Below are 288,358 nucleotides of genomic sequence, written 5' to 3'. Positions count from 1 at the left end.
GGAGATTGACACCCATGATCCCAAACATGAGGCATGAAGAACCAAAACCACCTCTAACTGTCCTAGCCACAAGCTCTCCAACAGCTAAGGTGAAGCAGCATGGCCATCCCACCAGGAGGTGTGTGTGCCCCTCCCGTCTCACACTGTGAAATTCCAGGTCTGAAACAGCGTGGGGAGATATCTGATTTTCAAGTACTTCCCAGTGCTCATCAGCTCAAGAAAGCCTGTAATCTCTACCTGAATCATTTTAACTATTATTTTTGACAACCCCTCAATGTCCATCTACAGGAACTAACCAAGTAAACTCTATTCCATCCACCAAATGAGCACTATGCAAGTGTAAAACGTGTTCAGAAATCTCCATATATTACAATGGAATGATTTCCAGAAATCTTAAGTTAAAAAAAAAAAAAGAGGGGGGAGAGAAAAATACATACAATATGCTGCCATTTATCTAAGGATTTGGAATATAAATATACACATTCACTAAATTATTTTTAAATGTCTATAAAAACAAAAAGCTTAAACAGTTACCTATATAGGAGATCCAACCAGTCCATTCTCAAGGAGATCAATCCTGGGTGTTCATTGGAAGGACTGATGCTAAAGCTGAAACTCCAATACTTTGGCCACCTCATGCGACGAGTTGACTCACTGGAAAAGAGTCTGCTGCTGGAAGGGATTGGGGGTAGGAGGAGACGGGGACGACAGAGAATGAGATGGCTGGATGGCATCACCAACTCGATGGACAGGAGTTTGAGTGAACTCAGGGAGTTGGTGATGGACAGGGAGGCCTGGCATGCTGTGGTTCATGGGGTCACAAAGAGTCGGACATGACTGAGCGACTGAACTGAACTGAACTATATAGAGAGAGGGTGGGAGGGAGGAAGGGAAGCATTGGAAGCGGGCAAGGATAGAAACCAGAGTTCTCTGAACATGCCTTGTGTTTTAGATACAAATATTTTACTTTTAAATTTTAAAAAGCAAGCTCTGAAAGCTAAAAGCAATAGGAAACCAATGAATCTATGTAGCCTAAGCACAAAAAGAAACTATTAACTAACATTAGATGTTTTCAGTACTCATTCATTGGTGATAGAGTTGGTACGGTCATCCTAAGACTGTTGTGTATATGCTGTCAGAGGAAACACGAACAATTATATTGCTGTCATTGGTAGCCAGGTTTTCCAGCAAGGGATTAAGACATAAAATCAAAGAAATTAAGTAAAAGCTCTATAGTCCTAAGGTTTAATTGGAGGTATTATTACAGATTTATAATAAAATGTCATAAAACTCAGCATTTCCTAGTTCTATACACTGGAAAGGATTTGCAGCAACACACAACCCAATAGCAATGGGCAACTCTAGTTCCCAGATCCTAGTTCTAAATGCCACTTCCTATCAATGAGCAGCAGGGCTACTTGAGAAAAACAGTTTGTTCCAGGTTTGTAGAAAGAAAAGTATTGCTATAAGGTTGAGACATCATGTCACACTAAAAATAGAGTTGCTAAAAAAAACTCATGAGAAAACTTGAGAAGGTTCATACTGACCAAAAACAGTGCAATTTGAGCATTAATAAGGATAATATCTGCAGTGGAATGAGACATATGAAATATGACTTCATAATTTTTAAGGGACCCATTAGTCACTTATTTTTTTCATTAGGCACCTTTTAAAGATGCTAAAATAATATTTGAAAACTTGTAAATTAAAAAAAATCACATTTTTATACTGCCTTTTCTACACTGTACCTCTGTGTGAGCAACAGATAAGCAGAAATTTCTCCTTATTCCACTACTCTTGCCTGGAGAATCCCATGGACGGGGGAGCCTGGTGAGCTGCAGTCCATGGGGTCACAGTCGGACATGACTGAACGATTTCACTTTCATGCTTTGGAGAAGGAAATAGCAGCTGACTTCAGTGTTCTTGCCTGGAGAATCCCAAGGATGGCAGAGCCTGGTGGGCTGCCGTCTCTGGGGTCGCACAGAGTCGGACACAACTGGAGCGACTTAGCAGCAGCAGTAGAATAGCCAATAAATAAAAAAGGAATAATTGAATTGCTTTATCACTATTCTGTAACCCTTCATAAATTAATAGTTCTAAGCACTGAGCATCAGTGATTAATAATATCAGGAAAGAAAGAAAATCATATATTACGCAAGTATACAACACTATCTGTGATGTACTCTTGCCCCCAAAAATCTAAATCAAATATGACCACACTACTAGTTTGAATTACCAATTTACCAAAAATATAGGGAACAAACAAATGGGTTGAAAACATAGCAAGAATTCAATCATTTAAATCCAGACTATAGGAAATTTACTGGACAAATGACCTCATTTCTTCCACTGATAAATTACAAGGAAGAAGAATAAAAGAGATGGAGGAGGAATACAGGTTTAAAAATATTCAACAGAGGCATCAGTCATGAATAGATGGACTCTATATATATCCTGATCCAAGATGTCTATATATATATCTTTCAAGATTCTGATCTTGGCAGTTCTCATCATAAAAACTTCAACACCAACTGCTGGGTATTTGGTAATATTTAGGAATTAATGTTAAAATTTTAGGCATGAAGATATCATTGTGATTTTTTTATCTATGACACTATTAGTTAACGTATACAACAATTATTTGATATATGTATATATTGTGAAATGATCCCCACAGTAAGATAATATCCATCATCTCACATAGTAACATAGTTACATACTCTTTTTGCTTATGATGAGAGCATTTGAGATTTATTCTCTTAGCAACTTTCAAATATACAATGCAGTCACCATGCTATACATAACATCTCCGTAACTTACCTTATAACTAGAAGCTTATACCTTTTGACCCCCTTTCACCTATTTCTCCACTCCCTGCCTCTGACAGCCACCAATCTGTTCTATTTCTATAAGTTTTTTTCTTTTCATTTCAATACAAATTAAATAATACAGTGTTTGTCCTTCTCTGTCTGACCTATTTCACTTAGCATAATGCCCTTGAGGTCCATCAATGTTATCACCAATGGGCATGATTGCATTCTTTTTTATGGCTGAAGAATATTCCATTGTATAAATACACCACATTTTCTTTATTCACTTATCTATCAAAGGACCTCTCAATTGTTTCCATGTGTTGGCTATTATCTAAAAAATGATGCAATGAGCATAGGGTGTAGATATCTTCTTGAAACAGTGATTTCAATTTCTTTGGATATATACCCAGAAAAGGAATTGCTGGATCAAATGGTAGATAAAGTCTTATTTTTTTGAGGGTCCTCCATATTGTTTTCCATAGCAGCTATACCAATTTATATTCCCACCAACAGTATACAAAGTTTCCTTTTCTCCATATCCTCATCACTTGTTATTTCTTCTCTTTTTAATGATAGCCAATCTGACAATATGAAGTAGTATATCATTGAGGTTTTGATTTTGAACTGTGGTGCAGGAGAAGACTCTTGAGAGTCCCTTGGACTGCAAGGAGATCCAACCAGTCCATTCTAAAGGAGATCAACCCTGGGTGTTCATTGGAAGGACTGATGCTAAAGCTGAAATTCCAATACTTTGGCCACCTCATGCAACGAGTTGACTCACTAAAAAAAAACTCTGATGCTGGGAGGGATTGGGGGTGGGAGGAGACAGGGATGACAGAGAATGAGATGGCTGGATGGCATCACCAACTCCATGGACATGAGTTTGAGTGAACTCCAGGAGTTGGTGATGGACAGGGAGGCCTGGCGTGCTGTGATTCATGGGGTCGCAAAGAGTCGGACACGACTGAGCGACTGGACTGAACTGAATAATTAGTGATGGTGAGTACTTTTTCGAGTACCTATTGGTCCTTTGTATGTCTTTAGAAAAATGTCTATCTAGTTCTTCATTCACTTTTTAATTGTGTTTTTGCTGTTGAGTTGCAGGAGTTCTTTATATACATACACATGCATATATTTTTGATACCTATTTATATATTTAAGTACATATACATTTATATATATATTACATATATACAGTATATAGCATCTTATATACAGTATAGAACATCTTATTTCTATAATGCAATGATGAAACACTGAGAAAGATACAATAAATGGAAAGATACTCTATGATCATGGATTGGATGAATTTATAATGTTTAAATGTCCTTACTACCCATAGCAATCTACAGATTTAATGTAGTCCCTATCAAAATTTCAATGGCATTTTTCACAGAAATAGAACACACAGTGCTAAAATTTGTATTGAGCCACTAAAGACCTGAAAAAACAAAGCAACCCCTGGGGAAGAACACAGGTGGAGTCATCACACTTCCTGATTTCAAACTATATTCTGTTCTGTTCTTTCGCTCAGTCGTGTCCGACTCTTTGCGACCCCGTGGACTGTAGCCTACCAGGCTTCTCCGTCCATGGGATTCTCCAGGCAAGAATACTGGAGTGGGTTACCGTTTCCTTCTCCAGGGGATCTTCCCAACCCAGGGATCGAACCCGGGTCTCCTGCATTGGAGGCAGACGCTTTAACCTCTGAACCACCTACAAATCAAAGTAGTATGGCATTGGCATAAAAACAGATGCATAGATAAATGGAATAGAATACACAGCCCAAAAATAAACTCATATATATAGAGTCAATTAATTTATGACAAAGGAGCCAAGAATACACAATGGGGAAAGGATAGTCTTTTCAATAAATGGCATTGGGAAACCAGACAGTCATATGCAAAAGAATGAAACTGAATCACTATCTTAATCAATACACAAAATCAATTCAAAATGAATGAAAGACCTGAACATAAGACCTGAAACCATAAAACTTCTAGAAGAAAACATAATGGGCAGGCTCACTGACTTCAGTCTTGGCAATGATTATTTGGATTTGAAAATTAAAGCAAAAACTAATGGGACTACATCAAGTTAAACAGCATCTCTATAGTTTTTTGAAAAAATGAAAAGGCAACACACAAAACAGAAAATACTTGCAAATCATATAGCTGCTAAAGGGTTAATATCCAAAATACATAAAACTTTTAAAAGTTACTATCTTTTAGAAAAACACTGAAATATTTTCAGAAGAAATGATAGCTATCTTGGACTCTCTAATCTAGGGGTAGAGGAATAGATGAAGATATAGATGAACAAAACCAGTCATAAATTGGTTTTATGGAAGCTGGTAATTTGGCAAATATCATGCACCTAGTAAGCAATAGAACTCATCTGATTTATCTGATGCCAAAGTCTATGATCTGTTTGGTACACCGAGATTTTCTCAAACGCACCACAGAGACGCCTACATACAACCATTTGTAAATTGATGACTACCTATATTACCTAATTTTCCAGGGTTTCCCATGCCTTGTGTGCTTGTGCTTAGTTGCTCAGTTGTGTCCTACTCTTTGTGATCCTATGGACTATAGCCTGCCAGGCTCCTCTGTCCATGGGAATTCTCCAGGCAAGAATACTGGAGTGGGTTTCCATGCCCTTCTCCAGGGGATCTTCCCAATCTGGGGACTGAACCCAGTTCTCCCACACTGCAGGTAGATTCTTTACCATCTGAGTCACCAGGGAAGCCCTTAAATGTTCATTTAGTAAGGGTTTTATAAGTGTGTATCTATTATAGTAAAAAGTGAGGCCAACTAGAGGAGTGGTAAATTAGACTTAGAAAACACAAGAAATAGATGTTTTAAACTAAGTAACAGGTCCTTTTAATAAGGGTTTCTGTAAATATATTATATTCATAACTGACAGCTCCTATATAATAGAAATGAATCTGAGGAGTATGACAGAAACAAGTTTACCATGAAGCACAAATCTAAAAATTAAATAAAGATTCTAAGACAATTCCCCTACTGTATAGTTTCCAAGTTCTTTACAAGCAGCATAACTGTCTTGTTTGTCTTGTTGTGCCAGTGATTTATGAAAGCTCAAAGAGAAAATTGCAGTCCCAAGGACCCTAGGGCAAGACTTAATAGTACCTTTGGGCCTAAATAATTGATATCCCATTTTTAAATGCCAAACAAAGAAAATTATATGTCAGAGTCCAGTGTTATCATCATCATAATAATAAGCAAAAGTACTTTTAAAGTCAGGTAAATCAGATATTAGGTCATTAGCATCACACTGGGTGGGTACTTTAGAGAAATCTCCTTGAGAAAACAAATCTCCTAGTGATAAAGGGAGTGTAAAGATTGACCTCCTTCTGAAATTCTGCCAAAACATGAAAGAAATACTAGCTTCGAAATCTGTCTAACATGTACATCACATCAGCCAGGTTCCTGAGATAGATAACTCTGCTTTTATTTTCTTCCATTTCCATATGTACTTTATCAGAGTAATGTACTTGTTTATTACTTCTGTAGTATTTACTCAAGAGAGACCCCCAAGAACTGTAAACCCTAACTGCAATATGGGCTTTATCAGATAGCAAACTATCTTGGCCTATTGTTATAGTTCCACCCATCAATATTTTATTAACATATCCACAAATTTTGAAAACATTTGTTTTTATTCATCTGTTCAGGCTGCTATAGCATTTCTTGATTGATCTCTATTCTGAAAACAATAAGTAGCTTGCAACCTGTGTGTGTGTGTGTGTGTGCTCAATCATGTCTGACACTTTGCGGCCCCATGGTCTGTAGCCCACCAGGCTCCTCTGTTCATGGAAAATTCAGGCAAGAATAATGCAGCAGGTTGCCCTTTCCTTCCCCAGGGGATCTTCCCAACCCAGGGATTGAACCTGCATCTCCTGCACTGGCAGCCAGATTCTTTACCACTGAGCCACTGGGGAAGCTGGCTTGCAACCTAGCAACATTATTCACTTTGCTATGACTCACCACACTTAAGGTTACCACATGATCTCTCTGATTATAAATTATATTATTGCTGTTATGATTATTTTAGTATTAATCATTTTCATTATTACTTTATTATAAACCATTACCTCATTACTAATAACTGATTCATGAAGATGATCTATAGTATTTGAAGAGAATAAGAGAACATAAGCAAATCCTTCAGCTCTACTCTGCTAAAATTTTGTATTACAGAACAATTCCAAATTCTGAAATATTCAGTGGTATTGAAAGCAAACTACAGCTGTGACTAGAGCAAAGTTTGAACAATAATAAGAAACTTCTGCTGCATGACACTCCATTTATAATAAATGACTAGGAAGAGGCATCCCCCCACAAAAAAAGAGAATTTCACCAGAGACTTCACAGGACCTTTCTTCTTCCCTTTTGATGCATTGCATACTGCTTTTGAACTGTGGTGCTGGAGAAGACTCTTGAGAGTCCCTTGTACCGCAAGGAGATCCAACCAGTCCATCCTAAGGGAGATCAATCCTGGGTGTTCATTGGAAGGACTGATGCTAAAGCTGAAACTCCAATACTTTGGCCACCTCATGTGAGTTGACTCACTGGAAAAGACTCTGATGCTGGGAAAGGTTGAGGGCGAGAGGAGAAGGGGACGACAGAGAATGAGATGGCTGGATGGCATCACCGACTCTGTGGACATGAGTTTGAGTGAACTCCGGGAGTTGGTGATGGACAAGGCCTGGCGTGCTGTGATTCATGGGGTCGCAAAGAGTCAGACACGACTGAGCAACTGAACTGAACTGAATACTGATAATACAGAGATAAAGTATGAATAAATACATTTAATCTATTATAATATTAACAAACTGTCCATAGGCCCACAGCTATCATTTTTAAAAATTCATGGAGGATTAAGAAGATGGTCAGAAGAGAACTATATCATCTCTCATATTTCGTTTTTTAAATGTAACTGGAGACCTACCAAAGAAAATCATCATTAAAATCTTTATCAAAGAGAAAAATCATACAGATCATGTAGTAGAAAGATTCTTGAAAAAAAATTCAGACAAATTAAATATTTTTATTAAACAAAATTATAAGTTCAGGAGATAAAAGACAAGGATACTTTTCTTCCTTCCTCCCTCCCTTCCTTTTCCAATAAACATTAAGGCACAACAATATGCCAGAAAATAAGCAAAGAACAGTCTCTGCCTTCAAGAAACACACAATCTAGTGACCAAGGCAAATAAATAAATACTTTCAACAAAGTAAAGTGGATACATTAAGGCATATAACTCAAAGTTGTGCTTAGAAGAGGGGCCTTCAGTTCAGTTCAGTTCAGTTCAGTCGCTCAGTCGTGTCCGACTCTCCGCGACCCCATGAATCACAGCACGCCAGGCCTCCCTGTCCATCACCAACTCCCGGAGTTCACTCAAACTCATGTCCACAGAGTCGGTGATGCCATCCAGCCATCTCATTCTCTGTCGTCCCCTTCTCCTCCCGCCCCCAACCTTTCCCAGCATCAGAGTCTTTTCCAGTGAGTCAGCTCGTCGCATGAGGTGGCCAAAGTATTGCAGTTTCAGCTTTAGCATCAGTCCTTCCAATGAACATCCAGGATTGATCTCCTCTAGAATGGACTGGTTGGATCTCCTTGCAGTATAAGGGACTCTCAAGAGTCTTCTCCAGCACCACAGTTCAAAAGCATCGATTCTTCGGCGATCAGCCTTCTTCAAAGTCCAACTCTCACATCCATACATGACCACGGGAAAAACCATTGCCTTGACTAGACGGACCTTGGTTGGCAAAGTAATGTCTCTGCTTTTTAATATACTATCAAGGTTGGTCATAACTTTCCTTCCAAGGAGCAAGCGTCTTTTAATTTCATGGCTGCAATCAGCATCTGCAGTGATTTTGGAGCCCAAAAAAACAAAGTCTGACACTGTCTCCACTGTTTTTCCATCTATTTCCCATGAAGTGATGGGACCAGATGCCATGATCAGAAGAGGGGCCTTAGCTCCATTTAAATAAAAGACTCTTGACATGACTTAAGTGATATATTCAACAACACACCAAAAAGTATTTCGAAGATCATGTAACCTCAACAATTCAACAAGAAAAAGCATCACAGGAATTAATCTTCAATCCAGAGTGGTTTAATTAGTTTTCTACAACCTCCATGAGGCCTAAACAGCAAGCTTCATAACACTGTGGATAACTATGTCATTTCTTTCAAGGCAAGAGCTGACTATTCCCTCTTTTTATTGCATATAATACTCAGTGAAAAGTAGGTGTTTAATATATACTCAGTTCAGTTCAGTCTCTCAGTCGTGTCCGACTCTTTGCGACTCCATGAACCACAGCACGCCAGGCCTCCCTGTCCATCACCAACTCCTGGAGTTCACTCAAACTTATGTCCATCGAGTCGGTGATGCCATCCAGCCATCTCATTCTCTGTTGTCCCCGTCTCCTCCTACCCCCAATCCCTCCCAGCATCAGAGTCTTTTCCAGTGAGTCAACTCATCGCATGAGGTGGCCAAAGTATTGGAGTTTCAGCTTTAGCATCAGTCCTTCCAATGAACACCCAGGACTGATCTCCTTTAGAATGGACTGGTTGGATCTCCTTGCAGTCCAAGGGACTCTTAAGAGTCTTCTCCAGCACCACAGCTCAAAAGCATCAATTCTTTGGTGACCAGCTTTCTTCACAGTCCAACTCTCATATCCATACATGACCACGGGAAAAACCATAGCCTTGACCAGACGGACCTTGGTTGGCAAAGTAATGTCTCTGCTTTTTAAGATTTAAGTATTACTTGGTGACAAAGGAAAACACAGAAGAGTTTTGAGATAGTAGAGAACGAGTTCAATCTGAGACATCCAGATAGAGAGGTGTAGTATACAGTTGGATATTTCAATTGAAAAACCCTTGCTTGGAATCTCGGATTTAGAAATCAGCAACACAATGGCACTAGTTAAGTGATAAGAGTAAATAAGACCAAGGAAATATGAATATGTAGATATTCTAAGGACAGAGTACTAGGGAATATCATTATTTCAAGGAAGTCAGACATGACTGAGTGACTAAACAACAACAAAAGAGGTTCTAAAGAAAGACCATAGAATTAAGAAAGGAACCACAAATATTGTTTATTAAGCCTGGGGGGGTGGGTGGGGAGAGAAGTTGAGCTGGAAAAGAAGATAATGGCCATCTAAATCAAATGTCAGAGAAATCAAATAAAATGAAGCCTAAATAAAATCCACTGGGCAAAGAATTTAATTTTTCCCATAAAGAAGTTCAAAGAAAAATAACTTAATAAAAGGTTCATCTAGCATTTGAATGCCTCCAAAATAATGCTCTCCTGGAAGCTGTCCAGTTGCACTTTCATGAGCACCCCAATGTTATAAAATCACCACTTTCTAAAGCTCTTAATCTTCAGACAGCTCTAAATAATTCCAATATTTTTCTGCTTTGGAATCAAAATCTTACACCTTGTATGTCTGTCCATTGATACAACACTATTTGCTAAATATTTGAAGATACAGCCTTACCCTAATGTGCAAATATATTTTTGTCTATATGAATATGCATATATACATGTCTGTGTATTAGCTCTCTCTTCTACTGGATTAGAAACTCCAAGAAATAAGGACTCTCAATGCTTTACTAAGTATCTGCAGCACATAGCATAGTGCCTGACACATAGTAGGTGCTCCATTAACAACTGTGTCAACATATATTGACAAACAGGGTACTAAACTCTGGAATAAATTTTTGAATGAAATTTTAGCATTCTTTTCTCTGTAGATCTTTTTTCCTTAATTGGATCAATGTTCACATAACTTTCTAAATCAGTGTAAGAAAATAAGATAGACTAGGTGCCCTCTGAAACTCCCTTCCAGAACTTTGACTCTATGAAAAACTGATGAAGTGTATCTGCAGTGGAAACATCCCATCGGGAAATCCCAAAAACTAGGTTCGAGACCTGGATCTGACACTATTTCTGTGCCCTTTAGCACATCTTGGCTACTTCTTGGAACTTGAGACTTCATTTATAAGATGAGACTTTTGCATTCCACATTCCCAAGGCTTTTTCCTGATTTAAAACTATTATATTATGGCAGGGAAGGGGTGGAATCAGATATAAATGTTATAATAAAATGAGTAAAGAAAAATATTCAAAATGCCTACTGATTGCTCTGATTATATCATTTCTTTGAACTGCACAGTTTTCTTCTTTTCTGAAGTTATTGTGTATCTACAATAAGCTCCTTTTATACCACATTTTCACTTTGCCATATCCCCAGTCATTTGAAATAAAACTGCCCTGTCATCTTCAACAAAGTGGCACTTCAAGTGAAAGTACACTGTTGTTTGTTATGATTTTAAATCATATCTTTCCCAAGAGACCTTTCTCTTACTAACAAAACTTTCTAGCTGGGGCTTTTTATAGTTTTAGAGTATAATCTATAGTGATACTTAAATTATTGATAAATAAGACAAATTATCATCAACTACTAATCCATTCCAGAAGCAAACAATTCAGACTAAGGATGTATACAAAGAAAATATAAAGCATATATATTCTGAACATATATATACATATATATAATTGCATTGCATGATACTTATTTCAATATGTTCTTTTCTAACATTGAACTTTAAAGACAGGTTCCAAAGAAAATATAATGTAGCTATAATACAGTACTCCTCAATTTTGTCATCATATTATTAAAAACATCCATAACCCTCAAGAATAGGAACCTACTATTCATGTGACCATGGAGTGTCTGCTGCTATATTATTAGGGGAAAAAATCCATTTACATATATATTTTCTGTTTTACTCAAAAATGGGATTGTCTGAATTCTTCCAATATAATTAACGTTTCCATGAAGCTTTGTCATTAATCAGAAAATTAGAAGATTGCACTGTTCAATACTCACCAAGCATTTAGCATCTAATTAGTCTTATATTGATGTTCTACAGAGGCAACTGAGTTTGGCAGCTGGGACTGCTGCCTAAGCTATTCCCACTCTACCCTTAAGAAACCCATTTCTTATATAACCAAGAGCCCAAGAGAGACTTTTGTAAGATAAATGTAATAGAATGTTTCAGCCTGAATTTAAATTCCAGAAACAGACACACTTTAGCTCACATCTTTTTCAAAATTGGAGCTTTTCCTTTTTTGATTCAAAGGAACAAATATTTGAATATATGAATAAATTTTTCAAATTTTCTTGAATGCTAGCTCTTATCTCATTACTTAATGTCTTATCATATGAAATTAGAGGACCATACAAAGCTACATATGGGAAATCTAAGAGATACTCAAAGAATGATATGGATGTTATAGTAATTTTAATGATACAATTCTAAACTTAGAGAGACAAGACCTACTTAGGATGTTTAGGTAGAAATAACTTGAATCAAGACAGCGTTTTAACAAGCAGTGTGTTAAGCAGAATGGGTCTTCTTTTCCAAAAGGTATGACTTAGATGCAGTACTATATGGTTAAAAACTGAGGCCTGAAGGCAGGATGTATGATTCAAGATTCACCTGCTTCTTACAAGCTGGCAGACTTGGTCAAGCCACTTACTTACAAAATAGGGATAACAGTAGTACCTTCTTCTGGAATCGCTGTGTATATTAGATAATTCATGAAGTGTTTTGTACAGTGCCTGGAATGTTGTAAAAGCTCAAATTTTTAATTTTTAAGATGTCCATAGATCTCCATAAAGAGTAAAGACCACAGGAGAAAAGCCTTTATTCCCTCACAGTGTGCTTGTCCATGACAGTCCTGAGGCTGCTGCTGCCGCTGAGCCACTTCAGTCGTGTCCGACTCTGTGCAACCCCACAGACGGCAGCCCACCAGGCTCCTCTGTCCCTGGGATTCTCCAGGCAAGAACACTGGAGTGGGTTGCCATTTCCTTCTCCAACAGTCCTGAGGAGTACAGCCTTAAAACACAATGATATCCAGGGATAGCAGAGGGGAAAATGGGAATAAGGAACTCCAGGCATGCTCCCCACTTTTCCTCCACTGCTCTCTCCTTCTGCTCCCATCAGCATCTCTATACAGCAGGTCACAACAGGAAAGGTAGACTCCTTAGTTTATGAGGCCAAGTTGTAGCAAGCTGAGCAAAAACCCAGAGAGAAAACAACAGAGAGAACGGTGACTCTACTTTATGACATGAAAAAAGAGCTGAGATTCCTTTCTATATTTCATTGTTCCCCAGGGCTCTCTCCTTGGTGTTTTGTTAAACACTCTTCCTGGAGATCACATCTAATTAGGTTTCAACAGCAGCATGTACACGGATGACTCCCAAATCCCCATGTCTAAACCATAATTCTATTCCAAACACCAGACCCAAATTTACCACTACTTATTTAGACTTCCTCTTGGATATCCTAAGGGCACCTCAAACTCAAAATGCTTAAAATTCAACCAACTACATCTAGATAGACTAGGGTAACTTTGGGGGTCACACTGTGTAAGACAGTGCTAGTCACCCAAGCAAAGGCCTGTCCTTGACTCTTTCTCTCCCTCTTTTACACATTTAGTCTCCAGGATCAGTTGGTTCCATCTTCTACATCTAAATTCTTCCTCCCTTCTTCCAACTTCTTTCTTCAAATTCTTGCCATTTCTCACTTGCTCTCTAACTGGTCTCCCTGACTTCCTATTTCAAACCATCAAGGAACTTAACCTCTATAGTGCCACCAAAAGATCTTTCTAAATATCAGAGAAGGATGGGTCTCAAGAAGGACCCCAGAACTAATGGCAAAACACACAAGACTCTTGGGTAAAAGACAGAGGAGCTATTATACAGCAAGAAGCATGAACATCACTTTTGAGTCAGTTCCTTTGCCACCAAGTCCCACAGGTACAGTACAAAACAGCCCATATGGATGATGTGTATGCTCTGCTTTGTGGAACCTTGGGCTTAGGAAATCTTTTATAATAAGCTACTAGTAGATATGCCCTTTGCCTTGGAGGGAGACATTATTTTTATTAATGCTGGACAGTAAGCAAATCTGCCCTGTGATTCCGAGGGAGACATTATCTTCCGGGACTATTCACTTTTTAAACATGCTTAAAAAGATATTGCACAACTATAGGATACCTAGTATCTTGAGAGACACATAGAGAATTCTCTCCCAACAGTTAGGTTTTGAATTCGAGCCAACTTCTTGGCACTCACTACTTGTGATTTTTACCAATCTCCATCAATTTCCTTACCTGAAATTGAGGATAGCAGTTATCCCGACCTCATAGCAATTTTAGGTATCAAATAAAATCACATGCATGAAAGTGTTTTATAACAATAAGCAGCATGCAAATGTGGTTATTAGTTATGCCTCTGGAATACACTTTATTATGTGGATGAAAAATCTAGAATTTTAGAATAATAAAATTAAATATTAATTAATAAAACACTTATTAAATGCCTGAGTATGTTCTAAGGTAGGCTTAGGTGGTACAAGGTGAAAAACAAAACATTTCCAGATCTCAAGAATTTCACAGTCTAGGAAGGACGCAGACAGAGCAGGGTCAAAGATAACGTTCAGGGGACAGAACAGTAGCATAGAAGGATGACCTATGGTCATCTTTGACTTATAAAGTTTAGAAGGATCTAAGTAATCATTAAACCCAATCATCTCATTTACATTGAAAAAACTGATGACAAAAATGTTCAGTAACCTTTTTTTAGGGTTGACTATCTAGAGGCAAAGTCAGAATTAGAATCCAATTTTTCAGTTTGGTTAAAAAAAAAAAACACCTTCACAGAAAGTTCCTATTCTGAGATAGAATTTTTACAAGATCAAGTGGGAAAAATTAGTTTGGCAGCATACATCTTTCTCTCCTCTGTAACTTTAGTTTGTTGCCATTTTGCCTCTTTGTTCCAAGAATTATAATGGATGTATTCTTTTTCTAACTTTTTCTTCTCTCAAAGGTCATTTCCTCTTCTTGTATAAAAATTCTAGCTAGAACAAACTTCCATTCTGACCTTTTTTCTTCCTTTTCACTCCATCTGGCCCCTATCTATTACCTTTTCCCCACTATATCCTGCAAAATAACCCTGCCACCTTTTTAATCCCTGGTTGCCAGCTCTTCAGTCTGTTTCCTGCTTTCATTTTACTCCAGTCTGCCATATCATCTACTCCGTGAACTTGAAGCAGATTTCACAAAACACAAAGTGAAATATTAGCCACAAACCCTGAGTTTAAAGACTAAATGTAATCAACTGCTAGGAAAGATACAAGACAAAGAAGGCTATAACTTCAATAGCCTTCCTAGAAATATAACAGAAACTTTGCTCCAAGGAAAAATTCACCAATATACATTAAGCTTGACTTTAATTCTACTTATTGATTTTTAAAATCTTTCAGTAATATACAGTACTGAAATTTTTCATTAACCTCATATTTGAGACTGAGTTGGGGATGAAGCATAGATCTATCTTTTTCAATACATTCCACAATGGCCCTAGTTCAATAGCCTTAGATCTTAATTATAAAGTATGTTTTTGAACAATACCAAGAAAAATCAGATCTAGTCAGTGTAAAGCCTGTCGTTTGACTCACATTAAAAAGTTCCAAAAATATGTTTTATATTTCTAAGAGTGAAAACATTATGTCTAAGGGCTTTGAGCATCTTTTTAAGCATATAGGGATGCTAATATATACAATTTAATGCAATCTTTTATAATGAAAACAACACAATCCAACTTTAAGTTTTTAATGAACTAATCAGTTGACTTTTTTGGTTTTTATGATACACATGAGTTTTCTTCATATTCAATTACAGTCAAAGAATTTTAATTTTGTGAAATCATCTGTGGTGGCAAGCATTTAAAAGCTCTGTTTAACCCAGAAGAACTAAAATAAAATCAATACTTGAACACATACTATCTGTACAAAATAGCATTTAAAATTAGAACACCAGTAATTTTCAATACCACTGACCATGAACAATGATATCACAGTCAATTGTGTTTCTGAAGGTGAAAGAGTGAAGGAAATCTGGCTCATGATAAATTATGAAAATGGTTATTATGTGGATAAGAATAAATGGCTTTAAATTCCCTAATGAATGATGAGTCAAGTCACTGACAAGAGCAATCAAAATACATTCCATATGTGATTAACAACACTTAAATTTGACATTGACAAATATTATTTAATTTATACAACAGCAGAATCACAAGCACACGTAGTCTCTAAACCTCCAGGTTACAATAAATTGTAGAAAGAATGGAATATCGGTCAGCATGCTCATTTTGTTTTTTGTCTTTGATGTTTTGACTAGAACGCATTTATTTTTTTAATGCCAATATACCTTTCAGGTTAGAGATGGAAATTCCAAGTCAAAATAAACCCTCTTTCTCTCACACACAGCCACACTGAACACAATTAGAATAAATGACAGTTCATATAATACTTCCTCACACATTGAAGCAACATACAAAAAGACATTCTATCAACATGAACTATTGATCATTTTCCTGTTAAATGTATTAAGTACCTGTTAGATGCCAGACACTGTGCTAAGCACCAGGAATCAATAGAAACATGTTTATGGTTCTGCCTCACAGAGCTTACAGTCTAACAGATTCAGTAAAATCAATTCACATTATTACTCAGCTATGAGCAAAGTTATTCAATGTAATAGAAACTTCTAAAGCACTTAATAGAAATTGAGTAAGATTTAATAGCATTACTACTACAAACTATTTTAATCATACAGCATGCAAGAAAACAAACTGCTTCCCTCTGACATGTCTAAATCTAATCTCAGATTGAAATTAACACACCAAGAAGAAAACCTAAGAATTTCCAGGACATTGATAAAACTGGCAACAGAATTTTCTTTTAACTGGGCTTGTAACATGAGATCTAGGTCATCTCTCAATTGAATCGAGTTACACATCTGAGATACAACACCTCAGGCATTAGTAAAACTGGTTTAGAAAAAAAATATTAATTATAAAAAAGTCAAATATCCTACATAATAAGTTATTATGCCTTCGATGTTAAAGAAATCACTTTTTTTGGAAAGCTATTTAGGATTGATTAGCAGAGCAAAAAAGAAAAGGAGAGAGATTCACTTCAAAAGTTACAAGCACAATAAACACACAAGGAAAACCATCTTTTTCCAACTCCATCCTCCGACATATTCCCAATAACTACTTAAATTGAACAAAAATCAAGACATTGTGGCCAAAATTGTGACATTTAAACCTTAAAGAAAGCAATTACTGTTGAAATTACAAAAATTATTTGAGAAACTAAAACTGACTTGTATACTAGACTAGATCTGTGTTTAAGATAATGCCTTACTTATAAAATAAACTTATTTCTTCAAACTGTAGGAAATAAATGACATTTTCATCAATATGTGAAGAAAAGGCAATTTCCAACATGTTTTGGGGGAAAAATATGTTCTCTAAATAGAAGACTAGAAAACTAAGCATAACGCTTATGAATTCTATGAGCAAATTAAAGAGCCTCTGAGAAAAGTGTTTGAAGTCGGTGGCCAAGTTTAGGCTGGTCACCTAAACTTGACTTACTACAAGGAGAAGCCTGTCGGAGAAGTAATAGTAGGAGCCTTTCTGCTTGCATGGAGTGAAATTCAGGTGAAGAAACTCTCTAAAACCTTGCAACTCCATCCAGGAGCTTATCAGAAATGCAATATCTCCAGGCCCCACTGCAGAATCTGCATTTTAGCAAAATTTCCCCAGGTGATAAGTGTGCATTTCCAACTTTAAGTAGCACTGATCTAAAGGAAATGGTTTTACGGAACTATAGAGCTATTCCAGCTATCTGGTATACACTTAAACTTCTATTTTCCTAGCACATTGCTTAAACCCTCCAAAGTACCACCAACATCAAGATGAGTTCAGCATCAACAGTAAAATGAGTCAATACGAAGAAAACTGAAACCGGGGGTGAGATTGAACCACTCATTATGATCAGTCAGCTCTTCCAGCTAAGCCTTTTGCTGTCAACCACCCTGGCTCCAGATGTAATTGGGGTTGGAGGATTGTGGCTACAGATGACAGAAGGGCAGGCATACACATATCTCCCTAGCTGGCTGTCTTCACATATCCCTCTGTCAACAGTGACACACTCATGACCCTTGGCCTACATACAGCCTGCAGACGTGTCTGTTTGCCCACCCAGTATTTCAAATTTGAATAGCATCATTTATAAATCTAAAACTTGCATTAAAAATTCTACACTTCTAAGTCTTCTTCTACAATTCAGAAAATCTAGAAACACCAGGCCCACATTCTGGCATGACAACAAATGGAGCCAAGGCTCAGTTCTCCCATTGTGAATGTTGGCCAGAATCTCTACCATTCCCCACAGTCTCCCCAACACTGTAGCTGAGACTGAGTGTTTGTTGCCATTTGTCATCTTCCATTTGGCCAGCTCATTAATTCACATTCCCAGCCAGACTCCTGTGCACATTTGAATTTGCAACCCCTTTAAGAGTCTCTAGGAAGCATCATGTCACTGATCAAGTCATTCAGCCTATCTGAATTTATTTCTTTCATGTACATAAAACAGGAAAAGGAGCCATTATTTGTGTTACACTGGCTTGAAAATCCATCTTTTGAGCTAAAATCAACCCCTTAACTACACATTACCTCACCTTAAATATATACTGTGATATTATTCCTCACAACTCATTCCAACCCAGATATTTTAACTATTTCTTTTTGGAACTATACTTCAGCTATAAACAAGAATAGTAAGAGCAGCTATAACACAAATACATTGTTGAACCATTCCTCCAGATTCATTTCAAAACTTCAAGTATTATATTAAAATGGTAAATTCTGTATCTTTGTTTACTGAACTACCCCCAAGCACCTGGTGAGTGTTCAAAACATTGAATAGATCTATGAACTTTCCCAAGGATTATAAATTGTCAAAAGTTCACATGCAGATTTTTGAATGAAGGTGTTTAGTTATCAACAGGTATATGAAGATTATTCATTTGTTAACCTAGTTCTATTTGAGTTAATCAACCAAATCATTTTCTTTCAGTGACTCTGAAAACCAGCAGTAGAGAAGAGACATGTAACTCCAGCAAACCAAAGACTCGAGGCCTGTTACAACTTGTTCTGCAACAAAACAGCATCATGCAAATTAGGAAAAATGGATAAACAGAATAAGGGTTAGTCTGATTCGATTTTATGTCCCTTCATCTATAGTCTTTAGTCATCATCATAATCATCATTAACATCATCACCATCCCAATCATATAAAACTGAACTTTGACAAACTGCTTTCTGAAAAGCATTTCTGGAACATTTACTGGTGTTCCAGGAACTTTCTGTGCTAGCCATCTCTTGACTTTCTCAATAAAGGTGTGTATTGCAACATTATTACACTTCCCACACCATGAAGCTTAATAGGTCAGGACACAGCAAAAAATACATTTTTAATTATCTTGAAAACTTGAATGAAGAAAATATATTGCTGAGAAACTGAGGCACAGAGAAGTAAAGTGATTTTCTTGTGGTTATGTGGTTATTTATTGGTAGAGCTACAAAAGAATTTCCAGAGTTCTCACCACGGTACCACACGGGTTTTATAAAAATCATTTTCAAAATTTATTTGCTAACCAAAATGCAAGCCAATGAATTTTAACCCCTCAACAAATAATGTGATGAGCAAATATATCTTCAAATAGCAAAGTCTAAATTTTGACCCAGTTCTGGTGTATTTATATACACACCAACAATCAATCTAAAAGAAGTTTGCAACAAATGCTAAATATGCTTCTTAGCAGGAAACTACTGTGATATAACATTTCAGAACCTAAAGCTAGGAAAAAAAAAAAAAAATAGGCTAGAATTTTCCTTGAACTTAAAGCTGCCCAAAATGGGGCCTCTGTTTCCAGAGTCTGAGATTTCAATACCCTTGGCCTTTGGATTGCCTGCCTAAAAGGTAGATCATCTACCTCCTTTCTCCTTATATGCCATGAAAGAAAACTAAAGTTAGAACTGTTTCACTCAATTCAAGCCAACTTTCTGAAGAAACTACAAACCAGAGCAGGACCAGGTCACTGTTGCTGATATAAGTCTGATGGCCATTATAAGGAAGAATTTACTGAACTCTTCAGCACCAACAAATTTGAGTATGCCACCCATCATACCCCTATGAAAAGGTAAAACTAAACTAAGACGGAAATAGTAACAATAATTAGGTTTTCGACCTTAAATAATTTGGAACTGTCATCGGTTCCGTTCCGTTGCTCAGTCGTGTCCGACTCTATGCGACCCCGTGTACTATAGCCTACCAGGCTTCTCCGTCCATGGGATTCTCCAGGCAAGAATACTGGAGTGGGTCATAAACTAATATAAATTTAAAATATAAGTATATATGTTGCTTTCCTCAAATGATCTGAATTGACCACTTCTGAACTCTTAACTGATCTGAGCAGTCCCAAACTGGCTACTTCAATGCACAAAACTCTATTACTTGAGTAGACATAAGTTAGGGATTTAAAAGGCTTGTTATCTTGAAGAACATATTCTAACAGTCTCGATGTTCTATTACTAGACTGAGATTTTGTTACTACTATTCCTACGACCACATAACCCTTTTGTAGTTGCCTGTCTTTGCTTACTCCAATCTATAAAATCAAAAAACATGAAGCCAGGATAATGCAGACTGGGACAAATAACATACCTTGCTTTTCTCATCTAGATGATCTTTATCGCAACAGAGCAGGAAAGGACAAGCATATGTTTTCTCCAATATTTAAGTACCATTCTTTTGCAGATCTCCAAGAAGAATGTTGAGAGTGAAAACTCAGTCAGAGGCAAACAAAACCAAAGCACGGTTTTTACACAAAAATAATTTTCAATGATCAGTTTTTTGCACCAGAAATAATCTGTCTTCTCATAGTCCAGGTGATTCTGCTCAAAAATTTTAACTTTAAAGCACATATACGCTTTTCAAAAAATCTTCTGTCACAGTGCCTACCATGGATGTCTTCATGAATTCACTTATAAAGAGCTGTATAATCTGCTAGCTCCATAATCTGCTCCGTATTATTAAACTCAACAGAAAGCTCCATATGCAGCAACAGGAGGCCATAGGCAATTAACACTGCAAACGGTAAGGCTTAGAATCTTTGCATGACCTTTAAAGGTCAACACAGTTGCCCATTCACATGCATGCAATCACACAGTGACTAGTTCATAGCAGGGAAAAAACTCAACAATATTTAGTAAAACAAGGCTTGCATTCATCAAAACCTACTTTGCACCCTCCAGGTTTTATATGAAGACTTAGCTTTATGTAGCTCAAGAAGATAAAAGAGCAAAGGAGACTTGTTGGGCTGATTGTCCCCATTTTGTCAAAGTACTAAATTCAGCCTACCACTATAATTGCTAAGAAGGCAGCATTATCACATTATCCAATCTCTCTCTATATAAAAAGTTTCCAAAATCTACTGTGTAAAAGGAGAACTATAAATATAAATGTAATTGAATCAGTATGTTTTGGCTATTGCTAGGGGAAAGGGTGGAGAAGGCACTGGCGACCCACTCTAGTACTCTTGCCTGGAAAATCCCACGGACGGAGGAGTCTAGTAGGCTGTAGTCCATGGGGTCGTGAAGAGTCGGACACGACAGAGCAACTTCACTTTTCCTTTTCCCTTTCATGCATTGGAGAAGGAAATGGCAACCCACTCCAGTGTTCTTGCCTGGAGAATCCCAGGGACAGGGAAACCTGGTGGGCTGCTGTCTATGGGATCGCACAGAGTCGGACACGACTGAAGCGACTTAGCAGCAGCAGCAGGGGAAAGGGAGATGTACTTTCTCTAACAGGCCATTCAGGGTAAATCATAAAATAATTACAGGTGCTATGGAGTAATTTAGGAGACTAAACGAAGTGATTAAAAGGACTTTAGCAAATAAAAACATATAAGCTCTGATTCCCTAGTTATTTTATATACCCCATATGGATAATTGTGAATAAAATGGAATACTCTCCTTATAGCTTATATACTCATGTCTTATATGAATCCCAAGTAACCTGAAAGTCTTCTATTTTTTAAATGTTAATAAAAATCAACTGCATAAATTTTTCACTAATTCCAATCACTAGGTGGCCTACCCTTATAGTATAGCGTAAAACCCAGCACATACATGTAGTATGCACATTGGAAGTGGCTGGGTTTAGGAAATTTAACAAACTTGGAGTGTAATATCAATATGTTTCTGGAAATTTTATAGATACCACTTGAAACCAGAATAGCATTCTCTCATGTAATGCACAGTTTGTTTTTTGACTGCTGAGGTACATATTTAATAAAGAGAATATAGATATATTCAGTTTAAAATGTGTTGAGATTGCCAGTCATGGTGTCAATAAACACATTCCAAAAAGCCCTTACATAGAGGACAAAACTGATTTTTTTTGCGTTTGTAGCCTAATGAATAAAAATATCTCCAAAAGAGAGAACTGAAGAGAAAAAATACTGCCTGCAACAGAGGCTCAAAGATTAAAGCTCAATTATAAGCAACCTTGTTAAATGACAGCTACGGTTGCACTATAGGTCAAATCATGGAAAAGAGTGAAATATTAGGTACCTTAGAAATGTAGACCTTTTTTTAAAGGCCTTCTCTCCCCTTCAATATGTGGGTCCTATTAAATGCATATGTGTGTATGCATGTACATATATAAACATATAGAAGTAGAGATTTGAGTCATACTGCCTGAAAAAAGTATTTAAATACCATTTTTCTTCACATTCCAATTAAGTCTAACCATTCCTCTTAAAATTTCTGTCAAGAATGAGAAGACAAAAATTGTTAGCTATATTTCATTGACAAGGGCACTGACTCATTGTGCCAAATGAACAGAATCAGACTTTCTAAAAATTACCAGTGGTCAATGACAATTTAAAAACCAAACCAACTCCTAAGTCACTGTTTGCTGGGCCTGACTTTCCCTCTCCCCTATTTCAGACTGCATTCTAAACCTAAAGTAAGACTGTTTTCTAAAAAGACTCATTGGGAGAATACATTCCTCTTTCAGTGGTACAGTTCCATGTGCTCCAAGTAGTTCAAAATAAATCAAAGAATTTTCAAACAAAATGGCAAATTCACCATATTACCTGTCATTAAAATCAATGGTTTTTGATATTTCAATAAAATCAATATTCATAAACAATATATATTTCATGAAACACTGTGCAGGTATGTGGACCAGATATGAGGTTGATGCAGCTGGTTTGGCCTTCATACCTAGAAACAGTCTGTGTTAATGCATTTCTTTCTCTTTGTTTTGATGGAGCCCTACAAATAACAGGTTGACGAACTGCATTTGTAAATATCAGGTATAGATCAAAGGGGACTATGCTAGATACTTATTTTACTTCAACTTATGATGTTTCACCTAGAAAACAAAACTGCATTGCACAGTCAAGTTCCTTGTTTTTACTTGAATCTTCAATGAACAAAACAGCTGCAGAATAATGCGACTTAATGAGGCATCCCTAATAAAATACTGGAGAAGTAAAAGCAGGGGTACTGAACTGTTTGCACTCTGGTTGTTTCATCGTCTCAAATATATTAGAAATAAACTGATGACACTTTAGAACATTCCTAGTTTGGGACATGCATTGGAGAGGCAAACGCCCATCAGTTTGCTGCCACAGCTGAACTTAGGCAGAATCTGACAGTACCTTTTATCAGAGCTCATGATTTAAAAAAAAAAAAAAGCCTGGAAAATGCTAGAGAGGCACATATTAGCCTATCTACATAGGATAATCCATAACTTGCAATTAGTGATAAATCAACCCTAAAATGCACTTTCAACATTTCAATACTCAAAAACACTTGGTAAAAGAATCAAAATTAAAATACTATATTGAAGATACAGAATCCGGGATCATTAAAACTTCGATACTATACAAAATAACTTCCATAAAACCTATCACCCCCTAAGTTTCATCACTTCATAAATTTTTAAAAAGGAAAAGTGGCCATGTATAAAAACATAGATCCATGGGATCTCAATGAATCTTCACTCTCCAATCTGTCACTTAAAATAGCTAATACTTTTCAGCCTAAAAATCACACAAACTCAGTAACATTAAGTTCCTTTTTAGCACAACTTGTAACACTATAGGTGTTTGCTTTTATGCCAAGTTTTTTGGTTCTTCCTTAAGAAACGTACGTCATAGCACTATGTATAAATATGTAAGTTCAAGCACCCTAAACTATAAAACTGTGTTAAAGGCAAGAATCAAGATTCCAGTCTCAAAAAAAAAACCTAACTTGAGAAAAGCAACATACTAAAACTGTGTTCTGCCTCTTAAAAGTCACTGTATCTAGGAAGTCAGCTGGTAGCGTGACACTGTTCTCATAGTATTATATCTATAAATAATGTAACCCAATTTTTTTCATTGAAAGTTAAGAAAATGAAAATAAAATAAACTCCAGTGTGGTTAGTAATGGCCTTTCAATGACTACTGATGACTTTAAAAATTAGGATTCTACAAAGGTCAACATGCAAACAACTGACCCAGGAGGTGATCCAAAACAGGATAAAGTAGGAAGAGAGAAGATTAAATGTGTCCGATCATTTTTAATAATCTTAGGTGCGAGATTTGAAACTATAAAAGATTCACCAGTTTGAGAGTACATGTGCAAACATGGGAAGGCTGGAATAAATACAAATCATCTTAATGCCTGGTTTTTAAAGGGTTTAGAAGTGCGTTCAGTCTCCTCTGCTAGTTATTGCCATTTAGCACTTTACACAGAAATCTTAAATTAATTACTCATTTGTCTTAACTTACACTGCCTAATAGATCAGTTTTAAAGTGTTAATTGATAACAGTCTGAATGCTGATATCTCAAACAATCTAGTTGGGGAAGACAGGAGTCAGATAATTACCATGCAGTCAATAGTCATTAAAATTCATTCTGTCATGAGTAAAAGACCCTTATACACTGGCTGCTTTGGGGTTACTTTTCAGAGCAAAGGTTGCATACAGGTTTGGCTTTGTTTTTTCAAGAACAGAGCTTGCAAATTTCAAGACGGTTTTTAACACTCTCAAAAAGATTATTTTCTTTCTATGGCCACAAGCCCAACTCACCCAGCACCAGGTGAAGAGAGGCTAGCTAGTTACTGCAGTGACTACACCTGTGATTCCACATGCTCCAGGCAATTGTTTAACACTTGCTCAGGAAGTGGAATACTGACTCACTGACTCGGAAAGCTTCGCACCTATTCAGGGGCTCTCAAGCACCGACAGTTCGTCCTCTTTATGTGGAGACTGGATAGCTCAGCCTGCAGTTCTAGGGGAAAGAGGGTGATGGACCTCAAACTTTCCTTTGCAAAGGCAGTTTCTGGAAATAACACGTTCCCCCACTGACAGTGGCCTAAAAGAAAACACTTCTTGGTGGAACCTGGCCTTTTGGAATAGAACAGGATAGGGCCAGACAAGCAGTGGGTCAGAAAAACCGTATAGTATTAACAAGATTGTGCGGACATCCATCCGGAAACAAATGAAAAACCGTTAGTTTCTCGAAGCTGTGTTTTGTTTTCTGAACGCTGTTCCTAAAATGATCCTTGTCCTAAACCTCTCCCGTAGTATCCTTTACTAGATCTTAATCTCAGCAGTAAAGCGTCTGCTACCAAATCTAGTAAAGCCTTTACAGAGACAAGGTGCCAGAACTTATCCAGATGATTCTTTATGAAAACAGAGGTGGAGAAAGCAATCGCCTAATTGAAACACCCACCTTCTGCAGACAGGCCCGAGAAATCATCAGAAGTAGACAGAAAGTGGAGATTTCAGAAAGACGACCTGAAACGCTATTGATGTCAGGGTCCCTTATACGTGACCCCCAGCTTATTAGGAGCCCAAAATTATTACCAACCGAGATTGGTTAGATAGAGAGACAGAATTAAGACCCACTTCGGTCCTCGGCCGGGTGGCTCGCTGTGTTAGGAGAAATGGGGCAGAGAATAGAGAGAAGAGCGGAAGGGCAAGCCTCTCGCAACCTCCTTCGCTTGCTCTGACCCCCTCGGCGTTCCTCTACTCCCGCGCCTACCCGGGGAGCCCAACTCGTCTCTGCGATCACCCCCTCGCTGTCCCCGGCCGAGCTCCCTACAGCCCCCGACCCCCAGCTCCTCCGGCTGCCGCGCGAGCCCCCAGCGCCGGCGGGAGGCGCGGCCGGCACCTACCTGCAGCCCGGCTTCCTGGTGGCGGCAACACCTAGCGATGCTCCTGCAGCTTCCGCGGACCCGCGCCAGCCTTATCGCTCTCGCATCGCTTCCCAGATGCCAATCCGCCGTTACCGTTCTGGGGCATAGGGAACCGAAGTCTGGAGGTGTGTGCTGGTGGAGGGCGTGTGAGTGTGGCCCCGAGCGTGCGTGTGTGCGCGCGCGCGTGTGTGTTTCCTCCTGCGATCGCAAAGAGGGTTCAGGAATCTCTTGACATCCAAACTGGAATCCCCTTGAAGTGGGTGGAAGGTGACGTGCGGGAGCCTCGTCTCTTTCCTCCTCTCGTTTTTCACGAGTCAAAGTAATCAAAAGATGTGTGGACCGGGGGAGAAACCAAAGTCCCCAGCCCCCGCCCCGGTGGCCCGCTGTCCGCGCCGGATGCGCGCGGTGCGCTCAGCTCCTCACAGCGCGAGAATCAAGGCGGTCTCGCAGCAACCGCCGCTCTTATCCATCTCTGATTTGTTTGCTTTTAAAACGCCGAGTAACGACTTTTCCTCCCGCCGCACGCCGTCTCACACAGATACACACGCACACATCCTCAGTTCTTCTCTCCCGCCCTCCCTTTTGCTCTCTGGGGAAAGGCAATTGGACGGAACAGTTCACCTTCAGGAAAGCAGCCTCCGCCGCGCACTTCTCCAGCTCCCTGGCTCTCGCAGGTCCCGGGTCTCCAGCGTGCGAGAGTGGCTGGGGAGGTTCGGGGTAGGACGGAGGAGAGGCTCCGAGCTCGCTGTCCTCCGCCCTCAAGACGCTGGAGTTGCTCGGTGCCGGCAGGCGCTTGTGTTCCGGCTTTTAGCAGATAGGTCTCAGCTGATGCCGGTTCCGAGACTTGGCGCCAAGTCCACTTAACAGCAACTCCTAGCCAGCAGCAGCCCCTCAATCCCGCCTCGAAGTGCTGCGGGCAGAGCCCCACGCAGCCCAGCCGCTGCTCCTCTAGGCATCATGGGCTGGATGGGGAGGAAATCGCCGCTGTCCCCCTGTCCCCAGTACGCTGGCACCGTCAGCACAGAGAAGGTGCGAGCTCCAACATCAAACACCAGCGAGCAGGTGCTGTCTGTGTCAATTCGCTGAAGAACAGGGGAGAGACGAGGCGGGGGAGAAGGTGCAGGAAACAAATCAGATCCCCAGAATAAAAAGAAGCTGTTTAGCAACCGAAGCCTCCTCTCCGCCTCGCACCCTAGGTGCTGCACTGTCAAAAGCACACCAGTGGGTACCTTTTAGAAAGTCACCGTAGAGGACAGAATCCCCTGTTCCACCCTGACCCCTTACTCCACCCAGCCTGGAAGTCCAGGGAGTTCGGAATGACTGGCTTCCCTGTGTGGTGCAAGGAGAACGCAGGGAGAAAACAGGTGCCAACACTCCAGGTTGAGTTAAGCTAGAAAATGCGAGGGCAGGACCAGGCGGCTTCGCCTCCCTCAATCTCTCTTCCCAGTAGCCACCTCTGTTCAGCAGCCGCACCTGCTTCTGAGAGCAAACTGCGGTCTTGTAGAAAAAGAAAGAGGCGATAAAAAATGAGAGGGCAGCAATTGGTATAAAAGCTGGACTATGTCTCCCTCTAGAGTGAGGTCCGGGTTAGTACGCTTTACAGGCTGTAACTGGGACTTCAATTTTTCCACAAAGATAAAGAACAGTATCTGGCTTCAGAGAGTTTTTTTGGTTTTACAAATTCCAACCTTTAAATTATTTATAGACAAGATTTGTACCGAAGGCCTAGTTAAGCAGTGTCCTTGATAAAGGAACCGTACAGTCTTTACAGAAATTTAATAGCAAGACGCTGAAAGGTCTTGTCCTTACAGGTTTGGTCAATTTGGGTGCTGAATTAAACAGTAGGAATAAGGGCTCAAATGAAGAGTCTTCTAAGGTTCAGTTGATTAAGTTTGGCCATGAGCAAAACTTTAATCTAGTGACTAGATGATTATGCAAAAATGAATAAGTATGAATAATGAATTTGGAAAAAGAAAATCTAAAACAAAGAAATGATCCTGATGGATCCAGGAATTACAAACCCCTTATATCTAGGGATAACTCACAGATCTTGCTTTGGAGCCAATATCCATACCTCATTTAACTAAACTAATCATTGTCAAGGTGACTAAATTCCTTCCAGCTCTGAACTTTTGTGCTTTTATAGCTCTAATACACTAAAACCATTGACAGACAGTCACATACTCCTTTCATCAGTTATAAATATAAGTAATACTGGTTACCACATTCACAAAGAAATGTGGAACATAGTTTCACTTTTTAGAGATCTTAAATTGTACAAGGCTGAGGTGATTGTTTTAATAAGTAGTATTAACAAACCACAACTTGGATCCACTCACGCTTGGGCAATAAAGCCAATCTACTGACACTCTGCTGTGGGAAGGGAAAAGGCAATGACTATTGTAGGCATCAGACAAGGAGTTCTGGGTTTTTGAGCAGCAGCACTGGCACTCCTTGTCTGGTGCCTACAATAAACATTGCTCTTTCCTTCACCACAACCCAGGGTCAGTAGATTGGCTTTACTAAACCAGAGGGAGTGGACACAAGTTTGATTCAATAAGATAGTGTCACAGATGTTACAGTATTTTGTTACTTTGGTCAAGTTAAAGCTAGGGCCCATCTATAACATTAGTATTTAGATTTTGTGAACTATTTGAAAGTTTTAATTCAAAATATTTCTGTATGATACATGAAACTAGTGAATATAACAAAAAAGAAGCAGACCCACAGATATAGAGAACAAACGAGTGGTTACCAGGAGAGGGGCCATACCGGGCTGAGGGAAAGACAGGTACAAATTATTGGGTCTAAAACAGGCTCAAGGATGTGTTGTACAACACCAAGACTACACCCAATGTACATGTTTGCTCAGTCACTTCAGTCACGGCCAACTCTTTGTGACTCCATGGGCTGTATCCCACCAGGCTCCTCTGTCCATGGGATTCTCTAGGCAAGAATTCAGGAGTGGGTTGCCATTCCCTTCTCCAGGGGATCTTTCCAAGCCAAGGTTCAAACCCATGTCTCTTACGTCTCCTGAATTGGCATGCAGGTTCTTTACCACTAGTACCACCTGGGAAACCATAAGAATATAGGCAATAGTTTGTAATAACTGTAAGTGAAAAGTAACCTTTAAAAAATGTATAAAAATTTTAAAGCAAATAGTGAAAATAAGCAGGAAAACAAAAATTCCATTTAAAAATTATTTTTAAATGTATTCAAGTTTTTATTAAACTCCTTTCCACTCACTCTGAATTTTTGGAGTAGTTCTATTTTAATGAGATAATTAGTTTAGGGTTAAAGAGAGAAAAGAATTTATTTAAAAAATAGCTTAGACCAATTGAAGTCATTTAAAACAAGGAGCGAATGTTTTTAAAGCCAAATTCAGCTTTCTAATTGCGGTTTCCTGGACACTTTGGGTGATATACAGTGTCTGGTGAGTTTACTGTCTGCTCTACAGCATTGCTTACAGGTTTTTCTATGATGCTGTGCTGTAAAATACTCTCGTATTTGCTATTTCCTGGTACAGTGTAGTTTTTACCCTTTCATTTCAATAATAGCATGACACGTGTGTGTGTGCTCAGTCTTGTACAACTCTGTAATCCCATGGACTGTAGCCTGCCAGGCTCCTCTGTCCACAGAATTTTCCAGGCAAGAATACTGGAGTGGATTGCTATTTCCTCCTCCAGGCGATCTTCCCAACCCAGGGTTGGAACCCATCTCTTCTCTGTCTCCTGCATTGGCAGGCAGATTCTTTACCACTGTGCCACCTGGGAAATCCTCATGGCACACACGCACGTGCAAGCATGCACACACACACACACACACACGAGCCAAAACTAAATAATGTAGTTTTATTCTTTTAGCTATTTGTACAAGAGTAGATTTTAATCCGGAGAAGACAATGGCAACCCACTCCAATACTCTTGCCTGGAAAATCCCATGGACGGTGGAGCCTGGTAGGCTACAGTCCATGGGGTTGCTAAGAGTCAGGCAAGACTGAGCGACTTCACTTTCACTTTTCACTTTCATGCATTGGAGAAGGAAATGGCCTCCCACTTCAGTGTTCTTGTCTGGAGAATCCCAGGGATGGGGGAGCCTGGTGGGCTGCCGTCTATGGGGTCGCACAGTGTCGGACACGACTAAAGTGACTTAGCAGCAGCAGCAGCAGCAGTGAATTTGAATCAGTCAAATACATGTCAATCATTTGAGGTAACCTCACCTGGTCTCTTTCAAAAGATTCATATCATATGGTCAAAGATTTTTATTTTGTTCCTCTTGACTAGCAACTTTTGCCAGGAAGCAAGGTTTACATTTTAAGACACTTGGCACTACTGTTTCACTGCCAATCCCACAGTAATTCTTTATTTATTTATTTTATTTTTTCCTTCTTTTTTTAATTGGAGGCTAATTACTTTACAATATTATATTTGTTGGTTTTGCCATACATTGACATGAATCTGCCCGGGTGTACATATGTTCCCTATCTTGAACCCCATCCTACCTCCCTCCCCATCCCATCCCTCTGGGTCATATCAGTACACCAGCCCCGAGCATCCTGTATCATGCGTCGAACCTGGACTGGTGATTCGTTTCACATATAATAATATACATGTTTCAATGCCTTTCTCCCAAATCATCCCACCCTCACCTCTCCCACAGTCCCAAAGACTGTTCTATACACCTGTGTCTCTTTTGCTGTCTTGTATACAGGGTTATCGCTATCATCTTTCTAAATTCCATATATATGTGTTAGTATATTGTATTGGTGTTTTTCTTTCTGGCTTACATCACTCTGTACAATAGGCTCCAGTTTCATCCACCTCATTAGAACTGATTCAAATGTATTCTTTTTAATGGCTGAGTAATACTCCATTGTGTATATGTACCAAAGCTTTCTTATCCATTTGTCTGCAGATGACATCTAGGTTGCTTCCATGTCCTCACTGTTATAAACAGTGCTGCAATGAACATTGGAGTACATGTGTCTCTTTCAATTCTGGTTTCCTCGGTGTGTATGCCCAGGAGTGCGATTGCTGGGTCGTATGGCAGTTCTATTTCCAGTTTTTAAGGAATCTCCACACTGTTCTCCATAGTGGCTGTACTAGTTTGCATTCCCACCAACAGTGTAAGAGGGTTCCTTTCTCTCCACATCCTCTCCAGCATTTATTGCATGTAGATTTTTGGATAGCAGCCATTCTGACTGGTGTGAAATGGTATCTCATTGTGGTTTTGATTTGCATTTCTCTGATTATGAGGGATGTTGAGCATTTTTTCATGTGTTTGTTAGCCATCTGTATGTCTTCTTTGGAGAAATGTCTTTTTAGTTCTTTGGCCCATTTTTTGATTGGGTCGTTTATTTTTCTGGAATTGAGCTGCAGGAGCTGCTTGTATATTTTGGAGATTAATTCTTTGTCAGTTGTTTCATTTGCTATTATTTCCCACAGTAATTCTCAATCAGCTATGTTAAGTAGTAGGGTGGAATCCAAGCAGGAATGACTGGGAACCTGGGCTCTGTGCTGGGAGGAATAGCCATTTACAAAATCATTTTAGAACACTGGCTTTCCTTTCTTACAAGAAATATAAAGCATACTTTATAATCCTTCTAGCTTCTAATTCAGTAGCTCTCAGTGACTATAGGAAAATCTATCATTTTTTTTCATATTGCTAAATTTGTATTTTATTGTTAAAATATGTGCCATTTCATCCTTATTTTCAATATTAAACCCATATGTTTTTACAAAAATGTAGAAAAGAAGTTCATAAAGAGAACAAATGTATAAATTAATTACAAAATATAATAGAATTTCTTATCCAAACTCATAATTCTGTAATAACCTTTGTACTTTTTGTAAATATCTAGATAATTTCTAGATGATTTTTAGATCAAGGTTTTCCTATTTCCAGCACCTCCCAGACTTTGAAATCAAATATTTTGTTTTCCCCCTGAAACAAAGCAGCAAATATGTCCCAGTTTAATAGAAATCTTGAGATGATATTTGTAATCATCTGTTTATTTAAACCACCTGCCTCATCCCATATAAGCAGTAAAAATTAATTACTTGGAATGCAGAACTTCACTGATAGCAACTCCGTGTACAGCTCTTCACATTCTGAGGGCTTACTGAAACATCACTTTGGGGCACTTTAAGCTTTCTGCTAGAGGTTTTCTATTAAAAAATCTCACATTCTTAAGTCCTCACAACATGCCATAAAGTACACAATGTGTGTGTGTGTGTGTTAGTTGCTCAGTCGTGTCCAACTCTTTGTGACTCCCTGGATTGTAGCCCGCCAGGCTCCTCTGTCCATGGAATCCTCCAAACAAGAATACTGGAGTGGGCAGCCATTCCCTTTTCCAGGGGATCTTCCTGACCCAAGGATTGAACCCAGGTCTCCTGCATTGCAGGCAGATTCTTTACCATATGAGCCACCAAAGTACATGATATAACCCCATTTTACACATTAAAAAAAAAAATTGAGACAGTTTCACTGTGATTAGGTGGCAGAGCTGGAAATCAAACTGGATGGATCTACTTGAATCCAAAACCAGCTTTTGGTTTGGTTTGGCTTTAATTTTTTTTTTAATCTATTTATTTTTGTCTGTGCTGGATCTTCATTGCAGCTTGGGCTTTTCTCTAGTTGTAGTAATCAGGGGCTACTCTCTAGTTGCAGTGCTCAGGCTTCTCATTGCCGCAGATTCTCTTGTTGTGGAGCACAGGTTCTAGGGCACGTAGGCTTCAGTAGTTGTGGCACAGGGGCTCAATTGATCTGCAGCATGTGGGATCTTCCTGGATCAGAGACTGAACCTGTGTCCTCTGAATTGGCAGGCATATTCTTTACCACTGAGACTCCAGGTAAGCCCCTTGTTTTTTTTTTTTTTTTTCTACCCTCCCCAGCACCACCACTAAAATAGGCTATCTTCTATATTACAGGGAAATAAAAATCATTTGCACCTGGATATGGGAAAAAAAACCTTGGGCTTCCCAGTGGCACTAGTGGTAAAGAACCCATCTCCATTGCAGGGGACATGAGACTCAGGTTTGAACCCTGGGTCAGGAAGATCCCCTGGAGGAGGGCATGACAACCCACTCCAGTACTCTTGCCTGGAGAATCTCATGGACAGAAGAGCCTGGCAGGCTACAGTCCATAGGGTTGTAGAGAGTCGGACAGTACTGAAGTGACTTAGCATGCATCATGCATGGAAAAAACTTAACCAAAGAATGTGGGTACATTAATAAGAATAGAAGGAGGTTATCTGTGGGAGAGAGAGGAGAAAAACAAGCACCAGCTCCCCTCAGTGCTCTGAGGGTCTAGGATATTAAAACAAATGAGCAAAAAGTTCTGATTACTAGTGTGTGAGTGAAGAGGAGTGCCACTCATTCCCCACTGTCTCCTTTTGTTTTGTTGACTTGGTGCTAATCACCTCATTCCATCTTTTTCAGTAATGTCTCTCTCACTCACTTTCGTTTTCATGAATCAGGTACATAGAAGGCAGCATAGAATCCATTTGGTGGCTCAGCTGGTAAAGAATCCGCCTGCAGTGCAGGAGACCTGGGTTCAATCCCTGGGTGGGAAGATCCCCTGGAGAAGGGAATGGCTACCCACTCCAGTATTCTGGCCTAGAGAATTTCATGGACTATATAGTCCACGGGGTCGAAAGGAGTTGGACATGACTGAGCGACTTTCACGCACTCACTCAAGGTGGCATGTGTACATTATTAACTTTTAGAATCCCCATCACCTAGCCTAGTACTTAACATACAATAAATATAAATACATTATAGTCAATAATCAGGAAACCAAATTGGTCAAGTGAACAGACTGAAACCATGGTGATAAATGAAAGGAACGACTCCACAGCACAGTAAGACAAAGTACTAAGGCAGGAGTACATAGGCACTGCCCTATGTGGGGTGTGGAGGCAAATGGAACAAACCGCTCCAAAAGTTAGTGGCTCAAAGAACAAGTATTTATTTAGTTCACATTTCTGTGGGATTGGCAGTTTGGGTTGAGTGCATCTAGGCTCTGCTGGGCAGTTCCTCTGGACTCAGCTGAGCTTCCTCTTGTGCCTATAGTCAACCAGCAGTATAGTGCCTCCCTCCATTGACTGACCGCAACCTGGAGAATTGGAGAGTACATAAGCTGCTTGTCTCTTGTCATTTAGCATGGTGGCAATCACAGGCTTCTAAGAGTGGCAATAGGGGAAGCCGCAATACCCAGCACTTTCCAAATCTCTGCTCACGTGTTTGCTACAGTCCCCTTGGCTAGGCAGTTCATCAGGCCCTTCCAGATTCAAAGGATGAGAAAGGACTCCATGTCTTAATGGGTAGAACTACAAAAACACATTAAAGAGGCCGGGGAAGGTTTTGTGTTCAATATTTCAATCTAGTACGATAGCTATCCCAGAAAGTTAGCATCTTGCACAGGAGCTTAATCCAGCAGGCATATTGTGGACTGACTTTTGCACAGCAGAGTATTCCCATTATAGATTAAAGGACACCTGTCTTGGGTACAAACAAGAAGTTTTCCTGTATTATGGAGTCCCTGGACTGTTCCCATGATAAACTTAGAAGATACAGTCCATCCAACAGCTTTCACCAATACATTGGAACATGTTTCTAAAATTCTTTGTCTCACTAGAAAGCGCAAATTTCCCAAGATTTTATATACTTTCCACATTAGCCATTGAATTAATCTCAAGGCTTTAATTTACAATTCAGATTTATCAACAGTATTATAAAAATCTAATTGGTTAAGCAAAGATATAAGCAACTGAATGCAGAGTTCCAAAGAATAGCAAGGAGAGATAAGAAAGTCTTCCTCAGCGATCAATGCAGAGAAATAGAGGAAAACAACAGAATAGGAAAGACTAGAGATCTCTTCAAGAAAATTAGAGATACCAAGGGAAAATTTCATGCAAAGATGGTCTCAATAAAGGACAGAAATGGTATGGACCTAACAGAAGCAGAAGATATTAAGAAGTGGCAAGAATACACAGAAGAACTATACAAAAAAGATCTTCACGACCAAGATAATCACGATAGTGTGATCACTCACCTAGGGCCAGACATCTTGGAATGTGAAGTCAAGTGGGCCTTAGAAAGCATCACTACAAACAAAGCTAGTGGAGGTGATAGAATTCCAGTTGAGCTATTTCAAATCCTGAAAGATGATGCTGTGAAAGTGCTGCACTCAATATGCCAGCAAATTTGGAAAACTCAGCAGTGGCCACAGGACTGGAAAAGGTCAGTTTTCATTCCAATCCCAAAGAAAGGCAAAGCCAAAGAATGCTCAAACTACCACACAATTGTACTCATCTCACACGCTAGTCAAGTCATGCTCAAAATTCTCCAAGCCAGGCTTCAGCAATACATGAACTATGAACTCCCAGATGTTCAAGCAGGTTTTAGAAAAGGCAGAGGAACCAGAGATCAAATTGCCAACATCTGCTGGATCATGGAAAAAGCAAGAGAGTTCCAGAAAAACATTGATTTCTGCTTTATTGACTAGGCCAAAGCCTTTGACTGTGTGGATCACAATAAACTGTGGAACATTCTGAAAGAGATGGGAATACCAGACCACCTTACCTGCCTCTTGAGAAATCTGTATGCAGGTCAGGAAGCAACAGAACTGGACATGGAACAACAGACTGGTTCCAAATAGGAAAAGGAGTACGTCAAGGCTGTATATTGTCACCCTGCTTATTTAACTTCTATGCAGAGTACATCATGAGGAACGCTGGGCTGGAAGAAGCACAAGCTGGAATCAAGATTGCCAGGAGAAATATCAATAACCTCAGATATGCAAATGACACCACGCTTATGGCAGAAAGTGAAGAGGAACTAAAAAACCACTTGATGAAAGTGAAAGAGGAGAGTGAAAAGTTGGCTTGAAGCTCAACATTCAGAAAACAAAGATCATGGCATCTGGTTCCATCACTTCACGGGAAATAGATGGGGAAACTGTGGAAACAGTGTCAGACTTTATTTTTATGGGCTCCAAAATCACTGCAGATGGTGACTGCAGCAATGAAATTAAAAGACACCTACTCCTTGGAAGGAAAGTTATGACCAACTTAGATAGCATATTAAAAAGCAGAGACATTACTTTGCCAACAAAGGTCCGTCTAGTCAAGGCTATGGTTTTTCCCATGGTTATGTATGGATGTGAGAGTTGGACTGTGAAGAAAGCTGAGCGCCGAAGAATGGATGCTTTTGAACTGTGGTGCTGGAGAAGACTCTTGAGAGTCCCTTGGACTGCAAGGAGATCCAACCAGTCCATTCTAGAGGAGATCAACCCTGGGTGTTCATTGGAAGGACTGATGCTAAAGCTGAAACTGCAATACTTTGGCCACCTCATGCAACGAGTTGACTCACTGGAAAAGACTCTGATGCTAGGAGGGATTGGGGGCAGGAGGAGACGGTGACGACAGAGAATGAGATGGCTGGATGGCATCACCGACTCGATGGACATGAGTTTGAGTGAACTCCGGGAGTTGGTGATGGACAGGGAGGCCTGGCGTGCTGTGATTCATGGGGTCGCGGAGAGTCGGACACGACTGAGCAACTGAACTGAACTGAGAAGTCAGTAGCAACTTTCATATGTCAGAGATTGTATCATCTTTGGTACATGGATGTAACAGCATCAATTCTGGTTATTTAGAGGCTTTATTTGTTCCTGATTTTTTTACCATACTCCAAAGAATGAGATGAGTAATACCTGTTACAATGTCTTTCCAAATGCAGTTGGTTGAAATGCACCTTATCTGTAAACAATCTACCTGGTTAATTCCAACTCACTCATTATGGCTCAGGACAAGGGTTATCTCCTCCAAAAAATCATTCATAATTCCCTTAACCCACTGCATTAACTTGTTTCTTCTATGTACTCCCAAACACCTGATAGTTTCTTCTATCTTTCCACAATATGTTGTAATTGAGTCATTTTTAATAGATTACCCTATGTTAGACTATATGCTCTTTAAGGTGCATAGTCATATTCATTCTTATTTCATCTACCAAAGCTACAGTCATGAATGGATAAGCAACTGATCTTAATTCACAAAACTGTGGAACAATATGTGTTCACATTTATTTTCATATTCAATAATAATGACATTAGGCCTCCATCTTGCTAATCACAGGGATTACATTCATCTAGGCACTAGAGTCCCAGGAGCTACTGGCAATCTTGAAAAATGCTGACATGGTTTATAAAATTAGTCTTCTTTATTACTGCAACCACACACACACACCAGAGACAGGAACTCAAATGCATTCCTCAAGGTCTCTTGTCCTGCTGACCTACAGAGTCCCACCTGCTTGTTTCTATTTCCTACATTCAGCTGCCTCTATGCACACTTTAGCAGTAAGCCCCACTTTAGTAACAGAAGTTCACTTTCCTCCAACAGTACAGGGAAAGTTTCACTTCTCCACAATGTTATAGTCAGTCCAAGGTCAAAAAAATAAAATAGCCCTAGACTCTAAAAGACCCATCTCTTGGTGGGCAACTTGTTTCAGTTACAAGCACATAGACTGTTTCCCCAAAATGTGTCCACATTGCCAGAGTAGCTAGGTAAGAAAGAGACCTGGTATCAGCTTCATGCTGCACCCAGTAGGAGCCTTTCCCTATGACACCTTATATACTGTATTGGTATAGAGCCCAAGTCTAGACATCCTCATTCCTTATGAACCTGAGCTCAGCCACACGGAGGGATGAGATAAGATGGACAATCTTGTCTCACTCCTTGGCCAGTTGCTTACTGAGTTGCAGAGACCAGACTGACAAAGAACCCTTAGAAGAATCTACAATTTGTTTCCCAGTAGTTTTGGGGCAAATGTAAAATTAGTGAAAAGTACCTCTTTCTTGTCTGAAAAATTCTAAAGATAGGAGGCTAGCTGAAAAGACCAAAAACTGCAGACCGGTGGGAAAAAAAAAGTCATCAGATAGTTAAGAGGCAAATCCCATCATTTCATGGGCCAAATATTAATACACATTATTTCCACAGACCAAGCAGGTGTCCCACAAGGCACCTGAGACATCAAAGCAATGGGAGAAAAAACTATTTTTTGACTGTACTTAATTTGTATCCATTCTGTTTATTAATGGGCTGAACATTGGGTTCTATGAATACTGGCCTTTGGGACCTGTTAGTCATATAGGATCTAGTTGGCCAAAAAGTTCTTTTGGGTTTTTCATGCCATCTTATAGAAAAACCCAAACAAACTTTTTGACCCATGCAGTATAAGGCAGCAAGAAACTATTTACATATACCACTTGCTGGTGGAAAGAAGCTATAGTATCATAGTAGGCAGGAGGTCTCGTGATTTCTAGAACTAAATAGGAAGCAAGTAAGTAGCTAGAAAATCATTCTGAACGGCTAGCATGGGGTTAGGATTAGGCAGAGACTGACAAGATCCAGATCTATGAGAAATTAATGGTCCATGTAATGAACATCGGAGAAGGCAATGGCAAGCCACTCCAGTACTCTTGCCTAGAAAATCCCATGGACGGAGGAGCCTGGTAGGCTGCAGTCCATGGGGTCGCTACGAGTCAGACATGACTGAGCGACTTCACTTTCCCTTTTCACTTTCACACATTGGAGAAGGAAATGGCAACCCACTCCAGTGTTCTTGCCTGGAGAGTCCCAGGGACGGGGGAGCCTGATGGGCTGCCGTCTATGGGGTCACACAGAGTCGGACATGACTGAAGTGACTTAGCAGTAGCAGTAATGAACATACCAGTCTCAGCAGTATAGGTTAGAGGGCTGGATCATTAGGATTAAGAGTGTTGTCTTACTAAACTGCTCCCTTCCTCCATTAGAAATTAAAATCTCAGCTTCTGCACAGCAAAGGAAACTATAAGTAAGGTGAAAAGACAGCCTTCAGAATGGGAGAAAATAATAGCAAATGAAGCAACTGATAAAGGATTAATCTCCAAAATATACAAACAGCTCCTGCAGCTCAATTCCAGAAAAATAAATGACCCAATCAAAAAATGGGCCAAAGAACTAAACAGACATTTCTCCAAAGAAGACATAAACATGGCTAACAAACACATGAAAAAATGCTCAACATCCCTCATAATCAGAGAGATGCAAATCAAAACCACAATGAGATACCATTTCACACCAGTCAGAATGGCTGCTATCCAAAAGTCTACATGCAATAAATGCTGGAGAGGATGTGGAGAGAAAGGAACCCTCTTACACTGTTGGGGGGAATGCAAACTAGTACAGCCACTATGGAGAACAGTGTGGAGATTCCTCAAAAAACTGGAAATAGAACTGCCATATGATCCAGCAATCGCACTCCTGGGCATACACACCGAGGAAACCAGAATTGAAAGAGACACATGTATTCCAATGTTCATTGCAGCACTGATTATAATAGCCAGGACATGGAAGCAACATAGATCTCCTTCTGCAGACGAATGGATAAGAAAGCTTTGGTACATATACACAATGGAGTATTATTCAGCCATTAAAAAGAATACATTTGAATCAGTTCTAATGAGGTGGATGAAACTGGAGCCTATTATACAGAGTGAAGTAAGCCAGAAAGAAAAACACCAATACAGTATACTAACACATATATATATGGAATTTAGAAAGATGCAAATGATAACCCTGTATACGAGACAGCAAAAGAGACACAGATGTATAGAACAGTCTTTGGGACTCTGTGGGAGAGGGTGAGGGTGGGATGATTTGGGAGAATGGCATTGAAACACGTATGTTGTCATATGTGAAACGAATCACTAGTTCAGGGTCGATGCATGTTATAGGATGCTCGGGGCTGGCATGTGGGGATGACCCAGAGGGAGGATAAAGGGAGGAGGGAGGTGGGAGGGGGGTTCAGGAGGGGGAACTTATGTAAACCCGGGGCGAATTCATGTCAATGTATGGCAAAACCAACCAATATAATATTGTAAAATAATTTGCCTCCAATAAAAAATAAATTAATTACCAAAAAAAAAAGAAATTAAAATCTCTTTTGGTTTGAGGTAGGAAGTCTAGGGTCTTTAACAACTTCACCTCATTTAAGTCATTGGCTGTCTTCTTTCATATGATTTTCATAAATGACAAAGATTTGGTTGTCCTTCGGTCTACACCTGAAGTGTGATACACAGCCTTCTGCCAATGCTACCAGCTCCAGATTATCTGTCTCTTGACTTTATCATGCCCATAGTAATCATGAACAATCAATGTATCTTCCAATCCTCATTCTTCCTGCCTGGTTTACTGGATTAACTAACTGCTTTTGGTCTCGACCTCCCTTTTTGCCCTCCTACCTCCCTCCCTTTCCCATTGCAAGGCTGTGGAAGCAGACAGACTCTCACTTTATCACGGAATAAAAGATATCACACAGCAAAGGTACAAATCAAGATGTAAGTCAGGTTTTAGTACCATGCTTAAGAGCCTGGGCCTTCTAGTCTTTAGCTCAGAATCCCATTTCCCTATAATATTTGCCAATGAGTTATTAATAACCCATAGTTTTCATCCACAGAATGTGGCTAAATATAGGGGGAAAGGAGTATCAAATCCACTGAACTAATCAATCATGTATCAAAGATTGTTTTTACTGAAACCAAGTAGAGGACAAGGTTTACAAGATTTTATTCAGAAATGGGAAACAAAAGAAAGAAAACTAACGTATTTCTTCTCATAATAGTTTTATAAAACAGATATCTCATGTTATGACTTCTAAACTAAGGCTCAGAGATTAAGTAAATTGCCCAAAAATTCAGGTAAAAAGTGAGAGCAGCCAGAATTGCAATTAGATCTGACTCCAGAGCATAAATAAAAACTCGTATCACTTAGTCCATTGTTCTTTTTACTCTACATATTGTTCTGGTTTAATCATTTCCAGAAAGCTCAAACTCAAACCCTGAAATTCCTCCATTCGAACTCTGGATTTCCATACAAAATTTCCTCCCATTTCTAGTATAACAAAAATGGTTTCTGTCATCCAACATGATCAAAACGTTGCCTACAAAGACTTAAGACAGTCTCAAGAATCTTCTATGTGTATTTCGGCCACCCAGTGTCAGAACAGAGCAACTGCAGGCAAGTGCTGCCATCTCTACAGTATACACTGCCTGCTTTACAGCAACAAAAATAAATCACGACAAAAGTTCTAAAGTCTTTCAAAGGTAAAGCTTGTACGTTTAGAAGATAATCCCACAACAGAAAGAAGCAAGTGAAAATGAGAAGCCTAAATTTTTAAGTGAAGAATTTAAGTAGTATCAACAAAGATGTGCCTCTTACAAAATCCTGGAAGAAATAAAGGAATAAAAGGAAATGAGATAATAAAATTTAATTGTATGAAAAGAATCAGTCAAAATTAAGAGAAGATAAATTTAGCTTTTAACACATTTTTAACATACTTTAATGTATAGGTTCATTAGACAGCTTCAGTTCAGTTCAGTTCAGTCACTCAGTCGTGTCCGACTCTTTACGACCCCATGAATCACAGCACACCAGGCCTCCCTGTCCATCACCAACTCCCAGACTCTACCCAAACTCATGTCCGTCAAGTTGGTGATAGTGAGCCATAAAAAAAGTGAGTGGAATTGCCACTATTGGAGGTATTCAACAAAATCTCTAGCTAGACAACTGATGGGAAACCTATAGAAATCAAGTTCCCTCAAGTAGTAATAACAAATGCAAGGGAACAACATGCAGCAAGCGATCTAATAAGACTAACGTTAGAACGTCATCATCATCTAAGTGGATTTACTACACGCTTGCTGCTGCTGCTACCCTTTCAAGAAAGTCCAAGACAGCAAAATGAAGGCATCACTACAAATGAAGTTATTAGCTTCCTAATCCCATCATGTGAATGATAAAGAGGAGTGAATTTTAGGGATGGGGTATAGTTTAAATTTTAAAAGTAGACAAATAGCCATAGAGCTCTATGTAAGATAGATTTTTAATGGTTATATGTCTTCTTTCTTAATTATTCATTTTGTGCTTAGGCTCTCTGGGTCAGATTCTACTGTGAAATCCTAGCTTTACTAGGGTGCTGGCCCCAACACAGAGCACAAGTGTACAAGGTTATGATGGTAGCTCTCAACATTTTGATTAGTTTTCACGTGTGGGACAGAAAATATTTTCATAAATGTACCAGGACTATTCAAAATTCCTTTTTCATACAATTTTATTTGTTTATTTTTGGCTGTGCTGGGTCTTTGTTGCTGCACTCGGGATTTTGGTAGTTGCTGAGATCAGGGGCAACTCTTCATTGTGGTGCAAGTGTTTCCCATTGCAGGGGCTTCTTTTGTTGCCAAGCACAGGCTCTAGAGCACACAGCCTTCAGTAGCTGCAGAGCAGTAAGCTCATTAATTTTGGTTCCCAGGTTATACAGTGCAGGCTCAGTAGTTGTGGTTCAAGCGCTTAGTGTCTCCCCGGTATGTGGGATATTGCAGACCAAGGATCAAACCCACAGCTCCTGCATTGGCAGGCAGATTCTTTACCACTGAGTCACCAGCCCACTATTCAAAGTTCTTGTCTTCTTTCCTATAAGTCCATTCTCTCCCACTGACAAAGTATAGCTAATACAACTGAGTAAACATGGCAGTCATAAAGGACAATCAGTTTACATTTCATACAAACTTCCCAAAATTTAGTGCTTTATTAAGTCACATTTTTATGAGTAACTAACTGTGCAACAGAATCGATGCTTTTGAACTGTGGTGTTGGAGAAGACTCTTGAGAGTCCCTTATACTGCAAGGAGATCCAACCAGTCCATTCTAAGGGAGATCAATCCTGGATGTTCATTGGAGGGACTGATGCTAAAGCTGAAACTGCAATACTTTGGCCACCTCATGCGACGAGTTGACTCACTGGAAAAGACTCTGATGCTGGGAAAGGTTGGGGGCGGGAGGAGAAGGGGACGACAGAGAATGAGATGGCTGGATGGCATCACTGACTCTGTGGACATGAGTTTGAGTGAACTCCGGGAGTTGGTGATGGACAGGGGGGCCTGGCGTGCTGTGATTCATGGGGTCGTGGAGAGTCAGACACGACTGAGCGACTGAACTGAACTGAACTGAACTGAACTTTGCAACAAAATCACCAAACTGTATGAAGCCAGTCCAGTTCACTTCAGTCTCTCAGTTGTGTCCAACTCTTTGCAACCCCATGGACTGCAGCATGCCAGGCTTCCCTGTCCATCACCAACTCCCGGAGTTTACTCAGACTCACGTCCATTGAGTCGGTCATGCCTTCCAACCATCTCATCCTCTGTCGTCCCCTTCTCCTCCCACCTTCAATCTTTCCCAGCATCAGGGTATTTTCCAGTGAGTCAACTCTTCACATGAGGTGGCCAAAGTATTGGAGTTTCAGCTTTAGCATCAGTCCTTCCAATGAACACTCAGGACTGACCTTAAGGATGGGCTGGTTGGATCTCCTTGCTGTCCAAGGGACTCTCATGAGTCTTCTCCAATGTCACAGTTCAAAAGCATCAATTTTTCAGTGTTCAGCTTTCTTTATGTCCACCTCTCACATTCATACATGACTACTAGAAAAACCACAGCTTTCACTAGATGGAGCTTTGTTGGCAAAATAATGTTTCTGCTTTTTAATATGCTATCTAGGTTGGTCATAACTTTTCTTTCAAAGAGCAAGCGTCTTTTAATTTCCTGGCTGCAGTCACCATCTGCAGAGATTTTGGAGCCCCAAAAACTAAAGTCTGTCACTGTTTCCACTGTTTCCCCATTTATTTGCCATGAAGTGATGGGACCAGATGCCATGATCTTAGTTTTCTGAATGTTGAGTTTTAAGTCAACTTTTTCACTCTCCTCATTCACTTTCATCAAGAGGCTCTTTAGTTCTTTGCTTTCTGCCATAAGTGTGGTGTCATCTGTTGTTTATTGATAATGAAGCCAGTAGTCGACAAGTAAACATTCTTAAAGACCATAATTTAATCATCCCTTGAGACTCAATCCACCGTTAGACATTTCGCAGGTTGACAAGGTATCAAAGCTGAGCCTATCTGAGTTTGATGACATACATGGTGGAATAGCTACCCTGCTCCTCTCTGCTTTATAACAATTCTCTAAACATTGGTTCTTCCCTTCTTGGCAGATAGAACTGCTTTCTTTTAAAAGCCTGTTAGGATAATTGAGATTATAATATTGCTCTACCACCAAAAAATTTCTAATAAAAATGAAATATTTAAAACACTTTCTTTCTTATTCATTTGGCATTCTAAATTATCAAAGATGAAATCTAAGTCTCAAGAGGAAAGATAAATTACTAGATTTCTCAACTATTGTGTTGCTTTAAAGAGAATAAAAATTATACTTAACCACTTGAGTCCAAGAGATGTAAATTCCAAGGTTAAAAAAAAGCTATGTACAAATAATTAAAACTTTTAATATCAGAGTTCCTGAAGATGCCTGAAAATAAGCCCAAACAAATGGTTGAAACTTGAAGTCTCTGCCTTATGTCCTAGTTATAGAAAAAAAAAAAAGCAACTTTGAAATTATGTAAAATGGAAGCCACAAATAACATATTTTGTTCTCTTTGGTGGAAATAACCATATTAAAGGCTGTGAAATAATTGTATTAGTAGAACATATACTGGCAACCCAGGAAGTTTTGAGGCCACAATTTAGCCTCTGTTTCTGAATCAGTTTGGACCTAGAACCTATTCTAAATGTCTGTCTTCTTTTCTAGATTTAGACCAGGCAACTACTAGTATACCACACAGTTCTCGGTCCCTCCTGACTAGACATGGAGCACAGCTGGAGAGTAGCTGAGTGTGTTGGAACCCAGGGCAGGATGCCCTAAAATGTGCCTCAGTGGTGTACTGATTACTTTGAATTTAAGTTACTGTAAAAGAGCCAATGCAAGAGGGACAGTCTGACTCTCCTCTCTGTCTCCCTAAAGCAGAAAATAAATCTCTCATATAACAGGTGCCCTCTGTGTATCTAGAAGTAGAAGGACACTCTTATCACCAGAAATTGGGAACATGGGGCCAAGAAGTCTATGTAAACAAACCTTTTTACTTGTTTAATTTACAAGCCCAAACTCTATTTTAGAGTCTTCGTTCATTAAGTACACAAAGGCTATGTTTCTTTGTCCTATCCCTTCTTCACAAATGTATTGTTTCCTTGTCTAAAAAGCACAAAAGCTTCATGCTTTGGCCACTTCTTAGGTCCTATTTCTATGAAACCTCCATACACATGAATTAAAATGTGTTTCTTTTTCTCCAGTTAATCTCTCTTGTGTCCAACTTGCTACCCTGGGGCTGAAACAGTATGGAATTTTCCTGCAATGCGGGAGACCTGGGTTCAATCCCTGGGTCAGGAAGATCCCATGGAGAAGGAAATGGCAATCTACTCCAGTGTCCAGTTTATTATTAGTCTAGCCACAAGAACTCAAGAGAGGAAAAGGGGAAATTTTCTCCTCCTGGAAAGTTGGTGAGCCACCAGAGGGCTAGTTGGTCCCCACTTCCTACCCTGAGACTGCTGCAGCTGAGAAGACCTGGGATATCTGACAAAGGTGACTGTTGTTCAGTCACTCAGTTGTGTCCAACTCTTTACAAGCCCATGGACTGCAGCACGCCAGGCTTTCCTGTCCCTCACCATCTCCCAGCCTTTGCTCAAACTCATGTCCATTGAGTCGGTGATGCCATCCAACCATCTCATCCTCTGTCGTCCCCTTCTCCTCCTGCCCTCAATCTTTCCCAGCATCAGGATCTTTTCAAATGAATCAGTTTTTTGCATCAGCTTGCCAAAGTACTGGAGTTTCAGCTTCAGCATCAGTCCTTCCAATGAATATTCAGGACTGATTTTCTTTAGGATGGACTGGTTGGATCTCCTTGCAGTCCAAGGGACTCTCAAGAGTCTTCTCCAACACCACAGTTCAAAAGCATCAATTCTTCAGCAGTCAGCTTTCCTTATAGTCCAACTCTCACATCCATACATGACTACTGGACTCCGTATCAACCTATTTAATAATTAGCTCTCTCAATACTGAATTTAGTTCCCTGTGCTAAACAGTAAGACCTTCTTGTTTATTTTATGTACAGCAGTGTGTACCCGTCAATTCCAAATTCCTAGTTTATCCTCTTTCTTAGATGAACTCTGGGAATGAACTTTCTGGATTTTGTGAGGGATCTCCTGTAGGATGCCTCCTTGCATCTTTAGTTAGGCCATTAAAAAAAGGCTTATTGGTTTGAGTCATTATTTGAAATTAATATAAGATACTACTCATCAATGGCCAGACAATGGACCCTTTAAATTGGTGATATTTAAAGGAAATTTTTGAGAGCTGTCATTATAAACAACTGTCATATTAGTACTAAAACTGAGGGGGGGGGAATTGTAATGTCTAGCCTTAAAGATCCCTTATTCTGAAAAAACAAAAATTAGACTTAAAGATCCAACATAAATTCCTCATCTTAGGAGAAAACAAAACATCTCCAGGCTCTCCTACAAACAATCAAGAAACAGATGATCTGGAAGCCAATATTCAAGGACTATTAGAAACAACTGTCTTTGTCTTAACAAATCTCAACAACACCAGAAATGCAACTCTAGAAACAAATCAAGGCCCACTTATTTTTACCAGTCCCAAAACTTCACCTATTCCTCTCAAAATGCTTGTTGATACTATAGAAGATCAGAATAATGAAGCAAAATTTTCCATACTTAAAAAAAAATTTTTAATAATAATTACACTAAGACTTATAATAGAGAAATACACTCCAAAACTCCTAGGAGAAAACTTGAATTTTCTTTCTCTGTCCCTTAAAGTTATAAATCTTATTATGTCTTTGAAATGTAAACACATCCCACATTGCCAGAGACTGAGCCCATATTAGCTCCATTGATAGAACCTGAAACAACATACAAAAAAGGAAAGAGGCCTTTTTAAATACAAATTGTTAAAAGGTTGCTCCTGCATCTCTAATAAATCACAGCCTCCTTATGATTGCTTGTCAAGGGCAAATAAAGATCTTAAATTATTCTCCACAAATAATAAGAGCATTTAGCCATATGAGCAAGTAAATGTCATTTATTCCAACTGTTATGCATCAACTAGTGAGTTTTTTAGTTTACTTGGTTAATGGCTAAAGTTTTAAGATGATAACCATGAGATCTGTGGTGGTGCCTTTCTGCATATCTACACGTGTGCATCGTAGATATCCTATTTTTCTACCATCGTATGTTTTTACAAAATTAATTTGTAAAAGAGTTCTGTGTATTTGACCTAAGCAAGCAAGTGCTTTTATAAAAGTTCTCAAAAATATAATAAAAACTAATCCAAATATTTTTCAAGTTCACATAATCTAGAATAATCTTTGGTGAATAAAAGCTAACTTTAAGCTTGTTGGTCTAAGTGGCTGAAATAACTCAGTTGGGAGAGCATTAGACTGAAGCTTTTTGGTTTAATTAATACAGGTACGTCTTCAGAGTTGCCAGCACTAAATAGAGTGCAGATAAACAACTTTTGTTCTACCTGGGTATAGTCAAATGGCCTCATGTAGTCTCTCTAGCAGTATGTCAACAATAACAGCAAAACTTTAGATAATGACTAAATGATTTACTGTCTCATGAAATCATCATGAGTAATCTAAGTGTATTGTTTAAAAACAAACTATTTAAACAGATGTAAATCAGATAAGAGTTTTTAAACTAAATTTTTAATATGATGGACAGGGAGGCCTGGTGTGCTGTGATTCATGGGGTCACAAAGAGTCGGACACGACTGAGCGACTGAACTGAACTGAACTTTATGATATGTCTACATAGTTTCCTAAATCTCTTTAGTAATTATACTGTTAGAGTTTTGCAACATTAAATTAAATGATAGGGATGCATTTAATGTCTAGATCATTTCCAAATAAGGTAAAATACTAAAACATTTATTGCTGAATAAGTCTAAGTTTACCTACTTTTGACCTATTACAGAGACCAAATCAGTTCCAAACCCAAAGAAGGGCAATGCCAAAGAAGTTCAAACTTCCACACAACTGCTCATTTCACATGCTAGCAAGATAATGCTCCAATCCTTCAAGTGAGGCATTAACAGCACGTGAACTGAGAACTTCCAGAGGTACAAGGTGGATTTAGAAAAGGCAGAGAAACCGGAGTTCAAATTTCCAACATCTGTTGAATCATAGAAAAAACAAGGCAATTCCAGGAAAATATCTATTTCTGCTTCATTGACTACACTAAAGCCTTTGACTGTTTGGATCACAACAAATTGTATAAAATTCTTTAAGAGATGGGAATACCAGACCACCTTACCTGCCTCCCAAGAAACCTATATGTAGGTCAAGAAGGAAGAGTTAGAACCGAACATGGAAGAGCAGACTGGTTCAAAATTAGAAAAGGAGTATGCCAAGGATGTTACCCCACTTATTTAACTTATTGCAGAGTACATCATGTGAAAAGCTGGGCTGTATGAATCACAAGCTGTAATTAAGACTGCTAGGAGAAATATCAATAACCTCAGATATGCAGATACCACCCTAATGGCAGAAAGTGAAGAGGAACTAGGAGCCTCTTGATGAAGGTGAAAGAGGCGAGTGAAAAAGCTGGATTAAAACTCAACATTCAAAAAACTAAGATAATGATATCCAGTTTCATCACTTCATGGCAAATAGATGGGGAAACAATGCAAATATTGATAGACTTTATTTTCTTGGGCTCAAAAATCAATGAGAATGGTGACTGCAGTCATGAAAATAAAAGATGCTTGCTCCTTGGAAGAAAAGCTATGACAAAGCTAAACAGTGTATTAAAAAGCAGAGACCTCACTTTGCCAACAAAGGTCTGTCTACTCAAAGCTGTTTTTTTCCAGTTGTCATGTGCAGATGTGAGAGATGGACCACATAGAAGTCTGAGGGCCAAAAAATTGATTCTTTTGAACTGTGGTGCTGGATAAGACTCTTGAGAGTCCCTTGGACTGCAAGGAGATGCAACCAGCCCATCCTAAAGGAAATCAATCCTGAATATTCATTGGAAGGACTGATGCTGAAGATGTAGCTTCAATACTTTGGCCACCTGATGGGAAGAGCCGACTCATTGGAAAAAACCTTGATGCTGGGAAAGACTGAGGGCAGGAGAAGGGGGAGACTGAGGATGAGATGGTTGGATGGCATCATTGATTTAATGGACAAGAATTTAAGCAAACTCTGGGAGACAGTGAAAGACAGGGAAGCCTGCCAAGCTGCAGTCCATGAGATCACAAAGAATCGGGCAGAAATGAGCAATTATCCAACAACAACATCAAAACAAGTATCAGTTTATTAGTTAATGCATTTAATGGTTTATTGAAAGATTGTACTATGAAATAGCTTATGTTTCTAGAAATTATAAAACTCATGCAAAGATTTTCCAAGCCACATAATACTACTACCATTCACAACTGTTTACTTCTTTCAGTTCAGTTCAGTTCAGTTCAGTTCAGTCGCTCAGTCGTGTCCGACTCTCCACGACCCCATGAATCACAGCACGCCAGGCCTCCCTGTCCATCAGCAACTCCCGGAGTACACTCAAACTCATGTCCACAGAGTCGGTGATGCCATCCAGCCATCTCATTCTCTGTCGTCCCCTTCTCCTCCCGCCCCCAACCTTTCCCAGCATCAGAGTCTTTTCCAGTGAGTCAACTCATCGCATGAGGTGGCCAAAGTATTGCAGTTTCAGCTTTAGCATCAGTCCCTCCAATGAACATCCAGGATTGATCTCCCTTAGAATGGACTGGTTGGATCTCCTTGCAGTATAAGGGACTCTCAAGAGTCTTCTCCAACACCACAGTTCAAAAGCATCGATTCTTCGGCGATCAGCCTTCTTCACAGTCCAACTCTCACATCCATACATGACCACGGGAAAAACCATTGCCTTGACTAGACGGACCTTGGTTGGCAAAGTAATGTCTCTGCTTTTTAATATACTATCAAGGTTGGTCATAATTTTCCTTCCAAGGAGTAAGCGTCTTTTAATTTCATGGCTGCAATCAGCATCTGCAGTGATTTTGGAGCCCAAAAAAATAAAGTCTGACACTGTTTCCACTTATTTTTACTAAAAAATCAAGTTTCTAAGAATTAATTCAAGTTAATCAGTATCAGTTCTGTTGCTCAATTGTGTCTGATTCTTTGTGACACCATGAACTGCAGCAGACCAGGCCTCCCTGTCCATCACTAACTCCCGGAGTCCACTGAAACTCAAGTCCATTGAGTCAGTGATGCCATCTACCACCTCATCCTATGTCGCCTCCTTCTCCTCCTGCCTTCAATCTTTCCCAGCTTCAGGGTCTTTTCAAATGAGTCAGCTCTCCGCATCAGGTGGCCAAAATATTGGCATTTCAGCTTCAACATCAGTCCTTCCAATGAACACCCGGGACTGATTTCCCTTAGGATGGATTGGTTGGATCTCCTTGCAGTCCAAGGGACTCTCAAGAACCTTCTCCAACACCACAGTTCAAAAGCATCAATTCTTTGGCGATCAGCTTTCTTCACAGTCCAACTCTCACATCCATACGTGGCTACTGGAAAAACCATAGCCTTGACTAGACGGACCTTGGTTGACAAAGTAATGTCTCTGCTTTTTAATATGCTATCTAGGTTGGTCATAACTTTCCTTTCAAGAACTAAGCGCCTTTTAATTTCATGGCTGCAATCACCATCTGCAGTGATTTTGGAGCCCAAAAAGATAAAGTCTGACACTGTTTCCACTGTTTCCCCATCTATTTGCCATGAAGTGATGGAACTGGATGCCATGATCTTCATTTTCTGAATGTTGAGCTTTAAGCCAACTTTTTCACTCTCCTCTTTCACTTTCATCAAGAGGCTCTTTAGTTCTTCTTCACTTTCTGCCATAAGGGTGGTGTCACCTGCATATCTGAGGTTACTGATATTTCTCCCGGCAATCTTGATTCCAGCTTCTGCTTCATCCAGCCCAACATTTCTCATGATGTACTCTGCATATAAGTTAAATAAGAAGGGTGACAATATACAGCCTTGATGTACACCTTTTCCTTTATGGAATCAGTCTGTTGTTCCATGTTCAGTTCTAACTGTTGCTTCCTGACCTGTATACAGATTTCTCAAGAGGAAGGTCAGATGGTCTGGTATTCCCATCTCTTTAAGAATTTTCCACAGTTTATTGTGATCCACACAGTCAAAAGCTTTGGCATAGTAAATAAAGCAGAAATAGATGTTTTTCTGGAACTCTCTTGCTTTCTCAATAATCCAGCAGATGTTGGCAGTTTGATCTCTGGTTCCTCTGCCTTTTCTAAAACCAGCTTGAACATCTGGAAGTTCACGGTTCATGTATTGCTGAGGCCTGGCTTGGAGAATTTTGAGCATGACTTTACTAGCGTGTGAGATGAGCACAGTTGTGCAATAGTTTGAGCATTCTTTGGCATTGCCTTTCTTTGGGATTGGAATGAAAACTGACCTTTTCCAGTCCTGTGGCCACTGCTTAGTTTTCCAAATTTGCTGACATATTGAGTGAGGCACTTTCACAGCATCATCTTTCAGGATTTGAAATAGCTAACTGGAATTCCATCACCTCCACTAGCTTTGTTTGTAGTTATTCTTCCTAAGGCCCACTTAACTTCACATTCCAGGATGTCCAGCTCTAGGTGAGTGATCACACCATCATGATTATCTGGGTCGTGAAGATCTTTTTTGTATAGTACTTCTGTGTATTCTTGACACCTCTTCTTAATATCTTCTGCTTCTGTTAGGTCCATACCATTTCTGTCCTTTTTTGAGGCCATCTTTGCATGAAATGTTCCTTTGGTATCTCTAATTTTCTTGAAGAGATCTCTCAGTTTAGTTCAGTCGCTCAGTTATCTCCAACTCTTTGCGACCCCATGAATCACAGCACGCCAGGCTTCCCTGTCCATCACCAACTCCCGGAGTTCACACAAACTCATGTCCATCGAGTTGGTGATGCCATCCAGCCATCTCATTCTCTGTCGTCCCCTTCTCCTCCCGCCCCCAACCTTTCCCAGCATCAGACTCTTTTCCAGTGAGTCAACTCGTCGCCTGAGGTGGCCAAAGTATTGCAGTTTCAACTTTAGCATCAGTCCTTCCAATGAACACCCAGAATTGATCTCCTTTAGAATGGACTGGTTGGATCTCCTTGCAGTCCAAGGGACTCTCAAGAGTCTTCTCCAGCACCACTTACTAGTCTTAATTCTAGTTAATATCTTAAAATGTGTGTTACAGTGATAATTAAATGTCCTTAATTCCATGATAATGAATCAAATCTTTAATGATACATAATTTTTACTTTTTTTTTCATTTACAGACAGTTAATTTTTTACTCATATGATTTTACAAAAGCTTCTTTCAAATGTGTTTAATCTTCAGAGAACTTCATGGAAAATAATCTAACAAATACCCTAGAGTACAAGTTTTTGACATCTTCTAAAAACCTCTGAACTGGGTAAGAATTTGCAGAACACTAATAGAGAAACTGACACCTTCATAAAATTTCTAACAAAAGATTAAGGAGAACAGGAATTAATTACATGTGACTAAATCAACAGTTAGAACTGGACATGGAACAACAGACTGGTTCCAAATAGGAAAAGGAGTACATCAAGGTTGTATATTGTCACCCCGCTTATTTAACTTCTATGCAGAGTACATCATGAGGAACTCTGGGCTGAAAGAAGCACAAGCTGGAATCAGGATTGCCGGGAGAAATATCAATAACCTCAGATATGCAGATGACACCACCCTTATGGCAGAAAGTGAAGAGGAACTCAAAGGCCTCTTGATGAAAGTGAAAGAGGAGAGTGAAAAGGTTGGCTTGAAGCTCAACATTCAGAAAGCAAAGATCATGGCATCTGGTCCCATCACTTCATGGGAAATAGATGGGGAAACAGTGGAAACAGTGTCAGGCTTTATTTTTGGGGGCTCCAAAATCACTGCGGGTGCTGATTGCAGCCATGAAATTAAAAGACGCTTACTCCTTGGAAGGAAAGTTATGACCAACCTAGATAGTATATTAAAAAGCAGAGACATTACTTTGCCAACAAAGGTCCGTCTAGTCAAGGCTATGGTTTTTCCCGTGATCATGTATGTATGTGAGAGTTGGACTGTGAAGAAAGCTGATCGCTGAAGAATTGATGCTTTTGAACTGTGGTGTTGGAGAAGACTCTTGAGAGTGCCTTGGACTGTAAGGAGATCCAATCAGTCCATTCTAAAGGAGATCAATCCTGGGTGTTCATTGGAAGGACTGATGCTAAAGCTGAAACTGCAATACTTTGGCCATCTCATGCGACGAGTTGACTCACTGGAAAAGACTCTGATGCTAGGAGTGATTGGAGGTAGGAGGAGAAGGGGACGACAGAGAATGAGATGGCTGGATGGCATCACCAACTTGATGGACATGAGTTTGAGTGTACTCCGGGAGTTGGTGATGGACAGGGAGGCCTGGCGTGCTGTGGTTCATGGGGTCACAAAGAGTCGAACATGACTGAGCGACTGAACTAAACTGAAAATCTAGGAAGCTGTTTATAATTTGGGGTTTTTGTTTTTTTGTTTTGCTTTTTTTTTTGAGACATTGCTGATTTTTTAAATATTTTGCTCCCCCAGATTGAAGAAAGTTTTTCTCTTTACTCTTAAATTAACTATGACTTAGAGCCATTGGCAAATTATACCCTTGTAAGCAAATTGAAACATTTATCTATTTCTCTTTACTTAATTTCTCCAGAATTCAGAAACGCTCATTTGCTTAAGTTCCTTAAGAACCTGTTCTCCTTAAAATGGACACAATTGGAACCATTGATTATATTACCAAAGTTTTGACTGAAATGTCACATTTGAGAGATACATGCACAGACTCAGATATGACCAGACAGCTTTAACGAACTGAGGTTGACTTTATAGAGCCAATAAAGCCCCTTGGAAAAACAGCCTGCTGGATTCCCTGGTAACTCAGTTGGTAAAGAATCCCCCTGCAATGCGGGAGACATGGGTTCAATCCCTTGGTTGGGAAGATCCCCTGGAGAAGGGAAAGGCCACTCCAGTATTCTAGCCTGGAGAATTCCATGGACGGTACAGTCCATGGGGTAGCCAAGAGTCATATACGACTGAGTGACTTTCACTTTCACCCTGTTTACAGAATTTTGAACTATTGTGTTCGAGAAGACTTTTAAGAGTCCCTTGGACTGCAAGGAGATCCAACCAGTCCATCCTAAACAAAATCAGTCCTGAGTATTCATTGGAAGGATTGATGCTGAAGCTGAAACTCCAAAACTTTGGCCACCTAAGGCAAAGAAGTGACTCATCTGAAAAGACCCTGATGCTGGGAAAGATTGAAGGCAGGAGAAGGGGACGACAGAGGATGAGACGGTTGGATGGCATCACTGACACAATGGACATGAGTTTGAATAAGCTCTGGGAGTTGGTGATGGACAGGGAGGCCTGGCATGCTGCAGTCCATGGGGTCACAAAGAGTCAGACATGACTGAGTGACTGAACTGAATTGAACAGGTTTCCCAGAAGTCTTGCCCAGTGAGTAAGGAATGTCTCTTCTCAGCAGATACAGGATCCTCAAAATATTTTGAGGACCTGGAAAAGAAGGGAATTCATCCAAAAATTTACCTATTGCAAATAAATTCTATTGGGAAATATTTGGCCTGACATCTTAATCTTGAGAGGCTATTAAAATTTCAATCTGAGATTTCTCATAAAATTAAAACAAAGCAGATTTTAAAAAGACTATGTAGTCAATCACTATTCTTGCTGTAGTTATACAAATAACCAGGCCAAGTTTATTGAAGCTAGACTTATTTTGCAGACAGATTAATCTTAACTTGGCTATCTTTGGTAAAAAATGGGATAATTGTAGAGAGAAAGATATGTTTCATCAGAAACTGTAATACACACTGTAGATACCAGATTCTGGTTCTGTAAACTGTCTTTAATGTTTTTTTTGCTGTTGTTGTTTACTTGTAAACTGAACTGGATCCTGAATTATTCTGGTTTCCTCTCAATTCAGTTCAATTCAGTTGCTCAGTCACGTCCAACTCTTTGCGACCCCATGGACTGCAACATGCCAGGCTTCCCTGTCCATCACCAACTCCCAGAGCTTACTCAGATTCATGTCCATGGAGTCAGTGACGCCATCCAACCATTTCATCCTCTGTCGTCCCCTTCTCCTCCTGCCTTCAATCTTTCCCAGCATCAGGGTCTTTTCAAATGAGTCAGTTCTTCGCTTCAGGTAGCCAAAGTATTGGAGTTTCAGCTTCAGCATCAGCCCTTCCAATGTATATTCAGGACTGATTTCCTTCAGGATGGACTGGTTTGATCTCCTGCAGTTCAAGGGACTCTCAAAAGTCTCCTCCAACACCACGGTTCAAAAGCATCAATTCTTCGGTGCTCAGCTTTCTTTATGGTCCAAGCCTCACATCCATACATGACTACTGGGAAAACCATAGCTTTGACTAGATGGACTTTGTTGGCAAAGTAATGTCTCTGCTTTTTAATATGCTGTCTAGGTTGGTCATAGCTTTTCTTCCAAGGAACAAGTGTCTTAATTTCATGGCTGCAGTCACCATCTGCAGTAATTTTGGAGGCCAAGAAAATAAAGTCTGTCACTGTTTCCATTTTTTCCCCATCTATTTGCCATGAAGTGATGTGACCAGATGCCATGATCTTAGTTTTCTGAATGTTGAGTAGAACAACTTGGAAAATGGCAGAGTACAAGGACTTACACTAATGTTTTGTGAGAACTCCAAAACTGCAACTCTCTGCTAAACAACCATTGACTGGAGAACATTGGATCCCACCAAAAAAAAAAAAAAAAGATACCCCATGTCCAAGAGCAAAGGAGAGGCCCTAGCAAGATGGTAGGAGGGGTGAAATCGCATTTAGAATCAAACCCTTACCTGCCAGAGACACTCAGAGGGCTCAAATGAACCTTGTGCCTACCAGGACCCAGAGACCCTGCAGACACCGAGCCAGAGCTGTCTGAGCATCTCCTGCGGAGGTGCGGGTCAGCAGTGAGGGGCTCTGGGTGCAGCAGACCTGGGTATGGCATAAGCCCTCTTAGAGGAAGCCGCCATTAACCCCATCATAGAGCCACCAGAATTTACACAGACTGGGGAAACAGACTCTTGGAGGGCACAAACAGAACCTTGAATGAAAACCACGCTCACAGAAAACTAACCAAACTGGTCACATGGACCACAGCCTTCTCTAACTCAATGAAACTATGAGCCATGCCCTGTACAGCCACCCAAGACGAATGGGTCATGGCGGAGAGTTCTGACAAAAACATGGTCCCCTGGAGAAGAGAACAGCAAACCACTTCACTATTCTTGCCTTGAGAACCCCATGAACAGCATGAAAAGGCAAAAAGATAGTTTCCTCTAATATCTGGCTATGACAGTCCAAACTAACATTTCCAAATATCTGCTATCCTTTTCATTTGAAATCACTGAGAATTAAAACTGCCCTATTACCTGAAGGCCTGCAAACTGATGCTAGATGACTTGATATAAACTTCAGAGAAATTGCCACAGTCTTCATGCCCTGCTGCATGAGCCATTCAGAAAAGCTTACTGATGATATTATCAGACATTTCAAACTGTAAGAGATGCTTCAACCCTGATATCTAGACATCTTGAATGACTGGCCTGTAGGCTCAGAAACTGGTTTATAATCTGCTCCAATCATTAACCTCTGTCTTTCATTTCCATGGACATGCTTCTTATTAAATATACAATTGCTTGAAGTATAGACCTAATTTGGGGAACCCACCTGGATCACCACCTACGCAAATGGGTCTAAGTGAACTAGCCTATTGTCAAGGCTAAGAGACTGGTTCAGTTAGATGGAAAAAATATACCAGCTCAAATTTTAATATGTGAAACTTCCAGGGAAGCTTCAGAACAGAAAACTCTTGGAGCCCAGGGCCCACTAAATGTGCCTCAGTGGCATATTGATTATTTTGAATTAAAGCTACTTAGGGAAGATCCAATGCAAGAGTCTTCCCAGGTGACGCTAGTGGTAAAGATCCCTCCTGCCAATGCCGGAGATATAAAAGATGTGGGTTCAATCCCTTGGTTGGGAAGATCCCCTGGAGGAGGGCACAGCATCCCATTCCAATATTCTTGCCTGGAGAATCCCATCAACAGAAGAGCCTGGTGGCCTACAGTCCACAGGGTTACAAAGAGTCAGACACGACTGAAGCAACTTGGCACAATGCAAGAGAGACAATCTGACTCTTCTCTCGCTCTCCCTAAAGCTGGAAATAAATCTGTCATGTGAAAGGTACACTCCCTGCATCTGGAGGTTGAAGGACATTCTTATCACTAGAGATAGGGAACTGGGAGCCAAAGAGTCTGTGTAAACAAACTTTGTTACTTCTTTAATTTGCAAGCCCAAACTGTTCAGATTCTTCACTAATTAAATACCCAAATGTTATGTTTCTTTGTCCTGCCCATTCTTCACAATATATTGTTTATTTTTCTAGAAAGTATGAAAGCTTCCCTGCTTTGGCACTTCTTTGGTTCCATTTCTATGAGACCTCCATACACATTAATTAAAATTTGTTTCTTTTTCTCCTGTTAATCTCCCTTATATCCATATTATTATTTGTCTAGCCACAAGAACTAAAGAGAGGTAGGGAGGGGAAATTTCTCCTTTCCCAATAAAAGGAAGAATGAAATAGTTTTAAGTCATACTTAGAATTCAGAGGAGAAATCCCTGGTTGAAATCTGTTTATAAACAATCTGTCTAGTTTTCTTTATGAATACTTAAACAATGTAAATTCAATTTGTTTAATAATTATTCAAAGTACAGATTGCTATTAGGTACTCCTTTGTGTAGTACTGGGCTTTTTAAATATACATGTTCTCTGAAACTCAGAATGTCCTCATCTGTGAAAACAATGATTAAAACAGAGAGTAGGTTCCCAGACCTGTGTACCAAAATAAAAAATTCAGAAAAAAAGACATTAAACAAAGAGATGCTGAATCAAGTTTCCAGTTGATACTACTATCAGAATGTAAACACCCTTTGGACTCTTTACCTTTGGGGGAACTAATAAGAACCTGATGAAAGAACATACTTCTAAAATTTAAATAACAGTTTCAAGGAGTCCAGTGATCCCTTGAACCACCCTGGAATCCCCCATTAAGAAGGACTGATTCAGGTGGCCTTCCCTCGTGGTCCAGGGCTAAGACTCCAGGCTCCAATGGAGGGGACCTGGGTTCAATCCCTGGTTGGGGAAGTAGATACCACACGCCACAACTAAGTTCACATGCCCCAACTAAAACATCCCACATGCCACAAGGAAGATCAAAGATCCCACTGGCCACAACTAAGACCCAGGGCAGCCAAATAAATTAATAAGAAATGTAAGCCACACATCTGAAGAAGAAAAGAAAAATACAGAAGGGCTGACTTAGACATTTGAGTGACATTAACAAGATGATGAAATAGAAAGTCCCACCTCTTGATCCCCCAACAGAGACATCAATAAAGCAACAATACTTGGGCCAAGATACCTTTATGAGGCTTTCAGTATCCAATTAAGAATTCCAAACACCCCAAAAGAGCACAAAACCAAGAAAATAAAATGGTTTCACTTTATTCGTGTCAGCCCCTTCCTCAAGCCGCCAGTTCAGGGCTGAGACTACTCAGCCTGCAATCTGATCTTCAGGGGAAAGAATGAGTGACATGTCCACCTAGCATCTGTATGTAGCCTTTCAGGAACTGCCCAAGAGATTTATTTCTGTCTCATTCCATTTAGAGTGCTGAGGCAACCAGCAGAGATAGAACACCCTGGGACAGATAAAGGCAAGGAAAAGATGGCTTCACTAGTGAATTCTACAAACATGAAACAAGATTTAATGCCAACTCCTCTCAAAATATTCCCCAAAAGTTGGCCTGATAAAATGGCCTGATACCAAAGCCAGACAAAGACACTACAAGAAGAGAAATTACAAGCCAATAACCCTGATAAATATAGATGCAAAAATCCCCAACAAAAACAACCAAAAAACCAGCAAGTCAAATTTAAAAACAGCACATTAAAAGGATCATAGACCATAATCAAGGTGGATTTATCCCTGATTGATTTATCCCTGATGCAAGGATTGTACCACAGAAGCATATCAATGAATAGGATGCATCGCATTAACAGAATGAAGGATAAAAATTATATGATCATCTCAATAGAAGTGGGTTTCCCTGGTGTCTCAGCTGTTAAAGAATCTGCCTGCAATGAGGGAAACCTGGCTTTGACCTCTGGGTTGGGAAGATCCCTTGGAAAAGTGAGAGGCTATCCACTCCAGTATTCTGGCCTGTAAAATTCCATGGACTGTATAGTCCATGGGGTCACAAAGAGTCAGACACACTGAGAGACTTTCACTTCACTTCACTCAGTAGAAGCAGAACAAGCATTTGACAGAAGTCAACATTCTTTCATGATAAAAACTCTCAACAAATTAAGTATAGAAGGAATGTACCTTAACATAATAAAGACCATATATGACAAGCCCACAGGTAATATTATACTCAATGAAAGTGAAAGTGTTAGTCACTCAATCATGTCCAACTCTTTGCGACCCCATGGACTGTATAGCCTGCCAGGCTCCTCTATCCATGGAATTCTCCAGCAAAGAATACCAGTGTGGGCTGCCATTCCCTTCTGCTTCCTAACTCAGGGATCAAACTCAGGCAGGTCTCCTACATTGCAGGAAGATTCTTTACTGTCTGAGCCACCGGGGTGAAAATTTAAAAGCCTTTATCTAAAGTCAGGAATGACACAAGGATGTTCACTCATACTCCTTCAACGGTGCTAAGACTCACTCTCCTGCTTCAAGGTAAAAAAGGATCATGTCTAGAAAAGGAAGGAAGGTTTGGAATGCTCATCTGAGAGAGATTACTAAAAACTTAAATCATTTTTGTATAAGATACCTATGTATATTCACATGGGAGACTGAAACTTTCTAAGTAGTGATGTCACTTTCTCATAAAGTATTTATTAGTTGGATGCTGATATTGTCACCGAAAGAATCACTGCGTACTAGACCTAGGTCATTCATTTTCCCTTCTCAGAAGTTGCCCTAACAGTGGGAATATTCTGAAATGAAAAAAGATCAGCATTTTTTCGTTTCATTTCATAGAATACAAGAATGATAAATTTACTAACATATCCCACAGCCTAGGGAAGTACTGACATTTTTGCCTTTCAACTTTGCTTTTCAGATACGAATAATACATACAATCTTACTCTGGGTAAATTTATTGTAGCCACAGCCTATCCAGGATAGTATTTGGCTTAAGAAAAAGAACACTGTTTCACAAATCAACAAAATAAAAGATATGGGTACAAACATAGGTTTTGCAACTTACCATTTATGTAGTCAAAACTCCCTGAAACGGTTTTTATCTGTAGGGAGAGGGCACTTATATATTGTCAGCTATTCGTGTGATGAGCATTAAATAAAATTGTATCACTGTGAAGACCACAAGTTTTACCCATTGAAAGAGTAAGTCCCAAGGACCTGTATCACCATGGCAAGTGAGTAAGTTTAAGATTTTCTTAATCTTTCCTAAGGCCCTAAGACTATATAGTTAGCAAAGAAAATACTCATACTTCCCAAGGGATTTTGGACACCGGGTTTGATTTGACACCGAAACTTCACGTTACCTCTGTTCGAGTACCAGAATACGGGGGTGAAGTCACAAATGCAATCCTGTCAAATTCCTGCTAAAAGTGGATTCACAGAGACCTCCAGTGCCTATTTGTTCCTTCTCTTGTTCCCAAACATATAATTACTTCGAACAATACTTGGTAATTAGCTGAAACCCCATATTGGTTCTTTGGACTGTGGGATAAGACCTACGCAGTAGAGAAGCCAATTAAAAACTTCTAACTACCCCCATCAAGATTTTAATTTTTCTGAAAGTATTTCATCCTTGGTTGGGGGTTGATGGTAGAGACTAGGGCCACCATTAAAGACCTTAAGGATGCATGGTTGCTAGTTCTCATCATATCCCCATTTAATTAGCCAACCTGGAACATATTTTAAAAAGGAAAAAAAGATGTATCCTGGAAAATGACAGCATAAGGCAACCTCTATCAGAAAGCAACTCCAATAGCAGCTGCTATGTCAGATGTGACCTCTTTGCTAGAATAGATTACTGTGGCCTTGGATGTGTGCTCAGTCCTGCCTACTCTTTGCAGCCCCATGGACTGTAGCCCACCAGGCTCCTCTGTCCATGAAATTTTCCAGGCAAGATTACTGGAATAGATTGCCATTTCCTGCACCAGGGGGATCTTCTCAACCCAGGGGTGGAAAAGTAGGCAGGCAGATTTTTTACCACTAGTGCCACCTGGGATGGCCTTGGGTGCATGTTATACTATCACTGATTTGATGAACATGTCATTTTCCATTCCTACTGGAAAGATCAGAAATTGTGTGAATTTACTTGAAGCAAATATGTGTATATATTTATGAAAAAAACAAAACTAGGTTAATGCTTTTGCCTTCTGACATAATATAGTCATTTAAATCTGAACTGGTCATTTGGCAAGACATAGCATTGGTTCACTTTGCTCACGGTACCATGTTAATTGGACTGGATGAGCAAGAAGCTCCACACATATTATAGGCCTTAGTATAACATATGTGTTCCAAAAAGTAGGAGTTAAACTATACAAAAATTCAGGGAAATGCTATATAAGGAATATGCAAGAGTCCAGGGCTCTGGGACAAGTCATGACATTCTTTCTAAACTAAGGAACAAATTATTTCACCTTGTCTCTATGCACAAAGAAGGAAGCATAATGTCCAATATTTGTGTTTTGGTTCTGAAAGTAACATATTACACACTAACAAGACTGCTGGTACATTTAACATGTGGTACAACAGTCTGAGTGGGGCTCAAAGCAAGCAAGACACTTGCAGCAGGTCCAGGCTGAGTGCTTGGACCATATGACTTGGCAGATCCTTCAGTATTCAAGGTATGATTGATGGGGAAAGGTACCATGTGGAATTTAAGACAAGCTCCCAAAGTAAAATCACAATGTACATCCTTAGGATTCTTATCAAGCGACGTCATCTGTAGCAGTGAGTTGTACAGCATTTAAGAGCATAATAATAGGTCTCTGGAGTGCCACTGGACCTTCATAAAGACACAGAACCTGATCAGTGGAGACTCAGGTGACAGATGGGCCAGAACTGCTCATTATGGTGGGTTCTGCCAGACCTTCCCTAAGTCAGCTCAAGAGAGTCATGTGACCAAAACTGAATTCCTTCCCCAGGTTCCATCCACCTCCAGTGTCAAATGCAGATACAAAGGTATAAAAGCTCAGCACTTCCTTCAAAATGGAATACCTCAGAAAGGCCATACTAGTTCCAGAGTTCCCCTTGAGATGGTTGAGGCCCTTGTCACAATTGCATCACAGCTCAACTCCTCTCTCTTACCATTCTTACTTCCTTTGATTCCCCATGGATATTGATCTCAAGGACATATTTCAATAAATTTCTTTCAAACAAATGTGCATGTGAGAATGTTTTCCTCCAGAAAATTTACCTGAGATATACATACCAAAATTACATTCAATTAGATGAAAGGATGGAAGGGGAAAAAAAGAAACTTTACTTCTAGGTTTTTATAAATATGAATTGAATTGATTTCTAATTTATAAGGAAAAAAGAGTGGAAGAAAGGAAGAGAGGGAGGAAAAGGAAAGGCAAAAGAGACTCCCTTCCTCATGTTTGAAAAACACACCTTCCTATTCCTTGAAAAGCTATGTAGTGAGTTTTGTAGCCTTTCACTTCACAAGTTAACTGAAGTGAAGAAAAACATTACTCCAGAGAAAAATTACCATTTACTATTCAACAAAGAAGCTAAACATTTTAACCCAAACTCTACTTGTTTTTACCTCCTGTAAAAATCCTGAATTTCACTCATTTACTTTAAATAAATATTTATTTAGCATTTATAGTATGTCAAGCACTGATCTGTTTCTATAATATAGTAGCATTATCTTTATGTACACTCTGAAATCTATAAGCCAATTAGATATTTCAAATATTATTGGATATAATGCTATTCCTAGCCACTTACTTTCCTTCTCTTTTACATTTCATTTATACCTCATTGCAAGTCACAAAGTCAATAAAGCAATGATAATCAGAATAGATATCAAAAGGACATTTAAATTGGAATCGTTTTCTATTTACTAAAGATATCCTGAAGGACATTTTTTCAAGCAGTTACACATTTACATAGGACATTCAGTAATATCATACTTGCAAAATAGCTAGACATTTTGGCATTTTGGATTTGAGATGATGAGATTAAAATGGCAATATATGAAAATTGTGATTTGGACTAAATGAGAAAAGATGAGGATAGAATAACATTTTATGAATGAGTATGTCAAGGTGAATATAGCAAAAGAAAAAAGTATGAAAAAATATTTCTGAAAAGACACAATATTTAAGTTCCTCTTATTAATATTATGCTTATATAGATCAATGAATAAAATTGCACTATGTTCCTAAAAACAAAAATCCAGGTTTATTTATAGCAGTTCAAATACAGACATAAGAGAAATTAATTTGGTTATTTGAAGTGTGAAATGAAGAATTAGCTTCAGTTAACATTACCAGTGAAACCTCAGGTCACAGGTTTACTTGTATTTAATAGAAAATTTGAAAATGTTGCTAACGCCAGTGGGGAATGCCAAACATTGGTAGATACTAGAGAAGACTAGAGAGCATGTACAAATGGTAACAACAAAATAAATCAAATCTATACTTAATCTAAACCTAGATTTCTGTATACCAAGGACAGAGTTTTTCTGAAATATTCAAAAATTAGTTCTAACAGTAAAATTTTTAGGACTGTTAGCTTGAAAATTTCCCTGGTAGCTCAGAGGTTAAAGCGTCTGCCTGCAATGTGGGAGACCCAGGTTCGATCCCTGGGTTGGGAAGATCCCCTGGAGAAGGAAATGGCAACCCACTCCAGTATTCTTGCCTGGAGAATCCCATGGACGGAGGAGCCTGGTGGGCTATAGTCCACGGGGTTGCAAAGAGTTGGACAAGACTGAGTGACTTCTGGACACGGCTGAGCGACTTCTTTCACTTTCATGAGTCATTTATTTACTAACAAAATTTTTTTTTCATTTAAAGTTGTAAACAGTATTTGCCATCAGGGGTTGAATTTTCTCACTAAACTTAGGACAATTAAATCACTAAATATAACCTCACTGCTCTTAATACTAATGACACACCTACCCTGTACATAAAACTGTGCCTTCTTCCTTTAAATCAGAACTGTATCAGTGCATCTTACTCCTTAAATAACTTTCTACATTAAACTATTCTAATATATTAACTTTAAGATACAACACAAAATCTCATTCTGTCACAGGGTTTACTCAACAAGCTAACCTACAGATTTGGAATTTTTCTTAACCTAGTGATCAAAGAGAATGTGAGATGAAAACTGAAAATACTTAAGTTTCAGAAAGTGAAAAAGTCTAGAACAAAATTATGAAGTCTATTAAACAGTTGGATTATTAAAATGTCATTTAAAAAAACTGAAATGCCTTTACTAAAGGCAGAATGTAATGAGAGGCAGAAGTAAACTACCAGAATGAAAAAAAAGAACTAGAATGAAGTATAAGTCATGTGAAAGTAAGCAGTGGAAAATAAACTACAAGGAAAAATACAGTAAAGAAAACACTAATGATTATTTTGAAAAAGAAATTACAAAATTAAGCCCATTTAGTGAAAAGGAAGAAAATACAATTTAACAAAGTGAGAAACTAAATATAAGAACCCAAAGATTTTTTAAAATATCTGACTAAAACATCAATAAGATACCCCTACACACTTATTAGAAAGACGGGTTCAAAACACTGACACCACCAAATGCCGATGAGGACACAGAACAACAAGAACTCTTATTCATGGTGAATAGAATGCAAAATGGTACAACCACTCTAGAAGATGGTTTGGTCATTTCTTATAAAGCTAAGTAAACTCTTAACATTTAATCCAGCAATCATACTCTTTGATATTTGCTCAGACGAGTTGAAAACCTATGTCCACATAAAAACCTGCAGATGTGTATAGTAGCTTTTTTCACAACGCCAAAATTTGGAAGAGATGAAGATATCCTTCTATAGGTGAATGGATAAAGAAACTAAAGTCCATCCAGATAATGGAATATTATTCAGAGCTAAAAAGAAATGAACCCTGGGACTTCCCTGGTAGTTCAGTGGTTAAGAATCCACCTTCCAGTGCAGGGGAATCAATCTGTGGTTAGAGAACTAAGATCCTACATGCTGTGCAGCAGCGAAACCCGCAAACCACAATTGCTGAGCCCATGCTCCACAACAAGAGAAGCCCACATGCTACAACTACAGAAAGCCCACACACTGCAACAAAGAACCAGAGCAACCAAAATTAAAAGAAAAAGAAAGAAATGAGTCCTAACATAGATAGTTAATGGGAACCTGCTGTATGTCACAGGGAACTCACCTCAGTGCTCTGTGGTGACCTAGATGGGTGGGATGGGGGAGTGGTGGAAGGAGAGTCCAAGAGGGAGGGGATATATGTATACACATGGCTGATACGTTCTTTGTACAGCAGAAATTAACACAACATTGTAAGGCAACTATAGCCCAACTTAAAAAAGAGAAAGAAAGAGATGAGTTACCAAACTGTGAAAAAGCATAGAAAAAACTTAAATGCATATTATTAAGTGAAAGAAGCCAATCTGAAAAGACCAAATACTATTAGTATATGATTCCAACTATATGACTTTATGGAAAAACAAAACTATATAGACAGCATAAACATCTGTGGTTGCCAGGAGTTCTTGGGAGAAGGGATGAATAGGCAAAGCACAATGGATTTTTAGGCCAGTGCTACTATTCTCTGCAACACTATAATGGTGAATACATTTGTACTCACTCAATGGTGAATTCCATTGTACTCACTCATTGTACATTTGTCAGAATCCATAGAATGTGCAACACCACGAGTGGATCTCACCGTGAACTATGAACTTTGAATGACAATGATGTGCTAGTGAAGGTTGTAACACATTGACCACTCTGGTAAGGAATGTTGATAATACCTACATGTAGGGGTAGGGAGCATATGGGAAATCTCTGTACCATCCATTCAGTCTTTCTGTAAACCTAAAACTTCTCTAAAAGCTAAAGCCTCCTTTTAGAAAAGAAACAAAAAAAGAAGATGCCTGGAAGAAATGTAGCAAAATATTCAACAAAATAATCATCTCTGAGTAGTTAGAATATAGGTCATTTTTATTCTTTTTTATACTTTTCTATATGTCCCAATTTTCTATGATATATATATATTGCTGTTATCTTATATATTATAACCAGAAATTACCCATGCTGTCTATAAAAAGATTTGGAAATTACTGAAAATATTTTAATAGTATAGTAATAAAGATGATAATCAAAGGTAAATGCTTGATCAGTTGTAAAATACTCAAAATATATTTAAAGAGATAGAGAATATGAATAGACCAACGTTGATCAAAGAATTTACCTTTTAAAAATGTTTTAGACCTCAGAGAATTCACTGAAAAAAAACATATTTTTTAAAAAGTGCTATTTAATATGCAATGTCCAAAACTACTGAAAATACTGAAATGCCCTCTAACATATTTTATTAGGAATCTAAGTTGGTAACAGATATTAAGATTTATTATTAAGCTGTGATAATTAAGACAATGAATTATTACAGGGATAAACAAATGGATCAATGATTCAGCATAGAGAACCCAGAAAGACCCGCTCGTGTATGACCACAGGAGTAGCATGATGAATTGGTGAATAAAGAATGGACTTTTGAATAAATGATCCTGGGATAACTGGGGAAAATGACATTAGACCCTAACCTCACACCATTCATAAGAATCAATTTCAGGAGGATTAGAGAAGCAAATGTAAAGACAAAATTTAAAAGTTTTAGTAATAGCATTAGAGAATATCTTTATGACCTTTGAGAAAAAAAAAAATTTTTTAAAGACACCAAAACCCTGACTATATAAGTAAAGATTGAAAGATTCTAGCACATTAAAATGAAGAATTAATGTTCATCAAATGACAGTAAACAGAGGTGAAAAGAGAAAAGTACAGAGAATATATTTTCAACACATATAACCAACAAAGAGCTTATATCCAAAGTATATAAAAACTTTTACAAATCCATAAGTTGGAGACTTCCCGAATAAAGATTCTAAACCATATTAAACAAAGAGTTTAAGTCTAATAAAAAGATGGAGTAGGGCTAATATTCAGGGTTAAATTTAATTAATTAATTAAATATTTAGGGTTAAATTAACTAAATAATAAATAATTAATTAAATTAAATATTTAGGGTTAAAACAAGCAAGACATATTAGGAAGTAGTCTGTGTCTGTGACAGAAGGGTGAAGAGACATTGTATTCTGAAAACCTCTAGTCCACTGGAGGACATACATGCCTTTCTCCATTGACTGGGGAGAAGGAAAGGCTTTAAAACACACATGCACACACACACCACACACATACACACCCCACACACACACACAAACACACACACTTCTAGATCATAAGGAAATTTCTTCTAGTCTCAACACAGCTCTGGCTCCTTCCCGAAATGAGTCACTCAAACGTACCTTGTCCACAAAAACTTCCTTACAAATGAGTAATCAATAAAAAGCCAGCACAATATCTGCACAAAGATTCTACCAGAGTAAACAAATAGTGAAAGACAATTGAAAACATTCTCTAGAAAACATTGCTGAAGAATAAGCAAAAATTGTGACCCACTCATTTCACCATGAAATTAATATATATTCGTATTTTCTCCATGATCTGAAAACAAACTAATTCCTGTATACATACTGTGATCAGTTTTTAAAAATCAAGAAAAGATCTCACCTATAATAATAATAATAAAGGACAAAAGAGCTAAGATTTTATTGAGTAAAAAGTGTGCAATATCTATACAAAGAAATTTTAGAATAATATTAAAGGACACAAAACTGGACTTAAACAAATGAGGAAGCATACCATATTTTTGGTTAATAAGACTCAATACTGTTAAGATATAAATTCAAGTTGAATTAATCTGTAAATTCAATGCAATCCCAACAAGAATACTAATAGGACAGATTCAGAGAAAAGATGGCTGCCAGAGGTGGGGTATGGAGAGTGAAAAAAATGGGTGAAGGAAGTCAAAGGTACAAACTTTCAATTATAAAATAAATTGCCATTGGATATACTGTACAACACGGTTGCTGCTGCTGCTTAGTCGCTTCAGTCACATCCAACTCTGTGTGACCCTATGGATTGCCACCCTCCAGGCTCCTCTGTCCATGGGATTCTCTAGGCAAGAGTACTGGAGTGGTTTGCCATGCCCTCCTTAGGGTGATTTTCCCAACCCAGGGATTAAACCTGGGTCTTCTGCATCACACGCAGATTCTTTACTGCTGAGCCATCAGGAAAGCCCATACAACATGACAACTATAGTTAATAACATCACATTCAATATTTGGAAGTTGCTAAGAGAGTTAATCTTAGAAGTTCTCACTACAAGAGAAAAAATTCTGTAATATGTATGCTTGACAGATGTTGACTAGAGTTACTGTGCTGATTATTTTGCAGTATATACAAATATTATGTTGTACACCCAAAATTAATGCTGCATGTCAATTATATCTCAATTTAAAAAATACTAACAGGATTTTTCCACTAGGCAAACAAAATCTAAATTTTGTATATAAATGCATAAACAAGTGATATATGATCAAATGATTTTCAACAAGGGTACCAAGACCATAATCAGGAAAAGACAGTCTTTTCAGCAATATTGGACGAACTGGATATCCACACACAAAAAGGTAAGGTTGGACTCTCATCTTACAACATATATAAAAACTAACTCAAAATGGATTAAGACCCAAGTGAAAGAACTAAAACTATAAAATCTTTAGAAGAAAACATGGTGGGGGGGGTGAAACTTTATGACACTGGATTTGGCAATGACATCTTGGATATGACACAAAAAACACAGAAAACAAAAGAGAAAAAAAAGATAAAGTGGACTTCATCAAAATTGTGACACTTTTGCAACAAAGGACAGTATCAATAGAGTGGAAAGGGAATGCAACACGATGTAGCCACTGTCGAAACAGTATGGTTGTTTCTCAAAAAAAATGAAGCATAGTTACTATATGACTCAGTAATTCTACTTACTGGGTGTATATCAAGGCTGTATATTGTCACCCTGCTTATTTAACCTATATGCAGAGTACATTATGAGAAACGCTGGTCTGGATGAAGCACAAGCTGGAATCAAGATTGCCGGGAGAAATATCAATAACCTCAGATATGCAGGTGACATATGAAAGTGGAAAAGGAGAGTGAAAAAGTTGGCTTAAAGCTCAACATTCAGAAAACTAAGATCATGGCATCTGGTCCCATCACTTCATGGGAAATAGATGGGGAAACAGTAGAAACAGTGACAGACTTTATTTTGCTGCTGCTGCTTCTGCTAAGTCACTTCAGTCGTGTCCGACTCTGTGTGACCCCATAGACGGAAGCCCACCAGGCTCCCCCATCCCTGGATGGAGGAGCCTGGTAGGCTGCAGTTCGTGGGGTCGCCAAGGGTTGGACACGACTGAGCGACTTCACTTTCACACATTGGAGAAGGAAATGGCAACCCACTCCAGTGTTCTTGTCTGGAGAATCCCGGGGACTTTATTTTGGGGGGCTCCAAAATCACTGCAGATGATGATTGCAGCCTTGAAATTAAAAGACACTTGCTTTTTGCAAGAAAAGTTATGACCAACCTGGACAGCATATTAAAAAGCAGAGACATTACTTTGTCAACAAAGGTCCATCTAGTCAAGGCTATGGTTTTTCCAGTAGTTATGTATGAATGTGAGAGTTGGACTGTAAAGAAAGCTGAGTGCAGAAGAATTGATGCTTTTGAACTGTGGTGTTGGAAAAGACTTTTGAGAATCCCCTGGACTGCAAGGAGATCCAACCAGTCCGTCCTAAAGGAGATCAGTCCTGAGTGTTCATTGGAAGGACTTATGCTGAAGCTGAAACTCCAACTCTTTGGCCACCTGATGCGAAGAGCTGACTCACTGTAAAAGACCCTGTAGCTGGGAAAGATTGAAGGCAGGAGGAGAAGGGGACAACAGAGGATGAGATGGTTGGATGGCATTACTGACTCAATGGACACGAGTCTGAGTAAACTCCGGGAGTGGGTGATGGATAGGGAGGCCTGGCGTGCTGCAGTCCATGGGGTAAAAAAGAGTCAGACACAACTGAGCAACTGAAGTGAACTGAACTGACTGATACCCAAAAGAAAGGAAAGCAGGAACTCAAACAGATACCTATACACCCATGTTCGTAGCAACAATATTCACAATAGCCAAAAGGTAAAAGCACCCCAAGTGTCCATCAACAGGTAAATGGAACAGATGGATAGTATGTGATAACAATAGTCACAAAATATTAGAATCTTAAGGACATTATGCTAAGTGAAATAAGCCAGAAACAAAAAGACAAATATTATAGGATTCCACCTACATATGATACTTATAGTAGTCAAACTGTATAGACAGAAAGTAGAATCATGACTGACAGCAACTGAGAGAAGAGAGGAATGGACAGTTACTGTTTAGTAGGTACAGTTTTAATTTGGGAAGATTTTGGAGGTGGATGGTGTTGATGATTGCACGGCAATGGGAATGTGCTTAGCTTCACCATACTGTAACTTAAAAATGGTCAGAATATTGATTTTTACATAATGCATATTTTACCACAATTTTAAGAAAAAATTTAAATTGAAATATTAATTAATAGTCAACAAATTTCTGAAAAGGAGTATTTTAAAAAATTAGTCAATCAGCTTTCATCATAAAAAAGTGTGGTATCAACATAATAATAAACCAACAGATGAAATAGACTAGACTACAAGGAGATCTATCCTAAAGAAGATCAGTCCTGGGTGTTCATTGGAAGGAATGATGTTGAAGATGAAATTCCAATACTTTGGCCACCTCATGTGGAGAGCTGACTCATTGGAAAAGACTCCGATGCTGGGAAAGATTGAGGGCAGGAGGAGAAGGGGATGAAAGAGGATGAGATGGTTGGATGGCATCACCAATTCAATGGACATGGGTTTGGGTAGACTCCAGGAGTTAGTGATGGACAGGGAGGCCTGGCGTGCTGCGGTTCATGAGGTCACAAAGAGTCGGACACGACTGAGCAACTGAACTGAACTGAGAGTGACCAGAAACAGATCTACTACAGTAAAATTATTTTGAGTCATTAAGAAAGATGATTATTTAATAAATAGTATTGAAATAGTCTTGTGGAAAATAATATAATTGGATCCATATAGCCCATCTTATGCTGAGAAAAATTCCAGATTTGTCAGACTCAAATATTAATAGAGGCTTCCATGGTGGCTCAGACAAAAAAGAATCTGCCTGCAATGTGGGAAACCTAGGTTCACTTCCTGGGTTGGGAAGATCCCCTGAAGAAGGGAATGGTTACCCACTCCAGTATTCTGGCCTGGAGAATTCCATGGATAGAAGTAGCCTGGTGGGCTGCAGTCCATGGGGTCACAAAGAGTCAGACCTAATTCACTGAGAAAGACTCTGATGCTTCAACCAGCAGTTCTCAAGCTACATTCCAGGGAACCCCTGTGGGTCCCTAAGATGCTTTAAGGGGCCCGTGAAGTCCAACCACTTTCATAATAAAATGAAGTTGTTATTTGCCCTTGTCACTGACTGATATTTGTGATAATGGTGCAAAAAATTGGTGGATAAACTATTGGTGCCTTAGCATGAATAACAGTGGTATCAAGATGCACTAAATTGTCCTGCACTAAATTGTCCATGGGGTCGCAAAGAGTCAGACAAGATTGAGCAACTTTCACTTCCACTTTCTTTCATAAAGAAATTAGAAAATTTTATGTGAAAAAAATTTTATGATCTTGAAACAAGGAAATTCTAAATGTGCTTTCCAACTTAAAAGCCATAAAAGAAAAGACTAACTTGACTACAAGTAATTTTTATAAAAAAGTACATGGAAAAATCAAGAAAATTTTTTTTTAAAGAGCAAAACTAGAAGTAACTTGCAACTTATTCGTTGACAAATGATTAATGTCCCTTATATGGTAAAAGTTTCTCCAAATCAGTATTTTTCAGAGAAAATAAGGAAAATGGTGGAAAATCTAGAGACATTTAATCAGTTCCTGTTCATTAAAAAAATTGTGCCAACTTTCTCACAGGAAGAGAAACATACATAAAGATACACTGAAATGTCAATTTTCACCTATAAATTTGGCAAAGATTAGAAAGCTTAATAGAGCATAGAGAAGCCAGCATTTTTATACAATGCTGGTTGATGTGTAAATGAGTTTAAGATCTATAGACAGTTTGGCAATATTTATCAAAATTTCCAAGGTTCCCTGCATTTTGACTCAGCAATTCCACTTCTAGCAACTTATCCTACAGATGGTCTCATGCAACAAACATACACCCTATTCCCAAACAACGTATCTAGATTTTGCTCCAAGGCTATGCCTATTGCCTCTGGCAAATTTACTTTGCTGGCTCTTTTTAAGGTGTTCATAATGGTGTGTTCTCTATGCTTCCTCCTACAAATACTGTTGCCTGATTTCTAAAGCTTTCGTCATCATTTCCACCTGTCTGGTGGACTGGGGTTTTAGCTGTCTCCTGGTTTGTGTTCTTTTACTTTCTCATTCCCTTTGTTGCTTTCAGATGATTTTTAGAAAGAGAAGGTAAATGCCAACTATATATGCTACCATCTTCAAACCAAAATTCCTCATGAGTCCTTGAATTCTCTAGTTCCTTGGCTTCTGAAATTCATTTCCCTCTTGCTTTTCCTCTTCTTGTCTGTCCTATCCACCTCATTTACCTTCATAAATTCTTCTGCCTAAGACATCACTTAAATGCTATTGCATCTTAGGATGTCATTCTTGGTCCACACATTTCTCTTGACATACTTTTCTGAAGTAATCCCACCTATTCTCTGGGCTTTAGCTACCACCATGTTCTTGTCCCCTCCCCCAGATCTTTAGCATTGACCTGCCTCATCAGATTTTTACTTCAGTTCATCTTGTATTACCTAAGCCCTTCAAACAATGACTATGTAAGATGTACCGGGTAAAGGCTGACTGACAAGCAGTTTGATTTATAAATACTGTTGCTTTGATATATTGCACAATAATTTCCTCTTTCCTGTGTTATGTAATTTTCTAGCCAGCAGATACTACTTAATTGACTTTCTAATTATTGAGCCTGGAAATATATAATAATTAAGGTGGTTCCCTTTTCAGAGTTGTTTTCTGACATAGAAAATTAGAAATTATAAACGGGTAAATCTTTGAAGATCTTTAAGTTACTTATCTTTGTGTTAAAAACATTATAACTAGTCAGACTTTTAGTACTTTAAATCATACACTCAAACATGGAAGAAAAAAAAATCATTAATCCTGACCTGACATTGAGTATGTCCTTATTTTCACATCTCACAGACTTCTAATTGTTTTCTCAGTTAAAAAAAAAAAAAAGCACCTCATCCAAAAGTTCTGAAGAACTTCCTTGGTGGAACAGTGTATAATAATCTGCTGCCGGTGCAGAGGACACAGATTTGATCCCTGGTCCCTAAAGTGTGCCACAGAGCAACTAGGCCTGTGTGCCACAATTACTGAGTCTGCACTCCAGAGCCCACAAGCTGTAGCTACTGAAGCCCGTGCACCCAGGGTTTGTGCTCTGCAACAAGAGTAGCCACCACAATGAGAAGCCTGAGCACTGCAAGTGAGAGTCGCCCCCACTCTCCACAGCTAGAGAAAGCCTGCACACAGCAGTGAGATACTCAACACAACCAAAAGTAAAAAAATAAAAAGGGTTTAAAAAAAGGTTTTGAATATTTAGTGTAACCAATGTTTATTGCGTACCCATTTATATGAAAGCCCTTGTGCTAGATGCTTTGAAAGATGTAAAACTGAATAAACAGAGGTTCAATCCTTCCAAAGATTTATAGTCTAGGGATGACAAAAGAAAATAACAAGTGTCATTCCTCTGTGTGAAGAATATAATATGTGCCAGAAGAAGTATACAAATAAAGAGCCTCAGAGAATAACTGGAAGAAGAAACAATATCTGGATAGGACCATGGAGAGTGAGAGGGTCAGGAAGAGTTTGAGGTAGACCTTGAGATGATCAGAAAAAATGAGTAGAGTTTTGCTACAGAAAAGTCTGAGGGCAGAAGAGAAAAGGTATTGTGAGGACATTCCAGTCCCATGGTTTTTAATGTTACGCGAACACTAGCCCACTAGGAGAATATTTAATTTTCAACATCCCCTCCTGACACACACACAAGCCAAGGTTGAGAACCATTATTTTATGCAGAGAGAATAGCATGTGTCCTACATAAGAAGAAGATATGAAATGTAAATATAGCCTAGGAAACTGAAGGACCTGTTTCTGTTTAAACATAAGATACAGGTGAGGAAGTGATAAGGGCTTCCTAGATGGCACTAGTGGTAAAGAACCCACCTGCCAATGCAGAAGACGTAAGAGACGTGGGTTCGATCCCTGGGTTGGGAAGATCCCCTGGTGAAGGGAATGGCTACCCACTCCAGTATTCTTGCCTGGAGAATTCCATGTACAGAGTAGCCTGGTGGGCTACAGTCCATAGGGTTGCAAAGAGTTGGACACAACTGAAGGGACTTAGCATGCTCACAAGAAAGTGATAAAAGATACATAGATTGGGGTCAGATCATGCAAACTTGCCTCACATTGATACTTCTGTTGTAAGGTCATAAGATCTGACCTACTTCCTTTTTGTCTTCATTTACTGTGGTTCAGAGATACAAATGTCTCCAAGTTTCTTTAGAGATAAAGTCTGTTTCATTTTTCTCTTTGTTTTGATGGAATTTTCGAAAGGAGGACTCAGAAATACCTTTGTCATCTTGAAAAGGGGTTACCCCTTCCTTTCTTTTTGGCATTCAATTTAATTTTACAACATTAAGTCCTTATCTTGACTGATACATACGTTTTATCTAGTTTTCTCCAGGTTAATTTCAGTCTAATTTACTGATGTTTCAGTTGAATTCCTAATTTGGTTCCAACAACTGCTGCCACAGTAGTTATTGGGAATGTGGAAATCTAACTTCTGGGTCCTCAGAAAAAGCAATATACCATGGCAGAAAGAACAAAAAACATTTCTGACTGCTCCCCCATTTAGAAATTATCTCAAATAACAAGAAACAGAAACACAACATTTTTGCCTATCCTGGGAGAAGCAAATATAAGCAAGCTGCCTTGGCCCTCAGAACCCTTGAATGGCTCCAGAGTTGAAGGCAGTGATGCAGAGAAGCTGAAAACAGATATTGCTTATAAAACTGTACAGCTTGTAACAAAACTCCCAATTCCTCATCCTCAAAGAAGTCAGGCAACTTCCCCAGTCACCACAGGGAAATAAGTGTTTGTTCTCTGGAAATAAGAGAGAGGTACCAGTTTGAAGATTACCAGGCAAATGAAAAAGTGGTGAAAAGAGTTCATACTGGGCAGTGGGACACTTCTCTTCCTCTTTCCTCTTTTCAGCTCCAGAAAGCAGACAGAAAGAAAGTAAACAAAATTCCAAAAATGATGACAAAAGAAAGTTCCAAAATAACAATGAACATCAAAGCTGAGAATGCAACCAATTCAGATTGGCAGGGTATCAGATAAGTCCAGTGGTGTTGTTTTCAGAGGAGGGGGCAATAGAATAATTGTCTTAAAGTTTAGGCCTGATGAAAATTATGAAAATTAGATTGAGATATATTCAATGGCGGTTTTAGAGCTATGGGAAAATTTTATTCAAATTTTCAAGGAAAAATAATAATTTAAAAATCAAGCAATTATCAGCTTCAGAAAAAAATGAACACAATAGGAAACGAAAGCATAGTGTTAACACATGGCTCAGGTGTGATCAATATTTATGGAGTCAAAAGATACAGACACAATTAGAGGTTTAATAATCAAAAATGAGACAAAATTATACAGAAAAATAGAAGAAAGGAATAAGAAGCTATGAATGAGCTAAATAAAGCATTTATGTTCCAAAGCAAGAAGACAATAGATGTTTATGATGAAAGCATGTGCATATTCTATATAATGGGGTAAATATCAGAATGAACTTTTAAAACAGTTGAAAGTGGTGACTTCCAAGGACAAGCATGAGAGAAGGCAGAAATAGGGACTACAATTTTTATGCTATACCCTTTAATGCCCATTGAATTTTTAAATATTTGGATATAATACTTTGGCAAAAAGTAAATGAAGGGGATTGAGGTTAACATGAACGTACTATAAAATTCAACATTTCTATTTCTAGACACATTCTCTAGAGAAGCTCTCATGCATATTTATAAGAGGATATGTATTCAAAATATTGACCAAAAGTGAAATGTCCATCAGATGGAAAATAACTAAAATGTGCTATGTTTAAATGACAGAACATCATATACCAAGTAAAAGCAACCCACTAATTACATATGTGTGTGTGTAAATGGTGGATTATAGAAACAATATTGTCCAAAAAGAGCAGTTGCAGGATGATTTATACAGAATTAATTCATTTAAGTAGAGCTTGAAACATAAAACTGTACTCTAAATTTTATCTAACTATATTTTTACATATGCACAAGCATAAAATTTGAATGAAAAGACACACTGAATTTACGAGTGAAAGGGGAAGGAAATGGGACTAGATTAGAGGGACAATGACTCTAATTTATTCTCAATGTTTTAGTCACTCTGTTATAAAAGGATAAAGCAAATATGATAAAATGTTAACTATTGATTTTACAGGTGTATGTTTTATTTCTGTAATTTCCTGTATTTTTCAAATATTTCAATTTTTAAAATTTAATTGCCCAAATTCTAAAATTGAATTTCACACACACTTAGCTTTATACATCTAAAGATTAAAAAGCAAAGTCTTCTTAATCTGAGGAAACACAATACTTTGATTGGAGTAAAGTTCACACAGATTGAAATTTACATACCCTATATGAATGTAATCTGTAGTAACTAACCAACTTGTAAAACTCTAATCAAAAACTTTTTATTTAAAAATAAGCACATTTCTTACCAAAAGCAACTCTTTGCGACCCCCTGGACCATAACACGCCAGGCTCCTCTCTCTGACAACGGAATTCTCTGGGCAAAAATACTGGAGTGGGTAACCATTCCCTTCTCCAGGGATCTTCCTGATACAGGGATTGAACCCAGGTCTCCTACACTGCAGGCAAATTCTTTTCATCTGAGCCACCAGGGAAAGCCCAAAAGTTATATTCATTTAAAAGTCATTTTAAACGAGTTTCTGACCTGAAAAGTAGACAGTAACTTTGTGTTTTACATAAATTTGTGTTGAAAACTACAGGCAAAATTACTACGATTTTAAGCTATTAATATTTTTAAATATTATGATACTCAAGATATTAAGAAAATGAAAACACCCTTATTTGTGAAATATTTACATAATATGAGAATATTATATAGGATATACACAGGTTATTGATTCTCCATTACATACTTCCATACAGAGACTACATTCGAATGCCAAGCTTCTCCACTTAGTAATAAAGTTGATAAAGGAAGCATGGCAGGAAAACATGTTAGTACTTACGATGCTGGACTTGCAGTGTAGCAGTAGCAAATTTGGCTTTAAGAGCTGCCTAATTACTTATTTATAAATGCATATCATATACCTTTGAGCTGGAATCAAGCCCCATAGCCATTTCAGTTTATCAAGTAAATGAAGTAATTTTTATAAAACATTATGCAGTCGATTAAACCAAGCAACAATATATACTCATGATTATTTGTAAAGGCTATCATTTATGGACTGATTTTTTTGTTGTTGTTTTATTGTGTGGTTAAATGCCAGAGACTTGAACCAGCAAAACCTAACTACATGGTATAAATCCAGAAAACTAAGATGATGACTCAGTAGCAATCTTCTTTTAATGATTATAGCTATTAACATTTGTTACGCACTGGCATTATTCTTCTCATTTTATAAAATATACCTGCCTTTTCAAAGGACCAGATTTTGGCTTTTTTTTTTTTACTCTCTTTGTTTCTGTTTTATTAATTCCTGTGACTTACTCTGTTGTACTTTTTTCAACATTTAAAAATGAAAATATAGCTCTCTAATTATCATTTTTTCTTATTTATGCATTTAGACCTTACATGTCACTCTTGGTTCTATTTTAGCACCAGACTATTCTCATTGTTATTACTTTATAAATGCTATGCAGTTTCCAATTCAATATATTTTAGCCATGAACAATTTAGTTTTCAAACACATAGTATTTGGGGCCATATTTTTCTTTAGAGTTCTAATTTTGTTCAGAAAAGGAGCTCTTTATGACATGGATTGTTTGATATTTTCTGAAATCTTTCTGTCTTTGTACTGCTTGCTTTCTATAAATTCCTTACCCTTGTTTGAAATAATCTTTATTATCTAATTGTTGGCCAGAAGAGTATATATATGATTATTAGATCAAGAATATTTCTTAAGATGTCCTGATATTGTCTATCTTTACTGATTTTTGCTTGTCCTGTCATATTTTAAAAGACTTTCTCAATTTCTACTTATAACTCTTTAGACTTTCTGCTTTATATGTTTTGATATCATGCCTCTAGTTATAGAAAGACTCCAGATGTTAAATTTTCCTTGTAAACTGTTATTTTCATCATTAAATAGTGACTTTTTCCTAGTAAATTTTTTTTGGCCTCAAAGTCTATATTGATATAAATTTGATTGATAATAGATGGTTCAGTTCAGTTCAATTCAGTCTCTCAGTTGCTCATTCGTGTCTGACTCTCGGCGACCCCATGAATCACAGCATGCCAGGCCTCCCTGTCCATCACCAACTCCCGGAGTTCACTCAAACTCATGTCCACAGAGTCAGTGATGCCATCCAGCCATCTCATTCTCGGTCGACCCCTTCTCCTCCCACCCCCAACCTTTCCCAGCATCAGAGTCTTTTCCAGTGAGTCAACTCGTCGCATGAGGTGGCCAAAGTATTGCAGTTTCAGCTTCAGCATCAGTCCTTCCAATGAACACCCAGGATTGATCTCCTTTAGAATGGACTGGTTGGATCTCCTTGCAGTCCAAGGGACTCTCAAGAGTCTTCTCCAACACCACAGTTCAAAAGCATCGATTCTTCGGCGATCAGCTTTCTTCACAGTCCAACTCTCACATCCATACATGACCACGGGAAAAACCATAGCCTTGACTAGACAGACCTTGGTTGGCAAAGTAATGTCTCTGCTTTTTAATATACTATCAAGGTTGGTCATAACTTTCCTTCCAAGGAGCAAGCGTCTTTTAATTTCATGGCTGCAATCAGCATAGGTTTTGATATATCAGCAAAACCAACTTTCTTTGGTATTTTCCTGGCATATTATTTTCCATCCTTTTATGTTCAACATTTCTATATGTCTTCATGTTTCAGATACTTCTTATAAACTGCTTAAAGGTGTTTTATTTTTTAAGTACTATAAAGCCTCTGGTTTTTAACAAGTCCAATTATGCATATTTACTGTGGTTATATGTGGCCTCTTTCTACTCATAGATATGCTATACTTTCTATATGCTGTGCTTTCCATTGCTGCTTCTTTTAATCTCTCCCTGTTTGGTATTGTTGCTGATCTCCTTGCTGTTCTCCTTGTCTTCCTTCTAGTGAAGTGGTTTAATTTACTTTTTTTCTTTTTTATGACAATTACCCTTAAAGTTTCAACACACTTGTTCTAAAGTTAATGGATACTGCTAATACTTAGACTACTTATTGTACTTTTAAAATTATTTCAACTTCTTTAACTAATATATACAAAACAAAATTACTATCTTAACCATTTTTAAGTGTACAGATCAGTAATGTTAATATTTTCACAGTTATGCTCTCAACCTCCAAAACTCTTTTCATCTTACAAAACTGAAACTCTATACCCATTAGACAACAACGCCCCCATTCATCTCTTTCCCAAGCCCTTTATAACCACCATTATATTTTTTGTCTTTACGAATTTGACTACTCTAGGGACCTTGTGTAAATGGAATCCTATATTCTTTTTCTGACTGGCTTATTTCACTCAGCATAAAATTCTCAAGGTTCATTCACACAATTACTCTTTAAAATACCCCTTCTTAAAATCAGTCTAATCAATAGTTATATGTATTTATTTCTTTGCTCAAAATGGCTTCTTACATCCACTTCTAAATTCAATTTTCATCTTCCTAAAATACATGATGCGAGAAACTGTGAGAAGTTCAGTGTGTTGTAAACTCAATCTTTTCCTAAAAATCTCTTAATTTCCCCTCATCTTCATCTTGAGAAATTCAGTTGAGTCCACAATTTTAAGCTGATAGCAGTTCTCCTTTTAGTACTTTTAAGATATTTTCTCAGTGTCTTCTTGCCTATACTATAACTGACGGAAAGTTTTCTATCTAAATGGCATTTCTCTAATAGAGAACTGTCTTTTTCCTTAGTATTTAAGATTTTCTCATATTTCTTTTTTATGTTCATGAAAAAGAGCCTATATATTTGTAGGTATGAATATGTATGGATTTATTTTTCTTATCAAACTCATTTTGATTTCTGTACGCATAGGTATGTGTTTGTATATCTTTACAGAGAAAGATAAAATGTGTGTGTGTGTGTTTGTGTCTATATAGAGAGAATTGGTTTTGTTTAGTTTTACGTACATCAGTCACTCAGTTCAGTTGCTCAGTCGTGTCTGACTCTTCGCGAACCCATGGACTGCAGCACGCCAGGCCTCCCTGTCCATCACCAACTACTGGAGTTTACTCAAACTCATGTCCACTGAGTTGGCGATGCCATCCAACCATCTCATCCTCTGTCGTCCCCTTCTCTTCCCACATTCAATCTTTCCCAGCATCAGGGTCTTTTCTAATGAGTCAGTTCTTCACATCAGGTGGCCAAAGTATTGGAGTTTCAGCTTCAGTATCAGTTCTTCCAGTCAATATTCAGGACTGTTTTCCTTTAGGATGGATCTCCTTGCAGTCCAAGGGACTCTCAAAAGTCTTCTACAACACCACAGTTCAAAAACATCAATTCTTCAGTGCTCAACTTTCTTTATAGCCCAACTCTCACATCCATACATGACTACTGGGAAAACCATAGCCTTGACTAGACGGATCTTTGTTGGCAAAGTAATGTCCCTGCTTTTTAATATGCTGTCTAGGTTGGTCATAACTTTCCTTCCAAGGAGCAAGCGTCTTTTAATTTCATGGCTGCAGTCACCATCTTTAGTGATTTTGGAGCCCCCAAAAATAAAGTCTGCCATTGTTTTTACTGTTTCTCCACCTATTTGCATGAAGTGATGGTACCAGATGTACCTGGGGCCTAACTATGGTGGAAGTAATGAAGATAACGGTGACCTCCTTCAAAAGATCCCATGCATGTACTGCTATACTCAGTGCCCCCAACCCTGCAGCAGGCCACCACTGAACCACACCTTTGCTTGGAGACTCCTGGACATTCACTTTACTTACATAAAGTTCATTTTAGGTTTTGAATCTGAAGACTCTGTTTCTGGGGAAAAAAATCATCATCATTTTCTCTTTTAATATTATTTTTCATTCTGGAAATCTTATTAGACAAATAAGACTAATAATTAGACAAATGTTGAGTTTTGTCCATTCTCCATTAAATATTCTTTCATATTTTCCATTTCTTATCTATTCTACATTCCAGTAATACAGTAGATAGAGGATTTTTCAGCAAATGATCACTGACTTTCCCTATCTCTATATGAGGAATATACTTCTCTGCTACTGACGTGGGCTTGCATAATTGGACTTGTCTCTTGGTCTGCTTTTTGCATGAGAACAGGTCTACCGTGAAGATGAGATATTTGTGAAGCAGGCTTAGACCCAGCCTGCAGCTTGGAGACCAGCTGAGTCCCACCGACATCAGCCAAACTCCATCCCACTCACAAGTGCAGGATAAGAAATACATGCAGATTACTGTGCATTACTAGGATTGGGGGTGTTTTGAAAGGCAGAAAAATTGGACAGATACAAAATTTGGTATTTAAAGTGCTGCTGTAACAAAAACCTAAATTATGTAGCACTAACCTTGGGAATGACCAGCAGGTAATGATGTAATTGTCACTGGAGAATTGAAAAATGGCAGCATTATGTAGTGGCAATTGTCACCTGCAATAACATGGAAGGCAGAACATGTATTTAATAAACTTGTGAAATTAGGTGAGATGATTGAAAAGCAGAATGTTAAAAAGTGGGCTGTTAGCTGCCACTTGCAAAGGCATAAGAAAGAGATGAACTCAGGTTTCCCTGGTGGCTCAGTGGTGAAGAATTCATCTGCCAATACAGGGGACACAGGTTTGATCCCAGGTCCAGGATGATCCCACATGCCACAGGACAAATAAGCCCATGAGCCATAATTACTGAGCTCATCTGCCTAGAGCCAGTGCATCTTCTTTAAAAATTAAAAAAAGAAAAAGATGAACTTTAAAAGAACTGCCTGAATTATAGAGTTGAGAAAAAAGTAGAGTCCAGAAATTCTGAAACTTACAGGATTAAAACAGAAATTGTTTATCACTAAATTCCAACTTCAAAGAAGAAGCAAGTCTAATCTATTGCCGGTGATACTTGACCTGGGATAAAGACAAAATCTCTAAAGAAGTTCACCATTACCTTCATTACCCCTACCATTGGAGAAAGAAATGGCAACCCACTCCAGTACTCTTGCCTGGAAAATTCCATGGACTGAGGAGCCTGGCAGGCTACAGTCTGTGGGATCGCAAAGAGTCAGACACGACTGAGCAACTTCACTTTCACTTTCACCCCTACCATAGTTTGGCCTCAGGCCAAACAACCAGGATAGAACAAAGCTCCACCCATCAAAAGAAAATTGGATTTAAGATTTACCAAACATGGCCCTGGCCATCAGAACAAGACCCAGTTTCCCCACAGTCAGTCTCTCCCATCAGGAAGATTCCATAAGCCTCTTTTCCTTCTCCATCAGAGGGCAGATAGAATGAAAACCACAATCACAGAAAACTAACCAAACTGATCACATGGATCACAGCCTTGTCTAACTCAACGAAACTATGAGCCATGCTGTGTAGGACCACATAAGATAGATGGATCATGATGGAGAATTCTGGCAAAACATGGTCCACTGGAGAAGAGAATGGCAAACCACTTCAGTATTCTTGCCTTGAGAACCCAATGAACAGTAAGAAATGGCAAAAAGACAGGACAATGAAAGATGAACTCCCCAGGTCAGAAGAGCCCAATATGCTACTGGAGAAGAGTGGAGGAATAACTCCAGAAACAATGAACAGGCAGAGCCAAAGCAAAAACAATGCCCAATTGTAGATGTGACTGGTGATGGAAGTAAAATCCAATGCTGCAAAGAACCATATTGCATAGGAACCTGGAAGGTTAGGTCCATGAATCAAGGTAAATTGGAAGCAGTCAAACAGGAGATGGCAAGAGTGAACATTGACATTTTAGGAATCAGTGAATTAAAGTGGACGGAAATGGGCGAATTTAATTCAGATGACCATTATTATATCTACTATCGTGGGCAAGAATCCCTTAGAAGAAATAGAATAGCCCTTATAGTCAACAAAAGAGTTCGAAATGCGGTACTTGGTGTGCAGTCTCAAAAATGATAGCATGATCTCTGTTCGTTCCCAAGGCAAACCATTCAATATCACAGTATTCCAAGTATGTGCCCCAACCACCAATGCTGAAGAAGCTGGAGTTGAACAGTTCCATGATGACCTACAAGATATTCTAGAACTAATGCCAAGAAAAGATGTCCTTTTCATCATAGGGAACTGAAATGCAAAAGTAGGAAGTCAAGAGATACCTGGAGTAACAGACAAATTTGGCCTTGGAGTACAGATGAAGCAGGGCAAAGGCTAACAGAGTTTTGCCAAGAGAACACACTGATCATAGCAACCACCCACTTCCAACAACACAAGAGACGACTCTCCACATGGACATCACCAGATGGTCAATATTGAAATCAGATTGATTCTATTCTTTGCAGCCAAAGATGGAGAAGCTCTATACAGTCAGCAAAAACAAGACCAGGAGCTGACTGTGGCTCAGATCATGAGCTCCTTATTGCCAAATTCAGACTTAAATTGAAGAAAGTAGGGAAAACCACTAGACCATTCAGGTATGACCTAAATCATATCCCTTATGATTTTGATTGTAAGGAAGTGACAAACAGATTTAAGGGATACGATCTGATAGAGTGCCTGAAGATGTATGGACAGAGGTTCGTGACATTGTACAGGAGGCAGTGATCAAGGCCATCCCCAAGAAAAAGAAATGGAAGAAGGCAAAATGGTTGTCTGAGGAGGGCTTACAAATAGCCAAGAAAAGGGAAGTTAAAGGCAAAGGAGAAAAGGAAAGATGTACCCATTTGAATGTAGAGTTCCAAAGAATAGCAAGGAGAGATAAGAAAGTCTTCCTCAGTGATCAATGCAAAGAAATAAAGGAAAACAATAGAATGGGAAAGACTAGAGATCTCTTCAAAAAATATTAGAGATATCAAGGGAACATTTCATGCAAAGATGGGCACAGTAAAGGACAGAAATGATATGGACCTAACAGAAGGAGATATTAAGAAGTGGTGGCAAGAATACACAGAATAACTATACAAAAAAGATCTTCAAGACCCAGATAACCATGATGATGTGATCACTCACCTAGAGCCAGACATCCTGGAATGTGAAGTCAAGTGGGCCTTAGGAAGCATCATTATGAACAAAACTAGTGAAGGTGATGAAATTCCAGTTTAGCTATTTCAAATCTGAAAAGATGATGCTGTTAAAATGCTGCACTCAATATGTCAGCAAACTTGGAAAACAGCAGTGGCCACGGGACTGGAAAGGTCAGTTTTCATTTCAATCCCAAAGAAAGGCAATGCCAAAGAATGCTCAAACTACCATACAGCTCCACTCATATCACATGCTAGCAAAGTAATGCTCAAAATTCTCCAAGCCAGGCTTCAACAATACCTGAACTGTGAACTTTCAGATGTTCAAGCTGGATTTAGAAAAGCACAGGAACCAGAGATCAAATTGCCAACATCCACTGGATCAAAGAAAAAGCAAGAAAACTCCAGAAAAACTTCTGTTTTATTGACTACACCAAAGCCTTTGACTGTGTGGATTACAACAAAATATGGAAAATTCTTAAAGAGATGGGACCACCAGACCATCTGACCTGCCTTCTGAGAAATCTGTATGCAAGTCAAGCAGAAAGTTAGAATTGGAGCAGAAGCTGGAATCAAGATTGCCGGGAGAAATATCAATAACCTCAGATATGCAGATGACACCACCCTTATGGCAGAAAGTGAAGAGGAACTGAATAGCCTCTTGATGAAAATGAAAGGAGAGAATTAAAAATTTGGCTTAAAACTCAACATTCAGAAAACTAAGATCATGGCATCCAGTCCCATCAGTTCATGGCAAATAGATGGGGAAACAGTGGATACAGTGGTAGACTTTATTTTGGGGGCTCCAAAATCACTGCAGATGGTGATGCAGCCATGAAATTAAAAGACACTTGCTCCTTAGAAGGAAAGTTATGACCAACCTAGACAACATACTAAAAAACTGAGACATTACTAGATCCATCTAGTCAAGGCTATGGTTTTCCCAGTAGTCATGTATGGATGTGAGAGTTGGACTGTAAAAAAAGCTGAGCGCAGAAGAATTGATGCTTTTGAACTGTGGTGTTGGAGAAGACTCTCTAGAGCCCCTTGGACTGCAAAGAGATCCAATCAGTCCATCCTAAAGGAGATCAGTCCTGAATATTCACTGGAAGAACTGATGCTGAAGCTGAAGCTCCAATACTTTGGCCACCTGATGCAAAGAACTGACTCATTAGAAAAGACCCTATGCCTGGGAAAGATTGAAGGCAGGAGAAGAAGGGGATGACAGAGAATGAGATGGTTGGATGTTATCACCAATTTGATGCATATTAGTTTGAGCAAGTCCCGGGAGTTGGTGATGGGCAGGGAAGCCTGGCATGCTGCGGTCCATGGGGTCACAAAGAGTCGGATATGACTGAGTCACTGAACTATACTGAACTAGTCATTACATACTGGATGCTCCCTGGAATGGAGCATCTCCTGGAGATGGTAGCCTTTTGTTTGATATATTATGTTCCATGCTAAATCACTTCAGTCGTTTCTGACTCTGCGTGACAGTATGAACTATAGCCCGCCAGGCTCCTCTGTCTATGGGATTCTCCAGGCAAGAATACTGAAAGGATCGCCATTCCCTTCTCCAGTGGATCTTCCCAACCCAGGGATCGAACCAGTGTGTCTTCTGTCTAACCTGCACTGACAGGCGAGTTCTTTACCACTAGCACCATGTGGGAATAACACCAAACCTTCTGTAAGCCCTTTGATAGTGGAGATGTTTGAGATACTGCTGGCAGGAAAGGAAAATTCATACCTGTAATATCAATTGTAATCAAGATAAATCATTGCCTTTTCCAGAATTAGGGTCCAATGTATTTAACGTGACACCATTTGTTTCTCCTTTAGCAATGATTCCTCATTACAGGCTCAGTATTGATCTCTGTTCCCAATAAGTTGGATGTTTGGTAGCAGTAACAGCTAGATCAGTCTTGATAAGTAGGAGACTGTGCCGCAGTCCCCTTGTGTAGCCATCATGATGTTCATGTGTTCATTGTTACAGCTCTGAGGATAGAGGCTATTTGATGTCAACCGTTTGAGTCATACAGTCTGTTTGTTCCAATATTATTCTGTGGTATACGTTTTACGGTTGGTGCTCACATACGGTACAAAACTCTTGATGCTTTTACCCATCTCCCTGCTGCTGCTGCTGCTGCTAAGTCACTTCAGTCGTGTCCGACTCTGTGTGACCCCATAGACGGAAGCCCACCAGACTTCCTGGCCCTCAAACTAACAATATTTCTCCTTTCAGGTCCCTGAACAAACTTGTCTTTCCATGCAAAATGGATGGCTAGGTGTACCAACCAAAATTCTGCTCATTGAGAGAATTTATCCTGGTCTTGTTTTTTTAAAAACCCACTCATGAATGGATCTTTAGGGCAAATACCACCCTTTTCTTGACTTTCACCCACATACTGATTTGAATCATTCATAAACAAAGCTCAAACTTTTCCTTTTATCGAAAACTAGTCATTAGGTATCCATCATGCAGCCATAGAGATGAGTTTAGGTAGTAGGTGTCTGCTACACGTGTTACCTACTAAATCTTTTCACTTGGATAGAAAGTGAAAGTGTTAGCCGCTCTGCTGCTGCTACTGCTGCTAAGTCGCTTCAGTCGCGTCCAACTCTGTGTGACCCCATAGACGGCAGCCCACCAGGCTACCCTGTCCCTGGGATTCTCCAGGCAAGAACACTGAAGTGGGTTGCCATTTCTTTCTCCAATGTGTGAAAGTGAAAAGTGAAAGTGAAATTGCTCAGTCATGTCCGACTCTTAGCGACCCCATGGACTGCAGCCCACCAGGTTCCTCTGTCCATGGAATTCTCCAGGCAAGAGTACTGGAGTGGGGTGCCACTGTTGGTCGCTCAGTTGTGTCCAATTCTTTGCGACCCCATGGACTGTAGCCAACCAGGCTCCTCTGTCCATGGAATTCTCCAGGCAAGAATACTGGAGTGGGTTGCCATTTCCTCCTCCAGGGGATCTTCCTGACCCAGGGATCGAAGCCGGGGCTCCTGCATTTCAGGGAGATTCTTTACCATCTGAGCCACCAGGGAAGGGATCTATAAAGACAAAGGATATGGTTCAACGAAGTCTTGACAGTACCGAAAGTATTTCCAAGTAAGTCTATAAAGATGATCCTATCTCAAAAAGAACTGTGGGTGAGCCTTTTGGTATGTAGGATTGACTGGAATCAATACAAAGGAAATCTATGACTGTTTCTTAAAGCTGTCCTAGCAAAAGGTACCACAGGTTTGAACTAAAAGAAACTGAGGCTCTACAGATACAAAAAGAACTTTAGGCCCCAAAGTTCTACAGGCAGGGACCAGACCGTGAAAGCATCTTAGGCACCAAGAAGAGCCCTTTTCAGAAGTGACTAGGGAGGTGTATAAAATAAATAAATAAACACAGATCCTTCCACCTCACCAGAGGACAGAGCAAAGAGCCATGAAGAAGCACTGATGGGAACGATGTTCACAAAGGAACATTACACTTCCCCAAAGTGGAGGTATTTGGAAATACTTGTCTAGCAGGATTTCAAAATTGGTATGAGCCAGTGACTCCTATCTGTATCTCATTCTTCTCCTTTTCAAATGGAAGTGTCTTTTATAGCTATCCTTTCCTTTTTCCACCATCATATGTTGAATATTTGAGAGCAGATACTTTATCCTATAAGTTTCTAGGTCTTTGAGTCACAAAGAGAAACTCTAAAAATTCATGTGATCCTAAACTTTAAATCTGATGTCATTTGAATGAGACTTTGGGGGTGTCTTGAAATGAAAGAGAATGTATATTACATATGGTTGATGAATGAATATTTGCCACTGTAAAAGAAGACTGTAGTAGATTAGATTTAAAACATTGTTCAACAGAGAGTCATTTGTCCCCTTCCTCCTCTGGAGAGGAGGATGTTTTGCCCTTATTTAATTTGGAGTTTAGATATATAACGTCCTTTGGCCAAATGAATGTTAACAGACATGACAAGACCCGAGGCTTGCAATGTGCTAACGTGACTAAGATTTCTTTCTTGCATTCCAGCTTTTCACATCAGAAGAATATGCCCCAGGTATACTGATTCTTATGATAACAGAAATGTAGGGCATACTTAGACCCAACTTGTGGCTCGAGTCAAAGTCAGTTGAGTTTAAGATTTCTCAAACCTTAGTAACAATAGACTTGCAAGAAATAAATGAAAGTCTATTCTCTGTATGCCACCAAGTGTTTGGATGATTGGCTACACAGCAAAAGCCAAGTAATAAAGGGAGATTTTTCTCAGATCAAGAATTCAATTTGGGGGGAGCTTAGGGATTAAGGGGGCTTCCCCGGTGATTTAGCAGTAAAGAATCTGCCTGCAATGCAGGAGCTGCAAGACACACGAGTTTGATCCATGGGTCAGAAAGATCCACTTGAGGAGGGCATGGCAACCTACTCCAGTATCCCTGCTTGGAGAATTCCATCGACAGAGGAGCCTGGTGGGCTATAGCCCATGGGGTCACAAAGAGTTGGATATGACTAAAGTGATTTGGCATACACGCAAGAGATTAAAAGATTCAAACTCCTGTGTATAAAATAAATAAACAATAAGGATATACTATACAATATAGGGAAATATATACATTATTTTGTAATAACTTTAAATGGAGCATAATATATAAAAATATTGAATCAATATGTTGTACACCTGAAACTAATATATCATAAATCAACTATACTTCAATAAAAAATAAAGTTTAAAAGGACCCAATTTCTGAGTTGTTTCTTTATTTGCATCTTATTTGTAATCTGACCTGTTGTTGTTACCTGAATGTGGTGCCCATCACCAATTCATATTTTGAAGCCCTAATCCCCAGTGCCATGCTATTTGGAAGTGGGGTCTTTGGAGGGCAATTAGGATTACATTAGGTTATGAGAGTGGGGTCCTCATGATGGGATTTGTGCCCTTACCCAAATGAAGGAAGAAACATGAGACGGCTCTCTCACCCTGACTCGCTACTTGAATTCAGCCATCACTCACCAACTGTCTCTGGACTGAGACTTACACAATCTGCACCTTCTGCAGGTTCTCAGGTCTTCAAACTCAGACTGGAATTTACACCAATGACTATCCTAGCCCTCCAGCTTCCAGACAGAAGATCACAGGACTTCTCAGCTTCTATAACTGCTTAAGCCAATACACACACACATATGTATGTGTATGTGTATATATATATATGTATGTATGTATATCCTATGTATGTACATGTGTGTCCTATATATTTGTGTGTATACAGGATATATATATATATATGATATATATGTTCTATTAGTTCTGTTTCGTTGAAGGATCTTGACTAATAAAGAAACTGGTACTGAGAAGTAGGATACTGCTGTAACAAATACCTGAAAATGTAGACCAGCTTTGTAACTGGGTAATGGGAAAAGACTGGAAGAACTTTGAAGTGCCTGGTAGAAAAAGCTCATATTGTCATAAGGGAATGCTAAAGGTGATGTTTGTGAGAGCTCAGAAATGAAAGAGGAAAACTAGAGAGAAAGCATCACCTTCTTAGAAAATACATAATCATGAACAGAATGTTAGTAGAAATGTGGATGGTAAAGGTCATTCTGAGGAAATTTCAGATGGAAATGAGGAACAGACTATTGGAAACTGGAGGAAAGGCTTTCCTCTTTAAAAAGTGGCCAAGAATTTTGCTGACTTGTGTTTTTGTTCTAATGTATGCTGCTGCTGCTGCTAAGTCGCTTCAGTCATGTCCAATTCTGTGCGACCCCATAGACGGCAGCCCACCAGGCTCCGCCATCCCTGGGATTCTCCAAGCAAGAACACTGGAGTGGGTTGCCATTTCCTTCTCCAATGCATGAAGGTGAAAAGTGAAAGTGAAGTCTCTCAGTTGTGTCCAACTCTTAGCGACCCCATGGATTGCAGCCTACCAGGCTCCTCCATCCATGGGATTTTCCAGGCAAAAGTACTGGAGTGGGATGCCATTGCCTTCTCTGGTTCTAATGTATAGTGGAAGATAAAACTTGCAAATGATGACACTGGATTTTTAGCTGAGTGATTTTTAGTGATTTTTCTAAACAAAGTGTGAAGAAGTAGGAGTAGCTTGGTTCCTTCTGATTGCATATAAAACAGATTTATTTTCTTAAGTGTATATTTTTTATCATTAGAGAATTACTTTCATAAAAAAGCAAACTGACAGTATCAGGAAAAAGACTAACCATTGTGGTCAGAGAATTCTAGCAAACACGTCTCTGAAACAAGGAAAAGAAACATATTATCCCCAGTATCAAAGCTGAGTGATACAATTAATAAGACAAAACTAATGGACTGGAATGGGTGAATTCAACTCAGATGACCATTATATCTACTACTGTGGGCAGGAATCCCTTAGAAGAAATGGAGTAGCCATCATGGCCAACAAAAGAGTCCAAAATACAGTACTTGGATGCAATCTCAAAAACGACAGAATGATCACTGTTCGTTTTCAAGGCAAGCCATTCAGTATTACAGTAATCCAAGCCTATGGCCCAAGCAGTAACGCTGAAGAAGCCGAAGTTGAACGGTTCTATGAAGACCTAAAAGACCTTTTAGAACTAATACCCAAAAAAGATGTCCTTTTCATTATAGGGAACTGGAATGTAAAAGTAGGAAGTCAAGAAACACCTGGAGTAACAGGCAAATTTGGCCTTGGAGCTCGGAATGAAGCAGGGCAAAGGCTAACAGAGTTCTGCCTAGAGAATGCACTGGTCATAGCAAACACCCTCTTCCAACAACACAAGAGAAGACTCTACACATGGACATCACCAGATGGTCAACACAAAAATCAGATTGTCTATATTCTTTGCAGCCAAAGATGAAGAAGCTCTACACAGTTAGCAGAAACAAGACTAGGAGCTGACTGTGGCTCAGATCAAAAACTCCTTATTGCCAAATTCAGACTTAAATTGAAGAAAGTAGGGAAAACCACTAGACCATTCAGGTATGACCTAAATCAAATCCCTTATGATTATACAGTGGAAGTGAGAAATAGATTTAAGGGACTAGATCTGATAGATAGAGTGCCTGATGAACTCTGGACGGAGGTTGGTGACATTGTACAGGAGACAGGGACCAAGACCATCTCCATGGAAAAGAAATGCAAAAAAGCAAAATGACTGTCTGAGGAGGCCTTACAAATAGCTGTGAAAAGAAGAGAAGCGAAAAGCAAAGGAGAAAAGGAAAGATATAAGCATCTGAATGCAGGGTTCCAAAGAATAGCAAGGAGAGATAAGAAAGCCTTCCTCAGTGATCAATGCAAATAAATAGAGGAAAACAGCAGAATGGGAAAAACAAGAGATCTCTTCAAGAAAATTAGAGATTCCAAGGGAACATTTCATGCAAAGATGGGCTCGATAAAGGACAGAAATGGTATGGACCTAACAGAAGCAGAAGATATTAAGAAGAGGTGGCAAGAATACACAGAAGAACTGTACAAAAAAGATCTTCACGACCAAGATAGTCACGATAATGTGATCACTGACCTAGAGCCAGACATCTTGGAATGTGAAGTCAAGTGGGCCTTAGAAAGCATCACTACGAACAAAGCTACTGGAGGTGATGGAATTCCAGTTGAGCTATTTCAAATCCTGAAAGATGATGCTGTGAAAGTGATGCACTCAATATGCCAGCAAATTTGGAAAACTCAGCAGTGGCCACAGGACTGGAAGAGGTCAGTCTTCATTCCAATCCCAAAGAAAGGCAATGCCAAAGAATGCTCAAACTACCGCACAATTGCACTCATCTCACACGCTAGTAAAGTCATGCTCAAAATCCTCCAAGCCTGGCTTCAGCAATATGTGAACCGTGAACTCCCAGATGTTCAAGCAGGTTTTAGAAAAGGCAGAGGCACCAGAGATCAAATTGCCAACATCCTCTGGATCATGGAGAAAGCAAGAGAGCTCCAGAAAAAATATCTATTTCTGCTTCATTGACTATGCCAAAGCCTTTGACTGTGTGGATAAACTGGAAAATTCTAAAAGAGATGGGAACACCAGACCACCTGACCTACCTCTTGAGAAACCTGTATGCAGGTCAGGAAGCAACAGTCAGAACTGTACATGGAACAACAGACTGGATCCAAATAGGAAAAGGAGTACGTCAAGGCTGTATATTGTCACCTTGCTTATTTAACTTATATGCAGAGTACATCATGAGGAACGCAGGGCTGGAAGAAGCACAAGCTGGAATCAAGACTGCTGGGAGAAATATCAATAACCTCAGATATGCAGATGACACCACCCTTATGGCAGAAAGTGAAGAGGAACTCAAAAGCCTCTTGAGGAAAGTGAAAGAGGAGAGTGAAAAGGTTGGCTTGAAGCTCAACATTCAGAAAACAAAGATCATGGCATCTGGTCCCATCACTTCCTGGGAAATAGATGGAAAAACAGTGGAAACAGCGTCAGACTTTATTTTTGGGGGCTCCAAAATCACTGCGGGTGCTGATTGCAGCCATGAAATTAAAAGCCGCTTACTCCTTGGAAGGAAAGTTATGACCAACCTTGATAGTATATTAAAAAGCAGAGACATTTCTTTGCCAACAAAGGTCGGTCTAGTCAAGGCAATGGTTTTTCCTGTGGTCATGTATGGATGTGAGAGTTGGACTGTGAAGAAAGCTGATCGCCGAAGAATCGATGCTTTTGAACTGTGGTGTTGGAGAAGACTCTTGAGAGTCCCTTGGACTGCAAGGAGATCCAACCAGTCCATTCTAAAGGAGATCAATCCTGGGTGTTCATTGGAAGGACTGATGCTAAAGCTGAAACTCCAATACTTTGGCCACCTCATGCGACGAGTTGACTCACTGGAAAAGACTCTGATGCTGGGAAAGGTTGGGGGTGGAAGGAGAAGGGGTCGACCGAGAATGAGATGACTGGATGGCATCACCGACTCTGTGGACATGAGTTTGAGTGAACTCCGGGAGTTGGTGATGGACAGGGAGGCCTGGTATGCTGCGATTCATGGGGTCGCGGAGAGTCGGACACGACTGAGCGACTGAACTGAACTGAACTGAATAGCTACAAATAAAACTTGGCATATAACAAGCAACTTATCCTATAGCAAAACAAAAATCTGGTACTTTAACTTAATTTAATGTAAGCCATTGTGGGTTCACATTTTGGACAACTAACTAAGAAAACTGTTAGAGCCATGTTTCCGTTTAGTTCAATTCAGTCACTCAATTGTGTTCGACTCTTTGCGACCCCATGAATTAAATTTAAGATAGAACTATTGAGCAAAAAGGAACAAGAACTTAAATACTTGGAAAATTCTGATCCTGCCCACACACACACACAAATAACAAAGTGTATTCATAAGAGAATGCTTATGGCTAACTGACCATTCAATTAGGAGTTTAACGTGGGTGTGGATCACAGATCTGATCAACCACCCCAGCAGCCCTGCCAGTTTGAACTGAAAGGAATGGAGAGGGGACAAAACCAAAGAAAGCTGTCAGAGCTTTTAGACCCTAAACCACCCAAACCATAATGCTGTTTGGCTGTGAACAGGTGCTGTTTTTCAAGATAAGGGAAGAATGGCCCGGGGGGTGACTCAGAGATCATCAGGGCCACCACCACACTTTCAACAGGCTAGATAGCCACCAAGGGAAGCCAGAGTGAGACTGCCTGGAGCTATGGAGGCACGACGCCCACCGTCAGAGCTGAGGTGTGGACTGTGTGTTCCCGCTGAGCCACTGGGAACTGCCACTCCAGGAGATCTGAGCATCTAACCAAGACTATTCTCTCACCTTAAGATCCAATGGGAATTGCCTCACTAGAGTCTAACTTGTTGGGACCCACACCCTTCCTTCTCTCACACTTCTCCCATTGAGAATGTAAATGTCTAACCTATACCTATCTCACATTGAATTATGCAAGTGCAAAACTTGTCTGGTTACACAGGTTCACATCTCCAGAGGAATTTTTGCCTTAGGGTGAATCATACCTGGAGTCTCACCCACATGTGATTTAGATGAGACTTTGACTTTAGAGTTAATCCTGGAAAGAGTCAAGACTTTGGGGGCTGTTCAGATAGAGTGAATATATTATGCCTGTGAGAAGGACATAAATTTGGGAAAGCCAGTGCCAGAATGCTATGGACTGCATGTTACTGTGTACCATCACCCCCAAAATTCAAATATTGAAGCTCTAATCCCCAATGTGATGGTATTTGGAAGTGGGACCTTTAGGAAGTGATTAGAGATAGACTGGGTCATAAAAATGGGGCCCTCAGGATGGGATTAAAGTCCTTGTAATAATGAGAGACAGGAGATTGACTCCAGTTTACAGAAAACATGGTAACTTTAGCTCTCACTATCATCTCCAATTTTTAGCCACCAGAAAGGAAGAACAGGAATGGGGGAGTGATAAACATGATCCTTCCTTATACGAGCATGAATAAGACATTTCACACATTACTTTAGCTTACATTCTATTGACCACAACCTAGAAGATAACCACATGTATTAGCAAGGGAGATTAAGTAACCATGGTGTGTTCGCTTGTTCATAAATTGAGAGACAACATTGTTAAGATGGCATTAACTCATCAAATTGATCTACAAATTTTGGCAATCTTTATCAAAATCCCAGCCAACTACTCTACAAAAATTGAGAAGCTAATTCTAATATTCTTATGGAATTTCAAGAATCTCAGAATAGACCAATCCTATCCAATCAGTCCATTCTAAAGGAGATCAATCCTGGGTGTTCACTGGAAGGACTGATGCTAAAGCTGAAACTTCAATACTTTGGCCACCTCATGAGACGAGTTGACTCACTGGAAAAGAGTCTGATGCTAGGAGGGATTGGGGGTGGGAGGAGAAGGGGACGACCGAGAATGAGATGGCTGGATGGCATCACCGACTCGATGGACATGAGTTTGAGTGAACTCCGGGAGTTGGTGATGGACAGGGAGGCCTGGCATGCTGTGATTCATGGGGTCGCAAAGAGTCGGACACGACTGAGAGACTGAACTGAACTGAACTGAACTGAAGAGAGAAGAACAAAGTTGAAGAACTCACACTTCTCAACTTCACAGACTATTGCAAAGCTAGAGTAATCAAAGCAATGTGATACTGCCATAAGGATAAACATAGAGGTGAATGAAGTAGAACTGAGAGTCTTTGTAGCTCTGGTTAGTTAATTTTCAAAAAATGTGCCGAGACAAATGGAGAAAAGAATAATATTTTTAACTAGCAGAGCTGGAATTTCCACATGCATAAGTAGACCCCTGCCTCATATCACATACAAAACTTAACTCAAAATGGATCAAAGACTAAATGTAAGATCCAAGCTGTAAGACTCTGAGAATTGTCTAATAAAGATCTAGTATCTAAAATATCTAAAGGACACTTACAACTCAATAATAAAAAAGATAAATAATCCAAGTACAAAGTGATCAAAGGATATGGATAGATATTTATCCAAAGAAGATATGCAAAGGGTCAATAAGCAAAAAAAAAAAAAAAAGGGGGGGGGGGAGATGTTAACATCATTAGCCATCAGGGAAATGCAAATCAAAACCACAATGAAGTATCACTTCACACACACCAGAATGCCTATAGTCAAAAAGACAGATAATAGCAAGGGTTTCTAACAGTTGGAGAAATTGGGACTCTCAGAGATTGCTAGTGGCAATGTAAAATGGTGCAGTCACTTTGGAAAACAGTCTGCCTATTTTTCAAATGACTAGACACAGAGTGACCATGTGACCCAGCAATCCTATTCCTGGGTATGCTGCTAAGTGCTAAGTCACTTCAGTCATGTCCGACTCTGTGTGATCCCATAGACAGAAGCCCACCAGGCTCCCCCGTCCCTGGGATTCTCCAGGCAAGAACACTGGAGTGGGTTGCCATTTCCTTCTCTAATGTGTGAAAGTGAAAAGTGAAAGTGAAGTCGCTCAGTCGTGTCCGACCCTTAGCGACCCCACGGACTGCAGCCTACCAGGCTCCTCCATCCATGGGATTTTCTAGGCAATAGTACTAGAGTGGCTTGCCATTGCCTATATACCCCCGCAAAAGTGAAAATATACATCCACACAATTTTATACCATGTTCAAAGCAACATTATTCATAGTAGTCCAAAAGTGAAAACATCCCAAATGCCCATCAACTATGAGTAGATTAAATTATATGTGGTGTATCTAACTAAGCATGGATGAATCTTGAAAACATTATGCAAAATCAAAGAGGCCAGTCATAAGGGAGCATATATTGTATGATTCTATTTAAACAAAAGGTCCAAAAAGGTAAATCTATATAGAAAGTATCTTCCCTGGTGCCTCAGACGGTAAAGAATCTGCACACAATGTGGGAGACCTGGGTTCGATCCCTGGGTTGGGAAGATCCCCTGGAGGAGGGCATGGCAACCCACTCCAATATTCTTGCCTGGAGAATCCCCATGGACAGAGGAACCTGGTGGGCTACAGTCCATGGGGTTGCAAAGAGTGGACATGACTGAGAGACTTGGCATAGCACACAGCATATACAAAGTAGATTCATGACTACTTGGGGCTGAGGGTTTGAGGGCTTTGGGGTGACAGCCCAGGGGTGTGGAGTTTGGAGGAGGGTAATGACAATATTCTAATATTGATTGCAGCAACAGATGCATAACTCTGTGAATATACTAAAAGACATTAGATGGCACAGTTCAAAGGAGTCAAATGTATGGCATGTGGAATTATATCTCAAAGTGGTTTTTAAAAAGAAAACACATTCAGAGTGTTTGATTGTGTAGCCATGTGTTCAGCTGAAACCTCTGTTGCTATGGAAGAAAAGGAGAGTATCTGTTTGGAGACCATAAGCAATCTCTGCCATAGGGAATACTATGACTTTTGGCATACACAGTTTCCAATTTAGTAGAAAATCCTGTTATATTAAGAATGCCCACTATCATTAATATAGTGACTTACTGAATTAGTGTGACATTATGCAAAAGTAAATGAAGTAACAGTTTATCTGGCTGCTAGTCCTAACCCCACTCTTTCACTAGCTTTATGACCTTGGAAGGTCTTAAACTGTTCATCCAAAAGGTAAGGATGAAATGAGATGATTGCTAGGTCCATTGAGTTCTAAGAACATTTGATTTTTGAATCTACAAATGGAGATTTTCACAGATTGTTTCCTCCTCATTTGTCAGTTCAAGAGTCAAGAACTTGTTTAGTGTTCCCAGGTCCCCCTTCATGTATATTAACCACTATAAATACTGTTCCATAATATTTACCTCTCATTCTCGAATAGTTGCTCTTTAAGTTTCCCTTCAAGAGTTTGTATTTAAAAAAAAAGTTTGTATTTTACTATTTGAGGTACTGATAGTGAATGAGAGTTTTTCTCCTTAATATTTATTATAGACACTCAAGACTAAATTAAATCAAGCTAACAAATCCGAAACCCTGATTTTAGACAGGAAAATATTCGACTATAATTGTACGTAAAGGAGATTATAACAACTATAAACTGTTAGTAAAGACTTGAATTATTTGGCAATAATTCCCAAATAAAAAAATTCTAGTTACAGCTAACCCAAGCCTTTCGTTTCTGTTTCCCATTAAGGGAAATGTATCTCTATATAGCATTTGTCTTGATGTTTTGCTCTTAAATGTAAGTATATTTAATCCTTTTTAGTTATTTTAAAAGCCATCATCATATTGCCATCGTCTTTCTGTGTTGTATAAAAGTTTTCTTATTCAAGACGCCTTTGACTCTCATGTTGTATTATCTCTTACCTGTCAAATATGAGTCCTAAGGAGTTAGTTGTATAAATCGATATATAGGCACTTTCAGTACTTTTCAAGGAAGCCATGTTTTCAGTCCCATGCATCCCTAAGTTGCTCCCTAGGCACACTGTACTCATTAAAGAGACATGGGTCCAGGAAGAAAAAATGATTTTGAACTCATTTGGGGGTTGGGTGAGGCTGGATAGGGGTGGGTGTCCACTGCCACAACACAAAATGCAGAATGTTTGGAACTAAAAAGAATAATTACTGATGCTTTCATTTTTAACATGTGGTCTCCTCTATATAATTAGAGATTTCTCGAAGGACTATTTAACTTCATAGAATCATCTAGGGGGCTTTTAACACATCACATTCCTAGTTCTGACCTCCTGACTTTCCTATTTGAGAGGTACCCAATAATGCGCCACTTTCACATATCTCGTACCTTCTTACCTACATAGAAGTCTGAGTATGATAGCAGCTTACAAAAAGATCTTTTCCTCTTTTCAGTGTTTACAAAATAGGCTCCATTTTTAATAAGATTTTCTACTGTGATGATCTTTAAATGCAGTAATAAAGACTATGACCCTTACAAAACTGAAGCAAACAGGTTTTACATACAGTCTGCAAACTATCACACATTTAAGTTATCATAGATAAATATGTGGTATACACATATATAATATATGGCACACTATTTATACAAGTACTTCATTCCCTCGCTTAAACATTATCTAAGTATATACACATAGATAAATATAATATATAATATATTTTTAAAATCTACATGATATAGCATATATTTGTATTACATTTATATTTAGCCTTTGGTAACCAGGCTTAACAAATCTAAATTAGATCTGTTTGTATAGGCTATATTTTTAACATAAAAATAAATTACTTTTATATTGCTTACTAAAAATACATGCGAAGGAAATGGTAACCCACTCCAGTATTCTTGCCTGGAGAATCCCATGGATGGAGAAGCCTGGTAGGCTATAGTCCACAGGGTCGCAAAGAGTCGGACACGACTGAGCGACGGAATGGAATGGAAAAATACATGCTCAGTTGCTCAGTCGTGTCTGACTCTTTGCAACCCCATGGACTGTAGCCCCCAGGATCCTCTGTCCCTGGGATTTCCCAGGTAGGAATACTGGAGTGGGTTTCCATTTCCTCCTGCAGGGGATCTTCCCAACCCAGGGCTCAAACTCACATATCCTGTGTCTACTTCATTGGCAGGAAGATTCTTCACCACTGAGCCATCTGGGAAGCCCACTTACTAAAAATATTCATCATCAGTTGGATTCACAATTCTTAGTTTATTGTGTTTTAACTGAAATATGATTTGTGTACTAAAAAAAGAAGCCCAGTGGACTATAAATGATTAATAAAGAGACATCAAATAGAAGAAATTATTGAGTATAATATCAGTCCACTGATACAAGCCAGCATCTTTATTAAATTGTCATAATTTTTAAGAAGAAAAAACATCCTAGGAGAAGTGATGCCTGTTACAGTATATGAGAGTTATACTGCTGCTGCTGCTGCTGCTAAGTTGCTTCAGTCGTGTCCGACTCTGTACGACCCCATAGACGGCAGACCACCAGGCTCCCCCGTCTCTGGGATAGAGTTTGTTTATTTAATTTACTGAGACTAAATATTCCAAGAGGGCTAGAGATGGAAATTGTTCTATCAAGAACTGACAATCCATCCTCACAGCTAGAAAAAACTGTGCCCTGATCACAAGGTCATTACCTGTATTTGGGCAAAATTAAATCAGAAGCCAACCTCTCTCTTTACACTGCTGCTGCTGCTGCTCAGTTGCCTCAGTCGTGTCCGACTCTGTGTGACCCCATAGACGGCAGCCCACCAGGCTCCCCTGTCCCTGGGTTCTCCAGGCAAGAACACTGGAGTGGGTTTCCATTTCCTTCTCCAATGTATGAAAGGAAAAGTGAAAGTGAAGTCACTCAGTCGTGCCCGATTCTTAGCGACCCCATGGACTGTAGCCCACCAGGCTCCTCCGTCCATGGGATTTTCCGGGCAAGAGTACTGGAATGGGGTGCCATTGCCTTCTCCCTCTTTACATTAATGCTTTCCAAATTCTGGAGAGCACAAGAATCACCTGTGAGATTGTTAATATGCAGGCTTCTAACCCTGATACTCGAGAGACTCTGATTCACTCTGTCTGGAGTTGGGCCTAATAATCCACATTTTTAAATGCACCTTGTTTGTGATATAGCTAATTCACAGGTCACACTTTCAGGAATACTACCTGAGGCTGAAATGCTTTTTCTGTTTTAACCCTCCAGTCATTAACAGTCCACTGGATACGTAACATACCTCTGGTGGTGGAGAGGAAAAGCAAATTCCAAATGAGTTCCATTATCCCTTTCTGAAGTTCAGATGAAGAGCTGCATTCTCTTCTTAGATTCCTTGCTCCTTAACTTAAGAGCTCCTTTTTGAAGGGGAAGGCCTAAAATTTAATTTGAGGTGCCCAAGTCTATTCTTTGGAGAAGGCACTGGCGACCCATTCCAGTACTCTTGCCCGGAAACTCCCATGGACGGAGGAGCCTGGTAGGCTGCAGTCCATGGGGTCGCTAAGAGTCGGACATGACTGAGCGACTTCACTTTCACTTTTCACTATCATGCATTGGAGAAGGAAATGGCAACCCACTCTAGTGTTCTTGCCTGGAGAATCCCAGGGACGGGGGAGCCTGGTGGGCTGCCATCTATGGGGGTCACACAGAGTCGGACACGACTGACGTGACTTAGCAGCAGTAGCAGCAAGTCTATTCTTAATCAGATAATACTATTTCTATAGCTTTTAAAGGAACACCTAATTCCTAAGTTGATTTCATCATAAATGTTCTTCCATATCATGATAGCAAATACTTAATAAAATCATTGTCAAGGAAAATTTCCTTTCCAGTGAATTATCATTTCCCTTAGATGAGTCTTTCTATATTTTAAAAAAGCTAATTTACTCTCTTTAACGTAAAGTTCTTTCAGACTTGAAAAAAAGGATTCATGGGATTTTTCTGGTGGCCTAGTGGTTAAGACTGCGTGCCTCTACTATGGGATAGATCCCTGGATGGCAAAATGAAGATCCTGCAAACCATGCGGCAGGGTCAAAATAAATAAATAAATATGTATTCACACCTAGAGGGGCGGGATGAGAGGGAGGGAGGCTCAAGAGGGAGAAGATACATGTATACTTATAGCTGATTAGTCTTGTTGTACAGCAAAAACCAACACAACATTATAAAGCAATTATCCTCCAATTAAAAATAAATTTTAAAAAAGTATTCACATCTTTATAAGTTATTATTTATTTTCTGAATTCATTTATGCAATATGTAAAGACAAAGCTTACAAATGCAAACCTTGTTAAACAGTAGAAGAATTTAGAGAAAACTTCCTTTTGTCTTTTAATTTTCCACATTTCTTTTACTTCCACTTCAAGACAGAAAATCTTGAAATTCATTTTTCTCTGAAAGGGCTAAAAGAAACTTGCTGTATAGCACCATTTACAATACCTGAACCATTCAAAAGCAGTTTGAGGATTAGAGAGTCTAAAGGCCATTACTTAAAACCACTCAGCTCTTGCTCTATTAAAAACAAGGTACTTTCCTCCTTACCTGATCTACTTCTGTTTTCCATTAACCACTTTCTGTAGTCAGTGGACATGGGCTTTATTCTTAGTTTTAACTTGCCTGCAAAGCCATTACATTCAGTAAGTACTGATCCAGGAACCGTTGTCCACATAGACCTGTACCAAATACCCTAGGAGATCAGAAGGAAGACAAGTAGGCAGGAAGGGAAGGAGGGAAGCAGGAAGGAAGGAAACCAAGTTTTGACCAAAAGTCTTGATTTGTAGTCTACTTTAGCTAGCAGTTATATGTATTATCCAGCTCATATGTAGTTACAGCTCTTCTCCTCATAATTCATCTCTACTCTGTTTCCTCTGATTGTAATACATGATTCTGGCTTAACTGTTGCTCTTGCTTCCCTGAACTGTTTCAGAGTCTCTATTAGTGAGTCTTTATAGCATTTCTCCTGCATAGTATGATAATAATTAAATCTATTACAACTGGTCTAGAAGCTGTTTGTATCTACTGTCATCTATTATGGCTTATATCTGACCCAGTGGAAATGTAATCAGCATAATTCTCAAGCTCCAGGTCCTCCTTCTTGATATTTATTAAAATTTGATGTTAAGATTTTGGCGACTTTGCCTAAAAAGTTAAAATAACCTCATAATCACCAAAGACTTTAGTATGGCTGTTACATTCTATATTGTGTCACCTTTATATTGGTGGTAGTGGTTTAATTGTGTCTGACTCTTTCGACCCAGTGGGCTGTAACCTGACAGGCTCCTCTGACCATGGGATTTCCCAAGCAAAATTATCGCAGTGGGTTGCCATTTTCTTCTCCAGGGAGTCTTCCTGACCCAGGGATTGAACCCACATCTCCTGTTTTGCAGGCAGTCTCTTGCATTGCAGGAAGATTCATTACCACTGAGCCATCAGGGAAGTCACTTTTATAGTTCATTGCTAAAAATATCTTCCAGACTTTTGTGAACCAGCAGTCCAGGGAATAAATCTTATTGAGAACAATTTCTTATGTGACCCATGATATAACATATCTGTGTAGTGCTAGAATAGGTGGATACAGTTGCCAATTTTAGAGCTGAAAATACTTTGCATTGTTTTTATTTCCTCCAGATAGACTGTTTTCCCACCGATCTGTGTTAGTTTTCTATTGCTACTATAAAAAGTCACCACAAACTTAGTGGCTTGAAACAGTACACATGTTTTATATAACATTTCTGTAGGTTCGAAATGGAATACAGATTTCACTGAGCTAAAATAAAACCATTATCAATGCAGCATTTCTTTCTGGAGGCTTCATTTCCTTGCCTTTTCCAGCCTCTAGGAGCCATCTACATTCCTTGGCTTGTGGTTCCTTTATTGCATCTTCAAAACTGTTCCTCCATTGTCATATCTACCTCTGACCACAGCCAGAAAACCTCAAGTTCTAAGGATTCACGTGATTAGCTTGGGTCCAACTAGATAATGCAAGATAATCTTGCCATCTCAGTATCCTCAACCTTAATCAAATCAACAAAGTCCCTTCTGCCATGTTGCCACACATGGTAACATATTCAGAGGTTCCAGGATTACGACATGGACATCCAGCCACTACACGTTCTTCTGTGTTGTCTGTCTTAGTCCACAGGTAAGATGACTCGTGAAGGTGCAAGAGTTAGTCACTCAGTCGTGTCTGACTCTTTGAGACTCCATGGGCTGGAGCCCGTCAGGCTCCTCTGTCCTTGAAATTCTCCAGGCAAGATACTGGAGTGGATTGCCATGCCCTTCTCTAGGGATCTTCCCAACCAGGGATCAAACCCAGGTCTCCCAGGTAGGGGGCATATTCTTTACCATTTGAGCTACCAGGGAAGCCAAGATGACTATAACACATGTATTTGATCTATTATGTGTATAATTAGAGGAGATTCCCATGCATATGAAAATATTTTTGTATATTATTCCACTATTGGCTTCCAAGTACATTGTTTTATTCTTAAGAACACCTTCACAGAAAAGATTGAGAGTAAAGCTGAACTTTCAATATTACCCATCTTAGCCCCTGTGATGACTGGGTTTCTTTGACATGGGATACTGCTAATTTTAATATAAATGTTTATATTAGTGCATAACAACTTTGTGATCTTAATGAATTTTTTTAGACATTTAGTAGATGCTCCAGTCTAAGAGGGATAGATAGTTCGTCAATAACAATTACTACTATATTTTAAGCTCTATGATGAGTTTTACATTCATTACTTCATGCTCTTTTTGACTGAATGCTATAGTCTATTATTCTCATTTCACAGAGGAGGAAACAAAAGTTTCCAGGATCACAAAGCTGGTAAGTAGCAGAGTGGGGCATTCAAATATAGGTCTTTCTAATTCTAAAATATATAATCTTCCCTCTTTATTGTATTAAATTTCCATAAACATTAAGTAAATCAAGTTATATGTGGAGGTATATTGTTATTTCCTGTACATATCAAGAATCCCTCATGCTAATCAAACTACTTTCAGTGTGTTTGTGTTACATAGTGGTCTTGGGCCACTAATAATTTTAGAAATGCACAACTGATGACAGTTCAAAAATGCCTAGGGAGAAGCATCCTGGCTAGCAGCAAAAATTGATAGTAAATATTTTCATTAAATCACCTGACTTGTTTTACCTTCACTGTTGATGTCTTCTAACTTGACGAAACCTTCCATATAGTCTATAGTGTCCCCATTGCTTAGACATACCTGGAAGACATTATGAAAAAATGCCTCATGGCAAAGTTTGCATCACTCCCTGAATATAGATGTTACTCTTTAAGACCTGCTATTATAAAATACATTGTTCTAAAACTCTTTGTCAGCAGTTTAAATCTTTTTGCTATCTAAGCCAAAATGAAGAGAAAGATTGTCCAAACAGAAAATCTGAATAATTCAATCCTCTCTTAGGAGGAAACAAAGTTAATCTCTCTGGAATTTATATAGTTGCAGAATCACTGGATTGTTACACAAGCCTCTACCTCACTTTGGATGTTTAAATTTCTAAGACACATGGGCATAAAAGGAAACATGTTTAAACTCTTACACAAACTGATATAAAATAAGAATGATCAAGTATATAATGTTAAGATCAATATTTTGTTTAACTTGTCTTTTAAAACAAAAGATCAGCATGTTTGAAATGATGTTGCTTTCTAAAATCCATCTATTATTATGAAGCTTGGGAAAAGGACTCAGAGGCTGTTTAACATATCTATTTTTTCATGAAGTGGTCATTTATGAACCTTGAAGTTTATTTATAAATATAACACATTTAACCTTTAATATGTCAATATAAACAACAAATAAAGAAAATATAAAATGGGCAGATTTCCCTCCTATTAACCTTGATTTAATCTATAACACTCTTTGTTGGATGTCTTCCCAGGTGGCTCAGCAATGAAGCATCCACCTGCCAAGCAGGAGACCCAAGTTTGATCCCACAATTGGGAGGATCCCCTGGAGAACAAAATTGCAACCCACTCCAGTACTCTTGCCTGGGAAATCCCATGAACAGAGGATCCTGGCAGGCTACTGTCATGGGGTCACAAAGACTTGTAAACAACTTTAATGACTAAACCACCACCAACCATTCTGTTGGATAGGTTAACCAAATTCTTTTCTTGGAAAAGTTTTGTACTATACAGGTACATTTCATTTTGAAATATATAGGACCCACAGAATATCCTATCTCTTAAGAATTTTTTTACTATAACTCTAGATCTATAAGACTATTTGATTTGTTCATTGATTTAACTCAGTTTGGTTCTCTAATCATTTAGTATCTACCGTAGATTGACATCAACCTCCAGAGTAGTGTCAGTTTTCACAGCACTTTGGTTATGCTTCCAAAACAGAGAATTTAAAGTAGCAGCTCCGAATAATCCATTGGCAGACTTCACGCCCATGTTAAAATTAAACTTTCTAGATTCTTTAGGGTAGAAGGTATAATTTTGTTTGTTCTCTCTCTTTTTAATTTTAAATAACTTTAGTTAGGGCAGATCTTTCATTAGAGTTCCCACAACTCCCCACTGTTTTAACAACAGTTTTGCTTCAACGATTTACATTAGCTATTGTCAAACCCTTGCAAGCATTTGAGTTTCAGTCCCAGAAGAGTCTAATCACCTTATTTTTAATGAAAAAAAAAAACACAACAAAACAGTGTTCACAGAGATTAAATAACTTGGCCAAGGTGACCAAGCTAGTTAGTGGCACCGAGCCAGAGTCAAAATCCAAGTACACTGGCCCTTTGTGTAAGACACTGTATTCATTTCACTACTTATTCTTTCTCTTTATCAGAACATAACATTAATCTGAAATAAGAAGACTGTGGGTTTTTTAAGTTTTAAAAACTGCATCGTGGCACTTACAATTTTTATTCATATCTCAAATTTCAAAATATCATTAACAGATTAAGCATATTACTACATGCTGCTTTGGTGTCTGCCCTACTCCCCCTCCTTTCCACTGCCTTTTAGCTGTTAAGAGAGCTAGTAAAGGGGAAAATGGAGCTATAAAGTTACAAAAGAGAAAAGAATGAAGGGTTTAGAGAGTTGAACAGGCATGGGGGAGTGGGGAGTTATCAAAAGGAATAACTGTAGAGGAAGGACAAGGAAGAAGGAAAAAGTGAAGCAGTGGTTCCTGAAGACCCTGCGATAGGAAGAGCTGAGAAATAAAGACAGCTAGGTCATCAATCATTGGTCCTTTAGCGGATGTGCTGATTTCAGCAGATTTTTCCTTAGGCTCATGTAGCCAACACCAAACAAAATTGTGAAGTATTCAAAGTTTCTCTTTGAATTCTTTGTAGTTTCTTGCACTGAACTCTATTTAAAGATGCAGTTCTTTTTCTTCTTTCTCTGGTCCATATGAGGTCTATCAGGCACATGTCTATTTGACATCTTAGTTTTAAGACTTACTCTCTTCCAGATTGTTGACATTTGAAGTCCTACCTTTTAATTGTTGAATATAATAACCTTTATGAAAGAGATCACTTAAACATTAGTAAGCAGAGAGGGAATTATTTGAAGATGAAGGAATCCTGCTTTTAGATAAAGTGCACTTGATTCATATCAAGCTTAAAATCTAAAGTACTCAGATACCCCTTTTCCCTATTCAAAGTCCTGGGTTAAATTTTTAATAGGTAAGAAAGGTGCAGAGTCTGAAAAGGTAACAACAATCACCAAGAAAATAGTACATTTTTTATAAAGTTAACTAAGGGAAGCATCAATGAAAACACTTATTCCAAACAAGCCAATGTAACACCTGGTTCAGTTATCTGTGTGAGTCAGAGCAAAGTAGTATTTCTCATCAATTATCTACTTATTCAGTAGAGAAAAAAGATATTCAGTAGTGAACCTTAACCAATTTAGTATTTATAAACAGCATCTTATTTCTCTTCATAACTGAGAAGTATGATAAGTAGAATTTCCATAAATTTGTAAACTTGCTTACTAATTTAAGCAATTTAAGTTTACTATCTATAGGAATCAACTGATTGCTATTATCAAGATCATAAAGGCCAGTAGAAAAATAAAAATTTACCCAAACCTTCTAGACGCTGAAACTAGACTGCTTGGTTTCAAATATGGGTTCTGTTGCTTGCCTCAATTCCTTATCTACCTAGTGAGTGAGTGAGTGAAGTCACTCAGTTGAGTACAACTCTTTGCGACCCCATGGACTGTAGCCTAATAGGCTTCTCTGGTGACTCAGACGGTAAAGCGACTGCCTACAATGCGGGAGACCAGGGTTCGATCCCTGGGTGGGGAAGATCTCCTGGCGAAGGAAATGGCAACCCTCTCCAGTATTCTTGCCTGGAGAATTCCATGGACGGAGGAGCGTGGTAGGCTACAGTCCATGGGATCACAAAGAGTCAGGCTACTCCGTCCATGGGATTTTCCAGGCAAGAATACTGGAGTGGGTTGCCATTTGCTTCTCCAGGAGATCTTCCCGACCCAGGGATTGAACTCTGGTCTCCCGCATTGTAGGCAGTCACTTTACCGTCTGAGTCACCAGGGAAGTCCTTATTTACCTAATGAGAGTAGTAATAATACTTGCCTCATAGAATTGTTCTGAGAATCAAGATAACACTTTAAAGTGTTTAGAACCTGATTTGGCTTTTCCCGTGGTCATGTATGGATGTGAGAGTTGGACTGTGGTTTTTCCTGTGGTCATGTATGGATGTGAGAGATGGACTGTGAAGAAAGCTGATTGCCAAAGAATAGATGCTTTTGAACTGTGGTGCTGGAGAAGACTCTTGAGAGTCCCTTGGACTGCAAGGAAATCCAACCAGTCCATTCTAAAGGAGATCAATCCTGGGTGTTCATTGGAAGGACTTATGCTAAAGCTGAAACTCCAATACTTTGGCCACCTCATGCGACGAGTTGACTCACTGGAAAAGAGTTTGATGCTATGGGGGATTGGGGGTAGGAGGAGACAGGGACGACAGAGAATGAGATGGCTGGATGGCATCACCGACTCGATGGACATGAGTTTGAGTGAACTCCGGGAGTTGGTGATGGACAGGGAGGCCTGGCGTGCTGTGGTTCATGGGGTCGCAAAGAGTCGGACACGACTAAGCGACTGAACTGAACTGAACTGAACTGAAGTGTACTCTTGCCTGGAAAATCCCATAGACGGAGGAGCCTGGTAGGCTGCAGTCCGTGGGGTCACTAAGAGTCGGACACGACTGAGCGACTTCCCTTTCACTTTTCCCTTTCATGCATTGGAGAAGGAAATGGCAACCCACTCCAGTGTTCTTGCCTGGAGAGTCCCAGGGACGGCGGAGCCTGGTGGGCTTCCGTCTATGGGGTCGCACAGAGTCGGACATGACTGAAGCGACTTAGCAGCAGCAGCAGCAAGTGCTTGTTAAATAAAATACTGTGACTCTTTTTTCTTTCTTGACTCTGAAGGCAACTAGTTAGGTGTACAAAATGACCTCATCAATCTGACTTATAATTCAAATCGAACACTGAGCTTACACATCTATATCCAGTTAACTCATTGCCTTGAACATGGTGCAAACGAATAAAATGTTATTTCATTTTGTTGCATGGATACAGACTTCAACATAACAGAAATGCCCTTTCTTTGAAAAAAAAAATAAAATCAAGCAGAGTATGCATGAGGCATCACTTCTCAGTTGTGTTTATAAAATGATGGAGAGGATCTTTGCTTTCAAAACCTGTAACTTTGTTTCCCAACAACTTTATTGAGATACAATTAACACACTATTACAAATGATCCCGTCAATAGAGAACATTAGCGTTCATTGATTGGCTACTGTGTCCCAGGTAATACACATACGTTGTTTTTCTTAACCTTCATAAAAATTCTTTAACACGGGTATTATCTTTCGCAATTTAATGATTAAACTATAACTCCAATACTTTGGCCACCTCATGCGACGAGATGACTCACTGGAAAAGACTCTGATGCTGGGAGGGATTGGGGGCGGGAGGAGACGGGGACGACAGAAAATGAGATGGGTGGATGGCATCACCAACTCGATGGACATGAGTTTGTGTGAACTCCGGGAGTTGGTGATGGACAGGGAAGCCTGGCGTGCTGTGATTCATGGGGTCGCAAAGAGTTGGAGATAACTGAGCGACTGAACTGAACTGAACTGAACTGAAAATACTTTTCAGCTAGAGGTTGAGGTATGAACATGAGGTTTGAACTCATGTTCGTTCATATGATTCCATTAGTCTTCCCATATCCATAGGCCTCTTTCTGAAAAATTACTTAGTTCTCTTTCAGAGTTTAGGTGGGGAAGGAGGGAAACGTAACACTTTGATAGTACTCATAAACTAATTTTTAACTTGTCAAAAGTCAAATAGTATAAGAAATAGTAGGAACTGGAAGCTGTTTTCAGACTTCCAAATCAAGGATGATACAAGAATACAAAATAGTATTATTTCAAAGAAAATAAGCAATTCTAATGCTGATACACACAAATTATACTACCCTGACTTGGAAGGGTTCAACACTTATTAGTATATTAACACCCATTTTCTGCATTCCCACCAAATGAGTTAGCGTAGAGGCTGAAAATAAGTAAACAAGAGAGATCATGCAGGAATTCTTATCCATCTTTTAGACTTCAGAACATCATGTTATCTTACAGTCAAATCGCTGGACATCTTCGTGCTTGGGATTACTTCCGCAGTTTTGCCACAATTCATTTCTGAAACACATATTTAGGTCGTTCTTATACGTTAGGCAGCACCGGTGTAAAAAGCACTAACCACTAGGTGTACGAAGGTGTTTTTCGTTTGTTTTAAATGAATCAGTGCAACCTAGTTTCTGCATAGGCTTCCGTGAGGAGTGGTAATTAGTGTACTATGCTGGACAGCGAGCCAGTGTGCATGTGAAGCTGGATTATAAACTTGCCGCTCTACTTACCGTGTGATCATGGCATTTGATTTTTGAGACTCGATTTTCCCATGTTTAACATAATCGGCTTCAAATCATAGCTAGCATTACCTGCTTTCAGGCGCACACACCATGGGAAGGTGTGGCTAGGAATACGTCACTTCACAGTATCTGGAAGAATGGGTTTCTCGCCTGTTTTCGCTCCTTTATTTTAGTACCTGGCACTATCCGATACATATTTTACACCTTGTTCACCGAGGAACTGGAACATGTTTTTCACTGAAGCTTAGCTATCTGGGTGTGCCTGGGGAGGCGTCACAAAGAGCCTATAAAAGGTCTCCACCTACAGCAGGAGTAGGAGCGCAAGAAAGAGCCCAGAAAGGGCACTGCGGCTAAGCGTTCGGTTTTGGGTTGCTAGGTTTGGTCCAATCTTCCCCGAGTTTAGGTTCTGGGACTCGCAACGGAAAGACTCGAGTCACGGATTTTCTGCCATATTTTAGCCGTTCCCACGCCCCCCGCCCCGCCCCACCCTCAAGCGTGAGTGAATGCGCAAGTAAGGGTTTTCAGGCGTCTGTGGGAAAGACGGGGGGGAAGGCAGACGTCAGGATGGACAGGGCGGTGGCACCGCTCAAGTGAGACAGGATCCAGGCCCCACAGACGAGAGTTAAAACCAGGCGTTCCCGGGTCGCAGGAGGCCGAGGCGAGCTGTTGGACGGGCGGAGGCCGCTGCGAGGCCGCCGATGGCGGCGGCTCACTCTCCCCGCCCGGGGCCAACGCCGGTCTGGAGGCGCGCCCCCCCATCCTTACGTCTCTTTTGGTTTCGACCGGCCGACTGGGCGGGGCCGCGGGACGCCATTCCCACAATGCTCTGGGGCGTGCCGCCGCCGTCGCTGCCGCCTCCGCTACCGCTAGTGGAAGAAGATGGCGGAAGGCGGAGCGGCGGATCTGGATATCCAGCGGTCTGACATAGCGACGCTGCTCAAAACCTCGCTCCGGAAAGGGGACACCTGGTGAGGAAAAGAGGTGGAGGTGGCTGCGGTTGCCCGAGGATGGTGGGGAAGTCGGTGGGAACTGCGGGCTGGTATCTCGCTGGTGACAGGTGCGGGCAGGTCCGGCGGCGGCCGCCTCGGGCAGCAGGATTGTGGCCGCTTCCGCAAGGTTGGGGCAAAGATTGGCCCCGAAATGAGGGCCACGGTTCGTGGCTCGTCGAGGCATGCTGAAAGGCTTGCGGGGAGCGGCGGCGGCGGCGGCTCGTGCGGTTCTCCTCGTCCTTCTTCCTCTGGTTGTGCCGCTCCCACTTCAGGCCTTCCCGAACGATAGGTTACTCTTGTTCGGTGAGAGTCTCTTAATGTTTGACAGGTCCTGGTCCCGCGGCTGATCACCATCTCACCCGCTTCACTTATTTAGTCATTTCCTTTCCCTGCATTGTCGGCATCCAAGTTCCCCTATTCTGATTCTCGTATTCTTCCGGGAGGCCGGCTGTAGGATGTTTGCGGTTCGTACTACACAGGTGGCATGTGTCAGGGCGCCACTTAAGAGAAGGGAACCTAGTTCCTAGTTCCTTGTCAGACGGAGGGAGAGGAGTACTGAACCTTAGGTGCTTGAGTGGTACCACGTGGTCCTGTGCTTTAGTGGAGGCTTGATAGACGCCGGCAGCGTTTCTCTTAGAAGTGCAGCCCTTCCCTCTTACTGGAAGGATAACGTAGGCCTGCAAGAAGTAGATAAGTCCACTTGAAGCTTCAGTCACTTGCTAACATTCAAACTTATAAAATACCAAAGGATATACTTAAAATATCGAAGGAAGTATTTGTAGATTTTAATACTTGTGGGCCATATCAAGTAGTATTCAGAATAACTTAAGTATGTGAATGTGTAACCTAAAGTGCTCTGTTTATTAGGAAGGATCATGTGCTTCTTTATTATAATAAAAGTTATTTTAACTTTTCCATCGTCACCATAACAGTTGTGTATAATGTGCAGCATGTTTTTTCATTTCCTCAATATGACTTAGTGTAAGGAGCGTTAAGATTTAGATTCAAGTTAGGTTAGCCTTTCCACCACTTAGCTTGCAGTGTGACTTTGAGGAAAGTTAATTTAAATTGCATCTCAATGATTTCATCTAGGAAATGGACAGAATAATTTCATTTAGGGGTTTATACTGATTCAGTGAAATAGCCTACAAGATTTTCTGCCTTGAGATAACATTAAATTTTAGTTACCTTCTTATCACCACCATTTCTGTTAAAATGCTGTGGAATTAGAATCAATTGTCAAGTAAGCTAGAATCACTGTCAAGTAAGCTAGTAGATGGCAGACTTGGGACTTGAATTTAAATACTTTGGTCTAAGTCTTGGTACTTTTTCTTATTTTTTTAGGCTGCACTGTATGCTTTATATGATTAAAAATCCCTGAGAGTGTAAACATATACTTGTTGTATTACACCAAAAAATATGGTTTAATAATCATTCTTGTTCATACGGGAGTGTTCCTATGATGTTTATTACTGTGGAGAAATTGGACATTTCCTAGGACATTTTTGTTTGCCTTTTCCTGTGAATTGTTAAAGATGAAATCAATCCTTGCTTCTTATTATTGTTTGTTAAAGAACATTTTAATATTCTTAATTTACCTTGTCTAATACGGGGGCGGGAGGAGAAGGGGAGGACAGAGGATGAGATAGCTGGATGGCATCACCGACTCGATGGACATGAGTTTGAGTGAACTCCGGGAGTTGGTGATGGACAGGGAAGCCTGGCGTGCTGTGATTCATGGGGTCGCGGAGAGTCAGACACGACTGAGCAACTGAACTGAATACCACCTTATACAAAGGTAAATGTGGATTTTCATGAAATACAAATCTATAATTTAATATATTTGTTGATGTTCAGTTGCTAAGTTGTGTCTGACTCTTTGTGACCCCATGGTCTGTAGTGTGGCAGGCTTCCCTGTCCTTCACAGACTCCTGGAGTTTGCTCTAACTCATGTTCGTTGAGTTGGTGATGCTATTTGATTTAAGATATAGATATTACTTATATGTATATTACTCCTTGTTAATGTTGTTGTGGTTTTGATATACTGAGTAATAACTGGTGGTGGTAACCATAAAGGATGATCAAAGCACTGTGGATATTGTGACCATTAAACTTTAAAGTTCAGCATTTTTATTTTTGACAAAGTTACTGTAAATCATTTTAAAGATCTGTTGATATTTATAAGAGTGAATAAGGAAGTTCATAAGTTTGAGTCATTTCAGTGCTTCCATCTTAAAAGAAAACTGAGGCCCAGACATTTAAGTAACAGCAGAATGTGCAAATTTTTATCCTCACAATTGATTTCCCCTCTCATTTATAGGAAAAAAATGGAGGAAACTATGGTACTGGGATGCTCCAGAAACTAATTTGGTTTATATGTGAGCCCGTTTACTTGGAATTAACAAGTGAAACCTATCAAAAAAGGAATTAGAGAAAGTTTGATTCATAATTTTAAGGAGAATAATTTGTTAAGTATGAATTTGATGATGTGTTTGTGAGTACAGAATTGGTAAAGATATTTAATGGTTTAGTTGTAGCTTGGGTTCATGTTTTTGGTACTCATTAAAACTTGTTAAACAGTTATTTCTCTTTTTAAAGTCTTAAAAAAGCCTTGGATTAGTCATTTATGGGTGTTTGAGCAAATTCTGTTTGTTTTTTAATAGCTGAAATGGGCCATATGCAAATGGAACATTGTCTTGGTATATGTATATTGCCATCTTGAAAAAACTGATTGGACTGTTAAGAAAAAAATGATAGGTTTACCAAGTTTATTCTTAAAATTTTAATACTATCGTTTCATGTTATAAGTCAAATACATTCAAATAATTAAAGATCATTAATTAGGTTGTGAGCACTTTGCAGATAAGGATTGCCTGTTACTACTCTGGTAATTAATGCTAACACGTGGCCAAGGATGAAGATTTGGTTCTATGTGAATACTAGAATTTCTGTTTATTTGTAAATAGTGGATGATTTTTATTTGGAAACTAACTTTCTAGAGATGAAAATAAGCTACACGTGTCTGAGATGAGTAACAAACTTTTATAATGACAAAAATGTCAAAATTGATGTAAAAGAGATACACTTCTTAAAAAGTTTGGGTATAAAAGTAACACCTATCTGTGTTAGAAGGCGTGATCTTTTATGCTGTTTCCTGATCTGTGTTTAGCTTCAGGGAGAGATTCAGAAAACCATGAACAACACTATTAGAATTTAGAAACTGTAGAAAAAGAGTAAAGGAATTAGAACTGTTTGGCTTAGGATGAATGAAAGACAACTTAATTTTTAGGTACATGGTAGTTTCTTCTAATAAGAGGAAAATTTGTTTAAAGTACATTGCATTAAGTATATCAGGGATGGAAGAATGTATTGAAGGGAATGATAGTTAAATAAGTAAGTGTGCAAATATACAAATACATGTTGTGGGTTATGTACGCTCTTAGGTGATTTCTTTTGAAATAGATTTATTGTAAGTAAATAAATAGATGGCTATAAGTCACCAAAATCACTGCTGTATTCCCTCATTTTATTAAATGTTATTCATCTACCAATCATATCCACTAATTTTTATGTTCAAGTATGTTCAAAGCTTACTTTACAGAGTAAACCTTGCATGTCATTTTTGTATAAACTCTAATAAAATTAGTAGATTTAAGGTAACTTTGAAGAGTATAACTTTCTTTTATAGTCATTTAAAAATGTAGTCATATATCCATGTGTGATGTTTTTGTCTCAAACTGCAGAGAAATTGGACCAATCAAGTTTTTTTGATAGAAGAGGCATTAATTTCAGTTTTAGAGCTTTCTTTTCCTACTATTTTACTTAGAAATCTTTATTTTATATAGTCCCTTATGTTTTTGCAACTTTGATTCACACTAACAAAATAATCTTAAATCAGATGATCTGTTAATAATGTAAATGGAAGCTATTAATCAATATGAACTCCAAATTGTTTAGTGTGTACTTGCCAAGAACTTTTTATATTACTCTTACTGTTAGCTTTAATTGTATCCAAGTGTTTACTTCTAAAATAGGATATATGTTATATCATTTGCATCAAATGAAACCAGAAGGCAAAACTATTTTAGTGCTGGTCAATTGATGAACATAATAGAAGTAGGGACGTTAAAGCATATTCTTCACATTTTAATTGCTTAAAATTGAGAAAAGTAGCTTTTCCTTATTTAATCCTGTTCATAAGTTTTAAAATCACATGTAAGTTGTTAGTGAAGCCAAGATTAATGTACCCCATTTGGCCAAGCATGTCCAGAGCTTTAGCATCTACTTAGTGACATCCAAATTTTATTTATTCCTAAATCATACCACCTCTTTTCATTAGCACATACAAAGTATTAAATAGATGTTTTAGAAAATAATTTTGTAACTGTTACTAATCTTGCTTGGTTGTAAGTATGATGAGAAAAGAATTGTCAGGCTATGACCTATGATAATTACATTAAAAAGGCACTGTGCTAGGCGTTGTTGAAGTACTTAGTTCCTCATTAACGCGATTCTAGGGTACCAGAATGTGGGTGTGTGCCAGTTCACACTGGCCAGAATGGGAGTTTCCCCAGATAGGCTTGAAGAAGTGTTCACACGGTGATACATCTGAGATTTGGACCCAAGTAGTTCGGGGCGTTAAATCAGGCCTTAAAATTATTGTGCTACACTGCCTTTTAAAGATGCATTCTAAAGTGTTCCACTTGTTTTTTTAAATGGACATTCTTTTCTCTCTAAATGGAATGTAATTTATATTTAGGAAGAGAATTCTACCATTTTATCCCACACTTGTTTCTTGTGACTGTTTAGTTTTGATATGGTGGAAAATCTTATACTGCTTTTGGAAAATAAAATATGTTTAAGGATTAGTAGGTTATTAACGGAATATGTAGAACAAATATTATGTCAGTCCAAAAGTACATTTAAACAAAAGCAGTTGGGCTCATGTATTGTTTAGATTTGGGATTTTGTTTATTAGTAATCATAAGCGATTGTTAGAGGCCATATGGCCCCTTTACGTATAGCTTTACAGAAAGAGTGTATCAAGCAGATAGTAAGAGTTTGTAGTAAGAGTAGGATATTTTGTTTTAGTACTTTACCCATATTTTAAAAGTGTAAATCACAAATACATAAGACTTTTTTTTTTTCACTAAGAATCCATAGAAGTAGCCCAGAAAATGCAAATGTGAAAGTTTGATATTTTACATTCCATGATTACCAACTTTTTGTGAATTTTCAAAGTCAAAGCACACTTAAGACAGTGGAAGGTACATAACCATATTGATAACTCTTTAACATCTGAAAACTGATGTCCATGTAGTATCACTGCTGATAAAATCAGTTTTCCCATATTAGTCATTATATATATTTGTTTTATTACGTGTTGTTTGGTCACTCAGTCGTGTCCAACTCTTTGTGACCCCATGGACTGCTGCATGCCAGGTTTTTGTGTCCTTCACCATCTCTGGGATTTTGTTCAAACTCATGTCCATTAAGTTGGACAAGAGTTTAGAGTGATTTTTCTTTTCCTCACTGTGAGAATAATTTCACTGAAAAACTATGATTATTGATAAAAGTGAACTGAAACCATCAGCTATATTGGCAGGGAGATAAAGGGAAAGTTGAGAATTACTGGTGAAGGTGTTTGTACACATCTGGTTGGATTCTCAAAATAAGTGTATATTCTATTGTAGATGAGAAATCTGAGTTGAGAGAAATCAGTTGGTTTGCATGTGGGTCACAGGTAATAATACCACCACTAGTGAGCATGTATTGAATGCTTACTTTCTTCTAGCCACTATCCTAAGTGCTTTATATTTGTGCAGCTATTAAAGCAAGAGTTCTTATTTACCTCATTTTATAGATGTTTGAGGGTTTCAGAGCTGGTTTTTAAAATACTACTTGCATACCTGATTTATAAAGATTTAAAATACTAAATCCTATTAGTATCTTTTTAGTATTAAAATGTTTTGTGTTGTCACTACTCAAGTGTAATTCAGGTATTTCTTCTTAGTCTCCGTATAGAATTTGTCTGCAGTTGCTGGTTTTTTTCCCTCTCTGAGCAATGTCAGTTTGGTTTGTGCCTCTTATTTTCATTTGCTTAGTTACCACTGTAATTCACACTCTGATTCTTATATTTATTCCTTTGAAGTTGTTTTTTTCAGATTCTTTCTCTATCTATTCTTTAGAAGGGGAAATGTAGTTCTTCATTGAACACAGAAGCCACTATGCAAGAAACCTAGAGTTAGACTGATTGGTAGTAAGTGACCTCAGTTTTCAATGCAGATTAAAATGATGTATCTGAGGGAACAATCAAGAACAGCTCCTCAAAAAGAAAGAAGTTCAGATTCTAATATAAGGCAGAAAACCTCTGTAGGGTTAACCTATATTTGGTTATGTCTAGAATACTGCTCCTGTCAGTAAGATTCCACTTGATTTTCTTATAGTTCTCCAAAAGGAAAAGGAAGGAAGGTAGTGACTACTTTTTCTTCTTTACAAGGAGGAATACTAAGAATGCTGTCCCTTCCACTCTCCCTTTAGCTTTGAGAAGGTCCAGGTATTAGTGTGATAATTCCTCATAATTCAGGAAAATGATTTAGCAGAAGTAGCCTTAGAAAAGACTTTTTAGCGAAAGGTATCAAAGGCTCTCTCACAAGCAAGTCCAAAGTGTCTCTGAGACCAGGCTAGTCTAAGTTGTAGAGAGCCAGTTTTTGTTTTTAAAACTGAAATATAGTTGATTTACAATGTTGTGTTTCAGGTGTACAGCAGGGTGATTCAGATATAGATATATATTTTTTAGATTCTTCCATTACAGGTTATTACAGGATATTGAATATGGGTCCTTATGCTATACAGTAGGTCTTCGTGGGTTATGTATTTTATATATAGTAGTGTGTATATTTTAATCCCAAACTCCTAATTAACCCCCTCTCCCCCACTTTCCCCTTTGGTAACCAAAAGTTTATTTTCTGTGTCTATGAGTCTCTGTTTTGTAAATAAGTTCATTTGTATCATTTTTTTAAGATTCCACATAAAGGTAATATATAATCATTATTTGTCTTTCTCTGTCTGACTTATTTCACTTAGCCAGTGAAATCAAAGCTCGGGAGCATTAGAGAAAAAATTCTTTGCTTGAGTGAAAAGAGCATCAAGTTCCTGTAGTAAAAAACAAAAAGGTTAAGGATGATAATTACATTTATCATGTTGTACATTACCTCCTTAGTACTTATCTTCTGACTGTAAGTTTGTGCCTTTTGACTGCCTTCATACAAGTCCTCCTCCCCCCACCCCCCGGGCCTTGCCTCTGGCAACCACAAACCTGATCTAATTTTTTATGAGTTTGGTTGGTTGGTTGTCCTGTAACACTGTTACTTCCTGTTACAGAACATAGTGATTCGATATTTCTATACATTTCAAAAGCATCACCAGGATAAGTCTAGTTACTCTGTGTCACCATACAAAGGTATTACATGATAACTGATTCTATTTCCCACATTGTACATTTCATGCTTCAGTTCAGTTCAGTCGCTCAGTCATGTCCGACTCTTTGCGACCCCATGAATCACAGCACACCAGGCCTCTCTGTCCATCACCAACTCCCGGAGTTCACTCAAACTCATGTCCATCGAGTCGGTGATGCCATCCAGCCATCTCATTCTCGGTCGTCCCCTTCTCCTCCCGCCCCCAATCCCTCCCAGCATCAGACTCTTTTCCAGTGAGTCAACTCGTAGCATGAGGTGGCCAAAGTATTGGAGTTTCAGCTTTAGCATCAGTCCTTCCAATGGACACCCAGGATTGATCTCCTTTAGAATGGACTAGTTGAATCTCCTTGCAGTCCAAGGGACTCTCAAGAGTCTTCTCCAGCACCACAGTTCAAAAGCATCAATTCTTCGGTGATCAGCTTTCTTCACAGTCCAACTCTCACATCCATACATGACCACGTGAAAAACCATAGCCTTGACTAGATGGACCTTGTTTGGCAAAGTAATGTCTCTGCTTTTTAATATGCTATCTAGGTTGGTCATAACTTTCCTTCCAAGGAGTAAGCATCTTTTAATTTCCTGGCTGCAGTCAGCATCTGCAGTGATTGCAACTGCAAGTTTGTGCCTCTTAATCTCACTTGCCTATTTCTCTCCTCTGCCTACCTTCCTTTTCTCTAGCAACCACCTGTTTGTTTTCTGTATCTATGACTGTTTCTGATTTCTTCTGTTTGTCTTTTAGATTCCATATATGTGTGAAATCATACATATTTGTCTTTCTGTCTGACTTGTTTCACTTAGCATAATATCCTCCATGTCCATTCATGTTGTTGCACATGGCAAGCTTTCATTCTTCTTTATGGCTGAGTAATACTTCATTGTGGGACTTCCTTGGTGGCTCAGTGGTGAAGGAGAATGACAAGCCACTCCAGTATTCCTGCCCAGGAAACCCCATGGACGGAGGAGTCTGGCCAACTATAGTCCGTGGGGTTGCAAAAGAGTTGGACGTGACTTAGTGATTAAACAACAAAAACAATATTCCATTGTAATATAATTAACAGTACTGAATATTATATGTGAAAGTTCTTAGAGTAAATCCTAGGAATTCTCATCATTGTTGTTCAGTCACTCAGTGTATCTGACTCTTTGCCCACCCCATGGACTACAGCACATCAGGCTTCCCTGTCTTTCACTGTCTCTTGGAGTTTGCTCAAACTCATGTCCTTTGAATCAGTGATGCCATCCAACCATCTCATCCTCTCTTGTCCTCTTCTCCTCCTGCCTTCAGTCTTTCCCAGCATCAGGGTCTTTTCTAATGAGTTGACTGTTCTCATCAGGTGGCCAAAGTATTGGAGCATCAGTCCTTCCAGTGAATACTCAGGATTGCTTTCCTTTAGGATTGACTGGTTTGATTTCCTTGCTGTCCAAGGGACTCTCAAGAGTCTTCTCGAGCACCACAGTTCGAAAGCATCAATTCTTCACTGCTCAGCTTTCTTTTAGAGAAGGCAATGGCACCCCACTCCAGTACTCTTGCCTGGAAAATCCCACGGACGGAGGAACCTGGTGGGCTGCAGTCCATGGGTTTGCTAAGAGTCTGACACGACTGAGCAACTTCACTTTCACTTTCATGCATTGGAGAAGGAAATGGCAACCCACTCCAGTGTTCTTGCCTGGAGAATCCCAGGGACGGGAGAGCCTGGTGGGCTGCCATCTATGGGGTTGCACAGTCGGACACGACTGAAACGACTTAGCAACTTTCTTTATGGTCCAATTCTCAAATCCATTCATGACTACTGGAAAAACCAAAGGTTTAACTAGACAGACCTTTGTCGACAGAGTGATGTCTGCTTTTTAATATATTGTGCATGTTTGTCACAGCTTTTCTTCCAAGAAACAGACATGTTTTAATTGCATGGCTGCAGTCACCATACGCAGTGATTTTGGAGTGCAAGAAAATACAGTCTGTCACTGTTTCCATTTTATCCCCATCTATTTGCCATGAAGTGGTGGGACTGGATGCCATGGTCTTCGTTTTTCGAATGTTGAATTTTAAGCCAGATTTTTCAGTCTCCTCTTTCACCTTCATCAAGAGGCTCGTTAGTTCCTCTTAGCTTTCTGCCATTAGGGTAGTGTCATCTACATATCTAAGATTATTGATATTTCTCTCAGCATTCTTGATTCCAGCTTGTGCATCATCCAGCTTGCATTTCACATGATGTACTCTGCATTTAAGTTAAATAAGCAGTACACAGCCTTGACATACTCTTTTCCCAATTTTGAACCAGTTTGCTGTTCCATGTCCAGTTCTAACTGTTGCTTCTTGACCTGCACACGGGTTTCTCAGGAGGAAGGTAAGGTGGTCTGATATTCCTGTCTCTTGAAGAATTTTCCAGTTTGTTGTGATCCACACAGTCAAAGGCTTTAGCATAGTCAGATGTTAAGCGGAAGTAGATGTTTTTCTGGAATTCTGTTGCTATTTCTGTGACCCAGTGGATGTTGGCCATTTGCTCTCTGGTTCTTCTGCCTTTTTAAAATCCAGCTTGTACATTTGGATGTTCTCAGTTCACATGCTATTGAATTCTAGCTTAAAGATTTTGAGCATTACTTTGCTAGCCTGTGAAATGAGTGCAATTTTGCTGTCATTTGAACATTCTTTGGCATTGCCCTTCTTTGGGATTGAAATAAAATCTGAACCTCTTCCAGTCCTGTGGCCACTGTTCTCATCATAAGGAATTTTTTTTTTCTGTTTAATTTTGTGTCTATATGAGATAATGGGTGTTAACTGAATTTCTTGTGGTAATCATTTCATGATGTATGTAAGTCAGATAATTATGCTGTGCACCTGAAACTTCTATAGTGCTGTGTCAATTGTATCAGTAAAACTAGAGGAAGGAAAAAGAACGATAAGGGTTAAATGATCATGGTTAAAGAGATCTGTTAATTTGGGTTGCTTTATATTATTTAGGAATATGTCATAGCAACTTGATGAAGTTTAACAGTTTAATCAAGAGATTTATCTGTGATATAGATGGAAAAGTTATTTTCATAAATTTGAATGAATTTCAAGCTTTTCAAATCTCAGAAAAGGTATAGCTAAGTTTTTATATGTACCATGCAGTTGTGGCTATGATTGCAAATTACCATTCATGTATAAGTTTAAGAGCTTTTTGTATGTATAAAATAAGTGACAGTGTTCTCTTTTACAGTTTCAGAAACTGAAGTACGGAGTTAAGTGCACATGGCGATACGGTCAGTCAGTGGTACAGCAGAGATTCTGATCTAGGCAGTCAACTCTGAAACCTGTATTTTAAAATACACTGCCACTGCCTGCCTTTGAGTGATAGCCATACCCATTTTATGGAAAACAGTTCTTTGAGGGATGAATACTTGAAAGTATTAGAATTAAGAAGTGGCAAATTTGTCATATTAGTAAAATACCATGTTCATCTATTATCTATGAGGAACCTATAGAATTTTCTAGGTCTTTCTGATTTAGTATTCTATTCTTAGCAGTCTCATTTCTAACTAATATCGCTCTTTGATACAAGTATTGTTTCCTGCGGATTCTTTACTTATTACTTCCTTACAGGAGTTTACACATCATTAATGTTATTTCCAGTACATTTTACTAAGTCTTGACTTCACTTACTTCAAAACCAATCTTTGTAAAATTATCCCTAGTAATTCCATCGAAATTTATGGCCCTTTCACAGTTTTGATAAAAGATAATAGCTTTATTGTGGTATAATTGACATATTGTACTGTCTCTAGAGGAAAGGAACATGGGCAGAGAAAAGAAATCAGTGAGTGGTATCACATATCACTTGATGTGTACAATTCACTGAATTTGGGTATATTCATAGAATTGTGCACCCATCACCACAATCAATTTTGGAATATTTTTATCAGCCCTGAAAGAAACCGCATACCTACTAGCAGTTCCCGCCACCCCCTTTTCTACCCACAGCCCGCTGTTGTTGGCAGCTACTGATCTACTTTCTTGTTCTATAAATTTGCCTTCTGGTTATTTCATATAAATAGAATCATATATGTGTGATTTTGTCTCTGGCTTCATTTACTTAACATAATGCTTTTTAGATTCATCCATTTTGTAGTGTATATCAGTACTTCATTTTTTTTATTGCCACAAAATGTCCCATTGTATAGGGATACCACATTCAGTTTATTCCTTCTTCAGTTGATGGACTTTTGGCTTGTTCACGCTTTTTGATTGTTATGAATAATCCTGCTGTGAACATTTATGTGCCAGTTTTAGTCTAGACATAAGTTTTCACTTCCCTTGGGTGCATATCTGGCAGTGGAATTGCTGAGTGTGTTTCTTTTTTGAGGAACTAGTGGACTTTTTTCCAAAGCGGTGGCGCCATTTTCCATTGCCACCAATGATGTATAAGGGTCCAGTTTCTCTGCATCGTTGTGATACTTATTATCTGTCTTGTTGATTATAGCCATCTTGGGGGATGTGAAGTGGTATCTCATTGGCAGCTCGATTTGCATTTTCATAGTGGCTAATATCGGAGAAGGCAATGGCAAGCCACTCCAGTACTCTTGCCTAGAAAATCCCATGGATGGAGGAGCCTGGTAGGCTGCAGTCCGTGGGGTCGCTAAGGGTCGGACACGACTGAGCGACTTCACTTTCACACATTGGAGAAGGAAATGGCAACCCACTCCAGTGTTCTTGCCTGGAGAATCCCAGGGACGGGGGAGCCTGGTGGGCTTCTGTCTATGGGGTCGCACAGAGTTGGACACGACTGAAGTGACGCAGCAGCAGCAGCAGAGGCTAATATTGGTGCATATTTCATGTATGCTTATTAGCCCTTTTGGCAAAAATGCCTGTCTATATTCTTTGCCCATTTTCTCATTTGGCAATTTTCTCTTCATTGTTGAGTTTTAAGAGTTCTTTATATATATTCTAGGTACAAATCCCCTATCAGATAGATGATATACAACATTTTCTCCACTTCTGTGTGTTTTCTTTTCACTTTCACAGTCTTACTTGGCCTCCTTCCTGAGCTCTTTGTCTTTCAGTTTAGATGTAAAAGAGGTCATAAAAATTAGTTCTTGCCAACTGATGAATTTAATGTGTAGAGCAAAAAATAGGTTGGAAATGCTTCAGACCTAAAAATTAAGATATAAAGGATGATTAACGAAACCATTGGTTTATTTGAACAACTTAATAGCTTTCCTTGATTATGTTTTACTGAAGAGTTTTCATTTGTGGTACTTAAAAAAAAATCAGTGAGGTATCTAGTTTTATAATGATTTAAAGTACTAGATACTATAAATATCTCCTTTAGTATTAAAAATGACTTATGCTGTTGCAACTTAAACGTAATTGAAACAGTATTTTATTCAGTGAGATGATTAGTCATAGAATGAATTAATATCCAAAAGTGTTCATGCTGTTAATTCTACACACAGCAGTTATACATGTTGTTCTCAGAGTAAGGGTGCTACATTGAATTAGGCTGAAGTTTTTGTGTGTCTTCTCAGTTGCAAAAGAATGATTGTCTTATATCTACTTTGCAGAGGAAAAGGTAGGGTTTTTTGAAAAATAAACATTATATATCAGTATTAAGCAATTAAGAAGAAACTGCTTATTTGCAAATTGTCAGCATAGACATATACTAATCCAAAAAGCAAAACAGAACCATGCATTCACTAGCCCCATGGTTTTCTGAATCCAGCTCTTGGGATTTCCCCATTTCCCTGTACTTCTTTTAAATGTCTTTGTATTTAGGACTGTTTCTGAATCATTTATTGGTCCCTTTGTGTGTTTCTTAAATTTTCTTTTAGTGTGTACAGAGACACTAGCCAGCTTTTGAGGCTCTCCTACCTTTCTTCTCTACCATCCCCCCCACACAAAAAAACACAAATATCAGCAAAAAAACCTACAACATCGCCTTTTTAATTCTTATAGTAGCTTTTCTGCATTTGAGGGCGGTTTTAAAATTGACTCATTTTAAATTGATTTGTTTTGGGTCCTAAAATTGATCCTGCTTCTCTGTAGCCATTGAGAAGTATTCTGTCCAGACCACATTACAAATTGTCTTTCTTGATGCCATTAGAATATTTAGCACCATATAGTTTAGGCCTTTTTGAAGTACTCATAACTTTATATAAGTTCTGATTTATTAAACATTTCAGTTGTATTTAAACCTCCCAACACTCCTGTGAGATACTCCCAGTGATCTTCATGAAATGTAAATCCTCTTCTAAAAATCTGTCAGTGGCTTTCCTTGCATTTAGGATAAAATCTTTGATTACCTTAAAGGTGCTGTGGTCTGGCCCCAGCCCACCTTATCTAGCCTCTCTTCTCCTTTTGTCATAAACTCCAACTGCATTTAACTCTTCCAGTATACCTGAATCCCGAAGTTGTTCTGGCTCTAGCATGTGCTGTTCCTTCAATCTAGATAGCTTTTTATCTTATTCTTTGTGAAATAACTCCTGTTCATATGCTAAGATATTGTTTTTTCAAAAAAGATTTTGTTTATTCTAAATGTGTCTTAGTCACTGCATTGTGTCCAACTCTTTGCAACCCATGGACTGCAGCCCACCAGTCTCCTCTGTCCATGGAATTTCCCAGGCCAAAATACTGGAGTGGGTTGCCATTTCCTTTTCCAGGGGATCTTCCCAAAACAGGGATCGAACCTGCATCTCCTGCACTAGCAGGGAGATTCTTCACCACTGAACCTCCTGGGAAGCCTTAGTTCTCTGTTAGTAAATGGCTTTTAAAGTGAAGTTTCAGTTCAGTTGCTCAGTCGTGTCCGACTCTCCGCAACCCCATGAATCACAGCACGCCAGGCCTCCCTGTCTATCACCAACTCCCGGAGCTCACTCAAACTCATGTCCACAGAGTCGGCGGTGCCATCCAGCCATCTCATTCTCCGTCGTCCCCTTCTCCTCCCGCCCCCAGCCTTTCCCAGCATCAGAGTCTTTTCCAGTGAGTCAACTCGTCACATGAGGTGGCCAAAGCATTGGAGTTTCAGCTTTAGCATCAGTCCTTCCAATGAACACCCAGGATTGATCTCCTTTAGAATGGACTGGTTGGATCTCCTTGCAGTCCAAGGGACTCTCAAGAGTCTTCTCCAGCACCACAGTTCAAAAGCATCAATTCTTCGGTGATCAGCTTTCTTCACAGTCCAACTCTCACATCCATACATGACCACGGGAAAAACCATAGCCTTGACTAGACGGACCTTGGTTGGCAAAGTAATGTCTCTGCTTTTCAATATACTATCAAGGTAATACAGTATAAAGAACACTGAACTTCAGAGTCTGAAAACTAGAGTGCATACTGAGAACAGGCCCTGCACACTCAGTGTTGTATGACCTTGTTAAGGTACATAGCTTCTCTGAGTTTTGGTTTCCCCATCAGCTAAATAAAAAAGAGGGAAAAAAGTTACTCTAAAGATTAATTTGAAAACACTTTGTACAAAAAACTTTACATAAATATAAATTAAAACATTTCTATTCTGTTGCTGTTGTTCAGTCACCCAGTTGTGTCTGACTCTTTGTGACCCCATGGACTGCAACACGCCAGGACACTCTGTCCTCACCATCTCCCAAAGTTGCCCAAGTTCATGTCCATTGCAGCGGTGATGCCATCCAGTCATCTCATCTTCTGACACTCTCTTCTGCCCTCAATCTTTCCCAGCATCAGGGACTTTTCCAGAGAGTTGACTCTTCACATCAGATGACCAAATACTGAAGTTTCAGCATCAGTACTTCCAGGTATCCAGGGTTGATTTCCCTTGAGATTGACTGGTTTGATCTCTTTGCTGTCCAGCGCACTCTCAAGAGCCTTCTCCAGCACCACAATTCAAAGGCATCGGTTCTTTGGCACTGCCTTCTTTACGGTCCAGCTCTCACAACTGTATGTGACCACTGGAAAAATCATAGCCTTGACTATACAGACCTGATTGGCAGAGTAATGTCTCTGCTTTTCAACACACTGTCTAGGTTTGTCACAGCTTTCCTGCCAAGAAGCAAATGTCTTCTAATTTCTTGGGTGCAGTCACCATCTGCAGTGATTTTAGAGCCCAAGAAGGGGAATCTGTTGCTGCTTCCACCATTTCCCCTTCTATTTACCATGAAGTAAATCAGGCTGGATGCCATGATCTCAGTTTTTTTAGTATTTAGTTTTAAGCAAGCTCTTTCACTCTCTCCTTCATGCTCATCAAGAGGCTCTTTAGTTCCTCTTTGCTTTCTGCCGTTAGAGTGGTATCATCCACATATCTGAGGGTGTTGATGTTTGTCCCGCCTGTCTTGAGTCCAGCTTGTAACTCATCCAGCCCAGCATTTCTCATGATGTGCTCAGTGTATAGATTAAACAAACAGGGTAACAGCAGACAGCCCTGTTCCATATGGGGTTCTAACTATTGCTTCTTGACCCTCATACAGATTTCTTAGGAGACAGGTAAGATGGTCTGTTACATGACACTAAATTTTAATTTTAACAGTAGAGTGATTGATGATATTTGTGTTTTTAAAATGGCAGCAGAATGGAGGCTAAATTGGAATCAAGCAAATTTAAAGCAGTTACAAGTTGGGCAGCTGTTATAGTACTCTGTACCACTTAAGACTGATGAGGAGGGTGAGTTACAGAACTAAGATACTTTTCTGAGCATGAAGAAGAGAGAGACAGACTTGGTTGCTAGATGTTAAGGGGTCATGGAGGAATATAGGATAATTTGGTTTCTGGTTTGGGAAACTAAATTTACTGATGACATTTATTAAAGGGATATTAGAGAAAGGAGTACATTTGAGGATGTAAAGACAATTGACAACTTGAAGTTGAAATTCTATTAAAAAATCCAAGTTGACATGGATGAGTAGAAATTGGAAATATTCAAGAACTTGAGGATTGGTCTTAGCATGCAGATTTTAGACTCCTGCTGAAGTTACAATATCACTGAGACTATTGACTGTGAGAAAAGAGGAAATTGAAGATTAACTCTGTGGACTACTAACATTTAGGTAGAAGTAGGGAATCTTGTAAAATAGCTAAATATATTTAGATATAGATATATTCCTGCCCTCCGGAAAGGTACAATCACTGAAATTATTTTTAAAAAACATTGATATGGTAACAAAATTATGAATCCTTTGGATTTGGTAGGGTCACCATTGGTGACTTCACGAGGACCTTTTTGAGGGCCCATTGGGATAGCAAGATCTGTTGTGCTTTGCTGAAGAGTAAGTGAAGATTGAGGAAGGAGAAGCTTGCCTGCGAGGACAAGTCAGAAAAATGGAAGCAGATAGAACAGGAAATGAATATGTGAGTAGGGCAGTCATATGGGCAGAATGGGGATAAGAGTGGATCTTCTTATATGCTAAGTTAAAAAAAAAGGAAAGATACAGGGAGAAAAAAGATGGTAGGGGCTATTTATGAGATAAGTCTCCAAGGAGGCAGAAGGAAATTAGATCCAAAGAATGGGAACAAAAATTATTAGCCTTAGATTTAAGGAGAGTTATATACTCCATGGGTATGTAAGGGAATCACTGATGATAAAGGTTTGGAATAAGAGAGAAAGTTGGGACTTACTTCTTTGAAAAGTAAGCAGCAAGGCTGTCTATTCAGCCTAATGAATTAGAGACTTAATGTTTTGAAAAGGTTTGAAATAATTATTGGAAGTAGAGAACGCTAAAGTGGAGATATGCTGGAGGATTGTCGGTTGTCTTTAAAGGACTTGAGATTGATTGAAGACCATAAATATTTAATCTCTGTGAAATTTTCTTTAGTAATTTTGAACTCATGATATCATTATAGAAACATTTTCATCTTGATGTACTAGTGTTTGAGAATCATCAGTCAGTACAGTTCAGTGTCTGACTCTTTGCCACCCCATGGACTGCACCACACCAGGCCTCTCTGTCCATCACCAACCCCCGGAGCCTACTCAAACTCATGTCCATTGAGTCGGTGATGCCATCCAACCATCTCATCCTCTGTCATCTCCTTCTCCTCCTGCCATCAGTTTTTCCCAGCATCAGGGTCTTTTCAGATAAGTCAGTTCTTCACATCAGGTGGCCAAAGTATTAGAGTTTCAGCTTCAACATCAGTCCTTCCAATGAACACCCAGGACTGATCTCCTTTAGATGGACTGGTTGGATCTCCTTGCAGTCTAAGGCCCCTCGAAAGTCTTCTCCAACACCACAGTTCAAAAGCATCAATTCTTTGGTGCTCAGCCTTCTTCACAGTTCAACTCTCACATCCATACATGACTATTGGGAAAACCATAACCTTGACTAGATGGACCTTTGCTGGCAAAGTAATGTCTCTGCTTTTTAACATGCTATTGAGGTTGGTTGTAACTTTCCTTCCAAGGAATAAGTGTCTTTTAATTTCATGGCTGCAGTCACCATCTTCAGTGATTTTGGAGCCCCCAAAAATAAAGTCTGCCACTGTTTCCACTGTTTCTCCACCTATTTCCCATGAAGTGATGGGACCAGATGCCATGATCTTCGTTTTCTGAATGTTGAGCTTTAAGCCAACTTTTTCACTCTTTCACTTTCACCAAGATGCTCTTCAGTTCCTCTTCACTTTCTGCCATAAGGGTGGTGTCATCTGCATATCTAAGGTTATTGGTATTTCTCCCAGCAATCTTGATTCCAGCTTAATCTTCATCATTCAGCCCAGTGTTTCTCATGATGTACTCTGCATATAAGTTAAATAAGCAGGGTGACAATATACAGCCTTGACGTACTCCTTTCCCAATTTGGAACCAGTCTGTTGTTCCATGTCCAGTTCTGACTTGCTTCCTGACATGCATACAGATTTCTCAAGAGGCGGGTCAGGTGTTCTGGATCTCTTTCAGAATTTTCTACAGTTTGTTGTGATCCACACAGTCAAAGTCTTTGGCATAGTCAATAAAACAGAAATAGATGTTTTTCTGAAACTCTCTTTTGCTTTTTCGATGATCCAGCGTATGTTGGCAATTTGATCTCTGGTTCCTCTGCCTTTTCTAAAACCAGCTTGAACTTCTGGAAGTTCACGGTTCACGTATTGTTGAAGCCTGGCTTGGAGAATTTTGAGCATTACTTTACTTTGGCCACCTCATGTAACGAGTTGACTCACTGGAAAAGAGTCTGATGCTGGGAGGGATTGGGGGTGGGAGGAGACAGGGACGACAGAGAATGAGATGGCTGGATGGCATCACTGACTCGATGGACATGAGTTTGAGTGAGCTCCGGGAGTTGGTGATGGACAGGGAGGCCTGGCGTACTGTGATTCATGGGGTCGCAAAGAGTCGGACACGACTGAGCGACTGAACTGAACTGAACTTACTAGCGTGTGAGACGAGTGCAAATGTGTGGTAGTTTGAGCATTCTTTGGCATTGCCTTTCTTTGGGATTGGAATGAAAACAGACCTTTTGGGTAGTGACAATGTGAGGCATCATCGTTAAAGTCCCTTGTATTCCCTGGTGGCTCATCTGGTTAGAAAATCCACCTGCATGCGGGAAACCTGGGTTCGATTCCTGGGTTGGAAAGATCCCCTGGAGAAGGGAAAGGCGACCCACTCCAGTATTCTGCCTGGGGAAGTCCGTGGACTGTATAGTCCATGCAGTTGCAAAGAGTTGGACAGGACTGAGCGATTTTCACTTTCACTTTTCACTAATCCACTGAAACAGAGGGAATGATAGTGATTCAGCCACAGTCCGAAGCCTCACTCAAAAGTTGAAATGATCTTGAGCATATTTTGGTACATTTACTTCATAGCTTTTTATATAGGAACACAGTCAGATGGCTCAATATTATTCAGAAATATTTTATCCTCAGTTTCATCTGTATGATACTGACTCCTTTGTGTAAGAAACTTAGTTTGTTTATCATAAAGAAGTTAATAATTACTCTGGGCTATCTAGATGCTTGCACATTAGTATTTAGTTGAGCCTAGGATGGTTGCATGGAGAAGGAAATGGCAACCCACTCCAGTGTTCTTGCCTGGAGAATCCCAGGGACGAGGGAGCCTGGTATACTGCCATCTATGGGGTCGCACAGAGTCGGACACGACTGAAGCAACTTAGCAGCGGCAGGATGGTTGAAAGTCTATAGTTTAATATTTGGTAAGTTTAATATTTGGTACTAAAGCTTGATCAGCTTAAAGTCAGTATATATGTCAGTTTTAGAATTTTTTGATTGTTTGGTTTACATATCTTCCCAGATAACAAGGGTAATAATCTGTATTTTTGTGCTTTGGGCTTTTCTTTTCTTATGAGATATCAACCAATCATTTTCACCTTTCTGGCTTAGTAGTTGCTCTAGTTAACAAAAGGAAATAATTTCTTGAAAATGAATGCATTATTATATATCAGATTCATAATTTGATTAATTTGGAAACAAGTCATGTTTTTCTAAAGAAAATTCTTCAAGATTTATGTAACTTTTTGTTAAAATCTAATGGAAATTCATCTGTTGGATTTGGAAGAGATTTGTCATTGTTCAGTCACTAAGTTGTGTCTGACTGTTTGCGACCCCATGGACTACAGCACGCCAGGCTTCCCTGTCCTTCACCAACTTCTGGAGCTTGCTCAAACTCATGTCCAATCAGTTGGTGATGCCATCCAACCATCTCGTCCTCTGTCATCCCATTCTCCTGCCTCCAATCTTTCCCAGCATCAGGGTCTTTTCTTTTGGAAGAGATAATATAAAATAAATATGAGGTAATAGAAAATAATAATAATAGAAAATAATGAATTTCTTTTGAAAAATAAGTAGTAATAAAACTAAAGCTATGCATTTTATTTTCTCCTTTGAGAAAATAGGAGAAAATAAAATGCATAGCTTTAGAAACCTGTATGCAGGTCAGGAAGCAACAGTTAGAACCGGTCATGGAACAACAGACTGGTTCCAAATAGGAAAAGGAGTGCGTCAAGGTTGTATATTGTCACCTTGCTTATTTAACTTATATGCAGAGTACATCATGAGGAACGCTGGGCTGGAAGAAGCACAAGCTGGAATCAAGATTGCTGGGAGAAATATCAATAACCTCAGATATGCAGATGACACTACCCTTATGGCAGAAAGTGAAGAGGAACTCAAAAGCCTCTTGATGAAAGTGAAAGAGGAGAGTGAAAAGGTTGGCTTGAAGCTCAACATTCAGAAAACAAAGATCATGGCATCTGGTCCCATCACTTCATGGGAAATAGATGGAAAAACAGTGGAAACAGTGTCAGACTTTGTTTTTTTGGGCTCCAAAATCACTGCAGATGCTGATTGCAGCCATGAAATTAAAAGACGCTTGCTCCTTGGAAGGAAAGTTATGACCAACCTTGATAGTATATTAAAAAGCAGAGACATTACTTTGCCGACTAAGGTCCGTCTAGTCAAGGCAATGGTTTTTCCCGTGGTCATGTATGGATGTGAGAGTTGGACTGTGAAGAAAGCTGATCGCCGAAGAATCGATGCTTTTGAACTGTGGTGTTGGAGAAGACTCTTGAGAGTCCCTTATACTGCAAGGAGATCCAACCAGTCCATTCTAAAGGAGATCAATCCTGGATGTTCATTGGAGGGACTGATGCTAAAGCTGAAACTCCAATACTTTGGCCACCTCATGAGACGAGTTGACTCACTGGAAAAGACTCTGATGCTGGGAAAGGTTGGGGGCGGGAGGAGAAGGGGACGACGGAGAATGAGATGGCTGGATGGCATCACCGACTCTGTGGACATGAGTTTGAGTGTACTCCGGGAGTTGGTGATGGACAGGGAGGCCTGGCGTGCTGTGATTCATGGGGTCGCGGAGAGTCGGACACGACTGAGCGACTGAACTGAACTGAACTGAACTGATGCATTTTATACATTTTTCTGTATATATATTTATCCCCTTTTTATACTTGAAATTTCATTTGCTATCAGCTTTGTTGACTCCAACATTGTTCATAGTCTGTATGTTTGACTCTTTCATTTTGTGCATGTATATGAAGATTATACATAAACTATTGTTATTTTTTAGTTGCTAGGTCGTGTTCAATTCTTTTGTGATCCCATAGACTATAGCCTGCCAGGCACCTCTGTTCATGGGATTTCCAAAGCAAGAATATTGACATGGGTTGCCATTTCCTTCTCTGGAAATCTTCGTGACCCAAAGATCAAACCTGTGCCTCCTGCATTGGCAGGTAGATTCTTTACCACTGAGCCACCAGGGAAGCCCATATAAACTGTTATTCTATATTAAATAGGAAACATATTAATCATATTAAGTATACTATTTCAGAAAACAGAATACAAAGAAAAATGTAACAAAACCCCTGTGTAAACCTCTTTAAAAAAAAAGCTTTACAAATACAGTTGAATCTCCCTGTATCTGTTTCACTCATCCTAGCCCCTTCCCTCTCTTGCCACAGGGAGCCACCATCCAGAAATGGATTTTTATTATTCCCTTTACTTATATTTTCAATATGTATACATGAATCTATGAATATTAGTATTTGTGGCATGTTTAAACATTTTCTATAGTTGTACTGTGTGTGCATATCTTTATCTTAATATATTTGTGTTATATTACATGTATCCTTTCACAGCTTCTATTTTTTTAATTCAGCATTGCAGTTTTCTGATTTATCCATGTTAATACTTGCAGCTGTATTTTTCATTTCAGTTTTTGTATAATATGTCATGATAGGAATAGTGGATTAGGGAGCTTTTCCAGTTTTCCATTTCCTAATTATGTTGCGATATATATAATGTAACTGCATTACAAGTTGTATTCTTGTAAATATGTGCAAGAGTTTCTTATGATAAGACTTAGCAATGACAATATGTGATTCTGCAGTATGCACACCTTCATCTTTAATAAATATTGCTGAATTATTCTCCAAAATGAGGACTGTGGTTTACACCCCAGTTGATTCTATGAGCTGTAGTTACTACACATCTTCTCCACGCAGTATTATTGACACATGTACATGTGCTTGTGTGTTCACCAATTTCATGCAAACTCTGTGGTATGATATTTGTATTTTTTACATTGCTAATTGATATAGAACACTTTCTCCTTTGTATCGAGGTCATTCTGATGTCCTGTGTATTGTCCTTTTTTTCTTTTTAAATTAAAGGCATTTTTCATGTATTCTAATCCTTTGCTGGTTATAGGCAGTGTTTTTCCCAGTCTCTGTCTTTACTTGGTGCCTTTGTTAAACAGGAGCTTTTCATTTCAACCTTGCAATTTTATCAACTTTTACTTTTAAGAGTTTTTTTTTTTTGTCTTTCAGTTCAGTTCAGTCGCTGAGTCGTTTTCGACTCTTTGCGACCCAGTGACTCTTCCTATATTCTGAAGTAACAAGAGTTTTCTCCATTATCTTTTAAAAAATTTTATATTTGCTTTCACATTTATGTTTCTAATCCAACTGTGATTTATTTTTGTACAGTTTCTGCTGTAACAGAGCATGTGTTCCTGAAAATCACTGTTCAGTTCAGTTCAGTCGCTCAGTCGTGTCCGACTCTCCGCGACCCCATGAATCACAGCACGCCAGGCCTCCCTGTCCATCACCAACTCCCGGAGTACACTCAAACCCACCTCCATCGAGTCGGTGATGCCATCCAGCCATCTCATTCTCTGTCGTCCCCTTCTCCCCCCGCCCCCCGCCCCCAATCAGCCCCAGCATCAGAGTCTTTTCCAGTGAGTCAGCTCGTCGCATGAGGTGGCCAAAGTATTGGAGTTTCAGCTTTAGCATAAGTCCTTCCAATGAATACCCAGGATTGATCTCCTCTAGAATGAACTGGTTGGATCTCCTTGCAGTACAAGGGACTCTCAAGATTCTTTTCCAACACCACAGTTTATGTTTCTAATCCAACTGTGATTTATTTTTGTACAGTTTCTGCTGTAACAGAGCATGTGTTCCTGAAAATCACTGTGCTATATGCAAAATCATGCAGTAAAACCCACAGGGCATATGGGAAAAATAGGGTTGGGCACAGCGCTTGAAAATTTCTTGGCAGCGACCCATTTGTTTAAAAAAATACCTAATAAAAATGGTAGCATAGTTTTATATTTATTAAAAGTTAAGAAATACACTAATACCACAAAAAATATGTCATTTTTATCTTGAAAAAAAGGAAATTTGCTTGAAGTGGGATTCAAAAACATTGCAGCCTGTAAGTTATTGTGAAATGGTAGAAGGAAGGTTATCCAAAATCCGCCAAGAAATTGTAACAGATGTGGATTGTGTAGTTCATAATGCACATAGTGATTGTAAGTAGATGTAAAAAATGTATGTTTTGTGTGTACCTGTGCAACTCAGTATAGCTGGGTAGTTTTCTGCATTTATCTAGTGTGTGTTTTGGAGTTAGGGCTAGGGTGAGACAAGTAAGGCTCCTAGGGTGTAAAAGGAGGCACTCCCTGTTAGGGTCCCTTGGCATCTCACTTGCTTTACCCTGGTCCTCGCGCTATATAGAGTGAAGTAGTACTTAAGCATATGCAGACTTTGTGTTACTGTTCCCTTTTATCAGTCATGTCTAACACATTCAGGTTTTCTAAAACTTTTTCAAGTAGACTGACTATATATGTGAGGTGTAGAGCTCTAATTAATTTTTGGCCTGTATATATAGCCAGATCTTTCTACACTGGTTTGTAATGATGCTTTTAGCATATAGCGTAGTTCCACATATGTTGAATACTTGAGCCTGGTTCTTGTTTCTTTGTTCTTTCGTTGGTCTGTTCGCTTCTCCCTATGCTACGAACACATTTTCTTAATCACAGGTCTGGCACTAACTTTGTCACCTTGGGCAAGTTAATTTCTATGTGCCTGTGAAATTATAGGAGTGCCTACCTCTTTGGGTAATTAAAGGAGTAAGTGAGTGAGTATGTTAAAGTGCTTAGAAGTACTTGCCTTGCCCAAGAGTAAAGCTCAAATGTTAGTTACTTTGTTATTGTTAAAGGTAATCCTTGTAACTAAATAGAGAGTCTTGAGAGCTAGTAAACTGAGATTGCCATTTTGTGTTTTCTTTTCCAAACTAAGAGGAAATGGGGAGAAGCTTAAGGAAGAATTCCCTGAGGAAAGCAATGTTTAAATTATCTGAAAGATAATAAGAGTTAACTCCGTGGTGAGAGCAGTAGGAGAATATTTGAGGCAGAAGGAGCCATGAGGCAGAAAATAGTATGTCCAGGAACTAGATCTCAGCAAAAAGAAAAATGGTAACAGTTAAGACTAAAGAGGGAGGTAGGAGCAGATCAGATCATGCAAGACCTATTAGGCAAAGTTACCGATTTTAGACTTCATCTTAAAATCAGTTATAACTATTTGTAAAGATTGGTATTTCAAGAATAAAAACCATGAAATATCAACCTTTACAAATAGTTGCTGCTGCTAAGTCTCTTCAGTCATGTCCGACTCTGTGTGACCCCATAGACAGAAGCCGACCAGGCTCCCCCATCCCTGAGATTCTCCATAGTTAAAACTATTCAAAAAAGAAATTTAGAAGCTATAGTTGGGTGTTTCGGGACCTTAAGAACGTATCAAAGATTAAGAGTGCTGTTGAAATGTATAATAAATTTAGGTCTTTGTTCACTTACTTAAAATCTTGGTGAGCTGTTAGTTTTGTCATAGGCTTTTATGAAATAAAATGGAGGAATCTTGTGTTTTGGGTACGTCTGTAATAGATTAGAAAGTCAAGTCGCTCAGTTGTGTCCAACTCTTTGCGACCCCATGGACTGTAGCCTACCAGGTTCCTCCATCCATGGGATTTCCCAGGCAAGAATACTGGAGTGGATTGCATTTCCTTCTTCAGGAGATCTTCCCAACCCAGGGATTGAACCTGGGTCTCCCACATTGTAGGCAGACGCTTTTACCGTCTGAGCCACCAGAGAAGTCACATTGTACAGGAGACAGGGACCAAGACCATCCCCATGGAAAAGAAATGCAAAAAAGCAAAATGGCTGTCTGAGGAGGCCTTACAAATAGCTGTGAAAAGAAGAGAAGTGAAAAGCAAAGGAGAAAGGGAAAGATATAAGCATCTGAATGCAGAGTTCCAAAGAATAGCAAGGAGAGATAAGAAAGCCTTCCTCAGCGATCAATGCAAAGAAATAGAGGAAAACAACAGAATAGGAAAAACAAGAGATCTCTTCAAGAAAATTAGAGATTCCAAGGGAAAATTTCATGCAAAGATGGGCTCGATAAAGGACAGAAATGGTATGGACCTAACAGAAGCAGAAGATATTAAGAAGAGGTGGCAAGAATACACAGAACTGTACAAAAAAAGATCTTCATGACCAAGATAATCACGATGGTGTGATCACTGACCTAGAGCCAGACATCTTGGAATGTGAAGTCAAGTGGGCCTTTATTCACTATGAACAAAGCTAGTGGAGGTGATGGAATTCCAGTTGAGCTATTTCAAATCCTGAAAGATGATGCTGTGAAAGTGCTGCACTCAGTATGCCAGCAAATTTGGAAAACTCAGCAGTGGCCACAGGACTGGAAAAGGTCAGTTTTCATTCCAGTCCCAAAGAACGGCAATGCCAAAGAATGCTCAAGCTACCACATAATTGCACTCATCTCACATGCTAGTAAAGTCATGCTCAAAATTCTCCAAGCCAGGCTTCAGCAATATGTAAACTGTGAACTTCCAGTTGTTCAAGCTGATTTTAGAAAAGGCAGAGGAACCAGAGATCAAATTGCCAATATCCACTGGATCATGGAGAAAGCAAGAGAGTTCCAGAAAAACATCTATTTCTGCTTCATTGACTATGCCAAAGCCTTTGACTGTGTGGATCACAATAAACTGTGGAACATTCTGAAAGAGATGGGAATCCCAGACCACCTGACCTGCCTCTTGAGAAACCTGTATGCAGGTCAGGAAGCAACAGTTAGAACTGGACATAGAAAAACAGACTGGTTCCAAATAGGAAAAGGAGTATGTCAGGGCTGTATATATTGTCACCCTTAACTTCTATGCAGAGTCCATCATGAGGAACGCTGGGCTGGAAGAAGCACAAGCTGGAATCAAGATTGCCGGGAGAAGTATCAATAACCACCCAGATGACACCACCTTTATGGCAGAAAGTGAAGAGGAACTCAAAAGCCTCCTGATGAAAGTGAAAGAGGAGAGTGAAAAGTTTGGCTTGAAGCTCAACATTCAGAAAACAAAGATCATGGCATCTGATCCCGTCACTTCATGGGAAATAGATGGGGAAACAGTGGAAACAGTATCAGACTTTATATTTTTGGGCTCCAGAATCACTGCGGATGCTGATTGCAGCCATGAAATTAAAAGAAGCTTAATCCTTGGAAGGAAAGTTATGACCAGCCTAGACAGCATGTTGAAAAGCAGAGACATTACTTTGCCCACAAAGGTCCGTCTAGTCAAGGCTATGGTTTTTCCCGTGGTCGTGTATGATTGTGAGAGTTGGACTGTGAAGAAAGCTGATCGCCGAAGAATTGATGCTTTTGAACTGTGGTGCTGGAGAAGACTCTTGAGAGTCCCTTGGACTGCAAGGAGATCCAACCTGTCCATTCTAAAGGAGATCAATCCTGGGTGTTCATTGGAAGGACTGATGCTAAAGCTGAAACTGCAATACTTTGGCCACCTCATGCGACGAGCTGACTCACTGGAAAAGACTCTGATGCTGGGGTTGATTGGGGGCTGGGGGCAGGGGCAGAAGGGGATGACAGAGAATGAGATGGCTGGATGGCATCACCGACTCTGTGGACATGAGTTTGAGTGTACTCCGGGAGTTGGTGATGGACAGGGAGGCCTGGCATGCTGTGATTCATGGGGTTGCAAAGAGTCGGACACGACTGAGCGACTGAACTGAACTGATAATAGATTAAAGTTTTTACAGTACAACAAATCCATGTAAATGTCTTGAATTTTTTTTTTCATTTATATGTCCACTTTATCTTATTTCAAGGGTACACCTAAGAAGACTACACATTATTTCCATAATAGATACTCCTGTTTTTTCTGCTTCCCTCATGTTTCATTGGCTTTCCCTGGTGGCTCAGAGGTAAAGAACATGCCTGCCAATGCAGGAGACGAAGATGCAATCCCTGGGTCAGAAAGATCCCCTGAAGACCAAAATGGCCACCCACTCCAGTATTCTTGCCTGGGAAATCCCATGGACAGAGGAGCCTGACAGGCTACCATCCTTAGCATCATAAAGAGTCAGACACAACTGAGAACGCATGCACGCATATAATTAAGTCTAATTTTCTTTATTCAATTTAACATATGAAGACATGGCTAGTCTAATCTATTTTGTTTGTCTTACAAACAGGGTTTTCTTAAAACTTCATTTTTCAATTCTCTTTTTTCCTCATAGATATCAAAATCTACAATTTGGGGGCATTCCATTGTATGACCCTGATAGTATGTTTGGATTATTCGTGTATAGATAATTCTACCTTACCCATTTTTAGGAAATCGAACTGCTGATGAATATTCTTTAAAAATTATGGGGTTTTGTTAGGTTGGTGCCTTTACTAAAGGTATTTTCAGACGTAAAGATAGCATTTCATTCCTACAGGGCTCTATGTATAATGCTGTAAGCATGGAAGCGTTGGAATGATGTTCTAAAAAACTTGGCTACACACGTGGACTTTAATTATCTTGTTAACCTTTGCTTTTGTTTGTGATTGAGCCTAGTTAACTGTGAGGGAAAATGTTTCTGGAAAAGAATTTTAAAATAATTATGAACCATTGGCAAAGCACGGTAGGTATAATATAAATAAATATATATTTTTTTTAGATTTATAATTTTTTTATGCTTTCTTTGCTAGAGAATCATTATTTTACTTTTTCCGTCACTGGACGTCTGATGAGAAGCTAATTTAGGTATTTGAAAATAGGGTGAATATAGTTTCAGTAATGGTTATAGTGCTTGGTTTGACACTTTTGAAATCAATTTAAAACCAGTCCTGCTTGCTCCAGCAAATTTTACTTATGTATGAGAAACAGTAGGAGACAGTGTTGTTGCTATCAACTTTTTTTAGTAAAGAAGCTAATTATTTTTAAAGTTTCTTTTAAAACTTTGATTATAATTACTTAAATCAATCTTCCAAACCTTTAATAATTGCTTTCTTTACTCCCTGAAAGATACAATAAAACACATAAAATTAGCATGCTGTATTTGTAAGTTTTTCGCAAAAGAACCATTTTTCATGTTAACATTTTACCGTGTTGCGTATAAAATTTTATCCTGATTGACACTTGTAATTGTCATTTGAATTTTTGTTCAGTTGGCACATATTGTGTTGAACACATTGCATTTTTTTAAAAAGTTCTATTAAGGACTTTTTGTTTAATGTGTATGTCAGTAGTTGTCTGTAGTAGATATTTTATAGAACAATAGAAATAATACCTTACACAAGTGAAATATTTCTCTTCTACAACTGTGGCACTAGTTATTTTCAGTAATCCTTTGAAGTAGACATGTACTTTGATATAAAGTGAAATATAAAAAATATCAGGACTTCCCTGGTGGCCCATTGGTTAAGACTTCGCTTTCCAATGTGGGGGATGCAGGCTTGAGCCCTGGTTGGGGAGCCAAGATCCCACATGCCTTGTAGCCAAAAAACCAAAACATGAAACAGAAGCAGCATTGTGATTCATTCAAAATGGTCCACATTAAAATATATGTATATTTTTAAAAAAGATAACTTTTCTGTTATTCTTGAAGTTCTTGATATTTTCTTTTACCAATTTCCCTTCTTTTTTAGGTACCTAGTCGACAGTCGCTGGTTCAAACAATGGAAAAAGTATGTTGGCTTTGACAGTTGGGACAAATACCAGATGGGAGATCAAAATGTTTATCCTGGACCCATTGATAACTCTGGGCTTCTTCGAGGTATTATTTCCTTAAATCAAGTTTGTAAATGTGTTCATTTTAATATGTTATGGTCAGTATATATAATGTGAAAAATGTTAATGTAAATAAATAGATAAATCAGAAATTTCTTATATAGTCATCCCTTGGTGTCCATGTGGGGCTTGATTCCACAATCCCTCTCAGATATTAAAATCTATGGATGCTCAAGCCCCTTATATAAAATTGCATACTATTTGCATATAATCTATGTATGTCTTCCCATATACTTTTTCTTGGTTACTTTTAATACCTAACAAAATATAAATGCTATGTAAATAGTTGATGGTACACAGCAAATTCAAGTTTTGGTGTTTGGAACTTTCTGGAATGTTTTTCCTCCCTGTGGATGCAGAGGGCCGACTACATTATGGATTTGACCTAATGAATTCAGATTGTTTTGTCATAATTAGTTTTCTGTATCATGACAAATTTTGCCATTTATGATGTAAAAAGGGTTTATTAGCTTTTAAGGCTAGAATGTAAATTAGAAAGTACTATCTTACTGTTGGGGGAAATGCTCCATTGTGTATTATTTTGCTAACGGACACATAACTTCTTTAATTGGGCAGCAGTAGTATATGTTTACATTCTTGGATTTTTGGATTATTTTTCTACAACCCTTACTATTAATACTTGCCAGCTCTTCTAAAACTCTGGTAACAGTTAAAGAAAATAATACCTAAGTACAGAATGTTCGTTACTGGCCTAGATGGAATAACAAGGACTAGACTAATCTTTCCATTTAAATGAACCAAAACCCTGACAAAATATATGAAACAGTGGTTCTGAAAACATTGGACATCGGACAGCGAAGAACAGTGATCCTTGAGAAGTATGAAACAAATGAAATAAGCCCTGTGTTTTTCTCAGCTTACTGTACTGAGAGAGTTTCCAAGACACAGCACAGAAGGGGAGACCCATGCAAAGCCTGGCAACCTCCTTCCCTTAGTTGAGAAGAGTTTGGAGTCCAGGGAGACCAAGGCAGCCAGAGTTTCCAGGGCAGAGGACCAGAGAGGACTGAGCAGCACGTAAGGAGAGAGAGACCTAGAGATCTACAGAAGCCACTGAAGACTCTTGTAAGCCTTCAGCTGACTTGACTAGTGCATGTGTGTGACAAGCTACCCAAGGCCAAGAAAAGAATTACCCAAAGAATTAGAGCAGTCATTTAGGTTCATGTGACCAAATCAGGTTCATTTGCCAGATGTGCTACAAGCCAGATGCTGAGATAGCAGAGTTTGCAGCAGAGAAAGGATTTATTTGTGAGGCAACCAAATGAGGAGTTGGGAGAACAACTCTCAAATCCACCTACCTGATAGCAAGGGACTCAGGGTATTTGTGGAAATAAAGAAGCAGGGTAGTCCGAGGTATGCAGAGCATGGGGAGGGGTAGAGGATGATAAGAAAAAAGTGAGTCATTCTTGTGCAGATGCAGCTAAGCTGCGTGCTTCTCCATGAGACACATGTACAGAAAATGCAGGCATTAGCATGTTTTGAGGGTGGAATGTGGGCCCTCTCACATCAAAAGGTCACCAAGTTGACACTTCATACAAGCCCAATTGGACAGTTAGCTAGTGGTCTTAATCTTAGCTCTACCTAGAACTGAACGCAGCCGATTGCAAGTTCCTAAAAAACATCTCAGGAAAATATCTTATTTTTAGACTATGAAAATATCTTATTTTTAGACATGCGAGTTTTTGTAAAAACATTTAAAGTGAACTTGGTCAGTGAAGGCAGGTTACGGTTCACTGTTTATTAAGAAATTTAATGGATCTAACTGATGAGTACCCTCAGTTTCACTCATAAAGGAGCAAGAATAATGTGTTCACAGTAGCCAGAGTGAAAACGTTACAAATCATGGAGTAGACTGCAGAGAATGGGTTTGCCTCTATAGAAGGGCAAAATGAATCCTCTTGTCCTTCTAGATCGAAAGCAACTATTTCCAAGTAACTTAACTGCATCTCAGAACAGAATACAAGTGTGTGTGTGTGTGTGTGCGCGCGCGCGCACGCATGTGTGCTCAGTTGTTTCTGACTTTTTGCAACCCCATCTCTTGTAGCCTACCAGGCTCCTCAGTCCCTGGAATTTTTGTCCCTCAGACAAAAATACTGGAGTGGGTGGCCATTTCCTCCTCTAGGGTATCTTCCCCACTCAGGGATTGAACCCGCGTCTCTTGTGTCTTCTGCATTGGCAGGTAGTTTCTTTACCACATGCCACCTGGGAAGCAGAAATACAAAAATATCCAGCATCCATCCAACAAGATAAAATTTTTAATATCTTGGTTCCAAATAGTACCCAGAATGCAAAGAAGCAGAAAATATAATGCATAATAAGGAGAAATAACAATGTTTAAAAAAATTTTTAAGTGGAGAAGAACACAAAGCAAATGAAACAAATACAAAGCGAATAGCAAGTAAGATGGTAGATTTAAACCCAGCTCTATGAACAATTGTGTTTAATGTAAATTTAAGATAGAGACTGTAAGATTGGATTAAAAAATAAAGACCCAACTGTATACTGTCTACCAGAAACCCACCTTAAATACAAAGTACAAATAGAGATTGAAAGATTCTAAGACTACCCTCCAGTCATCCTCACTCTTACAGAACCATCTCCCCTTTGAGTGTGAGTGGAACCTGAGAAGAGGATATCATTCCTCTGATTATTTATGTTATATGACAAAAGGGAGATTATCCCAGTGAGCTTTATCTGATCATGCATACCCTTTGAAAGCAGAGCTTTCTCTGGCTGGTAGCTATAGAAGTTCGGATTTAAAGCATGAGATGAACTCATTGCTGATTTGAAAATGGAGGAGACTATGTGAAAAGGAAGACAGGTGTCGTCTAGGGACACAGAGAATTGTTGTGCCTATAACCAGCAAGAAAACATGCACCTCATACCCGTAGCCATGAGGAACTAGATTCTGCCAACAACCTGAGTGGACTAGGAAGTAGATTCTTTCTCAGAGCCTTCAGATAGGAGAGAAGCCTGTCTGACATCTTGATTTCCTCTTTGTAAGACCCTAAGTAGAAAACCCAGTTGAACTCACCTGAACTTCTGACCCACAGAACTGTGAGAATATAAATAGGTATTGTTTTAAACTACTATGGTTATTTGTTAGCAGTAGAAAGCTAAGACACATACTAACTTCAGTCCATGGGGTTGCAAAGAGTCGGACACAACTGAGTGATTGAAATGAACTGAACACATACAACACTATAATCAAAAGAATGCTGGAGTGGCCATTTTAATATCAGACATTAAGATTTAGAACAAAGAACATTATCAGGGATAAAATTCATAATCATAAATGGGCCAAGACAGTTCATTAAGAAAACATAATAATCCTAAATATATACCAGTCTAATGGCGTCACTTGAAAATATGTGAATCAAAACCTGACAGAACCACAAGGAGAAATAGAAAAATATCCTCAATTATATAATGGATATTTCAGTATTATTCTCTCCATAAATAATAGAAAACGTGTAGACAAAAGCATAGTAAGGAAATAAATCAGTCTGCGTGTCCTACCTGACATTTATAGAATACAGTACGTTCCCTACGTACTAACTGTGAACTTTCAAAGATGTGTATATGCATTCACGTATCCAGTCACGTAAGTTGGTTCATGTGTCTGGAATACATTGTTACATGCATGCTTCCTCTACAAGTGGTCGTGCTTCTGTGTACTTTACTGTAAAGTACTGTATAGAGTACAGTGGTGCAGTATCTTTATTTCAAGCCCTGGATGTTGGGAAGCAAGCATAAAAGCAGCAGTGATGTAGCTGGTACTGCTAAGAAGCACCAAGCAATAACAATGAAAACAAAAGTGAAAATAATTGAGAGAGTGAAGCAAGGCAAAAAGATGGTAAAGATCACTTATTCTTATAACGTGAATAATTCAGCCTTGGAACACGTGAAGTATGCCATGCCAGCGTTGACAATAATACCAAAGAAGCGCAGAAAAGTAATGGAGGAGATGGAGAAACTTCTCAGTATGTGAATGCAGGATCAGTGTCAGCTGAGTCACTCTCAGTTTAATGTTGATGCGAGAGAAAGTTAAAAACCTTATGAAGATTTGAAGAAGAAACAAGGTGAAGAATCAGAAGGCACATCTTTTAGAGCCAACCATGACTGCTTTTATTGATTCAAGGCTAGAGCCCAGCTTTACACTGTAAAGCTAAGTGCCAAGGCAGCGAGTGTGGGTATGGTACCTGCCTGGAAATTTCCTGAAATGCTTTAAGAAATTATTGATGAAGGAATGTATTTACCATAGCAGGTTTTAATGTGGATGCAAGGACTGTACTGGAAGAGGAATTCAGACCAAAGTTATATCAGTAAGAAAGAAAAGTTGATGCCAGGCTATAAAACACTAAAGGATAGGCTAACTCTCTTTGTTTGGTGGCGGTGCTTCTGGCAGTATGAAGCCAGAGCATCTTTTAGTTTCTCATCCAGAGAACCCAAGAGCCCTTAAAAACTGCCAGGGGCTCTCTTCCTTTTGTGTGGAAGAGAAACCCCAAAGCCTGGGTTACACAGGCCATTTTCCAGGATTGGTTTTTCCACCATTTTATCCCAGAGTTGAGAAATACTGCTTGAAGAAAGACATCCCATTCAGCATTCTTTTGCTGCTCAGCAATACTCTTGGCCTCCCTCCATTCATGGATGACTTTAATCCCAATGTGTATCTGCCACCAAATACTATGTCAGTTATCCAGCCTCTGGGCCAGGGGATTATAGTGACTTCCAAGAAATTCTATTCATATTGCACTTTTTGTCAGGCAATAAAGGCAAGTGACAAATCAGGAACAACCTTGCAACAGCTTTGGAAGCGCTGTACCATGTACAAACCCATAAAAACCATTGACTTTGCTTGGTGTGATGTTTAGTTGTCATCATGAATGGGATTTGGAAGAACCTTTACCCACAATTTGTTCATCATTTTCATGGATTTGAGAAGGTGGACAAAGAGTCAAAAGAGGTCTTCAGCCACTTAGTGACCCTCAGGAAAAAATTGGAGCTAGATCTGCAAGAGGACGACCTCATTGAACTCCTTGCTGTGCAAAATGAGGAGCTTACTAACAAAGACCTGATGGAATTGGAGGCCCAGAGAAATGATGAAGAGAGACAAGAGGAAGAAGAAATAACTGAAGAACCGAAGAGATTCATGACACATGAAATGGCAAAGGGTTTTCTTTATTTGAGAAAGCACTGTTTTTGAGGCATGGGACCCAAGTGTAGAATGGTACATGAAGTTTGCCACTGCTGAACAGAATGCAGTCCAGTGCTACTCTGTCATCTGTGACAAGAAAAAAGAGAACTACTTACCCAGACATCACTGGATCATTTTTTCAACAGGGTAGACAGAATTGAATCAAACAAGGACCAGAACCCATGTCATCAGTATCAGGCATGAGTGACATTGAACCTTGCCCTCTGCCTCCTGTTGCCGACAGTCTCTCAGCTCTTATCATCTCCCGCCTCCTCTCCTGCCTCCATCTTCTTGCCTGTTCGCTCTGTGCCAGCCCCTGTCTGCCAGCTGTTGTACTCTGTGTACTACTATACTGTTCAAGGTAGTGTACTGTAAGATTAAAAATGTTGGCCTTATTTTTTGTGTGTGTTTTCAATATTACTTGTATGGAAAGTGTTCTTAATCTATTATAGTGTAGTACTTGTATAGCCAGTTGTGTTAGTTATGAACTTGTTGGACTTATGAACACACTCTTGAAATGGAACTTGTTCATGTGTAAAGGACTTACTGTATTCCCACTGAACAACAGCAGAATGAAAATTCTTTTTGGTGTTCACATGAAGCATTTAGATAAACTGTATTATGCATAAAACCTGGTTCAGTAAAGTTCCGTTCCGTTCCGTCGCTCAGTCGTGTCCGACTCTATGCGACCCCGTGGACTGTAGCCTACCAGGCTTCTTCGTCCATGGGATTCTCCAGGCAAGAATACTGGAGTGGGTTACTGTTTCCTTCTCCAGGGGATCTTCCCGACCCAGGGATCAAACCCGGTCTCCCGCATTGGAGGCAGATGCTTTAACCTCTGAGCCACCAGGGAAGCTAGCAGGAGTTAAATCATACAAAATATGTTTTCTTACTACAGTGGGATAATAATAACTGAGAGGTGAAACATCTTCAAGTGTTTGAAAACTAACATATTTCTGCATAACTCATGGATCAAAGAGAACTCAAAGAAATTAGCAAGTATTTTTAACTAAATGAAAGTGAAAACAAAACATATCAAAATTTGTGGAAGGCATATAGTATGTGGAGAGTAATTTATAGCTCTTCTAACATGCATAAGGAAAAGGAAAGGTCTCCAAATCAGTGACCTTGGTTTCTGACTCAGGAAACTAAAAGTAAGAACAAATTAAACTAAATCAAGCAGAAGAAAGGAAATACTACGTTCAGAACAGAAATCAAATAAAGGGAAAACAGAAAAATAGAGAAATCAATGAAACCAAAGACTGGTTCTTTATGAAGATAATAAAATTATAAAGACCTAGTTTGATCACAAGAGAAAGGTAAAAGACACAACTACCAATATCAGGAACAAGAAAGGTAGCATCTGTACAGAAATCTACAAATAGCAAAAGGACAATAAAGAAATATTTCTTGAAAGATGAAAACTAGTAAAGCTCATTCCAAAAGAATGAATTCTCTGAAGAGCCCTATATCAGTTAAAGAAGTTGAATTTGTAGTTTAAAATTTCCTCACAAAGAAAACATCAGACCTTGATGGTGCCACTAGGGAATTCTATCAGTGCTGTTTAAGAGAATTACGCCAATTCAACAAAAGCTCTTTTCAGAAATTAGGAGAGACTGCTTCATGCAATGAAATCAGCATTACTTTGATACCAAAGTCTAAGAGAGACATTTCAAGAATAAAAAAGTTCTCAACCAGTATACCCCTGATGAACATAGATGAATCTATTATTAACAGAATTTTAGTAAATCAAGTCCAAAAATAAACAGGATATATAGAAAAAACATTACCAAAATACTATATAAAAGAGTAAAATACAAAGAAACTTCCTCAACCTCAGAATGGGCATCTATGAAAATGGGCATCTACAGCTGACATACTCAACAGTGAAAGACTGAGTGCTTTCCCTCCAAAATCAGGGAAAAGCAAGGATGCCTACTCTCAACTCTTTAAGACAGGATTGTACTGGAGGTTCTAGACAGTGTAAAAAAGCAAAAAGAAACGGTAAAAAACAGATTGTATAGGAAGAAGTAATAAGTCTTCCTTTATTCACAAATACCTGTGTCTATGTAGGAAATTTAATAAAATCTACAAAAAGAAACCTTCTAGAATTAATAAATGAAATTAGCCTATAGGATATAAGACCATTACTCAAAAAACCAGTTGTGTTTCTTGTACACTAAAAATGAACTAACATGAATTTAAATTTTAAAAATATATTTTATAATGGCTCCAAAATATAAAATGCAGATAAATCTATAATACATGTAAACTAAAAACTACAGGATATTGCTGAGATAAATTAAAGCCTAAGTAACGAGAGAAATTATGTTGCTGGATCAGAAAACTCAGTATTGTTTAATTCCTCCACTCAGTCTACAGATGCAACACAATTTCAAATCACATTCCTAGTAGGCTTTTTAAAAAATGAGATAGAGTTTTGGTTCAGTTCAGTTCACTCAGTCATGTCCAACTCTTTGCCACACCATAAAATTCATCCTTTGAAATTCTGTAATTCACTGGCTTTCTTTTTTTATATTCATAGTTTTAACAACTATCACCATCATCTAATTCCACAAAATTTTCATCACCCCAGAAAGAAACTTCATATCCGTTAGCAGCCACTCTTTATCCCCTCTCAAGACCCCAGCCCTGGGCAATCGTTAATGTATTTTCTGTCTCTATGGATTCTCCTTCTGTGAACATTTCATCTAAATGGAATCAAACAATACATATCCATAGTATTGGACTTCTTTTGCTTGGTACAAAGTTTTCAATGTCATTCATGTGGCATGAATCAGTATTTTATTCTTTTTTTAGTGGACGGATAATTTGCCATTGTATGGAGATATGCCACATTTAATTTATCCATTCATCAACTGACGGACATTTGGGTTGTTTTCACTTTTTGGCTATGAATGAATAATTCATTCATGAACTATTCATGTATGAATTTTTGTGTAGATGTGTTCTTGGTCATATAGTAACTCTGTGTTTAACTATTTGAGGAATTGCTTAACTTTTCCAAAGTAGTTGGCACCATTTTACATTCCTACCAGCAGCAAGTAGGGTACCAGTTCCTCCACACCTTGCCAACACTTATTATTGTCTATTCTTTTATATTATAGTTATCCTAATGGGTATGAAATGGTTGTTGTGGTACAGTTGCTAAGTCAGGTCTGACTCTTTGCAACCCCGTGGTGCCAGCCTTCCCTGTCTTTCATTGTCTCCTGGAGTTTGCTCAAACTCACGTCCTTTGAGTCAGTGATGCTATCCAAACATCTCATCCTCTGTAGCCCCCTTTTCCTCCTGCCTTCAGTCTTTCCCAGGGTCAGGGTCTTTTCCAATGAATTGATACCTATTGTTACTTTGATTTGTATTTGTTATTTTTTATCTGTTTGTTATTTTGACTTTCCCTAATGGTTAATGATGTTAAGTATCATATCTGTGCTGCTTATATCTGTTTTGGAAAAATATTCAGATCCTATGCTCATTTTTTAATTGGGTTATTTGTTTACTGTTAACGTTTTAAGAGTTGTTTATGTATTCTGGATACTAGTCTCTTATCAAACAAGGTTTCCAAAAATTGTCTCCCATTCTGTGTGTGTCTTTTACTTTCTTGATGGTTCCTCTAAAGTGCAAATTAATTCTGATGAAGTTCAGTTTATCTATTTTTTTCCTTTGGTTGCTTGTGATTTTGTTGCAGAAAGCATCACCTAATCTAGGATGAGAAAAGACATGTTTTCTTCTAAGAGTTTATGAGTTTTGGCGGTTACATTTCTGTCTCTGATCAATTTTAAATTAATATTTGTATATAGTGTGAGATAAAAATCAGTTGAACATATTAGAGGATCCAGTAGTAGATCCACATATATATGACCAATTTATTTTACATAAAATTGTAAGAGAAATTCAGTGAAGTCTTTTAAATGGATGAATGATGGTTGAGCATTAAGTATCTGTTTGCCAGAAACAAATTAACTTTGACCTGTACCCAGCACCATATACAAAATTAACTCAAAACACATCATAGACTTTAATGTAAAAAACAAAACTATGAAACTTTTAGGAAAAAATTAGAAGATTTTTGTGACACTGTGTTAGGCAAAGATTTCTTAAGTATGAATTAAAAAGCACGATTGATAAAGGGAAAAATTGATGATTTGTAATTCATCATTAACAAAAGCTTCTTCAAATAACACTGTTAAGAGAATGAAAAGATAAACTGCAGTGTGGGAGAAAGTATTTGCAAATTACTTAGCTGATAAAATATATGCAGAATAAAGAATTCCATAAAGCTCAATGGAAAAAATAGACTAAAGGCTTAAACAGATGCCTCACCAGAGAAGGTAGTGTTTTCAGAAAGCACATGTAAAAATACTCAGCATCACTAGTCATTAGAAAAATGAAGATTAAAACCACAATGAGGTCCCACTGTGCATGATTTGAATCATTTGCAATGATTCAAATTAAAATTTAAAAGATAAACCCATACCAAGTATTGATGAGCCTGTAGAGCAAGTAGAACTTTCGTATACTATTTTGGGTAATGAAATAGTCTTGCAGTTTCTTAAGAAGCTAAATATACATTTACCATAGGAACCAACCATTCCACTCCTTGGTATTTACCCAAGAAAAATGAAGAGAAAACTTATACATAAGTGTTCATATCAGTGTTACTTGTTGTAGAGAAAATTGGAAACAGTCCAAAATGCCCATCAGTAGTTGAATAAATAAACAAATTACAGAATGTTCATATAAATTAATGAAATCCTACTCAACAATTAAAAGGAGTGAACTCTTGATACATAAAAATATGGATGGATTTCAAGATAATGATGCAGCATAAATGACGCCAAATAAAGCAGTACATACCAATTTTATGTAATCTAGAAAACGCAAATTAGTCTGCAGTTGGAAAACACAGATAAACAGTTTTCAGGGCACAGGACAGTGAACCTGGATGGACAGGAAGGAGAGATTACACCAAAAAAAAGGGCTACAGGGAAACCTTTGTGGCCAGGGGGTGAGGGGAGATGCTGGTGGATATGTTTATCGTTATGGTAATGATGATTTCACACTTGTATTGCTATGTCACAACAACAGATTTTACACTTTAAATCTCAGCAGTTTTGATATCAATTTTATATCAAAAACACAGAAGTAACAAAAATGAGACGTTCCGTGTTTAGGATTGTTCTTCCTCCCTTAAAAATGATTCAAAAATTGATCATTTTATCCACTGTAGGGCTTCCCAGGTGGCTCAGTGGTAAAGAATCTGCCTGCCGGTGTGGGAGACATGGATTTGATCCCTGGGTCGAGAAGACCCTCTGGAGAAGGAAATGGCATCCCACTCCAGTATTCTTGCCCAGGAAATCTCATGGACAGAGAAACCTGGCCCACTGCTGTCCATGGGGTTGCAGAAGAGTTGGATACAACTTAGTGACTAAACAACAATTAGATATAAATTACTATTTGATTCTGTTACATAATAAAATCATTTACCCAGACTCTTGAATTATTGTGGAGAATAACATGGAAGTCTTAATTTTTAAACTTTTTTTCTTTCCCTAAATTTATTTGAAGCAGCCTGTTATAGTGGAAAGAAAATGGATATTAGTGTAAATAGATACATGTTTGAGTCTAGCCTACAATTTTCTGTATGTGAGCTTGGGCAGGCTTATCAATACCTGAATCTATTTACTAAGTAAAATGGAGCTATCTACTTTATAATATTGTTTTGAAAATCAACTGAGATAAAAGTATTTTCCATAATAGTACCTTTCATAGTACTTGCAATTTTCTGTGTGAATGTTTTGGGCAATTTACTTGATTTCTTTGAGTGTATTTTTAAATCTAAAATAGATATTCATCTTACAGGATTGTTTTGAGAACTGACTGAGATAACATGATCATCTGCTATAACATGACTTAGTACGTGATGCATGAGAGAGTTTCATTTTCAGAGGGTTCTGAAAATTTGTTCCAAATAGTTTCATCAAGAATTTAATAAAGTTACAACTAAGAATTTTTTAAACTGAGCTTTAAAATTAATACTTACTTTGTACTAGCTATTGACGTTCATATAAAATTCAGTTTTCTCATTTCTGTTCTGTATGAAACATAGTTTTTCTCAAAGGTTTGTATGATTTTGTAACCACAGATTGATCCTACATAAATAATTTTTTTAAAGCATTTCTCTTGCTTCTTGATTTATATCATTGTATCTAGTTAAAAGTAGTACTTTATCATTGAAATGCTGCCTGGAACAATTTTGCTTCCCATGTTAATTCAGGGCTGACTCGGAATGAGAAAATCTTCTTTATATTTTTGAGTTATTTACAAATAGCTCAGTAAACTATTTGTTTCTGTTTTCTGCACATTGGAAATTCAAGTAAAGCACCAAATAATAATGAGAGTCTCAGATTAGGACTGTGGTATAGGTACAGCTCACAGTACTGCTTCTAGATCTGTGGCCTGTCCTGTTCAACTGGAATTTTGAAAGTGGATCATAGAATTAGAACCATAACTGAACAACTACCTCTACTCTGGATCTGTGCAGGAATCTAGATTGTGAACTCTCTGGAGTAATGAGATACCCTTTTGTGATTTCCATCATGGTTCTCAGCCCGTGTGCTTTGGTATCATTGTAAAAGGTTATTGATTTGCTTCTGAATGTTCATCAGCTAATGCTGGAGTGATCACTATTACTGTGTGACAGATCTCTGGTACTCAAAATATTTAGGAAACACTCTTCATTGGGATTCTCTGACCAACAGTTTAGTATTTCTTTAAGAGTTCAATAATAGAAAAGTTACTTTTTAAAACACTGTTGGTTGACTAATGGTACATACTGAAACTTTGTAGTTTACAGCATTATTTTGAAATGCCTAGATTTAAGTTTGTGAACCTCTTCAGATTGTGAACCTCTTCAGAGCTTCTTTCAAAACTTATTATTTAAATACCTAAAGTAGTCTTCATGAATTTACATGATTAGTATGTTCGACCACAGTACTTAGAGCTATGTAGTATTACTTCTTTTTCTGTATTGATTTTATTTTCCCTTTTGTAGATGGCGATGCCCAGTCACTTAAGGAGCACCTTATTGATGAATTGGATTACATACTGTTGCCAACTGAGGGCTGGAATAAACTTGTCAGCTGGTACACATTGATGGAAGGTCAGGAACCAATAGCACGAAAGGTACATGTTAAGAAATGAATAGAAATATTTTTCTTAAGCAGTTCATATTTTGTTGTTAGTGTCCGTGACTTATGAAGCCGCCTCAATTATCTTGAAGGAAAAGACCATCAGAATGTTACTGTGCACTAGCACACATAGAGGGAGGGTGTGTTATATGCTGCCACTGACACAAGCGCATCATATACATCATTAACTCATTTAATCCTCATAAAGAGTCTTTCTAAGGTAAGTAGTATTATCCCCGTTTTACAGGTGAGGAAATGAGGACAGAGGTAGCAAGGTTCAGGATCTTTTAGAAAGCCACTTGAGTTTACATACTTAAATTTTCTTAAAACTTGAAAATGCAGTTATTTTTTGTATCCTGATTTTAAGCTTTATAATTACAGTCTAGAAACATTAAAAATGACCCATTTTCTTTATTTTGGGGAACTAAAAAGTAATTTATGAAGGTGTTAGTATTGCAATAGTAGAATAATACCCAGTACTTAAGGTAGATCTGTCAACCTTACACAAGTATTTGATAGTGTCGTAAGATGGAGTAGAATTATTTATCTGATTTTATTTGCACATAAAAATGATTAAAAAGCCAATTATATTACACAAAGGTATAAACTTCTAGGAGACCAAACCATAATTGGATTTGTTTGAAACTGATGCTACAAAGTTGATACAGTAACAGTTTGTATATCTGTGGTTTAGGTATAGAACTGAATTTTGTTCTATAAGTAGAATGTGAATATACCTTTGATTTAGTTTAGTTTAGTTTTGTTCCTTAATTTCACTCAGTCTTATAGCTAATTTAAAGTTAAGATTCATCTCTTCTAGGAATGCTAGCCATAAATAAATTATTTTTATATATATATAAAATATATAATTACTGTAGTAATCTCACCTGGAAAATTCCATGGACAGAGGAGCCTTGAGGGCTATAGTCCATGGGGTCGCAGAGTCAGACACAACTGAGTACACACACATATGCATATATAATGGCCTATGATTTTTATCTATAGTTCCTATAGAACTGAGTGTTTTGACCATTTGAAGGATAAAATATTTAGCTGTAAAACTCAGTAGAAAAAGACTTTTATTCCTGGGTCAAGAGAAACCTATGTCTAGAATATCTTCAAATGTGTTAACTTGTATTAATTCAACATTAATGACATGTGCTTTTTCCTTAATAAATGTAGAATATCATATAATAAAATGATCAGCTGACAACTCCTTTGACATTTCTTCTTGAAAGAGGCCTTACTGGCATTTCTTGAAATCTATGTCTGATAAGCAAATTAAAGAAGATAAAAAATCATGAAGACTTCATATAGGGAGAAGGAATAAAAGTTTAAGAAGTCTTGTTGTTTAGTCGCTGAGTCGTGTCCGACTGAAACCTGCCAGGCTTTTCTCTCCATGAGGTTTCCCAGATAAGTATACTGGAGTGGGTAGCCATTCACTTCTTCAGGGATCTTCCCTATCTAGGGATTTAACCTGGATTCTCCCAAATATAGGCAGATTGTTTACCATCTGAGCCACTAGGGAAGCCCAAGAAGTCTATTGGGAGGCTATATATTTATTTTTAATGAGGCAGTTGGAATTTGTTTCGCTTGTAAAATAATTTTCAAACTTCAGTGTGTATTAAATTATCTAGAGTATCCTTCAAACTTAAATCAGTTCAGTTCAGTCACTTAGTTGTGTCCGACTCTTTGTGACCCCATGGACTGCAGCACGCCAGGACTCCCTGTCCATCGCCAACTCCCGGAGTTTACTCACACTCATGTCCATTGAGTCATTGATGCCATCCAGCCATCTCATCCTCTGTTGTCCCCTTCTCCTCCTGCCTTCAATCTTTCTCAGCATCAGGGTCTTTTCTAATGAGTCAGTTCTTCACATCAGGTGGCCAAAGTATTGGAGTTTGAGCTTTCAGCATCAGTCCTTCCAATGAATATTCAGGACTGATTTCCATTAGGATGGACTGGTTGGATCTCCTTGCAGTCCAAGAGACTCTCAATAGTCTTTTCCAGCACCACAGTTCAAAAGCATCAGTTTTTCAGCACTCAGCTTTCTTTATAGTCCAACTTTCACATCTGTACATGACTAGTGGAAAAACCATAGCTTTGACTAGCTGGACCTTTGTTGGCAAAGTAACGTCTCTGCTTTTTAATATGCTGTCTAGGTTGGTCACCACTTATCTTCCAAGGAGCAAGCGTCTTTTAATTTCATGGCTGCAGTCACCATCTGCAGTGATTTTGGAGCCCCCAAAAATAAAGTCTGTCACTGATTTCCCATCTATTTGCCATGATGTGATGGGACCTTAGGTGCCGCGATCCTAGTTTTAATCAGTAAGTCTGGGAATTTCCATTTTTGCTATGCTTCTGATCCCAGTAGACTCACATAAAGAACAGATTCTGATGTCAGTAGAACTTACTTAAAAGAATAGACTTGACTGGTTTTTTAGAATCTGAAGCCCAGCTTCAAATTTTACTAATTTCTGATTGCATTAAGAAATCTAGAATTGGTACTTACGCTACTCTCATGTAGAAACAAAGTTAACCATCTTCCTAGGCCTCAAATCATCACTAAAATGTCTCACTTAAAATATCAAGCATTCAGCTTAAGACCAGAAACAAAACAGGCAAATAGGCAGGAAGTACAGTGGAACCAAAATCCAAGAGAAACAATGGATAATGGAAACAGGTTCATGAGGAATCCAGATGACAGAAGTATTAGACAGAAACCTTAAAATATTGTGCTTGTTATGTTAAAAAAAAAAAAGTTGAAAAGAACCAAATGTAATTCTAAAACTGAACACTAATATGAAAACATTAAGAATTAAGTGCTTGTTATTAGACCAAACCATATTTGGATTTATTTGAAACATGTTACAAAGTTGACACATTAACAGTTCATATTTGTGTATCTGTGGTTATTTGGGTGAAAGACTAAAAAGAAACAATGTGTAAATTGATAACACCATTAGAAAATAGACTAAAGCTTAAAGAGACTGAAGAGTGGAAAATAAGGAAAAAAGAGGGACACGTGGAATTCAATGAATAAGTGTAACAGATTTAAGTGGTCTCCTCAAAGGAAAGGAAAGACTATGGGGTAAAAGTAATATTGGAAGTAATAGTTGAGAATTTTCCAAATATGATGCAAGGTATCATGCTATAGGTTAAAGAAATGGTATGAATCCCAAGCTGAAAAAATACAGACAAAACCATACACAGTAAAACTGTTAAGAAAACAAAGATATTCCTGGTAATAGCCAGAAAAAAAGATTTATTACCTTCAAAGTAAGGGTAAGACAGATGCTTTCTCAAGAGAAAGCCAAAGTAAAATATAATAATAATGCCGTATCTTCAACACACTGAAAGAAAATAACCTTGAATTCTGTAACCTTGGAAAGCATCCTTAAGAATAATAGTGAAAAAAGTTGTTTTCAGACAAGTTGATAGGATTTGTTACCAGCATATTTGCACCGGTGGAAATAAAAATTGTCTTCAGAATGAAAATTGACTCTGTACGGAAGCTTGGAAACACAGGAAAAAATGTTGACTGGCAGAAGCAAATACTATAAATGAGAACTCATTGGAAAAGACCCTGATGCTGGGAGGGATTGGGGGCAGGAGGAGAAGGGGACGACAGAGAATGAGATGGCTGGATGGCATCACCGACTCGATGGACATGAGTTTGAGTGAACTCTGGGAGTTGGTGATGGACAGGGAGGCCTGGCGTGCTGTGATTCATGGGGTCGCAAAGAGCTGGACACGACTGAGCGACTGAACTGAACTGAAGTAGCTAAATATGGGTTTCCCAAGTGGCACAGTGGTAAAGAGTCCACCTGCCAATGCTGGAAGACATGAGACCCTGGGTTCGATCCCCTGGGTCAGAAAGATTCCCTGGAGAAGGAAATGATAACCCTCTCCAGTGTTCTTGTCTGGAAAATTCCATGGACAGAGGAGCCTGGTGGGCTAAGTCCATGGGGTTGCAAAGAGTCAGACATGACTGAGCAAGTAAGCATACATACTCAGGTAGCTAATACTGATTTTGGTACCTGGGAGTTGTGTGTTATGGTAACAGAAACTTGAGATGTGGTGGTGGCTTTGGGACTGGGAAGTGGGTAAAAGCTATGAGAATTTTAAAGAGTATTAATGAAAGCCTAAAGTGCCCTGAATAAATTAGTAGTAGAGTGTTAGACTTTGAGGAGGCTGCCAGTGAGATCTTAAAGTTAGGAAAATCTTATTGGAACCCGGCGATTTTTGTCATAAGATGGAAGAAACTTTTAACAACATGTCACTGAAAGGTAAAAAAATATAATCTGCCAAAACATTGAAAGTACTGCTGAGTTTCTTCTTGTTTTGCTTCTAGTCAGATGTGAGAAAAGAGAAGCTAAAGAAAGGACTGTTAAATAAAAAGGAGCCAAGACTTGCTAGTTTTGAAAATGTAGCCTCTCCAGATGACAAACAATGCTGAAACAAAGAAATGCTTCCAAGCAAAAATCATACTCAAGACGTTCTCAAGAAAGCATGGTCTAAAGTTGAAACCTAAGGTTGTGACTGTAAAATTTCTTTGTTAAGAACTCAGAAAAGTCGAAGGTGGTGCCTCACAGTACACTTCAGAAAAAAAGGCCCTTTAAAGAATTTCAGGGTGTACTTTACACTTCTTTCAATATATGGCTTTTAGGACTGTAGGGCTTCTAAGAAGCTTCAGGGTGATGTCCCTGAGCCTTCTCGATATAAACCCAGAGTAGAAAGGACTTGGAATGTGAAGTCAAGTGGGCCTTAGAAAGCATCACTACTAACAAAGCTAGTGGTGGTGATGGAATTCCAGTTGAGCTATTTCAAGTCTTGAAAGATGATGCTGTGAAAGTGCTGCACTCAATATGCCAGCAGATTTGGAAAACTCAGCAGTGGCCACAGGACTGGAAAAGGTCAGTCTTCATTCCAATCCCAAAGAAAGGCAATGCCAAAGAATGCTCAAACTACCACACAATTGCACTCATCTCACACGCTAGTAAAGTCATGCTCAAAATTCTCCAAGCCAGGCTTCAGCAGTATGTAAACTGTGAACTCCCAGATGTTCAAGCAGGTTTTAGAAAAGGCAGAGGCACCAGAGATCAAATTGCCAACATCCGCTGGATCATGGAGAAAGCAAGACAGTTTCAGAAAAATATCTATTTCTGCTTCAATGACTATGCCAAAGCCTTTGACTGTGTAGATCACAATAAACTGTGGAACATTCTGAAAGAGATGGGAATCCCAGACCACCTGACCTGCCTCTTGAGAAACCTGTATGCAGGTCAGGAAGCAACAGTTAGAACTGGACATGGAACAACAGACTGGTTCCAAATAGGAAAAGGTGTACGTCAAGGTTGTATATTGTCACCTTGCTTATTTAACTTATATGCAGAGTACATCATGAGGAACGCTGGGCTGGAAGAAGCACAAGCTGAAATCAAGATTGCTGGGAGAAATATCAATAACCTCAGATATGCAGATGACACTACCCGGCAGAAAGTGAAGAGGAACTAAAGAGCCTCTTGATGAAAGTGAAAGAGGAGAGTGAAAAGGTTGGCTTGAAGCTCAACATTCAGAAAACCAAGATCATGGCATCTGGTCCCATCACTTCATGGGAAATAGATGGAAAAACAGTGGAAACAGTGTCAGACTTTATTTTTTTGGGCTCCAAAATCACTGCAGATGCTGATTGCAGCCATGAAATTAAAAGACGCTTACTCCTTGGAAGGAAAGTTATGACCAACCTTGATAGTATATTAAAAAGCAGAGACATTACTTTGCCAACCAAGGTCCGTCTAGTCAAGGCAATGGTTTTTCCCGTGGTCATGTATGGATGTGAGAGTTGGACTGTGAAGAAAGCTGATCACCGAAGAATCGATGCTTTTGAACTGTGGTGTTGGAGAAGACTCTTGAGAGTCCCTTATACTGCAAGGAGATCCAACCAGTCCATTCTAAAGGAGATCAATCCTGGATGTTCATTGGAGGGACTGATGCTAAAGCTGAAACTGCAATACTTTGGCCACCTCATGCGACGAGTTGACTCACTGGAAAAGACTCTGATGCTGGGAAAGGTTGGGGTCGGGAGGAGACGGGGACGACAGAGAATGAGATGGCTGGATGGCATCGCCGACTCTGTGGACATGAGTTTGAGTGTACTCCGGGAGTTGGTGATGGACAGGGGGGCCTGGCGTGCTGTGATTCATGGGGTCGCTAAGAGTCGGACACGACTGAGCGACCGAACTGAACTGAGAAAGGACTTACCTAGAGAACATTTGTGGTTGTGACTTTTGCCTCCTGGGTTAAACTCCAGTGAAATCCAGTGAAGATCCACAGTGTTTTCAAGAACCACTGCCATTTTGGTTGTAAAATTTTACAGCATAAAATTTTAAAAACCTTTGACCTCCCAGACTTATACAAGCAGGAATCAGACTAAGAATTTACTTAACTGCAAGCGTGTGCTAACTTTCATGAAAGAAGGCAACTCAGAACCAGGTGTTACGAAGAGTCATTTTTTCAGGTCAAGGCAAGAGTGAACCCTAATCAAGGAACTTTCAGTGTTTGCTCAGGTGGATTTCAGAATTTCTGTAGACTAATAACTTCTTTGTACCCCTTCATTTCCCCACTTTAACAGAAATATCTGTCTGAGATTATCTTCTGCCTTCCCCACTATTTTATTTTGGGTGTAAGTGGGGCAGTAAATTTATCTTCTCGTTCACGGGCCTATAGATCTATAGGCCCATGCTCGAGATGCTTAAGGAACTTATACCCAAGGATCTTCATCTGTACCTTCATCAGATATAGATGACAGGTTTCTGAACTTTGAGTTGGTGCTATAATGGGATGAGACCAGTTGGGGGCTTTGCAGGGGTGGAGTGTATTTTGCATGTTGGAGATAGGGACAATAACTTTATTGGTACCAGAGGGTGTACTGTGGGAGATAGCCTTGAAGATTGCATCCAGGTTATCACCACCTCTTGTTATTCATACTCTTATGTAACCTGCATCATCCCAGAGTTGCTCTCTGTGACTAGTAAAATACAGCAGAAGTGATAGTATTATATGTTGTCAAGATTAGTTGATAAAAGATACTGATACTTCTAACTTGGAAGTGCTCTCTTGCTCTCTCTTGGATCAGTTACTCTTGAGTGAAGCCATATGTCATACATGCAGCCTATGGAAAGACTTACATGATGAGGAACCGAAGTCTCTGCCAACAGTTGCAAAGGAACAGAGGCCTGCCAATAACACATGAATAAGCTCGGAAGCAGATTTGAATGTGATTAACTGCTGTGACCTAATTGACATGCACTGCACTTAGTGCAGGATACAAATATTTTTTAACACATGCTGGGCCATCAAGCAAATTCCAGTCCTGTATGCTAGAAATTATGCAGTGTATTTTCTGTCACTCAAGGAATTTGGAAGTCAGTAACAAAAAGATAACTAGATGATCTCTCAGCTACCTAGAAGTGAAACAATATTCTTCTAAGTAATTCTTTGGTCATAGAAGATTAACATGTAAAATTAGACATATTATGAACTGATTGCTAACTGTACAGCATAAAAGAATGACTAAAGTAAATACTGCAAAAGAAGGAAGACTGTTGTCTCAAGAAGAAAAGGAAATTAAGACTAATCAAGAACTAGTACGTAGTAGACATAAAACCGGAGAAGGCAATGGCAAGCCACTCCAGTACTCTTGCCTGGAAAATCCCATGGACGGAGGAGCCTGGCAGGCTGCAGTCCGTGGGGTCGCTCAGGGTCGGACACGACTGAGCGACTTCACTTTCTCTTTTCACTTTCACGCATTGGAGAAGGAAATGGCAACCCACTCCAGTGTTCTTGCCTGGAGAATCCCAGGGACGGCGGAGCCTGGTCGGCTGCTGTCTATGGGGTCGCACAGAGTCGGACACGACTGAAGTGACTTAGCAGCAGCAGCAGCAGACATAAAACAGAAAAAAAAAATGCATCAAATGACCAAAGTTGACTCATTGTAAAGAACATTGTAATTTGACTAGTAAAATAAAGATGAGTCCTGGCAAGACTCTGATCAATAATAAAAGGAAAATAGACACAAATCATCTCTATTAGGAATGAAAAGAGGGATACCATGGCAGAGTTAAAGACATTTTTAAAAGATTGATTTTGAACAATTTTATGTAATGTGAAAATTTAGGTGAAGTGGACAGATGTCTAAAAGAATGTCAAATGTCTAGAGAAGAATGCACTAGTATTGAGTGAGAAATAGAAAATCTCAATTTCCATGTCTGAATAAAGAAGCTAAATCATTAAATAAGCATCTTTTCACAAAGAAGACTGTTAACTCCAGAAGACATCACCAGTGAATATTCTACCAAATATTTAATAACACAGTATTAGCAAGCCAGTGGAGAAGGCGATGGCACCCCACTCCAGTACTCTTGCCTGGAAAATCCCATGGACGGAGGAGCCTGGTAGGCTGCAGTCCATGGGGTTGCTAAGAGTTGGACGCGACTGAGCAACTTCACTTTCACTTTTCGCTTTCATGCATTGGAGAAGGAAATGGCAACCCACTCCGGTGTTCTTGCCTGGAGAATCCCAGGGACGGGGCAGTCTGGTGGGCTGCCGTCTATGGGGTCGCCCAGAGTCGGACACGACTGAAGTGATTTAGCAGCAGCAAGCCAGGCCAGAAATGGGCAAAAAGGGAGTTAAAAATGGCCAGGCTGCAGGAGTAGAATGCAGACATGTATACTAATAGCTGAGTCGCTTCACTGTTCACCTGAAACTATCACAACATTGTTAATTGGCTATACTCCAGTACAAAATAAAAAGTTTAAAAATAAATAGCCAGGCTGGATTTTTTTCAAACACAATTTTTATTTTACTTTGAAAATCACTTGTTATAATTTTAGTATTATCTGAATAAAGTAGAAAAGCCATCTCAGTAGATGCAGTAAATGCATTTGATAAAACTCAATTTATGATTTTTTTTAAAACCAGAAATAGAAAGCTATGCAGACAATACTTACTGGTAGAGTATTCAAAGCTGTCCCTTTCATATCAGGGACAAGACAAGGATAACTATATTAGAGGTCTTAGCCAGTTGGTAATGCGATGAAAAAAACTAAAAGAATAAGGATTGAAGATGAAGTAAAATTGTAATGTTTTAGAAGACATCATTGTATATGTTGAAAATTCCAAAAGCTGTGCCAAATAAACCATTAAAATTAATTAAGTTTCACAAGGGGGATGGATGTAAGGTAAATATATTAGTAGAAAAACCAATTATATATAATCAACGAAGTTGAATTTTAAAATAATGTTTCTCAGAGATAAAAGTACTTAGAAATAAAACTTAACAAAACCTGCTTTTCTACAGTGAAAATTACCAAACACTGCTGAGCAAAATTGAAGACGACCTAATGAGTTAATGGTCAAAGGGTCACCAAACTTATTCTGTAAAAGACAATAAATCTTTTCTGCTTTATGGGTCAAAATGTTCACTTTGGCAAGTCGGACACGACTGAAGTGACTTAGCAGCAGCAGCAGTAGCATCTCTGCTGTTTTGGGTGCAAAAACAGCCATTGGTGATAGGTAAACAAATGGGAACAACTGTGTTCCAGTAAAGTGTTAGTTACAAAAATGAAAAGATGAGTCAGTTTTAACCTATGGATCATAGTCAGCCCACCCCTGATCTGTTGTTGTTTAGTTGCTTTGTTGACTCTGTTTCAACCCCATGGACTGTAGCCCTCCAGTCTCCTCTGTCCATGGGATTTCCCGGAAAAGAGTACTGGAGTGGGTTGCTGTTTTCTCCAGGGGATCTCCCCAACCCAAGGACTGAACCGTTATCTCCTTCACTGGCAAATGAGTTCTTTACCACTGAGTCACCAGGGAAGCCCCACCTCTGTTCTGGGTGCTGGTTACTTAGTGTCTGCTGCTGCTGCGTAGTCACTCAGTCGTGGCCGACTGTCTGTGACCTCATGGACTGTAGCCCACCAGGCTCCTCTGTCCATGGGATTCTCCAGGCAAGAATACTGGAGTGGGTTGCCATTTCCTTCTCCAGGGGATCTTCCTGACCCAGGGATTGAACACAGGTCTCCTGCATTGCAGGCAGATTCTTTGCCATCTGAGCCACCAACATCATAAAAAGAGGGGCAACCAGATATTATCTGCATCTTATTAGAATATAACTCACAATCTATGAAGTAGTCGCACTAAAAATTGCAAGAATAAAAAGATAGATGGTGAAGTTTTTGGTTAAAAGACACTTGAGACTTCTCAATTGCAGTGTTTGGGCTTTATTTGGATTGATATTAAAAATCATTTTTATTTTAATTGGTTTTAATTTAATGGATATTTGATATTAAGGTATTCATTTTAATACTTTAGGTGTGATAATATTGTTATGGTTATGTTTGTGTTCTTGTTTTTAAAGTATCCTGAAATGTTTGTATAGAATATCAAAAGTAAGATTTGTGTTATACATTAACACCTGTGATTTCATATTTGTATTATACTTCTCTACTAGTCTGTCTGTCTTTTTACTACTAGATGTTCTTACCCTGATTTCAAGGACTGGGTCTAATTCATTGTGTATTTCTAACACTGAGCATAGGTACTTAGTAAATGCTGGTAAAATGAGTATAACTCCTCAAAAATATTAAATGTGCCCTTTAGGCCCAGTGTTATCAAATTGTTTTGAAGTAACAGATTTCTTTAGAAATTACTTCCTGTTTCCAAGAGGGGAGAAGTAGGCACTTGAAGTCAATTTGTTCATAAGCCACTGTAAAGAGTGGACTACGTTAGGTTTATCAGGTATATTTCATGACTTTAGTCAGATTGCCCACTAGTATTCAAAGCAGAATGAATGAATGGAAATTGTTTATTTTAATTCAACTTTAACTTGTATTTCCCTAACTAACTTAGTAAAGAAACTTGACCTTCATTGTGGCCATGAATTAATAGAATCCAAGCATAGATTTCATCTTGTGCTTGCTTCTTATCTATAATGTAGAAAAATATTATAATTCACCTAGGAAAAAAACACTTTAGCTGTCATCTCTAATTCTGAAACATAACTGTTATTTCTGAATATTCACCTTCCTGTCTTATTTCAAATGTATATTTTAATGGTTATAGTAAATAGATAAATGTAACTTTGTATCTTGTGTTTTATAAACCTGTTTCTTCCTGTTACAGTCTTAATAGCCATCATTTTAAAGATTATTTTCAGCACAAACATTTTTAATGAAGATAGGATACTTCACACAAATATAAAGAAGTTACTAAATGAACAAATAATGTACATATTATGACACTAATCTATAAATATGCTAATTTTTTTCTGATGCAGTGCTTTTGTATTCAGTCTTTTAATCATTCATGTAGTATGATTCTTTCAAATAAAAATTGTTGGAGGACAAATTCCTATCTTGCTTAAAAAAACTGCTTTTTAATACACTACTTTTGGAAACAGTAAAATATCTTCTAAATACAGTGATATTATTCTGCTGCTGCTAAGTCACTTCAGTCGTGTCCGACTCTGTGTGACCCCATAGACGGCAGCCCACCAGGCTCCCCCGTCCCTGGGATTCTCTAGGCAAGAACACTTTCTGAGTAGTGCTAATTAGCACTGTAAGATGTTGGAGAAAAGAAAAAAATGAAAAAGTTCTGAATCCTAATAAAGAGTGGGTTTTGAAATAATCTTGATTTTTTAAAAATTTTAGTTTATTGGAGTATAGTTGATTTACAGAGTTATGTTAGTTTGGGGTGTATAGCAATATGAGTCAGTTATACATGTGTATGTATTCATCCTTATTTAGATTCTTTTCTCATGTAGATTATCACAGAATAGTGAGTAGAGTTTCCTGTGCTATACCATAGATCCTTGTTGGTTGTCTGTGTTGTATATAGTAGTAAAATAGGGAATTAATGTTTTTCTGTTGTTGACAGTGAACTTCTGACAGGTAAATCACCAGATTCTTTCCAGGAAAAGAAACTGCTTACTTAGACAATACATCCGTTCCGTTCCGTTCCGTCGCTCAGTCGTGTCCGACTCTTTGCTACCCCGTGGACATGTAGCCTACCAGGCTTCTCTGTCCATGGGATTCTCCAGGCAAGAATACTGGAGTGGGTTACCGTTTCCTTCTCCAGGGGAGAGAATACATACCTCAGTGTAAATCATAATGGATGGTTTTCTCTCTTTTATTTTATCCTGTTTACTTATCCCATTACCTGCTCTACTGTTAGAATTTCCTCCCGCAGCCCCCTGCATAAAATGAGGCCTGTGAGTACCTCAGTTTGGCAACCTACTGATGATTAGTAACTAATTTAATTTAGGATTTTTACTCGAATATTGAGTCCCAGAGCAGAAATTTCTGATTGTTAAGAATATTTGATTCCTAGCTTTATAGCTCCATTAATGTTATAAATAATGTAAAATGCTTTGCTTCATGCTTAACTTCAAATATGATATAAAACAAATTTAATTAGTTCTGGTTTAGACAGTAATATACTAGTTTATATTATGCGTTCATTACAGAATCGCACACTAATACTTTAGAAATGTGAATGTAACAAGTATGATTAGGAGAATATATATGATAAAGTATCATAAAAATTAGCATTGAATTGGACATTTTAAATACTAGCAAACTACCTTTGAACTTTCTGAACTGAAACAACTTCCCTGCAAGTGAAAGACAAATTTTGAGTCCCTTACTGAACTGATGCTAAGCAAGTGAATACAGCAGTCATTTGGAGCCTCCCTTTTGCCATATTTGTCTAATGTATCATGTATCAGGCTGATTACTATTTTCAGAAACAGTGTTCATGACTGAAATCCTACAGTTAACCTTTAGAAGATCAAAAGGAAATATACTTATTAAAAAGGTGACCCTAATATATACATTTTTTCTCTTTCTGCTTTATTGCTTGCATGTTTAGCAGCTTTTTTTCCCCTTTCATTTGTTGCCTGGAACTACTCAGTGTGCATTTAAAGGTCAAACGAAGTCATCTTAGGATGGAAAACTAACATATCAATTACAGGGCATAGCTGAATATTTTGGCAACAGTAATTTGGAGTTACCGTTTTAAAAGATTTGTTTTAACATACAGAGTGTTATTATAGCTGTTGCTAGCTGAAATTGTATAAAATTTAAAGTGGTTTTTAAAGGTTTTTTGCTTGAGATCAAGTGCTAAAAGATAAAATATGTCTGTATCTTTAATCGGAATTGTATTTACACTTTGCATGCACTTCCTCATCATAAATACTAAGTGTATTCATTATTTATAGTATACCAAAGTATCTCCATAGAGTAGTAGAATGCCTAACTATACTGTCTGTTAATATTTGCATCATGATTGTTCATATTCTGTTAAATATTAATATTTCCAAAAATGTTCCTTTCTTTTTCAGCCATCCAGTATCTTTTCTATTGATGAGTTTTAATAGTTACTGTTTTTTCACTGGAGATCTGCTTTTCCTGAAGTCTTTTTAGAGATATGTTATTCAAAACAGTAAGATATATCAAGCTATAGCTGACACTAGTTTGTTTTGTTTTTTAGGTGGTTGAACAGGGTATGTTTGTAAAGCACTGCAAAGTAGAAGTATATCTCACAGAATTGAAGCTCTGTGAAAATGGAAACATGAACAATGTTGTAACACGAAGATTTAGCAAAGCTGACACAATAGGTAATACAAGATCCTGTTTCTTTGTTAAACCACTGCTATTCGAAATTTATTTAAAATTCTATTTGCTCTATGCTGCTAAGATGAAAACCATTTTAATGGTTTATCCTTAGATATTACAGATTTCCAAGCTTGATACAATATGTCATAGCTTAAAGTTGAATTGTTTTATCATTTCTAGATGTGCTTTACGTTATTCAGTTCAGTTGCTCAGTCGTGTCCGACTCTCCGCGACCCCATGAATCACAGCACGCCAGGCCTCCCTGTCCATCACCAACTCCCGGAGTTCACTCAAACTCATGTCCACAGAGTCGGTGATGCCATCCAGCCATCTCATTCTCGGTCGTCCCCTTCTCCTCCCGCCCCCAAGCTTTCCCAGCATCAGAGTCTTTTCCAGTGAGTCAACTCGTTGCATGAGGTGGCCCAAGTATTGCAGTTTCGGCTTTAGCATCAGTCCTTCCAATGAACACCCAGGATTGATCTCCTTTAGAATGGACTGGTTGGATCTCCTTGCAGTCCAAGGGACTCTCAAGAGTCTTCTCCAACACCACAGTTCATTAGATGAGTCTAATATTTGTGCCATTTTATTTTTAAAAAATCAAATAATTATAGTTTTAATTTAGCATTTGAAAATATATGTCATATTTGTAACGAATTATAAATTAACGTAGAACTTTAAATACTTGCTTAGGTAAAACTTTGTCAGGTAATGTAATTATTAATAATTATAATTTACCCTTCTTAGCATGAAAAATGACTTGTTTAATTTGTTTTTTCTCTCATTCTTGGGAATCCAAATACAATAAATAGCTAATAAGGCAGTGGGCTTAGCATTATTATGACTCACTGATTTTTTTTTTAATATAATGAGTAGGATACAGAATTACAGTATCAAATGTGTGTGCCTAACTCCATCTATATATTTATATATCTGCATATGTTTATATATCTACCATCTGAGCCACCAGGGGAGCCCGTATATTTACATATCTACACAAATAGATGTATGTTAAAATACGTGTAAATTTTTAAAATTCTGCTTAAAAGCTACATTTTAATTTTAGATCAAGGATGTATTGAATAAACAAAACAAAGCTCATAGATTCAAAGAATAGATTAGCTGCCAGATGAGTGGGGTTTGGGGGTTGGGTGAAATGGGTGAAGGAGATTAAGAGGTATAAACTTCTGGTTATAAAATAAATCATGAGGATTTCATGTACAGCATGGTGACTGTAATCAGTAATATTATATTGCGAATTTGAAAATTGTTAAGAAAGTAAATTTTAAAAGTTCTTGTAACAAGGGAAAAAATGTTTTTAACTGTATGCTGATTGATGGATCACCAATTGATAAATTATTGGTGATCATTTAATGATGTATATAAATTTTTAGCCATTATATCACACACCTAATACTAATATAATACTGCATGTCAATTATACTTCAATTTTAAAAAGGAATATATTGAATAAACTGCTTTTTAAATGCATGGTTATGCATTTACTAACAATTGCAGTACTTTTTGATGACACAGCTGAAAATAAAAATTATAAATAGTAGTTATTTTCAAATAAAGTTCTTGGAAAAGAAAATTAATGGTAATAAAATTGATCTTATTGGAAAATGTAAATGGTCACTGGAGAAGGACATAACACTTAATGTAGAACTCAGCAAGAAAGCGAGATTAGCAAATTTATGAATTACACCTGTGTGACTTTCCTTGTTGAAATCAGTCATTAGATACACTTTATTTTAAATAAAATATTTCTGAATTTCATAAGTACATTTGACTTTCACCACTTAGCCGTTTCACTGCAAGAAAATACTTTTAACCCATAATTTTCATGAAGTAGTACCATTCTTCAGTACCTAATGCTTGGTTAATCCTAATGTTTCTGACATATATTATGTATGAATTTTTTATTCTCCCTCTCTTTATTTAGCTAAAACACTTACAAGTTGAGATGCAATTTCAATAAACTCATACAGTCATCTTTCTAAAGGAATACTTAAAATGTTAGAAACTCCATATAAATGTCTTTTTTATTACATTATGGTGGATAAAGTACTTAACTTAGCACGTCTCGGTTTTTGGAACATATTCAGGAAAGTAAAACATTTCTACATCCTGAAAACTGAAAATTTTAAATATAATTTATGAAACTACATTAATCATGTCATGAACTGTAGTTTCTGGGAAATGAGCAGCTCTCATATCTGTAATTCTTGTAACCTAGTCATTCGTGTGCCTCCTTCATGAGGATCCAGTGCGGCTGTGGTGCTGTTATCCCTCTGATAGGAATGCTAACTCAGTGTAAAGCCCCAAAGATCTGTTACTTATTTTTATTTTATATTGTACTATATTTTATTTATAGTGTTGTTTTTGTTTCAGGTGTATAGCAAAGTGATACAGTCATATATACATATACATATATATATGTATATATATTCATATATATATATATGAATTAACAAAAGCAGTTCCCGTCTTTTGATGGGGAGTTCGTGGTTTATAATGTAAATGGCATTATTTTGGGAGAGGGATAACTTAGGTAAGGCATTGGGTTTTTTTTTTTTCTTTTTGCAGCTTGAGGCAGTTGTAAAATAACTTAATGTAGCTTTTTGCAACTGTGTATTCTATAGTATTTTTTTCATTTGGTGATATTTTAACTGTTAATGCTTATGACATTGTGCTTTGTACCATTTATTAAATTTTAAAAATTAATTTAAAAAATTTTTTTTAATAATTTGTCAACTGATATTTGAATAACACTTATCCTTCCAGGCAATATCATGTCTTTGATGGAGACAAAATTTTTGCCATAACTATTTTACTGATGTTTCAGATGAAATTTGTTAGGGGAGAGGCTTCTACAAATGTCCCTATTTATTGTAAATAATGTTAGAAATGACCATCATTGAATACAGATTTGTATGCCTGTTTATTATATGTTAAATACAAATCTTGTAAATATTCATGAAGCTTTCAGAAGATTTAAGAAGAGCATTTGGAATCTTAAAAGACATCATCTTAGGAGGGATTGGGAGGGGTGTGGACCTCAGAGCTGTAGTAGTGAGTACTGAGATCATGGTTGTTTGGCTCACCATTTGTTTCAAGCTGTAATTTGAAGTACATTAGTGACCCCACTAAGGAGCTTCATGTCTGGAAAAAAAGTATCTACTTAAAAGGAGTATAATTTTCTAGTTAGTGTTATATGAAATGACAGCCATCAAATTTCAGTTTCTCAAGAATAAAATTCAATAATGCCAAACTAACTGAGCAAAGATCATTTCTTAAATGGCAAGTTAAGCTCAGTGACAAAAAATTTATGACCGTTGTTTCCAAACATAAAGTAAATTTCAGGTGGGATCTTGCCCTAATTTAAAGATAAATTTATTTTTTTTAAATAAGGACACGACTTCCTGTAATGTGTACACCTTTCATTCGCTATTTTTAAAAAATGTATTGAGGTTCCACATGGTGTTCCTGTAGTGCTTTATGTTTTCCTCCGTTTTCACGCTGTGTTGTAACCCATAGCTTATGCATTTGTTTCACCCACTGGATGCTCAGTTAATGTATTCATATATTGGATGGATGGATAGGTGAATGAATGGATGGATGGATGGTGAATGTAACAGGACTAGGATAGAGTCTTAATGAATCATTCATGGCCTTTAATGTTCTTTCAATTTATGCAGTAATTGCTCTCTTTTGTGTGTCTTTGTCTTTGGGTGTGTTTTTTTGGCTGACAGCACACATGGATTTTTAAATACTGTTAACTGATTTTATTTTCTAATAAAAAATTATTCATCCAAAAAAAAAAGAAATTACATTAATCATGATATCAAAATGTGTACACTAAGAATCTGTGTCCAACAAAGATTATCTGTTAAAATTAATTCAGAGACTTAATTTCTGAAATTTACAGCCAATTAGAATATAAAGAAACAACCAAAGATGGAGAAGCTGTATACAGTTAGCGAAAACAAGACCAGGAGCCGACTGTGGCTCAGATCATGAACTCCTTATTGCGAAATTCAGACTGAAATTGAAGAAAGTAGGGAAAACCACTAGACCATTCAGGTATGACCTCAATCAAATCCCTTATGATTATACAGTGGAAGTGAGAAATAGATTTAAGGGACTAGATCTGATTGATAGAGTGCCTGATGAACTCTGGACGGAGGTTCGTGACATTGTACAGGAGACAGGGACCAAGACCATCCCCATGGAAAAGAAATGCAGAAGAGCGAAATGGCTGTCTGAGGAGGCCTTACAAATAGCTGTGAAAAGAAGAGAGGCGAAAAGCAAAGGAGAAAAGGAAAGATATAAGCATCTGAATGCAGAGTTCCAAAGAATAGCAAGGAGAGATAAGAAAGCCTTCCTCAGTGATCAATGCAAAGAAATAGAGGAAAACAACAGAATAGGAAAAACAAGAGAGCTCTTCAAGAAAATTAGAGATTCCAAGGGAACATTTCATGCAAAGATGGGCTCGATAAAGGACAGAAATGGTATGGACCTAACAGAAGCAGAAGATATTAAGAAGAGGTGGCAGGAATAAACAGAAGAACTGTACAAAAAAGATCTTCACGACCAAGATAGTGACGATAACGTGATCACTGACCTAGAGCCAGACATCTTGGAATGTGAAGTCAAGTGGGCCTTAGAAAAACTGTGGAACATTCTGAAAGAGATGGGAATCCCAGACCACCTGACCTGTCTCTTGAGAAACCTGTATGCAGGTCAGGAAGCAACAGTTAGAACTGGACATGGAACAACAGACTGGTTCCAAATAGGAAAAGGTGTACGTCAAGGCTGTATATTGTCACCTTGCTTATTTAACTTATATGCAGAGTACATCATGAGGAACGCTGGGTTGGAAGAAGCACAAGCTGGAATCAAGATTGCTGGGAGAAATATCAATAACCTCAGATATGCAGATGACACTACCCTTATGGCAGAAAGTGAAGAGGAACTCAAAAGCCTCTTGATGAAAGTGAAAGCGGAGAGTGAAAAGGTTGGCTTGAAGCTCAACATTCAGAAAACAAAGATCATGGCATCTGGTCCCATCACTTCATGGGAAATAGATGGAAAAATAGTGGAAACAGTGTCAGACTTTATTTTTTTGGGCTCCAAAATCACTGCAGATGCTGATTGCAGCCATGAAATTAAAAGACGCTTGCTCCTTGGAAGGAAAGTTATGACCAACCTTGATAGTATATTAAAAAGCAGACATTACTTTGCCAACCAAGGTCCGTCTAGTCAAGGCAATGGTTTTTCCCGTGGTCATGTATGGATGTGAGAGTTGGACTGTGAAGAAAGCTGATCACCGAAGAATCGATGCTTTTGAACTGTGGTGTTGGAGAAGACTCTTGAGAGTCCCTTATACTGCAAGGAGATCCAACCAGTCCATTCTAAAGGAGGTCAATCCTGGATGTTCATTGGAGGGACTGATGCTAAAGCTGAAACTGCAATACTTTGGCCACCTCATGCGACGAGTTGACTCACTGGAAAAGACTGATGCTGGGAAAGGTTGGGGGTGGGAGGAGAAGGGGACGACGGAGAATGAGATGGCTGGATGGCATCACCGACTCTGTGGACATGAGTTTGAGTGTACTCCAGGAGTTGGTGATGGACAGGGAGGCCTGGCGTGCTGTAATTCATGGGGTCGCGGAGAGTCGGACACGACTGAGCGACTGAACTTAACTGAACTGAACCCCTTAAATACTTGATGTAAATAATGTGTTCTAGTTATTTTAAAGTTTCTTTTGTTTTTCTTTTATTTTCTTTATTCCTTACCTCATTTCTGTAGGAAAATTGCATGTAAATTATATGTGGCAATAAAAAGTCTTATTTTAGAATATCAGTTTACTGAAAAAAATGTTCTGAAACTCACTGTATGAAGATCTAAGTTTTAATTTCTGAACTCAAAACAAGTATTTCAGAATCTTTACGTTAGGTACTAGGTAAGGCAACCCACTCCAGTATTCTTGCCTGGAGAATCCTGTGGACAGAGTAGCCTGGCAGGCTTCAGTCCATGGGGTCACAGGAGTCAGGCACAACATAGCGACGAAACCACCACCACCACCACCAGGAATTATCAAGGAGACCATTTGTAGAGAATCTCAGCTTCAAAATGCTTATGATTTAATAGATTTTAATTTGCATAGTTTAAATTTACTAATACTTTAAAATGCTACATATTTTGGATATATATGCCTTAAAATTGTATATGAGTAAATTTTTTGTATAGCTGACACTTCTTACTGTATTGGAATGAGTTTTTCAAACCATGTTATCTGTACATTTGTGGTCATTAAACATTGGGGGGTAAAGAGAATGGAAAATATCAGAATACAAAACATCTACATATATGTGTAAACTGGGTCACAGTTCCTTACCATAGGTCCTAGTTTTAAAAATTTGAAAATCTGTATTAGAATATGTTTGCTTTCTAAACAAAAAGTTTTGTAAAAATTCAAATTACTCAAGTAAGGAATTTTAGAAACTTCATGGTTATAATTACCATAGTAGTTAGCAATTGCTGAGTAATTACTATGTTTTCGGCACTTTATAGGAAATTTCTTATTTAAACCTCAACGTTACTGTACCCTCATCTTAAAGGTAATGACACCTAGGCTTAGAAAGATTAGGTAATCTATGAAGATTCACCCTGGTACCAGGTGATAGAGCCAGTGTTTTGACTCCTTAACTAGACCTTTTATATCAGTGTCTCACCTCTTAATTTCCTGCTTTACACAATCTGTACAAGTGTTAATCGGATTGATTTTATTTTTCTAGAGCAAGTGAGTTTTGAAACAATAAAAAATTTGATAAGAAAGGAAATAAGAGATGTATATTTTTTCCCCTGAATGTTTTTTTTTCAATCTTATCTAAAAAGGATCAAAATAGCTATGTGTATGAAATGCAGTATCAGCTCAGTTCATTCACTTAGTCGTGTCTGACTCTTTGCGGCCCCATGGACTACAGCATGCCAGGCTTCCCTGTCCATCACCAACTCCCAGAGGTTGCTCAAACTCATGGCCATTTAGTCAGTGATGCCATCCAACCATCTCATCCTCTGTTGTCCCATTCTCCTGCCTTGTTTTTCCCAGCATCAGAGTTTTTCCCAATGAGTCAGTTCTTCACATCAGGTGGCCAAAGTATTGGAGCTTTAACTTCAGCATCAGTCTTTCCAATGAGTATTCAGGACTGATTTCCTTTAGAATTGACTACAGTATACAAATTACACAAACAGAATTTAAAAATATAAGCACCTGTTTTTGGTTTTTACCAAATTAATAACATGTTCCATTTTCAACTAATAATGCCTGCCTTGATTTATAATAAAAATGATGACAGCCATATGTAGGATCTAAATAATTTACCATATTCAGGACCAAACTACTCTGCCTTTTAATATTTTTCTCCCTAAATTGATATATTTAGATATTGAAGATGTTTCAATAAGAAAGGTAAAATATGTTTTTATTTATTCTCAATACCACTGAAAAATAATTTTATTATAAAATTTGAAAGGTGATTTGTTTTAAAATTTATTTTTATAAAATTTCTTAATAGAATTGCTTAACTTTCTTATTTAAAAAAGAAATGTTTGTCACAGTAATTTTATTTCTATTTTTTGTGTTAATACTTTTATCTCTTTATCCTTTTCATTAACTGCCTAATATTGTCAGATTAATTATGTATAGAAATATGCACATCTTCTCATTACCTTGACATTCTCACTCTGGTGATCTTGATCTGCACTCAGACTCAATCAGCAGTTCCCATAAATATACCCTAGGCTGACATTATCTACAACTGCACTTGCCATATATCATTTTAAGCAAACTGCTTTCTGACTGCCACTTCTGCTCCTATTCTCTCTCAAACTCACTAGATCAGACCTATCACTCCCTTGATTCTGCCTCTGTGATGGTCTCTAATTATTTCTACATTAATAAATCCAGTGCTTGAATTCTTCATTGTCTTAGTTCAGTTGCTCAGTCATGTCTGAGTCTTTGTGACCCCATGGACTGCAGCACACCAGGCCTCCCTGTCCATGACCAACTCCCAGAGTTTACTCAAACTCATGTCCATCGAGTTGGTGATGCCATTTAACCCTCTCATCCTCTGTCATCCCTTCTTCTACCATCTTCAAACTTTCCCAGCATCAGAGTCTTTTCCAGTGAGTCAATTCTTGGCATCAGGTGGCCAAAGTATTGGAGCTTCAGCATCAGTCCTTCCAGTGATTATTCAGGACTGATTTCCTTTAGGATGGACTGGTTGGATCTCCTTGCAGTCCAAGGAACTCTCAAGAATCTTCTCCAACACCACAATTCAGAAGCATCAGTTCTTCGGTGCTCAGCTCTCGTTATAGTCCAACTCTCACATCGATACACAACTACTGGAAAAATGATAGCTTTGACTAGACAGACCTTTGTTGGCAAAGTAATGTCTCTGCTTCTTGATAAACTGTCTAGGTTGGTCATCACTTTTCTTCCAAGGAGCAAGCATCTTTTGATTTCATGGCTGCAGTCACCATCTACAGTGATTTTGCAGCCCAAGAAAATAAAATCTCTCACTGTTTCCACTGTTTACCCATCTATTTCCCATGAAGTGATGGGATTGGATGCCATGATTTTAGTTTTCTGAATGTTGAGTTTTAAGCCCACTTTTTCACTCTCCTCATTCACTTTCATCAAGAGGCTCTTTACTTCTTTGCTTTCTGACATAAGGATGGCATCATCCGCATATCTGAGGTTATTGATATTTCTCCCAGCAATCTTGATTCCAGCTTGTGCTTCATCCATTCCAGCATTTTGCATGATGTAGTCTGCATATCTTAGCATGCCAGCAAAAATGTACATACTTATTTACTTTTCCATCTAGAAATATTTTCTCTTCACATGACTGCCAGTGCCCAAGTTCTTATTGGCTGCAACTTTTCAAAGTCATTTGTAAGGTGCTTTTCATATTTCTGACCTCAGAATAGCAGTGTGATATGCTTAGTCCTTGGATCTCCTTTCTTTTCCTTAATGTTTTACCCTGGCTTTCAGTCCTTTCTATATATTTATATCTTATATCTCCTACCCAAATTCTCCCTTAATTCCAATTTCAGCCATTCCATATCTTCATCTGTGTCTGATGAAAATCTAAGGATAACACGTCTGAAACTAAACACTTTCTCTTCCCCCTAAAACCTATACTCTTATTTTTCCCTGTCTGAGTAATCATCACTTGCACTCTTCTGATTGCTTAAACTAAAACCCTTGGTATCATTCTTATCCCCTTGCATTTCTCACCTGCATAATCTGGCAACATAACTTCTAAGCTTTCCTTAGAATCTGTTCTCAGTCTGACAGCTTAATGTTGCTTCCACTGTTACCACCTTGATTGGATTTCTGTAGTGGCCTATCTCCCATCCTTGACATTCTTTAGTTTGTTCTTTACTAGTAGCAAAAGTGAGCATTTAAAACGTCAGTTGGATCATGCCACTTCTCTACTCACAACCCCTCAGTGACTTCTCTTCTTAATCAGATAAAGTAGAATGCTTTCCTAACTACCTAAATTCTGTATGATCCTACAATTAGTACCTTCCATTCCGTTCCATTCCGTCACTCAGTCGTGTCCAACTCTTTGCGACCCTGTGGACTGTAGCCTACCAGTACCTTGACGGTCTTATATTCATCTTTCTCATTTCCACTTCAGGCTTCCCTGGTGGTTCAATGGTAAAGAATCTGCCTACCAATGCAGGAGATCTGTGTTCGATCCCTGGGTTGGGAAGATTCCCTGGAGAAGGAAGTGTCAGTCCACTCCAGTATTCTTTCCTGGACAGTGGAGCCTGGTGGGCTACAGTCCATGGAGTCACAAAGAGTCAGACACAACTTAGCAACTGAACAGCAACAAAATTCCACTTCAGCTACATTGGTGCACCTTGGTATTCTAAAACATTCCAAATACATCCCCATCTCAGGGCCTTTGTATTACCCTTCTCAAAATCAAAGGGGACATTTCCATATTACTTGTATATGTTATGCATATAAATATGTATGTATTGATAGGAAAAATGCCTAGAAGAAGAAAAATCAAAATGGTAACAGTGGTTATCTCTAGGTGGACATTTTATTTGTATTTTATGTATTTTTGTAATGAACAGGATTTATTTCTTCAATCAGGAAACAGTATTCACTTTTATAGAAAGACTAGAATGACCTCCTTCCTAGGTAATTTTCTGTCTTTTGTACTGCTTACATGGGTGTATCCACTTTGGAAGTTCATTATTATATACTGACGATTTGTGTATTTTTCTATATTCATTTACACTTCAATTAAAAAATCAGTGCTGCCAAAATAGAATGCAGTATTAACAGTATACTTATTTAATGTAATTTACCTTTAATTTAATTCACCTTCTGGCCGAAAGTGAAGAGGAACTCAAAAGCCTCTTGATGAAAGTGAAAGAGGAGAGTGAAAAGGTTGGCTTGAAGCTCAACATTCAGAAAACAAAGATCATGGCATCTGGTCCCATCACTTCATGGGAAATAGATGGGGAAACAGTGGAAACAGTGTCAGACTTTATATTTTTGGGCTCCAAAATCACTGCGGATGCTGATTCAGTTCAGTTCAGTTCAGTTGCTCAGTCGTGTCCGACTCTCCGCGACCCCATGAATCACAGCACGCCAGGCCTCCCTGTGCAGATGCTGATTGCAGCCATGAAATTAAAAGACGCTTACTCCTTGGAAGGAAAGTTATGATCAACCTTGATAGTATATTAAAAAGCAGAGACATTACTTTGCCAAACAAGGTCCGTCTAGTCAAGGCTATGGTTTTTCCCGTGGTCGTGTATGGATGTGAGAGTTGGACTGTGAAGAAAGCTGATCGCTGAAGAATTGATGCTTTTGAACTGTGGTGTTGGAGAAGACTTTTGAGAGTCCCTTGTACCGCAAGGAGATCCAACCAGTCCATTCTAAGGGAGATCAATCCTGGGTGTTCATTGGAAGGACTCATGCTAAAGCTGAAACTGCAATACTTTGGCCACCTCATGTGACGAGTTGACTCACTGGAAAAGACTCTGATGCTGGGAAAGGTTGGGGGCGGGAGGAGAAGGGGACGACCGAGAATGAGATGGCTGGATGGCATCACCGACTCTGTGGACGTGGGTTTGCAGCCATGAAATTAAAAGACGCTTGCTCCTTGGAAGGAAAGTTATGACCAACCTAGATAGCATACTAAAGAGCAGAGACATTACTTTGCCCACAAAGATCCATCTAGTCAAGGCTATGGTTTTTCCCGTGGTCATGTATGGATGTGAGAGTTGGACTGTGAAGAAAGCTGATCACCAAAGAATTGATGCTTTTGAACTGTGGTGTTGGAGAAGACTCTTGAGAGTCCCTTGGACTGCAAGGAGATCCAATCAGTCCAATCTGAAGGAGATCAATCCTGGGTGTTCATTGGAAGGACTGATGCTAAAGCTGAAACTCCAACACTTTGACCACCTCCATGTGACGAGCTGACTCACTGGAAAAGACTGTTGCTTGGAGGGATTGGGGGCGGGAGGAGACAGGGACGACAGAAAATGAGATGGCTGGATGGCATCACCGACTCGATGGACATGAGTTTGAGTGAACTCCGGGAGTTGGTGATGGACAGGGAGGCCTGGCCTGCTGTGATTCATGGGGTCGCAAAGAGTCGGACACGACTGAGTGACTGAACTGAACTGAGAACATAAACAGTACTATTGAACTAAGTTTGATTATGTAGGATAGGTGTGGGTTTTATTTTTTAAGAGAACATGTATTGTTAGGCTTAGTATTTTACAAATAATGTTTTGTCCAAAATTAATCAAGTATTCTAAAAGTTAGGGGTATTTTATATTTCTTCATATGTTATAAAATATTTTAAGTGTAATTTTCTTGAATCTAAGTTAAAGATTCATCTAAATATTGTACCAAAACTTAATAACTCTCAAACATGTATATACTCCTATATCTTACTTTACAGCAGATAAACTGCTCTAGGTTTTTAAAAAAGACTTTTCCCACTCAGGTGATTGGTTTAGAAATAAGGAAGATACATGGTTTTACCTTGGAATCAAGAGATTTTGACCAACCTCTCTTCCAAGACGGCACATTTTTTGTGTGTCTCCATCTTCTATTTAATTTCAGTTAGCTATTTAAACTGTAAATTATATTCAGCTTAATATAAATTATTCTTAAATTGGTTTTGTTGTAACAAAATTTCATCCTGTGGCATCTCTGAATCATACTTTAATTTCTCATTCCAACATATCATCAGAAAATACATTAATTTTATAATGCATAAGAAGTTAAAGTGCATCCTGTATAATGTAAACTATATTTTAGCATTATGTGACTGAACTCTTACCTTTGAGATATTAATTTCCCCAAGTAATTATCTGTCAGAGTTACAATTAGCATTTTGTTCCTAAAAAGTATAAAGTATACCCAGTCTCAAAAACTTGATTGTTTTATATATTTCCTACACATGTGTTTATCTTCTCTTGTTGTTATTATCAGTATTTTAAATTTAGGATTTTTATGCTAGTGAGCACTTATCTCTGTGTGTACATTATTAAATATTTATTATATTTACATATCTTTCCTCCTTAAATCTAGGTACAATTGAAAAGGAAATAAGAAAAATCTTCAATATTCCAGATGAAAAGGAGACCAGATTGTGGAACAAATACATGAGTAATACGTTTGAACCACTGAATAAACCAGACAGCACCATTCAGGATGCTGGTTTATACCAAGGACAGGTATTGTTTAGCAGTACTGTTTATTTTAAACATAGTATACATGAAACTTTTGAGACTCATAAACTTTATGGCTATCCTAACAATCTACAAGGGGCTCTACTATCTCTGATTTCCTCTTTTCTGACTCATCTGTTCTCTATCCCTGCTGGTCACTAATTATACACTAATTATAACTTCTCTCCTTGAGCTTGAGAATGACCTACTTTTTAAAAATAAATTATTTTCCATTGATAAATAACTAATATAATAAGAGATCAGCATACTTTTTGTAAAGGATCAAGTAATAAATATTTTTGTTTCACCGGTCTATATGATCTCTGTCACGACCACAACTTTGCCATTGTAGTAGCAAGAAAGTAATGGTAAACAATATCTAGAAAATTAATATGGCTATGTTCCAACAAACTTTATTTTCAAAAGCAGTCAGTGAGCTAAGTGAATTGTAGTTTACCCATCCCTGTTAGAATTGGTCAACCCCCAGTTTGGTCTTTCTTTATGATATAATCCAAACAAATGAATGCTTTGAGAAATGAAGATTTCTAGACACAATCAGCAAGTCTTACTGATTCTCCCTTCCAACTCTCTCTTTCATTAATCTCTATTCCATTCCCAGCCCTTATCTTTCAGTAATGTTTTAACAAATCTCTCTGCTTCCAGTCTTTTCATGTCCATTCTCAATCTTCCATATTTCTGCCAGAATACCCTTTCTAAAATGTAAACCTTATTATTTCCTTTCCGCTAATCTTCCCTGGCTCCTTAACAATTAGATAATGAGGTCCCAGCACCTTAACATAGCATGCAAGTCATGGTTTGTCCTTTTACCTTATTCTTGCAGCATCTTTTGATTACTCTTGCCTTTTGATTTGCATTCCTAACAAAACCTAACTGAACTACTTATAGTCTTTAAGCCTACTATGGTGTTCCATTCTCTTGTTCTTTGATATATGTTGTTTCATCTACCCATTGTACCCTTCTCCCCAATCCCTGTATTCATCCAAAATAAAATTCTTTTTAAACATCCAAATATTGAAATGAAGCTTCCCATCCTATCATGTAATCTAATATGATCAGATTATCCATCCTTCCAATTCCAATGTCAAATCATTTCTTCAGCCTTTGATGGTCTGTTTGTCTCAGTATCTAACCGAGGCATAGAATTTTTTTTACTTTGGAGAAAAAATTTCTCCCTTAACTTCCATAGTGATTTACATATATGTCTTATATCATTCATTGTATACTTTGCTGTGCTTAGTTGATCAGTCGTGTCCGACTTTTTATGACCTCATGAACTGTAGCCCGCCAGGCTCCTCTGTCCATGGGGATTCTCCAGGCAAGAATACTGGAGTGGATTGCCATTCCATCCTCCAGGGGATCTTCTCAACCCAGGGATCAAACCCACGTTTCTCGCATTGCAGGTGGATTCTTTACTGTCTGAGCCACCAGGGAAGCTTGTATCATTTATTGTATACTTCAGTTACTTATATATTAAGCTCCCTGGCTAAACTATGAAGTCCTTGTTTTAGTTGGATTTTGTGTCCTAAATAGGACCTATATTTTCGTACCTATCACAGAGCCTACTGCTCCAATATATGGAAGTTTTTGCTTTGTTCTGTGTTAATTTAAAATTGATATGTGATGGAAATTGTTCCTACTATAATCAAATATTGTCCTGAGCTGTAAAACAGTGATTTTCACACCTACTTTAGCCATTATATTCTTAAGTAAAATCTTACAAAATCTAATATGTATTCCAGTTAAAAGGGTTATCCAGTTGAAACTGATTGAGACATTTGGAACTACTGGCTACTGGACACTCCCTTCCTTAGCCATCCAACTCCTCTTTCTCTCTTCCAGTAGAAAGAGGTTACCATCCATCAGGCCGTGAGGTAGCTCCAGGGAGTACAGTTTAAAATATGTACTCCAGGGAGTACAGTTAAAATATGTAGGATTACTTATTTAAATCTTTTCAGTAATTGATTCTGTGTAATAGCTATAATTCTCCTTGTCATGTATATTAGACTGAAGCTTAGAGAATTTAAGTAATTTGATATTCTTGATAGGAATGCATTTATCAGAATGAAGATGACAGAATTATTTTAATAAGAAGACTAAATATTTTATTAAACATTCTTATAGAATATCTTTAGAGACATTTGATCTTTTGAAATAGAAATGGTTCAGAGAAAATGCGTGAAATTTCTAGATTTTGTACGTTATTTTCTAAATGATGATGAATGAACTGAACACTGTCTTAGACTTAAAAGAATTTTTTTTTCTTACTGAAATAGAAAGTATCCTCATGAGAAAGTGAAACAAAGATACATTATTGAAGAGTTTGCCTCTCAAAATAGATGGTCTTTACCTCTCTTTCTTGTATGTGTATGTTCAGTTTAATTAAATCTTGAAATCTTTTTAAAGATATTTTCATTTTGAGTTAAGGTTTTAACCATGAGCGATGAAAATTTTATTCAGAAAATGATACATTTGAGTAAAGAAATGAGTTTTAGCATTTCTGATGGCATTCAACATTAATTGTAAACACGAAAGGAATTTAAATTACAAATACTGCTTGGGATTAAAGGTTACAGTTAAGCTTTAAATATTTTTTTGATTCTTCAGCTTTAGGATCTTCCTTTAAAAAACAAACCGTAAGCAAAGATATTAAATATATACCTTTGACATTTTCTGTAGCTAAACTCTTTTGCTTTATAGCTGATTTAAGTGCTGCTGGAGACAAAGTTTATGTGTGTATGTTTTTTTAATAAAGTATAATTTTTACTTAAATGTCTATACAGTTATAAGTTGTAGCATAGGAAATCCTTCCTTCAGAAGTTAAAAATCACTCAGCAAACTCAATTTTATAAACATGTAAAACTATGTAAATACATGACTGCTAAGGTAAGTCACTTCAGTCGTGTCCGACTCTGTGTGACCCCATAGACGGAAGCCCACCAGGCTCCCCCACCCCTGGGATTCTCCAGGCAAGAATACTGGAGTGGGTTGCCATTTCCTTCTCCAAAAAAAATACATGAAATACTTGACTATATCATCCTAAACCAGAAATTGAGCATAATGGTTAATTGTCTGTGGTAGGTAGGGAGAGGAATATGATCAGGGAGGTATCAGGATGGCAGATATACAGTGCACTATTCTTAATATATTGCCTATACTTCATGTGTGTTTCGGGAGTTTGTTTTTTGTTTTCTGGTCAAGCTGTGTGGCTTGCAGGATCTTAGTTCCCCACCCAGGAATTGAAGATGTGCTCCCTGCACCAAGGGCATGGAGTCTTAACCACTGGGCCAGCAGGGAAGTTCCTCACATGTGCTTTTTGTTTGTAGGAAATAATTAAGTTTTTTACAGATAACTTTTTTAAAGGTAACTTTGGCTTCCCCAATAGCTCAGTGGGTAGAGAATCTGCTTGCAATGCAGGAGTCATAGGAGATGCGAGTTCGATCTCTGGGTTGGGAAGATCCCCTGGAGAAGGAAATGGCAGCCCACTCCAGTATTCTTGCCTGGAAAATCCCATGGACAGAGGAACCTTGTGGGCTACAGTCCGTTGGTCACAAAGGGTCAGACACGACTGAGCAACTAACACACCACACACAAAGATAACATTGGTGTTTTAATTAGCATATTTTATCAGCAACATGGTTCCATGAATTTTTTAAATCAATATTTCATTTGTATATGTGTTCTGAATCAGGCTTACATTTTTACATGGTTAAGATCCAAATGCCAACTTAGAAATTTCCTGAAACATATAGTCCACAAAAGTATATTACTGAGTATACATATGTCCCCTTCTTATGACTGATTTACGTTGTTATACTGCAGAAACCAACACAACATTGTAAAGCAATTATCCTCCAAATAAAATTTTTTTAAAAAATTATTTTATTAATAAAGAAGTATATTACTAAGAATATATAGAATAGGTAACAAAATTGCAACTTTAAGAAAAGAGTTAGTAAAAATGTAGTGTAGAATATATGCAAACTTTTAATGCCTTGAATTTGCTTCCAGGCACATTTTCTATATTATAGTTTTCCTGTGGAAATTTAGATACTAACTTGTAGTGATCACTTATTTCTTTTGTTAATTATTTTTGTTTTTCTTCTTTGCACAGACTCACCCCTACTAAAAACTAGAAGAGAGCCTTCTTTTTTAGATTGGAAGATAATGAAGAAAGATTCTGGGGTTTTATTTTAAAATAAAGTACAGTTCACCTCAGCCTGTACCTTTCATTTGTTAGAGGTGATTTGTGTCTACCCTAACTATGCTGCAATAGAGAACTGCAGTCTGATTCTCATACATGGTTCTATCATTTATATCTTAAAAGATTTTCTAATTTATACAGTGATAATGTAAATAAGGACAAATTTCTTTTTTTTAATTTTAAATTTATTTATTTAAATTGGAGGCTAATTACTTTACAATATTGTAGTGGTTTTTGCCATACATTGACATGAATCAGCCATGGATTTACATGTGTTCCCCATCCTGAAGCCCCTCCCTCCTCCCTCCCCATCCCATCCCTCAGGGTCATCCCAGTGCACCAGCCCTGAGCACCCTGTCTCATGCGTTGAACCTGGACTGGCGATCTGTTTCACATATGATGATATACATGTTTCAGTGCTATTCTTTCAGATCAAAGCCCCAGACAAATCATATATAATCTGTAATTTGGAACTGTCTTTGTCTCTGTTCCTCAATATTTGCATAACAATAGTTGACTGAAATCATACATCAGTATGTTTAACAACAACGGTAATCATTTATTGAGCATCTGTTTTTTGCACAGTACTTTTACAAGCAACAAATAGAAAACATGCTCCCCAAATTCAAAAGAACTTCTATCAACTTGGTTTAAACTTTTTTAATGCTTTAAGTCTCAGAGAACCAATGATTTTCCTTGTAGTTTGTTACCTTCTTTCTTTCTGTCATTGCCAGCATCTTATATTCAAGGTCTCTTTATCTCCCTTGACCCGCTTTGAAATCAAAGTGCAAATAACTCTTCATCTTGTCTACTGTGTCCTATAAGTCATTGCAGAGTTACTTTAGTTATTTAGCATATACAGCTAATCTTAAGCTATTTTAACTTCAGCCTTAAGGAAAAACACTTTATTATTGTCTTATTTGCAGGTGTTAGTGATAGAACAGAAAAATGAAGATGGAACATGGCCAAGGGGTCCGTCTACTCCTAAGTAAGTGCTCTCACCTTTTATGGCTTAATACATGATTTTGAAGCTTTGATTTCAGATAATACAGAGTGATAGAAGAACCTAATTGTGTATTGCAAATATATTTAACTTTTTAATACTTTAGTGTTTTATTCTCAGTATAGGAGTTGTCTAAATTTGCGCTTAAATTAATATGCTGTAATTTAAAAGCTTTCCAATACTAATTTCTTTTAAAATAATGTATAAATGTTATAAATGTAATGGTGCACTAATACAATCAAATCACTATTTAAACATTTTGTTTAATATTTTTCAAGCGTTTTGTGATATTTTTTAAAGTGTCTGTTAAAAGAATATTTATCAAAATGAATCTGATATGAAAGTAATACTTTTTATTTCTTTAAATAAATAGAGTATAAAAGCACAAGTAGAGATAGAGGAGTTTAAGTATTTTGATGGTAAATAAGCAATGAAAAAATTAGGAATCTTCTATTACATTTTTTTTAATTATGATAAAGAAACATAACTTGATAGATCTGTCTGCCCGATTAGCAAAGTTTTAAGTGTGTGCACTTGCAGTATTAACTGTAGGTACATTGTTCTACAGAAGATCTCTAGAATTTATTCATCGTGTAGCAATCTTTATTCCTGTTGAACAGTAATTCCTCATTTCTCCCTTCTTCAACCCCTGGCAATCACCATTCTACTCTCTGTTTCTATGAGTTTGACTAGTTTGCATAGCCTCATATAAGTGAAATCACACAGTATTGTCTTTCTGTGAATTGTTTGCTTTACCAGACATATTATCCTCAGTTATGGGCTTATCGCTTCTTGAAAAAAATCTAATCTTTGATAGCTTTCATGAAGTGAAATACAATTATCTCTGTATTGTATAGCCTGCTTATATTATCCTTTGCAAAATTTCAATTCCTCTGATTTTTGCATTATTTAAATACAGTCCATGCTATTAACAAAGCCATTGGGCTAGATGTCTATAGGAACAAGATCATTTTTTGCAGAGCTTAATAATAACAAGGGCTTCCCTGGTGGCTCAGTGGTAAAGAATCTGCCTGCAGTGCAGGACACATGGGTTTGATCCCTGGGTTGGGAAGATCCCCTAGAGAAGAAAATGGCAACCCATTCCTATATTCTTGCCTGGATAATCCCATGGACAGAGAAGGCCTGGTGAGGCTACAGACCATGGGGCCACAAAGAATCAGATACAACGTAGCAGCTAACCCACCACCAAGCATACTGTCCCTTAGGTTCATCCATGTTTTCAAATATGGCATGATTTTGTTCCTTTTTCAAGGCTGAATAAAAGTCCATTGTATATTTTCTTTATCTATTTATCCATCAACAAGCATTCAGGTTGTTTCCCTCATCTGGGCTATTTTAAATTATTTTGCAATGAACTTCGGAGTGCCTCTTCGAGATACTGATTTCATTTCCTTTGTATGTATACCCAGAAGTGAGATTTCTGGATCATGTGATATTTATAGTTCTAATTTTTTGAGGAACCTGCTTACTGTGTTCGTAATGCCTATATCATTTTACACTGCAGCAGTTTACAAGGGTTCTAGTTTCCCCACATCCTTGCTGGCTCTCGTTTTCTTTTGTTCTTGGTAATAAACATCCTAAAAGGTGTGAGGTGGTATCTTATTGTGGTCTGATTTGCATTCTTGCCTGGAGAATCCCAGGGATGGGGGAGCCTGGTGGGCTTCCGTCTGTGGGGTCACACAGAGTCGGACACGACTGAAGTGACTTAGCAGCAGCAGCATCAGCAATGATTTCTGATATTGAGCATCTTTTTAATATACTTATTACCTGTTTGTATGCCTTATTTGCAGAAGTGTCTTTTCAAACAAGCCCTAGGCCCATTTGTTAATCTGGTTATTTGAAGGTTTTGCTGTTGAATTGTAATGAGTTTCTTATAATTTGATATTTTGGATATTAACCTCTTATCAGATATGTTGTTTAAAGATTTAAAAACAAGACCTGAATCTATAAAGCATGACATTGGTTTTGGCAGTGATATGTTGAATATGACAGCAAAAGCACTAGCAACAAAAGCAATAATAGACAAAAGGGACTACATCAAACTAAAGTTTCCCAACAGTAACAGAAACAATCAACAGAGTGAAAAGGTAACATGCTGCATGGCAGGAAGTATTTTATGGGTTTTAGGATTTTTAGATCCACATTTCATTATCAGAAACACTTAGTTGTATTTCAATATTTTGACTTTGTAGACATTTGAGAAGTAATGTGTCACATGTGCCACTTACTATTTTACTATTTCTGTAACATCCAGGGAGACTCTCATAGTTAAGCACATTAGTATTCATCAAGTATTCACACAGAGTAGGATAAATAAGGAGTATAAATAGCTCATATCAGTTCAGGTTAGATTGCCCTTGAGTGAATCATGGAGAATTTAAGTTTTCAGAGCTTTTGGAATTTCATATTTTCTGATGAAAGATTGTGAATTTGTGTTTTGAAATCCTTAAAATAACGATTCTTAAATTTATAATAATTTAGTCATTGTTAACCTAGCTAATAAAAGAGAACAGCCTGACACTTATTTTCCTTCAGAACTAAAATATAACTTTAGTGAGTTGTTCTCTGTCCTTTTTATCTTCTGTGAAGTTTATTTAAATTTTTTGTGGGAATATGCCCAAGTGTATTAATTACATTTTATTTTTACTCCCCTTAGTTGGATGTAATACAAGAGTAGAAATTTTAGGAAGATACTAAAAAACACATGGTAGAATCATGTAGATTTCTTGATGCATTTAGTGTTTAGAAGTTAGGAATTTTTTTTGTGAATATTCACATTTAGTGTTTAGATCAGAACTACTATTGTTTTTTTTCTAGCTTATCTTTAGATAGTTGTATGCTTGTTAAAGCTTTAAATAACTTTTGAAGTTACAGAATTGCTTGTGGGTTAATGTAAAAGTCCCATGAATTTCAAAGATTGAGAGACCTTTTCAACTTAAAATTACTGATACTCACCTAAGAGATAAAACTATATATTAATATTTTGTTTCATTATCTTTGTTCCTATCTGCTAGCACAGTACCAGTTTTATTTAAACAGCTATAGTTACTTGCTTCTGTAAGAGAAAACATTGTTTATTATATAATACTTTACACACTATACACATGTAGTAAATATTGGTAAGTGAAGGTACTATACACACAGAAATACACACAGAAGTACAATTGAGTCCCATTCTTCACTGAATCAGCCAGTTTTATAGGAAACCCAAATATTAAAACATGAAAAGTTTAAGTATTCGTTCACTGTAAAATGTGAGAAATACAATATAGCAGTATGTCATAAATTGCCAATTGATAGTTTATTACTTAATATTATTGTGTTAAAAATAAAAAAAAATTTAATTAGCATCTAGTATATGAAAAGACTCTCAGAAAACTAAGAATAAAAGGGAGTTGTCCTAACTGGATAAAGCCTTATAAGTCTAAAATCTGTAGCAAGCATGTAATTGAGAATTTTTGAACCCAAACTAAATAAGATTAGAAATTTTAAAAAGAAATAAAATACACTATTTGCACATAATAATACTGTCTTCATAAAATCCAAAAACAGGAGACTAGAACTAAGAGAATTCAGCAATACTGAATTAATATAAAATTAATTTATAAAAATTAATAGGTGTTTTCCATACCCATAGTTCAGTACTCTAACTCAACTGGTAAAGAATCCACCTGCAATGCACTAGACCCCGGTTCAATTCCTGGGTTGGAAAGTTCCCCTGGAGAAGTCATAGGCTGCCCACTCCATCATTCTTGGGCTTCTGTGGTGGCTCTGATTCTTCTGGTAAAGAATCCACCTGCAATGCAGGAGACCTGGGTTCGATCCATGGGTTGGGAAGATCCCCTGGAGGAGGGCATGGCAGCCCACTCCAGTGTTCTTGTCTGCCTTGAAGCAGCCCCATACACAGAGAAGCCTGACGGGCTACAGTCCATGGGGTCGTAGAGAGTGAAGACACAACTGAGCAACTATCACAACACAACATATAATAAGTATTTTTATCTTTATAGGCCATAGGGTCTCTGACTCAACTATAACTGCTGATACAGCTTGAAAGTAGCGGTAAACATTGTGTAAACATACGGATATGATGTGTTACAGTAAAACTTTGTTTAAAGAAAAATGTGGATTTGGCTTGTGCGCCATAGATTTCTGACCATGATATATAACATTAGTAACCCACATTCATAAGATAATTTGGATAGTATCTGTGACTTAGGGATCACAGAACATAGTGTGAAAATTAATGTTTGATTATATTAAGTATTTCTGTTAAAGAAACCGTATACAAAGTTAAAAGTCAAATGTTGGTTTTAGAAAATCTAAAACCTACAAGGGAATAATACTACAGTGTGCAAAGAACTGCTGTGAATTAACAGAAACAAAGCAAATAACCTTTTATAAAATAAAAGATAAAAAAATTTAAAGAAGGGGATGCCCAGCTCTGACAAGTAGTGAGATGGTATACAAACTCTTGTAAAATTAAAGCATGAGATACAACCTAATAGCCATCAGAATGACAAAAACCTAAAAGGGTGTTAGTAAGAAGTGTTTGGAGAGTTGTAGGAGACGACTTAGGTACTGATGGTGGAAGTATAAACTAGTACCATTCTATAAATCAGTCAGTGTTTAATTAAATTAGTAATGCTTAATGCCTCAAGACCATCCCCATGGAAAAGAAATGCAAAAAAGCAAAATGGCTGTCTGAGGAGGCCTTACAAATAGCTGTGAAAAGAAGAGAAGCGAAAAGCAAAGGAGAAAAGGAAAGATATAAGCATCTGAATGCAGAGTTCCAAAGAATAGCAAGGAGAGATAAGAAAGCCTTCCTCAGTGATCAATGCAAAGAAATAGAGGAAAGCAACAGAATAGGAAAAACAAGAGAGCTCTTCAAGAAAATTAGAGATTCCAAGGGAACATTTCATGCAAAGATGGGCTCGATAAAGGACAGAAATGGTATGGACCTAATAGAAGCAGAAGATATTAAGCAGAGGTGGCAAGAATACACAGAAGAACTGTACAAAAAAGATCTTCACGACCAAGATAGTCACGATAACGTGATCACTGACCTAGAGCCAGACATCTTGGAATGTGAAGTCACGTGGGCCTTAGAAAGCATCAGTATGAACAAAGCTAGTGGAGGTGATGGAATTCCAGTTGAGCTATTTCCAATCTTGAAAGATGATGCTGTGAAAGTGCTGCACTCAGTATGCCAGCAAATTTGGAAAACTCAGCAGTGGCCACAGGACTGGAAAAGGTCAGTCTTCCAATCCCAAAGAAAGGGAATGCCAAAGAATGCTCAAACTACCGCACAATAGCACTCATCTCACACGCTAGTAAAGTCATGCTCAAAATTCTCCAAGCCAGGCTTCAGCAATATGTGAACCGTGAACTCCCAGAAGTTAAAGCAGGTTTTAGAAAAGGCAGAGGCACCAGAGATCAAATTGCCAACATCTGCTGGATCATGGAGAAAGCGAGAGAGTTCCAGAGGAGCATCTATTTCTGCTTCATTGACTATGCCAAAGCCTTTGACTGTGTGGATCACAAGAAACTGTGGAAGATTCTGAAAGAGATGGGAATACCAGACCACCTGACCTGCCTGTTGAGAAACCTGTATGCAGGTCAGGAAGCAACAGTCAGAACTGTACATGGAACAACAGACTGGTTCCAAATAGGAAAAGGAGTACGTCAAGGCTGTATATTGTCACTTTGCACATTTAACTTATATGCAGAGTACATCATGAGGAACGCTGGGCTGGAAGAAGCACAAGCTGGAATCAAGATTGCTGGGAGAAATATCAATAATCTCAGATATGCAGATGACACTACCCTTATGGCAGAAAGTGAAGAGGAACTCAAAAGCCTCTTGATGAAAGTGAAAGCGGAGAGTGAAAAGGTTGGCTTGAAGCTCAACATTCAGAAAACAAAGATCATGGCATCTGGTCCCATCACTTCATGGGAAATAGATGGAAAAACAGTGGAAACAATGTCAGACTTTATATTTTTGGGCTCCAAAATCACTGCGGATGCTGATTGCAGCCATGAAATTAAAAGCCGCTTACTCCTTGGAAGGAAATTTATGACCAACCTTGATAATATATTAAAAAGCAGAGACATTACTTTGCCAACCAAGGTCCATCTAGTCAAGGCAATGGTTTTTCCCGTGGTCATGTATGGATGTGAGAGTTGGACTGTGAAGAAAGCTGATCGCTGAAGAATTGATGCTTTTGAACTGTGGTGTTGGAGAAGACTCTTGAGAGTCCCTTGTACCGCAAGGAGCTCCAACCAGTCCATTCTAAAGGAGATCAATCCTGGGTGTTCATTGGAAGGACTGATGCTAAAGCTGAAACTCCAATACTTTGGCCACCTCATGCGACGAGTTGACTCACTGGAAAAGTCTCTGGTGCTGGAAAAGGTTGGGGGCGGGAGGAGAAGGGGACGACCGAGAATGAGATGGCTGGATGGCATCACCGACTCTGTGGACATGAGTTTGAGTGAACTCCGGGAGTTGGTGATGGACAGGGAGGCCTGGCGTGCTGTGATTCATGGGGTCGCGAAGAGTCGGACACGACTGAGCAACTGAACTGAACTGAATGCCTCTGACCCAGCACTCAGTGGAACTTTTTACACAGGTCCCTGAATGAGCGACTTCACTTTCACTTTCACGCATTGGAGAAGGAAATGGCAACCCACTCCAGTGTTCTTGCCTCTAGAATCCCAGGGACGGAGAAGCCTGGTGGGCTGCCATCTATGGGGTCGCACAGAGTCGTACACGACTGAAGTGACTTAGCAGCAGCTGAATATATTATGCAGTCTTTGTAGCTGCATTGTCTGTGATAGTGGGGATTTGAAGGCAGCCTCCCTAAATATCTTTTTCAGGTAGAATGAATAAGAAAAATGATGGTGATGTACTTTGGAATGCCAGTGCAGTAGGTAGAAGTAACTGGTGAGATCTTTAAAACTGAATAAACTTTAAAACATACAGTTGAGAGAAAAAAATAAAAACAAAATGAAATTTAGCTTAGTATCATTTAGGTAAACTTGGAACAGAAAATGCTATATAAAATTATAATATTCAAGAACATTGAGAAGGCACCTGAAGTGGAGGAAAATAGTACAGATTACAGGAAAAAAAAAAGTTGGAGGAATTATCATTTACAATTGAAGTAAGGATGCAAATTCCTTTTTTTCTGGATAAATGCGACCTTTTTTAAAAAAGTGAAATTCTGTGTACTCATTAAAGTTATTACATTATAACCACATGTGACTTAGACAAATTCAACTGTAGCAGAAGGCATGTAATTTTAAGGTCCTCAAAAAAGAAACTTTAAGATATTAAAATACAGAACAGTGTAACACTTAGAATTGTCATCATATCTGTCAGGAGACAACCCTTGGTCCTCAGCATGGTATGAAGATGCTAGTTCTAATGACCACCACTAATCTGGGGTCTGTCCAGTGCTCATACTGCTTAGCACATAAATATTTCCTACTTAGAGCATCAAAAGCCAAGGAAAAAATCATTAAAAGCTGTAATATGGTGATGAAAGGAAGACTCACCTGTTGAGTTTGTTAAAACACTGTTACCTAAGCCCCATCATTAGAGTTTCTGATTCAGTAGATGGGTAGGGCTCGTGAATTTGTATTTCTCATAATACGCTCATATCTGATTCTATTGCTGTTGATCTGTCACACTTTGAGAAATTCTATAGGTAATCTTTCTTAGTATGTGTTGTGTGAACCACTGTAGACAGAAGTTTCCACAGTCCTCCCCACCAGACCAGTGAGTATAAATCTTTATGAGGGGACTCAGGAATCTGAATTTTAGGTGCTGCTTATGAAGAAGAAAATACAAGAACACCACTACAGTAGGCATTGAGAGAAATCATGTTAGTATCTAACTGTCTTGACTTTTCTGTACTACTGAAAACTGTTTTGAAGGACCTAAAAATCATACTAGACCCATTTCTATCAGAATGGAAGCAATATATCCTCACTTGAGGAACTGCTAAATATAAAAGCTATATTAAGCATAAAATATAATTTTGTTTAAAACATGTAGTCCTGTTTATAAAAATGTATTAACCTATGACAGCCCAAAATCTAATTGGAAATCTTAAGAACCTACCTAAAAATTATTCAGAAGTTTTCTATTTTTATCTATTCAGATTTGTCTGCTAGGTATCAATTTATAATTTTATTTTTTCATCTTTATGTTTTTTAAAAATTGAGATTCTTAGTTTTTTCCACAACTTGGATTTCTAATCTATTAAGTATCTAATTTCTTAAAACTGCTCAAAAACACACTATTTTCTAATAATATTTTATGAAAGTTTCAACCATTGTAATGTTTTTTTCTGTTGTGTTAAATTTGACTATCTCTCCAAAAATGTTGTCATTGGGTGGATAGTCTAATTATTGGATGGAGATGTTTAGCTAGTTACAGCTTATATTTTTAAAAAATTATTTTAAAGTCGAGTAATTGTAGAATCCTGTGTGCTCCTAAAGAGAGGAGAAATCTAATCAATAGATTACCCCTTACTCTTGAGAAAATTTGTTTGTTAACACCTTATCCTTTAGTTAGAAGCAGTATAACTTGATTAATTAACTAAATTGTACTATTACTTTTTTTCTGTATGGTTTCATTTAGGTATAATTGTCTCAAAGAGTGCTATTGACAGTACTAATGTTTTAGAAATTAAAATATCCATATTTTGCTGTTTTTCTAAAATAAGTAAAAATTCTTGTAAAGGTAGCATGAGAAGTTGTTTTAATTCAGACGTTTTCATTAATTGCTCAAAAATACCGACAAGAGATGTGTAATTAAGAATCTGTTGAAAAAAGTAAGGGTCATTTATGACTGAAGAGGCAGTTTTCATAAGCTAGAAAGAATTTGGAGAAGAATCCAAAATCAACCAGGTAAGACATGACAGGCTAAAATAAATCAAATAGAAAACTAAGCCACTAGTTCTTAACTCAGATGTTGGTCCTCTGCCATCTGTGTTGTTCTGATTAGCAGAATTCAGAGTTGGTGACTGAGCGCTGAGTATAAACTTCATCTTGCTGCTGCTGCTGCTGCTAAGTCACTTCAGTCGTGTCCGACTCTGTGCGACCCCAGAGACAGCAGCCCACCAGGCTTCCCCGTCCCTGGGATTCTCCAGGCAAGAACACTGGAGTGGGTTGCCATGTCCTTCTCCAGTGTGTGACAGGGAAAAGTGAAAGTGAAGGCGCTCAGTCGTGTCCGACTCTTCACGACCCCATGGACTGCAGCCTACCAGGCTCCTCTGTCCATGGGATTTTCCTGGCAAGAGTACTGGAGTGGGTTGCCATTGCCTTCTCCAAACTTCTTCTTGGTGGTATGTTAATATTGTTAAAGTATTCTGTCCCTGAATGCTCTGCTTGGAGAGAGGAAACATCTTATAAATAAAACCACTGCATACTACTTTTTATTTAGGATAAATAATAAACATCTAGGTGATTGTAATAATTGTTTTTTTTTACACCAGCTGTTTTGATTTTGTATCTGTTTAAATATAGATAGAAAAGCCTAACATATATTTCTTTAGGACTTTTTAAAGACTTATTAAGTGCAGTTTGCATGTATAGTAATTGCAGGTTAACTGTATAAATGGATTCAGAAATCATGGATAGACCTGTTCAGTTGAAAGTTCATACTAGGAAACTCCTGTGAGATAAAGTATTGTTTTCATTTTAACAATAACCTGAATAGACACTTTTTAAGTATTTGTAAGCAAGACAATCTCTGCTTATTTGAAACATTAGTAGATTTGGTTATGACGGTTTTACTTCAGTACTAAAGGAACAGTGGTTATTACAGTTCACAGAAAGTGCTTTCTTAAAGTTTCTATGAAAGTATACACATTTGTTACCAATTTTAACCTTGTTCAGATACTGAAAGGTGGGGGATTGAGTGATTTTGGTTGTAGGAGTTGAGAAGATGGCTCAGGAACCAGTTCTTCATTCCTTGTCATTCAAATTCATAGTTTTCAAATTAATAACATCTTCAATTTAAAATGCAGCCTGTGAACCATAAATCTAGAGTAACATTCCAAAATCTGCTATTCTTTTGTCATTTTTAAAGACATTTTGAGTCTTTATAAATTTTCTTTCATGCTTTATCTCATTGGTCTCAGTAAGAAAAAGACAGAACACAACATTGTAAGTCAACTATACTCCAATAAAAAGTTTTTTTTTTAAGAAACATAGAATGATTTTTTCTGAAACTAAAAAGTTTAAAGTAATGGAACTGCATAGGATGCAGTTATTATGGGCAACCAAAGCTTAGAAAGTAATGACAATTACAGGAATCCTATAATTCCAGGAGTTACATTCCTGGAAGTGAGAAATATTAGTGAATTATCTAATTAAAAATGTGAAGAACTGTATACTAAATCTTAAAAAGTGTCCCTAAGTAATGATAGAAGGAAAAAAGATGAAATAGAATGAATAATTCTGAAGACTCAGGAAATCTTGAATCTTGTTTGGTCATAGAGGCCAAGGGGGAAAAGAGCTTATAGAATAAAGGGAATGGTAAGCAGTGTATTTAAATGATGCAGAAATTGGAGGCAGACAAAAGATGCAGTGTATTTGACAAATGAAGACAGCATGATGAGAATAAGAAATAGAGTATAGGGAAAGAGGGGATGAATACCTAAGTCAGAAAATGGAACACCTGATATAGATCACTCATCATGAAATGTACTGAAAGAAGAAAAATAAGGTGGCACTTGGTTGGAAAGGCATTATTCCTGGAGAGAGAAAAAAATTATATATAAATATATTTATTATTTAAATATATACATCATTTCCTAATGGTGAAGGCAGCATAATGGTGGGCTGTTGTTCTTGTGTATTGTTATTTACCAATAAACTGATTTTTTCTGCCTATTTTAGTGGTCCAGACTCCAAATCTTTTTTGGAAATGCTTGTGATTGTATTGATACATAAACACACACTTCCCATAGCTATACTTTGTGGTTCCTAAATTTAATATACATTAAGATCTTGAGTGTGTGTACAGATTTTCCTTTGAAATTCTGAAAATGCACATTGATTAAATAAATCTTTGTGTAAACACTACCTATTTTCTGTTGTGGTAAGATAATGTATAACCTAGTACTGTGTCTCTAAGTTTTACCAAAGGGAGCATGGTCACAATCAAGCTTATCAGTTAGTGTTAGATTTAATATTTAAAAGCCATATCCAAATTAAATTGAAGTTAGGACATTTAGATAGTATATTTCATGCATAAATGAAACTTTGGTATTCAGTTCTCAAATAGATGCTTGATTCAGAGGTACTCACAAAAAATTATTGGATACTTTCTTTCTCCCTTGGTTTGTTCCAAATGTTTGAACAATTTACAGTGACACATATAAGTTAAAGTTAACTGTATGACTAGATGAAAAAAGTCAGAACGAAAGGAAAATAAACATAGGCATAGTAAGATGAAATCAGAGGGGTTAGCTAGTAGCAGCAAAAATTGTTCTTGGAGTTAAGGTAAGGGCTCTTGGAGTTAACTAAAATTGATCTGCAAGTGTAAGGACATTTTTGGGATCCCGATTCAGACTAATCAATTTTTGAGACAGTTGGGGGAAAAAATGTGAACATGAACTGAATATTAGATTGGGGCAGACGGTAGTATCGCAGAAGATCTCTTAACCTGCTAGGGACACATACTGTAGTATTTACAGGTGTAATTATAAATTTAAAATAGTGCGGCAAAAACATGAATGTGGAAGTTGAGGGCTTTATAAATAAAGTGAGTGGTAGAATGTTAATTTTTGAAGCTGAATGACTGATACTGGGCACATGAGGACATGTGTGTGTTTGAAAATTTTTTATGTGAGACATCAGAAAAAATTGGGTGCTTGCAGTTTTGGTGTTGAGAGTGATAATGGTTAAAGAAAAGTAACTAATTTTATTTAAGTGAAATATTTTGTCAGATAGCATTAGAACAGTCAAAATGAGAAGCAAAAATTATGTGAAGCATCTTATATGTAAATTTTCTTAAGTTCTCTTTTGTTTAAGTATTTAACGTGCCGTCTGACAGAAAGGAGACACAAAGCAAATGCTTGTTGAATCGAACTAATCTGTATCTCACAGCAGTAAAGATGCTTAATTTTTCAAGAGATTTAAATTTTTCATTTTCTCTAAGAACTTAGTTTAGGATGATTGTTAGAAATTGGGAAAGTTAAGATCAGTCTTGTTTTTCTTAACAATTTTTGTTTTTTAATGTTACATTTTAAACATTTGGATTTTATGTCATGTTTGAAAATGTTTTAAATTAGATATGTCAGTATTCAGACTTAATTTCTCTATATTTTCATTGCTCAATATGTATTAGATTTCTATGAATGTTGAATATTTAGGTAAAGCTGTGTTTTTCTGTTCAAGTAAGAATTTCAACTTGGCCTTGAATTACAGGCTTTTAGCTGAAACACTGGGAATAGGGGAATTAAAATACTGCATTCAGTTGTCAGGGGTGAAGTTTAATTTTCTCGCTTCATGAAATCAATTCAGCTGTGCTGTTGTTTTACTTTTTTCTGTCCTGTTAAGAGACGATTCACTGTCTTATATTACACTTAGCCCTAACTAGCCAAAATGAGTTTAATGCTAGAAAACTGGCTTAGCATCCAGTTTGTGCATAATATTCTAAGCATTTTTTTTCACTCATCTCTTAGAAAGCTGTTAGTGCAAAGTTGCTAATAGTGTAATTTCCAAATTATATCAAAGAAAAGGTTATAATCCACAGAACCCCTAAATTAATTCCACAAACTTTGGCAAATTGGGCTACGTGTAATCTAGGTCAGAAATTGGAATCACAGTAGATAAGTGATCTAGCTATTATCAATAATGTCTGTATCAGGATTTTAAAAGTTTTATCAAACTTTTCTGTTTACCTGTGGACCGCATCCATCCAGCTCTGATCTCTATGCTCTTTAAGAGCAAGCTCTCTACCAGTGGATTTATCCGAGTGTTTCCTTGACCTTGCTTTTCCTTCATTATCAACTCACTCCTGTGTATATAAATACCTTGCATACTGCCACACGTATAGTAGACACTAGTTAACATTAGGGCTTCCCTGGTGGCTCAGAGGTTAAAGCGTCTGCCTCCAATGCGGGAGACCCGGGTTCGATCCCTGGGTCGGGAAGATCCCCTGGAGAAGGAAATGGTAACCCACTCCAGTATTCTTGCCTGGAGAATCCCGTGGACGGAGAAGCCTGGTAGGCTACAGTCCATGGGGTCACAAAGAGTCGGACACGACTGAGCGACTGAACGGAACGGAGTTAACATTAGTTTGTGCTTTTGTTTCTTTTCCAGTATCATTTTCCAGGCTAACCTATAGATATAAACAAATCTCTCCCGTCTTTAAAAACAAGACCATCAATTTCCTCTGAATATCATTTAGTTTTTCTCCCTTTGATAGCCAACTTCTTTAAAAAGGCAGTGCTTACTATTCCTTATCACCTATTCAGGATTTAGCAGAGCCCTTATTGAACTTTTTTAAGACCTAATTTATTTATCCCTCTCTTTAATACTTCTTTTTGATAACTATCTCCTAAAGAAATTCTCTTATTTTGAAACCATTATACCAGTTTTTCAGGACTCTGACCAATCCTCTGACTGGCTGGCTCTCTTCCTCTCCAGGGCTGCCTGCCTATTTTTGCACGTTTCATACTGCACAACTCCAGGGACATCATTCACATTGTAATCTATAAAAGGCCCTCTTTGGCATTGTGCAGTTTTACCTACCATTGTTTTTGTACTATTGGTGCAAATATCTACCCAGTGAAGGAGGTCAGATAATGTTTAAATAACATGTTATGTTTTTGTGAAAATAGTTTTGACCAAATGGACTCCTGCCTGGAAAGGATCTTGTATCCCGTTTGGTGTCCATGGATTGCACTTTGAGAACTGTTTTCTGAATCTCCAAGACATGTTACCTGTGCCCACTCCACTGTCTTAGTCCGCCTTTATTACTTCTCACCTTTGTTGTTCTTAAATGCTCTTCCAATCTTCAGTCTCTTTCTGTTCCTCAGGAGTTAACTTTCTAGAATACAAGTTGACTATGTTGATTCTCTTAAAATCTTTCAACATTCCACAGCACAACTGGATAAAATACATATTCCTTCAGAGGACATAAGAGATTCTTTATTATCACACCTGGCTTACTAACCTTTGTTTCTAACACTGCATACTTCCTACTCTTTCGATTTATTGATAATTCCCAAAACTCATCATGATTCTGTAGCTCCACACATTCTCACATACTATTCTTTCCACCTGGAATACTCTTATGTTCCAGTTTCCACCCACCCTTCCAGCTGTGCACATTTTAAAATTACTTCATGTACTACCCACAAAATTTGACTTTGTTATAATTTTAAAATTTGTTTTAGAACTTACACTGTTTTGTAGGTTGCTTGTGTCATTTCTCCCTGTTAGATTATGAGCTATTTGAGATCAGGAACTATGTCTGTCTTTGTATTGCTAGACTTAACAAGGGCAAGAAATCCAATACTGTCTTGGAGTAGAGTTGCTAATGAATAGTAAAAATGCACAGATGGTCAGAAAAAATGTTACATACACAGAGACATACACACACACTCCCCACCCGCATATGGGTTTCCCTGGTAGCTCAGCTGGTAGCGAATCTGCCTGCGATGCAGGAGACCCTGGTTCGACTCTCCTGGGTCGGGAAGCTCCCCTGGAGAAGGGATAAGCTACCCACTCCACTATTTTCGGGCTTCCCTGGTGGGTCAGACAGTAAAGAATCTGCCTGTAATGCAGAGGACCTGGATTCAATTCCTGGGTTCAGAAAATCCCCTGCAGAAGGGCATGGCACCCCACTCCAGTATTCTTGCCCAGAGAATCCCCAAGGACAGAGGAGCCTGGCGGACTAGAGTCTATGGGGTTGCAAAGAGCCAGACATGACTGAGCGACTAAGCACAGCACATATATACCATCAATTCAGTTCAGACACTCAGTTGTGTCCAACTCTTTGCAACCCCATGAACCACAGCACGCCAGGCCTCCCTGTCCATCACCAACTCCCGGAGTCGACCCAAACCCATGTCCATCAAGTCGGTGAGGCAATCCAACCATCTCATCCTCTGTCGTCCCCTTCTCCTTCTGCCCTCAATCTTTCCCAGCATCAGGGTCTTTTCCAGTGAGTCATCTCTTTGCATCAGGTGGCCAAAGTATTGGAGTTTCAGCTTTAGCATCAGTCCTTCCAATGAACACCCAGGACTGATCTCCTTTAGGATGGACTGGTTGGATTTCCTTGCAGTCCAAGGGACTCTCAAGAGTCTTCTCCAACACCACAGTTCAAAAGCATCAATTCTTCAGTGCTCAGCTTTCTTCACAGTCCAACTCACATCCATAAACATGACCACTGGAAAAACCATAGCCTTGACTAGACGGACCTTTGTTGGCAAAGTAATATCTTTGCTTTTTAACATGCTCTCTAGGTTGGTCATAACTTTCCTTCCGAGGAGTAAGCATCTTTTAATTTCATGGCTGCAATCAGCATCTGCAGTGATTTTGGAGCCCAGAAAAATAAAGTCTGCCACTGTTTCCACTGTTTCCCCATCTATTTGCCATGAGGTGATGGGACGGGATGCCATGATCTTAGTTTTCTGAATGTTGAGCTTTAAGCCAACTTTTTCACTTATATAAATATATGTATATATGTATGTATATATATATATAGGCATTTCACATGATATATGACCTTAGCCATATATAATATATAATATATAATAAATATATGTTATAATAAAATATTTTCATAACTTTTACTATAAGTAAAATTCAAGGGAATATTTCTCTTTCCATATATTTGAAAACTTGTAGTGAATTGAATTAAATTATAGTCAAATGGATCACATTTTGAAAAATTAACCTCCTTAATTCATTATAACTTAGTTTCAGTGTTTTTAGTTTGTTTCCCTAATTTAGCATTATTAATATGAAGGCAAACAATGCCAGAATGCTTCTTTATTACTATTAACATTTTAAAATAAATACCTTAAAATATTAGTATTTATATTAAAATTACATTTTAAGTGTGTCTTCTTCATTGTTTTATATTAAAACTTGGTGTGTGTATTTTTTGTTTTGAGCTTAGTGCAGTTAAATAAAATCTTGTAAGGGTCTTCTGTCAGAAAGGCAGCTAAATAGAAGTCCCACTTGATATAATCTTATCTGTATGTATATAGTCAACAACAACAAAAAATCCTCCTTTAAAATGAAGAAAAATTTTGCCAAGATTTCATAAAACTTCAAAAGTTAAATAAAATTTTTATGTGTAAGAAATTTTATTACCCACCACTTTGCAAAATTCAGATTACCAAAAAGCAAATTTTATAGGTTATATACTTTCCTGCTCATTGACCATTTTGCTGTTCATTGTCAACCTGAGTAAAAGAAAGAAAATAATTTTTAAAACAGAAATCACTTTAGGCCTCACTAATTTAGAATTTCTGATGACTAAGATACTGGACGGAAAGTATTAACTTCTTAAGGCCCTACAGCCCATGGCCTAGATGTTGCCTAGTAAATTAAATTTGTGTACAAAATTACAAGAGAAATTAAATCTTTCAGAGACTTCTAAGTACTTTAAAATAATCATTTGTGTATCATGGATTTGTTTATTATAAATCATGCCTTCAAAGCTTATTTGTTAATTAAAAGCCATTATTAATTGAGATTTCTCCAAAAAGATTCTGAACTAGTAAGGTGTGTAGTATGCAGTCAGATTTATATCTGTTCAGTTTTTGAAGGGATGAATTTGGCCAAATATTGCTTTATGGGATTATGTTTGGAATTCTCTTTGCTCTTTTATCCCTCTTGCCTTACACTTTTAAAATTGGTAAATCCTCTGATATCTGTGTTGTGTATGATTGGAATGCCATGATACCTACTGGGGGCTAACCAGGTGGCTCCACACGCCAGTGCAAGAGATGTGGGTTTAATCCCTGGGTTGGGACAATCCCTGGAGGAGGAAATGGCGACTCACTCCAGTATTCTTGCCTGGAAAATCCCATGGCCCGAGGGACCTCGAAGGCCACAATCCATAGGGTTGTAAGAGTTGGACATGACTGAGCAACTGAGCACACATGCTTGGTACCTCCTGAGACACAAAGTGGATTTCTTTAACATGCTTCCTTTAAAAATTAGTATTTTAATTCCACTGATTTAAGAAAATTATTGATTGGAAAATATTAGTAATGGTTACCTGAACTCAGAAATGGGTGTATTGCATTAGTAGATTTATGAGAATAATACCGAGTTTTATATTTAATTTGACAAATTTCTTTTGAAAATAGTTCCCTTATATACCATTATTTTTTATATGAATGAATACATCAGAAATCGAAAACCAAAGGATGATGATTTTGTCATAAATCTGTTTTCCAGCATTCATTTACTACATACATTGTCATCTGTTAGTTCATTTCTTTATTTCATAATTTCAAAATTCAGCATTTTTTATCTAATTTAACATTTTCATATTTTTAAAGGTCCCCAGGTGCATCCAATTTTTCAACTTTACCAAAGATCTCTCCTTCATCTCTATCAAATAATTATAACAACATCAACAACAGAAAGTAAGCACTGAATCTTAAAAACTCTTTGTTTAATTGATCGCCCTATTGTGGTTGTATCTAAAATTTAGAATAAAAAAGTCTTAATGCATTAAAATTGATTTTCTGTTAAATCACTGGTCAGTTCTTCTAGGAGTAACTTCACAAGAAAGCAAGCAGTATAAACTTCTTGATTTAATATATATACTACAGTAATTTACTAAAAGAGAAATAAAGCACTTTCAGAGTTTTATATTCTAAATGCTAATTATTTAAATATATAGAAGTCTGTTATCATTCAAATTTTTAAGAAGAGTATGAATTTCAGATGTCATTTTAGAACTAGACATGTAATCAATCACAGACAGCATATAGTGTTTTTTTAAAAGTGTGTATCTGTGATTCAGTTGGAAGGTACAGTCAGTAAAATTGAAAAGTGTATATAAATTATTATTTATGAAAAAGGCAATTATTTTTTCTTAAATAGCTTGGAGAAACAATTCCTTTTCTCTACCATGAATAATACTCAGAATCTTGGGATATATAAAAATTACCTGACAGTGTGTGCCTTTGAATATATTGCTATAAGAAAAAGGATTGAAAGTCACTTGATATTCACAATAATACCTGACGTGGATATATTGCCTTGAAAATTGACACGGTTTTATAGGAAAGGATAAAAAGAAAACTATAATTAGTCCGGTCCGTTATGGAAAGAATTTTAATCCAGAGATGATTATCCTTTTACTTCTTGGATGTAAACATTGTCACTTCTATATTAGATTTACAGTGTTAATTTAATTAAATATTTATGCTGCTTGTCCAGTTCATAAATGACATCTGATTATTCTAGAGAATTAATTCAAAAATACTTGAGACTATTTGTGAAATACTCTTTTAAAAAGCACCATTAACTGACTTTATAGATTTAATTAACGTTCCCTTAAAATTCTTACGGAGGGTGGGACTTGATAAAATGATTCCAATTTTAACATACATCTGGATTATAAATATATAAGAATAGCCAAAATAACTTTGGAAAGAAAAAAACATTGAAAATAATTAATCCTATTAAATATCACAACCTGTTATAAAGATAGAATTCAAACAGCAAAGTACTGACCCAGTAATATGCCTCCAGATCAATGGAATAGAAAAGACAGCTCAGAAACAGACCTTTATATACAAAAAGAATTTAATGTGATCAGAAAGTATCAATATTCCAGACTAATGGGGAATGGAAAGATTATCCAGGAAATGCTGTTATAAAAATTAGATTGCTATTAAAAAGTATTAATTGTCAGGTATATAAAAATTAAAAGGCAAGTAAGTGGAGAAAATTCTTGCCAGAAATGGCAATGAAGGGCAAATATTCTTAATATAGCAAGCTTATAAAAATCAGCAAGGAGTTTTTTCAGATGGCTAGAAAAGTGAGTAAATGATGTAGCTGGGCTGTAAAAGTAAAAGAATTAAACATTTTAAATGTTCAAATTCACTAACTAGAGATAGGTAAATTAAAACCATAAACAACTCCATCCACTTCCCCCCACCTCCAACGCACTGGGAAAAGTTAAGTGATGATATATTTTCTTGTAAGGATTCTGTTTGAGTGGTTGGAATGTTAGTCCAACTTTTCTAGAAAAGAGTTTGCTATCTGTATCAAGATTTAAAACATTTATTCCTTTATTTCAGTAGTAACAAGATATGCACACTATAGTATAATAGCGAAATATTGAAGACACTGGATATCCAAAATTGCAATGTAGTATGTTCTCTTCTATTCAAAAATGTTTATTCTCAAGCAAAAGAGTGAAAGGAATCCTCCTATAATCTGGTTTGTATTTTACATGGTATCTTTTAATTCATTAGAAGTAATTTTCTCATAAGAGATAAAATATTATTTGTGTTTCTGCCGATTGCAGATGGCTCCCACATTTACTGTGAAAGAATTTGGTTCCATGTATTATAGTTATCCTGTACATGTTAGTTATTCTATACATGTATTTATAGTTAGTTATTCTTTGGAGAGAGATTGTTTAACATTGTATTGAACAATGTTATAGACTGTATTGAACATAGACTGTATTTTGACCAGAGTAGCCATATTAGTACATGTGGTCTGGTGCTTCTATTTTTGTCTTATTTCCTTCTTATAGTAAAAATATGACAGTACAATGTGATTTCAAAACCTCTGACTGGAGAAAATATTAAAAAGGGGAATTGGGAGTGGTTTCTTAAATTTAGAACATGAATAATGATTCTACTCCTATGACTAGATTATGTTTTTAGCTATTTATATTTGTCTAGATACTAAAATAATCCTTTCATATTGGAAATTTTAATAGTAAATAGTTGCCTGTACCACTTTACTTAAAAGTAAAACTTACCTTTCTTAGTAAGGAACGAAATTTAAACATTTATGAAATGAGTTTTTTTAACTTGAATAAATGCTGTCATGTTTACCTAAACAATTATCTCACATAAAATTTACTTCTTGACTTTATTTTCAACTTGTGGAAATAGGTAGCTGCTTAAGACTTCAGGTGGAAATACCATGATTTCTTTAATTAAAAGGATGTAAAATGGGTAGTAACATTGTTAAATTAAGTACATTTATGAAACTTCATGTATGTGGCTGTGTATTCCAGTGAAAGTACATGTTAAAATCAATAGTTCTGACATACAAGTTTATATGGCATTTATTTACAAATTCAAGATGTAAACTGATACATTATTAAGTTACAAAATTTTCATTTTTAGAAATAAGAGTATTTGTTATAATAGTAATAACAGTGTACTTGGAATTATGTAAGTTTAATAAAGGTTAAGTTTTTATTAAAGACTAATGTTATGAAGAATCAGATGCCTGAATATTGTTTTCCTTGTAGTTTTCTTATTAATTCATACAATATTCATTATATATGCCAAAATCTTTCTTTTCGCTGCATTTTCTTCTGTCTTGCTACATTTACTTTGCTATAATACTGCCTTTAAAAATAAATGTCTTCAATGTATTTATTGTCTCAACTCGTGGCTTTCCACATCAGAGCACATTCTGTTTTTCTGTTAATTCATTTAAAACTCTTTTATTTGCAATGGAAATGACTTTGTGTAAGAGATTAAGCGATGAAAAGGAACTGGAACTAACGACTGCCAGAGCTAGCTAGTGATCTGGCTTTTGACAAGTTACTTGGTGGAAGCATCATTTCATTAACTTCAAAGTAAGCATAAACTTTTAAATGTATATTCATTTAAGATTATAGATTTATAATACATAATTAGTATAGTATTAAAATTCTTATTAAGATTCCTGACAAACTCATTAATTTTTACAAAGTAGCAAACCCTGTGGGATAAGGACTAGCTTACAATCTTTAGGAGAAAAATAGCAGAAGCCATTATGAAAGGTATAGAAGCTGTCTTTCCGGCTTAGGTTTCCTTTTTCTCTGCTGAAGTGTTTAAAGAGCTGGCTGCTGACTTTGGTATTTTCCTCAGCAGACTTTAATTGATTTAAAGAGCACAAAAGATGTGGATTATAAGTGACCAATACTGAAGACAATATTAAAATATTTAATTTGTTTTCATTATTATCATTGAGCATCTAGACTAGTATCTCAATCTTTGGACAAGGTTTATACTTATTCTGTCACTTAAACTAAAATGCAGATATCCTTTAAGTATTCAGATCTTAAAAGATAAAACCAAACACTGTTTTTGCATATGAGTTTTGTATTCATTTTTCAGTAAATAGGAATCCCTGTCCCAGCAAACTCCATGCTCTTGCCACAAAGAAGAGTTGAGTTTGCAACATTCTTTATTGGGGGTAGGGGATATCTGAATATGAATAAGCGTATGAGTGTGCTTTTAGTGTTTTCACTTGCTTGGGTGTCGGTGTGGATATGGGTGTGTGTGCATGAACATACATTTGGGCATACTTTCCCTCTGCATTGTGACTTGTTTTATTATAATTTTATAGCTGATATATATATATAATATACATATATTAACTATAACAATTATAAAATATATATATATTATTTTTCAACGTGTTGAAAATGTAGACCTTTTATTTTTGTAATATATAGCAGACCTTGATTTTAAGCGCTTCTTAAGGGGAAGAAAGAAAACACAATTCAGTTTTTCTGTTACATATCCTAGAAGTTATAGAGTCAAGAATCAGTTATTAAGTGAATATATATTAAATTATTGACAGGTGCCTTGGACTTAGTTACTGGTAATAAAAATTATAAGGCTAGTGATCTTCAAAAGATGCTTGAACCCATTTTTTTTGCTTTAACTTTAAAATAAGTAAATAGCTACAAGTCTTATGAAGCACTTCTTTGGACCCTGCTATTTTTAAGTATAGGGTAGATTAATTTTTTAGTATGAGAGTTGATCTTTTATTTGTGATGAATACAAAAATATTAATGGTATAACATTATGTGTATAATTATTGATTGATAGAGTTTTGTGTTGGGGCATGTATGTTTACTTAAGGTTTTGTTAGAACAGGCAGTAGTACAGTTCATCTAAACTGTTGTGATTATAAGGTGAGAGTATAGAAGCTACAATGGAAAATTATTTGAAATTACAAGTAAAAACTGTTTTTGAAAAAAATAAAACCAGGAATAAATTGTAGCCAATTGAGGCTGTCAGAGTTACTGATTTACCAAGTTTATTTGTAATAGTGTATTCTTTTATTTGTTTTTAGCAAATGACCTTGATTCTTGTCTAGGTTTATCCAGAGCATTCATCATAAATAGCTTATAAGATAACCTACTAAAAATTAAGAAGTCATTATTTTCCAAAAACAAATTTTTAATTACATGTTAAAAAAAGGAGGAGTCTAGCTTATTGATTTTATTAGTTATTTGTAAAATTACCCTGATTCTCTAAAGGTTGAATATTACATCATTTTTTAAAGATTATTATCTATTGTACTTATCATAGTACATATTATCCTGAAGTTGCATTTATCTAGTTAAATAAACTGCTTTAATCTAACAAGCGAGAAGATTCTTTCTGTAATACTAATACTGAAATGTACTTGCTTAGAATCATTTAATCAATGATTCTTAGAATCAATCAGTTTTGCATACCTAATCGTCCCAGACTTTTTTCTGCAATTGAATACTAGATTTTGCTGGTCTAGCATAGAATACTATAAATAGAATCTTCAGTACATCAGAGCAGTGATGTCACAGAGGCCCTTGAAATCTCTGCTCTTACCTGTAATTAAAGCACAACTCTTTCTGTTTCTCTTGTTCCCACTCTATTACAATAGCAAGATGTAAAAGGGACATAAATGAGATGATTTATTGCTGCGGGTGGTGTTTAAAATCTGAATTTTTCAAATCTGTTGGAGCAGTGAAGAACAGAGCAAGCTGTGAAGCTGCTCCAGTTAATGAAGGGTAGAAAGATATAATGTGGTTTGTATTGGTTGGTGTGGTATATGATACAGTGATTTTGTTGATTGGATGAGGAATATATTAATTAAGGGGGTTGTTGTGATTTAGGTTCATGTTAGAAGTACCTCAGTTAAGTACTTTATAAAAAAAATAAATAACTGACCACCTATCTCAAATAGGTTTAAAGCACTCTGTTCATTATAACTGTATGATGATAATTGTGCATTATGAAAAATATTTTGTTTTTTCTTCCAGTGTGAAAAACTCAAATTATTGTCTCCCATCATATACCGCTTATAAGAACTATGATTATTCAGAACCTGGAAGAAACAATGAACAACCAGGCCTCTGTGGCCTAAGTAACTTGGGAAATACATGTTTCATGAACTCAGCTATTCAGGTAGGTCTTTCCAAACAAAGTGAAACTCCTGCACTTTATATGGAAATCAGTAATACAAGAGGAATACAGTTGGGTTTTACATGTCAGAATTTGAGTATTATATAATACATTTGAAGAACTTTTGTTTTCATGGAAGCTTGAAGCATGCACATTTGATTCATTCTGATGCTGGTAGTAGAATATGCTTTTCAGTTAAGTGGTATGTGATTGATTATCACATAGTAGAAGATTAAATATAAATGCATGGGGAAATATAATTCCAATCAGAAAACCTAGGCTCTCTGAGAAGAAAAAAAAAAACTAGTGAGATCTCTCCTTTACATGAAGTCTCTTGTTTTTTAGGACATGGGTGGAAATCTCAGAAAATGCTTTTTATGGTCACCAGTGTTCTACATCTAAAAATATATATATATTTTTTAAAATCTTTTTTTGTACCTTAATGTGAAATTAAGATTTAAAAAAATAAAATTTGATGAAATTTTGTATACACATTTTAATAAATCACTTTCCCTTAATGCTCTTTCAATTTGGGGATATAAGAGATCACTGCCCTTTTTTCCCCTTTGTCTGTTCCATAGAGCTTCCTTTTTCTTCCTATTGTCTGTACCTTCTTCCAACTTTACTTGTGAAATACTGATATCTTTGATTTAGAAGTAACAAGATCTATATATACTTGAATATCACTGTCACTGTGCATAAAATTAGAGCTGGTAATTTTATTTCCCTTTTAAAATAAAATTTTGTGTTTCAAAGAGCCCAAGATAATGGTAGACTATTTTGATATTTGAATTTTACCTACATTTGTCAAGTCTTTTTTTCCCCCAATTCTGAATTTTATTTCTAAATCTACAGTATTCTGTTCTCTATTCAGATTTTAATACTGAATCTCCTATGCCCAGGAGGCACCCTCCAAAGATACAGATTAAACACAGATGTATAATGATAAGCACATACTTGCAAATCTTTTTGACTATCTGAAAAAAGTATATGACGCTTTTTCATTCAAAATTCTAAATAAGATAAAAACCCTCAAGAAAGTGGGAATAGAAGGGACATATCTCAACATAATAAAAGCTATATATGACAAACCCACAGCAAACATTATCCTCAACGGTGAAAAACTGAAAGCATTTCCCCTAAAGTCAGGAACAAGACAAGGGTGCCCACTCTCACCACTACTATTCAACATAGTTCTGGAAGTTTTGGCTACAGCAATCAGAGCAGAAAAAGACATAAAAGGAATACAAATTGGAAAAGAAGAAGTAAAACCCTCACTGTTCGCTGGTGACATGATCCTCTACACAGAAAACCCTAAAGACTCTACCAGAAACCTACTAGAGCTAATCAATGAATACAGTAAAGTTGCAGGATATAAAATCAACACACAGAAATCTCTTGTATTCCTATACACTAATGAGAAAATAGAAAGAGAAATTAAGGAAACTATTCCATTCACTGTTGCAACGAAAAGAATTAAATACTTAGGAATATATCTACCTAAGGAAACAAAAGACTTGTACATAGAAAACTATAAAACACTAGTGAAAGTAATCAAAGAGGACACTAATAGATGGAGAACTATATTGTGTTCATGGATTGGAAGAATAAATACTGTAAAAATGAGTATACTACTCAAAGTAATTTATACATTCAATGCAATCCCTATCAAGCTACCAACAATATTTTTCACAGAACTAGAACAAATAATCTCACCATTTGTATGGAAATACAAAAAACCTCGAATAGCCAAAGCAATCTTGAGGAAGAAGAATGGAACTGGGGGAATCAACCTGCCGGACTTCAGGCTCTACTACAAAGCCACAGTCATCAAGACAGTATGGTACTGGCATAAAGACAGAAATATAGATCAATGGAACAAAATAGAAAGCCCAGAGATAAACCCACGCACCTATGGACACCTTATCTTTGACAAAGGAGGCAAGACTATAAAATGGATAAAAGGCAGTCTCTTTAACAAGTGGTGCTGGGAAAACTGGTCAGCCACTTGTATAAGAATGAAACTAGAACACTTCCTAACACCATACACCAAAATAAACTCAAAATGGATTAGAGAGCTAAATGTAAGACCAGAAACTATAAAACTCCTAGAGGAGAACGTAGGCAAAACACTCTCTGACATAAATCACAATAGGATCCTCCAAGACCCACCTCCCAGAATATTGGAAATAAAAGCAAAAATAAACAAATGGGACCTAATTAAAAGCTTCTGCACAGCAAAGGAAACTATAAGCAAGGTGAAAAGACAGCCTTCAGAATGGGAGAAAATAATAGCAAATGAAGCAACTGATAAAGGATTAATCTCCAAAATATACAAGCAGCTCCTGCAGCTCAATTCCAGAAAAATAAATGACCCCATCAAAAAATGGGCCAAAGAACTAAACAGACATTTCTCCAAAGAAGACATAAAGATGGCTAACAAACACATGAAAAAATGCTCAACATCCCTCATAATCAGAGAAATGCAAATCAAAACCACAATGAGATACCATTTCACACCAGTCAGAATGGCTGCTATCCAAAAGTCTACATGCAATAAATGCTGGAGAGGATGTGGAGAGAAGGGAACCCTCTTACACTGTTGGTGGGAATGCAAACTAGTACAGCCACTATGGAGAACAGTGTGGAGATTCCTCAAAAAACTGGAAATAGAACTGCCATATGATCCAGCAATCGCACTCCTGGGCATACACACCAAGGAAACCAGAATTGAAAGAGACACATGTACTCCAGTGTTCATTGCAGCACTGTTTATAATAGCCAGGACATGGAAGCAACCTAGATGTCCATTTGCAGACGAATGGATAAGAACGCTTTGGTACATATACACAATGTAGTATTACTCAGCCATTAAAAAGAATGCATTTAAACAATTCTAGTGAGGTGGATGAAACTAGAGCCTATTATACAGAGTGAAGTAAGCCAGAAAGAAAAACACCAATACAATATACTAACGCATATATATGGAATTTAGAAAGATGGAAATGATAACCCTGTATCAGTTCAGTTCAGTCAGTTCAGTCGCTCAGTCGTGTCCGACTCTCCGCGACCCCATGAATCACAGCACGCCAGGCCTCCCTGTCCATCACCAACTCCCGGAGTTCACTCAAACTCATGTCCATCGAGTCGGTGATGCCATCCAGCCATCTCATTCTCCGTCGTCCCCTTCTCCTCCCGCCCCCAACCTTTCCCAGCATCAGAGTCTTTTCCAGTGAGTCAACTCGTCGCATGAGGTGGCCAAAGTATTGCAGTTTCAGCTTTAGCATCAGTCCTTCCAATGAACACCCAGGATTGATCTCCTCTAGAATGGACTGGTTGGATCTCCTTGCAGTATAAGGGACTCTCAAGAGTCTTCTCCAACACCACAGTTCAAAAGCATCGATTCTTCGGCGGTCAGCCTTCTTCACAGTCCAACACTCACATCCATACATGACCACGGGAAAAACCATTGCCTTGACTAGACGGACCTTGGTTGGCAAAGTAATGTCTCTGCTTTTTAATATACTATCAAGGTTGGTCATAACTTTCCTTCCAAGGAGCAAGCGTCTTTTAATTTCCTGGCTGCAATCAGCATCTGCAGTGATTTTGGAGCCCAAAAAAACAAAGTCTGACACTGTTTCCACTGTTTTTCCATCTATTTCCCATGAAGCGATGGGACAAGATGCCATGATCTTAGTTTTCTGAATGTTGAGCTTCAAGCCAACATTTTCACTCTCCTCTTTCACGTTCATCAAGAGGCTTTTGAGTTCCTCTTCACTTTCTGCCATAAGGGTAGTGTCATCTGCATATCTGAGGTTATTGATATTTCTCCCGGCAATCTTGATTCCAGCTTGTGCTTCTTCCAGCCCAGCATTCCTCATGATGTACTCTGCATATAAGTTAAATAAGCAAGGTGACAATATACAACCTTGACGTACAAGACAGCAAAAGAGACACAGATGTATAGAACAGTCTTTGGGACTCTGTGGGAGAGGGTGAGGGTGGGATGGTTTGGATGAATGGCATTGAAACATGTATATTATCATATGTGAAACGAATCACCAGTCCAGGTTCGATGCATGTTACAGGATGCTCGGGGCTGGTATGCTGGGATGACCCAGAGGGAGGATAAGGGGAGGAGGGAGGTGGGAGGGGGAACTCATGTACACCCAGGGCGGATTCATGTCAATGTATGACAAAACCAACCAATATAATATTGTAAAATAATTAGCCTTCAATAAAAATAAAAATTCTAAATAAATAATTTGTACATTCTCATTAATCCACTTGTGTCCTAAATTAACCATTGTCTTTATAGCATTCTTGAAAAATTAGAATTTAGCCATCATAACTCTTGACCAGGAGTTAGCAACTTTTTTAAGACATGCACTAGGGTGTGTAAAATTTATAAATTCCAGATATCTTGGTTTAAAGTTGAGCCAATCAGTAAATCGTCTGCTCAAGCAGATATTGTGTAGGTTTAATAAACTGTTCCTTTAAACCTACTTTGATGAGTAATACTGCTTATACTTTAATGTGAATCACTTTATCCAAATTTTTTTTCTAGGATCCTAGCACTAGTTAGACAATTTAATTTTACAATATGTTGTCTTTATTTTCTGGAAGAAGAGAAAGGTAACTCATCTGAAAGAACAAGCCAAAACTATTGTTATCCTGACAGTTTAATTTGGATAATAAAGTGCATGGGTACTGAGCTTTCTGAGATAGGGACAGGGCAGACATTGTCATTTGTTTCTCTATCTGTTGGACTACTTTACCTAATCACTGAAAAATCATATTTAGCACCATCTCTGGAAAATGTTTTATATATATAAGCAGTGGTTATATCAGTATCAGAAAACCCTTTCTCATATCGCCAGTCACATTAATTTTTATACAACTGCTTATCCTTGCATTACCAAAATTATTTTCATTCTGGAGGCTTGATATCTTGAGGTCTTTTGGATTTTGTTTTTGTTTTAACATTCTAGTATGGGAAACCAATCTCGGTGATTTTTCATAAGGACTAAGAATAGGATTTTTATAAAAATTTTAGTTGCATAAGCATACTAAATTTCTTCTAAGGCAGTATTACATTCTCATTTCCTGTGCCTTTGTTATAGTGTTGTCTCCATATGGTTAACTCAGTTTCTCAAACATGTATATTAAAATGAAATCTACTAATCAACTATGTTGAACTAGATTTGGCATTTGTTGAACTTCCCTTGTGTATATTTAAGGTAAAAACTTCATTTTACTAGTTTATTCTTCTGTTGAAAGCAGTTTTAGTACAATAAACTGGTATACCTAATGCTGACTTCTCTTTAATATATTTCACCTTTTGTTTCATTTCAGCTGAGATATAGACGTGAGGATGAGATTTGTTAGGGTGATAGTTTATAATTTTCTGATAATCATAAAAGAGAAATTTTTCATGAAAATTTCAGCAAAGTATTTTAAAGAACTACTCTCATTAAAATAAAACTTTCCAAGTTGGGGAAGAGAAAAAATTAGTTTTAATTTTTGCTGCTTTTGAATTTTAATCCATATTCAGAATTAGAAAAGCTAGTACTTTGGTTTTGTTTTCTTAAAGCATCTATAATTTTTAATTGCTTTAGATGTCAGCTTTGAAGTAGAAAATTCACCATTTAAGTTTCCTTGTAACTTCTGTGAAATGAAAGATAGTTCATTAACTTCAATAAATATTATAAATTTTCTACTGATAATTTGAACTGTAATCTCTTATTAATTCAGTAATTCTAAAAGATATGAGTGGACATTAGTACATCAGGCAGTGTAATTGTTGATAATATCTTTAAAAATGTGGGTGCAAAAGCATAGCTATTTTTTTCTGTGTGGGCATAGGTTATGCTTAACCCATCAGTAGCCTTGAGATAATGAAATTGATCATTTGTGATTAAAAACTAAGCAACACCAATTTGAGTGTGATTTAATATTATTATTGTTATTATTCAGTTTAAAAATGCTGATACTCAAGATTTTCTCTGATTTAATGGTATGGATAAGTGTTAAATTTTTCTGATAAGTATAGTGCTGCCATATAGTTTGTTTATCTAGTTAATATTTGCTAAATGTCAAACATGTGAGATACATTTAGACATAGGTCCTGGCCTATTAAGATTATAGTCTTGATATTGTAATTTTCAGATGTTTTGCTTTTTAACATGCAAATCTTTTTTGAATTATTACTGTGAAACTTTAATTGTATCCTCAGCAATTAAATAGATACAGTGAAGTTGCTTTGGTTGGTTGAAGTGCCCAGAGTCCTATCTGCTTTTCTTCTATTTAATGGCCCCAGGAGCATGCTCATGGAATCCCAGGACTCTAAGAAGTAATTTAACATCTCTCCTGCTAATTAGCTGTGCTACCCTGTATAAGTTATTTCTACAACTTATTTTTCTCCTCAGGTGAGGAAAATAATATCAATAGTCCCCTTATCTTAGGAGTTTTATGGGGATTAAGTGAGTTGACGAATATAAAGTTCTTAGGATAGTGACTGGCACATCATAAATGAGCAGGCATTAGGTTGATATTATTTGAAGTAGCTAAGCAGAGTGACTGTGGGAGAATTCTACCATCCATAGTCCCTGTGTTTATGTTTTCTTCTTTCCTACAAGTCTTATTCCGCTTTGTCTGGACCTAGTGAATGAAAAAAAAATTGAATGTACTTTTAATTTTGTTGTTGTTGTTGTTGAGTGTTATTTCAGTAACGATATTTATCATCTCCATTTCTGAGCTTTGTTAACTTAGCTCTCCTAGGCATACTGACTAAGCAAGGGATATAACAGTATAGAACTTTTCATGAATAATCAGTCTGCAGGAAATTTAAAATTCTTGAGTTCAGGTAATCTCTGGCCTCAGCCTCCTCAATAGTTATGATTATAGGCATACATCACTGTGTTCCAGTAGCAAAATGAGTTAGCAAAGTAGTTTTCCAGTGCCCTTAATATACTACTACATTGAGAAAATGTCTAGTTTAACAGAAAATTTAACAGAAAATGTCTGTTAAACTTGCATCTTTGGAGGTAATTTTAATTAGCATTAGTTGAGTAGATTTCAGGAGCACTCCAACCCTTGTCTTTTTCATTGTCAAGGCATAGGATGCTCATGATTGGCTTCCTGGAAGAAGCAACTCTTCAGATGGATTTGAAGCAGGGGAGTGATATGGTCTTTTCCACTGGAAAGCAGCATGGCATAAGATGGTTGTTTTCAAACTCTTTACTTGAAAGTAATAGGGCTTCTTAAAATAGACACTAAGAAGTCATTGGAAAAAAAAGATGATAAGGACCTATTTTTTATCCTTTGATCTGTTGGGTTAGGTAAAAAGTTATTCTGTAAATTTCAAAGAATGTTGAAAGTTTCCAAAGAATATAGAAAGTTGAAAAGTTTTTTTTTAAAGACGTAATTAAAGAGAATGAGTAATATTACACAGAAATAACATTCTTTTAAGAAACTGGATTCTCATATAATGCAAAACTGAAAAAGTCACTACTAAAGCTATTATTTCTGTGTTGGAGTTCTGTTCACAGCTTTGAACAGAACTAAGTATAATGCTTTTCTACACTTACCTTGACCTTTCTTTTGCATTTACTGGAAAAAATTCTTGGAAACAGTTTAACATGAAACTTTCTAGTTTTTATTCAGATTAACCAAACTTTTGGTTCAATAAATGAACATAGTTTCTTTCAATCACAAAAACGAAACACCTAACCACAGAAACATAAGAATTTTTAAAAATAGTTTAGGATTTTGAAGAAAATGATGACTTCAGATAAACTGAGAATGTGGCTGATTCAAATACTATTCTTATGGCATATTTTTACCCAGGCAACTAAACTCAATATATTTGAGCTCCTTCCATACTGTGTGCCAAAAATTACATGGCAAACTAGCATCAAAAATGTTTAATCGTCTTGTCAAACGGCAACTCAATCAGATCTTTCCATTTTGATAAAGGTAAAGAAATGGAAACAACCTTACTTATATTAGAACCATTCACTTTCTTAACATTGTTTTTACTTCTCCCTTGTTTAAACTAGGAAAAGAGAGAAGTATTTCTTCCCTTTAGAAAAAGTAAGGGGACTGGGAAAAGAGAACCTTAATTGTCAGGCAGATTGTTAGGGGAAAGAGTATATATAGCATAATTCTGTAAGTATTTAGTTTTCATAACTGGGGCAGAAGCAGTATCTCTGATCAAATGCCTTGTGCCTGTGTAAATTGGCTAATGGTGATTTCTGATCATGAAAATATACCTTTCGTAACCAGTGATCTTACTTGTCTGTTCTTCACATTCTTCCAAATTAATATACACATTTCTCTAGGATTAATGCTTCTGTTTCTGTTAATATAAATTTTCTTATGTTTTGTCAGTCCCTAATTCTAGAATACGAAATGACATGAGTACAGATTACAAGGGAAAGGCTTGTTTCAAGGAGTTGTAGGTAATAACATCTGATTTTAATACTGAATTGTTTGACATTACACTCACGAGGTAGAATTACTTGGAGTGCTAACATATAGCAGCAGTTATTAATATAATCAGATTGAATTATCTTGTATTGATTTTAATAATTATTCAAAGTACTTGTAATTGAAAACATAAGAAATGTCAGTCTTTATAATGGTAACTACTAATAAACTTACCCTGTTTTAGTAGTTACCATTTAGTAGTTACCAAAGTACCCTTCCTTGCGTAGTAAAGAAGCAAGAAAACAAAAAATGGTTTCAGATTTATTTGTCTTACCTAACAATCAAAAACAGTTCATTTCCTTGAAGTCAAAAGCTTTTTCCAAAATACATTTTTTTCCTTTATTAAAAATATGCATGTCAATCAACACATTATGATCGGAATTTTCTAAAGTATATCTGGTTTATGTTCTAAATTTTATAAATTGGTATTATTAGTCACTGTAAAAATATAAGATATTGGACAGATAGAGCCTTAAAAAGAAGAAAGCCATGCTAAATATATCTTAAAGGTTCTTGTCTTTTGCCTGTTTGTCCTAATGCATGTATTTAAATTCTAGTCAGTTAATGTTATGCATTATTAATTACAAGAGGCCCTCTCTATTTGATTTTTTTTTCTTCTACTGTCACACTTAAGATCATCTTTCTATTTCAGTTTGTGAGTAAAAATAGTTTGTGGTAATTCATGTTACCAGTGATCAACTTCATTAGTGTTTTGGCTTTGCTGATAATGGATGCTTAGTTCTTTTTTTTTTTTAGTACTATCTATATGGAAATTTTTGCCTAGTGTTACCAATCACTTCTTTACAATAATTTCTAAACTATACTTGGCAAGTGAGTTGGTTACTAAAAACCATTGCTTTAATTAATAATAGTGTTTAAAATAGATTACTAATTATCATAAACTCATATTAAAATATTAAGAGCCCAGCAGTGAACCTACAACCTCTGTTAGTAACAGTACCCTTCTTTGCATAGTAAAGGTGGTTTTTCCTATCACTGTCACGTTCTTACTTTTCCCTTCATAGAGACCTTTGAGTTAGGGCATCTGGTATCCTTATTTCACTGAAGAGGAAATTGAGGCAAGGAAAGTTTAAGTAACTTGCCATTCAGTAAGACAAGTTAATGAATAAGTTAAAACTGGCTGACATTAGGATGTCTGTTTTAATTCAGACATCCTGAGATAATGTATACATAATTATACTAGTCAACTTGTAAGAAGTGCCTTTAAAATCTTATATTTTATTGTGGTCGCATATACATAGCAATGTTTACCATTTCAGCTATCTTTAAGTGTACAGTTCAGTGGTATTAAGTATATTCACATTGTTGTGCATCATTAAAAATGTTTTTATGTTTATGCCAAATATATGGTCCCCATACTACAAAATGTTTCCATAAGGTGGTATTACTATTTTATGATTCAGACACTTTCCCTGGGAGATTATATTTGATGGTGTTTTCAAAATAATTTAAGAATCGCTTTTAGAATCGCTTTCATTCTTCTGAATATCACTGATGGATATTTCTCTTCCTTTGATGATGAAGTTGATTTTCAAAAAATGTTATTCAAAGCTTTATCTCCAGAATATTGTAGGGGATCAAGCTACATAATTTTTTTCAAATAATAAGTGTTAAGTCATCCATTCATTGGAGAAGAACATGACAGCCCACTCCAGTATTCTTGCCTGGAGAATCCCATGGGCAGAGGAAGCCTGGTGGGCTACGTTCCATGGGGTTGCAAGGAGTCAGACACGACGGAAGCGACTTAGCACATCCATTCATTTACTCAGGAAATATTCACCAAAGGCTAAGTGCCTTTCACTCTGGGAGACACTGTCTATGCTGTGGTGAACAAAACTACTATTTCCGTGAATTGTAGTCTAGATGGAGGAGCCTGGTAGGCTGCAGTCCATGGGGTCGCTAAGGGTCGGACACGACTGAGCGACTTCACTTTCACTTTTCACTTTCACACGTTGGAGAAGGAAATGGCAACCCACTCCAGTGTTCTTGCCTGGAGAATCCCAGGGACGGGGGAGCCTGGTGGGCTGCCGTCTATGGGGTCACACAGAGTCGGACACGACTGAAGTGACTTAGCAGCAGCAGCAGGGAACTCTTTGTGATCCCATGGACTGTAGCCCACCAGGCTCCTCTATCCATGGAATTCTCCAGGCAGTAATACTGGAATGGGTAGCCATTTCCTTCTCCAGGAGATCTTCCCAACCCAGGGATCAAATTCAGGTCTTCTGCCTTGCAGGCAGATTCTTTACTGCCTGAGCCACTAGGAAAGCCCTAGTCTAGTAGAGTATAAACATTAAATTGTGAGTGTGATAAGCATTATAAAAAGAAAAAATCATGGAAGGTACAATGAGTATAACGAGCTGGGAGAGCATCTGATTTATACTGGATGTCATGCTCCCCAGAACTAACATTTGAACGGTGACCAAAGAATGGGTGTTAGTTAGGCAGGTGAGAATTGAAGTCAGACAGAGCAACAGCATGTTCAAAGCCCCTGAGGCAGGCAAGTTTGAGGAAGCAAGGATGAGTAACCCATGGGATAATATTTAAAATGGGGGTGGGGGGATAAAATGAATTCAAAAAAATAAGCAAAGACCAGATCATGTAGGGGGAATTTGGATTTTAATGCATTACAAAGGCATTAAAGGTTCCAGGCAGCTATCATCTCATCTGGTTTACTGCAGTTATCTTTTAACTGATTTCTCTGCTTATACCCTTAGCCCCTATGATTCATCCTCAAAAATAAACTTTCAGAAAGATCCTTTTAAACTTAAAGCAGGGGCTTTCCTGGTGTTTCAATGGCTAGGATGCCATGCCCCCAATGCATGGGGCCTGAGATCAGTCCCTGTTCAGGGAACTATCCCACATGCTACAACTAAGACCCAGCACAGCCAAATAAATAGGTTTTTTTTTTTTTTAATTAAAACATTTCCTGTTGCTCCTTGTTCATATCACTAAATGCCTTCTCATTTCACCAAGCAAAAGATACAGTTCTTAAAAGAGACTATAAGGCCCTGAATGGTCTGGCTCCTGCTATCTTATTTTCTACCACTTTCCTCCATGCTCACTCTGCTCCCTCCTCATTTAGCCCCCTCACATATTCCACAAATGTTCCTGCCTTGGGGTCTGTACACTTATATGAGTCAGATGTTTCCCTCCTCACTCTATATACAGTGGTAACTGCCCTTCCCATTGCATGACCACGATATTTTATATATACATATATATTTGAGTTTTTTTTGTCTGCCTCTCCCTACTCCCAATTCATGCTCCATGAGCATGTGGAGTTTGTTTTAGTCACTGCTATAGCCCTGTTACCTCAAACAGTGTCTGGCATGTAGCTGGCATTCACATTAATGAAAAATGAAATCACAAGTGTGTGTCTGGCTTCTGGTTTGTACATCATAATGATGACATAATGATAACAGTGGGAGGAGAGACACAGCGGAGGTAGGTTTGGAGTAAGGAGAAGATTACGAGTTAATGTTTGTCATGCCCATGAAACATCCACGTGGATACATCATAGACAGATGGATGTTCTAAGAGTGTGGAATACAGACCACAGGCTTAGGCTGGAAATAAAAATGTGGCTGTGTGTAGTTGGTTTTAAAATCAGGGAAATTATTGCATCTGTAAAGAGAGGGCATCTATGAAAAAGAGATTCCAAGACACAGACTTACAGTTTAACATGTGAGTAGAGGAAAGACACTACTGTTGCAGCAAGAGAAAAGAAGGGGATTATGGCTTCAAGTAGTTTCTAGATTTTGTGATGACTTCCAGAAGAATGAGACCATATTATAAGCTAAGAATGCATGAATAAGATTGCTCAGCAATACTGAGCTCTCATTTGAGATTGAAGACCATCCATTTAGAATGATATAAATTTATTCAATTAAAATTCTCTAACAGTGTTTAGCTACATTGTGCATAAAATAGATGGCTGGGTTCATACAATAAGACAATTGGGTTCATCTCGAGTTGAAAGAAAAAGGGGTCAAAGAAATTAAAAGCAGCTAGGCTGGAAAATCCCACGGACGGAGGAGCCTGGTGGGCTGCGGTCCATGGGGTTGCTGAGAGTCGGACACGACTGAGCCACTTCACTTTCACTTTTCACTTTCATGCGTTGGAGAAGGAAATGGCAACCCACTCCAGTGTTCTTGCCTGGAGAATCCCAGGGACGGGGGAGCCTGGTGGGCTGCCATCTATGGGGTCGCACAGAGTCAGACACGACTGAAGCGACTTAGCAGCAGCAGCAGGCTGGTTTGCTTTGGATGGCTAATGTATTTAGCTAATCCAATGAACATACATTGAGACTTACTCTGTGCGAAGCATTGTTCTAGACATTGGTAACACAGAGTTGAAAAAGATAGTGCCTATCTTCTAGAATTTCATTGTGTAGTGAATAAGATAAACATGTAAATAAATAAGATATAATATGTCATATAGAAAGCATGATAGCCAAGTGTTTTAGAAGCAAAGAGAAGAGATCTATTGGGAAATAAGTGAGGCTTCACTAAGGAGGTGACAGTTGAATTGCGTCTTAATTTCATTTGATTGAGTACATTATTCACTAAGACTTATATTTGGTTAACCTGGTGATAAAAATAGCAATGATGTACCAGAAGTACAACTGTAACATTAGAGCTCATACTTGTTCACATGAGCACCTTTTTTTTTAATCATAGAAATCCCTACATCAGAAATCTTATTTTACCATAGCAAAAAACACATTGCTCATACACTCAATAAACATACTGATACCTCCTGGATGCTATACAGTGCTTTTTCATACATCTGTCAGCTCTAAAAAGAGAAGTACCTAAAATATTTTGAGCAGTGACAGTATCAGTGAAACAAACATATAGTCTCCTAAAGTAATTGCATCAAAGATGACATTCATTTGAATTTGAAGGGTTTACTGGAAAATCACTCTGCCTAATAATCAGGTCTCATGTGTAATTAGACATCTGTGTTCATTTAGACAAATTTTGCTTTGAATATAAACCGAGTCATTGGCTGACACACATACACAAACACCAGTATACATACACATGCATATTTATTATGCATATATGAATTAATACATATTTAAAAAATAGATTTGGTATAAAATCAAGGTATTTTGTGTAAATTCTTCAGTAATTGCCCAGGGCTTTTTAAGCATCATGTACCTTGGGGGCAGGAGGAGAAGGGGGCGACAGAGAATGAAATGGCTGGATGGCATCACCGACTCGATGGACATGAGTTTGAGTGAACTCCGGGAGTTGGTGATGGACAGGGAGGCCTGGCGTGCTGTGATTCATGGGGTCGCAAAGAGTCGGACACGACTGAACTGAACTGAACCTTGCCCAAGAGAAAGCTTTCAGTAACTGTTCTTAAAAGAAATTAAAAACAAGTTCTTGACCAGAATATTGCTGTTCATGAGGAGATTCCTATTATTAATATATATTTTATGATTCCTCTTATATTTATTGAATTATCATATCAAAGTATCTATATCATCATAATTATACTACCATCTTCCTGAGACCTTTCTTACCTTCCCTGAAACTTGTTCCATTAATCATTTCTTGTTTGTTCTATACTTTTAACCTCACCTCTTCACTGTCTTCCTTTCAGCATATGTGCATGGTCAAGTCTTTTTTTAAAAAAATGAGGTAGGAAGAAGATGGAGTGCCCTTGACCTTGAAAAGGATGGTCTGTGCTTTCTCCCTACTTTCTCATATTCCATTCAGTAGTCCTCATAACTGCAGCATAGCACAGTAGGTAAAAGCTTGGATTTTGCAGTTTGACTGCTTCAAATCCTAGTACTGTAACTTTACAAGTTGTATGACCTTGGATAAGAAACTTTTTAATTTTATCTGTTACATGGAGATAAAATCCTTAAGAAGTACTTGGCACATAACAAGCATTGTGTAAGTATCAACTGCTGCTGTATCATCACTGTGACCATTATACCACTCCACAGAAATTATATTTGGTAAGGTCATTCTTGACTCCCTGTTTCACTAGGCTCTTTGTAGCCCCTCTAGTTGACATCTGCTTATAACTGACAAATCCCAAAGCTGTCTCCACCATAATTCTCCCTCCTGAGTTTTCCTCTAAAATGTAACTATTAGATGGACGTCTCTGCCTAAATAATTTTACAGATAACTCAAACTCAGCATATCTGTGACTGAATATATTTCCTAGAAGCTTAGTGCTTTTAGTTAGTATACTACCTTATTATGGGTGTAATCACTGACCCAAGTCAAAACCTGACTTACCACAGGATCTGTTGATTCTACTGTTCTTAAATATCACTTGTATCTATCCTTTTCTATCCTGCCAGTACAGTATTTTAACACTTGAGTGCCTTTTAAATGAACTGTAGAAAAATATATCTAACTCATTTCTTTGTTCCTAACTCATCTTTTTGTTCATCATTTATGCTCCTCTAACTCATTTGGTAAACATTTAGTACAAAGCGTCATTGTTTTTAAATGCGAATACCTCCTTGCTTAAAACTCATTTCGTATCACCTAAAGGATAAAATCCAAATTGGACCCTACCTAGCTCCTTAACTAAAAGTTAAGATTCTCATAATTTATTAAGTCTGAGTTCTCTTTACATTTAATGTTGCCTCTTTCCTAGTTGCCTTTCACACACCCACATATTTGCTCATGGACGCCCACATGCACATGCACACACACCTCTTTTCCTCTGTCTCTTCTCGACAGATAGCTACTATGCAGTGAGAATCACGCAATTAGAGACTGTCTTTGGTTTTCTTTTATATCCCCAATGTTTGATACTATGGCAGATAGTATCAGTAGTTCAGTACATTAGAATAGTGTTTCTCACAGTGTTTGCATGAGACTGGTCAGCAATAAAATAACTGTACCAATTAAGCATAAGTGATCCAAAACTTTTATAGTAGTTAGGGTAATTTCATTTCTATTAAATCTAATAATTTTAAAATGGGGCTTTGTTTTCCGTATGTTGTTTCTTATTTCATTTTTCTAGTGGTTCATTTTTATTTTATAGAAAACTTTACAAAGTATCAGTCTACGACAATTTGAAAATTTTTAAAAATATTAGTCCTTCCACATAGATGGTTTGAAAACACTGAGTTAGGAAAATTTACCTGAAATATTTGCTTGACCTGACCACATTAATAGTATTTCTGGAGCTAAGTGTCAGAGAGCACAGTAATTTTTAAAAGAATTATAACATGTAATATATATGTATATATGTAGTTCTTACAAAGACCTGCCAGTGTAACCAATTTGATAGCACTTGAATTGAGCTGCCATGTTAATCACAGCTTGGCAGAACATACCCTCACTACTGTGCAAATTGTTTAATGATTTCACAGTGAATGATATGAAAACATCATTTTAGAACATATTTATTGAGACTCTTAATATAATGATCTTCTGTTTGTAATATTTGTTGAGTGATTAGTCAAGTAAATTTAAAGTTCTTTTTTCTTATGAAAATAGAAACCTTCATAGTTCATGTTATCACATAGTTCTTAAACTTCTGTTTCAACTTAGCTTAAATATTGTCAATTATGTGCCTAGTGCCATAAAACTATACAGAGACGTATATGAGTTGGTGGTTCTCTAAAGAATGTAGTAAGGCAGTGAAGCTTTTTTTAAAAAATTCTGCTATCCCTTTCTGTATGTGCCTAGATCTAAAAGATGAATAGCTCACGTAATTCTTAATGCTCATTTATTCAAAAATGTTTCTTTACTGAATATTGTATGTGAGGGACTGAAATCACACAAAATTATAAAAGTTTGTTTCTACTTAAAACCTTTGACAGTCTCCTTGCTTAAAGTGTTGACATTAATTTTATTGTGAGCCAGTTCTGAATTATTAAAATAGAGTAGGAGATAAGCTACTAAACATTAAAATTGAGTTCATAAGTTTTAGTCCTCTAAAATACAACTTGCACTAACATTTACTAATGTTATTAGAATCGTTGAGCTTTAGAATGCTTTCAGTAAACTGAATATCTAAACATAAAATCATTCAATATATAACCTGTTATTAAAAAAAACTATTTTTGACAATTGCTGTTGCAGTCCAGTAGTTTTAAATCATCATGCAACTACTTGAAGCTTGCAGCATCCTTATTGATGTAATCGTTATCCCAAAAGCTTTCAAATATATCTCTATGGTATCTTCTATCCAGTGGATCTTCTATCCAGTTTCTACTTTTAGCTTTTAGTATGAAAAATCACTGGTCTTATATAATCATGCTTTTTTAAGCATGACAGTTCTAGTTACAGGAGATACTCACTGCAAGTAGCAGTGTGGTCTTTTTGACAGAATTCTTTCTCAGTCCTGTAGGTGAGGGGGAAGAGGCATTGACATTTCTTTGCTAGCCAAAAGGTTTCCCATTAGTTGTCATACTTCCTAAGTTTTCATAATAATTCTTATTAAATTCAATTAGTGTGTGAAAAACAGATTCCATAGAATTTGAAGAAAATGGTGATAGAGATTTTAAATGAAGTTTAATTTTTTCATGTCCTAAGCATAGTGGCCAGATTAATGGTAAATGTTAAAATGTTAGAATATTTTTGTCTAATTAAAAATGCTGCCTTTAAAATTGCTTTATGTAAAATTCCAATATTTTAAGTAGAGTGTATGCCAGTTCTCTCTTCACTAAGTAGGTGGGAGAGGGAAAAAATTACTTAAAGTTTTTTAAAACTAAAAAGAAAATTATATCCACTTGTATTTTACATACACAAATTTGTTCTTTAAAGAAAACTTGGAGAATGGAAATGTAAAGCAAAACATGGCTTTAGTTGTATTTGTTTCCCCAGAGTATATAGAGAAACTTCAAATTGATCCCTCAAATATAATGAGATTTTCCTTTTCTGAGGAGAAAAATAACAAAAAATAAAACATGAAATGTCTTAAAAATATCTCATTTTTCGAATCTCCATGGTGAAGGGGCAGGCTTATATTTGTAGTTCTTCATTGTGAAAGTCTGCATCATACTTTTCTGTCTTATCCACTACTTTATTACATAATTAGGGCCAGTATCCCAGTTTTAATAGAATGCTTTGGAGTTATATAGTACCTTTTTAGAATGTTTATACTGTTGTCATGACAAAAAAAACCAATCTGACAAATCTGAAAATTCTTTATCCATCTAATCTTAAAATCCAGAAAAATTTATTGGGGGGTATTTTAAGATTATTTTGACCATGGATTACTTTAGGTTTTATTTTTTAAATCATATTAAAATGATTTCCATTTTAGATTGGGTTTTTATATTTAGCATTGGTCACTTTGAAAGTGTAGCTACTTTAAGAGTTGTGAGTGGCATTACAGTTTGATCAGTTACAGAATGAGTTACACAATTCTCAAAGGCTTTAGGTAATCAAAAATTAAGTTTGTTTTCTTTCCTGTTCTAGTTACCGGTTTACTAAAATAGTGAGCATACATGATCACTTGAAAATTGGGCTTCTGGAGCACCTGAACAGAAAGGGAGTGGTTCATATTCAGCATTACAAAAGACAACTTTCTCTTTTTGAAGGGGATTACTTTGACTATTTTCCAGGTACTGGGGAAATTCCAGATTCATTACAAGTTATTGGGATGGCTATTAATTATTCATTTCCTAAAATATGTTGATTATAGACTTGACATTTGGTTATATAGTAGAACTTTATATCACTTGGTCAGTTTTTTTTAAAAAAACTGGAAGACTGTAGTGAAATACAACATTGAGACTTACATGAGTCACTTTTTCAGAGAATTCTAGAAACATCAGTCTTACTGATCAGAACATTTAATGGAAGAACTTATTGACAGTAATAGAAGAACAATAGGATTTTTGCATGTGTGTTTAAGGAAAAGTTACTTTTAAAAAGCATTGTAGTCTTTCCAAGAAATTTAAATAATTAGAGAAAATCAGACTTCACATAATACATCAATTATAGCTTGTTGGATTAAAGGTGGAAATGTATAACCAGAGAGTTTTTCATAGATAATTAACACTTTTTAAAATAGTTGAATGCTATATGCATTTTTTACAAAAAGAGTTCTTTATGGTGACAGTGGTTAAAAGTCTGTATACATTGACCCATATAGAATGTCCAATAGATGAGATATTTGATTATTTAGAATAATTCTCTGAAGAATTATTATGTCTAGTTCCAGGTTGATTTGAGGGAAAGAGTCTTCATGAAAATATATCACCATATATTTTCCTTTCATGTATCTTTTACTTATATGAATTTATCTTGATAGTTATTTTTTGGAGTATTCACAGTAGTTTTTCTTCATTAAGAAACCCTCTTTAGGCATTATTTGGACTTTTATTTTTTAACTTGTAGAGCTTTGAGTAGGTTATAGTTATATGGCAGGCTGCAATTCAGATTTCAGTCAAGTGTTTTCCCACTGTTCTCAGTCTCTCTAAGGACTGCTTTACCATATAAGTTTTTAGTTCATTCATCACACCTTTATTACGGTATGTGCCAAGCATTGTTTTAGATGCTGAGTTATAAAAGTGAATAGGACATGGACTCTGCTCTCAGGATAAAGACAGTATAAGAGTTGAAGTTAATAGAGTTAGTCCAGAAGAAGGAATATTAGTTTATCTTTGAGGTGTTGAGATGAGTTTTAAAGAATAAGTAGGAATTTCTTACAGGGGAAGAACATACTAAGGGAAAGAGTACATGCTAAGGCTCAGTCTTAATATTTTAAGAAATACATCATAAGATCCCTAATTCAAATTCACATGTAAGAATTAACATGTGCAATTTTTATTTTAAATGTGTACGTGAGCACAAGTAGAGAAGTACAAAGTCACTTTGAGGAACAGATACATTTGCTCACAGAATGATTGGTTTGCACATAATACACCATTCTCATCATTCTTCCTGGGCCAACATCTTTTCATGCTACCTTATATCCTGAACCTTCCAGCTAGCCAGCTGTGAAGATGCTGAGTCACACAGGCTAAATTAGTGAATGCCAAAAGTCTACTATATACTAAATATGCAATTTAGTTTTTAATACTTAGATCTTCAAATGCTTTTATCAGTTTTGCACACTATTAACTTGCCTAGGGATCATAAAAAGTTTAAAGGAGTATTTAGCCTAGTTAACAAGTGCATTTGCCTGTTAATTAATGTAGGTTTTTTTTACTTTTTCTCTTTTGCATCAAGAATTGAAACTACCTCTGGAGAAGGAAATGGCAACCCACTCCAGTATTCTTGCCTGAAAAATTTCATGGACAGAGGAGGCTGGCAGGCTGCAGTCTGTGGGGTCACACAACTGAGCACGCACACGTGAGGGGGGTTGGAGGGAGATGGGTTGGTAGCAGTTAACAGAGGTAGAACTGAAAAAAAGAAACTACTAATACAAAATCTTTTTCTTCAGTCTGATTATTGCTTTATTTTTAAAATGGTATTTGACAAAATTCTATGCAATATTAGGACTGATTCTAGATACAGTTGTAATACAAATAAAATGTGGCTTAAAATATGTGTTTTATGATTAGTCACATTACTTTATATTTGGACCTGGTTTTTTGATGGTGAATTGTAAGAGCTAGTTCTTAAACTATGGAAGTATTGGCAATTGGCAGTGTCAAGCTGTTGAAATCAAATGAATTTAATAGACGTGAAGCTCAGCATGTCATATGACTAGTAGAATGTCAAAAAACTCATAAGTGGCCATAAAAATAACATGCTAATATTGTTTATATAATCCTTTTTTGTTTTTATGATACATTCATATATATTCTCAGGGTTTGTGTTTGTTTTTTTAATTCTCAGTTTTTTATAAGAAAAATGATGTACATTATGGATGAAAGTTTTGTGGGTTGTTGTTGTTTTCCCCAGTTCAGAAAGTATTGAGAATAAGAGATATGTACACATAGGCACAACATATGTTGTATGGTTTCTAGTCTATATTATGTTGTTGGAGTAAAGTATCTTATGAGCTAATAAAGACATTTTCTATGTCTACATATATAGGGATTCATATGCCTTAGGAAAGGAATTATCTTGGAACACTTCCAAACAGATAGGAAAGTGCTGTTTTTTATATTAGAAGAATCTTTGAGAGATATGCTTTAGAACTCTGGTTATAGTTTTTATTACTGTACTAATGAAATTTATCTTTATTCTTTGAAATATTGTACTTAATGGAAGCCAGTCCAATATCGAATTTTCTGGTAATTGTCTAAGGTGTTCATGTTTCTGAGAAAGCCTCATGATAAAAGATTGAGTAATGAGTTGCATAAATTACAAATAAATCAATTGTATTATGAGCAAATTTAAGAAACAGGCTTCTTTTCTTCTGCCAGAACAATGGCATTGAATACTGATATCACCTGGAACATGAAAATATTTTAGTTGTTTGAGCTTTATTCCAATTGTACCTTTAAATTGATACCCAAAGAGAACTTTTAATATATAACTGGTTTTTGTATTATTTCAAGAATATAATGACTCCATTATTTTCAAAGTGAGGGAGAGAAAAGTACGGTATTATCAAGAGGTAGAAGAAAAGTCTGATGTTAGTTTAGTTTTTAAAATATTATGGACTGTGTATTAGAACAATTGAATATCAGTATTTGTATGTATTTGTACAAATTTTTAGAAAAATTGAGGTTGTGAGTTCCTGAAAACATTACCTTTAACAAATAAGATGCTTTGGGGGACTATTTAGGACTTAATAGTTCACATTTAAAAATAAGGTTTATCTCAGGATACATAGGTTATGTACCTATGGCTGATTCATGTATGGCAGAAGCTAACACAATGTTGTAAAGTAGTTATCCTCTGATTATAAAAAAATGTAAAAAAAAATTTTTAATAAATATATTGGTTATGATATCTTGACAGGAATATAGGCAATTATTTACTGAACCATTGTGTTCTGTTGTTTAGTTTGTTATCAGTTAATTATAATCAGTTTCAAACTGGCATGAGTCACTGTGAAAATAAGCACTGTTCTCTTTCAAAATCCAAGTAGAGACCTGTTAAAAAACAAAGCAGATGGTAGATTAAATGAAAATCAAAAAGGGACCAGGGAGTTTTTAACAGGTACTGTCTTTTTAAATTTGAAATTTTAATCTGAAATTGCTATTAAAGGATTTGTAGCAAGGAAGTGACATAATCAAGTCTTAAATTTTAGTGACAAATTTTAGAAAGATCATTATGGATGGAAAACCAAAAATTTTTCAATTATAGTTGGAAGCTCTTTGCAAAATAAGGATTACTATGAATAAAGTAAAAGCAAAGTACAAGAATTACGCATGTTTGCACAGCTTGATTCTTTGAAGTGTTTGGTAAAACATTAGCCTCTTTATATAATCATTGCACACAGTAGTAGAATATTATACATTCTTAGTATAACCCTGAGCTGATCAAATATAAGGATTTGAAAACTAATTTATAATTGTTGTAAATGCTATCTTATCTCCACTTTGCTTCATTGACAATTTAGTGTTGGTTCCGTTTATATTAAATCAGATGATACTACTGAGTGATGGCATTTATGCCCTATGTAGTCATGGTGTATTCTAGGTTGCTGGCCCCTACCTCCAAACTGGGTATAAAACCAATATATATTATAAAATGAAACTGAAAGCCTGTAAGATTATGAAAGTTTGAGATGTAAAAGGAGTTAGGAGCAAAAGTATGAAAAAAAAAATCCTTCCCTAATTGCATCTTACACTGTAGCCTGCCTCTTTTCTACATAAAATTTTTTACTGTTGAAAATGACATGTAAATAACAGCCTATGTAGCCCACCTCAAACATTTTTTGACTGTTGATACTGTTTTCACTGCCTAAAATAGTGTAATAACAAGTTCCATATTATAAAGAGTTCTCCCTCTTATCTTGAGGTTGGGGCCAGACTACCAGTTTGAACAGTATTATTTTTACTAGACAGAAAATTCCAAATTAAATATCATGGTTACATGTGTACACAGAAATTGATTTTTAATTGAAAACACAATATATAACACCTTGATTTATTTTTAAGATTGAAAGTGCTTAAGTTTTAGCCACACAGTATATGACATATAGTTTATAACATCCAGGTTATCAGCATAAACTCAGCAGGCTTAATTTTTCATAATTACCAAGACTGTTTAACTTAGTTCTTATGAGTGGTAAGCAAGCTTTGAAAAACTTTCATTTCCATTAATGTAAATTCTGAACTCTCCTATGAATGGGTTTCTACTACTTTACATGCAAAGAGCTAGCTTCTCTTAAAGCATTTTGCCACTATACTCCAAAACAAATATCTTCCTGCAGCCAAAAAGTTACCTCTATGACTGTATGTCTGTGTCACTCTTTACATAGTCTGCTTAATGGCTCTAGACATCTAATTGATAAAGTAATATTGGGTTCAAAATGAAGTCACATTATATAGCATTATCAACTTAAAATTATTTTAGCTTGAGATAAAATATTGTGGGAAAACTGTACTTCCACTGTCTATTTTATTTTAGATCCTAAATTACTCAAAATGGAACAGAGCTGGAGAATTAACTTATTCATAATTTTAATCATGCCATAAAGTAAAATTGGGTTGTTGTATTATTAAATAAGAGCTGGAAGAAGTAAGAACACTATTGGCCAGAGTTCACATAATAGAAGTTTGTTTTCTCAGGGTCAGCTGATCTGTACTGTCCCTTCTAAAAAATGATTGACCCAAAAGGAAAACTTAGAAGGCTGCTCTTTCATGATGATGAATTGACAATGGACGCAGTAAATACCTCTTTAAAGTTCATTTCTTGGTTGTGCTACATCTCAGTTTTTAGCTCCTACTCAGGCTAATTGGCAAATGCCTGGGATGGTTAGACAGTCCATAATTTCTGCCAGAAAAAAACTCTGAACTTCTCTCCCAGTTAACCAGTAGTTTGCTGCTGCTAAGTCACTTCAGTCATGTCTGATTCTGTGTGACCCCATAGATGGAAGCCCACCAGGCTCCCCCGTCCCTGGGATTCTCCAGGCAAGAACACAGGAGTGGGTTGCCATTTCCTTCTCCAATGTGTGAAAGTGAAAAGTGAAAGTGAAGTCGCTCAGTCGTGTCCAACCCTTAGCGACCCCATGGACTGCAGCCTACCAGGCTCCTCCATCCATGGGATTTTCTAGGCAAGAGTACTGGAGTGGCTTGCCATTGCCTTCTCCGAACCAGTAGTTTGCTGTGGTTAAAATTAATGTAGGTTTTGTAGCAACAAATATTAGCATTTTCGTTTACTATAAATAATTGACTTGAAATTTGGGAAATGAATAGTTGAGTACATCATTTGAATGTTTATTTGATCAGTTACTTATTAGTGCAAGAGGCCATCAATGTAAATTTTTATATATATATATAAAATCACTTTGTTTCTGCATTTTAATGTTTAATATGTATAGTTTCTTTTACTTGAAAATATATTTTATTTTTTGCAGTGTTTGAGCAATACACCTCCACTTACTGAATATTTCCTGAATGATAAGTATCAAGAAGAACTGAATTTTGACAATCCCTTAGGAATGAGAGGTGAAATAGCTAAATCTTATGCTGAATTGATCAAGCAAATGTGGTCTGGAAAGTTCAGCTATGTCACACCAAGAGCCTTTAAGGTTAGTATCTTAAATACATTTTCATCAAGGCCTTTTCACCCCCAGGAGGACAGAAGTCTTTGGGAAAAGAGCAAAGAATCATAGCTATTACAGTGGTTTGTGGCCCTCCAGAGGGACTCAGCATATAAATAGATATGTCGCAAATAATGTATTAAATTATCAGGGTGGGGTACAGAATAGATAATTAGTTTAAAATACCCAAAAAGAGTTTTGGGAGATGGTCAGTCAGTTCAGTCCCTCAGTCATGTCCTGGGAGATGGTAAAGGAAATAAATAAAAGTTGAGAAACACAGGTGTGGTTCAAAATGACAACAGACAAACAGCAGTGAGCACTTGCAGATTGTTTTAGAATACAGCATATCTCTAAGAAGCCTACGTAAATATTTTATACAAATGTAAAGACTAAATTGGGCATATCATTAAGCTCTAAGAACTCTTATTTTGAGAGTCATAAGTTTGAAAAATTACTGAAATTAGTCTGCAAAGCAAACACTAAATATTGAGTATGGTGATGGTGGTAGTTTAGTCACTAAGTCATGTCTGACTCTTGCGAACCCATGGACTGTAGCCTGCCAGGTTCCTCTGTCCATGGGCTTCTCCAGGCAAGAATACTGGATTGGGTTGCCATTTTCTCCTCCAGGAGCTCTTCCCAGCAGTTTTCAATCACTTTTTACACAACTTAAATTATATTCTTACAGGAAATCGACTGGGCAACATTTTATTAACTGTATGCTAGTTCTTTAAAAATAAGTAGCAACAAAGCAGAAAAGCTCCTGCATTTGTTCCTTAACTTTTCAAACTTTGGACCAGCTGGTTTAGACAAATCATTTCTTAGCCTTTATCCACAATTCCAGTTATTTTCATTTTGCAAGATGTCCTCATTTAAAATTACATTGTAAATAGGTCCTTGATACCTGACTTTTTTCTTTCACATTTCTTTTCAGTCTCATCAAAAAAATACTTAGCACTGCAATGACTAGAAAAATTATATATGAACATGAATATTCCTATTGTCTCTACGAGATTTATCCTCTTTAAACTCAGAAGCTGAATTGAGAGCACTGTAGTTTTCAAGTGACCCAAAAATGTTACTGAATTTTAAGTCTGTGTGTGTGTGTGAGCTCAGTCATATTCGACACTTTGCGACCCCATGAACTGTAGCCCACCAGGCTCCTCTTTTCATGACGCTTTGAGACCCCATGGACTGTAGCCCACCAGGCTTCCTCTGTTCATGGAATTGCTTCCACTAAGAGCAAGTCTTTAGTGTTTCCCAATTCTTTGTACAAAACTACAATGTTTTCTCATTGTTCTTTTCTCAGGTCAGCGTTTCTTTTCTGTTTTACAGATTAGTTACCATTATTAAAATATTTTTAGATATGTAATTATGTGTATTTATCCATATGTAATTATCGTTATCTTCAAATTACTGCAAAAGTGCCACAGGTTGATTTCAGGATTACAAATAAATTCTAGGAGGTAGATGAATTCACAGATATGGAATATCGACTATGTATTTTTTTAAATCCCTAGAACTGATTTTATAGTTCTGCTTTTCTTACAGACACAGGTAGGACGTTTTGCACCTCAGTTCTCTGGATACCAGCAGCAGGACTGTCAAGAACTATTAGCTTTCCTATTAGATGGACTGCATGAGGATTTGAATAGAATTAGAAAAAAACCATATATACAATTAAAAGATGCTGATGGAAGACCAGATAAGGTAAATTTATCCATATTATTGTCACATTGTTACAATAATGTGATATCTCTGTGTAATATGTGTCTGTTTTCCTTATAGGTAGTTGCTGAAGAAGCCTGGGAAAACCATTTAAAAAGAAATGATTCTATCATAGTAGATATATTTCATGGCCTTTTTAAATCAACTTTAGTTTGTCCGGAATGTGCTAAGATTTCAGTAACATTTGATCCTTTTTGTTACTTGACACTTCCATTGCCCATGAAGAAGGAACGTACCTTGGAAGTTTATTTAGTTAGAATGGATCCACTTACCAAACCTATGCAGGTAACTAATGATTCTTTTCTTTGCATTTGTTATTTTTACGAAAAATTAGTGCTGAGTCCTTATGCCTTAAGTGCAATTCAGTAATAAACTTTTTTGCATAAGAGATTTTTATACACTAAATACTTTGAAAATTAGTACAACTCGTCATGAAAAAAACAAAATTCTCAAAGACATTTTCTTATCAAAGAAAAATGAGAGGTGGTTTAATTTTACAATGTTGTTAGAAATATTAGCTTACAAAGATTAGTAATAGAGTATTATTTACCCAGTTTTCCAACTGGAACTTTCTTTAATCTTCATTGTAATTTTTTTCCTACTGGCTATTGGAAGTGAAACTAATATTTACTGTACATTTTGATTCATGATATGATAAGATAATGGTATATTTAAAATACTTGTAATATTTAAGCATTTTAAAATCTTGGAAGAGAAGTAGAAATTTAGTTAGGGTAAAAATACTTGCTTCAGTAGTGTTCTAATCTTTTAACAGTTTGGTTAGTCTACGCAAGAATAAAAGAACTTTATTCTATACAAGATCCCTGTGGTAGACCTTAATATGAGTTGTCTGCCTGATTCCATTGCCTAGTGTTATCATTGGGTTATTTTACATTTTATGAAGCAAGCACTACGTATTTTCCCTTTCTTAATCAGTTAATCCTTTTCTGACATTTGACCTACCGGGAGGCCTGGCGTGCTGTGATTCATGGTGTCGCAAAGAGTCAGACACACTGAGGGACTAAACTGAACTGAACTGAATAAATACTTAGGAATTTACCCTAATAAATACCCTAGGAAATACTTACCCTAATAAAAGTATTTCCTTCCTTTTCTACCTTCTGTTCCCCTAAATTCTTTTATAACACTTAACAAATTTTTTTTATGACCTTTGGTTTATTTTAAATTTTGTCCCCTAGACCGTAAATTCTTTGAAGAAAGGAACTTTGGAAATCTTTTTATTGCCAATCCTCATGACTTAGAAGTGTTCAAAAATTTTATTCATTCAAATATGTATTGGGTACTTTCTGAGTATAACGCTCTGGTAAACATAGTTCATCCTTTAAAAAATTGTTTACTAACATCCTGGTATAGGTTCCAGCTAGAAGTGCAGTTTATTGGAGCATGTAGTTATATTAGTCTGCTCAGGCCACCATAATGAAATACCACAGACTGAGTGACATAGCAGAAATTTATTTTCCCGCAGTTCTGGAGGCCAAAAATGGAAGAATAGAGAACCAGCTTGGTGGTTTCTAATGCTGACTCTCTTCCTCACTTACAGGTGGATGCCTCCTCAAATGCATCCTCACAGGACAGGGAGATAGAGAGTGGGAACACAGGCTCTAGGGGAAAAGGAATTAGTTTGGTTAGCCCATCTGATGAGTTTTCCCATCACTGAAGTTGATTTAAATTAAGAAGTTCGTTAGTAATTGCATTGAATATGTATTATGTATTGAACTCACATACTGTGCAAGGTGCTGGATGTACAAAGGTATTCCTTGTCCTTGTTCTCAAGAAGTTTGTCATACAGCGTGAAGAGTTCTCTGACAGGGTGCTCGAGGAGTATACAGAAGGAATAACCTACCTAAACTGGCAGTGACACCTATACTGAATCCTGAAGGATGATTAGGATTTAAGCACATGAAAATTGGGAATAAATACCAAGAGAGTGGCACATACAAAGAAAGGGCTGAGGCAAAAGAGAATATGGCCCACTTCTGGAAACTACAGGTAGATAATATGGTAAACAGAAGCTAGATCACAAAGAACCTTAATGTGCTATCACAGGAAGCTTGGACTTCTTCCTAAAGACTAAAGGAGCCATTAAAGCTTATTAAGTAAAGAGATTGTATGGTCAGATTTGTGTTTCAGAAAGAACACTGGCTAGTGCAAAGATTGGATTGGAGAGGCTTAGATCAGATGTACTAAGATTAAGTAAAAGGTTTTTTGAAGTGATGAGATGACAGATGACAAGGGCTTGGACTCTTAAGCTAAGTATCAGGATGGCAGGCAGGTAGAAGAGCCAGTTGAATATAGGAGTTGAAAATGTATTAAGATATCCAAGTTTATGGGGTTGGAAAACTGAGGAGAATGGTACTATTTGTTTTACTGGAAGATATAGGAAGAAAGTTTTAAGAAGAAGCCTAATTTAGTATTGGATATGTTGACTTAACATGACTTAAATCAGTGTTTAGTTCAGTTCAGTCGCTCAGTCATGTCCGACTCTCCGTGACCCCATGAATCACAGCACGCCAGGCCTCCCTGTCCATCACCAACTCCCGGAGTTCACTCAAACTCATGTCCACAGAGTCGGTGATGCCATCCAGCCATCTCATTCTTGGTCGTCCCCTTCTCCTCCCGCCCCCAACCTTTCCCAGCATCAGAGTCTTTTCCAGTGAGTTTAAGTATTGGACAAATTGAGAATCATGAGGAAAATTTGGGAGAAGTATCAATAAGCATTGACTTTATGTGTTGTAGACTAGAGGAGAGAGGTCTGTGCTTGAGAGATTAATTGGGTGGTGAGTTCTATGAAGATGGTAGGGAATGTCTTAGAAGGATGAGATCACCTAATTGATCATCTAAACCAGAACGATTTGAAAAATGAAAAGGGCCATATTAATAATTATACCAAGACATCAGGTTAACCCAGGACTGGTCAAAGCAAACTGGGATATATTGTCACCTAATCTAAGGAGAGCATTTAGAATCAAGAAAGCTAAAGATAAAAGCCTCAAGGATTACGAAGAGGGTTAGTTCTTTCCTCAAAAGAAGGTTTGACCAAGGCATTAGAAAAGAATAATATGTAGTAGTGTTGTAGGGAAAGGAAGATTTTGAAGGAGGCAGTGGTCAGCAGTCTTGCTACAGAGAGATAATAAAATAAAGACTGATAAAGACTTGGTTAAATGGTAGCCTTGATCACAGGTTAAAGAGGTGAGGACAAAAGCCAGGAGTGGAGTAATAAGTGAATGGGAGATCAGTTACAAGAGTGTAGACATTACTTTTAACAAGGCTATTTATAAAGCAGAAGAGAAAGGGAGATAATTGGTGGAGAATTATTAAAAAGCAATGAGAGATCATTTTGGTTTTTGAGGCATTTCTGATTTTATAAGAGTTAAAAAGTAAAGTGAAAGTGTACTTGTTCAGTTGTGTTCAACTCTTTGTAGCCCCATGGACTGTAGCCCACCAGGTTCCTCTGTCCACGAAATTCTCCAGGCAAGAATACTGGAGTGGGTAGCCATTCCCTTCTCTAGGGGATCTTCCCATCCCAGGGATAGAACCTGGGTCTCCTGCATTTCAGGTGGATTCTTTACTGTCTGAGCCACCAAGATAAAATGAAATAAAGGATAATTGCTGAGTTTATGTTCTAGAGGAGTCAGAAGAGAATATATAGATGCCAGGGTTAGTCTTTTTTGTTTTGTTTTAAACTGCAAAGCATTTTTTTTGTTTGTTTCCATCTTTTTAAACCACTTTTAGAATGGGAAGAGTACCATCTGATTCTCTTTCCTTGCATCAAAAGAGACAGAGAAAAGGACTTTTTAGACTCAGGTTTACAGGGGAAACAGTAAATTGGAGATTTTCCTATCACCTAGGCTGTTTTCTCACTCAGATAGGTATTCCGCGGATAGTGAGAGGAGTAGTGGTGAAATAGGAAGCCTAAGAAATGGTGACGATTTTAAATCATTATTGAGAGAAATATGAGAATAAGCAAATAAAGGAGACACAGAATAATTTCTGGCTAGTGTTGAAGGATCCTTTGAGATTGGGCACTGTGAGTTTGTAGTCCACCAGTCTAAAAAGCTGGGCAATTTACTCCAGCATATCTAAACAACTCTAAGAAAGTATAGCAAGAATAAAACTGAATAACTGAATAATGAAGTAGTTAAAGTTTTTACAATGGAATGGTTAAAGGGATGAATCATGGAGTTGGAAGAGCACGGAGATAGTAAGGAGCCAATAGAAAAAACTGAGAGTTAAAAGGATTAGATATCTCAGTGCAGGCCAAGAATAGGAAAGAATGGGTTTCCAGGAAAAGTAAATAGTGTTTAGATAGTTAAGAGTTTAAGATATCAGAGGTGGAAAAGGAGATGGCAAGGTCCGAGAAGTGAACTATGGTTAAATGCAAGTGTAGGCCTTTGAATTGAGCAGTGAAGGAATAATAAGCTTAAGATAAACTGTCCACGTGGATTTTGTCACCCAGTACAATGGCAGGATTGGAAACAGACACTGTGAACCAAATGCCAAGTGAATGTGAGGAAGCAACCAGGTTAGTCTCAATTACTGAGTATTTTTTCCAAAATGATAAAGTCATTGCAGTTTTCTTTTTTGTTTTTTAGTACAAAGTGGTTGTCCCCAAAATTGGAAACATACTTGATCTTTGTACAGCATTGTCTCTTTTGTCAGGAGTACCTGCAGATAAGGTAGGATGTTTCTGGGTTTAAAGTATGTAAATTGGAGTTTAGTTTTTCACTGTTGTAAACCCTGCTTAATAGAAATTTATTTCCTTTTAGATGATAGTTACTGATATATACAATCATAGATTTCACAGAATATTTGCAATGGATGAAAATCTTAGTAGTATTATGGAACGGGATGATATTTATGTGTAAGTATGAAATTCATTGCACAAATATTTCTTGAGAAAAAATTGAAAGGAAATATCATAAAAATTTCACAGTTTATAGTCAGTCTTATCCTTGCAGGTTTGAGATTAACATAAATAGGACAGAAGATACAGAGCATGTGATTATTCCTGTTTGCCTGAGAGAAAAATTTAGACACTCAAGTTACACCCACCATACTGGTTCTTCACTTTTTGGTCAGCCTTTTCTTATGGCTGTTCCACGAAACAATACTGAAGATAAACTCTATAATCTTTTGCTTGTGAGAATGTGGTAAGTGCCAAACAGTTCTATATTAACAAAATAAAATATTAAATAGCTAATAAAAGTAAACATGCAAGGTACTATCAGAATATAATTAATCATCTATATTAGCTTTGTTCAGACAGGTAGCAGTGTAAGAAATCAAATTATAGGCTAATCCAGTTTCTTGATCATGTGAAACACTTCATTGAGATAATTTCAAATACAGGAAGCATAAATTCTCTTAGTGTTGTTTTACACCAAAAGTTTATAGTTGGAAGAAAATAGTTTATCATGTATGCACTTTGAAATCATAACGAATGTCTTATGATTCATTTCTTTATACACAGTGCTCATACTGATAACAAGAACTTATAATAATAAATAGTTTTATTTAAAAGAATAAGCTTTTATGGTTCTTTCTTTTGTAAGGCAGCACCTTTTTGAATTGAGCCTTGATTTGAATTAGAGTAATCAAGAATGCCATTTACTCCCTTTCTTTTATCTAACTGACATATTTAGTATTCTTTCTTGTGTACCTGTTTTAATCATTATAGTCCCATGGCAACCCACTCCAGTGTTCTTGCCTGGAGAATCCCAGGGACGGGGGAGCCTGGTGGGCTTCCGTCTATGGGGTCGCACAGAGTCGGACACTACCGAAGTGACTTAGCAGCAGCTTAGCAGCAGCAACCCATACGTAAAGATCACATTACAACCTGTAAATGATAGCTATACTATATATATATCATCTAAATGAGGATCTTTATAAAATAATTTTATGAAATTATTTTCCACGAACTTTTAACATAAATGAGGAAGATGTTAAAACCCTAGAAGTAACAAATTAACTTACTTTTTTTAAGACAGGCAAACACAGATGATTATGGTACTATACCTTGAGTCTGAATATCTATCATTGAGTCCACTAAATGACCACTGTTAATTGCATTTTAAAGTTTTGTTTTATTGAAAGAATGGAAAACTTTTCTAAGTTTTTACCTTAATAGAACTGAAATTGTTTGATTTCTGATTTTATTTCAGCCGATATGTCAAAATATCTACTGACACTGAAGACACTGAAGGATCCCTACACTGCTGTAAGGACCAAAATATTAATGGGAATGGCCCAAATGGCATCCATGAAGAAGGCTCACCAAGTAAGATTTATGTATTAAATTGTAAAATTTTCTCTTGGGTTATTGCTGCAGAGGGAAATTAAGAGGATGAAGATTAAGGAATTTAACAATATCTGCAAGCCTGGGGGGAAAAATGTTCATATCAATAAGTATTAATAATGTAGCATTGTGTTTGTATAAAGATTTCTAATATCTAATATTAGGTGAAATGGAAACAGATGAGCCAGATGATGAATCCAGCCAGGATCAAGAACTGCCCTCCGAGAATGAGAACAGCCAGTCTGAAGATTCAGTTGGAGGAGATAATGATTCTGAAAATGGATTATGTACTGAAGAGACTTGCAGAGGTCAACTCACGGGACACAAAAAGCGATTGTTTACATTCCAGTTCAACAACTTAGGCAATACTGATATCAACTACATCAAAGATGATACCAGACATATAAGATTTGATGATAGGCAGCTTAGGTTAGATGGTAAGTATTTGTGGAAAATGACTTAAACACTAAACTTGACCAAAGTGTGTTGGGGTTTTTTTTTTGTTTTGTTTTGTTTTTGAGGTGAAACCTTGAAATTCAACACTGTCCTGAGAAGTAACATTTACTTATCTATCTACATGTTTATAAAAGTCTTCATTTCTAAGTATACTAAAACACGTCAGTGTTTATTAAATGAAGATTGGACTTAATGCTTAAGTTTTGTATCTTTTTTTAAATATTTTAATGGCTTGGAAAACAGCAAATTACCCTGATCACCTAGTACAGCAATCTCTCTATTCTGCTATGTATTTTAAAATGTATTACTTTATATCTTAAATTATATTAACTCTTAATACAACATATTAAATCTTAAAGAAAAAATTATGTTTTCCACCTTAGAAAGGTCTTTCCTTGCTTTGGATTGGGATCCTGATTTGAAAAAAAGATATTTTGATGAAAATGCTGCTGAGGTAAGTCATCACTCATTCCTTTTTTCTCTCTTCCATATTTATCACACTGTTTTGTTGCACTCTTTTTCTTCTACCAAATGTGTTTATTTTGCAATTTTAAAAATGGTTATGTGTTCAAAGAGAAAAGGTTCATCTTCTTTGAACCTGCCAACTATTTAAACTTTCTGATTGTCCGTATAGGTGTGTATACAGAAAGTGTTAGGAGTGCTGTAAATCTCAGCTAAAATAAGCTTTTGATTTATTTGAGAACATTTAGGAGTTTTTCATGACTATTCATAGTAATATGATATCACTAAAATGAGTTTTGTTTCATTTGTTTTCTTAACTCAAGAAATACTTCTCTTTAGGATTTTGAAAAACATGAAAGCGTGGAATACAAACCTCCTAAAAAACCCTTTGTGAAATTAAAAGATTGCATTGAGCTTTTTACAACAAAAGAAAAGCTAGGTGCTGAAGATCCCTGGTAAGAGACAAAATTAATTGTTTCTAATTATTTTAAGGATATATACTGAGGTATGTGCTACATCAAATTGAAAAAGTAATAATTAAATTCCCTTTGATATTTTAAACAATAAGCATTTGTTTATATGCTAATAATATCTTAAGAGGAATGAAAATGTCTTTGAAAGTGTTATGATGTTAAGCTTTAATCTTGTTTTAGTATATTTTCCATAATAGCCATTTTACTATGAATAATTCATTTTAGTTACATTTTTCCAGGAACTTTTAACTGTGGAGGTATTCCAACAGAAGCTTTTTTAGGAAAATCACAATATGTTTTGTGTTGTTACTAGTTTGAGTCCAGAAAGTCTCAAGATTTTTCTAGTAGCTTTATTTCAGCACAGTTTTGCTACATCCATGTTTTTTTCGCTTATTAAAATGTAAATAATCCAACCCTCGTTATTTCTTTGAATACTTATTTTCATAGTCATTTTCAATAGTTTATTTGAAAAATGTATTGATGATTAAAAATAACAAGTTCCTGTCAGTCTGTTGTATATTAGGCATTACCTAATATTACCTCTAGCCACTCCAGTACTCTTGCCTAGAAAATCCCCTGGATGGAGGAGCCTGGTGGGCTGCAGTCCATGGGGTCGCTAAGGGTTGGACACGACTGAGCGACTTCACCTTCACTTTTCACTTTCACACATTGAAGAAGGAAATGACAACCCACTCCAGTGTTCTTGCTTGGAGAGTCCCAGGGACGGGGGTTCCTGGTGGGCTTCCATCTATGGGGTCACACAGAGTCGGACACGACTGAAGTGACTTGGCAGACTTGGCAGAATATTACCTCTGACGTTATCTCTAATAAGCTTTAAATATTTCTGTATATATTCAGGTATTGTCCCAATTGTAAAGAACATCAGCAAGCCACAAAGAAATTGGATTTATGGTCTCTGCCTCCAGTACTTGTGGTACATCTCAAGCGATTTTCTTATAGTCGATACATGAGAGACAAGTTGGATACCTTAGTTGATTTTCCTATCAAGTAAGTTCTGATAGAGCTTAATAAACCTTGGGCACCTCTAACTTTTTTTAACACCACTCCCAAATAATAGGTGTTTTTTTAATTTATTTTTACATGTAGTTGACTTTAAATATTATGTGGTTTCAGGTGTATGGTAGAGTGATTTGATATTTTTATACATTACGCAGCATACAAAATTACTATAATATTAGCTGTACCTTCTGTGCTATACATTAAGTCCTTTTGATTTATTGTATATCTAAATCCCTTTCACCTATTTTACCCACCCCACCACCCATCTTCCCCTTTGGCAACCACTAGATTGTTCTCTGTATCTGTGAGTCTGTTTCTATTGTGTTATATTTGTTCATTTGTTTTGTTTTAGATCCAGTCTGTTTTTGAGTGTATTTTTTGGGTTGTTCTAGCAATGTGTATCAGCAGCAGCAGCAGCAATGTATATGGATTAGTAACAATTTTTATTGCTTTTCTTAAGAGATCTTTCAAAGGACAAAGAGAGAATACATTAAAAAAAAAAAAGTAAAACTCATTTTATGTTACATTATCTTTTTGAGTTCACTGGCCCTGTTTGTAAATCTAAGATACTTCATGGGATCTTAGTGATTTTGTTTTCATCATTAATCCTCCATTATTCCTAAATGTATTTTTTAAAAGACTAACGTGAAAACTGAATAGTGGAATTGTTTGAAGGCAGATGATGCAGTAGAGTAATAAGTCATTCCTATTGTCATCTTTTGGTTTTCTAATTTCAGTGTCCAGAGTAAGTCATCCTATTTGTAAAAATATATAAATAAGTCTACAGACAGCATATCAGTAGTCTTTTTTTGTTCTTTCATTAAAATCATTGAGAATTCAGATGGACAAAAAGGGAATAATGTATCTTCATTCATGGAGTCCAGAAAGGACTTCATTACACCCTATTTTGTAAAAAGACCATACTGCTCTCCCGTTTTCCTGAAAAAAAAAAATTGGCAGTATTCTTTCATATTTCATAATATTGGTATACCAAATTTACTTACTACAGTTTGTAAGTAAACAAATACTAAAGGCAGGTGTTGTATATGCGTGCAGATGTGACTAGAAGGAAATAGATGATGTAATACTGAAAACATTCTCTGGATTGCTTATTTTAATCTATGTTTATAAATTTAAAATTGAAAATGTTTTGCAGTTATAGAATAAAAATGCTTATTTTCTCTTTAACAAAACAAAATTATGAGCCATCAAACTTTTCAAGAATATAGCATTTTGAAAATATGAGTAAAAGAAGAAACAAAAGTAATGATAAGCTAAATCTATTAGAGATCTATTTGAAATTTAGAATCATTATTGCTTTTTAATTATACATATACAAAAAGAATAACCAGAAAAAAAGATAAACTATAAAATGGTCATATTCCAGTTTTGTGTGTGATAAAAACAGCTGGTTGCATTTCAGAGAATGTTGCCCATTTAGGATACATAGGTCATCAAAACCTGGAAAACATAGAATAGATACTGGGGTTATATTTAAATATATTTTATATTCAAATTAGGATAAAATTTCTAAGAAAGTTTTTTTTTCACTATCCCTTTATGCTTTCTTAAATAAATAATTTCTGAAAATGACTTTAAGAAAGATCCCACGTGATAAATAGTGATGTCTGTATTTCCTCATATACTAAGAACTGTATTAGCATGAAAATACTAATCTGAATACTAATGATCAGTGGAGAATTTTTAAATTCTCAATCCCTAAGAAAATTTTTTCTGAAACACTCAAATCTCAAGGGTATTTATATAATTTTATAGTTAATTGGCTCTTAGTAATTTCTTTAATAAGATACATATATATATGTGTGTGTGTGTTTGTATAGGAGTATATTTAAATGAGGGTCAAACAACACTGACTGAAGAGTAGAATTTCATTAATTTAGGGGAAATATAAAATTAACTTGATCTCTTTTTTAAACAGTGATTTGGATATGTCAGAATTCCTAATTAATCCAAATGCAGGTCCTTGCCGCTATAATTTAATTGCTGTTTCCAACCACTATGGAGGAATGGGAGGAGGACACTGTAAGTTGATAATTTACCTTTTTACTAAAGTCATGATGTTTAATAACGCCAGATTTTTTTCCGTAAAATATATATTACGTCTTAAAAGAAAAATGTGAGATGTGTCTTACACAGTAGATATTTTGTCTACATCCGTAGATATTGATTAATGAATGAATCAGATTTTGAACCTCTTTTTCTTTTTTTAACATTAAGAGAAGAGGATTGAGTTAATCATACTCCTCAGATAAAGCACAGGAAATTACTGATCCATTCAGGGCTCCTGTCCTTCCTGATTCTCCTTCTCCTTCCCTTTCTAACATGTCTGTTGTATGTGCTGTCACAAATCATGCCTCATTGTTAATTTATATGATTGTTACTCTCCTGTAGATTTTACTCTTCTCTCCTGACACTTAAGACTTCTCCATATTACTTTGTGTCAATTTAATTCATTATTCTAACCACTCATGACTTGTATCTACCATATTTTATTTCTCTTTTCATTTCATGGTGGACATCCAGATTAACTTTCTACCACCTCGAGAACAATAAACATCATTGTTTTTAGTCTCCTATGTGAGAATTTCTTTGACCTACATATCCAGATGTAATACTGCTGTGTTGGAGTAAAGTACTGTGAGACGGCACTTCAGGATGATTATACCAATCTGTGCTATGCAGTTGATAGGTTTTTCTGAAGAACGATCATTGCATTCTGGGGTAAATCCTGTTGATTAAGTATTTTCTCATATACTCAGTTGGATTTGGTTAGCTAGTTTTGTTTAGGATTAAGTAAAATTAATTCATGTGTGAAATGTGTGTATTGTAGTTTTTTTTTAATTGTTCTTACTTTCGGTTTCAATCCAGTCGCTCAGTCGTGTCCGACTCTTTGCAACCCCATGAACTGCCACACGCCAGGCCTCCCTGTCCATCACCAACTCCTGGAGTTTACCTAAACTCATGTCCATTGAGTCGGTGATGCCATCCATCCATCTCATCCTGTGTCATCCCCTTCTCCTCCTGCCTTCAATCTTTCCCAACATCAGGGTCTTTTCAAATGAGTCAGCTCTTTGCATTGAGTGGCCAAAATATTGGCGTTTCAGCTTCAACATCAGTCTTTCCAATGAACACTCGGGACTGATCTCCTTAAGGATGGACTGGTTGGATTTCCTTACAGTCCAAGGGACTCTCAAGAGTCTTCTCCAACACCACAGTTCAAAAGCATCAATTCTTCTTCACTCAACTTTCTTTATAGCCCAACTCACACATCCATACATGACTACTGGAAAAACCATAGCCTTGACTAGATGGACCTTTGTTGACAAAGTAATGTCTCTGCTTTTTAATATGCTGTCTAGGTTGGTCATAACTTTCCTTCCAAGGAGTAAGCGTCTTTTAATTTCATGGCTGCAGTCACCATCTGCAGTGATTTTGGAGCCCAAAAAGATAAAGTCTGACATTGTTACCCCATCTATTTGCCATGAAGTGATGAGACCAGATGCCATGATCTTAGTTTTCTGAATGTTGAGCTTTAAGCCAACTTTTTCACTCTCCTCTTTAACTTTCATCAAGAGGCTCTTTAGTTCTTCTTCACTTTCTGCCGTAAGAGCGATGTGATCTGCATATCTAAGGTTACTGATATTTCTTCCAGCGATCTTGATTCCAGCTTGTGTGTCCTCCCACCCAGCGTTCCTCATGATGTACTCTGTATATAAGTTAAATAAGCAGGGTGACAATATACAGCCTTGACGTACTCCTTTTCCTATTTGGAATCAGTCTGTTGTTCCATGTCCAGTTCTAACTGTTGCTTCCTGACCTGCATACAGGTTTCTCAAGAGGCAGGTCAGGTGGTCTGGGATTCCCATCTCTTGAAGAATTTTCCACAGTTTATTGTGATCCACACAGTCAAAGGCTTTGGCATAGTCAATAAAACAGAAATAGATGTTTTTCTGGAACTTCTTTGCTTTTTCCATGATCCAGCGGATGTTGGCAATTTGATCTCTGGTTCCTCTGCCTTTTCTAAAACCACCTTTAACATCTGGAAGTTCACGGTTCACATATTGCTGAAGCCTGGCTTGGAGAATTTTGAGCATGACTTTACTAGCATGTGAAATGAGTGCAATTGTGCGGTAGTTTGAGCATTCTTTGGCATTGCCTTTCTTTGGGATTGGAGTGAAAACTGTCCTTTTCCAGTCCTGTGACCACTGCTTAGTTTTCCAAATTTGATGGCATATTGAGTGCAGCACTTTCATAGAATCATCTTTTAGGATTTGAAATAGCTCCACTGGAATTCCATCACTTCCACTACCTTTGTTCGTAGTGATGCTTCCTACAGCCCACTTGACTTCACATTCCAGGATGTCTGGCTTTAGGTGAGTGATCACACCATTGTGATTATCTGGGTCGTGAAGATCTTTTTTGTACAGTTCTTCTGTGTATTCTTGCCACCTCTTCTTAATATCCTCTGCTTCTGTTAGGTCCATACCATTTCTGTCCTTTATCGAGCCCATCTTTGCATGAAGTGTTCCTTTGGTGTCTCTAATTTTCTTGAAGAGATCTCTAGTCTTTCTATTCTGTTGTTTTCCTCTATTTCTTTGCATTGATCACTGAGGAAGGCTTTCTTATCTCTCCTTGCTGTTCTTTGAAACTCTGCATTCAAATGGGTATATCTTTTCTCCTTTGCTTTTTGCTTCTCTTCCTTTCACAGCTATTTGCAAGGCCTCCTCAGACAGCCATTTTGCTTTCTTGCATTTCTCTTCTTGGGGATGGTCTTGATCCCTTTCTCCTGTACAATGTCATGAACCTCCATCTATAGTTCATCAGGCACTCTATCAGATTTAGTCCCTTAAATCTATTTATCACTTCCACTGTATAATCATAAGGGATTTGATTTAGGTCATACCTGAATGGTCTAGTGGTTTTCCCCACTTTCTTCATTTAAGTCTGAATTTGGAATCAAGATTACAACCTAGTCTAATGAAACAGGCTAGGACACTTCACTGTTTTTATGTTTCCTGAAGCAGCTAGTATAATATAAGAATTAACTAGTCATGGAAGTTTAGTAGACTTCATTCAGTCAAAATACCTGGACTTCACAGCCATAAATTATTCTATTTATGCCATGTTTATTGATTTTCTTTTTCCAGAATGTGTACATATTGACATTCTCCATTTTTCTTAAAATGTGTATTTCCCAATTTATTTGAGAATAGTTGTTTGTAATACTCTTATGCTATATTTTTGTCCCTTGTTCTTTTCTGTCTTTTCAAAGAATTAGACTTTCTATTTTATTACGTTTTTCTTTTTTGTTATACATGGTATGTATTCTATCTTGTTGATTTCTTCTCTTCTCCTTGGTATATTTACCCTCTTGTTACTTTGAGTTTGCTTTTATTCTTTCTTTGTTTCTTGGGTTGCATGCTTAACTTTGTTTTCCTTCTTTTCCCTCTGTTGAAGGCTATAATTAAAGCTATAAGTTTTCCTTTAAATACTTCTTCATCACTATTGCATAAATTTTTAAATGTAGTCTTTTTCTTTGAATTCTGTGTATGTTTTCAGTTTCCTATATAATTTTCTGAATATCACAAGATTATCTCATGCTTTTCCAAGTATATGTTTTTTGTAAAGCTCTCTTTTTTTTCTTTATTTTATAGCAATTAGGGCCATTATCTATATTAACCCTAGGAGTTTATTAAGGCTTTCATGTAGCTTAATACGTGGTCTGCTCCTTAAATGTTTATGTACTTAAAAATGTATGTATTCCCCTTTCAAACACAGTGTTCTCTATTTCTATTACAGTTAATCTTATCAGTTGTATTTAAATCATTACTATTTCTGGTTATTTTTGATGTTCATTCTTTTTCTGAGATGAATTTGTCAGGACTGCTACTACAGTGTTGAATTATCTGTTTCATCTAACAGTTTTATTAGTTGTTTTGCATTGTTAGTTGCATTTATATTTAAAATGGGTGGCTCTTCTTTTATCTATTGTTCTTTTTTACCTGAGTTTGATACTCATTTTTCATTTTATCTTTTTCTCAGAATTGCAAATGTCAGTTTAGCTTTCTTTTGATACCATCATTTAGTTTGCAAACTCTGTTTGCCTTTTTATTAGATGTGTCTCTTTTTTTTTTGGAAGTCTCTCAGTCTTGTCTGACTCTTTGCAACCCCATGGACTATAGAGTCCATGGAATTCTCCAGGCCAGAATAGTGGAGTGAGTTGCCTTTCCCCTCTTAAGGGGATCTTCCCAACCCTGGGATTGAACCCAGGTCTCCGGCATTGCAGGTGGATTCTTTACCAACTAAGACACCAGGGAAGCCCAATATTATTGTTCAATCTTGTCCTTTTAGTGTTAGACTTATTGGTCTGAAAATATGTTTTTAAATTTGTGAATGTGGTGGACTTGATTTCAGATTGACAAATTTACAACCCTTAATGGGCTTCACTCAGAAGAATAATTTTAAGAGTAGTAGAACTATTTAGAAGACAAAGTCTGTAGTGTCACTTTTTAAAAGTTATGACAGCAGATAATTGTTATGAGTACATTTTGCAGCTTTATTTCTTCAGTTACTGGGTAGTTTATACAAAGTGTGCGATAGGAAAAGTGAGCATTTTTTTAACTTAATGATAAAGCGAATCTTTAAAATTTGTGCAGATTAATTGATCGCTTTTTACATTTCTCTTGCCCTGTACTTTTGTTAGAGACTAGAAATGATTCTGATGTTAAAAAAAAAACAAAACGCTACAGATCAATGAGATATAGTATTGTTGAAAAAATATTGGTCATAGAAAATTTAAACTTACACTTGAAAATTCAAACTTTGGAATCATAAGCAGAGCTGAGTTTAAATCCTAACTCTGCTTCCTAACAGCTATACTCTTGGACAAATTAAACTTCTGATACCTCACTTTCCTCATCTGTAAAATTAGAAGAATAGTAATGGTAATACCTTCTTTATGAGATAATACAGCACTGGGCCTGATACAAATGCTAATCACCATTTATTGTCATTATTATTGTTATTCTGTGTATTAAAAAACTAATAAATATGTCCTGTATGTTCCTGGGATTAAAAAAAAAATGACTGGGATAGAAAGTATCATAGACTTCCAGATTATAGAAAATTATTCTAAAAACCTTTAATCATTGGAATCAGTTGAATATATGATAGATTGGCCTAACATAGATGATTATCATGTAATTTTATTAAGTATTCCTTATATAGACAATTTAAAGCCATGAAGGTTTCCTCCCAGAAAACCATAGATCGTTTCAGTGATAGAAGTGATTGTATTTTTCATTAGATACTGCTTTCGCAAAAAATAAAGATGATGGAAAATGGTACTACTTTGATGACAGTAGTGTCTCAACTGCGTCTGAAGACCAGATTGTGGTAAGTGTGTCTTTTAATCCTGAAGGATCAAGGAATCCATTGTTTTAAAAAGGGCCATGGAGCACTGTAGTCTATATTCTAGCAGTTCTAATAGTTGAGGGACTCGTTCTTATTTAAAGATATGTAAAATTGTCCTCTAAGTGGAGATCTGTCTTCTCAGTTTGTCTCCTAGCAGAAGCCTAAGTTGAACATGAAAACTTTTCTGGTAGTTTTCAACATGAAAACTGGACTTTTCTAATGAAAATACTAAATTCTCCCCTGAACAATAGGCTCAGACATTCTAGACATTGTCTAAAGTCAGAATGCTATAAAATAGAAAAATAAAAAACTTTTAAGGGCCTTACCATACCTGAGATATTTAAAGAAAAGTCTTATCCTTTATGACAATTACATATTCAAACTCTCAAAATGATATAGTTAGGTAAAGCAAATTACAAATTCTTCAGAATTAACCCTGTGTATTTAATGACTGATGTTTTCTGAATAGTAGAAAAATTAGGAGGTTACATCTAATCACACTTGCATCGGCTTGTCAGCCACAGCTGAAACAGAAATACTGGCATTTGCTTTGTTTCCCATCAGAGCACATTTTTATTATCAAATATTGATTGACAGTGTTGGTTTAGTCACTAAATTGTGTCCGACTCTTATGACCCCATGGACTGTAGCCTGCCAGACTCCTCATTTTCCAGGCAAGAATACTGGAGTGGGTTGCCATTTCCTTCTCCAGGGGTCTTCCTGACCCAGGGATCAAACTTGCGTCTCCTACATTATAGATGGTGTCCTGCTTTGCAAGTGGATGCTTTACTGCTGAGCCACCAGGGTAGCCTCTGTTGATTGTTGAATAGATGACGACAGGTGACTAATAATGTTCTAAGAAGAAAACTAAGGATTGCTTGATAAGAATTTATTATTCTGTAAATTTTGCCTTTATAAATTTTGCTTATTGATCACAGTATTTACAAAGAATCAGAAATGTAGTATTTCTTCATGTGATGGTATTTCCTATACAGAGGTTTTCTTTTGATATGGGGAGCACTGATTGCTTTACTTTATTTCCCAGTTTAAATTATGCATTCCTTGAGGGCAGAGACTAGCTTTTTTTGTTTTAGTTTATAATGCTTTAAAAGTCTTAAACTCGGAGAAGGCAATGGCAAGTCACTCCAGTACTCTTGCCTAGAAAATCCCATGCATGGAGGAGCCTGGTAGGCTGCAGTCCATGGGGTCGCTAAGGGTTGGACACGACTGAGCGACTTCACTTTCACTTTTCACTTTCACACATTGGAGAAGGAAATGGCAACCCACTCCAGTGTTCTTGCCTGGAGAATCCCATGGACGGGGGAGCCTGGTGGGCTTCCGTCTATGGGGTCACACAGAGTCGGACACGACTGAAGTGACTTAGCAGCAGCAGCAGGTGGTCAATACTTACTGAAGGAATGAATGAATATGACCTGGATTGTGATGTAAAGGGTATTGTTTTTTATACTATGAGTCATGGCAAAAATGTTTTGAAAGCCACTTCTAAATAATACAGATGATGGTGCTTTGTATGACTCTGGAATAAAATACATAGATATGAATTTATTTTGAGTTGTTTCTTTATAGATGTTTTATATCTTTATCACCTGTTTGTAAACATGATTTATGTGCATACATATCATTGCTTATCTCCCTGTAGCTATAGCAAAGAACAAAAAGAGACTTTTGAAGTCTTAGTATTTTTTAAAATGTATTTATGCTTAAGTTAACTACATTTTTGGTTTATGTTTAGACTTCTAATTTCATATCATATCCCTCATTTTTCGTTATGTTCTCTTCTTTAGTCTCCCAACCAAAACCCCGAAGTTGCCTACATCCTCCTTCAAAGTTTGTTTGACAACACTGCCCTAATCTTGCTTTCAAATAAATATCTTGTTTATTATACAGTATGTGAATTTGATGTTACCTTACATTTTAACAGTAATAATTCTTCATTTAGTCAACAAGTGTTTGAGTACATTCTATATATAACACTATTCTACACAAGGTTGAAAGTGAAAGTGTTAATCGCTCAGTCCTGTAGTTCACCAGGCTTCTCTGTCTGTGGGATTTCCCAGGCAACAATATTGGCGTGGGTAGCGGTAGCCATTCCAGTCTCCAGGGTATCTTCCTGACCCAGGGTTCTAACCTGAGTCTTCTGCATTATGGGCAGATTCTTTACCATCTGAGCCACCAGGGAAGCTGAAAAAGACAGCTATCTCTAATGTCAAGAAGCTTAAAGGTGACAGAGAAGTGAACTGACAATTGTATATAATAATTACCGTTAAATATCTTGACTGTATAGATGGAGGCAGCTGTCTCAACTAATTGGAGTGTAAGGAAACAGAACAAGTGCAGGGAAGTTTACATAGAGAAAGGAGTGTTTGAGTCTGCAATATGAATAGTGGTAAATTAGACAAAAGAACCAAAACCAAAGGTATTCTTAGCAAAAAGAACAGTAGCTATGAAGCAAGGAGGTCTGGCAGAATATACCATTTAGCTAAAGGAACAGCAAATAATTTGGTGTTACTGAAACAAAAGACTCGTTAGGAGTGTGGAGCAAAAATTAGACTGGGGCTAAACTTGGCACTCAGATCATGAAAGATGAGTTCTTCGTTGTTTTGATCTTAAAGTCTGTAAGAAGTATTGGATGGTTGTTAACTATTAGAAGAACATTATTAAATGTCCATCTTAACATGTCTTGAGAACACTTTAGAAGACAGATTGGAGGGCACCCTGTAAAGAAGCCCAAAGGCCATTATTGAGCCTCCAGAGGAAAGGAGGCTGTCATGAAATTTAAGCCACAAGAGCTTCTAAAGTTAAATTAGTGGTAGTAAGTATATAGACAGGGAAGAATGGATTTGTGAGCCCCTTAATGGATAGAAATAATAGAACTTGATTAAGATTACATATAAATATGGGGGGGGGGGAGATGATAACTCTTACTTTGACATTTACTAAGATGGTAAATAAGAAAATTTGCTGTGAAATTGATACCTGTATAATAGCTCTGTGGAAATTTCCATTAGGTAGTTGGACTAATTGGACTAGAGTTCAGGGGTGAGAACTGGCTTAAGTTATGAATTTGAATTGTCCGTCTTAGGTAGCAGTTAAAATCATAGGTTTGAATGAGTCATCTATGGGAAGATACATATTCAGAAGAGCAGTGAGCTGAGGACTGAAAACATGTTTGTTTGTTTTTTTAAATTTAAGTCAGGATTTAATAATACCACAGGAAAGTTAGAAGAAACTGTAGAGATGAAGCATCTAAGGAAAAGTAGTGTAACAGAAGCCAAAAATGCTTTAATGCAGGAGGAGGAGGAGTAAAGCATTAAATGCCACAGAAAGATTGGCTAAAAAAGGCACCCATTTAATTTGTTTATAAGGAGTTTTTGAGCCTGGTGAAAGGCATTTCATTATAGTGGTTGCAGCAGTCACATTGAATTGAGGAGTGTGCATGAGAGTAGATGATGAATATTAGATTTACTGTAGACCCCAGCCTGGCTGCGAGGAAGAGTAAGAGGCATATGGCAGCTGGAAAAGGAATGGAGATGAATTTATGATGGGAGAAGACTTCAGTATTTTTTATGCCAAAAAGGCCCAATAAATAAGAACTCATTAATGATACACAGTGATGATTGATGGAGCAGTAACCTTAAGATGGTAAGAAAAGTTAGAATCTAGAACAAATACAGAATGAAGCTATTACTATTAGAAAGACACTTGCCTTGTCCTTAGAGACAAGAGGAAAGAAGGCATAGAATTCTATTTCATATTAGAGTAAGAAGGTGACTCTGTGATATGGTTGCGTTGATTTATCTGTCCAGCTAACTTAGAATAAATGTTAAATCCAGTGACCATTCTTCCTTTATAGATAGAAGTCAAACTATTGATATAGTTAATAAATTTTAGTAACCTCCATTTGACCACATGTGGTTTTCTTGATTTATGTCCTATCACCAAAATTGGTTATCAGCTAAAAATTCATTCTGTATTGAATGTGATCTTTGAGAATCATAACCATTTTAACATTCTTTTTTTGTTTTAACAGTCCAAAGCAGCATATGTACTCTTCTACCAGAGACAAGACACTTTCAGTGGAACTGGCTTTTTCCCCCTTGACCGAGAAACTAAAGGTGCTTCAGCTGCCACAGGCATCCCATTAGAAAGTGATGAAGATAGCAATGATAATGACAATGATATAGAAAATGAGAACTGTATGCACACTAACTGATGAAAGTCCTAGAAGCCATAAAAGAGAGACTTTCCTGCTGGTGGTATCTATTGAAATGATGAAATTACCCACCACATTAAACAAAAGTCTGAGATGGGGAGTTTCAGATCACTGAATGTAAATCCTTTATCAGATTTTAACTTGTGCAGTACTTGAAGTGAAACACAATGAAAACTTTAACAGAAATTGTCTCTTAATACATTTACAGTCTTGTATTTACAAGCTAAATATATATAGGAAATCACAAATAAATCCCTTTTAAGTTTGCTGCTGTTTTGATGAATTATGTTTTCTTTAATTTTTTGGATGTGAGTTAATTGATGACAAATGTTAAATTTGTGGATGTTGGTCATTTATTTTGCTCAGATAATAACTGCAAGAAACCTATGGCTGAACTTAGTTCTTGGATAATCCAGTTCATGTGCATTAGGCTGCCGCATATACTACTATGATAATTAGCTGCAGTATCAATGTGGCATAAATACTGCAGAAGTATTCTTGGAAAACCAAATTTTCAAATCTTTACGTGGTAATCAGTGTGGGCCTGTTATGAAACTAAATCATGATACACGAAGCAGTCTTGAAAAAGTTATTTCCTTTTGTAGTATCATAAAAAAACAGAATATTATGTTCATCTTACTACTACTGTGGAAACAGGTTCTAGATTTCACACTTCATCGAAAGTCACTTTTCAGTTAAATGTAAGTATTTTTCACTGCTGTTGGGATCTAGTCCTTAGATATTCAAATTCTTTTTGACTTACTTTAAATTTAAAATGCATATCTTTAAATCTGGTGTTGGTCCAAAATTAAAATTTTGGCTGTCTGTTTTTCTCTACCCCATTTTTTGGTAATTTGGCAACTTTTAGCTCTCCCAAGTATTGTAATATAAAGACAAATTTAATAGTATTCTGTATCCATAGTAATGATTGCATCAAGCTTAGATGAGAAATTTTTTTCTTGCCTTTAAATTACTAATGGACAATTAAAAGGTAGGTCTGTTAACTTTCTTTGTGTGTTCCTGATGGAATTCACCATAGCCTTACAGCTTTTCTCAGAAGGGAACTTGTTACAAGAGAATTGGCATTGCATGTTCCAGAGTCCGAACCTGTACAGTATATAAAACATACAAACCTTGGATTTGATTTTAGTTCACCACATTCAAGGATCCAGGATGCCAAAAATATGTGTGAACATTTGAAACATTTTTAATTTGCTGCTTTTTCCCCTTTGATCTAGTTGAAAGAATGTATTGTCAATTGGCATACAATACTGCCTTTAATAGAAAATAAATGCTGGGGCACGTTTCACATATCGACTACCTGAGAAATTGCTATGTGTCCCACTATTATTAAAGCAAAAAGTATAATGTTCTCACTTGAACTAATCAAATACAATAGATTATAAATTGTGTATTGTAAATAAAAGTTCACTCTGTGAGTGCACATTTTGGTAAATTATTTATTTATGTTAGCATTTAAACGTGAAAGAAAAATGCATTTAACCAGGATAAATGAGGTATGTTGATCATGGCTTTGCTTTATACCTTAATATTAAAGCTGGTTTTTCATCCTGGTATTTTTAAGGCTGTTTTGGGTTTTTCCTTTTTATCCTTTCCTTTTCTTTTCTTTTTCTTTCTTTCTTTCTTTTTTTTTTAATGTAAACTAACCTCCTGCATGACAGAGGTTAAAGTTTTGTCTGCACTTGAGTTCACTTGAGTTTACATTTGAAATGTGCATGTTTATTTATACAGATTTCAATAAAGCTATTCAAGGCCTTATTTAGTCTTTTATTTCTTACTCTGAATCTTTTAATAAAAGTCCCCTATTTTATGGTCGGTGACCATATGCTCTACTTTTTAGTTATATAGTTAAAAATAGAAAGGAAAACATGTCGTAGTGAAGTAAATCTTACTGTTAAGGACATGTTTTAAAGTTGACTTTTTCAGTTTAAATATTTATTCATTGAGCAACTGTTTGTATACCTACTAGAGTCTTGAGATTTAGCAGTAAACAGATATCCCTGCACCCAGAGAGCTTGCAGGCTTTCTCCTACCTACCAGCTAGTAAATTTTATTTCCATTTTTCTGAGGTTTAAAGAAAAGACAATTTTTTATAGCTATAGATTGTAGTTTCTACCCTAATTGTGTGTTTTTAAAAAGAAAACAATGTTAGTAAAATTACTGAATTTGTCAAAGTCAAATGGCATTTTCTGCTGCAAAAAATAAACTCTTAAAAATAATGCTAAGGATATTCCATACTCTAAAAGTAGGTATCTGTAGGTAGTACAGGGTCATAGGAATATATCCAGTCTAGAATTCTGCTTCTAGCCTGGATGCTTAGTAATCATGTGACTTTAATCTCTCCTGGTCTGTCTCTTCACCTGTAAAATAATGATCATAATAATAATAGCATATCATAGACCAGGTACTATATTAAAGAGTTAGATATATTATCTCATATAATTCCACAATAGCTATGAGGTAGGGGCATCAATCCTCCCCATTTCTCATACGGAGAAACAAGGATACAAAGCAGTTCACACAGCTGCTATATGGTGGATATTATGCAATGGTCAATATTCTATCCTCAGATGTATGTACTACCTCCCACTAGTTTTAATGTCTGACTCACAGGATTGTTTGGAGCTCAAACAAGATAATGTGTTTTGTAGGAAGTGCTTTGTAAACTGTATAGTATACTCATTACTGATTTTTTCAGTCTAAATAGAAAGTCATCTTGAAGTCTTATAACTTTGCTCCCAAAAGTATCTTCAGGTGACTATTTGAGAATTTAATAAGAAAAATACCAGCTGGAATATTGACTCACCATTCCCCTTTGAAATTAGCTTCATTCAACTCACATATATTTATTACAATTTTAATTAAATTTTAAATATTAATATAATGACATTTCCCAAATGCAACCCTGATTCTCAGGACTTTTTTCATTCACCTGTGACTTAGTTTTAATTAATGTCTGTGAAAAAGCTGTAGCCTGGTGCTTTACTTAAATATCTTGCTTTCTTTTATAATCTGTGTTCTTTCAGTGGTCCTTATTTTTCTGGCAGCTAAATATAAAGCTGCACAAAACATTGATTGGGGCATGAAAAAAAGGCCAAAACTTTGATACAGTATAAGACAGTGCTTTTTCATCAGTTAATTTCCGAGGTGGGGACATCTTACGAGAAGTAAGCCAGGAGATGAAGATAAAGACCTGTAGTCTCCTTCAGTGGCTTACAAAAGTGGGGAAGAGGGGAGGGTTACTGGAGGTGGGGAGTGTGCTAGTAGGAACCTTTCATCCTGGAGAATGTACTGTCTCTTGACACTATGACTGGTGCATGGTGATAATAAAAAGTAAGCCAACTTTTAGTCTGTTTTATTCTCTTCACGTATTTACAGACAATCCACTTCATTACTGCCTGCTTCCTATCCTCCCTACTTGTATGTATGCTTCTGATCTTTGCTTGTGCAGTATAGATGAGCACGTTCTCTCCAGGTTAGTGTTTAAAAATGTGGAAAATTATTGTGTACTAGGAAGGAAACAGAAGTCTTTAAAATCTCAGAAGGAAAGGAAAATAAATTTTATTTCTGAAGCCAAAGAAAAATAATAAATCTTTGTTCATACTTTCTACTCTACAATAAAATAATTTTTAAATTTTTATTTGAAACAGCTTCTCTTGAAAAAATACTTATGTTGATAACTCACAAGTACTTTTTTTTAAGTGCCAGAGGGTAAAGAAAGGGAGAAAGAGAGTATTTATATTCTTGCTAATACATTAAGTTGCAGAGCTATATACTCTATGGTTTCATTATCAGATTTTTTAAAATTGCATAATTTTTCTTGTAAACATTCTAAGTTGGGGGCATTTCAATTAAATATGTTTTTCTTATGTTTAATTCTTACTTGCTGTATATTAAAGCAAAAGAATTTTGAAGTAGCTCAGATAACACTTTTATTTAAAACTGCATTAAGTATATTCAAATTTTTATCTACATAGAATAGATTTTTAATTATCAGAATTGGGAAGATGAAATGTTTATGGTAAAAGTTCAGATATTAATCAAGCTTTATTTGAACTGATGATGGGGTAAAGAATTTTTAAATGGATATAAAACAGACAGTACAAAAATTATTTTTGGCAAATGTATGCATTGGGAAACATATTCACCCTATACCATACCTTGGTCTAATTATAGCCTGCTCTACCTTGGGAGACCTGGACATTGCCAAGATAGTGAAAGAAAAAGACTGAGTTATTAAGGGAATCTAGAAAGGGGATAAACCATTCAGGGAAAATCAAGAGTTGACATAATGTTGTGATCTAGAGTCTCAAAGGATAGATAGGAAAAATCAGCCAAATGGATTTGGATTTTTTTTTTGCTAGAAATGCATGTGAAACATGATTATACAAAGCAGCTAAAAATACAGCTATCTCTTTGGAAATTGTTCTTTTAAATGGAAATGCTATAAAAAATAAGATTGCACATTTTCAATATGCACAAAATCAAATATTTTAAATGTTTTAATTGTTTTGGTAATTAACTGTTCAACTGTAGAAAATCATGGTTGAAGTTGGTGCTCACTTGCTCAAAGTTTCCCTCATATCAGGAAGTTATAGCTTGTTTTATATAGTTTAATGAAACAAAATAGTTTCATTTGCTGTGACTTTCAAGTCCATTGCTAGCTGGAGTTAAATCTACATACATTAAAGTAAAACAATAAATGTGGAAACATCCCAACAGTCTTTTCCCATAATGTGTGTTCTTACATTTTTCTTGGTAATGACAAATTCTTTACGTTTCCCAAACTGTTGTTTTAAGCCTTGACTATCACCTTGCTTTTTAACTCATAGTTAAAATCTTGCAGGGTTCTTAAACGCTAACATCTCAAACGAAGTTTCTTATTAAAACGTATTTTGCTTTTCTTTTAGAATTTCTGAAGGAATATTGTAGGTTAACAGGCATTGTAGCTCCTCATTCCTCCTCTATTCATTGACTGTTAGGTATGCTAGGTTTTGAATAGTTCAGACTCGTATCAAAGTATTCTGCTTAGTCCAGCCTTACGTGTATGCCTTCACTCCTTCATCTGGCCCGCTTTCTTCTCACCTTGAGTTCTTCCTGTAATGAAAGTGAAAGTGTTAGTCACTCAGTCGTGTCTGACTCTTTGTGACCCCATGGACTGCAGTCCACCAGGCTCCTCTGTCCATGGAATTCTCCAGCCAAGAATACTGGAGTGGGTAAGTAGCGATGTATTTCATTCTCTCTAGTGAAAAATGTATTCATTTTTCTTTAATTTTCTCATATCAGTAGAGAATTTTCATATCCATATTCATATATTTTCATTATATGAAGTGGGCAACTTTTAAACTTTCTTGAGTTCATAAGAATTAATCCCATCATGACCTTTTAACTCATTTCCTAAAGTTTCGGACATTTGGATCATTGTTCATTCTCTGAGCTCCCTGATACCTGTAGTGAATTATCGGTGTTCTGAAAACTTAAAACATTCTACAAGCATCTAGGGTAGGAATTTTAGGGATTGCCCTCATTTAATAAAACCAAAAAATGAATTGTAAGTATAGAGAAATTGATAATCTTTTTTTTTTAAATCTGAGAAGAATTCCTATAGGATTCAAATATTGGATGACTAGTAAGATAAGGCTCAATTTATGGAACAATTACTTTCAATTTTGTACCGTATAGCTATTGTGTGAGTTGAGGTAATATTGCAAATTCAAATAGCAAACAATAATCACAGATAACTTGGGTATGATTTTTGTTGGGAGACAATGTAGAAAACATTCTGTATTTAGAACCGTTTCACCACAGCTGACTCTGAAGTCATTAGTTCTCAACCATAATAGCAGTTTCTTGCAGCAATAAAGGTATAAACTTTGAGGTTTTGCAAAATAAGGCAATATTTCCTATGATGGGTAACTGGAGTGCTCTGTCATTGCTCATGAAAGACTTCTTCAATGGAAGGCACAAATCCAGCTTTTGAAGTCACTGTTACTTATTTTTAGCAAAAGAATAGTAGGATGGGTCAAATTAATATTTGTTTTTTCCTTTTTTTTAAGATGTTCTCCTAGCTCCTCTAAAAAGACTTGGAGCAGAAGTCTTAGTGTGATGGTAAGCTTGAAAATTAAAATTTCATTGTGGATACTAGAATCCAGTTACATACTAACCAATAGGATTTTTAAAGCTATTTATGACCATAACCATTTTACAATAGAACCTTTTTCTCTGCCTTCAGCAGTCATGGATTATGTTGTCTTTTTTTCCTCAATTTCATTAGTATCTAAAATCATTTGAGTAAAGATAATCAAACTCGCAACGGTTGTGACTTTTATTGTTCAGATATATTTATGTACAATTAAAACTGTTTTAATTTAACCAGTATTGAGTAACTCTGCATGTCATGGCAGACTAAGATACAGCATCTCCTTGTTTGAAAATATAAGTGTGCAGTCAGATCCACTCACCGGGATTATGTCTTCTGGTCACCAGTCCCTTCCTACTCCAGTCCATTCTCTATTCTGCTGCTAGAGTGAGTCCATTAAAAAAAAAAAAAGCCAGATTCTGTTCCTCTCTTCAGCCTAAAGTCCTCCTACAAACTGTCTATGAATAAAAGAGGGGTTTGGAAAATAGACTCAGGAGTTTAACCACCTATGTTTTGGGCCTACCACTTTTCTATAAGTCTTGTTACCTCTCTGATTCTCAATTTACAAAGTAGAGCAGCTCCAGAATTTCCATCTAGGAGTGCTTGGGAGGATCAGTTTGGTTAGAAGAAAGTGTGAGATTTTACAGCAAAGGAAACTATAAGTAAGGTGAAAAGACAGCCTTCAGAATGGGAGAAAATAATAGCAAATGAAGCAACTGATAAAGGATTAATCTCCAAATTATACAAGCAGCTCCTGCAGCTCAATTCCAGAAAAATAAATGACCCCATCAAAAAATGGGCCAAAGAACTAAACAGACATTTCTCCAAAGAAGACATAAAGATGGCTAACAAACACATGAAAAAATGCTCAACATCCCTCATAATCAGAGAGATGCAAATCAAAACCACAATGAGATACCATTTCACACCAGTCAGAATGGCTGCTATCCAAAAGTCTACATGCAATAAATGCTGGAGAGGATGTGGAGAGAAAGGAACCCTCTTACACTGTTGGTGGGAATGCAAACTAGTACAGCCACTATGGAGAACAGTGTGGAGATTCCTCAAAAAATTGGAAATAGAGCTGCCATATGATCCGGCAATCGCACTCCTGGGCATACACACCGAGGAAACCAGAATTGAAAGAGACACATGTACTCCAATGTTCATTGCAGCACTGTCTATAATAGCCAGGACATGGAAGCAACCTAGATGTCCATCTGCAGACGAATGGATAAGAAAGCTTTGGTACATATACACAATGGAGTATTATTCAGCCATTAAAAAGAATACATTTGAATCAGTTCTAATGAGGTGGATGAAACTGGAGCCTATTATACAGAGTGAAGTAAGCCAGAAAGAAAAACACCAATACAGTATACTAACACATATATATGGAATTTAGAAAGATGCAAATGATAACCCTGTATACGAGACAGCAAAAGAGACACAGATGTATAGAACAGTCTTTGGGACTCTATGGGAGAGGGTGAGGGTGGGATGATTTGGGAGAATGGCATTGAAACCCGTGTGTTGTCATATGTGAAACGAATCACTAGTTCAGGGTCAATGCATGTTATAGGATGCTCGGGGCTGGCATGCTGGGATGACCCAGAGGGAGGATAAAGGGAGGAGGGAGGTGGGAGGGGGGTTCAGGAGGGGGAACTTATGTAAACCCGGGGCAAATTCATATCAATGTATGGCAAAACCAACCAATATAATATTGTAAAATAATTTGCCTCCAATAAAAAATAAATTAATTACATAAAAAAATAAAAAAAAAAGAAAGTGTGAGATTTTAAAACTGCATGTTTGCTTAGCAAGCACATGGTTTTTCTTGGAATGTAGTTTACTGTGATAGAGGGCTATGAATAGTTTTTTGTGAGGAAACCAAACTCATCTCCCTGAACCATCCACTCTTGGCACTGAATAGTGCCAATTAGTTCAGTTCAGTCACTCAGTTGTGTCCGACTCTTTGTGACCCCGTGGACCCCAGCACGCCAGCCCTCCCTGTCCATCACCAACTCCCGGAATTTACTTAAACTCATGTCCATTGAGTCGGTGACGCCACCAACCATCTCATCCTCTGTTGTCCCCTTCTCCTCCCACCTGCAATGTTTCCCAGCATCAGAGTCTTTTCAAATGAGTGAGTTTTTCACATCAAGTGGTGAAAGTATTGGAGTTTCAGCATCAGTCCTTCCAATGAATATTCAGGACTGATTTCCTTTAGGTTGGACTGGTTGGATCTCCTTGCAGTTCAAGGGACTCTAAAGAGTCTTCTCCAACACCACAGTTCAAAAGCTTCAATTCTTTGGTGCTCACTCTTTTTTTATAGTCCAACTCTCACTTTCCATACATGACTACTGGAAAAACCATAGCCTTGACTAGACGGACCTTTATGGGCCAAGTAATGTCTCTGCTTTTTAATATGCTCTCTAGGTTGATCATAACTTTTCTTCCAAGGGGTAAATGTCTTTTAATTTCATGACTGCAATCACCGTCTGCAGTGATTTTGGAGCCCAAAAAAATAAAGTCTGTCACTAAATATTACCCCACCTTTTAGAATAATCGTGAAGCATAAATTGTGTCTTGATCATTATGAATAATGCAGCAGATATTACTAAAAAAGAAGTACACCCAAGTGTGGGAATGATTTTTTTCTCTTTACAAATGAACATAGTCATCCCTATTCATTATCATTCACACTCAAGTTCCAATAAGCTTTCTTTCGCAAGATAGCAAGGAGGGTAACAGTTTGTCCACCCAGATTGAGTATTCAGTGGAAAATACTGAGAATAGCCCTTATCCAACTCCTCACCTTCCCTGAGCCATACACAATTTGACAGCTCTGGGCTTTCCCACATGCTATTCTGCTTAATGGTCTGCTTTATCTCCTACCTGGCAAACTCCTACACACCTTCAGGACTGATCCCAACGTACATTGCTTGCTCTTCCTGACACATTGTCACCATAAGCTGTACATATCTCTCATCCCCCATTCAGTTCAGTTGCTCAGTCGTGTCCAACTCTTTGCAACCCCATGAATCACAGCACGCCAGGCCTCCCTGTCTATCCCCCATTAGACTGAATTAATTTGATGGAAGAGTTGTTCATAGATGCTAAGGTGGTGTTGGATATAGTATGTGTTCCTAAATGTGGTAATTATTAAATGAAGGATTTGCCTCAATATCAGAAATATAATTGTGTTACTGTGATTTTGTTTTATCCCTGATATCCCTAATGAGTACGTATTTCAAAAGCTTTCAAAGTAAATTTGCCTTATGAATGTGCATTAAATGCATGTTTAAAATACAGCAACATTCTAAGTTCAGCATTATTAAAAATAAATTCAGTATTAGTTATGAATTTTAGGCTATTCAACATTAAATGTAAAGAATAGCAACGTTTCATTTCTATTTTCTAAAGACATTTTATTGTAATGATCTCCATGACAAAGTAACCATTCTGTGACTAAGTTAATTAGCCTCCTAATCCAGTATCACATATACAACATTCTAAAGTCTACTTTCCCTTAAGATTGTCCATTTTTCTTGAATCTAAGGTTTTCCAGGAGAATTAACAGCTCCCAGATGCTTCTGCATTGACCAACAAACTAGTCACCAAGTTTGTCTTCTCTGAGAAAGGTCTCAGAGTTATTAAATCGTAATGAGAGTTTACCTACTAATGGCTTCCAAGCAGCCTGTAAAGCTGTACTTGTCCCTATATCGCATGCAACCACATTGAAAGAGTAAAGATGCTATTTGGTGGGAATATACAAAGATAGGTATACAAATTGCTAATTTGAAAGGATGTGAAACAGTCCATAGTTTTCAGATTTGAATTTCCATTTTAAAAGATTTCACTTTTGAGGCAAAAAAGGAGCTTGTTGATGGCCAAGGGTAGGACTCAATTTCTTAACAGGGTAAGTTAATTTTGAAAACAAAAAGAGCCAAATTTAAGAGAAGAGATTTTTGATTGGAAGGAAGAGATTTTGTGGGTTTTTTTTTTTTGCTTTCATGGGTGGTTTAAGCTGTACAAGTATTTTCCTGGACAGACCTCTCAAAATTCCCTTTGAACAACCAGGTATACTTGGAACATCCTGAATCTGCTTCTTTATTTAAAAAGGCACATGAAAGATAGCTGTATAATGACACCAATTGTAATTGCATAAAAATAAAATAGCCCAACCAGAGTTACTTGTATATATAATCCACTAACAAATTTTTTAAACCCTCAATGATTAGACCCAGAAGGAAAATTGAATTGCTTAACTTGTTCAAAATCTGCTTTCTGAACAACATGATTAATTTTAATTGATAGATATTCTAAAAATGAGTAATATAGACGTATTTGAGGCTCACAGTGAGTGATGCTGAGACCAGGTGTTTTCTTTGGCACTAGTGAAGTTGGTATAACTCTGGAAACCACTTTCATACTACAGTTATTAGTGAATACAGAATTGAGCTTCAGAATTCAGTGTAGTTCTAATAGCCCTTTTTGCCCTCAAAGAGAGGCAACCTAAAACCAGGGCAGAGAGAAGACAAGTCCTTATCTTATATGCTAGTTATGTCTCCCTCTCCTGTCGCTGGACCCACATACTGTTTCCAGATTCTGAAACACTCACTTCAGGTTTTTATGCCTATTTGTTTCTATCCTTACACTTAGCTGGTATCTCTGTAAACTTGAATTTTTACCTAGTCATCCTTCTATAACTACTGTTTCCACAGCTACATTGGATTTCCAAGGGCATTGCTTGTTTATTCAGACTCTGATATTTGCTCACATTATGCAGTTTTGGTTTGGTTTTTCAAAATGTAATGTTGGGATTTACCCCTAAAATCAAGTTTATGTTTTGTCTTCTCTGTCTTTGCCTAAGGCAGATTTTCTTGGATTCTGTAAAGCTGCCCATAGAAAACCCATAAGAAAACTAATATACTCCTTGTAACTAGACTGTTAACTTCAAGAATCAGGGATGTTCTTCTGTAGTAAATATTCTGTGGATATATTTCCGCAATTGTCATATTGTTGTTGTTTTCTTCATATAATTTCAAGTACAGAAAAATGAAGTTCTTGGGGAAAAGTCGGGATCAAAATAATGTGATGGAAAATGAGTATATCAATTTAAAAAATGGGAAATACATTCCACGAATATTCATGAAAATGTTCATTTCAGTTGCCTTGCTGAGGCCTTGTCATTGTTAGGTTACCTCCATATGTTATAAAATAGAAAATAACATGTATCTTTCACAATTACTAGAAATTAAACAGGCAAGTATAAACTCATAGTAAATGGAAACAGATCCAAAAGTAACCCAAATGTTAGAATTGGTAAACAAGGACTTTAAAATAACTATAATAAATACATTAAAGAATCCATAGGAAAAGACAGAGTGAGTAGAAATAAGGAATGTCAGGGAATATATATGAAAACTATATGAAATAACCAAATGTAAAAATTAAAGTCAAAGAATATAATAACTGAAATTAAAAATGTATTAATTTGATGGGATTAATGCAGAACACAATGTAGAGCCAGGGATTTCCTTGGTTGTCAAATGGATAAGACTCCAGGCTTCCACTCTAGGATAGTCAAAGGTTCAGTCCCTGGTTAGGGAACTAAGATTACGTGCATGCCATGTGGCATGGCCAAAAGTTAAATAAATAAATCCAGAAATTATCTAAAATAAAGCATAGAGATTTTTTCCCCTAAAGTAACAGGGACACAAAGACCTGTGAGAGAGAACCAAACTGAAGCATGGAGTAGAAAAAGGAACTGAAAACAGATGACTGAAGTTTTCCCAAATTTGACCAAAGAAATCAATGTGGAAAATCCAGTGTATCCCAAGGAGAACAAAAAGAAAAGAAAACCACATCCATTCAAATTAATAAAAATCCATGATAAAAATTAATTCTCAAAAGCAGCCATTGGGGGGTTTTGGGAGTTATACAATGCTGCAAGTAACATGACATTGACATTTCATTAAAAGCAACAAAGGTTAGGAGAAAATGGAATGACATCTTTGAGGTGCATGGTGGGAGAGTGGGGACTGTCAAATTTAGGATTGATATACAAGTAAATGTCTTTCAAAATTGAAGGCAAATGAGATTAAAGACGATTTGTCCATCGGTAACCCATACTACAAAAATGCTGAGGGGCATGCTGGAAGAATTTCCAGATGGAAATTCAGATTTACGGGAAGGAATAAAAACTCTGGAAAAGGTGAGTAGAGCATGTGGATAACTACAAAATTTTTTCTTTCTTAGGAAAAATCAAATGGTTGTCCGAAACGAATGAAAATGTACTGTGGTATTGTGTGAATGAAACATACTACATTAGGTAAAGAAGAGGGTAAATTAAAATTATACTGTTATAAAGTTCTTATATGTGACTTAATATAATATGAATGCAAAAGATCATGGTATATTTAGAGCAGCCACACACACAGAAAAAAGAACAAAAAAGGCATAACTGAGAATCAATGGAAGAGATAAAACGTAATAATAAATAATACTAATGTCACCCCTCCCCAACAAACCAAAAAAGTAAAGGTAGGAAAGGAGGGAAAAGGAACAATAGAAAGAGCAAATGGTAAACAAAGGAAGGGGGTAGATTTAAATGCAACCATATTAGTAATTAAGTTAAATGTACTAAATTCTGGATAAGGCAGAAGTAAAGATCCAACCATATGCTTTTTCTAAGAGTCACAATTTAAATATAAAGACCAAACAAGTTATAAGTAAAAAGATGGAAAATAATATACCCAGGCATAGGAAATTTAGTGTGGCTATATTAACATAAAATGATTGACACTTATAGAACACTACACACAACAAATACGCAAGGAATAGTCTCTAAGGCAAAACTGTTGTTTAGTCATTCAGTTCAGTTCAGTCGCTCAGTCGTGTCCGAATCTTAGCGACCCCATGAATTGCAGCATATCAGGCCTCCCTGTCCATCACGAACTCCCGGAGTTCACTCAAACTCATGTCCATCGAGTCAGTGATGCCCTCCAGCCATCTCATTCTCTGCTGTTCCCTTCTCCTCCTGCCCCCAATCCCTCCCAACATCAGAGTCATTTCCAATGAGTCAACTCTTTGCATGAGGTGGCCAAAGTACTGGAGTTTCAGCTTCAGCATCAGTCCTTCCAGTGAACACCCAAGGACTGATCTCCTTTAGAATGGACTGGCTGGATCTCCTTGCAGTCCAAGGGACTCTCAAGAGTCTTCTCCAACACCACAGTTCAAAAACATCAATTCTTCGGCACTAAGCTTTCTTCACAGTCCAACTCTCCCATCCATACATGACCACTGGAAAAAACATAGCCTTGACTAGACGGACCTTTGTTAGTCGTTAAGTCGTGTCTAATGTTTGCAACCCATAGACTGTAGCCCACCAGGCTCCTCTATCCATAGGATTTCCCAGGCAAGAATACTAGAGTGGGTTGCCATTTCCTTCTCCAGGGAATCTTCCTGACCCAGGGATCAAACCTGCATCTCCTGCATTGACAGGTGGGTTCTTTACCACTGTGCCACCAGGAAGCCCCTAAGACAAAATGCTGGTCCATAAATAAGTTTTAGCAAATTGCAAATGATTGACATCATAGATATGTGCTCTTATACCCGCAAATAATAAATTTGAAATCTGTCAGCCCCCTCTGTATCCCTCTGTATCTGTTTACATTGGCACATTCCAGATCCAAAACATTTGAAACAAAATTTCAGAAAGTTTCAAAAAGCAAAACTTGAATTTGCTGGATGCCAGCAAGTATTTATGGTCAACACCGAAATCAGATTGATTTTATTCTTTGCAGCCAAAGATGGAGAAGCTCTATACAGTTAGCAAAAACAAGACCAGGAGCTGACTGTGGCTCAGACCATGAACTCCTTATTGCCAAATTCAGACAAATTGAAGAAAGTACGGAAAACCACTAGGCCATTCAGATATGACCTCAATCAAATCCCTTATGATTATACAGTGGAAGTGAGAAATAGATTTAAGGGACTAGATCTGATAGATAGAGTGCCTGATGAACTCTGGACGGAGGTTTGTGACATTGTACTGGAGACAGGGACCAAGACCATCCCCACAGAAAAGAAATGCAAAAAAGCAAAATGGCTGTCTGAGGAGGCCTTACAAATAGCTGTGAAAAGAAGAGAAGCGAAAAGCAAAGGAGAAAAGGAAAGATATAAGCATCTGAATGCAGAGTTCCAAAGAATAGCAAGGAGAGATAAGAAAGCCTTCTTCAGTGATCAATGCAAAGAAATAGAGGAAAACAACAGAATAGGAAAGACAAGAGATCTCTTCAAGAAAATTATAGATACCAAGGGAACATTTCATGCAAAGATGGGCTCAATAAAGGACAGAAATGGTATGGACCTAACAGAAGCAGAAGATATTAAGAAGAGGTGGCAAGAATACACAGAAGAACTGTATAAAAAAGATCTTCACGACCAAGATAATCACGATGGTGTGATCACTCACCTAGAGAAAGACATCTTGGAATGTGGGCCTTAGGAAGTGAAAGTGCTGCACTCAATATGCCAGCAACTTTGGAAAACTCAGCAGTGGCCACAGGACTAGAAAAGGTCAGTCTTCATTCCAATCCCAAAGAAAGGCAATGCCAGAGAATGCTCAAACTGCCGCACAATTGCACTCATCTCAGTAAATTAGCAAGACTGATTGTGTTAGTTTGCTAGGGAATCCATAACAAAATACCACAGAGTAGGTGGCTTAAACAACAGAAGTTTATTTTCTCATGGTTCTGGAGACAGGAAGTACAATATCAAGGTGCAGGCAGACTAAGGCCTCTCTCTCTGGCATGCACATAGCCACCTTCTTACCTTTTTTCTTCGCATGGCCATCATGCAGTGTAGCCTGGTGTCTCCTTTTGTGTTCTAATTTTATAAGGACACAAGTAATAAATGGATTCAGTTCAGTTCAGTGGCTCAGTCATGTCCAACTCTTTGCATCCCCATGGACTGCAGCACGCCAGGCCTCCCTGTCCAACACCAACTCCCAGAGTTTACTCAAACTCATGTCCATTGAGTTGGTGATGCCATCCAACCGTCTCTAAAAAAGTAATGTATATAATTGTATGCTACTGCTGCTGCTGCTGCTAAGTCACTTCAGTCGTGTCCGACTCTGTGTGACCCCATAGATGGAAGCCCACCAGGCTCCCCCGTCCCTGGGATTCTCCAGGCAGGAACACTGGAGTGGGTTGCCATTTCCTTCTCCAGTGCATGCAAGTGAAAAGTGAAAGTGAAGTCGCTCAGTCGTGTCCGACCCTTAGCGACCCCACGGACTGCAGCCTACCAGGCTCCTCCATGCATGGGATTTTCTAGGCAATAGTACTGGAGTGGCTTGCCATTGTCTTCTCCATATAATTGTATAAATGTATATAATTTCCTCTGTCTCCCCTTCTCCTCCCATCTTCCATCTTTCCCAGCACAAGGGTCCTTTGAAATGAGTCAGTTCTTTGCATCAGGTGGCCAAAGTATTGGAGTTTCAGCTTTAACATCAGTCCTTTCAATGAATATTCAGGACTGATTTCCTTTAGCATGGACTGGTTGGATCTCCTTGCAGTCCAAGGGACTCTCAAGCTCTTCGCCAGCACCACAGTTCAGAAGCATCAATTCTTCGGCGCTCAGCTTTGTTTATAGTCCAACTCTTACATCCATACATGACTACTGGAAAAACCATAGCTTTGACTAGATGGACCTTTGTTGGCAAACTCATGTGTCTGCTTTTTAATATGCTGTCTAGATTAGTCATAACTTTTCTTCCAAGGAGCAAGCATCTTTTAATTTCATGACTGCAGTCAGCATCTGCAGTGATTTTGGAGCCCAAAAAAATAAAGTCTGACACTGTTTCCACTGTTTCTCCATCTATTTGCCATGAAATGATGGGACCAGATGCCATGGTCTTCGTTTTCTGAATGTTGAGCTTCAAGCCAACCCTTTTCACTCTCCTCTTTCATCAAGAGGCTTTTGAGTTCCTCTTCACTTTCTGCCATAAGGGTGGTGTCATCTGCATCTCTGAGGTTATTGATGTTTCTCCCGGCAATCTTGATTCCAACTTGTGCTTCTTCCAGCCCAGCATTTCTCATGATGTACTCTGCATATTAGTTAAATAAGCAGGGTGACAATATTCAGCCTTGAAGTACTCCTTTCCCTATTTAGAACCAGTCTGTTGGTCCATGTCCAACTCTACCTGTTGCTTCCTGACCTGCATACAGATTTCTCAAGAGGCAGATCAGGTGGTCCGGTATTCCCATCTCTTAAGAATATTCCAGAGTTTGTTGTGGTCCACACAGTCAAAGGCTTTGCTGTAGTCAATAAAGCAGATGTAGATGTTTTTTCTGGAACTCTGTTGCTTTTTCGATGATCTAACAGATGCTGACAATTTGATCTCTGGTTCCTGTGCCTTTTCTAAATCTAGCTTGAACATATGGAAGTTCACAATTCATGTACTGTTGAATCCTGGCTTGGAGAATTTTAGCATTCCTTTACTAGCTTGTGAGATGAGTGCCATTCTGCAGTAGTTTGAGCATTCTTTGGCATTGCCTTTCTTTGTATTTATTTGTATTTTATTTTTCTGTATAAGCAATGAAAGTTGGAAAAGTACCATTTGAAAAATTATCAAGCATAAATCTGAGAAAAATGTTCCAAATCTTCATGGCAAAAATTATAAAACACTGATGATCTGTGACCCAATTAGATAAAAGATTATATTTATGGATATGTTAATATTGTTAAGCTCTCAGTTTTATTCTAAGAGATCTATAGAATCTACACAATCTCGGTAAAAAATCCAGCAACACTTTTTGTAGAAATTGACAAGATCACCATAGAGTTTATATAGAAAATCAAAGGACATAGCCTAAGAAATTTTGAGTAAGAACAAAGTTGGAGGAGTCACATAACCTGATTGTAAAACTTACTATAAAACTACAATAATCAGAAAGTGCAATGTTGTTGAAAGATGGACATAAAGGTCAGTGGAACAGAATATAATCCAGAAATAGACCCACAAATATAGGATCAGTTGACTTTTTGCATAATATTAATAGCGATTCAGTGCAGAACAGATTGTCATTTTATCAGTGATGGAACATTCCTATGCAAAATAGCTAACTCCAACCCATAACTTATACCTTATGCAAAAATTAACTCAAAATGGATCATAGATCAAAATGCAAAAATCTAAAACTATAAACTTCAGGGAAGAAAACAGGAGAAAATTTTTTTGACTGTGGATTAGGCAAAGATATCATAGTTATGACACGTAATACGTGATACAAAATTAAAATTGATAAATTAGACTTTAATAAAATTGAAAAACTCCTATTCTTCAGAAGACACTGTTAAAGAATGAAAAGGCAGTCCTCAGACAGGTAGGAAAATCTTTGCAACTAATATATCCAGTAAAAAAAAATTGTATACAAAATATAAAAAATAATTCAAAACTCAACAGTCAGGAAACAATTGGGGGAAAAAAAAGCAGGAGACTTGAATAGGTATTTCACTGATGAAGATATACTGATGCCATATAAACAGATGAAAAGATGCCCAACATAAATCATCAGAGAGATGCAAATGAAAACCACAATGTGATACCACTAGAGTCCTATTAGAATAGCTAAAATAAATACCAAATTTTAGTGAGAATGGAGCAGCTGGAATGCTCCACTACTAGTGTGAATGCAAACTGGTGTTTTATATAGTAATCAAAACAGTGTGGTACTGGCACAAAACAGACATACAGACCAAGGGAACAGAAAAGAGCCCATAAGATCACACACCTACAGACCATTAACCTTATTAATTGAAAGATTGGTACAGTACTCCCAAAGACATTTTTCTCCTCTATCTCTTTTACTGTTGTAGTAAAAGTTCACACTTTTAACGAGCAGCATGGTGCCTCTCCAAAAGATGTGAAGAAGAGGGGAGAGCAGAGGTAGAGGAGAAGAATGTCTTTGGGAGTAGTGTACAAAAAAATAAAAAAAGTGTGAACTGTGGAGCCCGACTTCCCAGATTCAAATCTCAATCCCACTACTAAGTAGCTATTTAACTCTGGAATTTTTTTTTGGACCATACTACACAGCTTGCAGAATCTTATTTCTCTGACCAGAGGTGAAACACACCCCTTGCAGTGGAAGCATGGAATCTTAACCACTGGACATTTAACTTAATCTCTGCTTGTGTGAGTGTTCTCATGTCTAAAATGGACATAATAGTGTTTACTATATAGGATTATTGTACAGATGATATAAGAATAATTGTAAAAGGCTTAGGTCAATGCCTGTGTGTGCCAACTGAATTGGGTTTCTATTTCCTATGTCTATGAAGCACTGTGATGTTAGTATTCCTGATATAAATTTGTCTCTCAAATAGAGGTGGGAAGAGTCCTTGAAAGAATAGGTCTTGTCTCTCTTCCTCCTCTCTCCTGATCTCGGTAACTTTTTCTCTGGCTCCCTCTCATTTTCTCAACAAATATTTACTGAGCACCTTCTATGTATCAGGCACTATTTTAGGCTGATGATTATATTTTGAATCAAAAAAGCATTTACCCTCTCTTTCTGCAATATTTTAAAACAAACCGGTACTTGTTGCAGTGCTGTAAGGTGGAAAGAGGGAGCATGCATGTGTGCTAAGTCATTTCTGTCATGTACGACTCTTTGTGAGCCTATGGACTATAGCCCACCAGGCTCCTCTGTCCGTGGGATTCTCCAGGCAGGAATACTGAAGGGGTTGCCATGCCCTCCTCCAGGGGATCTTCCCGACCCAGGGATCAAACACCTACCTACCTCTTATATCTCCTGGATTGGCACGTGGGTTCTTCACCAGTAGCGCCACCTGGAAAGTTGAAAGAAGGAGGGGAAGGCAGAAATGCAAGGTATTTTTTCTCAATGTATTCTATCTCTGTGTTTCTGTCTGACTCTGTCCCTCTCTTATTCTCTTTCTCTGTCTCTGTGTGTATGCCTCTTGAAAGAAACAAACTAAGAAATTTCCCGAAGTACAGGAAGAACTTGCTTCAACTGAACTGAACTGTTCAATCTGGGATAGTCTGGTTGTAGCCAATTTTAACCAGCAGGGAGCAGGAGTGTCCAGCTGTATAAATCCTTAGAGCTAGATCCTTTAAGACCTCCATTTAAAAACTGCTTTTAATTTGTTCTGTGGATTCCTTTCCATTTTTAAGCTGGCTAGTTGCAGTTAAGTCACTCAGTCGTGTTCAACTTTGTGACTCCATGGACTGCAGCATTGCCAGGCTTCCCTGTCCATCACCAACTCCTGGAGTCTACTCAAACTCATGTCCATCGAGTCAGTGATGCCATCCAACCATCTCATCCTCTGTTGTCCCCTTCTCCTCCTGCCTTCAATCTTTCTCAGCATCAGGGTCTTTTCCAGTGAGTCAGTTCTTCGCATCAGGTAGCCAAAGTATTGGAGTTTCAGCTTCAACATCTGTCCTTCCAATGAATAGTCGGGACTAATCTCCTTTAGGATGGACTGGTTGTATCTCCTTGCAGTCCAAGGTATTCTCAAGAGTCTTCTCCAACGCCACAGTTCAAAAGCATCAATTCTTCAATGCTCATCTTTCTTTATAGCCCAACTCTCACATCCATACTTGACTGTTGGAAAAACCATAACTTTGACTAGATGGACCTTTGTCAGCAAAGTAATGTCTCTGCCTTCTAATATGCTGTCTAGGTTGGTCATAGCTTTTCTTCCAAGGAGCAAGCATCTTTTTTATGGCTGCAGTATCACCATCTGAAGTGATTTTGAAGCCCAAGAAAATAAAGTCTCTCGCTGTTTCCATTGTTTCCCAATCTATTTGCCATGAAGTGATGGCAAGTCTAGCTGTGTAATTGGTACATAGCAAAAATGATTACTGGTATTGTCATAATAAAACAAAACTAATTTGAAAAACTGGAATAAGTTTTTGCTGATCTTGACTGTTGATTATGTTTTCCCACAAGGATTTAGCCTCTCCTTAGACCTCCAGATAACAAAATTTTCTACATCTTTATATTCAGGAAACAATTTCAACTGAAGATAGGATGGATGGAAAAACTAACACTCTCAAGACATCAGGCCTCATCAGCAATCCTGGGCTCCTCATTTAAGTTCCTTGAGTTTTTGCTTAAGAAGTTTATAAAGACCAGGCTGAAGCCTATATTGGCCTAACCAAGGGAACCACACCCTTTAGGGCCTGTGGACATTATGAAGACATGTCCAACTGACATTGAAGGGCCAAGGGCCACGGGTATGACCTTGGTCTCTGATCTCTTGGCTTTCTGCACTTAACAGCTGTCACAACCAAGGGCCTTCCCAAAAGTCACCCACCTCAACAGTATTAAAAAGTTATTTTTAAAAAAATGTTTCCAAGGAATTTATTTTTATCCCTTTGTTTGATTTTTTTTAATAAAAGATACGTTTTGAATTTCTATTCAACATACAAATTATCCTACAGTGCTCATTGTGTGCTTTCTATAGCCTTTATCAATGCTTTCTAAATGTTCCTTAAAACAGTAGATGGGGTACAGAATATTGCATTAAAGTGGTTGGTAAAGCAGTGACAGGGTTTGAGAGGACTGACTCCAATTTTGAAAGATTTCTACTGTGGGCAAAATGCTATCTTCTAGCATTGCATGCTGTAGATAAATCATTTGTGAAAAAAGAGTTAATTGATATTTAAAATTTCATTTTTGGTTTTAAGAAATTACTTTGGAATTCCCTCATGGCCTAGTGGTTCGAATTTAGTGCTATCACTGCCATGGCCTGGGTTCAGTCCCTGACAGGGGAAGTGAGATCCCGCAAGCTGTACTCCATGGCCAAAATATTGAAAGAAAGAAGAAAAGAAAAAAGAAATTACCGGTCTCCCCAATCTTCAGCACCTACCCGCCGATCAGTCAGCTTCCGTTAGCATTAAGGCAAGACCCTCCAACAGCAAAAAAGATTATAATTTGCTGAAGGCTCAAATGATGGTTACCATGTTGTAGCAATAAAGCATTTTTTAATTAAGGTATGTACATTGTTGTTTTAGACATGATGCTATTACATACTTGATAGGATAGTGTAAGCATGACTCTTCTATGCACTGGGAAACCCCCACCCCAAATTGTATGCCTGACCTTATTTCAATATTTGCTTTACTGTGTTCCAGAACTGAAATTGCTATATCTTAAAGTGTGACAGCACAAAGTTTAGTTAAAAGAGAGAAAGAGTGAGCACAAGAGCTGTTCAGTTCAGTTCAGTCGCTCAGTCGTGTCCGACTCTTTGCGACCCCATGAATCACAGCACGCCAGGCCTCCCTGTCCATCACCAACTCCCGGAGTTCACTCAAACTCATGTCCACCGAGTCGGTGATGCCATGCAGCCATCTCATTCTCTGTCGTCCCCTTCTCCTCCCGCACTTAATCCTTCCCATCATCAGAGTCTTTTCCAGTGAGTCAAGTCGTCACATGAGGTGGCCAAAGTATTGGAGTTTCAGCTTTAGCATCAGTCCTTCCAATGAACACCCAGGACTGATCTCCTTTAGAATGGACTGGCTGGATCTCCTTGCAGTCCAAGGAACTCTCAAGAGTCTTCTCCAACACCACAGTTCAAAAGCATCAATTCTTCGGCACTAAGCTTTCTTCACAGTCCAACTCTCCCATCCATACATGACCACGGGAAAAACCATAGCCTTGACTAGACTGACCTTTGTTGGCAAAGTAATGTCTCTGCTTTTCAACATGCTGTCTAGGTTGATCATAACTTTCCTTCCAAGGAGTAAGCGTCTTTTAATTTCATGGCTGCAGTCAGCATCCGCAGTGATTTTGGAGCCCAAAAAAATAAAGTCTGACACTGTTTCCACTGTTTTCCCATCTATTTCCCATGAAGTGATGGGACCAGATGCCATGATCTTTGTTTTCTGAATGTTGAGCTTCAAGCCAACCTTTTCACTCTCTCTTTCACTTTCATCAAGAGGCTTTTGAGTTCCTCTTCACTTTCTGCCATAAGGGTGGTGTCATCTGCATATCTGAAGTTATTGATATTTTTCCCAGCAATCTTGATTCCAGTTTGGGCTTCTTCCAGCCCAGCGTTCCTCATGATGTACTCTGCATATAAGTTAAATAAGCAGGGTGACAATATACAACCTTGATGCACTCCTTTTCCTATTTGGAACCAGTCTGTTGTTCCATGTACAGTTCTGACTGTTGCTTCCTGACCTGCATTCAGGTTTCTCAAGAGGCATGTCAGGTGGTCTGGTATTCCCATCACTTTCGGAATTTTCCACAGTTTATTGTGATCCACACAGTCAAAGGCTTTGGCATAGTACAAGAGCTGTACTCACCTGTTATTCATTTTGCTGTCCTGGAGCCATGTCATTCCATTATTTATCACCCAGAGATAGGGTGCCACCAATATTAATTTCCTACTACTGCTTTAACACAATTAGTAAATTTAATTGCTTAAATTTAGACAAATTTATGATCTTAAAGTTCTGTAAATATAAAGTCAGAAATGAGTCTTACGGGCTAAAGTCAAGATTCTAGCAAAACTATGTTCCTTCTGGAGATTCTAGGTGAGAATTTGTTTCCTGGTCTTTTTAAGCTTCTACAAGTAATGTACATTCCTTAGCTTATGGTCCCTTTCTCCATTTGCAAGGCCAGCAACACAACATCTGATTTTTCTCTTTCTCCATGTTACTCGCATCCCTATGCTTCTGTTGTCACAGCTCCTTCTGTGACTCTGACCTTCCTTCTTGTTGTCTGTCACTAAGTCGTGTCTGACTCTTGTGGCCTGTTGGACTATAGCCCACCAGGCTCCTCTGTCCATGGGATTTCCCAGGCAAGCATACTGGATTGGGATGCCATTTCCTTTTCCAGGTGATCTTCCCGACCCAGGAGTCAAACCTGTGTCTCTTGCTTTTCTTGCATTGGCAGGTATATTCTTTACCACTGAGCCACCAGGGACGACCATCCTAAGTAAAGAATAAAGAAGTCTATTAATTCTCTCTTGGCTACCAATGTCCTCTGACATAGAGACTGAAAGGGAAAAGTACCTTAGGTACTCATGCACTCAGCAAATGGGTCGACTGTGGTTAAAATAAGTTCTTAATCAAGGGAGACATCATGCTACCTACAGTTACTGCCGACAAGTGGAGACTGTAGATTGTAGATGGAGATACTGAGTGTGCTAAAGTGCAGGAGATCCAGGTAGAGATGCTGATGGGCAGTAGACAACCTGATGAAAATAATCAGGATCACAAACAGCTGACATTCTGAAATTTATCAGTTGGGGTTTGGGCAGTGGCAGGAAAGAGTTTTCTAGATAGAAAGTTACCAGTGTATTATTACCACTTGGGCTGAAAATATTCCTTTTTTTCTTCTACGTCCAACTCTCCATGTTACCTCCCTTCTCAGATATCTAGGAAATTGGATTTAACAGTCTGCATCAGTGAAGTTCCATACCCTCAAGGTTCCTGTTGGATTTGGGAGGCCCTGGCAGGAGGTAAGAGGGTGAGGGTCAGGCATTATTCCTCAGCTCCCTGACTTGTAGGCTCAGTGTGGGTTCAGTTTAGTTTAGTTCAGTTCAGTGGCTCAGTCATGTCCAACTCTGCGACCCCATGAATCACAGCACGCCAGGCCTCCCTGTCCATCACCAACTCCCAGTATTCACTCAAACTCATGTCCATCGACTCGGTGATACTATCCAGCCATCTCATTCTCTTGTCATCCCCATCTCCTCCTGCCCCCAATCCCTCCCAACATCAGAGGCTTTTCCAGTGAGTCAACTCTTTGCAAGAGGTGGCCAAAGAATTGGAGTTTCAGCTTCAGCATCAGTCCTTCCAATGAACACCCCGGACTGATCTCCTTTAGAATGGACTGGTTGGACCTCCTTGCAGTCCAAGGGACTCTCAAGAGTCTTCCCCAACACCGTAGCCTTGTCTGAACACAGACCACAACTGCTACAGTTATAGCTACTCTAGCCAGGTTCCAGTGACTGGCCTTCTCCTTGTCTCTTCAGCGGGGAAGCAGAGGACGGGTTTGGGGGTGGATACAGCTCTTCACGGATTTTAGCCCAGGGTGTTTTACCTTCCCAGGTGGCACAGTGGTAAAGAATCTGCCTGCCAATGCAGGAAATGCGAGAGACACAGGTTCAATCCCTGGGTTTGGAAGATCCCTGGAGGAGAAAATGGCAACCTACTCCAGTGTTCTTGCCTGAAAAATTCCATGGAGAGAGGAGTCTGGTGGGCTATAGCCAATGGGGTCACAAAGTCAGACATGACTGAGCATGCACACACACCCACACACCCATACCTTTGTAAATATTCTCTTTATTAAGCAATCTTCAAATACCCCTTTTAAGAGCTTCATCTCTCTTTTGCTTGTCTCCTGACTTGATACATCACTCAAACTAAGGAATAGATCCTCCTGTATGGGAGTTCCTCATGAGCCTGAGCAGTTCAGGGGTGGCTTAGGGTACTAAGAGGTGCTTCTGAATAATACAATGTAGTTTTTTTTTTTTATTTAAAGGAATTCAGCAACCCCTGCCATAGGGAGATGTCTATTTAACATCTTTGAATTCATTTAGTCAAAAAATAATTATTGAACATAAGGCATGTGCCAGGCGTTGGTGATAGAACAGTGAAGGAAAAAAACACCCCTGTGCTTATGGGCCCCTATGCAGTTGAAGGAGACAGATGAGGAGCAGAACACATTAAGTGAAATACATACCATATGTTAGATGCTCTGAAAGAAAAATAAAAGCAAGGAAGAAAGATGGGGGAGTTGGGAGGTGTGCAGTTTTAAATTGGATGTTCAGGGAGAAAGTAATGTTTGAGTGATGCCTTCAAAAAGAGCTGGCAAAATAGTTGCTGGGCTGTACAAAAGGGATTCAGAATATGAAGTAGGTGTCTGAAACCTTACCTATCAGACATTTACAGGCTGAGAGATTTTGCTGTTTTTGTGACATTACATGAAATAAGCTATTTCCCAAGGATACTCCAGCCAAATTTTCAATATAGCAGCTGTCAGCAGGAGCGCCGACAGCGGTGAGAATGCGCTGAAGGAATATGGCCATGCCTGGCATCTTACAGAAATATGCTGCAGAATCACCCTCTCCCTTTCTGATCCTCAGAACTAGTATATTACGGTTCAAGGAAACTGTCCTCTTCTCATGCTGCTGCTTTAAAAAAATGAAAACAGTCTTTGAAGAGTCACCTGAAGAAGTGGGGAGGAAAAGGAAATGATTGACAGCCAGGAGACTTCTGCCCTGGGGACTCATCCCTATTTTCTCCCTTCCCATCCCCCAGGTTAGCTTCCTTGGGAAGAATTAAACCTAGGGCAGGGCTTTGACCTCTCCTGCAATACAGTCGGTCCAGGTAACTCATACATCTCAGGAAATGAGCTCAAAAGGCCTGAATAATAAGATATCTGAATCATTTAGGATGGATGTTCTGCTATTCTAACAGACATAACTAAAATAATATGTAAGGATACATGTTTCCCATCAGATTGATTATATTCTTTGCAGCCAAAGATGGAGAAGCTCTTTACAGTTAGCAAAAACAAGACCAGGAGCTGACTGTGGCTCAGATCATGAACTCCTTATTGCCAAATTCAGACTGAGATTGAAGAGAGTAGGGAAAACCACTAGACCATTCAGATATGACCTAAATCAAATCCCTTATGATTATACAGTGGAAGTGAGAAATAGATTTAAGGGACTAGATCTGACAGAGTGCCTGATGAACTCTGGACGAAGGTATGTGACATTGTACAGGAGACAGGGACCAAGACCATCCCCATGGAAAAGAAATGCAAAAAAGCAAAATGGCTGTCTGAGGAGGCCTTACAAATAGCTGTGAAAAGAAGAGAAGCGAAAAGCAAAGGAGAAAAGGAAAGATATAAGCACCTGAATGCAGAGTTCCAAAGAATAGCAAGGAGAGATAAGAAAGCCTTCTTCGGTGATCAATGCAAAGAAATAGAGGAAAACAACAGAATAGGAAAGACAAGAGATCTCTTCAAGAAAATTAGAGATTCCAAGGGAACATTTCATGCAAAGATAGGCTCGATAAAGGACAGAAATGGTATGGACCTAACAGAAGCAGAAGATATTAAGAAGAGGTGGCAAGAATACACAGAAGAACTGTACAAAAAAGATCTTCACGACGAAGATAATCACGATGGCGTGATCACTGACCTAGAGCCAGACATCCTGGAATGTGAAGTCAAGTGGGCCTTAGAGAGCATCACTATGAACAAAGCTAGTGGAGGTGATGGAATTCCAATTGAGCTATTTCAAATCCTGAAAGATGATGCTGTGAAAGTGCTGCACTCAATATGCCAGCAAATTTGGAAAACTCAGCAATGGCCACAGGACTGGAAAAGGTCAGTCTTCATTCCAATCCCAAAGAAAGGCAATGGCAAGGAATGCTCAAACTACCGCACAATTGCACTCATTTCACACGCTAGTAAAGTCATGCTCAAAATTCTCCAAGCCAGGCTCCAGCAATATGTGAACCATGAACTTCCAGATGTTCAAGCAGGTTTTAGAAAAGGCAGAGGCACCAGAGATCAAATTGCCAACATCCGCTGGATCATGGAGAAAGCAAGAGAGTTCCAGAAAAACATCTATTTCTGCTTCATTGACTATGCCAAAGCTTTTGACTGTGTGGATCACAATAAACTGTGGAAAATTTTGAAAGAGATGGGAATACCAGAGCACCTGACCTGCCTCTTGAGAAACCTGTATGCAGGTCAGGAAGCAACAGTTAGAACTGGACATGGAACAACAGACTGATTCCAAATAGGAAAAGGAGTGCGTCAAGTTTGTATATTGTCACCCTGCTTATTTAACTTATATGCAGAGTACATCATGAGAAACACTGGGATTGGAAGAAGCACAAGCTGGAATCAAGATTGCCGGGAGAAATATCAATAACCTCAGATATGCAGATGACACCACCCTTATGGCAGAAAGTGAAGAGGAACTCAAAAGCCTCTTGATGAAAGTGAAAGAGGAGAGTGAAAAGGTTGGCTTGAAGCTCAACATTCAGAAAACAAAGATCATGGCATCTGGTCCCATCACTTCATGGGAAATAGATGGGGAAACAATGGAAGCAGTGTCAGACACTCCAAAATCACTGCGGATGCTGATTGCAGCCAGGAAATTAAAAGATGCTTACTCCTTGGAAGGAAAGTTATGACCAACCTAGATAGCATATTAAAAAGCAGAGACATCACTTTGCCTTCCATGGTCCGTCTAGTGAAGGCTATGGTTTTTCCCGTGGTCATGTATGTATGTGAGAGTTGGACTGTGAAGAAAGCTGATCGCCGAAAAATTGATGCTTTTGAGCTGTGGTGCTGGAGAAGACTCTTGAGAGTCCCTTGGACTGCAAGGAGATCCAACCCATCCATTCTAGAGGAGATCAATCCTGGGTGTTCATTGGAAGGACTGATGCTGAAACTGAAACTCCAATACTTTGGCCACCTCATGCGACGAGTTGACTCACTGGAAAAGACTCTGATGCTGGGAAGGATTGGGGGCGGGAGGAGAAGGGGACGACAGAAAATGAGATGGCTGGATGACATCACCAGCTCGATGCACATGAGTTTGAGTGAATTCCGGGAGTTGGTCATGGACAGGGAGGTCTGGCGTGCTGTGATTCATGGGGTCGCAAAGAGTCGGACACGACTGACTGAACTGAACTGAAGGAACTAGGCAATCACAGGCTAAGAAGCAGCTCTACAAAGACACAAAGGAACCAGGCTTTCTTCTCTACCATTCTTGTCATGAGGTTTTCACCCTTAAATCACAAAGTGGCTGCTTGAAAGTTCAGCCATAGAACTTTCCAGGTAGGGATTAGCAGTTAAGACAGTTAAGCAGTTAAAACGGCCAAGATTACTACACCTCAGCCCTTCCTACCAACTTCCACTTAGTTTTAAGTTGATCAAGAAGTTTTGTTTAAGCATTTTATAGTCTTATACTAGTGTTTGATAACAGACTTTTTACAAGTTTTATTACATTTTAAAAAATTTATATGGGGTTTTGGGTTGATATGAAATGTATTATAACTTCCACTGGGTACTGAGTTCACTCAGAACATCTCATTTTCAAAAACAGATTGATGACATTAAGCAGGAAATGCCTATATTAGCAAACTAAGTCCAATAGTGTCATAAAAAATTCATGACAATCAAGTTTATCCTAAGAATGTGAGCATAATCTGTATCAGAAAAGTCTGGAATATAATTCCTCCCTAATATTCTAAATGAGAATATTATATGATAAACTCAGAAGACTTTAATAGTGATCACCATTTATGCTAATGTAAAAAATCTTTTTAAAATGAACTAGAAGGAAACTCCTTTATCTTGATAAAGGTTTAATATGAAAAACTTAGTGCAAGCTTTTTACTTAATGGAAAAAATTCAGATGCATTTGCTTTAAGATTAGGAAAACCCAAATTTGCTCACATTCATCAGTACTATTTTACATGGTTCTGCAGTACCTAGTAATCTGTGTGAGAAAAGAAAAAAGGACTATTAGAATTGTTCCTCTATATTTACAGTTCCTCTGTATCCACAGTCCTGCATCCATGGAGTCAACCAACCTTGGATAGTGTAGCACTGTAGTATTTACTATGGAAAAAAATTCTCCTGTAAGTGGACCCACGCTGTTCAAACTCATGTTGTTGGATGGTCAGCTGTATGGTTGTGGTATTCTGTGATACTGGGGGTTAGGACTTAAACATATGAATTTTGAAGGGACACAATTCAGCCTAATAACATACAGGGATAAGTCACAACTCCTAATCTAGTCATTCAGACATTTGTCTGTTGTAACACAGTGAGAATCTACTTTAGTTCTATTTAATGGGGCTCTCCCTGATTATTTTGTTTGAGAAAGTATCTTCCTGGAAAAAAAGTTATCTTGACTCTTCAGCAATTTTTTAAAATTTGTGATAAAATAGAAATCCCTTGGAGGAGGGTATGGCAACCCACTCCAGTATCCTTGCTTGGGGAATCCCATGGACAGAGGAGCCTGGTGGGCTATAGTCCATAGGGTCACACAGAATTGGACATGACTGAAGTGACTTAGCAGGGCACAGAGTACACATAGCATACCATCTTTACCATTTTAAGTGAACAGTTCAGCAGTGTTAAGTGCAGTCACGTTTTGTGCATCCAATCTTCAGAACTTTTATATCTTGAAAACTGAAGTTTTATTCCCATTAACGCCTCACCTTACCTCCTCACCAGCCCCTGGCAGCCAACATTATACTCTGTTTCTGTGAGTTTTCTGGCTACCTCATATAAGTGAAACCATATAGCATTTTTCTCTTACGATTAGCTTATTTCACTTAATATTATGTCCTCAAGCTTCATCCATGTTGTCAAATGTGTCAGATGTTTTTTAAGGCTAATCATACTCCATCTTATGAAAAAACTACTTTTCATTTATTCATTCACCAGTGAATCCAATCATGCATTTTTTTATTCCAAATGTCAATGGACATTTTGGGTTTCTTTACCATTTTGTCTATTATAAATAATGCTTCTATGAACATAATGAGTGCACAGGTCTCTGTGAGACCCTGCTTTCTATTCTTTCGGATATATTCCCAGAAGTGGTATTGCTAGCTTAAATGGTAATTCTATTTTCAATTTTTTGAAGAACTGCTATACTATTTTTCTACAACAGCCTCTTGGCACTTTTGGAGTGGGGAGTTAACCATTGAGAGGAACTCTTTCTGGCCCTTTTCTATTTGGATGAGAATTTTTCTGGATGGAAATCTTAGTTTTTTTAATTGAGTGAGGTTTCAATTCCTGACTCTCTCTGTTGGGTGGAATTCCTCTGGCTCTTTTCTGCTGAGTAGAATACTCATAGAGATCTTTCATGAGTTCTTTTTTCGTTTGTTTGAGTACCAGCCTAATCACAAGAGTAATTCTCACTCCACCAGTCTCCTATCCTCCTGATTATATGCTCTATCACTGTGGCAATGATGCAGTCTGTAATCTCCAAAAATGTAAAAATTTTTCAAAGGATATTTTGGAGCTATCAATGTCCCCTCTCTGGGGTTCTTTGGGATCTCACCGAGCTGGTTCATTTATGGGAGGCCCATGCACCTTAAGGGCCAAAAACTGCTTCTAGAAATGGTCTTATTTCTCTTGGTATGAAGAAACTGAAAAGTAACTTCTTCAGTATCACTTTAATCAGGCCATTCAGCAGTCTCAATCAACTTTATCTGAAGCCATTTAACCTCTCAAGGGTCACCTGTCCTCCTCAACCTCCCTCTTCTATTCCAACCTCAAAGATTCTCACACCTGCCTTTTTCTTTCCTTATCTATCTGCTCCCTCAGACTCCTTCATATCTCCTCCACCATGTTCTGACCCTCCTTGTATCTACCCACCTTCCCCAAACATTGCCCACTTTGCTGGCTCCCCAGTTCCCTGGTACGTGGACTTCAAGGAAGGAAAGATGAAGGACTTCAATTGTTCCTTCTCAACAAGTCTGTTTTTGCTTTTTTTTGTGACATTGCACAGCTTGCAAGATCTTAGTTCCCTGACCAGGGATCAAACTTGGGTCCCTAGAAGTGGAAGCATGGAATCCTAACCACTGGGATGCCAGGGAATTCCCAGCAAGTCATTTTTAAGCATTGGTCTCAATCTGCCTTAAATGAAATAAGAAAGGACTTCCCTGAACGATGAGAAAACAGAAAATTTCTACATAATTCAAATTAGTTTAAAAACATATTTTCCAGGGTTTCTAGACCTTTATTAATTAGCTAAATTTCTTGTGGTTTCCAGAGATGCCAGGACCCACTTACAGTTTTAAAAAGCTAATGAAGACTTGTCATTAAATAAAAATTCAACCTAGATCAAACATAGGGCTAAGAAGAGTGGAAAACAGTCCAGATTCTATCCCTACAGAATAGACTGCTCGAAGATTCAAGGTTATTGGATAAGAAGCAGACAAATCAGTCTCTAATTATAGGTATATCTAATTATATTATTAGAAAACATTGGGAAGGATTATTTAGGCCTAACCCTGATGACCCCATCATATCAGGGTTTAGATATCAGTTTGTTAATGGGGTCTGTGCAGAACTTAGGCTGTTCAAAATCATATTAATTGGTAGAATGTTCCTCATTCCAAAACCCATGCTCAGGCTGATAAAATTAAATCCACAATATGCAAGCTCCTGGCTTAAACAACTTTAATAAAATCAGAGGTTTGAAAGGACTACCAAAAAGCACAATCCTGAAGATGAAGAAATGATGAGAAAAAATAATGAAATTCCCTGTTCTAAGACTTATATATGCAGAGTACATCATGAGGAATGCTGGGCTGGAAGAAGCACAAGCTGGAATCAAGATTGCTGGGAGAAATATCAATAATCTCACATATGCTGATGACACTACCCTTATGGCGGAAAGTGAAGAGGAACTCAAAATCCTCTTGATGAAAGTGAAAGAGGAGAGTGAAAAGGTTGGCTTGAAGCTCAACATTCAGAAAACAAAGATCTTGGCATCTGGTCCCATCACTTCATGGGAAATAGATGGGAAAACAGTGGAAACAGTGTCAGACTTTTATTTTTTGGGGCTCCAAAATCACTGCAGATGCTGATTGCAGCCATGAAATTAAAAGACGCTTACTCCTTGGAAGGAAAGTTATGACCAACCTTGATAATATATTAAAAAGCAGAGACATTACTTTGCCAACAAAGGTCCGTCTAGTGAAGGCTATGGTTTTTCCCATGGTCATGTATGGATGTGAGAGTTGGACTGTGAAGGAAGCTGATCACCGAAGAATTGATGCTTTTGAACTGTGGTGTTGGAGAAGACTCTTGAGAGTCCCTTATACTGCAAGGAGATCCAGCCAGTCCGTTCTAAGGGAGATCGATCCTGGGTGTTCATTGGAAGGACTGATGCTAAAGCTGAAACTGCAATACTTTGGCCACCTCATGAGACAAGTTGACTCACTGGAAAAGACTCTGATGCTGGGAAAGGTTGGGGGTGGGAGGAGAAGGGGACGACCGAGAATGAGATGGCTGGATGGCATCACCGACTCTGTGGACATGAGTTTGAGTGAACTCCGGGAGTTGGTGATGGACAGGGAGGCCTGGCGTGCTGTGATTCATGGGGTCATGGAGAGTCGGACACGACTGAGCGACTGAACTGAACTGAACTGAAGACCTCAACAGTGTGACTTCATCAAAATTACAGATTTCTTTTCAATGAAGGACATTGTGAACAAAGTTAATAAACATCCAGCAAATTAGGGGAAGCATTAAATATTATCTGATACTGATAAGGTGCTAATATTTCAAATATATGAGAAACACCTCCAAGTCAATATTGACAGAGAAACCCAATGGAAACAGGGGCAAACTCTCAGAAAAGGAAACCTCATGTTTGACATGCACACAAAGAGATACATGAAGTCATTAGTAATTAGATACAAACAAAAGTCAGTGAAATAAAACTTTCTATCAGATTGGTTAAAAGTAAATGTAAAATGGTAGTCATGTATGGATGTGAGAGTTGGACTATAAAGAAAGCTGAGTGCCAAAGAATTGATGCTTCTGAACTGTGGTGTTGGCAAAGACTCTTGAGAGTCCCTTGGACTGCAAGGAGATCCAACCAGTCATTCCTAAAGGAAATCAACCTGAATATTCATTGGAAGAACTGACGTTGAAGCTGAAACTCCATTACTTTGGCCACCTGATGTGAAGAACCAACTCATTGGAAAAGACCCTGATGCTGGGAAAGATTGAGGGCAGGAGGAGAAGGGGACAAGAGAGGATGAGATGGTTGGATGGCATCACCTACTCGAAGGACATGAGTTTGAGTAAGCTCCCGGAGTTGGTGATGGACAGGGAAGCCTGGCGTGCTGTGGTCCATGGGGTTGCAAAGAGTTGGATACGACTAAACAACTGAACTGACTGACTGAAAATGGTAGTGGAAAGTTTAGGTACAGGAACCCTCTTATGCTGCTAGAGACAAATAGAGTTTGTTCACCCATTCTGTAAAGCAGTCTGGCAGCCCATGGTCTAAATATACATATTCATACATATATGAATATATATTGCTTATTTATGTAAACTACATTTAAATAATTATTTATAATATATAGTATGCATATAATTTATATATATTTGCATATAAAGAGATGTATAGATATTTAGACTATATGTTGAGAGATATTCCTAAGTTTGTTCATTTGCCTTTCAATGTTTTCAAGATTGCCATCCCTTAGCTGTGTTTCTGCCCTGAGAAAGCTCCAGGTCAGGAGCAAAAGAGGCAACTGTATTGTGTCAGTTCAGTTCAGTTCAGTCCCTCAGTCGTGTCCAACTCTTAGCGACCCCATGAACCGCAGCACGCCAGGCCTCCCTATCCATCACCAGCTGCTGGAGTCTACCCAAATCCATGTCCATTGAGTCGTTGATGCCATCCAACCATCTCATCCTCTGTCATCCCCTTCTCCTCCTGCCCTCAATCTTTCCCAGCATCAGGGTCTTTTCAAATGAGTCAGCTCTTCGCATCA

The 288,358-nt window shown here is 37.6% G+C and overlaps 1 protein-coding gene across 5 annotated transcripts; it reads left to right on the top strand.

Moving 5' to 3' along the window:
- Positions 1 to 111,407: 111,407 nt before the first annotated feature.
- Positions 111,408 to 256,436, top strand: USP15 (ubiquitin specific peptidase 15). 5 transcript variants are annotated; one of them, XM_055396118.2, is made up of 22 exons: positions 111,408 to 111,573; positions 140,748 to 140,875; positions 153,177 to 153,307; positions 166,861 to 166,987; positions 179,627 to 179,772; positions 184,915 to 184,976; positions 202,556 to 202,642; positions 208,282 to 208,426; positions 232,352 to 232,525; positions 234,086 to 234,244; positions 234,323 to 234,547; positions 238,876 to 238,959; positions 239,050 to 239,144; positions 239,242 to 239,433; positions 240,445 to 240,560; positions 240,743 to 241,015; positions 241,418 to 241,488; positions 241,836 to 241,951; positions 242,828 to 242,977; positions 244,929 to 245,032; positions 250,317 to 250,405; positions 254,475 to 256,436. In XM_055396118.2, the coding sequence occupies exons 1-22, from the start codon at positions 111,485 to 111,487 to the stop codon at positions 254,655 to 254,657; spliced, it is 2,946 nt and encodes a 981-aa protein (XP_055252093.1). In that variant the 5' UTR covers positions 111,408 to 111,484; the 3' UTR covers positions 254,658 to 256,436. The 5 variants fall into 5 exon arrangements, with proteins under 5 accessions (XP_055252093.1, XP_055252094.1, XP_055252095.1 ...); XM_055396119.2 differs by lacking the exon at positions 202,556 to 202,642 and having other exon boundaries at positions 111,410 to 111,573; XM_055396120.2 differs by lacking the exons at positions 111,408 to 111,573; positions 140,748 to 140,875; positions 153,177 to 153,307 and adding an exon at positions 166,117 to 166,185.
- The last annotated feature ends 31,922 nt before the right edge of the window (positions 256,437 to 288,358 follow it).

This window comes from Moschus berezovskii, chromosome 6 (assembly GCF_049115385.1).
Source record: "Moschus berezovskii isolate FMDL1 chromosome 6, NW_MosBer_1.0, whole genome shotgun sequence".
Lineage (NCBI taxonomy): Eukaryota > Metazoa > Chordata > Mammalia > Artiodactyla > Moschidae > Moschus > Moschus berezovskii.
The sequence above is the reverse complement of the archived record's forward strand: the minus strand, read 5'-3'. Positions and strand labels throughout refer to the sequence as shown.

Excerpts from the sequence above, each read along its gene's own strand:
- USP15 (XM_055396118.2), top strand. The coding sequence starts at position 111,485 with ATGGCGGAAGGCGGAGCGGCGGATCTGGATATCCAGCGGTCTGACATA. Across the intron at positions 239,145-239,241 it reads GAACGGGATGATATTTATGT|GTTTGAGATTAACATAAATA; the intron begins GTAAGTATGAAA and ends TTATCCTTGCAG. Across the intron at positions 239,434-240,444 it reads CTTTTGCTTGTGAGAATGTG|CCGATATGTCAAAATATCTA; the intron begins GTAAGTGCCAAA and ends ATTTTATTTCAG.